We start from the raw sequence: 284,988 nt of genomic DNA, 5'->3' as shown, positions 1-284,988 counted from the left end.
ATGAAAATAATTAATCCAATGGACGGAGGTATTTCACAGTTAAATAGTTCAGAAAGTGCTTTTAGGATGTGTTAAAGAAGGCTTCATACTGTATCTCCCTTCCCACAACAGCCCTAGACACTGGAGAGCAAGTCCTTGATATGCTGGGCTGGTGATTAGTGTCGTAGGGACAAAGGTCTTTTACCAAGCACTGGTTTGCAGAGGTGGGAAGTTTTAAAGATATAGGAAATCAGAGAAGTGCTCATCAGAAAATTTAACTCATAGTGTCTGCAAGGTGTTTCAGTGTTGGATAAGTAGGGGAAGATGGAGACAGCATAGGAAAGATTATTACAAAAGCAGACATGGTCTTTAAAACTATGATAGCTTTTCTTGCCTGAAACAGGCAGATGAGCAACTTCTTTTTTTGGCTGTTGGAAGCTGTTGAATTGATGGGCTGCAAGCAATTTGGCCCCACAGCTATGGAGGGGATCACTCTCTAAAATGATCCAGCCTGCCTTCCAAGGTTGTATCCAGACCCACAGCATGTTTAGAAAGACACTGGTATGTTGCTGATTTGTGGAATTTTTGTTTCCCATGGTGATTTTGCCTCACAAAGGGGAGCTGGGGCTAACACTGGAGCTGGAGGGAAATTTCTCATTTGTGTGGGGCTTGGAGGGGAGAAGAGGGAGCCCACTGTTACTGTCTCAGAGGGGCAGTGGGCTACTTCTATGAGAAGTGCAGGCATTTCCTAGAGAAGGATCTCTGAAGTACCTGCTGACTGAAACATTCCAGGCATTCCTGCACTGTGCTGCTAAGCTCCCACAGCAGCAGTTCAGGCTGCTCAGGCTGCAGCAGCCTGGCCTCAGGCAAGCGTGTCCTGCTCAGGGACTGACATACAACTCTCATTAGTAAATTTGCTGTGTGAAGTAGCACTGTAGGCTGTGAATTTACAGCTGCAAGAGAAGATGGATGTGATTTTAGAGTGCTGCTGTTGTGAACAGATCTGCCAGGAGCAGGTGAAGGGCTTGCAGTGGGCTACCAACTACGGCATTTTCTCCAATGATTCCCTGGGTGCTTTGTGCACAGGCTGGAAACTGTACTTCTCTGTAGCCCTTACCCCTCCTGTAGCTGCTCTTTCAAGTTGTGTTTGCATCTACTGTAAGGGGCAGAAACTCACACCATCTCAGTGTCAACAAGCTTGTAAATCATCTACTTAATAGTCACAGGTGAGATAACATATTAAATACTAAAGGCACTAAAAAATCTTTCCCACCTCACTCACCCTCCCCTCCAAGTACTGAATCTTGTCCAAAGCTGCACAAACAGGATTCTAAGATAAAGACCTTGGGTAAGAATTACTAAAACAAACAGAGCGTGGCACGGTTTGTTAAGGGACTGGCTTCTCAAGGCCAAAGGGTGGATGTAGAAGAGCACACCACACACCTCACAGAGAGGAAAACTAAGAACATTTTAAAAGTACATCTTGGAACAAAGCCCTCCTCAGAAGTCTGTAATATTTTAAATAAGTTGATATAGCATGGGAGGAGAATCATACAAGTACAATGCAAAACATATTCTCTGTGATTTCAGTAACTAGCAGCACAAAAGCTTTCTAAGAAGTAGAGGGATTCTACTTTGCTTAGCGTGATGCAGTGGAGTTATTCAGTTAATGAAGTTCTAGCAAGGAAACTACATGCTCCAAGCTACATTTCTGTGTTTCCTTGAAGTATGCTTTGAAAGAATTTACCATTCAGCTGCAAACTACCTGATTCTGAACATAAATAAAAGAGCAGGAATTTCCCAGCTTACTTATTCCCTGTCCTGCCATGTGCAGGAAACCTCTCCATAGCAGGACAGCTCCTGGGGGCATGTTAGATCAGTCACCATGCTGTGCCTGCCTATTGATGGCTGGCTCAGTGTCAGGGTTTCTTTCCTATTTTTGTTGTTGCACTGATAAAATCCACTGCTAGAGCATTATCTGCTATTGACAGGGGATACATTCTGATCTAAAGACAAAAAACTTCATGTCTGTGATCTTGCTAGCCCGTCACCAGCACCTGGGGGAGATATTTGAAGGTGGAATATGATGAGCCACAGGACTACAGTTTTAAGTGAGTAACACCTCAAAACTTGTTCCTTTTGCAGGTTGACTTTTTCCCCCAGGAATGAATATGTGGTCTATAACTTTAGTCAGTGCCTAGGGGTAATCTCTACATCCCCTTGACTCAAGGCCTGTTTAACTTTCCTATGCTGCTGCAGAGCTATTGTTAGTTTGCAGATAAGGAAGTGTTATCATTTTAGCACAGTCTAAGAGAAAAGGATAGGAGGGAGCAATTAGATTCTCTCCTGTGTTACTCTCTATCTGGTGGCAGGATTGTCCTTCACACTGATCTCTCAAATGTGGTAATAATAACAGTAAAGTTTTATTTTTACTGGTTATCAGCCAAAAGCAACAACTAGGCTAAACCAGAAAATACCATCCTTTCTGCCTTTGCAGCATGTGTGCTCAATCTCTGTGCTGATGCTGATACTTCTCTAGCTCTTTTCTGAAGAAACAAGAGACACAGACACCTTCATCCCTCCCCAAACAACCTGGTCTACCTAATCCTGGCCATCATCTGAAAACAGGCCCTCTGCCCTCTTCCCAGCAGGCCAACATACATTCCCACCCTCCCAGTGCAAATCTGCAACAGCTCCCTTCTGTCCTAGCTTGTTTCTGACATTAAGACATAGTAGACTTTTCACAGCTAAGTGTTGCTGCCTCTAGCAGTTGCTACCTCTTCTTCATCTGTATTTGCATGACAGTCTTCTGTTGTTTCCAGGGGGCTGTATCACAAACAAATTGCCAAGTTTGGAACCAAGGAAGACAAATGATGTGTCTCACCAAAAAGCCCCTGTAAGGGCCAGAACTGGGAAAACACATGGACTGATCCTTGTGCGAGCACTTTGCATCTCTCTGGAGCGCAAATGCTCTTTAAGGACAAAACAGAGACTGTCTCACCCAAGGTGTTGAGGAGTATACAGAATTTAGGTGGCTCTAATCTCATATATTTCTCCTTTAAAAGAAAGAAACCTTGCTGCAAAGGTTACAAACCAAAAGAAAGTCTGGCCCTCCTGCTGGAACAAAAGAGCATTCTCCTGGCATGCTTAGCTTTCCCTTCATTTGTGTGAACAGTGAGAATATAATCAGGAGGGTAAATCCTGTTCAAAAAGAATTCAGAGTCACTTTCCATGGTGTACATCATCATTCTAGATATCTGCAAAGTAGAGGTGTACACCAACCTAGCCAGTCTGGGTTCTTATAATAGCCAAAGGAAAGAAACTAGCAGTTGTTTGAAGAATTTTCAGGTTAAGTGAACCTTGCCCTTGGTGCTGTTGACTGCCCACAGGAGTTTGGGCTGAGCCGAGACACTGGTGAAATCCCACCCTTGGTGTAATAAAATCCTAGAGGAGATCCTAAGACCTAAGTCATTCTGCACTGTGAAAGGAAGATGTAGATCACAATAAAAGTCTAAATGAAATACCTATTAAGAAAAAAAATCCTTTTCAGGTTGTGACTCTACCAACTTTACACAAAGATGGATGTTTTTTCAATAGGGAAAAATGGGTGTAACATGGGTGAAGCCTGTAGGCTTCAGTGTGGGAGACTAAACATTGCAGGCAGCAAATCATCCATTTCAGGGCTGGCTTGCTGGACTCTGTAGCCTTACAAAACTGAAGCTCCTGTGAGGCTTGCCAGTAGGTGCAAACGATGGAAATTGAATTTTCTAGGAAGGCAGGTGATGACTGCAGAGCACTTCTATTTTTGTTTTTTGAGGTCACCCTATTTGTTTTGAAGTCATTCTAATCCAGGACAGAAAGGGACCAGGAGCTGTTTTTTTTGGCTACAAACTCAGTTTGAACTTTAACTGAGCAGTGTCTTACTGTGGCATGCAGCCATGCAGCCACGAGGAGTGATTTTGAAGGGCAGCAAGAGGCAGCATCCCTCAGGCTGCACTGACAGACTGGTCATGCACAAGTGCCAGAATGGCCTGACCCAACCTGGTGCCATCACTGCTGGACCTCTGCCTCGCACCTCCTTGGGATAACAGGACTGCTGGGGCTGTGCCAGGGAACAGCAATGGCCAGGAAGGTAAGGGGACACTGGTGTCCTTCTAAAGACAAATATAGGATGTCCCAAACCAAACAGGTTAATAACAGGGAAGAGGTGGCCTGGTTCTGCTCTTGTGTTGACACACTATGTGGCTGTGGGTTTGTCGTCATGTTCTCAACAATGAACCTCCAGGAGGAGGGGAATTGTCCTCTTGTACAATTTTCTAGTCACAAGACAAGAAGATAGCTGCACAGTTCAAATATTCTGCATGGGGACAATCTTACTGACATCCTGCACACCCTGTCACTGAGCTAAGCAACTTATCCATCCCTGAATCAAGCCCTTCTTAGCAATAGCCTTGGCAGCCATAGCCTTGGCATGCACACGTGAAAGAAGGAAACCTCTTACAAAGGTTTAAATAGGCTTTTTCATTATTCCACAAAGAAAAAAAACCTTATCCACTGGCTCTTCATTTAGCATAAATGCAGGTTTCAAAGAGCCTTGCAAAACAATGTGTGGCAAAATCTATGTGTAGGAATAAGAAAAGAAATTTAGGACTTATGTTTGGAAGAGCTTATTCTTCTTTGAATGCTCTGTAAACAGTCCTAAAACCTCTGAGTGACAGGAATCCTACAGATATTGTGCTTGGAGTCAAAATTAAGTAGGACTTTTTCCTGTTCTTGTGCAAACCTGGAATTATAAAAATTTTTGCTTGAAATGGTTGATGATCTAGAATTATTTCTCATAGCAGAGCCAATTGCTGAGATAGAGTATTTTGATACTTTGCATGCCCAGAAAGCACGCTACTCTTATATGCTATTGTTGCGAAGCTGGGAGAAAATCCTCTACATAAAGTAATGGCTGTGTCACTGGTACAAAATTGCCCGCTTGAACCCAGCACTAGAGAAGGGGAGGGAGGGAGGAAATGACACAACAATCAATCACACCTTCCTTAAAATACTTTCTTCGCTCTCATGTGGTGCTGAGAAATGCAAAGCAGCTCAGGAGATCTTTTGTTTTTCTCAGCAGAAAAGGTGCACATGGAGTCCAGAGCAGCACTTCCTGAAGTTAGTTCCTAAATTAGTTGTTTCAGCGTTTGCCTAATGTAGCTGTGATTCTATTGGGTACCATGCAGCTTTGGTTCTCCAAGCTGCTGCTGAATCTGCTGCTGGCATTTCTCCAAATGGCAGCACAAGCTTTCCCAGGCCGCTGGGGCACAGATCCCACAGTGATATGCGGAGGAATGAGTGCTGTGGTCCCTCTCATCCTCCTGCCCAGATGCAGCAGTGAATCACTCCGTGCATCATCAGATGTCTGGCTGTGAGGCATGGCATGTTTTGATGAGCTGTATAGCTGAGATTCCTGATGTCCTACTGGAATTCACGACAGAGAGGTCCCATATGCTGCCGCTGGATGTCCTTTGCTCTTCCAAGGCGGTGGATTTGCCAGGCCCAGAAGTTTGAAGAGAAGCTCAGGCAGACATCCACCTGGCCAAATCCTGTCCCAAAAAGGAAGCTCATTTTGAAGAGGACTGGCAAACTGAATTCCTGTGACTGATATAGGGGAAAAAATATGGCTACAACAAGCTGGGAACCACCATGTTTGTTTCAGCTGCAGAGGCTGGATTGCAGTAGCAAAAATGACCCTTAACATCTCACTAGTTTGTTAACCAGTGGACAAAGGAACCAATTGTGCAATTCGTGCACAGATATTGTGCAGAGCAATCTCTCAACTACATTTGTAAGGAAGGGGTTTGAAATTGCACAACGTGCTGAGGAATGATACATGTAGGCATTTTGTCTTACAGATATTGGCAATTAGAAGGAATGGAGGGATAACTGAATTTACTTTGTTCTTCATTCCATGGAGTGTAGGGAGGCTGAACCACAGCAGATACTGCAGGCCAAAAGTATTCAGTTCGGCATGCATGGGATGTGTCCATGGCAAGGAGAGTCTGCACAGAGTTCAAGGGACAATTTTCTGCTCAGTGCTATGGTGTTGTGGAAAGCATATCACAGTAAAGATGTCACCTAGAGAATATTTTGTTGGGCTAGTTAGATATTAGAAAAAAGTTCTTCACTGAAGGGGTGCTTAAGCACTGGAACAGGCTTCCCAGAGAAGTGGCCATGGCACCAAGCCTGTCGCTATTCAAGAAGCATTTGGGCAACACGCTTAGATTGTTCAGCCTTTTTTAAGGTTGCTCTGCATGCAGTCAGAAGTCGGATTTTATGATTCTCATGGGTCCCTTCCAGCTCAGCATATTCTATTATTTTAATTAGCCTGAATTCAGTGCCTAGTTAGGTATTATTTACTTCCAAATGTTATAATTTACATCGTGTCTTGTGTGGTGCAATGCTCTAAGCATTGATTCCAACAGAGTTGTTAAAAATATTATTAAGAAAACAGTGTTAGTCTGAAAGCCAAGATAATGCATAGAATTATTTTCTGTGCCTTTAAATAATAGAAACAATGAGCTATTCTAAGAAATAGAAGTAGGCCAGGTTGAGCTGTTTTTATGTAAATGTACTTATCTGAAATTGCTCAGAAGAGGATCTTCATTTTTGTGTTATAAACCATTTTCTTAGCAACTTATTTAGTCAATACTGCAACTACAGAGCTACTCTTAAAAAGCGTATCTACAACACATGAAGATTTAGAGCACCTGGCTTACGTTATTCATAGTCCACTGATTCAGACTGGTTTGAATGGAATATACATGCTTTTTTCTCTAACTGCTGCCTAAGGACTTGCCCAGACAGCAGTGCCCAAGAGACTGGGGAAACTCATTCTCGTTTAGATCTCTAACTGTGAAACGTATCCAGAAGGATCAGTGCTTGTCCTACTCAGAACAGTTGGGATTCAAGGCTAAGCAAGGGAAACCACTGTATTGCAATGGAAGAGCAGATTGCCTGTGTAGATGTGGCTCTTGTTAGAGTACCTCTTGTTAAAGCAAAAACCAGCTGGATGCTGCACTCCTTTTCCCTTCCAACTGCTTGGAGCTTGGAGCTTCCTCCAACTGATGAGAGATTCCTATTTTCTAAAGTATTGAAGACAGTTTTTCATTTTGATGTTCAATGTTTTCTTAACTTCACATTCCTTTTTCTGCTTGTGCATTTGGTTTCGTGTAGCAAAATATATAAGCAGGAATCTATAAGCAGGAAAAGGTACCTGCATATAGTCCCTTCCTGCTTTTACTGCCCCGTAAAGAATAACTTCTTGTGTCTCACTCTCCTCTTCCCAGATGTTACATCTCTCTGGAGTGTAAATAACTGAATAACTTAGTACTTAAACATGATGTGATACCTTTGATTTTAGCACATCAAAACTAGCTTCTGATAGAGAGTGTCAGTATCAAAAGTGAAGGCAAATGCTCTGTTCTTGTGAATTCAAACTGAAGTGATCACTTTGATGTCGATCTCAAATGAGCACAGAGGGAGCAGTCCCCTCTGAAGTGGTTCAGTCAGCACCTGTAACCTCTTCAACTGCAGCCCTATCTCTCATGGGAATCAATATTTGAACCAATATTGACTTAGGACTCAGGCATGATTTATATGGCAGTCTTGGTATTGCAACAACTGCTGTGTTACTCAATCAGATTCCCAGATGACTGGTTAATACATAACAAACTGGATTTGTAAATCAGTCGGCACATGTTATCATCAGAATGGAAAGGGGAAATTAATTCTGTCATGTTGCATTTAATTAATAAATCTGTTAAATACCTGTAACTGAGTACTATGTGCTCTGCTTAAAGAGGCAGTGGGTTTCATTCTATTTCCAGAGGGTTTCTAACCTAGATTAATTTCTTGGTGACCAGTCCTTTATAGTTATCATGAGTAATTGTTATAATGAGTGTTTCAAAATGGAAGCAAATTAGGATTAAATTAGTTACTTTAAAAATTTTACATTAAAAAGCTCTGTAGTGTACAGCACTATTCTGGTAATAATTAACAGTCAGCTTAATTCTGGGGTCAAAAACCAGTCTACAGCTGTTATGTTTAGGTAGTTTAGGTGTATCACAATATCACTCTGGCTGTCTATAAAGTTACCCTCACCTCCCAGGCATTATCAGTGACTGTTTCTGAAGGAAGGCCATTCATCTGAATGATTTTGAGTGTTTCACACAAAAATCCACTCCACTCATTTTATGCCAATATAGCAATCAAATATTATTGAAAGTCTAAAGACCTGTACAATAACAAGATATTGTTAGTCAAAGATACTAGGTCAGAGGATTGACTTAAAAAATGTTATTTGCTCTTTTGAGAGAATTTAAACATATATATATATATATATATATATATATATATATTAAATAGATGAGCACAGAAAACTTAGAATTATGTGTTTCCTCCTATAAATAGCAATATGATTTAAATCCCATCACATAGGCTAAGAAATTGTCAGTGTCTATGTAAAACAGACAAGACCTGTAGTTTTCTAGGTCTCAGGCTATCACTGTGTGTGCATGTGTGTGAGGAAGAACACAGCCAGCCCCTGAAATGCTCAAACCTCTTTGTTTTGGTGACCCTTCTGTGTTTACCCTGTCTGCCCTCCACGTGTGTGCTCCAAGTCCAGTGACCTAGTCTTTGGCAGTCAGTTCACCATGAATAATCACACTGTGTCTATTCCGAATAATTTTCTAACTCAATGACCTTTCTTTAACCTCAGACTGCTAATTGTTATCACTGGCAAGGAACAAATGGGTTTGAGTGAGGTGAATAGGTGAAGCTCTTGCCTAGAACATATGTCTTGCCCCAGGCAGAGTTCCACTGCTACCACTGCTGCAGGCCTGGCTCCCCAAAGATTCCAAAACTTCCCTCTGCCACCTCCTTATGCTGACTGTTAGAGGTTTAATGGCCCATGAGGAAATAACCAGCTAGAAACCATTCTTTGTCTTAAATGGGAAACTGCCAGGATGCCATAAAAGCAATGCCAATTGCTTAAGTATAATCAGTACCTGAGTCAAAACTATGGTGTCTGGAAACCATATCTGGAATCCACCTTTTTACATCCTAACATAGGGGGAAACTGCACCTTGCTTGAATAACCAGCAGTACTGGAGTTGCAAGTTCCATCACAAATCAGTTATTTCAGCTTGCTATTAGTCCATTGCTATGCATGCTTAGCATAGTGAATTGTTGCATAACAAGTAAAAACAGAGTGGAAAAAAAGGTATTTTAGAAGTCCAAATCATTCTAAGACTAGTCAGTGACCTACCTTATTATTTGGATCAATAATAAATTTTGAAATGTTTTAGAAATGTATGCACATTTCTATTTTACTACTGGCTGTTTTTCAAGCAACATATTGATGTGGGTGTGTTCTGGAATCTTTTTATTGTGTTGTACTTAAATATAGACCTTTTACTATCATGGTAATGGCAGCTACATGAACATGAGAAGGAAGTCTTCTAGTTGGCTTGCTCCTGCCTAGTCTGTCCTAGTGTCCAGTCAATGCTTTTGGGTCCTTCACACAGACTCTGAGCATTTTACACAAGCAGTGACAGTGCCTGGTGCCTTGTTATAGTGCACTACCTGCTCTGTCCTACACGATTCTCTGCAGCCTTTTATTAGTGGCCATAACTACATCTACAGTAGTTATTTCTGTGGCTTTTTTCTCCCTCCCTAGTCACCACATCATACCCTCCTGAGTCCGCTTCCTGTCAGGGGAGCACGCCCCACCTTGTGCAGACAATTTGTCCATGTTGCACAGGCAGAACTAGAGGTGGGTCTGGAATGTTATTCCTTGTTTGGCTCCCAGCTATACACTTCCACACGGGAATTCATAATGCAGAAAACTATTAGTCTAATGCCTGGCCACAGCAGACATATTGGAAAAGATACAATTTAGCATAGTTTAGAATTTTCTCAGTGTTTTCCAGTAATTTTTAACCCTAGGAAGAGTTGCAAAAATGTGTTATCAAAGAAAAGAAACTGTATTCAGTTTCTTTTTCCACTGAAATTTATCCCAGTGAGGCTACAAAGGATGTGCAAGGAAGGTACAGATGGCAAGTGGCAGGTCTGTTCTTGACAAGGTAGCAGTAGGGTTCCAGCACAAGCTGGGGCAGGAAGGGGAAGCAAAGTGCCTGTTCCTCTGCAGCTCATGTGACTCTGTCACAAAAGGCCAGTGCTGGCAACCCTCACACAGGACATTCTTCAGCAAGCAAAGTTAGCAAGCAACAACCACCTGATGGGTGAGGACCCCCTGCCCCCACCAGTGCCTTCCACACATTCCTCCAGCCTGCAGAACCAAGCACAGCCCTGACCTGACAAGCTGCTTCTCGCTCACAACTAATAAAACCACAGAAGATTAAGAGGGTAGAGAGAGCCAATTCCGTGCAGGTAGAGAACTGGTTACTATAGCAACTCTTCTTCTTTGAGCATAGGCTGGGAGGGACTCCCTCGCAAGGGGATTTCTGTGCAGTCCCCAGGCTGGGGAGGGAGGCTGCTACAAGAATCCCGTTTGACAGAGGTTTCGTGGCTGCACTCTTGAACTCTGTCGGGATTGTGGGGGGTGGTGCTGGGATAGGGCCGTAGAAGAGTTTGACTCTTGTCCAAAAGTAAAGCAGATGTTGGAGAGCCTGTATTTAAAAGTGATACTCACGTCATGGTGTATTGTTCTGTGGGTTGCAGCTACATCTGAAGCTGGTGTTGCACCACAGTACATGTCACAACCAGGAGTGTCGAGGCTACAGTTGTTAAAAGACATAAGAGAATATTTAGCTTATTACTACTGGATTTTTAAATCTGAGATCCTAAGAAAGTTTCCCAGATATATTTCTTCAATAAGCCCAAATTAGTGTAGAGTAAGAAATTAAGCATCTTGTAATATAATAAAGGCTTGGTCAATTTGACTCTGGGAAAAGTCATTCTCTGGGACTAGGGCCAGGTAATGTTATCTTAGTGTACTGCTTGGAGTACCTGGCACTGTACAAGCTCTAGGTCTCTGTGGTTACCTTAGACCAACACAGCAAATGAATGAGCATATTATCCTTTCCTAGGGCTGCTTTCTGGTGGAACACACCCCTTGCATTCACAGGAGACACAAACACCAAGCAGTGCCTAGGGTAAATCCCTCCCCTCTACCCTCCTTAACCCTGTATGCTCTGGCAGGTATACTTCAAGGGCCAAAGTTGCACCTCGGTTTCTTGCTAGTATTTTGTGATGGAAACTAAAAAACACAGCAGGAAAATGAAACAACCTATGATTGTCTCAAATTTAGTCCTGAAGTTCTCTGTCTCACAGCGTCAAAGCACAGAAGATGCATATTCTTTTGGGAAGGGACAAGCAAAGGGGGCTTTAGGTGAAATATTATGCTCCCCTATTCTCCCTAGATTGCTTATTTTCTGCTTTTCCATGCACTATTTTTGCTGGAGACACAGATCTAGGAGAATGTTGTCCGCCATGATCCCACCACCCTTCCTATCACTGAGGAAGAGGAAAGGGGCACAGGTGTGCAGCCTCTGTCTTGCAGCTGCATCTTGTCTAGGTGTCTAACACAACTGCAAACCTGCAAACCTTCCGAACCCCTGTCTTTCAAAGTAGCATTTTTTTGGCTGTTGATACAGGGAATAAGAAACAGCAGCCCTCATTTTTATTTAAAATTCAGCAAGTGTTTTACCAGATGTAGAACCAAGGAATTGAAAAACAAAAGCAGGCTCCCTGCTCCAAGTGCAACCTGAATGCAGGACTAGTCTGGGAGTACTCTGCTATGGCAAAATGCTCCCCTCTGAGCAGTGCACTGAGGAGGTAAGCCAAGAGGCAGAGGGATTCAAGGACAGCCCCAAACTCTCACCCAGACTGGAACAACTGCACAGTTGCCATGTCTAAGTCTTGGCCTCAGCCTAGCTTCAAAAACTCACTATCAACCTGCTACTGGTCCATAAAGAATCAACAATTATCAACAACTACCATTATGATGCCTGCAAGCTTTCCAGCTGAAAGAAGTATCTGCACTCTGTCATTCTCTCCATGCCATGTGGCAGATCTGGCCTTAGATGGCATTTGATCTTGCCAGTAAAATCTGCTGCTGCTTGCAATAAAAGAGAGAGACTTGTGACAGAAAGTTGAGTGCTTTACGAGTGAGAATTGTAGACTTAGCTTTTTTGTGAGCAATAAGAAATATCTGCTGTAACAATGCAATTGATGTGAATAAAATCACATAAAATTGCATCAATTCAACAGCAGTTCCCTTTGCTGCAGGTATATAAGTTTTACAGAAAAAATGGGAAAAAATATTCCAATAAGCTTTACTGAATTACAAATTAATAAATTAACAAAAGGCTCGTATTATTTTGTCATAGACAAGAGACATGATTGACTATTTCCTGATTGAATATATGATTAAGGCCACACTCACAGGCAATGAAAAATAGAAATTTCCTTCAAGACTTGCAGAAGTGTCTCCATTACTTCAAAGGACGTAGTGGATTCACTTACGATTATATTCTGTTCAGCCATTGAACTAACAGATTACATGCTCATGGTATGGAGTTGAAGGCAAAGTAAATTACAGAGAAAGAAAATGTGTTTTACTGTCTGAGAGGAAGGAGATTTCTGTGATGAGCAGTTTTGTCTCCCTCCATGCTGACAGCAGAGGTCATACAAAGTCTCAAGGCTCTGCTCACACAAGAGTGGGAGCTTAGTCCAGCTTGTGCCTTGCTTACAGCAGAATTAGTCATTATGTGTTTGTCTGCAGCCTAACCTTCCTTATCTCAGTTACTTCCTTCATAGGCTTTAAAGCCAGGTTATCCAGGGGATACAGGCAGCTGAGGAATTATTCTCTTAATAGGTCTCATTTATTAAATGCTACATCAAATTAACCTATGAGATTGAGGTAGAAGTTGAACATAAATACAGAACACACATCTGCTACAAAAGTGTGCTAATGCAGCTTGGTTGCTATGGTGTAAAATGCAACATAAGGATCATGAAGACACAGTTTGCCTTTTCCCATTACTGAAGAAGATGGCTGGGTGATTGACTAATCCATGGGATAGGATATTGCATTGGTCCTAACAACAATGTGCTTCTAAATGGAAACAGACATCAGTTGCTCTGAGAATGTAGGTAATCAGGCTTCACAAACCCAAGTTCAGTACTTTAGTCAGTCAGTCAGTCTTGGAGCTTCTGAGCCACTAATTCAGTACTTAATTCTCTTCTTTAAGGTTTTTGGGGTTTTTTTTTCTGATGTCTTTTAGGTTTCAATACATTCTGAAGTTAGCAGAAGCCTTAATTTTGTTAAATTCGATTACAAGTATTACCTAAGTGTAACTGATTCCTCCTCAGGAGAAGAAAAATATTGCACATATAAGTAGAAGAAATGGTTTTGTTTTCTTTTTTTCCTGTTTTATTTGAATGTGGACTTAAGACAAGCACATCTCAGTAGGTCTCTAAGAAGAGTACCTCACTCTGTTGATCTGTCTAACGCATACTGCATGAAGAAGAGCAATATAAATTTCTGGTGCATTGCCCCTCCTGAATGCTTTGAGCCAAACGGGGGAAGTTCTTGGATAATAGCAGAAAATTTTCTTGGATAAGAGCAGATTTCTTTTCCTAACTTTCCACATACTCTGCTGAGTTTTGAATCATGATTTCAGACCATGGACTTCATATCTCTGGCACTGCTGCCTAGGATTTCAGTCAGAACAAGTTTGTGCCACAGCTGCCACATTGCTTCCTGTCCACTCCAACCAACCACACTTGAAATGCACAATGCAGGGTACCCGGCTAAAAGAACTCCTACCCACAATGTAAACATGAGCATAATCTTAAGCAATAACCAGTATTTACTTTTAGACATAATGAAATAAAAATAATTTTGGCAAGTAACATATCTATTTGCTTTCATATCAACTAAACCAGCAGTCCCTTATGATTATTCACCTTATGCATATCACAGGTTCTCTTAGGAGTATCTTGTTCTTGCCTTTATTGTGCTGTCCACTCTTGTGGCTCCCCAGGAGAGAGACTGTGTTTGTTGGAAAACACAGTCAACTGTTTTCAAGTGAGTTACACCCTTTTTGCAAAATCAACAATGAATGGCTGTGAGTTGCTCACTGCTAAGAAAGCATGAAACCAATAAAAGGTGTCATGAGCAGAGCAAAAGTCTAAAGGGAGCACGCATGTGGCCTTCACATGGATCCAGGGTCCTTATCAAAAGGGAAGTCATTAAAGGACTGAAACCCAAGCTAAACTTACACTAAGAAAGGGTGTGTTGTAATAAAAAGGTTATAAAAAAATAGTTCATTATTTTCCTATCTCCTTTTAAATTCTCTGATATATTGGAAGAGATTATTGGAGGTTTTGAACCAAAGCTTTTGGACAACTGTCAGTGAAATGGCAGTAGCAACAAGATGGAGTTTCCTTGTCTAATAAAAGTGGGTAGATTTCTCTATATCCAGGAAAAACAAATGTTTCTTTTCTCTGATTTTACTGCCTTTTCTGATAGTAATCTAGAAAAAAAAAATCAGTCAAATAACTCTAATTAGGAAAAAACCCCCAAGTCCTGTTACTCATGCCATCATGACAAACCAGTGTGAGGCTCGAGCACTTGGAAACAGAAGGGCCTGTGTGTAAGGCAGTTTTTTTTTTGCTATTTTCACCACTTCTTCCCACATGTTTTTTTTCTGTTTAGCTATTCAACATCAGTAATGTTGACAGGTACTTGAACAGGGTCCTGAAAAAGAAAGGACTCCTCTGCAGTCCTGAATTGTCATCTCCAGCAGTAACTGCATGTCTCCTCTCCAGCATCCTAATCTGTGCCTGAGTTAAAGGATTTTATTTCATAAATGAAGAGCTGAGGTATAAAGACAAAAGAAATCTCTGTCTCTTCTGTCCCACCTTGGCATCCCTAACTCAGACATCACTCTTCCTCTTAACTAGGGTCTGGTATGCCTCAGTCAAAACAGCTTTGGTTGTGCTGAAGCTGCTTTGCCAGCACAAAGCCTGTTCCAAAGCCAGTTCTGGAGGTTTCCTACCATTTCCTAGAAGATCCATAGGCTCCTTGGGGGTCTTCCAGCACTAGAGTGCTGAAGTGAAGCATGCAACAAAATGAGAGAGTAGCCCGTTCAGTGAAATAGACTGGGGAAGGGTGAGGGAAGGAGCCTATCAGGAGCTCCCTCACAACCCAGCAATCCCCAGTTTTAACAATGATCACCACAATAACGGCAACTTTTATTACGAAAGGCCGCAAGTCTCTCGTATACAGAAAAAGACCATCAAGGATGAACAGCCAAAGGAGAAAAAAAAATAAATCAGGGAAGTGCAGAGGTAGTTCAAGGCTTGAAGGGATTTATTGCTTTACTGCTCATTTATGACAAGGTGATATAAGATATTAGGCGACAATCCCAGCCTCTCCGCTGGAGGGGCGGGACAGCCGCGGTTCCTCCGGCAGGCTGTGACATCACCGCTCCCACACTCGGCTGCTGCGGGGGAAGGACCGTAAGGCAGGTGCTGGCGTTTCCCAAACAGGAAACCGTATTTCCAATGCCAAAACGATAAGAAACTCAGCTCGGAAACACTGCGTGTAGACATTATTCTTGCTCCCGTAGCTTTACCCTTCTGTTCAGGCGCGATCCTCTCCCGTTCCACGAGAGATCAGTTTACCACGAGGGTATGAGCCGGCCCTCACACAGTAACTAAGTAACTCGGTAACTTTCAGTAAGGAGCGGACTTTAAATAAGCGTATTGTTGGTTGCCGCGACCGACTTCGCACCGTGCGGAGATTTCCCATATATTTTGGTGTCACGTCACGGAGCGAATAACACCGGCGCGTTGCGCAGCCCTAAGCAAGGCCAGCCCTGCCTGAGGGGGTGCTAGCTCCATCCAGCACCGCATCACCGCGGACCCAGTGGTAGCAGCTCCACGGCACAGAGTATCGTGAGGTGTCCCCTCTCTCCTCTCTCGTTCCTTCCCTTTCTCCCTCCCTCCTTTTTATCGTTCCTTCCCTCTCTCCCTCTCACCTTCCCTCAGCGCTGCCCTCAGGCTCAGCCCCCGCCCGGCGGGCGAACGCCTCGTGCTCCCCTCGCGTGCGCGCACCAATCACAGACGCCCGGAGGGGCCGCGAGCCGGGTGCGCGCGCCCGCCCTCTCCCTTTCCTACCCACCCCCGCTCCAAGGGCGGAACCGAGAGCCGGCTCCAGCCAATCACAGGCAAACGGTCGTGAAGCGTGAGGAGCGAGCGGGCCCGCGTGCCGAGACGCCGTATAAAAGGGGGGCCGGGCGCGAGCGCGGGGCTCACTCGCCGCCGGCGCTGACGGCGGAGAGACGCACGCGAGCTGCCGCCCCCGCCCGCCGCCCTAACGGCCGCCGCGCCCCCCCCACGCCGCGCCATGAAAACCAAGTTCTGTAACGGCGACGCCGACCCGTCCCCGCTCGGGCTCCTCCTTGGCCGCGGGTCCGCCGCGACCGGGCAGCCGCCCTCGCCGCTGGCTCACCCCGACCCCGAGGGGAAGGACCCCACCGTGGCGGGCAGAGGCGTTGGTGTCGCGACCCCGCCCCCGGCGCTGCCTCCGCCGCTCGAGGAGGAGTCGCCGCCGCTCGACCCCCGGACGCGGCGCCGGGCGTATCTGTGGTGCAAGGAGTTCCTGCCGGGGGCCTGGCGGGGGCTGCAGGAGGAGCAGCTGCGCATCAGCCCCATCAGGTCAGCGTGGAGGGGGAGGTGGCCCACCCAGGGGGCGGGGACGGGGCGCGCCGCGGGTCCGAGCCCACACCGGTGGGGGAGGCGAAGGGGGCTCCGTCTTTAATTTCATTTTATCATTTTAAATCCCTCCCGGATTCGGTTTAGTGGGCGGCGGGAGCGGGTCGGTGGGTGCGGGGGCGGTGCGGGGGTCCCGGGGGCGGTGCGGGCTGCGCTGCCGCGCCCCCGGCCCGGAGCGGGCGGCGGTGCGGGGAGGCGGCGGCTGCTGCTGCTGCTGCTGCTGCATGGCCACGGCCCCGTCTCGGCCCCGCGCCGGGGGAGGGGCCCCGTGCCCGGCCGGGAGAGGGATGGAGCCGGCAGGGACCGCTGCACCGAGCTCCTGCCGGGGAAAAGGGCCTGATGGGCTGGCCCTGGCTGCTCCGCACTGAGAAGTCATCAGGTAAACGCGGTGTACCGGCGATGTGAGTCATCTTCTACAGCACACAGTAACGAGTGCTTGTGACTCAGCACTTTGGCAGCAGAAATATGTAAATTGGGGACGTTCTGGAATCCATATGATGTAATGTGTTGGAGATCTTTGCCTTCTTTGCAGAATTAAATAGCATCTTTATTTTGCTCTAACTAAACCAATGTTACTTCAGAGTTTCCCCTTTAAGCACTGCTTGTCTCACATCCTCCAGACTGATCATTCTATCTGATCCATCATAGAGTCGAGGACAATTTCAAAGGATACTGTTATTAGTTTGCTTTCTCTATCTCTCAGCTTTTGTCCTACACAAATCATGCACACATGTACCCTAGGTACCTAAGGGAGCATACACAGTTGACAAAGCTCTGATGTGTAAGTGTGGTTAGAACACATCCTGCTCATTTCTAAATTTATTTTAAAAGCCTTATTGAAAAAATTAGACACTCACTGAGACCCAGTGCAGGTAGTGTTGTTTTTCTAGATTGTTTCTCCTCACTTGACATGATCATAAGGAGTTAATGAAGGGAGAGAACTTTTTACAAAACCAATACAATTCCTAAACAATAGACTAGTCTGATATGTCTAGTTTGAGTTGCTTAATTAAATTTTCATCTGTATTCATGTGTGTTGCTGACTTTGGTTCTTACTTTCTAAAGCCTTACATTTTAGCAATTATCTTTGTATTTCTTGGAAACTTCTCATGTGAGGCAACACTTCAGAATGGCTTGGGGGTTTCCACATTTGGCAGAATAGCAGATGAGCTGAAACTTAAGAACATATAAAGCCATGCTAATTGGTAGTTGGATTTTTTTGGCAAAAGTCTTCTCATCACTTTCATTTCTGGAAGATGCATCATATTGGTTTGCTGATTGTGGTTTCACTCAGTGTGCATTCTCCAGTGTGTCCATTAATATTGCAAAATCATGTTCTTGTACAGCTGTCAGTTAAGTAGCTGTATCTGTATGAGTGAGATGTGCCCTTTTGACCTTTAAACAAGCTGTTGAGTCGACTGACCTTTCAGAAGAACAGTGCCTTTTATTATGCTCCTGTATGGATTTCCTTGATAACTTTTCCAGGTAACCTTTGAAGTCTTAAATGCTATAGTGAACTTAAACTACAGTGAAACTTCTGTTAAATGGAGTTCAGCATCACTACAGCACTCCACTTTAGCTTGTCTGGTATAAAAAAAGAATTTCTGGGCTTTCACATGCTGTGCAAGCTGAGCATTTAAGTCATGTAACTATACAAATTCTTGAGCTTTAGTCCAGTATTTCTTGTAAAGTATTGTTCAGTGTCCTTAGTTCTTCTATTTAATTATTTATATTTTCACCAAAGTTTCTGTCAGAGGCTTAGAAAAGGCAGCAAATGCTTTTTGGTTGTTTTTCCCCACAAAAACCTGTCTAACAGAGTTCAGATAAAGACAGAAGTGTAGTTAGTATAACTAACCAATTTTTGGATTGTCTTTGAGTAGCTGACTCTGCTCTTCCTTTGATATCCTTTCCATCTGTCTCTTGGGTTTTTTTCCAACCTGTTCACCTTCATGGTTCAAAGTTACTTCATATCTTGTCTCTAAACATCCTTTTTTGGGTGCCTGCCAAGCCACCTGGTTCTTTTCTGTCTCCTTTCTTAAGCATATTGTGCAGCTGCTGTTTTACCCTGTTTTTTTGAGATTTCTTTTTTTCTTCTCCGTTGTTGACTTTGGATATGTAGGCCAGCCCCGGTCTCCTTCTTGGAGCCTTTTTTTCCAGAAAGTTTTTTCGGCTTCCCCACTGTGTTGAAAGAGAGCCCAGAAGAATATTTGAAAAAGCATAGAAAGGAATATCAGGTTAGAACTGAGAACTGCATTTTAGAGAACTACATTTTGGATCTGCTGTGGATTCTTGTAATCCAAGGTCACTGCAAGGTATTGTATGATATAGGCAAAATCACTTGCAGAAGGAAAATTTGAAAATTTCATTCATGAACATAAAGATAATGAAAAAATTGCAGAAAGGCAAAGCAGTAAAGAAAATGTGGGTTGAGTGGATGGATATTCTTAAGAGCCACAAGAACCTCAAGAAACTTAGCATCTCATCAAGATAGACACAAATTAGGGAAATCTGTGCTTCAGTCATTCAGATGATACAAAGGCATGCTGGGTTTTTTACATAATTACTCTTTAACAACAGTATTTTTACAGGAAGAAGTCACAGCATTTATTTTGTTTTCCACAACTTTATAGATCTAGATAGATACTAGATCAGAGAAACTGAGTGTGATTTTAGATTTGACAAATTCATGAGCAGCTTATTTCAAATAAAGAACTGCTTTAACTGTAAAATTCAAAATTGAAAATGCATCCCTAAGAAAGACAGCAGAAGTGAGACTTCCATCAGCAATGCTGTAGCACAGGTATTCAGGTTAAAACTTTATAGCTGAATTTTGTAGCTGCCAATCCCAGTGATAGCAACTCTTAATTCAAATTTGGAGTTTTATAGTCACTGCATGATTTTAAACTTTTTCTGCCATTGCTTTGCTTGTGCAGCCAAGTCTATCTGACAAGACTCCAGCATCACTGAAAATAATTTACTTAGCTCTACATAGTTGTTTGTTGCATTTTACATCCATTTGTTAATAGCTTGAGCTGTAATTTGGATCAATAGCTCTGGGTGGTGAACGGTACACCAAAAAGTACGAAGCTGCCATTTCTTTATCAAAGCCTCATATGAGTTATTGGTACTGTTGGAAAACTTTCTTGTTAGAGTAGACCAATTAATCACACCAAAAGGATGTTTACTGCACCTGTAATCTGTTGAAAACAAAAGGTGTGCTTTTCCAAGTTAGCTAATCAATGTATTTCTGGGTCTCCAGAGGTGGCCTCAGCAACATGCTGTTTCAGTGCTCGCTACCTGACACCATTGAGACAGTTGCAGATGAGCCACGGACAGTTCTCCTGCGTTTGTACGGTGCAATCCTGCAGATGGTGAGTACATACAGGGCTTTGGGAGTGGGAGGGTTTCTGTAGCTTCACTCTCATGTTTGGAATCCTTCATTTGTGACACTATGCAGCTTTCTCCTTTAGGGAGTGTTTCTGTGGTGGGGGCTAGATTGCAAGTTGAAAGCAGTTTTTTTTATGGTTTGTTATTGTCTAGAACTTACACTCCTTTCTACACAGATCCCGACTGGCGTGAATTAGCTGAAGGCTCATTTGCTGTTTGTTTGGGCACTAATGTTTTGTTTATGGTCTTAAGTTTGGACTGTGGTGTTTCAGAAAAATTTGCTTCTGTACAGAATGTAGGACTTTGACATAACTAGCTAGATTGCAAGAGACTAAACTGCTTAATTTTAATCTTGATAGCACTTACGAATCTTGGAGATTAGTTGAAGGTTTTGTCAAGCTTATACACTGCTCAAGCATCTTATTAGATATTATGTGGGTACTTGTGCTGCTAGAAAATTTGATCTGTAGTTTTAGACTGAGAATGAAGTGTGAACATCAATACTGTACAGTCATCTCATTCCAAAACATGCTTTCCTGAATGTGTGAAATGCCTTATAGCTGGCGCAGAAACTTAACCAGATGTTTTGTTGAACTCTCTTAAGGTTACTTTTATTTGGTTAGTTAAATGTAAATAGTATTGAAATTTGTCACACCTTAAGTGAAGTGGTTGGCAAATCTGTTTCAAATAGTAACATTTAAAAGCAAGACTATTTTGTAGTCTTCTAAAGGTCTCTTCTAAAGCTGACAGACTGTTACTCTATCACTGTACAGCAGATCTTCTCTTATCCATCTCTGCTACGTACTTGATTATATTGTAAATAAGCGATCATAACGTAAGTGTTTAACCTTATGAAAAATTGCAGCTTCATAACATCTGTATGTTGGCATTTGTTCCTGTTTGACTTAGAGGATCTGGTTTTATTATCCATTAATTTTATATTTTCCAGTACTCAGTCACTTGCTTTGAACAACTGATCCAATATCTGCAGAAGATTTTCTGTTCCTGAGATTTCAGCCCATTCTTCCTGCTTCTGCTGTCTTGACCCAAACTTACTGTTAAAAGTCTCATTAGATACTGTTGCTTTATTGACTTTGAAGTGCTCCTTTATTATATTATGTGAGTTGTTAACTTTCCCGTGGTAACAAACTTTACCAGAAATATGTAAGGTGTCCCAGTGGTTTGGAATAGCATGAATTGCTTGGCTACAGCACCATATGTGTGTTGGGAAAGTTAAACAAGAAAAGTGTGTAGAAGTTCAGTAATTTAAGCTTAAGTAGTTTTTAGTTTCACTCTCACTAAAAGCAGAGTGAAAAAAAAGGGGGATGTGACACTTTGTTCCAAAATGACTCCTAGAATTGATGCTTAGTTGGGGTTATTTTTAAGAATTATTACTGGTTTCAATGTAATGCTGAGTTAATATGTAGAAAGCTTGAGTAGGAACATGGGCTGTAAAACTATTGTAGTGGTAGAACTTCTGTTTTCCAAGAGCTGTAAAGAAATATGGCCTTTCCCTTATTTTTCAAAGTAAAAATAAAATGGACTCTAGAATTTGGCTGCCCTCTTCTTCCCTCAGGGTATTTTTAAACTTGCCTCTTCTCTGCCCCTATCCACTGAAGAAATCAAAATAAATTTTTGGGCTCTAAAATCAAAACTAATTTGGTTTGAAAATTGAAAGTGTGTTCATAACTTTCTAACCTTTCTGCTCTTGGTGTTGAAGGATCTTTTGAGATGTCTAACTTCCTTTATTTCCATAGTGGCAGTGAAATGACTGCTCTTGTTGGTGCAGTTCACTAATGGTTAAGTAAGCAGAGAAAGTCCCAAGGTAAAACTTTGATTGCATTGAGGTTCACAATTTTTGTCAACAAACATTTGTCTCTTCCAGCCCCTATACCTTAAATGCAAGTTAAAATATAAGCAAACTGTTTTATTGGGTATTTTGAAAACCTCACATAGGATTTCTGAGTTTCTGGGTGGCATAAGCAGAATGTTATGACAAGCCTGTTAAGTGGGAGTAATTTGATATTTTTAGTAAAGTTGTTTAAGTTAAAAACCTTGTAGGAATTAAGGAACACTGCTTAAGTAAGTTCAGTTTTGAGACCTTATGCTAAAATCACAACTTAATTCTCAATGACTTTATTGTAACTGCCACTGGGTATTAGTAGTTACCACTTGTTTGTTTGAGCCTTTGTAGCATGTTTTAACTCTTGTCCATTTTACTTTCTGTTGAAATTGGAGCACAAACCAGTGATATCAGTTCTTTATCCCTTTACTGTAAATACTGTGTATCTATAGCAACCTGCACCAAATCATTGGATGTACAGAAGACAAGTTTAACTTAAAATTTTGAATACAAGTGAAAAATGGATCTCTCATTACTAACTTAAGAAGGAATGATACTGGCACCATAATTCTTTGAGCCACCTTTTAAAGGAACCTTTTTTGCAGTTTGAAAATAGCTCCAGTTTGCTTATTATGACTCTTGGAAGACACAAATGTCAGTACATGAAACTCATCCAATATAAACCATGCCAGCTGGCTAAAGCTGCCACACAGGGAAGGCTTTGTGCCTTCCTCTGTCATAGCTGATATGTTTAAGCCAATTTTTTGTGTGCATGACTGTTTTGGGGGGAGCTGGGTGGAGATGAACTGTGCTGGCTCGGCCATTATTATGAATGGTCGCACTGGCATGGATGTTTATAAATCAAGGACTTCTCTTGAGTATATCCTTGAGCAGAACTTTTTTTTTTAAGACAAGTATTGTACTTGTGACAGGTTAAAGTACTAACCACATTAAAACTCCAATGTTTGAGGCACAATGCAGATATGTCCTACACTGAAAAAAGGGAAATGTCTCACTCTGCTTCACTTACTCTTGCTCCAGCTTAGTTGCTAAATTTAAAGGGGAGCATTGAAAGTAAAACTTGTGGCAAAATATCTTTAACTGTTGGTTGTATTAGTGTAAACAACTGAAACTAAAGGTTATCCAACAACATGCCATTTAATGTCCAGATTTTAAAATTGGATTTCATATTCATATCACTATAGTGTTTCTACTTAAATTCAAAATAGCATCTTGAGAATGCTAATAGCATTTCAACATAAGGTGGCATCAACACAAAATAAGCTCAAATCAAGGTGAAATTTAAGTTCACCTATCAAAAGGTAACTTGGATTGATTCCCGTTCTTTTACACATGTTAAAAGAACCTTGAACTCTGACTCACTGGGACTCTGTTACCTTTACAAGAGCCAAAAACAAAATCTTGCATACAAATGAGGAAAAACAAACCAGGATACCTAATGTTCCTTTCTGGTCTCTCAATTTCTATGTGAGCAGATGCAAAATGATTATAAATGGGTGCCACAGTTCTGTGGTAAATCTTTTTCCATACCTGCCTTGCTGCCTTTTATTTTGTCTAACTAAATAAAATGCAGACTGCTGTGTAACTGTAATGATCAACGTCTTCTGTGGTTGTTGGTGTCCATGTCTGTTTGTAGCATGGAGTAACTACAAATCCCTGGCACTGGCAGACGGCTTGAAAGAAACCAAGCACCTCTTACGGGGTTATATTTGTGTTGGGTGGCATTAAGGGTGTTCTGGGGTAATGTACCACTTTAGTTGTATATGCATGTGTTCTCTGCTGCAGGCTTGCCCATGCGATCGTGCCTAGAGCACTCTGGTTTCCAGGTGACAGACACGATTCACGGTATAGTATGAGATCTCTGAAGTGGAGCATTCTCTACAGCTTTCATTTTCTTTAGTACTGGATTTCATTGTTTAAAAGTAAGCCTTAAGTAGCACCAGCTACTGTCTGTGCATCTGAATGTTTACAGCAATAACAGAATATCAAAAAACTGTCCCTTCCTTTTCTCTGCTCCCTCATAACAGAATGGTAACTTGAAATGGAGAGGATTGGAGTTGTGGCTTTTGTAGAGCTTGAATTGGGAATTCTTCACATGCTAGATTTTTAGGACTTCAGCAAATTAGTATTGGTTCCTTCAGGTCTGACAGGGATAAGTGATCAATGGCAGATCCTTAGAAGCAGAAATGGTTATTGCTAAACTGAAAGCTGGTTTTGTTCCATACACTGAAGTTCAAATTGACATCTCCTGACATCTTCTAGAAAAGTTTCCCCTGCTCAGGTTACCTCTAACCTCTGAGGAAATTCATTGTGATGTTGTGATTTAAGATTTGAATTCCTAGGGATTTATCTGATTCAAAGTATTGCAGAATTTTGAAGTATTGAAAACTAAAGCTGAGTAAGCTCAGGAAAATTGAGTTATATTTTATTCAAATTTGTGAACAGAACTCAAAGTTATGTATAAAAAAAAGATAAAAGTTCCTTCTCTGTACAGAATTCTCTGGTCAAGCATCATTTGGGTTTTTTGGTAAGAGACTTGATCTTTCAGTGACAGAAGAAATTGGGGGCATTAGGAAGAAAATGTTGAACTCAGTTTTCCGTATCAAATTGCCAGACGTATAAACACTGGCCATCTGAGCAAAGATCAATGTGTACTGTTTCCCATTCAATGTACATGATCACAAATTAGACTCTAAACAACTTCTATTGAATATAGTTATCCTCCCTTACGAAAACTGTAGTGAACTTTCTCAGGGCTTTGAGAACAAGTCTACCCACAATAAAAGCTCTGAACAAATATTTGAAAAAATCTTGAAATGTCTTCTACAGCTTTTCTAGTTGATTTCCATGTAGAGAGAGCAAATTAAAAAGCTCTAGCAGTTACTCAGCGATTCTCTTTTTGAGGTAATTAAAATCACCTCATTTTTGTTGATGTAAATAGCTCCCAGAATTGGACATTAGTTGGAGTGGGCTATTAAGAGTTATGGAAAAAGTGAAATTGATTGATTTTGCCAAGAACAAGTGAGCTGAATAGGCTGATCAAATTATGAGATGCCTTATTTTAAACCACTCTTCTTAGAGGTGAGTGCAGAATCAGGAAATAATCAAATTCTACTACTTCAATCTGTTAAACTCTTAAACTTCTGGTACATAATATTGCATCCTGCAAACTTTGTTCTCCTTGCCCATGTAGAGTGAAGAATTTCCTAATCCTAGGCTGAGTACATGGCCGCTTGTGAAGTCTGATCCTCTCCAAGCTCCCATTCATATTTGCAAGTTATTTACATATTTGTATTCATTTTCTTCTTTCTTCATGGAATCTAATGCTTCATGCTGAGGGAACAGAAAAGAGGAAAGGGATGTTGCAGAAGTCTCCTCTTGTGATGACTGCAGTAAAGCCCTAACTGTCCCTTTCTAATGGCAGAATGCCAGATGCCATTAGGCTGTCTCCAACACTGATTTGAGGCGGACTTTTGGAACTGGCTAGCTCTTTATACAGTATGACCTCTGGAAAGCAGATGCCAGTTCAGGTTTTAGGGAAAAGACTAATGTGCTTACCTTCTGATTGAACTGAACCATTCTGAGAGCACCATTTATCAGGAAAGACTCCTGAATGGTGAGTAACTTTCTGACTGTTCCAGAAAAATCTGAGTGGTATTGATGTAGACCATGCTTGTTCAGAGAAGCCCTTTGTAAATGATTTTAATGCTATTGAGTAGTTACACATTTAGCTGTAGCGAATATGTTTGGACTTCATTAATTTCCTTGAAAGCAATATAAAGTAATAGTAGTTTCCATATTGTCTTGTTTTAAACGTACATAGTAGTGTTATGGGAAGTACTTGCTGAAAGACCATGGATTGTTGTTAACTACCCTTCTTCTATAGCTTCTGAAATACTGTAACTGCAGAGCTTGTTGTATTGTACTTAAGGCAGCTGGTGTTGCTTAACTGTATTCCATTAAGTTCATATTTCCACCCTTGTTTTGGACATGTTAGAGCTTTGGAACAGGAAGGTGTGCACATGGTTCTGTGAATGCAATGTTTGTGTTCAGAAGGTGGAGATGCAGGCTGCCTTTATGGGCCTCTAAAGCTAGTCTGGTTTAAACAGTCAATGGTGGAATTGCAACATAAATAGCAGCCACAAACTGTCACTAATTCTAAGCAGATATTTGCTTTCTCTTCTCCTTACCTTCAAGCCCTTTAAAGGACAAGGGTTTTAATACATCTTATATTTGTAAATGTGCAGCTCTATTAAAAGCATGTGCCATTGAGGGTTCAGTTGCTGAGGGTATGGTTTAATATTCTGAAACTGCTTTATAATGACTCTTAACAACCCTAGCACAATATGTAATGCATGGAACTTGTTAAATTTTTGCTACTATACTGTGGTTCCTACTGAGAGACCTTTAGCTTACATGGGCAATTCATTCCAAGAACAGTCTTGGATTTGCACAGACAGTGGTACACTGGACATACAGCCAAGACAGCACACTTTAAATAAGAAAATTCTAGCCACAAGACATTTGGAAAATAAGGTAATAAGCAAAAAAAAGTGCTTTGCAACCTTCATAACATGACTCTTCCAATAGTCCTTGTAAAGCTTTTATGTAATCTCTGTAATGCATCTCAAGTGCTTTGGCTGGAAGAATCTCATCCCAGATGTCATGCAGAGGGACTTAATTTTCTCTTAATTAAAAACATTCCTCTGAGCTTAATGGTGCATTGAAATCTTGTTTTGAAAGACTGGGGAGCAATAAAAATAAGTGAAAATCAGGTATTTACACGAGTGGCTTGGTATCAGTGGCACATCCTTTTGAAAGATTTTGGAATTGTTGAAAGTGTGGTGGTCAGAGGTCAGATGGATAATAGTGCTGTAGCTGTCACAGGTCTGAGACAGTGTTTTAGTTAACTGTAGCTGGTACTTCTACTCCCTTTGTTCTGGTGGCTGCAGGTTAATAACTTGAAATTTCATCTTCTCATTGTGTTTGCTTTTTCTCATTCATAGAGGTCCTGTAATAAGGGGGAGTCTGTACAGTCTCAGAAGGAAAATGACTTGCAAGTGAGTAAATAAATTTGCTTATTTCACAGAATTTTGTAGATTATAGGGAAATGTGGTGATCCTGCTTGTTTTAAACCAGTAGTTATTCCACCTGGACTGTGTCTAGAAAATGTAAAAATTAATGAAGAAAAGAAATTTATTTGCTCACAGAAGCAACATTATGTGAGTGTCTGGACAGAGTTTGGAAAGGTTCAAGCATTCCAGATTATGAAGCATCCCCCAATTCTACCCTAAATCTAAATGGTTTCTTATAATTTTGAATATTGGTATCATTACTACTATTTCTAGTATTAGACTCTTCTTAAGTAGATGAGCATCAGTTCTCTGCTTTACCTTAATCCCTAATTTTTTAATACATTGATGAACTTCTCTGAGGAAAGTACATGGAGCTGGAGAGAACTTTTCTTGGACATGAAGTGTTCCTGATTAGCACTGTGCTTGGATCATCTCTGCTCTGCAAACTTTCAAGTTCTGGCATTTGGAATAATTTCTTCTCCTGCAGCATAATGTTTAGCTGAGTGTATCTTTTCCTAAAGTCATCTGAACAGGATTTGGTGATTTAGATTTCCACCCTGGCAGTGTTTTTTCAGAAAGGGGTAACATTGCAGCATGCTAGCCAGATGCCTTGGTTGTTATGTACTGTTTTCAGCTCATAATGATTTTGGCAGTGACTAGGGAAAAGTACATTTTACTCAATTGCTAAGTGCTGCTTTTCTCCCCTTGTATTTTTGCCTTCTGGGAATACCATCTGAAACGTTTTCAAGCATTTGTTTGGTTTTGGTCTTTTTTTTCCTAGTGAGTTGAAACTGGTTTTAAATTTTTTGTTGTTGAATGACTGCTTTTGAAGTTTTGCTGAGCTTTGTTTAGCTTACTGGAACAGCTTCAATCAGTTGAACCAAGATTGAACTGAAAAATGTACTGGTTTGATACCTCAGTTTCTTTCAAAGATGAAAAATGGAGATGGCTTGATTTCTCCTCTACCACAATCATGTAGAAAAAGAGTTAAAGTTCTAAAAAAACTCCAAAAGTCCAAACAAGCCCCACCCTGGTGACAGAAGCTCATGGAAGTTTTGCAGTACAGGAAACAAGGTTTTGAATTTCAGAACTTCATTTGTGGTATTTGTTGCTTGAGAATACTGATTCTCTGCTGATAGGTTTTCTGCTATTAATCTCATGGTGCTGAAATTTCACTGTTGAATCAGTGTTCTCAAGAATTACTGTCAGGATGGATTTGTTAATTCTCATGTGTGTTGGTTATGGGAGGAGATGATATTCTTTAGAGACAATAAAATTCTCTGGGTTCACTAACAAAGTCATTGTAGCTTCTGAGCTGCCTGGTGTGTGACAACTGTGTGTGTGTATTCATTGGATAGTCTTCTGTCGGCTCATAAGGCCTTTTAACAGGAATTTATTTGTTTTACTTTGGTTTTGCTATAATTTGCAGTAATTTTCCTTAGATTATGACTGCTTTATGTATTTTACAGTTAAATCTTTGTTAAGGCAGAAAAAAAACAGAAGCTTCAGTTCCAACTGAAGTGTGTAAAGGCTCCTTGTATGGGAGTTGCATCCTGGGAAAATCTTGTAAAAAATGTCTATCATTGCTAGGTTTGAAATAAAACATTGATCTCTTAAATATCCATTTAAAAGCATGAGTGGTCCAATCTTCTCTAGAAATCTAAATACAAGTGCTTATGGATGAATCTCTGAAACTGGTCAAAATTGAGAGCTTTAGATCTTAAAATGTTGTCTTGGCAGCATAAGTATATTGCAAAGTGTTTGAAAGCATTGAGGTACCTAATGTCCTTGGCTACAATGCTTGATCCTTTGAAGTCATCAGGTGAACATTAATCTGAAGAGTCAGATACCTAGGTTTGTTCAGTGTCCATATGAAGTATGCTATAGAATTTCTTTCATGTCCTTTAGTAGTTTATTTCCACACCTACCTGTGTTTGACAGTAGTATGGAGTGGAGACTTGGTAAAAGGTTCCTTGGGTATTATGAAGAAGAGGCCTTTGTTCCTGAAATTACATGGCTGGTATTGTTCCAAAACTCTTATTGGTCTTGTGTTCAAATAACCATTTGGTTTCAGTAGAGGAAAGTTCTTCTAGTACTTGTCACTTCTGATGCATGAAGAGATGCCTTAATGAATAACAGGGGCTTTTTGTACTTTCTGTTATCCAAGAATAGTGAGTTGCTTTTCAGTAAGATATGGAAATAAGGAACTGATACCTTAATGGGAACAGACTTAAAAACTCCTGATGTTGTACCAGGCGTAGTCAAAGTCAGTGTTGGTTAATAATAGAGTGGACATTGAGTAGCTTGTAACTAATTTCCTTCTCGGTGCTTGGCATTAGATTTCAGAACTGAATGGAAAGAGTTCAGACCTGTGACGGTGTGGGCATGTGAAATGATTAAAAACATATTTTTGGTGTGTTAGTGGATAAAGCATTTGATGCTTTGAGGAACTGGGATGAAAAAATGGTGGAGAACATAGATGCAATAAATTCATATGCAAATTGTCTTAAAGTCTCAGTGCTGCAGAACACAGTTACATGAGTCTTCACTACACTTCAATATGAAACACTAGAATTTATTGAAGATCTCAGAATAATGTGTGGGACAATAATAAAAATAATTTATCAGTGGTGCTGCCTGGAGTGTACTCAAGAGTGGAACTTTAGTATAGAGTTATATACTGTCTGATATTGTGTTGACTGCAATAATGCACAAGGATCTGTGGTCAGAAATACCTGAGAGGTTTCTTAATGTTTTGCTCTTCATACTTACACTTTTAAGTGTTATGGGTCTGACTCTGAGATGAGCTGCTCAAAAGTAGGCAGATGCTTGGCAGATCTTTAGGGTTTGAGTAGAGCTGGATTCTGGTGAACATAATTGCTAGAAGTAGATATTTATAATGTGACCTCTGTGCTTACTTACAGATCATCTTACCCATCCAGAAAGCTACACTTCAGTGATTTTTAGCCGTGATTTTGAGACTAAATATTTCATATTTCTATTAACTTTTAAATTCATATTAAAAAGTTGTCTGGTTGTCATTGCTATGAACCAAGCCTATTGATGTATGAAAACCTTAGAGAAAAGTTACTGAAACTTGAGGTATGCTTGGTGGTAGAAAGGGAAGAACATTTATTCACACACACATATTCCTTAGCAAGAGCTTAAATTACTTCCTCACTTCAAAAAAAAAAACCAAACAACTTAGGATTTCCTTCCATTAAGCACATTCTAAGTCGATCTTCTAGATGAAAAGTGTTATTCAGTTCATTCACTTGTGTAGCTAAAATGTTCTTTTGAGAGGTAGTGTTCTGAAGAGTATTAAAATAGTTGATATAGGATAATATTTGTAGTTCCTGTGTTGTGTTTCAGTGGGATGAGCTCCTCCAGGAAATGAATTTGCAGAGTTCTCACAGGGTTAGAGAAGAGAGGGTGTTTTGGTTTTTGCAGTTTTCCTTTGACCTGGCCCACCAAAATTAAGTAATACAGGTTTTCTTCCCCAGCTTTAAACTTGAAAGCAAAAAACTTGTGTTGCTCCCATGCTGACTAGAAGTTATTAGTCAAGAAACTTTGATTAGTAGAATGTAGAGTCTTTTCAAAGCTAGCCCTAAAATTTCTCACTTGGTAACAGTTTAGCTGTTGCACACACCCATGTTAATTGCTGTGCCAGCACCAACTAATGCTTTGATTTCCTTGGTAGGGAGCAGAAGCCATGGTTCTGGAAAGTGTTATGTTTGCCATTCTTGCAGAGAGAGCGCTCGGCCCAAAGCTCTATGGAATCTTCCCACAAGGGCGACTGGAGGAATTCATTCCCGTAAGTCCTGCTCACAAGTAGTTAGTGGGCTGCTGGAAGCTGTTGTAATTGATCATGACAAGAAGGTCTCTGGACTGCCCAGAAAAGCAGGGATGTGGGAATGGAATACTTGGCTGCCTGTAGTAATTGCTGTCTGTAATTTGATACAGTTAGAGTGGGTGTTGGAGAGCCCCGTTGTAGCTCTTGCCACGGGGAGATGTCTAAAAACTCTTCAACTCTAGCAGAGGCAAATAAATGAAGATAAAAAGCCTATTAGATACCAAACATAGCATGGGGAAGCTGTGGAGTAACACTTCCCTTTAACAGGTAACAAGAGCAGATGCTTTTGATGTTCTTAAATATTTATACTTTATCTGCTTTGAAGATATTCTTAGCGTGAGATGTGATACTCCCCAGGTCCTGAATCTAGAAGTGAATTGATTAAGTTGTTAGTAGGGCTGGCTAACAACTTTGCAAAGGCAGCAATTTTGTAAGTTCATCTGTGAGCAAAAAAGAGTATTGCTTGAGTACTACACTAGTATTTCACAGTAAACTGCATGGAACCTAATGCTAGTGTTTATAACTAGTCACAGTTCTGTAACTCATCAATTAATTGTATTGTAAGACTACTGTATTTTATTACAGAGCAGGAAACTGACCACTGAAGAACTAAGCTTACCTGACATATCTGCTGAAATAGCTGAGAAGATGGCCAGATTTCATGGCATGAAAATGCCATTTAATAAGGAACCTAAGTGGCTTTTTGGAACAATGGAAAAGTAAGTTATGCAATACTTTATGGGGGGAAAAAAGGTGATCCATTGTAATTTTGGTAAGCAGATCATTCTTCCTGAATGCCTGAGATCACAAGCTTTCACTGTACCCAGAAACTATCACATGAAGGACTTCAGTTACCTTGAAGAACAGTAATGTTTTCTTCAGTAACTCTTTCAAGCTTCCTTGATTTTATTTTAAATGGTATTATAGTATGGGAAGAATAATATACTCATTGTTACAAATCCTTTATTATTGTGTCTTCTCTTACCAGGTATCTAAATCAAGTGCTGAGAATTAAATTCACCAGAGAATCCCAAACCAGAAAACTGAACAAACTTCTCAGTTACAATCTGCCCCAGGAAATGCAAAATCTAAGGTAGGCTTATTTTGTCTATTACTGTCTTCTAATCTCCACAGTTTCTGGATGGATTTTTGTATACTTGTTCAGACATGTTATACAGTATAACACTTCATATTCATCTTACTTTGCAAGCTGGGGATTCTTTTTGGTTCTGTGACCAACCTGAGTCTCATACAAATACAAAATTCTATGATGAAACTGATGCTGATCTGACATACTGATCATAAAGTCAGACTTTATTGTGCTGATGTTTTGTTCCTAATTAAGAAAATAGGCTGTTGCTGGGAGGGAATGGTGTTTCCAATTCTTACAACAAAATTACCTGGAAGTGGAACTGAACTTAGTTATTTGTTACTTAAAAGATGCTCTGTTGCTTTTTTCTAGAGCTATGCTTGAAGCTACTTCTTCACCAGTTGTATTTTGCCACAATGATTGTCAGGAGGGTAAGCTGCTAATATTTCAGTATTGCTCAGTGATGTACTGTTGAGCCTTTTCTGGTGACTTGTTTGCCTCTCTGAGAGGTAACCACGTTGTGGAGGTACTGCCCTGACTGGTGTGCTCCAGTACCAAAGCAAAGTATGGGCTTCTGCAGCCCTTCAGGCTTTTTTAGAGAACTCTGGTGTTGTGACTGGGTTAAGTCAAGAATGTACTCATGCTCTGCTAGTACAGGTCAGTTGATGATGGGAGCCTTGTGTGTTTTCTGTTTAGACCATACCTTGCTTTGCTGCAATATACATGATCAGAGTAGGGTATACTGGAGTCATTCTAAAAGAAAGATGCCCAAGAAGTACAGTGAGTGGTGAAATGGAGAGTAGGGCAGTTTGACATGGCGGTTTTTAATTTGTACTGATAAGAAACATTAGGAAAACCTTATCCACCTTTTTTTAGTGTTGTCTGGGAGTCATGGAAGGAATAACAATTTTCCTGAAAAAGATGAGGAGGAAGCAAGGCTGAAGGTGTGTTGGGTATGCTGTGCCACCTGAACAGTGGGTAAGCTGGGCTGAGCTGGAAGGATGCTCTAGTGGGACTGTGTGCAGGGCTGTTTTGTTGTCACTGGTCCCAGCTTTGGCTGAGGAACTGCCCTGCAGGGTGGACACAAGGATAGGCAGCACAAGGGGAAAAGGCCACTAACCTGAGATGTCAGTAGTGGTGGAGTTGGAGGTCTCCTTGCTGATGTGGCAAGGTGCACTACTGGAGGAGTCAGAGCATAATAGGACTGAGGCAAGCTGGGGAGCCTGAAGCTCCAAGGGGTTTGGGGGATGTGTGTGAAATATGTGAAATACTGTGCTGCTTTTTCTGTTGGTGCAAGAGTGTGGCATGGAGAGCACATGGACCTGCAGAGTCAAACTCCTGCAGAACTTGACATTGCTCTATATTTGTTTACTATCTGCTACTTGACAGAGGCAGACTTGATGTCTTTTAGATGAATTATAGTGACTGTGTGACTTGAAAGACACATAAGCAATTGCCTAAACTTTCTGTATAGGTACTGTTTGTGCCACATATTAGAACAGCAGAGTGATCAAACTGCTGAAAAGCAATTTCTGTCCCAAGTGTTGTATGATCAGTGATAGTGCTATGCTGATTGGAGAGATGCTGTGAAATTTATAGATCTCAAGCTGTGCAAAGAAACAATGCAGGAAGGACTGCTAAGGCTGACAGGACCACCTGAGCCAGCTGCAAGCTGAACTGGGGAAAGAGGATCCTTGGGAGAACAAATCTGCCTCTCCCTGTACAGAAAAAACTTTCTTGCTTTCAGCTTTACAAGGTAAAGCTATGTATCTCAACTTCCAGACAGCTGGTGAACAGCCAGTGCAACTTGGCTTTAACTAAACCCAGCTGGCAACTCAGCCCCACAGAGCCACTCAGTCTTCCCAGTGAGATTGGGAAGAGAATTTGATGGGTAAAGTGAGAGCTCACAGGCTGAGATAAAGGCAGTTAATTAGGGAAAGCAAAAGCTGCTCACACAAGCAAAGTAAATAAAGAAATTAATTCACTGCTACCCACAGGCAGGCAGGTGTTCAGCCATCCCTAGGAGAGCAGGGCCCCATCACACACACCAGTGACTTGGGAAGACAAACACCATCACTCCAAACATCCCCTCTTCCTCCTTCTTCCCACTCTACATAGTGAGCATATCATATGGAATATTCTTTTGGTCAGCTGTTCAGCTGTATCTCCTCACAACTCTGCCTGCACCCTGGTCCCTTTTTGGGCTGGGCTGCAAAGCAGAAAAGACCTTGACTCTACAGAAGCACTTGCTCTGCAATAACAAAAACATCCCTGTGTTATCAACACCACAAATCCAAACACAGCCCTGTGCCAGCTACTGTGAAGAAAGTGAACTACCCCTGCCAAAACCAGCACACCTATAACTTTTCAGTGCAGATTTAAGGGATAACTAGGATTAGCTGAACAATGTTCCTTGAGATACACAGTATTGCTTTTTTCTGATTTTCCTGCATTATTAAATATACAGTATTATCTTAATTTTCAGGTAATATCTTACTTCTGGAAGGCAGAGAAAGTTCAGAAAACCAAAAGCTGATGCTCATTGACTTTGAATACAGCAGCTATAATTACCGGTAAGCACTTTATTTTCTCTTCAGCATGGGAGTGTGTTCCTTTCTGCATGCTGCAGGGAGGCCACGTGCTGCATTACTGATTGTTTGTCTATTTTAGTGAATTGTGTTCTGCTTTGGTAGTGGTGGTTAGCAAATATAACTAATCAAAACAGTTCTGATGCTGTTGAGTTTAGGCACACAGCAGAGGTAAAGTTGTTGTGGCTTCTTGATTGTTCAGATTAGAGGGTTTGTTATGCACAAATGGCTTCTTGCTTGCATGTCAAAATTTCTTTCTAGTGGGAAGCTGAAGAAAAGGGTAGATTTTGTGTGCATATGTATGTAGGGCAGCTTTGCTTTCATGTTTCTTATTTCTGTCCTTTCTAATAGCTTTTTCATCTATGCAGATAAGAATACAAGTTTTTCACTACATGGTTATGCAACATGCTTGTTTTTCTTCCCTCAGACATCTAGTTAAGTGTTTTTAAGGTTGATCTAAGTGTATATAGTCACTGGGATTAAACACCACCATAGCTGGGATTAAACACCACCATAGCATAATAAAACAGTGAATTCCAATAATGTAAAAGTGGAATATGTTGAAAACTTTGAATATGATCTCTTTGCCTTCAAGAATGCCAATGTTAGAGATGTCTGACTTCATACTGATATGTACTACGTACTCAAGTATTTTTACTGTGTCTATTGGTATAAAGTTTGGTAGCCAAGTCTAATATTTTCATGTAGCTGATAGCTTTTGTTCTTAACTGCCCCTCTTTACTGTTTTATAATAACTTGCAAAAAGTTGTTTGCTGGATATCAATTCTCTAGCTCCAGGAAAACTGCAGTAAATTATGAGTAGCCCAGTGCTTTTAAGCTTGATTTTTGGTTTGCTTAAAAAATACCCAGATTGCTAGTTTGCAAATATTGAGGTACTTTGTTTCTTTTTCAGAGGATTTGACATTGGAAATCACTTCTGTGAATGGATGTATGATTATTCATATGAGAAGTACCCATTCTTCAAAGCCAGTTTTCTTAAATATCCTTCAAAGAAACAGCAGGTAGACACAAAAGACATAGATAAATGCCAGTGTCCAGTCTTCATATCATAACTCTTTTTCAGTTCCCTTTTAGACTTACTGTGTCCCAAGATATTTCCTCCATGACTTCAAGTATAATACTTTGTCTAATCCTGACTAGCTTTGCTTTAAAAATCATAGTAACTTAATAGCTATTCAGGACAGAATATTTACTATGTGTGGTGTACCCATCTACCACAAAAAGTCCAGTAGTTGTAGACTGCAACTGTAAAATTAGTTGGTGGTAGCAATATACTGCCTGTCCTAACAATATAGCTTTTCTTAAACCAGACTTTCAAGCAATTGTTAGGGGCACCATTAATCTTAAAGCTAACTCTAACACTGGATGGTTAGAAAAAAGTAAATGCCAATTTATTAGAAGGTCTGCCTAGGCCTGAAAGAAACAAATATATCTTGAGATGAAAAGTTGTAACTCAGTTGTTTACTTGCCTTCCAGCTTCATTTCCTCTCCAGTTACCTGTCTGCATTCCATGATGGCTTTGAAAATCTGAGCGATGAAGAGAAGTCTGAACTAGAAGAAGTAGTGTTGGTAGAAGTTAACAGGTAACTTGCCTTGCACAACTGTATCTTGAGACTTCCACTGTGGTACCTATCCTTGTACATACCTCACTGGTGAGGAACTTGAGCCAAGAGAGATTGAAAGCTGTTTATATGTGCTAAAGAATGATCTGTCCACTGTAACACTAGATATGTGATATACACTAATAGTGAAGTAAACAGAACACTACTCAATGGGGCATTATTTTTGTAGTATCATAATTGAAGCAAGGTGTGAACATCCCCAAACTAGGGAATGATATTGTAAGAGGATATGGAAATAAGGTGTTGTGACTTAGCTAGGTATTTATTTCAATAACATAGCCTTGTAATTTCAGGTTTGCCCTTGCATCACACTTCTTCTGGGGTCTGTGGTCTATTATACAAGCAAAGATCTCATCCATTGAGTTTGGGTACCTGGTAAGTTTTAAAATTGTAGTTTTACACTACTGAAAACAAATAATCTAAATAACCTGCAGTACATTATTGAAAATGCAATGGAATGGCCTCTCACAGCAACCAGTATCTTCTAAGTGGTGTAAAACTTTTAAAAATCCTTTTGTTACTAGTTTGTGCTCTCTCCTTAAGAATGTATACAACATGTAAGATCATAAAAACTTCAGAAATTGTTCCCATGGTTATGTAGGAAGTGTATAGCCTTGTGTCCAGCAGCATTATTCTGCAATAAGACATCCCAGGCAAGAGAGAGGCCAACATGCAGTGAGAATTTCAAACTAAGTGCAAAGTCAAAGTGCACATGCTGTCCCATGGTGATGTTCAGTGTGCAGCAATATCTGTGCCAGGTAGCAGCTTGTACTTGAGAAACTGATCAGTCCAGCTCTTGGTCTGTGCTCAGTGTACTGCAAAGTGATAGGACTGGCAGGTACCTGGAATATCTTACTGGAAGTGTTGCAGGAGCCAGCCTTTTCAGTGAAGTCCTGGCCTTTTTAGTACCTGGGTTTTTTCTGACATTTTGGCAGCAGCTAATTGTGTTAGAGTTGAAACAAAACTGGAGGAAATTTTAAGAAACCAGAACACCTCTGGAGAGATTATCCTTCTGAATAAAGCTAATTAGTGCATTGAGATGATGGATTAGGAAAGTAACACAGTTAATACTTCATTGTTTCCCCATCCCAAAAAAGAAAACAGCTGTTTACTGTATAGAATACTGATTGTCCCTTATTTCTCCAGGAATATGCGTTATCCAGATTTGATGCCTACTTTGATCAGAAGAGGAAGCTGAAGGTGTGAATGTGGGAGGAGTGGCCTGTTGGTGACCGTATGAAGAGGGCAGCTGAACAGAACTTTCACTGTGCTTAGGCTACTGTATCTCTAATGAAGGTGTCACTGAATTCCAGTTCCTGGAAATGCAGGTGTACAGTACTGAGGACTATAAAAATTACTTGTTTACAGTTCCGTAAATAGTTGGAAAGAGACTGGGAGGCAAAAGTAAAATACAACCATGCAATATCTTTAAATCTTTTCAATCTTGGAGCTATTTTGTATTATGGGAGAAGCTTAAAATTAGTTGTCAATACCACATGCATCAGAGCAAACTTGCTGTGGGTACATTTTTGGGGGATGTTGGCATTCTGGTTTGTGTTGTAAGCAGAACAGCTGTAAAAGCTGATTTGTTGTAGACACTGCCTCTTAAGGAAAAGGAAACACGAAGGAGACAACTGCTAAACTGTGAAGTAGGCTTAAGAACTTACTGTGAGTTTAGGTTCACCATGCCCCAAGAACACTATCTTCAAAGCTGCTGATACCTTACACCACTTTAACCAGAAGCAACTAAACACATTGGAGCAGTGTGCTTTAAAGTGTGAGTGACACACAGATGAATGTTTCTCTTAGGCTGGTGTGCCCTGGAAGTGAAGTATGAATGGGCTTTGAACTGGACATTCTGAAGGAGTTTGTTTTGAACTGTTTGTTCCATGTCATTCAAGAACATGCCTGGTTCTCTTAAAATGCTGTGTCCTGCACAGGGAGTTCTGTGGGCTGGCAGCACTGGGAAGAGTGCCTTGAATTGCTCTAGCAGCTCCCCAGATAACTGGACTGGATTGGCATTGATAGTACTGGTGATTGAGGCCCATCTCTCTTCTTGTGTTGCCACAGTATATGGCTGTAATAAATAGAGCCAAAGACTGTGGAGAGCACTTCAGGAAATTGCTGTTCTGCCCATCCAGTTCTTACGTGGCTTGAGAGGTGCTTTTCTTGCGCCTTCAATTCTCATCATGTTCCAGGAATCCAGTAAAGTGGAGCATCTTGTGGGGAACAATAACATGTATATTGAAACTTGAGTATAATCTGTGTACATGCCATCTAAAGACTTCTTTTGATTTTTTGGGAGCTTGTTTATTTTGAATGTTATTTGTTTGTGCTTTCTAACACACTGTATTATAAACAAACTTCTAAGTTTACCCTTTCTGACTTGTATAGCAAATACTGTTTGAAGCGGCTGAAAAAATGTGCAGCATTTCATGTACTGTATAGCAGAACTTGTAAAAGCTGTCATGTTACTCTCTTGTACAGAGAATCATTTTCCATACATTCAGTTATTAATACTTTATAATAAATATAAAGCACTTAAAAACACTGTTGTTAATGTTCTTGAGTCTGTTACAGCTGCAGGATAAAGTAGATGCCATTTCTGGCCCTTAATCTCTGTTGAGTCCCTGCAAAGGCAGACTGAGATACAGGCTTAGTGTTCTGGGATATATCTTCTACTTAAATGTGTCTTCAGCATTTATTGTATAATTGAATTCTATCAGAAAGAAAGATGTTTAAAGCAAGCAATTAAGGGCAGACTGGACATCAGTTTCTAAGTCTATAGCTTTAGAGGTGGGAAGAGTTTTGGTTTAAGCACTTCACTCTATCTGCCCTATTGACTACCCTCAAAGAAAAGCTAAAAGGTACCAGCACACGTGGAATTTTACTACAAACACTTCATGTGGTGTGCAAGTGTGAACAGTCAGGTCTTTTCTCTAGGCTGCTGAAGGCTTCATTTACAGTATTGCTGCACACAGCAAACCCAGTGGAAATGGCAGTACAGGGAAAGGGGTGGGAACAAACAGTTCAGAATGAGGCTTTGCACATAGTTAAAAATATAATTGATATGTAATATGTGTCTGGAATCTTGGAAAGTAGTCCAAGGGTAAATTCAAGTTCTTGAGAAACCACCCATGGATACTGACTCATCACTTCACATTTCTCAGAACAAAATAGGGAAGGGGACTCAGTCACACTAGTGCTAACTGTAATAAAAGGTGTAATTGGAGGTCATTCCCTTTTTTCAGTCTCGCCTATTGATGGCAAGTTCCTTCTGTTTTCTTGGAGAACTTAGAGTAGACAAAAGAACTGGAGTAAAACCTTCTCTTACTCATAGTCACTGAATGTTGAAGGTGATTTATAGGCTGATAAAGCAGCTATTTAAATGTGCTGACACTTCATAAGACTTAGTATAAAGGTAGTTAAGTATTAGTTTTTCAGATTTGCTTTTCAAAAAGGCAGTTTAAAACCTACTGATTGATCCTCCTTTCAGTTGATTTGTAAAAACAATTTGTGCTTGAGCTCTTCTTGCCTGAAACTGCTGGGTTTTATCTCTACTTTGTGAATTCTTGTCTCTGGACCTGCTATTAACTGGTGAAAATGTGACTTTTAGTATAAGAGTTAAAAGAACATTTGTTACTTTTAAAGGAAGCTGTTGCTTGTCTAGCCAGACAGCTCATCTCAGCCACCACTTGGAGGTAATTCAGTGGGTAATAGGCCCAGTTTAGTGTATACCCCCATCACTCCTACAACTACTTACTATGTTCCAAGTGCCTCACTACATCTCTTTAAGGATTTTCCCTGCACAGTCTTAGGGGCTTCTCTTAACTGGAAAAGTAGGTATTTCTGGGCTGAATTGCATACAATCAATTAGTAAATTAAACATCTTTGATAGTGGTGATGCTACTAAATAGAATGACTAATGTGGTGATGCTGTGTGATAGTGGTGATGCTACTAAATAGAATAGTATTTTTGGAGTTGCTGTTCTCCACAGAATTGATTAGGGAAAGAGTTTATTTCCAGCTCTTCCTCAGGGTACACACTTGGCAAGGAGAAACTGGCAAAAAGCAACAGCAGCTTTTGCTCTGTGACTCTGGGCCTTTCCACCAAATGCAAATGTACTTGGCATAATGGGAAGAAGCTGAGATTTACCAGTATTTTGATCTCTTGCTGCTTGAGCACTGCTGTGTTTTCACTGCTAGGCTTTGTCACTTAAGGGTCAGAAGTTACTTTGGAAAACCCCTGTTCCCCAGCACTGAACAAACTTCTGGGAAAATTTCACTGGGATTGTTTGGTGTTTTTCTTCACAGCAGCTTGGAGGAGTGATAAATGTTCTGAAAAACATGGAAATGTGCAAATCAACTCTCTTTCACTGAAAATTTGCTACTATCAATAAGAATTTCTACTTTTTCCTGCATATTGACTTGGCTGAGGTTGCACTGTGACTTAAATGGAATCAGCTGGGTTTCACTCCTCCAGGTGGATGTAATTATTTCTCCTCAGTGATTATGGCTGTGGAAGCCCTCAAAGGCACTAGGACTTGCAGCCATGTTGTTCAGGAACCTAGTATGTCCTGCAGTTTTATTAGACATTTTGATGGGAAGGCAGGAACCTGGCTTAATTCTGCAAGAGTCTCTAGGACTTGGAACTGAAGAATGAATCCTCTGATTTGCAATAGAAAATGAGAAAGCAAATTCATTCCCAGAATAAAGAAAGATGACTGCCCTTGGCCCAAGTGCCAGCTCCTCAGCTTTGTATATTCTGCTTTCCAGCTGCAGTGCTGTGAGTTCCTGAGGTTCAGCTGAACCTGATGAGTGAGGCTGTGTTAAGTCACACTGAATCTGCTGGTGTCTCAAGACACCAGCCTTGTCTTGTCTGCAGACTACATCAGCCAGTCATCACAGCTTTTCCAGGCTGCTAAAATCCCAAGTCTAGCAGTCTTTGCTGGTGTTTCTCCACCCCGATTCAGCTATCCCACTTGATACAGCCAGCAGCTGCTGGGCAGCACAGCCTTGCATTCTTTCAGTGCCTACAGAAAAGCAGGTAGGTGAAGGATCACTGTTTTCTGGGCCTTACCAAGACAATAAAGCTTTTGAGAGTTCAAATCCTGCCCTGAAAGATCCTTGAGGCACTCTTGGGTGAGTTCCCTCACCAGGCAGGGAGGATTGTCCCTGATGCCAGCCTGGGTCTATGTGAAGCAACAAATGGAGCACTTCTGTGGAGATGGATAAATGGCCATAATGGCTCTGGACTGAAATAAAATACAGCATACTCTTACAGGCTCCTGGCAAGAAGCAAAAAGGAACTTCTGTACTTGGTACCCAGGCAACAAAGCTGATCACTAAAAAACAGGCTACTTGTTTTTTCCTAATGCAAGATTCACTTTCTATGGCTTTCATTTTCAAAGTATGCAGAGCTCCTATTACCTCAGCATTAAGTGCTATTGTATTATAATGCACAAACAAGGCTGTGTGTGTGTGTATATATATACACGACTTCTTACCAGTCTCATTAAATAGGGATTAGCTAATAAAGTCTGAATGCAGTCCAGTCTGCCTTGCATGAATACACTGAGTCCTGCCTTTGGAGGAAACATCCTGAGCAGAAGCTGTTTGAGAAACGGTACCAGCACTGGAGTGCTTCTCTGAGGAATGGTGCTAGAAAAGGCTGGAGAACAAGCAGAGGTGAGGGGGGTTTGTGACAGGTCACAGGCATGCTCTGGCAGAGCCAGGAACAGCACACAGCACTTGAATTCCAGCCCAGCATGCTGGACTAAATATCTTCTCAGAAAGCCTTACAGATGCTGCCTCTGCTGCCAGTCCTAGGGGATGTTACTTTTATTTATTGTTTCCTTCTTATGAAAATAAAATATGCCTTGGGAATCAGCCATCCTTCCTGATTTTCAAAGCTGAAACAATTCTGAAGGTCCTTTAAAGCCAGGGCTGGCGACTGCTGTCTAAAGAGCTCTGACATTCTGTGAGGGCGTCCATAAGAAACTCCCAGCTCCCACCAAGTGAGAGATAAAGCAGAGCCAAAAGGCACAGCCTTGAAGAGAGTTGAAGCATTACCAGCTGCCTCTGACCTGCCTGAAGATAGAGATCTCCTCCCCAGCAGGACCCTCAGCCTTTGGTTGGGCAGAGGAAAAGCACTGCCTGCAATCATCTCAAACATTTGCTGACCTCTGCTCTGGTGTTTGCCATCTGGAAACTCTCAGAGCTTCCTCTCTGCTTGTGCTTTTTTCTCCCTGCTGTTGCACTTCCTCCTACAGCCTGTGTTTGTCTAGATATGTGTATTGAAGGTAAAGGGTATTGCAGTTTTTGTGCTAAAAACCCAAATCTTCCATGCTGAATAATCCCTCCAGGCCTGTGTCCTTCGCTTCTTGCTGCATCTTACTGAAGAATAATACAGGAAAGCAGCAGACTGTGGCCCTGGGAACCCATTGCAAATGTACATAAAGAGAACAAGGAATGGAAAGGAGGAAAGAAGCCTGCTGTAATTACCCAACACAAAGAACACTAAATAATACAATCATTTCCTCAGGAAGAGATTATAGAGGATTTTGTGTAATGTCTCAGGTCTGAAGGGTTTAAAAATTCACCTTAGAATGAAACTCTAATTAGGAGACTACAGCTGCAAAGACAAATGGTTATTTCACAAATCCCTCATTAGAGTTGTTTGGAAAAATACTAGATTGTCTTTAGAAATAAGATTAATAATTTTCTCATTTTTAATCATAATTCATTTACACTGAATTATGTTTTGGATGAAGGCTCAAGACAAACTTCAGATTTTGAAATTCTCGGAGGTCTTTTCACTTCAGTCTGAAAGAATGAGCAACCTAAAGTAAAATGAAAGTTTATCCTAATGTCTTCATTTATTTTCCTTTCTGACCTCTGCCAACTAGTTTTGATTTTTTTCTACATTTTTGCTTAATTTAATTAGAAATGTGCAGGCTTTTGTAAAATACTTATATTAAAAGTATTTGTACACCTACAAAAGTATTGAGTAACTGACAGGTAGTGATGCTTTCTGAGGAGCAAGTGGATCTCATGGTTATGATCCCTTCTACTGTTCAATTTAATCAAAAGAAGACAAAATAAGAACTAGTAAGTCATACTTAAGCAGAAGTTTCCATGGTTGAATGCTGTGTTATATGTGAAACCACACTTCGTGTCACAATTTCTGTTCTCACTTTCCAAGAAAGGAAATACAAAAAGAGGAAGGGATGGAAAAGAAAGGAAAAACTGGAGAGGTTGTAAATAGCAGTTTTAAAATGCTCTTGTTGCACAAGTCCCTGGGTTTCACTGGGCATCCTCAGGGCCTTGCTCTGCCAAGGCCCCTGCAGGGCACCGTGAGTTGGTGCTCTGCCCCAGAGCAAGGTGGTAATACAGAAGCATAGATCTTTCAGGGAAGGGGCTTCCCAATCCAGCTCATGCTGCTTCTGCTTTTGCCTGGCTGCCTCATGGCTCACAGCCTCCCATGCTGTGAGCTGGGCACTGTGCCAAGAGCTGGCAACAGAAGAGAAGGCTTCCAATGAACCCGGGATGCTGGAGTGGGCATGTCCAGCAGAGGTCCTCCAGGCAGGAATGCCCTGAGGAAGGGGATGCCAGCACCCTCACTGTCTTCAGACACCCAAACCAGGCCTCTTGCTTTCACTTGCTGCTCAATGTAAGAATGCAGCACCCAGAGCACTAACAAAACTGCAGGCTCCCAGTGAAATATTTATGTATTGCAAAGAGTTTCTATCTCAGATGTCAGACCTCCTGGTAATGTTCACTTATATCTTTACCTGTGGGAGAGACCCAGGCTTTCAGAATCCAGCTGTAAATTAAGTCTCTGGATACAGCTTTTTCAGCTGGACTCTTCCAGTATGGGTTTGCATCAGACACATTTTAGCACTCCTGCCTTTGGCATAACAAGCAAGTTCACACTACCTCGAGAACCTTGACTCTGTCAAGTCTTGGACTCCTCATGTCACGTCTAAGTCATCATTGAACAGTGCAGTGGACTAGAAATCTTGGCAGGGATCTGACCAAATCTGTAAGTTAATTACTTTCTGTTCTCACAGAGTATTCTGCTCCAGGACTAACCTTACCTCCAGTACTTGTGTGTCACGGGTTGCTTCAGTGGCAGTGCAAGGCTGGCATTGTGCATCTACTGAACAAATTTTGTTTTGGAAAGCTGCTGGTATTGCATCACTGCATGGGCTCTGGAAAAACTGGATGCTCTGTGAGTACAAGCTTGCTGACCTCTGAAAAATGTAATGGGATGATGTGTTTGGCTCAAGAAACATGTATAAAATTGCAAAGGGACTGGGCAGGAGATGCAGGAAATGGGGCTTTAAAAGCTCATCTCCACTGGGTCAAACCAGAGATGATCCTGTGAATCTTGGTATGCTGCCAGCTGAAGCAGCAGTAGGTGACAATTCCTAAAGAAGCTACTTTAAAAGCTCTAAGTGGTGTTCACCAGAACCTGACTTGAGGGAGCAGGACTCAGAGTCTAGTGGAGCTCACTGCTTGGTTTATCCTCTTCTTGTAGAGGAGGTCAGTGAGTGAACAGCATATTTACACATTTTTGACCCAGAAATTGCAACATAACTTTGCTTATCCTGACTCTGATCCTTCCCCAGGGGAAGCTTTAGTCATAAGCTTCTCTTACAGTTCCCAGAGGCTTTCAGGTCACTGGGAGTGAACTCATTGGTCTTCACTGCATCCTCCCTGAAGAATGAGGGGTTCCCTGAAAAAACAGGACCAGGCAGTTGATGTAAAGGCCAACTCCCCTTCGTGTAGGATTTCTAATCCTACAGAAGGATAATACAGAAGATGAGGATGTCACTCAGAAAGGGAAAGGTTATTTTAGTAGTGCTTTGTCCTCGAGCCCTAGCTAAATTACAGATATCTTGGCTTAACTGTTACCTGCCACCAATACAGAGCAGAAGACTGGTCGCTGCCCTTGTCACCAATCCATCCATATTTTTATTACATCAAGATTTCTGTGAACAGTGCAAGTACTGATGAATTACTGAAAAGCTGTTCAGCCCTGTCTCCTCTTTCGAGGACAAAGTTGTTTGGGTGCTGCATTAAGGTACAGAGAAAGGACTGCACAAGTTCTGTAAGCCTATGATAAAATAGAACATTTCTGGCCCAATAACGTGAATCTGTTCTTCTTTCAGCTCCTGTGTGCCTGGCGATGGCTGCAGACTTTGCTTTTTCTTTTTCCATGCCAATTTCCCCCTCCTGTTGCCAGAAACCCTGGGAACCTTCAGTTGATGGCACCAGTTTGTTTACAAAGCGTGCCCTGTGTACACACATACATTAAAAGAAACCAACCCTCTCTTTCTAGGCCATTCAGTACCTGGATGTCCTTTTCAGCAACTGATTTTGGCTTCAATATTTGAAAGCAAATACTCTGTTTGTGGAGCGAGCCCGACCGACTGGACTCAGAGCGTTTGTGGAGCAGCTGATAAAGACGCTGGGCTGACAAAGGGAGGCGATCAGCCCCTGGGGCAGCTGCCTTGCAAGGCAAGCCACCAGCATGACTTCTGTGCCTCAGCTCTTATTGGCTCCCCTGTCCTCAGCCTTAAGAAAATCAAAGCAAACTCTGCCTTCCAAGGTCACACCCTGGGTTTCACTTGTTTCACACAGTGCAGCTTCCCTGCACTCACACAAGGCTATTGGGATATCTGACTACATAACAAAAACAAACAAACACCAAAACTAAACCCCCTCCACCAACAAATTAGCTTGGGGATGCCTTGATTAAAAACTTGAGTTTTTGCGAGCCTAGTTGCTCCTTTTGGGGTTGACCTGAACTCTCCCTCCTGCATGCTAGAGGGCAGATCTGAAAACCACTGAACTTGAGAACAGTTCAGCAATGTCTGGATGCTTTTAATTAAAATGGGATGAGAGGAGGAGTCCAGGGGAGAGAACTCTTTTTAAGCTGTAAAGAGACCAAACAAAAGGCCTCCTGGGATATGTACTGGAGTTCAGTCCTGTGCTTGCTGCAGATCAGTGACTGAGGGGGAACACCTTCAGTCGATGTAAGCAATAATACAGCATGGGCTGTGAGTGGTCCCTGCTCAGTGCCTTCCCAGGCACTGGAGCTGGGATGTTTCCTGATGGCCCTTAACGAGATCTCCATCTAAAGCTCTGCACTCTAAGCTGCAGGGAAATTGTGCAGTTTATGGTTAATGATTAAGGTGCTCTTCTGGGAGCCGTGACTCTGCTTGGAGGCACTGGTTTGTTCATTAACACACGTTTAAAAACAGATGTCAAGGACATTCCCCAGAAGGCACACGTTTAGTGTGGTTTTGACCCAAAGACACAAGTCTCTATTTCTCTTAGGGAAGGAATAGTTTCACTTCCAGTGAGTGAGAACAGCAAGTTTTCAGACTGCATGCTGAGGGTATTTTCTCAAATTCCCACAATGCATCACTTAGGAAAATGGCTCAGTACCACACAGAGCTATGAAAGAGATGAGAATGGTGAGAGGGACATCTCCAAAATGTCACTCCTGAACACTTCTGAGTCCCCATGCAGAAAGCCTTTAAAGAAAGGCACAAAGGTACCATTTCCCTATTAAACAACCTGGAGACTGGGATGATAGGGCCTAATCTTAAGTAAATAAAGAGAAACTATTGCACAAATTGGGCAACAAACAATCTGGGGCACCAACACCGTAGTTCTTTCTAAAAAATTCTATTTCTAAACCCTGTGTGCACACAGGGCATGCTGCAGTCTGTACCACCTGAATTCATTTCAGGGTTCCTCTTATTTATAGTTTTCAGTGCTCATTGAAATGTGAGCATTTCCAACTGCCAGTCCTGCTTTACTAAATAAATAAAAAAAAACCTGTTCAATTGCTGCCCTTGAAAATAAGGGTGCAAGAAACATTTGCAGGCTTCTTTTGAGTTAGAGTAAGGAAAATTCAACATATAGTCCAATGCGCAAACATTCCACTCTGAGGCTTGAGTTTTCCAGGATGTACTCAAATTTCATAAGAAACTAGGTGCCCTTATGATGGGATCTTTAACTGCTAGGGCACCAAAAAAAACACTTAACAGATTTAATTTTTTCTCTCACCCTTGCCCAGCTGCCTTTGGATGGCAAACCTTCCCTGTAGGAGCAGAGCTGGCTCCAGGAGAGGGCAACAGAAGGTTTTGTTGCCAAATGCCTTTGGGCCATGGTCTGAGTGAACTGGTGTTTTTATCTCTCTTCAAAGAACAGTGAAGTCAGTGCTTGGATGGATCCCTGGCACATGAAGAAGCCCTCTCCCTGCAGGCTCATTTGGCTCACCATAGCATTTCCTCCTTTTGCTTACATTGCTTCTTCCTCTCCCCACCTCAGCCCCCACACGTGTCTTTTTTCTAGTGTAGTTTTTCCTGCCACGTTGTTATTCCCATCGGGACCACAGCAAGATATTGCTTGAGCCAGAAGCAGAATGGTGCATGCATCCCATTCAGAAATCCCTTCCCTTTGGCCAGAGGAGATGTTGCCCTTGCTGTCCGAGCTCCACCGTGCTCACTGCAGCCAGGCAGTGCCAGCAGGGCTGTCTGGAGGGGTGGGTGCTGGGCTCCCCCTGCCTCGGCAGAAAGAGGAAGCTGCGGGAGTGAGAGTGAGATCTTCACCTCGGCGGGGGCAGAAAGCCAGGCTCGGCTCACTGGGGATGCTCACAGTGGGGCACCCAGCAAAGAAAAGCTGAGCCTTGGCACTCCTCAGCTTTGACACAGGCAGGTGTGCAGGGAGACAAGGCTACAGACTGAGTAATGTGGGCCAAGCATACTACCCTTGATCCCTGTGCCAAATCCTAGAGGTAAAAGGAACTCAGACTTCTGTTTCTCCAACCTGTTATTCCCCCTGCCACTTTCCCAACCTCCTGGTTTTTTTAGAAACCCCTCATTTTAACCCAGGATTGGAAACGTTATGCTACTACCAGGTAGCACCTTTCATCTTCTCATTTCTGCCTCAGCCACAGGGTGGTTGGATAAAATGGTTTCCTAGCAGGTTCTTTGGAGAGAAATGGTTTGTAGGGATATGAGCTGCACTCCCACATGGAGTAAAGCTTCTGCCTGCAGCTAATGAGTGATACCAGAGCTCCACAGGTTTAAATTCTCTTCCTTCTTTATAACAAGCTTTCTAGGTGAGTTCAATCAATGTGCCCTTATCTCTAGCATGAAATAATACTCACCTCCCAGCTAGTTTGTTGTAAAAGGTAAATCAGTCATGAAGCCTCTTAGCTCCAGTGATGAGAGCCTTGGAAAAGGAGATAAGTGCTGTGTGGGGAAGCAGATGCTTATCTAGAGCCAAGCAGACCTTGGAGGCTGCCGGGTCAGGCTGCTGCTGTGTTCTCCAGGGGAACCGACTGCTCCTCCTTTGAAAGGTTGTTGTCTTGGTGATGCTGCCGTAGGCCCTGCAAGAGCTGACACAGTGACACAGACATGACACCTGATCCCCTGCCAGATCCCTGCAGTTTGTTTTTTTGAACACATATTTGCATTTTGTTTCTGTGGGGTAAATACAGGGGGAAGGAGGCACAAATTCTGACTGCTGGCTGTCAGTACAACTCCCGGCTTTGCTTGCCTGGGTGGGGCCCTGGGCCGCCACCACCTGATGAGACTGGGTGAGGATCATATGGCAGTGGTGTGACATCACACAAGGAAGCAGACACAGAGCTGTCCCAAGCACACAATACTTCTGTACTTCTGCAAGCAGAAAGAATCTTAAAACACACAGAGAAGCTCCCAGAGGGATCATATTCCCATGCAGATTGTGTGAGGGGTGTATGGGGGGACACAGCTGCATGGGGGGAGGCACAGCTCAGGGTGTTTCCTGACTCCCTGGTTTTGACCCCTCACTGCATGTGATGGTTTACTCCTGTCTGGAACTCCAGTTTGAGTGGGAGATGTCCAGCATCAGGCCCTGCATGTCAAAGGCAAAGTTTGGCATTTCTGGAGAAGTAGGGTGCTGTATTCATAGGAAATACCTCTGAAGGAATATTGGTGCAGCTGAGAACGGTTGTCAGGGACAGCAGCTTCTGTCCAAGGTCATCAGGAACACTCCTGATGAGGGATTGTTCTTATCAGGACTGCTTTGGCTAGGTCGGATTAGAAACAATCCCACGCTCGTTATTTCCAGAGATGATGCATCACTGGTTTTCCCAGCAGCAGCCACCAGCACACAGGGATGGTGGGGAAGGCTGGGAACAAGCAAGTGGGCTGTTCCACCTCCCCAGCAAACGCCACTGTACCATCACTGTCATGATGCTCATCCAGGACAGGTTAGAACCATCCTGGACTTGATTTTTCAAGTCAACAGCAAGGAAGAAACAGCGTCCAGATCTGGTTTGGTCCTCAGAAGGTTTCACCAGCTCCTCAAGATGCCCACCCGTGCCAGGGAGGGTAGCTGAGGGTGCACAGGCAGGCAAGCAGGGCAAGTCTCAGCACTCCTGACTCCTTCCCATGAGAGCCCATCACAAACTGGCACTTTGAAAGATCCCCACTCCCCAGTCCAGCAGCTGCCACTGTCCCCAAGGACAGCTGCACAGGCCAGGAGGAGGGGATCCCAGCAGGGGACAGGGCAGGGAGCTGCCAGCCTGGCTGCTGCAGGCAGGGCAGGGAGGACTCACATTTGGCAGGAATTTTGGGTGGCTTTTGTTTACCCAAAGGGCCCATGTGGGGCATGAGAAGCACAGTCAGGAATGACTTTAGGGTCATGGTGGGAGGGCTGCCAAAGGCCCAGCAGTATGGAGAGCATGGGAATAGTGGGGGAGATGCCTGAGCTCGATGCATGGCTCATGATCTGGGCAGCTGCCTTTTGTCTCTTCCTTTCAGCTGAGGAGACACGTCTGGAGAGCAGGACTTGCACTGCACAATGACTGGGCTGGCAGGAATGGGGAGAGCCAGGGGTCCACTCCCTCCCTTGCCATGGAAAGCAGGTGCTTAGAGAGCAGGAGGGAGGGAAGGGTGGATATGGGAGGTTTGCCAGGCACCAAAGCAGCTGGGAGATCCTGGGGAGGAGACATGTGGCACGTGTGGGCAGATTAACAAGTTGAGCCGATCAAAGGCCGCTCAATCCTGCATCCATGTGCCTGGGCTGGCTGCCAGCACCTCTGAAATTTTTTTTCCTGGCCAGCATCTGAAGGAAGGTGCCATTCAATGTGGCAAATCCATAATAATTTTGTTTCGACCAGCCAAGCCTTGTCTGAAGACTCTCCTGGCTGGGACCAAGTCTTGAGTGCCAGAGCTCTCAAAGTGTTCAGTGACACCTCCTGGCTACCTTCAGAGTTCCCTGCATGGCAGCATAGCACAGGACACTGTGGCTTAGGGGACTTGGAACTGAGTGCTGAATTGGTTTGACCCCAAAATTTGTCTCAAGAGATGAATCTCAGATTTACCATAGTCTGAGGAGATCTAACATGAGTGTAGAACAAAAGGGATCTAGGAACCTTTGTGGTCAGGTGTGCTTGAACTGGACACAGTTGCTTCAAGTCCACTTATGTGGTGTTTTGTCAGGGCTACATAAACATTAAATAAAGAAGGTCCCTTCCTTCAGGGTTGTTTTTAACAGAAAAGCAAAGTGTGTGACACTTTTGTCCCTCAGGCAACTAGAGGAACTCAAGGTGAGAAATCCCCCTCCTTCAGCCTCTTCCTCCCAGCCATGTGTAGGGAAGAGCTTGTCTTCATTGCAATGCATGAAGTCTGTGGAGAGAAACCCTGGTGATGCTGGGGGCTTCTGCTGGCCCCAGGCTGAACTTGCACTGGGCCCTTGGAACTGGATCCTGGCTCCAGAAAAGCAGCTGTGCATTGAGCTCATGCAAATCTGCTGGTACCTGCATGAGAGCCCAGCACTACAAAGCCAAGCTTGGAGAAGGAAGCACAAACCCTGGAAAACACAAGGAATAATCCCAGGTAATTAAGGCCTCTTGCTCCCTTCCCCAGACCAAAGGGAAAAGCCTTCACATCTCCATTCTGTGCTCCTTTCAAACAACTCCCACCCCCTGTGTGTTTCCTGGGACTCTCCAGTGCATCACCAAAACATTTTTTGCTATTTCAGTAGAACATTCTGCTTTACAATCCCAAGAACATCATTGCCTGTAGTTACTACAGGCAGGCAGGAGAATCTATGTAAGGACTTGAGCCTGCAGCTCAGTGTCAGAGCTATCCCAGGCACCCCCAAACCAGTCGGACACAGCCAGGACAGGCAATTGTACAGGAATGAACCTCCAATTCACATTAATAGCTCCAAACCTAAAATTTCCAGGGGCTAATTATGGAAGCTTTGAGACTTTGAGGAGTAAAATTATTTTAATAGCTTAAATGTATAAACACACTGACTCATATTGAGAGTGGAATAACAGTCTCCTGAGAGTTTTCACCTGTGAGCCAGAAGCTGGCTTCTTCTCCACACCTCTGCCTTGAGATAAGGAAATCTGCATCAGGAAGAAAGGAAACTTATCACTCTGTGGTAGTGCTTTGCTCCAGTAGTAGTGCTTTGTCTGTACTTCTGCCTGAATTTAAATATTTTTAAATTACATAATAATATATATTTATATAGAAATACCAGGTTTTTAGTTATAAGCCTCTTTTTTCTTCCTCAACTCAGCATCCCCTGGCTGCATCTGGAATCATACCTGTTGTCCATTCATGCTCACTCACGTGAAGGCAGCACAGCACCAGACCTGGTGAGTAAATTTCAAGTGAAATCTAATGTACTGTGTTTGGGAGAGAAAAATCGTCCACTGTAGAACACCTGAGCAAGTGGTTGTCTTGGGGTGATGAATGATGATGATCTATTCCATGACCTGCCGCTTTGTGCCCCAAAGTGACTGTCGTACTACCTTTAAGGTGTGCGGCCGGGGGAGGGGATAGCCTTGAGCTCTTTGCGGCTTTTTCTAATCCTCACTCCCCAAAACCAAAGTGCGGTGCAGTCTGCTTTTGCTTGCCTAGCTTGGTTTTGTTAGCCCAGGCAAGAAGCTTTTCCCTTCCCTGGCCCTGGAGGAGCTGCAGCAGCAATCCTTCAGCTGTCTGAGGTGAACTGGCAGCCCGTCAGTCCGAGGCCAGAGACACGGCACTGCGGCACAGGGGCCGCTCCGCTCCAGCCCCACACCTCGGGAAGCCGAACCAGGGACAGAAAGGAAACCAAGAGGTGCCAGCCCAGCTGCTTCCTCTGCCGTGGAGAGGAGACGCCAGAGTCACCAGGTTTTCATCTCTTGCCCTCACTGCTGCGTGAAGCTCCTGTTCGTTTGGGGATTTTTCCCTGAGGGAGACGCCGGCGCCATCTTGTACCGCGGGTCATCGTGAGCAGGTGTTTTGCCTCGCACTTTGGGGTTTCGTTCCGGTGTGTGGGCGGGGGATGAGATCTGACAGTTTAATATCTAGCATTTCTTTACTTTCTTTTTTCCCTTGCCTTTTGGGCATTCTGATTGTTAATAAACTGTTGGGTTGGTTTTCCCCCCCCCCCACGTTCAGCCATTAATATTCATTTCCTGTTGGTGGAAAGGCACTGTTGGATCCTTTTAGAGAGACGACTCATTCGAGAATGTCTTCTCCTAAAGCTGTCTCTAAACTCAGACAGTGGTGCATCCTCAAAGAGGCCAGAGAAAGCCTCTGCCCCAGAATGGCAGTCAGGATGACAGGCATCAAGGAATGCTGCTGCTGCTGAATAGACAGCTCTGGAGATTGGAGCCTAGGAGGGCTGAAATGGTCATGGGTGAAAGGAGGAAGACCCCAAAGATAATCAGATTACATTTGGCCTCTGCAGGAAGGGGTGGACAGAGGATGACAAAAAGAGTTCTTACTTTCTGTTTTCTCCTTGCAGCTCTAAATTCCTGTTTACCTGGAGAGCTTCCACCACCCAGGAGCCAACCTCCTGCAAGCAGCCCAGAGCTGTCACCCACTGCCATGGCCCTTCCTGGCCTTTGCACCTTGGAAAGCTGGACACTGGGGACACCTCAGCTCAACTCCAGAGAGCTGGACACTGGCCTCTGGGGACACCCCATCCCAGGTGACACACCTCCCTCCAGCCTGCAGTGCATCACAGCTTCCTCCTCAGAGCTTCCTTCTTCCTGCCTGCACAAGATCCGGGAGCCAGGCCTGTGCTGCCACCCAAAGACATTCTGTAGGGCAAGCAAACACGAGAGGAACACTGCAAAGATAGGGATGGCTGCAGGGTCACCCATTTCAACTCAGCACCTCCCCTTCCCTCCCCTTTTCCACTGGCCTCCTTTCACTTGCTTTCCACGCCAACGTAAGCCTCTGTGACCTTACTCTTTTATTTTTGTGATCCTCTATGCAAAACCCATCCACGCATTTAGCAGATTTCTCAAAACCCATGCATACATTTAACAGATTTCCTGGAAGGTGAAATCTTATATGTCTTGTGACTAGGGCATAGTGGCAGGATTTTTAGGCAGTGCCACTAAGAAAAAATGCAAAACAAAGGAAGACTGGTGTTCCAACCCACATCTCTGTAGGCAAGTCAGAGGATGGTTCTTTTATGAGGGAATCTGCTACTTTGAAAGCCTGGGAAATCAGTCACAAGACAGGCTGGGATATAGGAAATGATAAATGGGTCTCTCTTATCACATCATGACAGTGAAACAGGTAAAGGAAATTTTAAGCTGTGAAAATCTATTTTTCTTAATTTATTTTCCCCTATGACATGAAATGAGCATGCCCCAGAAATTCCCGAGGGCAAAGATACATCAAGATTCAGAGAAAGACTAAATAGGTACGGACAGCAAGAATATCAGCATTCATTAGAATTAATGTCAGTAAAAATGTCATCAGGTATATTAAACTCCCTGCTTCAGGGTACAGAAAACATTTGAGCCATTAGATCCGGCTGGAGTGGGAGAAGAAGGGTGGGGAGGCAGATCCAGCTGCAGCCCTCCCTGAGGATCCATGCCAGGTTCCTGCAGCAGGAGGATGATGTGACATAGGTACATGTCTGGTGTGTCTCACACCCGTGTTCCCTTGGACACAGGGACAGGGCAGGGCCCCTCAGCTACAGCCGCCTTGGTGCTGCCAGGTTCTTGCCCTGCCTCTGCAGGGTGCTCGATGCTGGGAGCAGCTTCCTTCCCTGGAGAAATTGCTTCCTCACAGAGGTCAGAGATGAGATATGGCCCTTGTGTCTGCAGCACAGGAGAGGTACCCATGCTCAGTTTGGGGATGGCTGTACTGCCATGGAAAGCCTCTGTCTGGTACCTTATAGTAGAGAGGTGGAGGATACATTCCCATTACCAGCCTGTTCTGTGCAAGCACAGTAGGGCTCACACCAAGACAGTTTCACTTCAATATCTCCAAAGTCTCTGTTTTCACTCTTACTGTAACAAATTTGGAAGTCCTAATAAGCCAAGTCTGGCAGGCTACTAGGAAAAAAATGGTGATGGCTTTCTGAGCTGCTGGAGAGAATCTCAATACAAATTCAAGCTCCCAGCTACATTTCTTTCTGAGATTAGACAAATCAATTTTTTAGTGTCTTTTTGTCTTCTTATTGCACATTCATATGGTACACAGCTGAACTCATTCAAGGGATGCTACCAGCCTTTAGGGCCTGTGTTCATGTGTTTCTGTTCACAATCATGGGCTTTTGGGGAAGTCAGGATTGGGCTCTTATGCTAGCAAAGGGGCTGGTGTCAGGAAGGGAAATTCAGGTGCTTTCTTTCAGTGGTATCACCCTAAAAACCTCTTCTGCTGTGGTTCCACCCACCTAATGACCTAGTGCTCTTGAACATCAAGTGGCATTAAGTCACCCTATCCCCTTTCTGAGACTGCCTTGAGCAGGCTGTGTGGAGGCCATGACCCCTCTGACCTTGCTGAGTCCTGCCCTTCCTCCATGCATGGTTTGCCAGGGCTGTGTGGAAGGCCGGGAATGCTGGAATTGCCTTGCACAAGGGCACGAACTCTGCCAGCTGCCCACACTTGCTCCACGGTGGCTTGGGGCTGTCACTGCACGTGCTCACACGGGGCTTCAGCCCTCAGTCACCTCTTTGTGTCCCCTCTCCACAGCTGTTTCTCCAGCATGCAGCCATTTCCCACATCCAGTCCAAGCTCCCTGGGTTTCTGCTTGCTAGCCCAGGAAAACTTAGGAGCCAAATCAAAGGGGCTTTGAAATAATATGCAACTGAACACTTGTCAAGGAACATGATATCTGTGGCAGCAAGTGGGAACTGCCACTCAGGTTCAGAGCCTCAAGCCATCTAGTCCAGCAGTGCTTTTAGGAGCAGTAATTGCTCCAAAATTGCCAGCAATTGCTGGCTGCTCCTGCAAGGAGCAAACATGCCTAAGACCAGAAAAGGATGATGTGGCCCTAGGAAAGCCATCAATCCTTGGCTGGTTACACCCCTAGCTAACACCTGGAGAACTGTGAACTCACACCAGCTCTGTAGTGCCAGCTTGTCTTTATCCTGCTGGTGGTGCAATGTAGGGGGATACAGTATGGGTAAATGAGGGTGGTATAGAATGTAATCTTATCCCCTAAAGAGTTGCAGCTGAACCAATTATGAACGATTAGGAGCAGGCCTGATGTTAACAGGCCAATAAGAAGAGTGTTGTAAAAGAGTGGGTTGGTGGGAACTGGAGTCAGTTGGCTACTGTGAGGGCAAGGAAGAGTCAATGCCTAGAGGAGCTACCTACAAGAAAGATCAAGGAGGTATGAAACTCTAGCAATATGGAACCCTTGCAATGTAATGACAATAGAACTCTTGCACTATGGTGACAACAGTGCAGCTCCAGATTTCTCGGTGACCCCATCCCTCTACCTCCAGCTGAGCTCCTGGGCACCATGGCATCATGTGGAAAGGGGTTCAAAGTACAAAGCCTTCAGTTTCGTGCACTTTCTTACTGCCAGCCCATGGTGTCTGCAGATCATGTGTAGGGAATAGCTGGTTAAAAAATGAAACAGGTTTTGGGGAGATCAGTGCCCCCCCCCACTACAACACTAATGCAGAGCCCAAAAATAAAATGCCCAGAAATTGGTAGGGTACCCCTTTGAAAGCTAAAATGTTTTGGGGGTTCTGGGCTATCTGGTTCTGAGTCTTCTGATTGCTGATGGCAATTTTGGGGTCTTATTCATGTTGCAAAGGGCCAGCCTCTCATCTGGCTGTACCATGAGGCCTGGTGACTGCCTCACTCTGTTCCTCAGAGGGGTAAGAGAAGTAGTTGTCTTCAGAAGCCACTACGCATTTCTTCTCTGGGCAAAGCACCCTTCTTTATGGCTACTGAGCTCACACCCTGTCTCACTTCCCACCTCAGAGTGTTTTTCTCTATCTTAGCATCCTGCAGGGAGCAGAGTGGTCCCAAAGACTGGTCTGCTGCAGTTCATCACCAGCCATTTTTGCCCTCCTGGACGACACACAGGAGTTTGGGGATGTGGATGAGACCTGCCTCAGCAGCTGGATCAAGATGGGAAGGCAGGAAGGAAGGTACGAAGGGAGGCAGGAAGGGTGGGCTGGTTCTGGTAGTAGGGCAGAAGTCCTGAATTCATGCTGCTGAGGTTCTTAGTCCTGTTGAAGAAGGAGATGGAGCAAGAGCATGGCTTGTTCAGCTCAGTTTGTAACAATTCCACCTAAGGAAAATGAACACAAGAGGAAAAGAGAGGTATGGATTTTTTATAGTCTGGTTGTGTTGAACTTTTCTCCTGGTCCTACAGTGATAGTAAGAAAAGAAGGTTTGTTTAGACCTGGTGCCTTTGCAGTAGAGCCAGAGGGCCCATGAGGGGTTGTGTGGTACAGCCAGGACTCCTGGCATAACACGAGCATCTAGTCCTGGTTCAGGCAGTGGGAAGAAAGAGCATGGCCTTGCTCAGGAGCTGTGTGTTAGCTCGAGCTGGACAGTGAATAAAATGCACAGCCCAGCCTGTACTGTGAGAGGGAGAATAAGCATCAGCTACTTCCCTTACCTCTGGCCATGCAGGACAGGCTCTTTCAGATTTTAATCCCCCTCTTGCTGTGCTTTTCTTTCTGCCCCAGTCTCTTAATCAGAGAGGAGCAGCTGCAGCCCTCTAATAGCCTCTAATAGTTTGTCTTAGCAGCTGTTGGTGGTATTTTGGTGCTGCCTCCTCTCTCCTGTTGCTGAGATGACTATTTCCCCACTGGAGAGCTGCCTGCCTGGGTTTTCTCCTCCCCAGTGAGCCATGGCCAGCTGTAGGAAGGTCACTGGGGAATTGAGGAATTAATTTTACTGGAAACCACATCCAGTAACCAAGACATTCTGGAGTGGGAGAAGAAACTAGATCTGTTTGGTCATAGGGAAGAAAAAGTGTGGGAAAGGTTTGCAATTGCTTTTTTTCAGTGAAAATTTAAGAGATGGGTAAAGGAGAAGGAAGTAAATTAAAACTATTGATCAGGTGAGAGGAGGGATTTTACAGCAGTTTCCCCGGGAAACTTGTCTGCCAGTGTTTTCACTTCTCTTAGTCTTGTACTTCAAAAGCTCTGGAGCTCCCCTTAATGCACAAGGAAACAAACCAAGGTCCCTGTCCCACACTGTGATACCTCTCCATCATGTTTTGCTTGCATCCCAAAGAGCTCATCTCCTCACTTCCCTGTTGTGCATCTCTCTGACTGGTCTAGTCCTGGCCCCAGTGCACACATGGGAAGACCTTTTCCTGGAATGAAAAACCAAGATTTTCTGATACTTGGATATAAATGGAAGTGCAATGCTGCATGTAAAATATTTTGTGTTGTGTTTTGCTCCATTCTGTTCTAGGTAATTCTATTCTACTTTGCATCTCTAGTATTTTTGGACTCTGTTGCACATGTGGTGCACCCTTGGGAAGACCTTCTGCTGGAGTGAAAGGGGAATATTTTCTATTACTATGATATAAGTGGAATGTAGAAAGGGCTTATGTTTGAGGGAAAGAGCAGGATTTGATATTACTGGGATAAAAATGGAAGTGAAATGTTCTGTAGAAAATATATTGTCTTGGGTTCCTCCCTTTTGAGGATAAATTCCAAAAAGGCCTGCCACTTGGCTGTGTGCCAAATAAGATGGGAACTCTTGGGTTGTAGTAAGGTGGTTTAGTAAAGCAAAAAAAAGGGAAACAAAAGTTTTCTTGTACATAAGCAAAGGGAAACATTAATCTCTAATTCCCATCAGGTCTGGAAGGCAAACACTATAGAATAACAAATACCCCCTATTCCTTCCCCCTCCCTTACCTTTTATATCTGAGCTGATGTCATATAGGTATGGAATATCCCTTTGGTTGCTTTGGGTCAGCTGGCCTGGATGTGTCCTCTCCCAGGACCTTGCCTGCTCCCAGGCCCTTCATGGGGGAGAAGGAATGCCACAGGGACAGCGCTGCTCAGCAGTAGCCAGATGCAGGTTTTGTTAACTCCCAGCTCCCATAGCCTCTCTCATTCTCTGGTAACTCATATGGTGGTGCTTCTTGGGCACAAGTTGCCTTCTCAGCCACTGTTCCAAAATCTCTTCTAGGATTCCTAGGAAATAGGGTTTTCCCATTCAGGCTCCTTCGGTAGTCAATGCTACCCACTTACTCCATCTAGTGCTGGTTATGTGATGTGTTGAGGGGATGTTTCCTTGAACATCCGGTGTAGGACAGGCAATTGTGGTGCCACAACGAGATGCTTCTGTCCCAGCAACTCCTGAGGTGGCTTGAACTCCCTCATAGGCTGCTAGTTTCTCTTTTTTGGTGGGAGTATAGTGGGCTTCTGGTCCTCGATAACTCCAGCTCCAAAACTGTAATGGTTGACCTTGGGTTTCTCCTGAGGTCCTTTGCCAGAGGCCCCAGGTAAGCGCCTACTCCCTGGCTGCAGTGTAGGGTGTATTTTGCATGTCTCCATCTCTGCAGCAGACACTCTCATTCCAAACAAACTCATTAACTCACTGTCATTGACCAGAGAGAAATCACTCAGCAAGATGGGAGCCAGTGTTGGTGAAGTCAGGTCAGAACAGGGCAAACATGGGGAAGGAACAAGGTGGAGAGGCTGCTGCTTCATTAACTCCAGCATAACTCTGGAGGACTGGAGTTTTGGGTGCCTGCTGGGAAAATCCAGCTATCAGAGTCACAATGAGAGCTGCTCCATACCTGCTGCCTTGCAGGTCCTGGGAGAGGCCCAGCAAGCACCAGGCAGGACGTGAAGGAAAAGGCTGAGCTCTTGAGGGGCTTGCAGGATAGTAATTCCAACCCCTTGCTGGACTTGGTGACACCAATCCATGTTGACTTGTGAAGTCCTTCCAGCACTGCAAGCCCTTCATGGGCACAGCAAAAATGAATAGCCCAAGAGTATGTGCTTTCCACCTGCTTTTGCTTTGCAGTTGTTTTAAATCTGCTTTCTCTATCCAAAGCAGTAGGGTTTGTTTGTTTTTTTGTTTTTGGTTTTTTTTTTTTGGATAATCATATCCTGTAGCAGCTTGATGCCAGAAATGAATACTCTTTAATCTTTGCACACACACTTCTGGAGCTGGACCCATAGTCTCAGAAGCACCAAAGCCATCCCATACCTTTTCAGTTCTGCCAGGCCTAAAATCCAGGAACCTAGAAAGGCTTGAAACACTTAGCAGCAAGGAGCCATCTGAATAGCAAGAGTGGTTATCTCTTTCAGAAGATAATGTTAACTTATATGGATATTACAGGGCCAAGAACTCTGGAGGGAGGTGAGGAAGGATGGAGAACACTATCCTCCAGTACTTTCCTTCCTCCCTCATCTGGTTTTCGCTCCTTATCCCACCTGGGCTTTGATGAACTTCCCTGAGAAGTCTTGGATCTGTCCCATTTTCTCTCTCCAGCCTTGGAAGCTTGCTTGCTTTCTCTCAAGTGATCCAAACCCAGCCAGATTTCCTCCCCAGAGCGTTCATTAGGTGACTCTAACCCATGTCAGTGGAATTACAGCTATCTTTGATCCTGCTGTAGTTTGGAGGCAGGGCTGCATGCCATGTAGTGTGTCTAATTTAGATTTGCTTTGCATCCTGTGGCACTGAGCAGGGAATGGATCCCCTGGGAGCCTGATGTGTAGAAAGCAACAAGTCCCCGTTGGAGTCAGGGATGAACAAAACAGTTTTCTTTTCCCTCTTTGTGGGAAGTGCCATAGAACAAACTCTTTGGTGCTTTATATTCTGATTATCTCCGAGTGCAGCCTTGGGCCTTGGTTTGCAGTTGTGGTACATGAGAGGTGAGCTGACACCTCTAACCTGACTAGGAGGAGCTGGTTCAGCTGAGCTGCACCCAGAAGTGATGGAGGCAGGCAGCACTTCCCAGACAATCCCAATGTGGCCTGCAGAGCACTTCTGTACCCAGGAGCAAAGAGGTACTTTAATCATCTGCCAAGCATAATTGGGGTCTGAACGAAGTGTTTCTGTGACTTGTAGGCAAGGCAGAAGCAACACAGAGGGGATGTAAAGAAGTTGGGGTGGGCAATGCTAGGTCTGTGCGCTGTCCCGATGGCACCGGGCTGTTCCTGGCATGTGATAATCACCAGTGAAGTAGGAAATGGAGTAGCAGAGGATTTGCCTGAGCTGCATGTAGGGTGCCTGTGCAAGTGACAGCTGTGCTGCTACTTTATTTCCCTCTGTGGATATAGTGGGCTGCTGTGCACCAGCCTGAGGGCAGCACAGCCTGGCTTAAGACTTTTCCTGAGTGTTTGCTCTGGAAAATCTTCAAGGGCTTGAGGAGGTGCCAGCAATTCAACTCTCTCACTGCATACCTGCCTCTAATTGCAAACCAGATAGGCTCTGACACGATATTGGCCAATTAAATTTTCCATTCCCCCCTGCATCCCACATGCCACTGATTTGCCCTCTAGCTTGGGAAGGCTTATCATCATCTGTGCAGTCATCTGACCCAGCACAGTTTCTTCCTCTGGCTGGGGGCTGCGTTTCCTCTCATAGTGGATGAAGCTGGCTTTAGCTGAGAGAGGCAAGGCTAACTTCATATATTCATCAAACCTGCCAGTTTGCAAGTCCTTGCCAAGCTGGGAGTGCACTGGCCTGGCTGGTGTTTATGGTGTGAGTGCCAGAGGAGTGGGCATCACTCAGTCAGGAGGGGGCTGTGATGTTGTGCCCCAAGAGGAGAAATGTCCATGGTTCATTTGCAGCTGTGAGGAGGGGAACGGGTAAAGTAGATCCAAATTCTTCTCACCTTATGGGGAGAGGGATTTTCCTGCCTAGTGGTTTGTTTGGGGTTTTTCCCATGTTTTTTCCCCTTTAGTAAAAGATGAAATTGAGGTGTAGTGGAGGAAGCAATGAATGATGAAATCAGCACACAGAAAGGAGAAAATATATTGTAAATGATAGCTGAAAGTCACAATGATCTGTGCAAAAGAGGAATTCAGGCAACAAGTAAGTCCCTTTTAGATTAATTTAGCAGAGGTTTGGGAGTGACTCAGATGGCAAGCACTGTTTTCAAAGCAGGGAGCTGTGTGTGGTTAGCTCTTCAAACACCATGGGCTTGACTTCCCCTTTCAGACTCAAGTGGAGCTCTGTAATTGCTGGTAGCATCACTGTTGTTTGAAGCTGGTACCTGGGGCCTTGTTGTGCTGGAACTCTTTTCTAAAAAGCTCAGGTACCAAGAGAACAGGAGGGATATCAGGGCAGCCATGACTTGATATTCCAAAGCAAGTAGGAGGTTTGGTTGGGGTATAAACTGTGAGGACAATAATATTTGTTTACTGCTTCTGGCAATGTTAACTTGAACACTGTGACCTCCCAGCTCAAGATCATGTGCTCTGATGAATAAAAAATTATATTTATTGTAGAATCTGAAACTACTAGCAGAAACCAGAAGTTTTACTATACCCTAAATAAATACACTATTGCTGTTACTGAAGTCCAAAATACAGACCTGTTTTCTCTGAATTGAAGACCTCTGGGACATGTCTTTTCAAGTTCTAGTATTTGCTTAAAGTGAAAGTCATACTTGTATTTCTTAATCTTCTATTTTGGCTGCATAATTTTGTCCTAAATCTTCACTATATGAGGGGAAACAGCCCTTACTGGTAGAAAGTCAGTACTTGCAAACCACTGAACTGGGGGGTCCAAGTATTTGCCCTGAGAACCAGGATGTGACTGCCATGTCCCAGGAACTGCTGAGTTCTCCAGCTGTGATCTTGGTATGAGTAAGGCTTTGCCTGCCAGCCTACTACCTACTCCACATAAAAGGTTTGTGACTCAGTTCCTGACTAGTTTAAAATGCTGACTACTCACAAGAATTTGCTTCTGCAGTTTAGATGTGTGTCTTTCAGCTCCCCCAAGTTCACAGTTGTGATAATGTTTGTCGGGGAAGTGAGCTAGGCCAACAAATAGATGAACAAAAACAAATGAGTTTTTAGGAATAAAAATCCTTGCTTGAGTCTTGTTCATGAGCACAAGTGTCTCTTGCTAAACTGGCTTGCTCCTGGTTCCTGGGATTTCTACCTGCATTTTAGAGCAAGCACAGGACCTGATGTTGTCTTAAAGCACAGCAAAGGTTGAGTGCACAGATATATCCCCATCCTGGGGGAACTGTAGAGCTCTACTAGGCTGGCCTGGCCTGAGATGCCCTGAGCTCATGAGGGAGCAAAATATGGCTCTTGTGGTTTTCCTTGCTGTGGCTGGCAGCTGGAGAGACTGCCATTTGTGCATTGTGGCATTTGCTGCAGAGACTTTTCCAAGTTCTGGCTGCATTCTTGGAGGAAATGCAAAGCGACTCTGGGATCAAAGGCAGGCATGGACTTCACCCCTGGTGGGAGCAGGCTGTGCCAGGCTGAACACCCCCAGTGCAGCCATGGTGGCAGCAGACCCTTCCCAATGCTCATCTGCTGAGGGGAGGAACAGGAGGCATTTCCAGGCATTGCAGCTGCAGTGCAAGAGCTGAGTGCCCCGCTTCGGGTAGCCAGGATAGGGAAAATCCACTTCTGTTTGCCGTCTTTTTAGAGGGCTGTTTTTAACCCTCCCAGATGCCTGATTTTTCTGGCTCTCCCTACACATCTTTTTACCCTCTGGAGCCCTTAGAATGGGTTAGTTTTTATTCATGGAGAAGACCAAAGCCAAAAGGAGAGGGTTTTTAGCATTTTGGGCAGTTATGAGAGACATGCCTTTAGGAAACAACCAAATCCTATCCTTCACACTTGCCTGAAGACACAAGTAAACTATTCCTCATGCACCATTTTAGGTTTTTGGAGGCTACTGTAGAAACCACTTAGGTCAAATATTCTAGGACAAAGAAAAGCCAGCTGTGGCCTCTACAGGATGAATGTGAGCAGCAAAAAGCAAAGCCTAGAGAACACCTTTACCCCTGAGGTGCCACACAGAATTTGCCAGTGAAGGAAACACCAAGTGACCACTCCAGGAAGAGACACTGGGGAATGGGATTTTTTTGCCATTCATTCTGCAAGGCCAGCCAAGGACAATGCCAGGCTTGCCTTCTGTATTTTTAAATCCATATTCATTCTTTTGTGGTTTAGGTGTGCAGCAGTTGCGTTGTCTGTTGGAACAAGGGTTTGTTACAACTCTGGGCATGAAACCCCAGTGTCCCCTGAAAACTGAAATTGTCTTCTAGGCTTGTTCTTTGCCTAAAGCCTTGACTAAGATCTTCTCCTGGCATGTTTCAGCTAGGGACTTACCAAAAACAAACAAGTAAACCAAGGTGTTGGTAGTGTTGCAGTTCACAAATAACAACATTGGTCTTAAAGGAGAAATATACAGATATATTTATTTTTATAAGTAGAAAAATTAAGTATAAAGTTCCTGTAGAACTACTCTTTGCCAGATCAAACATATCAATCATTTAATTATTTCCCATACTAGCAGAAATGCACACAGCATCTTTTGTTTGTAGGAAAATCACCTTTCAAAGGACATGAATTTTGATATTGCACAGCTCAACAGCTGCTCATTTCTTTTTTTCTCTTGTGCCTTGGCCACCACTGCTTTTCCAAGAACTCTTTTAGGGAAAGACAGGGGAGAGCTCAATTTTAGATTAAAAACATTTAGGTTTTTTTGAAAGCCTTCCCCAGAGACCTATCAAAAGCACCACCCAGTAAAAATCCAGTGGGTAGTTCTCTTGCCTTGGGAAGGAGCTTCTTTAAAGCCCAGCTAATTCGTTAGAAGGGATTACAGGATTAAAGAGCTCCTAAGGGCTAGAGACCCACTTCTCCAAGAGAGTAATTGTTTATTTCAAGGATAGTGATGCTGCAGCTTTCATGAGTCTCAGAGTTAGTACATCCAGAGATGCAGAGAAGGCCGATCAGCTCCCCAGACACCCACTCGGGGAATCCACAAATGGTTTTGGAACAAGAGAATTCCCTATTAAGTTAATTAGTTTTACGTATGGAAAGTTCAGATTAAGAAGAGGACATTGCTTTGACGTTGTTCTGCAGGCAGTCACCACTCATGAAATGATCTTCACTTCAGGCTTGGACTCTTCCAAGGCTCTCAGTTCATCATCCACTTCAGAACTCCACAAAATGTCATACAAACTACACCAAAACAAAAAGGCAAGCGAGATTTAGTGAGCATCCTCCTGTTAAGGGAAGAGTCAGATGCACAACTGGCCAGTATGGGAAGGTAATATGCCAGGAAGGGCCCCATCTAGCTCTAAGAGCAGCCAGAAATTGGCTTTACAGCCCAGGACCCCCTTAGTCCCCTGACCAGCAGCAGCCTCCCACCCCTGCCAGGGCTACCACCATCGCTCACATTAACTGCTGCACGTTGCAGCTGGGCTTCTTCAAGGCTTCACAGATCTTCCTGATGCCTTCATCTTCCAGAGGGTTGTAGCTCAGGTCCAGCTCAGTGAGGCACTGCTTGGTGGCCATGACAGTGGCGAGGGTGGCACAGCAGCCTGCTGTCAGGTCACAGTTCCCCAGCCTGCAGGGAGAGGAGGGAGAGGCCAGCACAGTGAGCCCTGGCTCCAGGAAACCCTGCCCACACCTGGGCAGCAGGTATGGACATCCCCAGCATGGACCAGAGATCCTGGCAAAGATGGCATCTCTGAGACATCAGCAGGGCTGGCCTGTGGTCTTGCCACAGAGACAGCTGCCCTCATGGTGACTGCTGAACACCTCAAAGGCCTCCCTAAAGCATAACAGCGTGTGGCTATGGGCACAGGAGGAACCCATTGAAGTTATTCCCAAATTGACCACCATGCATCATCTTCTCTTATCACTATACTTGAGACTTGCAACCACCTCTCTGAAGAGGGCAACAGAGGGCTCTCAGTTGATGACCAAGTAGCTATAAGTGGTCAAAAGACACTTTCTGGGACAGACTTGCAAGTCTTACTGATGTCTCCCATGACCCATCTGCTTCACTCACTCACTGTGAATTCAGGCATCAGAGCACAGCTCCGGCTTCTGTCCAACAGCATGGAGAGAACAAGCACTAAGCGTCAGACAGCCCAGAGCTGGGCTCAGCTGGGAAGGGAACAGGCTCATGGGGAAGGCAAATTCCACCCCAGGGCTGGAGGTGATGCTCCAGCTGGCTGCCTGCTCCTTCTGGTGAGGCTGGACCAGCACTTGTGGACCATAAGGACATAAGGACCATGGAAGTACAAGACAAAGGTTGAATTCAGACAGCAAGAGAGAAGACAACTTCTGAGAGTGCACCTTACCAGAGGGACTGGATGTTGCAGCTGGGGTGCATCAGCCCTTCACACAGGAGCTCCACACCTGCATCTCCCAGCTTGTTCTCACCTATGTGCAGTACTTTCAGGTGCTTGTTGGTGCTGAGAGCAGAGCTGACAGCCTTGCAGCAAGCAGTGGTGAGCCCACACTCCCTAACCCTGCAAGGCAAAAGTGAGATGAGATCTAGGTGGGACACCTAGAGACTATGAGGCACCATTCACTTCTTTACACTTATTCAACAGGAGCCCAGACAGTGGGAACAGAGGAACCAGGGCTTTCCTGCAATCACTGTACTCCTCTCAATGCCTGTCTGCTCAGTCCTTTCTGGGCAGTACCTCTCCCACTCTTTATGTGGCATGTCTGTCCTAGAGCGTGCACCTGCCCAAGAAGCACAGGACCAAAAAACGATGACCTGTGCTGCTCTAACAGTCACTGGTGGCTCCACTGTGTACTCCTGAGGCACCCCATTGACTTCCAGGCCACCAGGGCAAGAACCCAGCAGGGGGCAGGAGCTGAATCTGCAATGTAGGAAAATTCAAGTTCTAAGTGAATGAACAAATTTCCTCTCCCACACCATCCCAGCCTAAAAGGTAAGACAGTCAACAGGACAGGATGATGAGACATGTTTAATGTCACTAGAGCTTTCTTTTGTCTCATTAGTGAGAGAGTTTAGCTCCAGTGGAGAACCTGAGATATCTGATCACAGCACTCATTTTGCTATTTCATTAGGCCTTTCAGACTTCAAAAGTCTCTTAACTGTCATTTGTTGCGTGATAAAACAATTAATTAGAAGCTCTGCAAGCGATGCTTGGTCTCCTTTCGGTTGTAACAGGATAACTGTGATGGTGCACATCTTCAAAGTGTCTATGAGTTTAGAAATGCAAATCCTTTTAAAGTCTTTAAGTCTAGAAAAGCCCTTTTTAACTCTATAAATCCTTTCAGTAACAACCAGCGGAAGTTGCTTGTGGAACCGCCACAACTGAGGATCTATCTGGGTGGGCATTACTTCACCTTACATCTTTCTTACTCCAAAGAAAGCAGTAGATATGTGAAACTTGACAGCAGCTCACCATAGCTCCTGAAGTTTAGATTTGGGATCCTTGAGTGCCTGACAGAGCATTTCCATCCCTGAGTCTCTCAGGTTATTGTCTATCAGACTGATCTCTGTGAGGGTCTCCTTTGTACTGATGAGTCTGGAGAGATCTTTACAGCTAGCACTTGTGAGATCACAATCCCATAACCTGCAGGGAAGAACAAAATATTATTTTCTCCCAAGAATGACTTAGATTAGAAAACAGAGTCCTGTCTTAGTAGTCTGAATGTCTGGTTACATTGTCTCGTTTTCTTGTATCCTTTCATTCATCATACCACACAGCTTCCTCCTTTCCTTACTTTCGACTTGCTGCACCAAAAGCTCTGCTTGTAACACACAAAAAAAGAAGCAGAAATATGCAATTCTAGTAGACAGCTAACTCAACTGGAAGCCAAGACAATGCCATCATAAACTTCTATTTGGCCTCTCACCAGAATTTGATCCAAGCAATTTCAGTGGTCCTACTTGTTCATGGTGTTCTCCACCCAGTTTTTGGGAATTAACTGATTTGCAGCTGAGACACCTTTTTGACCATAAAGGGTAAATGAGAAATTTCCACTTTGGAGCAAACCAGCAGCACAACCTAAACAGCTCAGAAGCTGCACAAGGAATATAAGAAACCTCTGCCCACCCTTACCACAGCTTTTGGATTTTGCAGCTAGGATGCATCAGTCCCTGGCACAGCAGAGCCAGACCGGAGTCCCCGATCTTGTTGTCTCCCACAGAAAGATCCATCAGAGATGACTTGTTCCTGAGAACAGCACTAATCTCCATACAGCTGTCACTGGTTATGCCACAGTTCTCCAGGCTGCAGGAAAAAGCACAGTTGGAGTTGCTGCTCCAGACCCACCTGTGTTAGATACACCCCAATACCCAGTTCAGACTGAGAAGGGTCCTTGCTGCAAACCAGTGCAGCTCAGCCAGGCACTGCTACATCCTGCAAGGTTCAGAGAAGATACTGATGTCCAAGATGGGACTCTGGGTGAGGTTCTGCTCACTGCTCCTGCATTTCATGAGGCTGCAGGGCACTTTGACCCAGCCATTCATATGCACTAATGCAAGGATCATTCTTGCCAAACTTCCCTTTTTATCAGTTATCCGTTTTCAGAGGAGCTTTTGGCAGCATCATACAATGAGTCCCTGCTGAGCCAACCCCTGCTGAACCTCAGGGGCAAGATAAAATGAATTGTGCTTTTCCCAGAAAGCCCTTCACGGGCTTTACCACAGAAATGAGGCCAAACCCAGCACCTTTGTTTTGTAGCAAAAAAGGGCTCTGAATAAGTATACTCAACAGGCTGGTAATTCCAGTTTAAGAACTAGAGCAACTGAGGGTGATTGTTCCTCTCCTCTGAGACACAGGTGGGCAGTCTTCCTTAGTAAGTGGTGGTTTAACCTGGGGTGCCAAAAACCCCAGACCTTTGTGTGCAGTTTCCAGTTACATAAATCTGAGCCAGCCAAAAATCTGGCCTACATTTCAAGCATTCCTGACAAGAATTTTTCCTGTCCTATGGATGGTGTGACTAGCAGCAGCACTAGCTGCCATTAGAGATGACCAGCTCTTCCTTACTGTAGTAGCTCCAGGTTGCAGCTTGCCTCCACCAGGCCCCGGCACAGCTGCTTTACAGCTGTATCTCCCAGCGTGTTGTTGCTCAGGCTGAGCTCCTTCAGGCTGGGCTTGCTTTGCAGAGCAGCATTGAGAGCTTCCACAATATCAGCTGTGAGTTCACAGTACTCCAGTCTGCAAGAAGAAAAGAAGTCCAGGCAAAAAGACAACCCTCCTTACACATCCTGCTACCAACAACAATCAGCTGAGCCTGGTGTGTGTTAGCCAGGGCAGAAAACATGCCAATGTGAGTTGAGATAAGGCAATGCATAAAACCAGACATAACTGTAAACTTTTAACAGCATCTCTCTGCTCATTTCAGGAAGCATTAATTCTTAAACTAGATCCCAGGGGACCCTAGCAAGACCAATTTTTACACTAGGCCTCCACTGAATCAGTGTACAGGCAGCTTGGAGCACAGGGCTGAGCTCTGCACTGCAACACCATCAAGAGCCTCAACTCTGGGCCTGCCCAGGGGGAGCTGGGGGCTGCAAATATGCCCAGGTCCTGCCCAGTCATGAAATAAAGACCAAGGGCAGCAGAATCTGATGTTTCCTGGGCGTCTGAGAGGTCTTGCATTTACAGCCACCGCTGCCAGGAGGGCTAAACAAAGCCTATGGGAACAGACACTGGACTTCCAAACCCACAAGATCCATCTGCATGAATAAATATGACAATTTCAGGTAAAAGAAGAACAAAACCACACCTGGCAACAAAACTCCAGCTTGTGTCAAGGGAAAAGCAAGCATGGCCTGTGTGATGACTGAAAAAGCCCAGTGACTACTTACTGCAGCTTCTGCAGCTTACAGCTGGGGTTCATCATCCCTTGGCACAGCACCTTCACTCCAGCAGTTCCCAGCCTGTTATCCCCTACATGCAGCTCTGTCAGGGATGGCTGGGCACTGAGGACGGAGCGCAGGGTCTCACAGCTGGCACTCGTCAGGTTGCAGTTTTGCAGCCTGCAGGAGAGAGGGAAATGCACTCCTAGAATTACAGAGGTTCTTCTCAGAGAGCTTTATTTGCTGAGGTTGGAGCTCGGAAAGGACACCACAGTTCTGATGGTGCATAACCCTCTAGGAAGTGGTTTGTCCAGGTTAGTACCATTATTTTACAGGTGTGCCATAATATTTTATCAACTACATCTGTGCCACAAATAACAGCTCCCCTGCTTCCTTCAGTGTAACTCATACAGCATCTCCAGCAGAATAAGGTTTCACCGTATAGGTAGCCCCACAACTGGTTTCTAGAAGTGGTTTAAATATCAGGAGACTGACCCCAGAGATAAAGCAAAGGCATCTTATGATTTCTCGCCCCCTCTAGAAATGTGATCCAGAGTCAGTAGAGTTAAAATCTCATCCAACCATGGATATAACTTAGTTTAATGGTATAGTACAAGAAGGATCTATGAAGTTGATCCTTCAGCACTCAGGCTTGGAGAAGTAGCATAGGAACTGTGCTGATATTGCTATAGGGTGTTTCTAGAATTATTGGATACGACTTTAGAGCAATAGAGAGGTGTTGTGCAGGGAGTTTTGACTTGGGTTTGCTTGCTCTTTTATTTCCTCTTATTCCTCTTATTCATTCCTCTTTATATTCCTCTTCCTTTTATTTCCTTTTTATTTGGTTTCTCTTTTATTTAAGGTACCTTACCAGAACCCCAAAAATGGACAATGTTTTTCTACAGAACTGAAAAACCCAGGCTGTTACTTGAGCATGAGGAGAAATCTGAAGCCTGGGGCAAACTCTCTGAAAAATTACTTAAGTCTTCCAGTACAGAGTACCACAATTACTTCTTGAAGGTCCATCAGAGAGCTGCAGTTTCATCAGCTTCCCAGTCAACGTTCTTTCTATTTGCCTGAGTCCTCATTGCAGGCGGCACAGGGACTTCAATATCTGAACCAAAAGTCATATTATTCTTACAAGTTAGTGTTCTGAGGATCCCAGATTCCTCTCAGGAGCTGGAGGATTCCTGCACCCTGCAGAAGAGATGCTGAACAGAGAAGGCAGAAGCCCTCTTTGAGGGCTTCTGAAGAGCAGAGGCAGCAGCCACTGGCTCTGACTACACCTCCTGCACTAGGGATGCTGAGAGAAGCCCACTAATGCTATAATGTGGTGGGGTGCCTCCATAAATGCCTCCTAGAGCCAGGGAACTCTCCAGTTTGCTGCATTCTGAGGATCACTGAACGATGCCAGATCCTGGGCTGGCACCCCCACTCCCCAAAGCTCAACCTCAAATGCATCTGATGAGTGTCCTTCATTGAATTTGAGGGGAATTTTCCACAGGTTGTATGTGGAAAATACAGATTTTACACCTTGCACATACTCCTTTAGATTTGTGTGCTTGTGAGTGGGAATATACTGTAGCAAATGGACTGTGACTGTTGGTGTCCTAGATTATTAAGTACTTTAGATATGTAAGTTAGGCCTGTGAGTTACTGTTGCATTATAGTAAATTCTATATGAAGCTATGTTAAATTGTTTAACCCAAGCTATTAATGAAGTGCTGTTAAGTTTAAGTGCTGTTAAAACTTTTAGGTCTAAAGTATTGGTTCAGTCCAGAACTCAGTTTAGCAAAGATTCTGAACCTTGAAATTCAAAAGGACTGTCTTCTTTATTCAACCTTTCCTGTCCTCACCATTCCCCCTTCTCCCAGCCTCCATATAGATAATTCTTCAGTTGACATTGGTTATTGACTTTAGATTTTTGTTTGCTTTTTCTCTACGTGCTTTAACCATCTAGTATGTAGTAGAGTGAACTTTGTCGACAAATTGTTGTGCTTTCACTTTTATATTAAACCTGCCTTTGATTCTTTAAGAGACCTCAAAACACTCATTTGTGACAGCAGGATAGAGCAAGACAATCAGTGGAGCTTTACCATAACTTCTGTAGGCTACAGCTTGGCGTCAGCAACCCTTTACACAGGTATTCAACACCTTCATCTCCCAGCTCATTGTTGTTCAGCTTCAGCTCTGTGAGGGATGGATTTGTGTTGATGATGGAAGAGAGATCCTCACAGTTACTGCTGGAGAGATTGCAGTCATCCAACCTGAAAGACAAGGACAGAAGGAGCACTTCAGTCCTCAGAGTTGCTCTGCTCTCCCGGGCTGGAGCACTGCTCATGAAAGCAGAGTGGGCAATGTTCCTGCTGTTCCTGGGATGCCTCCATAAGTATGTGCAGGACCTGCTGGGTGTTGCATGGCCCAAACCAAGGTGTGCTCTGGGCTGCACCACAGGATGGGCTGGAGGGCAGCTTCCCAAGCCTTGCTCCTCCTCTGTGCTGCACAGAAGTGGGCACAAATCATTCCCGTACAGCTGGAGGAAGCGCCTCCGCTTAAACAGTGACAGTGACAAACCATCTGCCAGCTTACAGGTGTCAGACTGGTTCTGCACTGAGAACTGCAGCCAGCCCAGAGACACTCATCAGCAGGTTGGTGTCTTGCAGGTGAGTCATGCTGGTTTGCACCATCTCCCTCCAGCAGGAATCTCAGCACACAAACCCTGAGTTTACAGTTTGGCAGCAACTTCCCCCATGGGATATCAGCATTCTTCTAGGTGCTACTGAATGGATGAGGATGAATTTAATTGAAAGGAAAGCCAAGGAAAGGATCAGGAGCACAGGACAGCCAGGGAGCTATAGAAGGAGGCAGAAAAGACACAGAGCAAAAAGAAGGTGTCATTGAGAACCGTACAGCCCCAGGCACAGCCACAGCCAGGAGTGCCAAAAGTTGCCTGGTCATTTCTCCTTAGACAAGAGTATGAAACTGAGGCTCTATGAGGGTTCTCCTTCCCTCCCCTTGCAAGAAGACATGGATTCCAATAGGATCATGTTCAACACTGATGAAACAACCCCTGCAGCAGTCACCCTTATCCATTGCCTCTGGAGCGGCCCAGCCTCTGGCCAGGAGACAACCATCCCACTGCTTTCTGCCACCCAAGGCAGGCCTTGGGAAGTCAAGGCCAGGCCCATGAAGCTTTGCCTGCAAAAGGCTCCTTTACAAAACAAAAGGAAGTTGCCCTCACCAGATCCAATCCTTCTGAGGCACTGCTGGCATGAAGTGGCCCATCCTCTCCAGCCCCAGCAGGATGATGCCATCCCATGAAGTATGAGTTCCCAAACAGCAGAGGGGAAAGATTGCAGTAGCAACTCTTCTGGGCACTGTCCTACACCTTAAACCCCAGGAGATGGTTCCCTCCCATTGTTTGCTCAACAAATAAGGCTGGTACTTCTGAAGGTCAAGTGAAGAATTAAAAGCTGATGGCGCACGGCTTGTACCTGACTACTGAAGCCAAAATCACTTGACAGCATCAAGCCTGCAACCCAAAGAGTGTTCAACCCAATAAGCACAGAGAGATGTCTTCCCCCTCTTGAGAGACAAAGGCAGAATAACCAAAATGGAGGTCAAATATTTAAATCACATTACCTAGCTGAGCCCTATGGCACACCAAGAAACAGGGCAACATTACTTCATAGCAAAGGATATTTATCTGTAGTTAAAAATGCTTTGCAAGAGGATGGGGGTTTATCCATCCTTTAAATTAACTTTCTGGATAAAAATTCCTGTTGTTGTGCAATTTTTTAAGTCCCAGGTCAAACAGTTCTGAAGATGAAAAGCACAGGAAAGAAATGCAACAGTTCTTACTCAAAAGAGAGAATACACAACACTTTACTTACCTGATGGTTTTGCAGGATTTCATTGTGGTCAGAAGTTCAGCCCATCTAGATGGGCTCATCTCTTCACACTGGATGTCAAGCTCCATTTTGACAGTTGAGATAAGACCTGAAAATTAAAACAAAATAAAATCACCTTTTTTTTAAATTGACTGAGAAGCAATGATGTTCTTCAATCCTCCCAGCTCTCAGCCATAAGTCATACTGTGCAAAGGGGACAGATTATAATTTTCCAAAACCTGCAAACACCAGTACAAGGTCAGGAGAGTTGGAATGGTTTTGTCTGGGACTTGGGAAGGCCTTCCTCTGAGAGGAAAAAGGAATCCTGAAGAGATATGGCAAAAGCCTGTTATCTGGAGGCTGCTTGTGTGATAGTAAGACATTCCCCTTCCCCCTCCAAGGGAGCTTAACCAGAAGAGCTTTATGGGGGCACTGGTGCTACTCACTACTGCACTGCTGAGCCACACAGACACCAGCTCCACCAGCGTGGCACACCTGACCCATTGTGGACCCTCAAGCTGTACTTAAAATTGGGATATTTTTGAGAGAATTTGGGTGAATGCGGACAATGAGCATGAGAACTGCCTGGGCTCAAATTAAAAATCTTGCTGGACATGTGTCTGTATGTGAGAAGTGGAACTTGCGTGGATGGGAGAGATGTTCCCTCTACAATTTGATATCCAAGGTTTGAAAGATCGCTCTGGTCAGGCGAATCCAAGTACAGAGAAGCTGGTAAGTGGAACTTTTTTTCTGCACAACGCTGTGTTTACATCACTTCAGAAATCACTGCATTTCTGTCTGTTGTGCAGAACAGCTCCAGATAAACGTGCTTGCACAAAAGCATGCCAAGGCCAGTAGCTGAGCCCTAGGTTTAGTCTGCAAGGGATGGGGTTAAAGGCAGCGCTGTAGAGTAGGTGACAAAATGCAGCCTTAGTCGGCTGGTTTGCCCAGCATGACTCAGACTACGGGACGGGGCATGAGAAAGAAATAATCCCTGAGCTATCCCATAGGAATGTGAGCTGCAGGCAGCCACCGTCTTCCCTCTCTGCAGTCCCCTCCTGCCGCCGTAACTTCGCGGGGATCCCGAAGTGGCTTTTCCCGGAGGCCCGCCCGGTGCCAGCGCTGCCGTCAGGTCGCGCCCACAACAAACGCGGCACCCACGTGGGGCGGGGCGGCGCTCGGCAGCCGCGGCCGGACCGGGACGCGGCGCCAGCGGCATCGTGAGCGCAGGACGCGCTCGACCGCTGCCCTTCCCTTCCCAACGCGAGCGCTGCCGGGAATCCCGGCCCACGGCCTCCGTGGGATCGCGCAACAGCCCCACGTGTCGCGGGGTGATGGGGATCGGAGCAGCGGCGACACGCGAGGGGACAGTGGCAGCCGGACTGTCACAGCCCTCCCTCCCCGCGTCGCTCGGGCACTCTCCCGTTTTACCCCCGCCCGGATCGACAAAGGGTTCTTCCCCCAGCCCCGAGTTCTGCACCTTCTTGTGAGTCAAGGGGGGATCCCGTTCGGGGTCCCGGGCAGCGGCCCGGTCCTATCCCGGGGCACTGCCGCCACCGCCGCCGCCCCTGCCCGGTTCCCCCCGCGCCGCCGCCTCCCGCACTGCAAGCAGCGCTTCTCCCTCCCAGGCTTTCTTCCCTCCCTGCTCCCTCCGGCCCGGCCCGGCCCCGCTCCCCAGCTCCTACCGCCGTGCCGCCACCGCGCAGCTGCCGCCGGCTCCCCCCCGGCTCCGCCTCGTATCGCGGCGGGGAGGAGCAGGATCTGTCCCTCCTCCCCTTTTTCCCTTTCTTCCCCCTTTTCCTCTTTCTCTCCCTTTTTCTTCCTCTGTTCCCTCCGTTTTCCCCCTCTCCCTTTTTTCCTGCCCTCTCTGGCACTTAGCGTCCTTTCTCCTCTCTTTTCTATTTGTCTTTCTCTTTCTTAATTTTTCCTGACTTCTCCCTGCTTCCCTCTCCCCCTCTTTTCTGATTTTCTTTCCCTCTTTCTCCTTCTTTCTTTCCTCCTCTACTCTCCTTTATCTGTTTCCTTCATATCTCCTTCCTTCCTTTTTCCTCACTCCGTTTTTTTTCCCTTTTTACTTTCTATTTTGCTCTCATGCTTCCCCCTTCTCCTTCCTTCCTTCCTTCCTTCCTTCCTTCCTTCCTTCCTTCCTTCCTTCCTTCCTTCCTTCCTTCCTTCCTTCCTTCCTTCCTTCCTTCCTTCCTTCCTTCCTTCCTTCCTTCCTTCCTTCCTTCCTTCCTTCCTTCCTTCCTTCCTTCCTTCCTTCCTTCCTTCCTTCCTTCCTTCCTTCCTTCCTTCCTTCCTTCCTTCCTTCCTTCCTTCCTTCCTTCCTTCCTTCCTTCCCCATTCTCTTTTGTTCCTTTTTCTACCCTCCTTTTTTCTGCTATCTCTCCTCTTACTCTGAATTTCCTCTTTTTCATCTCACCAGCTTCTCTAATTTTGTCCTCTTTTCCTCCCTTTCCTTTTACTCCTATCTCCTGTTGCCCTTTTTTTTCCCATCCACCCTGATCTCCCTGATGCTCTTCCCCCTGCGCAGGAGCACTGGGATACATGGGAAACAAGCCAGGAGAAGGAGAAATCCCTATAATGAGGGGATGCATAAAGGGTGGGAGTATCAAACATAAAATGAGGTAGTGTACCAACCTCTGCTGTGTGCCGGGACCTGGAGCAAGATGAGAATGCAGGCAGGTCACCCAGGGCAGAGGCACTGGGGCAAGGTCTCAGCTAGGGGAGACAGGACTTCCCCAGGGAGCTCAGAATTAGGAATTGTTTGAACTGGAAACAACAAAAATATCCTCAGTGGTCTCCCTGACTTACAGTTTCCAGACAGCTGTGCATGGGGGCCAGCTTGGAGGGCCTGGGAAGTGCCTGCTCCCTATCCCTGTCACCAGTCCTATCCAGGACGCGTTCCCTCATTAGTGCAACACGCCGGGCAGAGAGCTGCACGTCGCTGGCACAAAGGCCCCTCTCTCTGAGCCCTTTGGAACGAAGCTGTGACAGCAGTGGAGGATGGGCGCCTCGGGCTTGTGCTGTGCCAGGCCTGCTGCCCTGCCGGGCTCTCCCCGTGTCGCTGCCCCCAGCCGACCCCAGTGACCAGCGGCTGTCCCGCACACCCGCCCCGAGGCAGGGCGAGGGTGGCAGCGCTTGGTCAGGGCTGGAAGGCATTCGTCATCCCTTGGCTCGCTTCCTCCTCCGCCTGCCGGCTACTCCCTGTCTCCCTCCCTATTGTTTCCCCGTAGTTTTAGCCCCGGTAAAAGCTCATTCAGATTTTCACAAGACCGAACAAAGAAAGGTTTTGAAGTGCCGAGAGGGACTAGGCAACACCCCGACTTGCGTTCCTCCCTCCACTCCCAAAATCTCAGCATCTCCCCCAGATTTTTCTTCCTACCAACACCCTCTTCCCATAACCCTGGCTCACACAACAGTTCAACTAAGCCCAACCAGCTGTTCCCTACAAAGCACGGCTTTAAAATGGTTCCGTGCTCCTCCCCGGGAAGCAGGAGGGAAAGTTTCGGGAGTTTCAGAGCTGCTTTTGCCGCGAGTACGTACCTTGCTGTTGTCGGTTCTGTGCGGGAGCGAGGGGGGCCGAGCTGGCGCCTTCCTGCTGCCGTTACCACGCAACCTCTGCTGTCGTACACACGGTGCCTGCTAGAGGGAGGGAAACAGTTTTGGGCTCTGACGGCTTTTTTCCTCCCGTGGCAGCTCTTCAGGGCCTTGCAGAGCAAGCACTGTGCACACAATTGTGTCCGGCTTGTGATGAAGCAAATGTTGCAAAAAGCTCCTGATGGTGACAGAGGCAGCTTTTACTTCTCACACCGGATCATGTGGCCACTTGCCATTGTTTAGCCCAGAGCGAGGGAGTAGTTGCCACTGAAGGATCCATCTGAAAATGAGGCCACGGCAGCGTTGAAGTGTGAGTAGAGATGATGGAGTTTCTGTAGTCTCTCCATTCTCCAGGCAAGCCTGTCCTGCCAGGCCTAGGAGTGATGCTGAGCACATTACTGCCTACCTGTCACCTTACCTGGGGGTTCTGCATCCTTCTTCCCAGCAGGGGCTAGGACACAGGCAGCTCCCTACTTCTGCACAAGCTGAGTGCTCACACTGCCTGGAAGGGTCCCTTGGGCACAGCCCTGGTTGTGTCTCCCTAAAACAGCCCCTCAGCAGCAAGCATGGACCTCACTCCTATACCTCCTTCTCCTAAATTCCCACTGGTTCTTCTCCTCCTCAAGGAAAACCCTGCCATCACTCAAGCTGCATTGCACAATAGCTGTGGGTTGAGGTAACCTGCCTTCTTCCCCCACTCTCAATGGTGTGAAGATGAATTAATGTTTCAATAGCCAGCAAATGGTCCAGTAGCAGAAGGACAGATTTGTCTTTCCCTCCTGGGGCTGCAGATGCTGACAGAGATGATGGTAGAATGATGACCTGGGAAACAGAGCCTTTGTTGAGCCACAGGAGAAACACTAGAGGCTTTCCCTCCAGCTGCTTTTATTACCCTTCTCCTGGAGGAGATGGGAACCAATCACCAGGAGAGCCCAATGAGCTAAAACCCACCTTTCTCAGTGCCAAGAAGAGAGTTGAAAGCCAGAGAATTTACCTCTTCCCTATTCCCTCTCAGGGTACTCCACACAAAGAATTTGCTAGAACAGTCCTTGTGCTTCTGGGTCTGACCTGAAACCTGCTGAAGCACAGGCAAGATCTTGGGGATGGCCTGAGCTCCCGGCTTTGGTTTGTTGGATGCTCCCTGGCAGGCAAATGGAGGGGATGCTGACGCTGGTGCAGGATGTCTCTGCCCTTTTTGCTTGGCATGATGCTTTCAGGAAGACCACCAGTGTTAGGAAGAAAGTTTATGCTGACAGGAGATCTCCCAGTCAATCAGGCAATTTGAAGTCGATGCCTGTCATTCAGTCCAACAGCAAAGGTGTCATTGCCTATCCAGCCACTGCTGGCATCTCTCTGCTCTTGGTTCCCGCTTCGCTGCACTTATCAGGAGTCTCTAAAGGACAAAGTCTAGTGTTTGTTAGAGGTTTCAGAGAGGTTCATGTCACGTGGGCCTTCTGTAGACCTCCTGCCCTGGGCAAAGCACCCAATACACTCTGGTCTGTGTTGGTGAAATATTAGATTTATAGGCCAAATAGCCATGCCAAAAGGTTATGTGCTTCTGTCTCCTTGTCAACCCTTTGGCTGCCCTCACTGCAGGGACAACAAAAGGCATCTCTGGAAAAATCTATTGTCCTTTCCCCAGCAAGCAGGACAGGCCATCCTGCTCATCGAGATACACACAGATCCAGAGGAAATGATACAAAATGGGGCTGAGAAAGCCAACAGCAAACACCAGTAAGAAATACCTGTGTGTGTCTTGCCACAGAAAGAGTGGAAGACTCCTGGCATGGAAGGCATGCCCATTTGGTTATTTGTACAGACTCAGGCTGATTCCTTAAAGATGCCTTCAGGAGTGTGGCAGTGACATCTGCCCTGTGTTCCCCTCTTTATTACAGTTTCCCATTATCCTTTCTGAGTTCATTCAAATTTATCTCCTCTTTTTTTAGATCCTCTCCCTCTTTTGGTCTTTGTAGCAGGGAGAGAGAGCACATCTTGGTGATGCCCATCTTGCCCCTGCTGCCTTTGGGCACAGCTGGCATGAAAGCATGAAGTGCAGGTCTTCTGTCCTGGGATCTGAGGAAGTTGAGATGTGTCTCTGCATTTAAGATGACTTCATTGTAAAACTAAATTTATGCACATAACCCTAGAGTAAACTTACAAAAGAATACTTAAATTAAGGCCATTAGTGTAAACTGAAGACTCTGCCTCTTCCCCTTCTAGCAGTTTCCTGTTCTGTCCTCTCTGCTCTTATGATGCCTCTGTGCATATACCTAATGGTAATTAGCAACAATAAACTTCTAAGAGTAGTGACAGATCTTTTTCTAACTTGACTATGTGATCCCTACCAGAAAATTCATTCCATAAATTCAGCTGTGGAGATGAAAACAGCAAGCTGTAAGCATGTGCCCAGCTCCATTTGTTGCAGTGAGTGATTTGTTTATATCCTACTTGATCCATTGCTGGAAGCCATTTGTTCCTTGAGCTTGTGTGCAAACTTGAAGTAAGGATTTGTAGGGTGAGGAAATGCAAAACCTAGGTCATTCCTGAAGAGTCAGTGGGCTGATTAAGCACTGGGGAGCAAAGTATTTGTGGAGCTAGAGTGGAGAACCTGACACTGTGGCTTAAGTGCTTAAGTGATGCCTCAGGAGAAAAAAAAAAAAAAAAGGAGGTCAATGTGTTGGTAGCAAGGTGTTAGTGGGGTGGCTGAGCAAGGTTTGGGTTTTTCAGCAAATACAGGCAATAGCTCACCCTGACTTGCATGCGTGCGCACACACATATGGATGGTTCCATACTGTGGCAGCTCATTATAGATTCCCACAAGAAAACCATTAGGGAGGAAATTCTTGCTGTTCTGATGTGGTCGCCTTGTTCTTGTAAAAGAAAAGCTGTTGTTTCCATGTTGCACTGGTTTTGTTTATTGGGGAGTGGAGAGCATTATAATGAAATAGTGCTGTGAGTGTATGTGTAATATTTTATCCCTGTGTGTGGATACAGCCTTTCACAGTGGGTCCAGGGAAAATGGAGCTCCAAAAAATGGAGCTTCCCAGATATGTTCATCAACCAGCACATCTGCAGAAAAAGTACTGTCAGAGGAATTTTTCTCACATCCCTGCTTTTCTTCTTCATCTTCTGTCTCAGCCTGCCGCAGTGTTTGCCTGCCCGTCTGCAGAGGGCGATGCAGCATCAGTTTGACCAGACCAATGGTCCTCTGGTTTTTCCTCCTCCCGAAGTTGCCCTTGGTCACCAAGACATTGCAGGGTTTGAGGGCTGGGATGGGGCCACAGCTAGAGGGGAAAACGAGAGGACCAGAGCAGAAACACAGGTGTATTTCATAGCGCAGTCTCTTCATGCCAGCTGTGCAGCAGCTGATGAAATGGGAGACTGCAATGGATTTCACTTTCCTGTTAAATCCTGCTGTACAGGAAGACTTGAATAATTTGCTGAAACTTTGAAGGCCACGGTAGGGACAGCTGGTTATTTCATTAGTTTGTACAGGACTCAGAAGTGTAAGTTTAAATCAGCTTTAAAAGGCAAGAATGAAATCTTGAAGTGAAAAGAACCCCAACAACCATACACTTATCTGGTTTTCAGACTTCAGTTTGCCCGTTAGCACTGCCTGTTTGCAGAAAGGAATAGTAGATGTCCTCTGCCAGTAGAGGCATGTCTCTCTAGTCTCCATGAGAATACCCATGAGAATTCATGGGTATTTGTGCCCCAAAAAATCACTTTGTATCCTAGAGTCGTGATGGTTGGAAAAGACCTCAAAATGATCATGTACATCCGTTAACCCAGCATCACTGTGTTCATCACTAAACCATAGCCCAGAGTTACATCCACATGCCTTTTGAACACTTCCAGGGATGGGGATTCCAACACTTACCTGGGCAGCCTGTTCCAATGCCTGATTATCCTTTCAGAGAATACTTTTTTTCCTAATATCCAATCTAAACCTCCCATGACACAACTTGAGGCCATTTCCACTCATCCTGTAACTTGTCACCTGTGAGAAGAGACCCCTTCACCTCACTAAAACTCCTTTCAGGTAGTTGTAGAAGTGATGGGGTCTCCTGAGCTTTCTTTTCTCCAGGCTAAACAACTCCAGTTCCCCAGATGCTCCCCATAAGACTTGTGCCATAAAAAACCCCACTGCATCCTCTCTTTAATCCAGTTCTTCCTTGGATTATCAGAATTAATTTGCTGCAAAGGCATGGGGGTGGGATATTTTGGAGTCTCCTCAGGTATAGGCTGGAGTCGGTGTGCAGTTGAAAGCTGAATTTCATTCTTTGTCATTGAAATTTGCCAGAAAGGTCATTTCCTTATGCATGTAACTGAGGAAAGTGCTCAGAATTGTTTTCTTCCCAGTTCAGTTTGTGGTAGGGATGGAAATCCTGCCAGCTGAGTGTGATCCTGTTTTTTTCCATGATACACCATCAGTTTTTAAAAACAACTTCTCTTTTTTTAAAAGCTTTTGGTTGTTTGTTGTGGCTTGTTGTAGTAGAATAGGAGCAGAATGTGAAGCACTTGCTTGAACTTTGCACCTGGATAAATTCAGGGAGCAAGTTCTTGACCTTTTTTTAAATAAATGGCACCTACATCAATGACTCCTTGAGGTTTTTTGATTTCTTCCTAAATTTACAAACAAGTGTTTTGGCTCTAGCAGAGGCCTCCAGGTGAAGGGATCTCTAAATTCTTTCCTGCTCTTGGGTGGGATGAGAGAGGGAGGGATGGGGCCAGAGCTGTGTGGGAAGAACTGGATGCAGTGGGTGCTGCTCACTGTTGTGGCCTTGTCCAATGTTCAGTAAGGAAACAAAAGACCCTCTTGGATTGCCAGGAATACACAGGCAGTGTTCTGCCTGCCTTAAGCATGGGATGGGCAAATGTATCTGTGTAGCTGTACTGGGAGCAGGTGAGGTCACTCGCTCTGCTGAGCCTGGAGGAGACTGAGGGGAGACCTCAGTGCAGTTCCAGCTTCCGTGTGAGGGGAAGAGGAGGGGCAGACACTGATGTCCTCTCTCTGGTGCCCAGTGACAGGAGCCAAAGGGAATGGCCTGAAGCTGTGTCAGGGCAGGTTTAGGCTGGATAGTAGAAAAAGGTTCCTGACCCAGAGGGTGGCTGGGCACTGAAAAAGACTCGCCAGGGAAGTGGTCACGACACCAAGCCTGACAGAGTTAAAAAAGCGTTTGGACAATGCTCTGAGGCACAGGGTGTGCCTCTTGTGGTGTTCTGTGCTGGGCCGAGAGTTGGACTCAATGATCCTTGTGGGTCCCTTCCAACTCGGCATATTCTGTGGTCTTTAAAAATGTCAAGGAAGCAAATAAGAACATGAGGAATTTAAAAAGGCAAAAGCACGACTGCTGCGGTTTGCAGTAGAAGCAGGCGGTGGGCTGGCAACCGAGGGCACGAAAAAGTAGCTGGAGAATGCGGGCATCGATCCCGCTACCTCTCGCATGCTAAGCGAGCGCTCTACCATTTGAGCTAATTCCCCGCGGCAGTTATCGGAGCGCCCAGTGCAACCATGTTGACTTCTCGCGAGACGCCGTGCGCCGCCAGTTGTTACACGTCCCGGTCGGGGGTCTCAGTGCGCCTGCGCGGGAGCGCGACGGCCGGGGCTCGGCGGCGGGCCGGGCTGGGCGCGCACCGGGAGCGGAGGATGCGCCCCGCGGTGAGACCTGGAGCAGGAACGGGGCGGGAAAGGGAGTGGGAACGGGAACGGGAAGGGAAAGGGTACGAGATGGCAGTGGGAACGGGAATGGTGAGGGGCTGCGAAGGGCTGTGTGTTTGGCGGGCAGGATGCGTACGGCTGTGTTTGTGGGGCGGCGGTGCGTGTGGAGGTCAGAGCAGGGGCTGGAGCGCCCGGCACGGGCTCTGCCAGGGCCTGGGCTGGTCTGTGAGTCGCGGCGGGGCTGCGCTGAGCTCAACAGAACGAAACGACCAAACAAACCCCCTCACCCCCCGCCCCATAAAATATCGAGCTCCCAGCCCGCCCCCCCGCAGCCGATGAAGGGCGCAGGAGCTGCCCGGATGAGCCCGGTTACTGCCCAGGGAGGCTTCGCCTGCCCGGCAGCTCCTCACGGCCCTCGGGGCACCGAGCCCGCACCACCCCCTGCGGGGGCTCGGGGTGACGCTCGGCCTGTCCGGGCGGCCCGGGAGCCCCCGGTACTGGCTGCCATCCATGCTGGGACATCCGGCTGGGTCCCTGCGCGTGGCTGGGACAGCCGGGATGCCCAAGAGCCTGGGTGAGCAAACCTGCTGCGGGCAGTTGGTTCTCCCCGTCTTGCCCTGCAATGTCTCCTTTGGAAACAACACCCACAGAAGTGAAATCTGGCACCGTGGTGAATCGTGAAGTCTTTTTCTCCAAGAAATGGTTCCATTTGCTCTTGTACTCCAGCTGGAGTAGAGTTAAAGGCAGCAATTTCCCTGCTGGACAAGGAAGGAGATGCTCACTCTTGAGCAGGGAACTTCAGGTGCCTGTTGAAATGGCAGATGGGGGCATGTGCTGGAGTCTTCTGGGGAGCTGCACTGACCAGATGGGATTTTGGTGCCCATTTTGGATGCAGGAAAAGGAGATGCCCTCAATCAAGGGGTGCATAGCAAAACAGGTGAGAGCACTGGGTCATTTCTCTGCAAATGCTATGCTGAGGAAGACAAAGCTATTGGTGGACTTGCAGTGTTTAATTAAGGCTGTGTTCAGCAGTAGCAATATCCAGGACTCAGTTAAAAACCTGTCATTCTGGTAAATATCTTGCCTTGTGCCCAGTCACTTTTCTTCCCCTTTGATGTTCTTGTGTCAGACAAGACAAAACCCAAAAAGTGTTGATGGCCAGTGCAAAATACTTTCTGAACCGAAGTGATTACAGAATAACTTTGTTGTATAACCTTGGTGGTGGCTGCTTAACGCCTAGCTATGTGGAGAGCAGCAGAGTCCTGCGCTTAGCTGGCCAGGCTGCAGGCACTGATCCTGGTCACCAAGTCACTGCAATTCACTGAGCAGCAGGGAATTTGGTGAAAGTGATGGGACTTGCTATGGCTTTTGCTCTGTCGAGTTCCTGGGTGCTTTACACGTTGCTTTCCTGCAGTACTTTTCTACTTCTACCTTGGTTGTGTTCAAGCCATCATTCCATTGGTTTCAAAACCATTCTCTGTTCAATTTTACACCCTTCTTGTGGGATTTGCCTTAGTTCTGCCTGTGAGATACAAGTTACTTTTTCTGGATGAATTTGCTGAGCTATCCTCCTCCAGACTATGAATTTCTGATTAAACACTCCTGTATATCAACAGCTTTGCAAATGAAATAGGTGCAAAACATTTTTTATTTATTTTACTTGACAGGTTTTGGGCTCTGTGAATGAGGTCCCTTCTTGCAGAGTTTGCTTAATAGGTTCTCTGAATGATATTTTATTGAAATACTTGGAATTTTAAATTTACTCCTCTTTTGTTCTTTTTGATGTGTTGCATCTTACTTTAAAGGGCCGGTGAAGCATGACCTCAGAGCTCTTCGGAAGCTCTCCTGTCTCTCATTTATCGTTTTCATGGTTGTGAGCTTCCTTCTGTGTAGGGTTTGTTTTTTTTTTTTTTTGTCAGAGAGAAGATTGGCCAACAAACATGTTCTGAAAGACATGTTTATCTTTAAGAAAAAACCCAACAGCAACCAAACAAGCGAGCAGCCGCACCCATCCAGCAGTATGATTTCTTATCTTGGAGCTTGACTCATAATTTTGATGGCTCCTTACCCTTACTGTTTTTTTGAAAAGAAAGTAGTTTTTGTAGCTATTCCCCTGGGTGCCACACTGGAGAGCACTGCACTTGTGTAATTTTTTTTTCTTGTGTTCTCCTGTCTCTTTTACATCGTCCTGAGCTGCAGAACCCCACAATCTTACCCCAGGCTTCTCTTTTTTTTTTTTTTTTTTCTTTTTTCTGATATGGAGTAAACCAGGAGATGCTTGAGAGTCTCTCCTGCTGAGGAATCTTACCTTCAATGCACACAACAGAGTTTCACCAGCTTGGCTTTGCTAAGTATCAAGCTGGCTCTGTGGAGCTGGAAAATATGTTTCAGGCTGTGTTTTGCATAGATGCTCTCAGATGTGAGGTTTCACCACCTGGGTGTTATATGTGTTTTTCCTGTCACGGGGCAGTCTGCCTCTGAATCATGTTGCTGGGAGCTCCTGGCAGAGCAAATGCAGGGGCAGGGGGAAAAGAGGATTGTCTTCAGCCTTGCTTCATCAACCCCAGCCACAGCCCTCCCTCATTTGTGCCTTGTTTGGTTTAATAACGGGGTTGTACAGCAGCTTTTCCCACAGCAAAACCTCTTTTCTCCTTTTCTTTAGAACTAAAATCACTGCAAAGAATGTGTGTTAAGATGGACTTTGAAACTCAAAGCTTGTCAGTCCTTCACAATCATTCTGGAGTAATTCCTGTGCTTTCCTCTCCTTCATTTTAATTACGGGGAGAGTAGTTCAGCTCCCACAGCTCAAGCTGTTGAGGATACGTCTGTGCTCTGCAAATAAATAAACTTTGTGCTTGCTTTCCCCCTTCTGTCTTCTACTTGCTCTGGCAGAGCTGTGCTCCTGAACAATGCTGGGCAAGTATTGTTCAGGTTTTGGTGGATCTGTTTTGTCCTCGTGCTCCATCCACGCTGAGATTATAGAAGTTGCCTCGCAGGTGACTGGGAATGTACCACCTAAAGAAGCCTACAGCTGCTCTGTGTAAAGAACAGCCCCCACAGATGCTGAAGTTGCAGAGCTCTCAGTGCAGCTTTGTGGGAGGTTGCTTGCTGCATCCCCCTCAGCTCTCGGCAGCCTGGGACATTCCAGTTGTCCATTTTACTGGGTAGTGCAGGGGTTCTTTAAGGGGCTGGTTCATGCCACGCTGCAGATAGCTCAGCATGGCACTGCAAGAGCTGCTGTGTGGTGGAAGGCAGATTTCTAGAATGTGCAAGATACTCTTGTGTGCTGAGCGTAGCAGTCTCGGCTGGTTTGCTACCACACACCCTGTTTGAAGCAGCAGTGGATATTTCTGAAGCAAATATTCAGACTGGAGTGCTTGCTCTGATTTTCTAGGTGGGTGGGTGCTCTCTGTAGCTGTGGGTTTGCTTTGGCACCTCAGCTTAAGGTATTTGTAGAGGGACTGGTGTAGATTGTCCCTAAGTGTCTGCCCGAGTGCCAGCCGGCTCCGCATCCCGCCGGGCTGCTCCTGCGCGTGCCATCCCCCTCTGCACTGCAGAGGAGCTAAATCGGGGTTGCAAGAAAGCTGGCGAGAAGCCTGGATGTTCCTAGAAAGATATTGATTGCCCTGGACAGTTCGGGGTTGTTCCTTTTGTTTCCCTGCCTCTCGTCACGGGGTCGGGCTCGTTCGGGCGGCAGCTCACTGGAGGATGGAGAAACAGTGCCGGCTTTGCGGGCTGAGGCTGGAGCGGGGCCATCCCAGCCCGCCTCTCTCAAGTGTTAAGTCTGAAGCAGCCTGCCTGGTAATTCCATTAATGAGAGCCTAGTGCCAGAGAGATAAATGTAATTCCACGGTAAAGCTAACACTCTGGCTCAAATGGAGATGATTTGCTGGTTCTCCCCGGTGCACTGCTGTGAGTAATGTACTCCAGTATTACCTACAGACCCTGTTTAAAGTCTACATGTCACTGCAAAAACTGGGCAGTGATAAAAAAATCTGCTGCTAAATCTTCATGTGAGGAAATCCTTAGTTCTAGAGTGTAGCTGTCTCTCTGCAATGGGTTTTACAGGGAATAAAAGTTTCCTGCTTAACTCCTGACATGCAGGATGGCACCATGCTAAGCAGCCAGCTGATCCAGGAGACAGCTTGAATGGGCTTTGGCCAGAACGAGCTCTCTGTGTATAATCAGTGCAGAACAGAAATTATATACCCTTTGTGTGTCACACCAGAAAGCTTGCAAGCACCTCAGAGCCAGCCACCGCAACTGCAAGTAGCACAAGCTTCTCTCCATTTTTGGCCATGAGGTCCATGCTTGAATTCAGAGCTCACAGTCCTGGCTAGCTTGCTTTGATTTCTTTTTGAAGTAATTTTTTTCTGACTTCTCACTTTTCTTAGTTTGATTTGCAGATCACCTCTTCTTGTTTGCAGTTGTATAATACCTTGTGGCACCATCATCAAGTCTTGTGTTGAAAAGAAATGGTTAATTGGGACATTTTTAGCTCTCCTTGTGGCTTGGATCCTGGAAATCAAATGCAGGAGCCAGCACCATTCCGCTTTCTGCAGAGGAGTTCCCGTGCTGCAGGCAGCAGCTGAACAGCTGTGTCTGACAGGGTGGGAGCTCAGAGTGCCAGTGAGCCCCAGTGCTATGGTACCCCAAAGTTCAAGCAAACAAATTACTTGCTTCATCTTTTGGAGCTTAATGAAGGATTTTCCTTGTCATCAGTCCAAGGTAGGGAAAAAAAGTTCAGTGAAGAAGAAGGAGGTGCTGGGGATGCTCAGCCCCTTTTATGTCCCCATCACTCCAGCTTTGCCTGAGTGTCCATCAGTGGGTATCTGATCTCCTTAGGTAGGACTTGAGCCCCTGCTGGAGTCCTGACAGCAGAACTAAAGCCAGCTTGCTCAAAATGCTTGTTTTTTGGTGTGTTCAGCAGCTTGCTGGTGCCTCTTGCTGCAAGAGGTGTGGGGAGAGTGGCTGGTTGAGCAAAGTGGGGTGTGTGCTTTGCTGGTGACCTAGCAGCAGCTGGGACAGCAGCCTAAGTCTGCAGCCTGCTCCTGCATCTCTTACTTCTCTTTGCAGCAGCTGTGCAGACATGCCTGCCTTCTTCATGCATATGCTGTGGGCCAATTCACTCACCAGAAATCAGGATCAAAAGCAGATTGTCCTGAGTTTTTAAATCTCCTGCCTCCCCTAGCCTACAGTGCTGTTCAATAATCAGTGAGGGGCATGCGTGTGAGAGCCATATCTGCCACTCACCACCACCGTGGCAGGATGTTGGGGGGATACTGTATCAGTCAGAGCTACTGCAGTTGCTCTTTAAAAAAAACTTGTTTGAATCATACCTGACTGCAAAAGTTTTAGCTTAGTAGTGTGGTTTTCTCACCCCAAGTTAAATTTTTTGACTGTCTCCTTTCCTTCTTTAAAGCTCTGACATCTGATGGGCTTGAGTAGAGCAAGGTAGCACTGATAGCGAGTTATGTGTCCTGTCAAACATTTCAATACAGAGTAGATGAAGGAGCAGGTAGGAAAATGATCTGCATATTTAGAAATTCAGTTTCTCGAAAAACTGTGGTGCCTTGTACTTACAGTATCTCTCCTCCCTCCCCCTTCAGTTCCATGAGTCAAAAGTGATCATGAGAGTGTTGATATATGACTGGAGGGGTTTATCAGGAAGGATGTAATGTGTTCGTTCCTCTGGTGGTAACAAAGTGGGTCAGAAGTGTTACCTGTGCTGTTGCTGCTGCTTATGATGCTAACCAGATAAACTGAAATTAGTTCAAAACCTTGCTATTTGCTTTGCTCCTTGACTTGCTGTATAAGTTTCACTGGGAAACCTGTATCTGACCTGCAAGGCATTAATTTGTTTGGTGGCCCTTGTGGCCTAGATGCACGGTGGAGCCACCTTGGTGCTGCCAGTCTAGGTGGCCTGGCACTGGATTTTTTTCTTTACCAATGTATTTTTGAGCCACATCTGCATTCCCATCAGGTTTGCTGCAGAGCTGACCAGGCTGACAGTAGCTATGGTAGACAGATACCCGCCACTTGGCTCCCTTGGATAAAGGGCTGGTGGGACCATCACTTGACCTCCCAGAGATGCTCCAAATGTCTGGAGGCTGAGCAGAGCATGATGCATTGTCCTTCTGCCTGCCCTGAGCTTATGGTGTCAATCCCCCAGCAGGCTCGGCAGGGGTGACCTGATGGCTGTGCTTTGATACCTCTATGTGATAAAGAGATCTGGCTGGGGTTTGCTCAGGCCTTCCCATGCTGTGAGAGAAAGATGCCATGAGGTGCCACAGGTAGAACTTGAACTTGAATTCAGAGTGGGAAGGGGGCATATATAACATATAGCTGAGAAAACCAATAAGCTTCACAAGATCTTAAACACTGAAGGGGCTGAACTTGTTTCCAGTTGATGTGATTAGTCACCTCCTAAAGTAGGGTGCTGTAATCCAGTTTCTGTGGAAAAAATTGCACCATACATGTGTCAATACAAGGGGTGGACTCAGCAAGTGTGTGTGTGCTTTCAGGCTGGTCTATAAATCCCTTCAGTTGTTCTAGCCCTCTACAGACTTGTGAGAACTCAGGGAGATTTCTTTCCTGCAGCCTTGCCCTTGCCATGATTTTAACATCTGAAAGTCTGGATGGAAATTGTTGTCATCTCACCCTCTTGTGTCCCAGCACTCAGTCAGATGGCTGGCAGAGGCTTCATGGCAGCCAGAGCTTTTCCCTCCAGCAGACTGGAGGGAACAGGAGGGAGAAGGGGCAGGGGGCTGTTATCAGCCTCCTGTGTGTCCAAGGAAACAGTTTTTTAAGGTTTTTTGTCTTAGGTCTTTGTCTTTGGATTTTATAGGGATCTCTTCCCTTACTGCTTTCCTGCCTTAGGCACAGATGCCAGCTGAATTTCCACTGACCTCATCCTGTGGCATATCCAAGCAGATCAGTACTTGGGAGACTGCACATCACCTACAGCAGGGTGCTGGATCTGGCATGGGGACAGCTGAATGGACAGAGAGGTCCATCCCCAGAGAGGCTGGGCAGGAGGGGTATTTGCCCCTGGGAAATGCATCCCTGGTCTTTAGTTTGTGGCTCAAACAATGTTTCTACTGCTGGAAATGGCAGACTGAAATGAAAAGATTGGGTTAGCCAGTATCCTGCCAGAGCTCAGAGAGAATGAATTTAGCTGTTCTTGTTTGATTTCAAGAAACTGCAAATTCAAATGAGTAAAGAGTTTGTGCACCGGAGGCTGCTTCCGCTGCAGGCATCTGCTTGCAGAACTGTGTTGCAGGGCAATTCCTGCTGGTGCTGCAAAGCTGGTGGGGAAAGCAGAGCTGTGTCACGGCCAGGAGAGCTCTGTGGAACTGCAGCTGAAGGGCTCAGCTCGCTTGATTGCTTTGGCAGCTCGTCTCTACTTTGAAACAGGTGTGGGCATTGCTTGCATCTGTTATCAGTGGTCACTGGTGGCTTGGTGAGTGCAATGAGCTGCTTTTCCCTGCAAGCTGAGGAGCTGTGCTCTGCCCCAAGTCCCTGCTGCTGGGAGGTGGCATGCAGACAGCTGGAAGGTCCCCAGCCTGAATGTTGGATGTGTGACGTGATGGCTCGTGTGTCCTGCCTCACGTGAGCTCTGTGGTTACACCAAGCTGCAGCTGACTTCTGAAACTCTTCTCGGTAAAAACTGACCTGAATTGATCCGTTGTGGTTTGTTTATTTATTTTTAAACTAAGATGCATTTCTGCAGAGGTGAAAGCTTGAGCCTTATTACAAAGTCCATAATTTTCTTAAGGATGCTTTGGTATATTTTGGGGGTGTGCATGTGGTCTGTGTGGTAACAGTTATCAGAAAAACTGGGAAGGGGTCAGCTGGAGATGTGTAGCTGCTCAATTGATTTTAATGCCATGGAAATTCAATTGGAGTAACTGGGTGCTTTTCCTGGTGGGGGGAAAAAATAGAACTGTGTTAAGTGGATGGGCAGCTCTGGGTATTTCTGTGAAAGGCATGTAAAGGAGGCTCGAATGTGAGTTTTTGAATTGTGCTTGTCTGTTCCTGTCGAGAGTTGGTAGTTTCAGGGGGAGCACACAGCAACCATGGAAGGCAAGGCTTGCCTGGGGGCCCTGGGGCAGAAGCCTGTGTGACTAATGTTGTGTAACTCAGAAAAACAAGGCAGGATTACTCTACCTCCTCCCCCTCTGTAAGGAGCTAGTGCTGGGGAGCTCTGTCTGACTGCTGCTGGGATGCTTGGGTGGGGCTTCTGGGCAAGCTGATGGATTGGTTCCCTCCACTCAGTGCAGCTTTGCAGCACATACTTTTTAGGTGGGGACTGTGCCTCTTGCTGGTGTTGGAGGTGAGGTGACTGGCTGGCATGTGAATGCTGGTGCTGGCAGCCCCTCTGATAGGTACCCTGAGCTGCACCTGTGTCTGCTGTAACCCCCCCGTCCACACCTGTGCCAGAGGAGAGGCAGGGTGGGGGCTGAGGGGGCTCAGGCTTCCCAGTGCTGGGGACAAGGCAGCCTGAGGGGACCATGCAGGGCTGTGTTCTCCTCCCTCCACACTCTGGTGCTGTTGAAGTTGGTCACGTGTTGGGATGGAGGTCTGGCTTAGAGTTCGAGCCTGTGCTTCTACTTTTCCATCATTATTTTCCAGGGTTTCTCTGCAAGGAATTGGAAAATCCCCTCTATGGGCTGCCGTGACAGCCTTAGAACTATCCAGATGGATTTGAACTTTGGTGCTGCAAAGCGCTTTGCGTATTTATTTTCAGCTTCCTGCTGTCTGCTTTGCTTAAGAGCTTTTGCTAGATCCTTTGCATATGCTTGTCCTTGCTCCTCTGCTCCTTGAAACCATTTGAGAACACCCTTCAGCTGTGACAAAATACCCCCCTCCTCTCCCCCCCCCCCCAAAAAACATTCCCAATCCTCTTGAAGGAATTTTATTTTACTGCAGTGCCTTGGTAAGCTGCGAGGCTTGCACAGCTGTGGTGTGTTACTGTTTGGGTGCATCAACCTGGTTTGGAGACCTCAGAGGGCAAATCACTGGGCTGTTTTGGATGGGTCTTTACAACAGGGAGTGACAGAGCATGCTCAGTAGTGAATGGAGCTGTTAAACTGATTTTACATCACTTACCCCTGTGCAAACACAAATATATGATGGGTTGAAGCCTCATCTAGGTTTCCACACTGTGCCATCTTTCTGAGGTCATGCTTTTCATCAGCTTTAGCTGATCCCAGGCTGTTCTCCTGCCAGAAATTCTTCCCCTTCCTTATTGCTGAGATGGCTTCCAGTAGTGTAGAGATGATTGGGGTGTGTAGAAGTGGGGGGAGAGAAAAGGCAAGACTGCCTGTTGTGGCAGCAGAGGGTAGTTTTGGATCAGTTGAGCTGATGAGCATGTGGGAGTGGGCATGGTTTGCTGAAGAGCAGCTGTGTAGCCCCTGGTAGAACATGTCCTGCTTCTACTCCAGTTTCCTTCCATGTAAAAGGGTGGCAAGGATTGCTAAGTGCATTAATATTTCTGGGAGGCTACTGTGTTGGAAGAGTCCTTTGTGGGGCACTGCTGACTGATGGCTTTGTGTATGTGCTGCCAGGGTTTGGCTTCCTGCTTAACCCAGGAGAGGTTTCCCTCTGGGAGGACTGAGCTTTTAAATAAACCTTCCTGCTGAATGTATCAAGGAGAATATTAGATGGAATATAAGGGAGAAGTTTTCTGTGATGAGGGTGGTGAGGCATTGGAACAGGTTGCTCCCAAAAGTTGTGGATGCCCCATCTTTGTAGTCACCCAGTATCACTCAGTCCTCTGCTGCCTTGCTTCATAACCTTTTTATAAACTCTGGTGAATCTTTGTGTGCTGCATTAGATGAAACAAAAGGTTATTGTGTTTCTGCAGCCCTACCTCAGTCTGCCACAAGCAAGGAGTCATCGTGGCCAAGGACACAGAGGGTCTGCTAGGGTGGTGGCACTGAGAAATACGTATTTTGATGGACAAGTTGGAGCTGCAGGAAAGCGCCAGAGGAGCTCAGCTGTCATGTGTCATCCATGCTCTGCATTGCCTGGAGCCTGGTGGTGTCTTGGGGAGGAGCAGCCCTAGGACAAGTGACTGCTGGACACTGTGAGAAGGAAGTTTGGGAACCAAGGGGGAGGCTGAGCTCTCTGATTCCCTGGAACTCTGCTGTGTTTCCAGTATATTTGTCTGTTGTGGGACAACGTGCTTTTTCTGAGAGCTGCAGTTGCTTTGGGAGGGCAAGCAGGCCATCTTCATATGGCTTTGATTAAATCCAGCAGCACTTAAGAAAGCTTCAGGCATCTCTTTTTGCCTTGCTTGGCAGTATTGGGAAGTGAGAACTTAGAAGTTTGCCAGTGATGTTTCTGCAGCGTTGTATAAGAGTAGGAGTCGTGTTGAGAAAGTTGTTATGGAATGGAAAAGGAACTGGAGGAGGAAGGGAGAAAACGTCGTCTCTATGGCTGCCATGTTGATACTCCCCATGTGCTGAGCCCTGGTGCAGGCATGGGTAAATACCAGTGCAGATGAAGTCATACGAAGGTAAAGCAGCCCCCCTTCAGATTTAAGCCATGTGAAGTTAAGGTTTGATTTCCTTTCTTTCCATACCTTGATACAGTAAGCTACCACCGAAGATTATTGGCCAGGTTGGATTTGTCCTGTTACTTCTGTCCTTGTAGAGCTGCTGAACAGTGTTCATTTACTGGCTTCAAAAGAACAGCAGAAGACCCTCCTGGAGATACATAACAGGAGTAAGTAACTCCTGTGTTTTGGTTAGGGTGATGGAAAATTTGTGATTGAGGCTGGAGTCCAAGGTCTGTGCTGTGGTCTTGTGGACTTCAGCCAGCATTTTTTTCATACTTAGAAATGCCTTCAGCCCTTCCTTAATGGAAAAGGAGAAAGGGGAAAATGAGTGAGAGGGAGCCACAAATGGATTAGACTTTTCTCAGTTCTTTAATTCCAGTTGGCAATGACAGTTCTCTGAATCACCTGCAGAGACTGGGGAAAGCAAGCAAGTCTCTCCTTCTCAGTCCAAGGTAAACTGATGTGCTGCATGAGTAAGTTTTCTCACAGTACATAATGAGGTCCAGTTGGCAGGAAGCACAGGAGACATTGTCAGGCTGATTCTGTACCTTCCTCTTGCTGGTTTAGTGTTTTGACTAGAGATGTCTCACTATTTCCTTACCTCCCTCAACTTCCAGATGCTCTCTGTGTTACAGTGTGTCTGAGGATGGTCCCTCATCCACCATGTTCCTTTCTATCCCTGAACAATTGCACGAACAGGATGGGAAAAGTAAAATTACATTAGATGTGGTGACCTTTGCTTCAGGAATATTATCAGAAAAACTTCTCCTTGTGGCTGCTTAGAATTGTTTCCACTAAAACATTTCTGCTATCTTTTCTTTGGCATGCAGTAGGCACTTCAGATGCCCGAAGTAAAGTGTTTTTGTAGCCTGCAGAGGTGACTTTTGTCACAGCTCTTGCTCAGTGCTGGTTAAACATCGTCTATGTGACTAAGGTACAAAAGCTTTATACAGCCATCAGTGGAAAATATGAAGCCTTTTTTATTATGAAACTATAATGATGAATCAATAATGATGATGATGATGAAGAAATGGAAGTGGCCTGGCTCTATCATGTGGCATTTGCCTCCTCTGCAAACTAGAAGAAATTGCACAGGTGCTGTGAAGCAGATCTTCAGCAGCATCTCAGGGAGCACAGTAGGGGCACTGTAGGTGATCCCTTCCATCCCATTTACCAGCCTCTTTTCTGCCCCTGCATGTAGATGTTATCTTCATTGGACTGGCTATTGAGGAGGCTTTACTGGATGAACAGCCTTGGTTTGGGACTCATCATCTTGTCTTTTGCTTTGGCTTCCTTCTGCGATTTTGGAGAAGTCCCCTGATAGCCTCATGCCATGTACCTCTGCCATGATGCCAGGGCTAGCAGGAGTGTGTTCAGGGCAGGGACCTAACACCTTCCTGATTCTCACAAGATTGCTTTGGCATCCTTCCTTTTCACCAGCCAGCTCATTAATGGCACTAATTACTATTCTCTCTAATGCTTACAGGATTTGCCAGTTACTGTATGCCGATGGGAATCGTGTTCTGGCTTCTTGACAGTGCTATAGGAGAAGCTGATGCTCTGAGCAGGTATGTTTGTCACGTTCCTGGTGAGGGAAAGAGGGGCTGCATATGGCCAGGGTGAAATGTGTGCAGGGTTTGCCTGATGGGTGTGGAATGGATCCTGTGGTGCAGACTGCTCTGCAGTGAATAGTTATTTTTTCCATCCAGAGGTTTTGTGAAAACACCCAGGCAGAAGATAAGGTCTGCATTTAGCCTTGCTGACAGCCCTCTGAGGAGAGGGCTGGAAACCAGCATTGCTGCAGAGCAGCCCGTGGGAGGCCGTGCTCTTTGCTAGCACAGGCACTGCCTTTTCCTTCCCGGAGCGCCAGCTGGGGAATCCCGGCCGGGCTCGCGGCTGCGCAGGGGCTGCTGCGCCTGCTGCTCAGCTGGCCTTTGGCAGCTCCCCCGTGGTGCGCGTCCCGAGCGCGGTGGGAGGGAGCTGTGTGCCTGTTGGTATCCAACCACGAACAAATCTGCTGTTGTTTTCTTAATGTATGGCAAGAACAGCCTGTAGCAGCTTATTCCTCCCTGGATAATTACTGCTCTGCTCTGCCGCTGATTGCTCTCAGGAGCAGTGGAGTAGTGCCTCCCCTGCGCTGCCCTGTGCATCCTTTTGCCTGAGTTATTTGGTTTGTTATTGCTTTAAGGCATCAGTGCTCAAATGAAAAATCTAATCTGCGCTCTTTGCAGCTGTTTGACATTCTAAGTGCATTGCCTAAGTCAGTTGAAGTCCCTGAGATGCCAAACATGCTTTCAGTGATGCCCCTTGCTATGCTACAAGCAGATCTGCTTGCATCTCAATTTCAATTTCTGGATTACTTTGAGGAGGGAAAAATATAGGACTGGGTTGCAGTCTACTGTTGTATTATCTGGAATTGCGTTCACAGCTGATCAGGTGTGTGTGCAACTGGAACTGGAGTGGAATATTTAGCCATCTGTGGTTGCTCGGGGCAGGTCTGAAAAGCAGGTGCATAATCCTGCTGTGGGAGTGTTAATGGGCAAGGAGGGTTGGCCTGGCACACTGAACTGAAACCTTCAGCTTGCCCTACGAGCAAAAGAAGCTCCTTCTGTAAACATCTATCCCTCATGGATCTCATAAAAATGGCATTGCCTTGCATTTAGCTTGCCTGAATGGCCCATTTGATTGTATAAGGATATAATCACAACTTGCTGCATAATGCTTTCTTGATCCCTAAAAAAGTGAAATGGATTCATTATGGAAAGATATCTTTCTTGAAAACCTGGTTCCTCCAGGACTGTCTGTGTGGTGCTGCAGACGTGTAGAGGAGTAGGAGTCAGGGTGGAGCTGTTTCCACCTAATTCTCCTGTATTTCCCGAGGTTTATCACAGCAAGCAAGCAAATGTGGCCTCCACTTTGGATCTGAAAGCACAGCTGGTTAGTTGAGCACTGCCTGTGCTTCCCAGGCCAGTCTTCCCCTTATGCTTTCCTTTTCTTAGTTAATTTTCTGCTGTAAAAGGCCTCTTCTTAGAGGGAAAACCACAATAAGAAGGGGAACATCAAAGGTAGGAGAGCCTCCATTTGCTAGCAAGCTGCTGCAGGTGTGTCTGAGTCAGGAGAGGCAGCACTGAGTCAGTGTCCCAGACTCCTGGTGACTCAGGTGGCAAAATCCCAGATCATTCTCTTCTCATGCCTGAATTGCAGTGGATTTCCTGTACAAACTCTCACCTTCTGTAGTGACCATGCAGGGAATGTCATCCTCGTCCTCCCAAATGGGTTATGACCAGCTTGGTTCACTGGGGATGCAGGCACATGGTGGTGGTGGTGGTGGCACTTCTCTTCCTGCCACCACAGGTGGAAAATTGATTTATCTCAGCATCCTCAACCTTACCTCACTCCTTTCACCAGACACCCCCTGTTTTTTGTTAAGATGGGATAAGTCACAGGAGTTGCAGCTGTCTATTGAGCTTGAGGAGATTCTTATGCAAATCTGGAGGCTGTGTTCTCCTGGCAGATCTGCTTGCATGCATTATCCACTACTTCATTGTACTGGAAGGAGGTCTATTTTCTGAAACATGGTTTATTTTTAGTCAAGATTTTCCCTGTCTAACTGGCAAAAGTTCAGCATTTGCAGTGGGATTTGCAAAAGAAGCACTTTTGCCAAATCCTTGGACTGGGGGAAGGGAGAGGAAATGTTATATTAGCCAGCAAAAAAGCTAAATGCTGACTTTAAAAACAGCTTAGGACACTGTTGTGAGTGCATAAGCGTTGGGTGATGCAAGTTGAGAGCTGTGTTGTGTTGCTGCAATGGAGAACTCTGAGTTGCTCTTGCTTTTCCTTTTGATGGCTGCCACAGAGGTTAACCAGCAGTGGGTGGGGAGTGCTGCTCAGGGGCAGGTGGTCAATGAGCCATCCTTTTGACCTGACCCTGAGCAGTGAATTAGCAAAGTCACCTTAACCACAGCATCCATGGGAAAAGTTCTGTCCCTGCAGAGCATTGCACTGTCCTGTTGCAGCCCTGTTTGGGGCCACTGGAGGCTCGCTGAGGGTTGAGCTTTTTGATGATGTGGAATGTATTGTGCCCATGTTTGAGTACCCTTGTCAGATACCCTGAAATGAATAGGGTGGCACATGGGATGTCCTGGGGCAGTGCTGCAGCTGTCCTCTCCTCTCTTCCCCAGCTGCTGCTCCAGGGACAAATTGTCTTCACATGCCTCATTGCTTTCACCAACTGCTTCTAACTACTCTGGGTCTTGTACTGGTTTCTCACATGAGCAGCAACCTTTCAGGGGTGCAGGGATATTTTCTTCTTGGTCTTGCATCTCCTCAGACATTTCCACCACTCCTTTTACAGAGTAATCTTTGTTACCATTAGCTGGTAGTGCTGCAAGCACCACACATTGGAGAATGACACCAGAGAGTCAATGACTGTGCAAAGCCTTCAGTACTTACTCTGAAAAAATGAGAGTTGATTCCATATGTGAGCCTGTAAGTTATTTGTTTCCTGCTGCAGGTTAACTCCAGCAGTTTGCTTTATCTTTCTTTTTCTTCCTGCCCCAATTCCCCAACAGACAATTGCGTAGCAACTTTGTCACGGTTACATTAAGAAAACAAGGAGAAATCCTTCCAATTTTTTTCTGAATGTTTGGAAACCAGAAAAAAGAGAGGAAGTAGCACTAGGAATTTAGGTGTATTCTGCATTTGGAACAAGTGGGTAAATGTTGCTTGCAGGTAACAGACCTGCAGGTCTTTGTGAAAGGATTGGGGATGAAACAAAATTTTTAAGTGCTGTTTCAGTCATTGGGGTAGAAGCACCATGAGAATCAAGGTAGGAGCACTCATCATCTGCCTAGAGCAGTAATCTTCCCGAAGGAATTAATCTAATTTAACCTGATAAAAGAATTTATGCAGTGGGGGAAGTCTCTACCATTTCCTGCCAAGCTTCCTGAGAAGACTAAGAAAAAGTAAGCGCCAAAATGACACTCTTCTCTCCATGGGGGAGAGGGCTTATGTCTTCCTAAGGCCTGTTGTTATCTTTCTGTTAAAAACCATCTGTATTAGCTGGCAGATCAGGATTGTTTTAGCTATTCAATTTTCCCTAGTTCCCTGGGGACTTCCTAGTTGCAAACCTATTTGCAAATCCCCTGTCCATCTGGGATGCAGATGATCTCATGTGCCCCAGTGTTTATGTAGAAGTAGGCCCCGTGCTTGCCATACACCTGGTGGCCTGGAAGGATGTAGAGACTTCATAGGTTTGAAGCTGTTCCTTAGGGAAAGTTTGTAGGTGGTGGGGTTTTGTGGTTTTTCCTTACATTGCTAATTATTTCAGGGAAATTCCTATCTTATTAGTGCTTTCTCCCCAAAAGCAATTCTCTTCCTCTCTGTCTCTTGTCCTCTTTCCTTGAGGCTGGAAAAACACTGATATGTTAGGAAAGCCAGTCTCTGTTTTAAATGGCCTTAAGCATGTCAATATTCAGCTCAAATTCCTCTTACAGCGGCTTGCTACAAAATGAGCAGGAATCTCAGGGCACCCCGGGTCAGATTTCTTTCTGATGCTCAGGAAGGTTTCGTTCCAGACGGGTGAGTTTGTGGAGGAGGAGATGTCCACCTCGAGTTTTGTGTACTCTGATAGGAAAATATTTTTTCTATCAGTGAATTTTTGCTGATATCATTGAACTATGCTTGAAGTATGTGGGCATATGTTGTAATCTGCTGGCAAATACACTGAAAATCACTGTCCTGGGTTGGCCTAAAGGTTCATGTAAACTGCTAGTGTCTGAATCAATACCCTGTCTCCAGTGGTGTAACAGGAGTTGCTCTGGAAGGACTTGGATAGAGGCTGAGCAGCCTAATTGAGCATTCCATCTGCTCTAGCTTGACCCTGTGCTTGCAAATGTGCTGAGTTTCAAGCAGGCTGAGAGCTGAACTTGGCTGGCAGCCTCTAGTCCCAGGTCCTGGGGCGGGTGAGGAGCTGCCATGTCTGTGGCTGAGTGCTGGAACCCACATCTGCACGGGAGGGTGCAGCAGTGGGAATCCCAGCAGTCTCTGGGTTACCTGCAGCAAAGAACGGAGCTGACTTCAGATTGCTGTTTTAAAAAACTCTGTTTGGTGCAGGTGAGCAGTTCTGTGGGCATTCCACAGTTGGTGCTTACCCAGCCCTCCCAGCACAACTGTGCCAGTGTCCTCAGCTTGCTTTCACAAGCAGAGACCTCATGCAGCCCTCATGGAGGGTCAGCATTTGGTGACTGCCTGAATTGCTGCTTATCCCCAAAGGTGCTTCTGCTCTGCTTTGCTCTGTAATTACTTGCCACACGTTGTGTCCTCCCCAGCAGCTTTCACCACGGTTTTTAAAAGGGAAGATAAGGAACAGTGGACAGATGGACATCTGGGAGGACTGCTGGTAGTGGCAGGGGGAGTGGTTTTAGCCCTGGTACTTGCATGCAGCATACTCTCCAGGCAGATCCCACTGTGATTCTTGATGAAGTTTCCCTTTTATTGGCTAGCTCATTGGAAAACCCTTTTCACTCCAAGTTTTGTTTGGAAAGAGAGACGCCCACACAGATGGCTGCTCTTCAGTTGTCATTCATGTTGGGATTTTTTATGTTCCTTTTTGCATTACCCTCAGGTGAAATCCAGGCTTACCAAAAAGAACTTATCCCAGATTTAGAAAGAAACTAAATAGTAAGAATATTCTGCTTCTTCTCTGTAAGCTGGGGATGCAGTGGGCTATCTCATATTTTATGAGTTCACAAGAGATTGTGTTATTTTTTCTTTTTGGCTGAGCTTCCTTGTAGTTCACTTGTTAATTTTCCTCAGGGAAAAGGTACAGCTTTCATTAAGGATGGTTTTGGCTATGTTTTGCTCCTTCCTTGAGACTGTCTGAGTGGTTCCACTTTTTCCAGACAAGTACCAATGCTCTGCTTTGGAGTCCTGCTGCTCTTAGAATTGCTGGATTGATAAATAATAAGTGGTTTTAGGTCTTTGAGATATTGTGGCAGAGGGGAAGGGGAGGAGAACAATAGCATTTCTGGAAAACGTGGGTTTGGTATGCTGGTGATTTATGAGACTGAAGTTACAGCCTCTTGCTTGGACCCCTTGCTGGGTTCCAGGATGCTGTGGGTGGTGCAGTCCATAAAACCTGAGTGGTCTTGCATTGCTCCTGGCCTTTTAGCTGTAGAGAAGAAGCAGAGTTAAGGTCACAGCTGGCCATTGTGCAGCTGGGGTTGGACTTCAAGTGCCCTGGAGAGGATGCTGGAGGGTCCCACCTCAGGGTGCAGGAAGATGAGGCTGAGAAAAAAGGTAGAAATGGCAACCTGAAATGGCAAAGGTTTCTGGTAGGTTTCTAGAACTGTGGCTTGCTGTCCATTTCCTTCGTTATTTATCTAATCTTGCAAAATTGCTGTGGCAGGGCTGGTGGTAGGCTTTGGGAGGCTGGAAAAATGCCAGTACAAGGAGGTGGCTAGTGCTTCCTTCCAAGTGTATTAACTCATTCCTGAAATATGTATTTCTTCTAAAAAAATAATTGCTAGGGTAGCTGTTTTTGAAGCCTCGGTGGTCATGCTTTGAGTGGAAATGAGACTGTCAAAGGGTTCTTCAGGAGGGCAGGGCCAGGCACATGCATAGCCTTCAGTGGTGCTGACAGTGCTGCCCCACATGTTTCCAGACCTCCATGTGGCATGGAGCACACCAAGGAAAAGTGTAGTTCCCCAGGGATTTAGCAGGTTGCATCTCTGTCAAAGAGGATTTTTAAAGGCGTTGAAATCAATCTCCACTCCTTGTTTTTTGCCCTGGCATGGTGGTGGCAGCCGAGGTGTGGTGGCTGGGCTTGTTCTGCATCCAGGTGGAAGCTGTGGGAGCATTGCAGTGGGGAGGATCAGGGGGTGGAACCCTGCATGGTGTAAGTGCCAGCAGCTGCCAAAACCCCTTGTGCCAGTTTTCTACTCAATGCAGTCCTGGATTAAACTAAGTAGAAACCAGGCTAATGGGAGCCAGGATAAATGACAAAGACCAAGATTTTCTTTTTGGTCTTTATTTCCTAGCATGCAATTGCTGTAATTCTTCTGTGTTACTTTCATAATTTTTGATTTCTGAAAGTATGTTTTCCTTTTTTTGTTCTTTTCCCGAGGGTTTTGGGCAGAGTTTTCCAAAGCTATTGTGGTGGGTATTTCCCCTTCTCTCTCAGAAGCAGCTTTCATTTTGGAATGAATAGCTCAGCATTGTTCACATTATATTCCACTTTTATGGGCTTTTTTCCCCTTTGGACTTTGACAAAAGGGGAAAGCAGTCTCCTAAATACTTCTGAAGTCTTTTGGGTCACTTTGCAGAAAATATTTCTTTCCTGTTATAGAAGGCCTCATATTCAAAAGCTCCAGACAGGAAAGCTGTTTGCAGCGCTCACATTGGAGTTTCTGAAAGCGTGGTTCTTCCATAGCTTTGCCTTGGTTTTGGCCAGTTTCAGTTAAGATTGTGCTGAATTCACCTTTGAGCAGGACTTTGTGACCTTGTGGGAGTTAACTTTCATTGAAACATTTCTAGCAATGTAACCAGCCACTACTGGTTTCTACAGAGCATCCCACTTGTTAAACCTGTTCCACTCTTCCAGACCAATGCCTATTTTCAAACTCCCCCAATTCCCTGCAGAAATAACAGGTTATTAATAGGATCTTTATGCATATGTTTACCAAGCTTGACATAGCTTTGCACCAAAGTGTCTCTTTACCTACATTGCACTCAGAAGCTGAACCCTGTGGTCAGCATGGTGTACATCTGCAAACCTCCCTTGGTTTGTTCAGAGCATGATGGTCTGGCTGTGCAAACACTTAAATTTGCTTCCCTAATTTAAAATGAGTTGCAATAAAGAATTTATCCACTCAGGTTCTTATGGAACTAAATGTTGTTTATTTGAGATGGGAGTTGATTTGCATTTTTGGGTTTTCCCCCTTCCACTGAAATAGCAGTGAACAGCTTTGGGTTACATCAACCCTGGTATATGGTACTTGTAGCATAGCAGTGATGTCTCCTAGGATGTGTCTGACTTCTTCCCCTCTCTTTTACTGATCATTGGTCTTGTTGAGTAGGCACAAGGTCTCCTGGCCTGTTGGGTCCCAAGAGTCTGCTGATCCAGCAGTGAGAGGGCTGTGGTGAGCGAGCTGCAGGGGCAGGATGTGAGGCACCAACCACAGCAAGAAGTCGGTACGATTTTCTCAGCTGCCACTCGTTACCATGACCTTGCAGCATTTGCAGTGTGTGATCTGATGCTCAGGAGATAGGTTTCCTGAGTGCTAACTGTCTGAACATGCAATGCCAGGACTTGTTGCAGCTGACCAGCCAAGTTGGATATGCTCTGATAAACAATGTGCTCCTTTGGCTATAGTTCCCCTTTAGATGGTGGGGGAAAAATAGAGAATGGAGAGAATGGGGCACATGTAGAGATTAATAGCCTCTTCTCAAGTCCTTGTCCTCTTTCATCCTTTGAATTAGCTTTTTTCCACCTAGTGTGACAACAGAGTTTTGTAATAAAATCCACATGGGAGAAACCAGTGGTGTGTTTTCTAGTCAAAACAGCCTCTATGACATCTGACTATTCAAATGGCAATAGAGAAGTGTTTTGATTAAGAGACTAGAGGTTGAATGCATGTTGAATGAATTAGTTTCTCCCCTTTAATGATGTAATGGTGATGCTGTTAAAGAAACCACAAAAGAAGAATGTTTCTCAGAGCATCTTTTCTGAGTTCGTGTGTATAAACTGCAAACTCAAGTCCTTTTAATCTCAGTTAAAACCATTGGGGTTTTTTGGGAGATGCTTTTTCTTGGTTGGCTTTTGTGGTGGGACAGCAATATGTGCTTGCTGCTGGCAATGGGTTGGTCTCAGAGCAGAGGAGCTTGTCTTCCTTTTTCAGCCCTTGTTCTCCTTTCAAGTCATTCCATGCTGTATCAACCCTCTGAGGAGATTGGTGATAGATGTGGAGGGATAGTAATTATTTTCTTCAAAACAATGTTGAAGTATGAAATACAAAGAAGACCATTTTCTTCACAACTGTTTGCTTATATTGACCTGGAGTAATATTGCAAGCATGGTGATGATTTTTATTTCCATAGGAAAAGATGCATTTTCTTTCCTTTAATTCAGTTTCCCTTAAGGTTGCTTGAAGCAGCTGTTCCTTTGGCTGTTTTCAGATACCAGCCAAAAATACTGGTGTTCAGCCTTCAGGAGGCCTTATGTGTAGGTTAAATGAAGGGGTAATTTACTAAAGAACCTAACCCTGGCACGACAGCATCCCTTAGATAGGTGTAGTCATCATTACCTAAAAATGCCTAAGGTATAATAAGAACTTGATGATGCCCCTCTTTGAAAAATCTGGTTAGAATTAGAGGTCAATTTAAAAAATGTAATTTTCAAAAGGACTCATATTTTACATTTTGAATATTATTTGTGAGTGAAAATGCTGTTTCCTTCTCTTTATGGCACCAAGAGGGAGATCCCCTTCCTCCAAGGCAAGAGGACTAGTAGACATCTCCATGCTGCAGTAGTTTCTCTCTTTGGCTCTTTTTGCCTGGTGTATTAAAATCCCTGCAGATAGCCTGGGTTGTGTTTCAATTAGCTTATTCTCCACCTTAACTACAAAGCTCTCTTACTATTTTTTACTGTTAGTGTTGAGAGAGAATGTTTCTGTAAGTAGCCTGATGCCAAGGCTATCGGTATGTTAATTGGGAGTAAAAAAAAAGAAAAAGGAAAAAAGGTCTATGGACCTTGAGCTTTCCAGCCTTGGAGGTTTGGCAGGCGTGTTGTGAAAGAGACTGCTGCTTTCCTGATGGAAACCCTTTGAATTAAACTTCCTTTGAGTCAAGGGACTTTGTATGTCTGTGTATGTATGGAAAAGCCTGCGAGTGTACTCGTCTCTCGGCGTCTGTGGAAAAACCAGCTGCTGTGTCTGCTTGTCAGTGTTTGTCCTGGGGATCTGCCCAAAAAGCTGTTTTTTCCATTGCTTGAGCAGATTATCAGGCTTGGCACACTTTGTCATGAAAAGTGATACAGATAGGGTTGGCAACTGGCACAACTTTTAAAGACCTGTTATTATAATATTGCCATAACTCATTAATTATGCTGTTGAGGTAATGGTAGTGGTATACTAGTCTAGCTAAAAACAGCTCCTATACAAACCAAGGTTCACTTTGGTTCTGTCCTTCCAGTTTGGCATGCTGCAAAGGTACAAGGCAGTTTTGTTCTTCTGTACTTTCTCCCCTTGTGCATTGGTTGGTATTTGTTATAAAATAATCCCATGCTGTTTCTTACCAGGTTCCAAAAGCCGCAAGGATGATGCATGGGAAAACAGACTTGGTGTTAATAATTTAGCAGCTAGATTATAGAATCAGAGTGGTTTGGGTTGGAAGAGACCTTAAAGATCATCTCATTCAACTCCCCTGCCATAAGCAGGAGCACCTTCCACTAGACCAGGTATAAGATGCCTAATGCTTTCTTAATAGTTGCAGTTGTACACATGAAAATATGATTCATGTATTGATAAGAATACCCTGCAAAAGGTATACAGTGTGAATTTTTACTTCTGTAAAGCCTCACTTGTAGATGTAACTGTTCATATTTATACCTAACTATGAATTTATCTAATGAAGGATTAGATATTGCACTGCACTTGAAAAGTCACAGTGGTTATGCTTACTGAGAACTCTAGAAAGCTGCATTGATATGTAAATTGGGCAATCACCTCCTATTTTTGTGGAAATGTGACCCTAACAATGAGGTAAGTCTTTAGATTAATTTCAGTTACATACTGTTTTCCTTACAAATCTAGAATTTCAATTCATGAAAGTAGCAGAAGAGCAGAGGCTTATTTGATGTTCTTGAAAGGATTTTTGGGATACTCTTTGCAGCAGAGAGGCAAGGAGCTGTCAGCTTTCCCCCTTTGCTGCACTTGTCCTCTGGTGTGCTCTTGTCTACAGAGCAGATGCCGGAGGACACCAGCTCAGTGCAAGCTCTGCACTAAAATGCTCTGCTGGTCTGAGGTAAGTGTAATTGCTGTGTCTCTTTCCTGGGGGCTGAGCTTTTTACCGTCCCTGGAAATGAAGAGGAAAAAAATCAGCTGTATTAGAAGATCAAAAAAGAGCAATCTGCCAGTCTTCCTAATGCACAGGTCACACCATGCCTGGAGCTGGGCTTTTTCTTAAGAGCAGCTCAAATAAGAAAAGCAAGCAAACCTCCGAACAAAACAGAAACCAAAACTAACAAAGGAAGCATCTGCTATTCAGATGAACTGATATAGGTGAGGGAGGAAAAAACAAGTCATCAGAGATTTCCAAAGGCTTGCTGCTTCGGCCAGGAATCTGCAGCTTGGAGACGGCAGACACTTTATAGTTTGATGGTGATGCAGATGGTTTTATGGTGCTATCCTAGGCAGAAGCAGGCTGGGTGATGAGAAGTAGCTGATGATGCTGAGCTAGGATGCAGAGACTACAAGGCCAAGACTCTGGTCTTGCTCTGTTCAGAAGAATTGAGATGTGCCTCTCCAGGGCAGCTCTGGTTCTCTTGTGGACAGGCAGGAAGGAAGGAAGGAAACTTTGTCCCAGCATTGGCCTCTGTTTTCACTTTGCATGTTAAAGCAGAGTGTGGCACTGGTTTGTGGCAGTGCTGAGGGACTTGTTTGGCCACTCTGAATGAGCATCTCTCCGTGGCAGCAGGAGAGAAGCCCTGGTCCACAGGGCACTTCAGGCTGAGGTGGGTTGGTTCATTTGAACGTCTGGCACAAGGCAGTGATGCTTAGGTGACTGTTTTTATTACCATAGCATTTGGAATGCTGGCTTAAGGATGCATCCCTGCAAGCACAGGAGCAGGAGGATTGTTTGTTCTGGTTACACTCCCAGTTGCCAGAAGCCCAACTGGTTCAAGGTGAGAGAAGAAAGAAGAGAAAGGGTTGTTGTAGCTGGATGCCAAATACAAAGAGGGGGTGTAATGTGCCCGCAGGCTGCATTGTCGGCACATAAACCTAGTGAACAGGAGAGAGGACAGACTGCTTGTATTGGCACTGCTGTCAGCTCTCATTTTCTCACAGCTGGGGGACCATGAATGCACAGACCCCATTGATGGGATGTCCTGGTTTTAACCTTCTCAGCTGAGGGATTTGTCAGCCCCAAAGCATAACGTGTTTGTGTGTGCACCTTTCCAGTAGCAAAGGGTTTCACATCCTTTGCTGAGTGTCCTAGCCCCAGAGCTGGTTAGTGCCATATTGCTTATCTGCACTTCTCTGTGGAGCACACAGAGATGGGCCCACAGTTTCTAATTATGATCATCACTCTCATTATTACTGTCTGCAATGTCCACAAAGTTCAGTTTTCTATTTAACCAGCAACTGGAGAATCCTCATGAAATTTTGCTAACTTATGATTTTAGTTCCTTAAAATTCTTGGCTTCTTCTAGTCAGAAATGAGTAACCTGGTGTGAGAGTACCTCAGTGCTCTTAGTGTGCATGAACACTTGAAGCAGCTGCCTAGGATGGGAAGCATGACAGGAGCACAAAGAATCAGAAGCATTTTGTCAGCCTGGTTGGAAAGTAGCTACAGCAGTGAGCAAATGATTCCTTTTATGTGCACATGCAATGCCTGACATCCAGGCAGAATGCTGACAAGCTGCTGTGGCTTGGAGAACAAGTTGAACGATCTGGATAAAGTCCTTAAGATTTCCTGTCTTAAAGCAGAAGTGGCTAAAAAGCCTTCAGAAGAAGAGGCCTGTCTGATTTTGTTGTTCATTTATTCTGGAGGGTTGGTTGCCACAAGGAGAAGGATCTCAGCTCCAGGTTACTGGTTTTGGATCTGCTCCTGGTTCAAGGAGATAGAGGTGTCCTCTGTGTGAGCCATTAACCTGTTTCCTGGACCTTGCATTCATGCATCTTCTGACAGACAGAGAAGCTTTAGAGTCGAGTGGATTAGCTTCCTCCCTGCAGTGAATGTTTGCACTGTTAATGAAAGATAGTTTTGTTTTGGAAGCAAAACACACCCAAAGACACCATGGCAGGTTTGTTTGTGCCAGGTTTTGACTCAGATACTTAGTGAAACCGAGGAACAGCTTTGAAAACAGTGCCCTGGTCCTTCAGCTGCCTGAGGAGTAGTGCAGTAGCAGTGTGCACAGCACCGCCTTCCTGTTCCTTGTGAGTACACTGACTTTCACAGCCTTCCAGCATCAGCTACCAATGAATGCCTTTGAGAGGGTTTGCTGTGCCTGGGAAAGCTGTGGTGAGAGAGGTCATCTTGCTGTGTCTTCCTGGAAGTTTGTCATGTCTGGTGGCGCAAGAGGTCTGTAAGCATGATCTGCTTGTTGCAGCATCTAAGATTGAAGTGGTCTGTGTGGCAGGCATGTCCAAGCAGATGTAGATGCCTCTTGCCCTCAGATTTCCTCTACAAAGTTTGTGGCCCATTAATCATGAGGCTGTGTGTCTTTTCCAATGGGCTGATGGTTGTAGATGTTGGATAAATTTTGTGTCACACATTGGGGATCTCTGTCCTGGAGTCTGAGCTGCAGCTTTGAACTTTGAACACTTGCAGCTTCTGTTTCAGAGTGTCATGTTGTGGAGAAGACAGGACATGCTGTATCTCACTGCTTGGGGCTCTGCACCAGATAGAACATTTCCCCTCTGAATCCTCTGTCCAGGAAAGATGTTCTCTGCAAGAACAGTTGGAAGTATCTGTGATCCCCTCTTGTTCTGCTTGTATTTCAGAGCCCTGTCAGAGACAGTCTCTTAAGATGCCAGGTCAAAGGGTTTAAATGCTGGAGCCCAAACCTTTTCCAGCTCTGCTGTAATGCCTGTGTGTGGTAGCTCAAGAATGGAAGACCTGCCACACTGGCTCCAGCCAGGGTCCACATTGGCCAGTATCCTTCCCTAGTGACAAACAGAGTGAATCTTCAGGGAAGGAGGAGTCTCAAGATTAAACAGGTGCACCTGTGTTGTCCTCCTGCAGTTTCCATGATACTTTGCAGACTCTTTCTGTAACTCACTCTGAGTAGCAGAACATGCCGCAGCACAATTTTGGGTCACTTGGAAGAAGTGTTTCCTCCTTCTGATTAACTTTTTTTATCTGCTGTCCCATGGTCTTTCACTGTGAAGAGTTGTTTTTTTGCTCCTAACATGGTTTGTATTACACCAGTGGGTCCTGCAGGTTGTTTTTCTTTCTTGCCTCAGTACATAGGTACCTTTTTTTTTGTGGTGCCCACAGCTTAATATTTCATGATGATCCACTGTCTGCTTTGACTGTGCTACTCTGGAGTCTGAATTCAGGCAAATGCTTTGTGGATGCTTTGAAGGGGATTAGAACTGACCTCTAATTGAAGGGAAAATGGAGTAATGTCAGACTTAGTTGCAAAAGCATTCTGTGCTTCTAGCTGGAAGAGTTGTTGAACATACTGAAGACAAGGAATTTAGAAACATGCCCACATGACCCCACATCTATTACTCAGCAGGCATTTTTGTTGCACATCTTGCATTTATTTTCTTGCTAAAACTTTAGGCAATTTATCAGTGTTGCCATTCTGTAACTGGACACCCCTTTGCGCTGTCTGCCTCTGCGGCCAAAAACGAAGTGAGAGTGATGTTAGCTAGCAACACGATCTCAGCAATTCATCTAGATGAAGACAGAAGTTGGCTGCTCTCTCCATTTATTCACTTAGTTAAAGTACTGAAAGCCACAAATGAACTTGCTTCAGTTTTCCAAATGCTGTGATAAGAAAATAACCAGCCCCAATTTCTAAAATTTTCCAGAGCTGATGTCCATGCACATAGAAAAATCCAGCACATCCAAAGCCAAACTCACAGGTTCCTATATGAGAGCACCACTGCTTGAGATGGCTTGATGGAAATAATGATGTATCCAGCAAATTGATCATCATGTTCTACAATAGATAGTACACTTAACAGCAGCTTAACTTCCTGTTTTATCTGTAGGTTTTTCTGATCTCCCTTCTGCAAAGATTTGTATTTGAATGTTTATGGATTTCTGTGTTGTGCATATTGCTTGGTATGGACTTTGGGGGCAATGGGACAGCTTTGCCAGCTCTTGCTCCAGGTGAGGTGAGGAAGGGAGCAGCCCAGAAGTTAAACCTACAGATTTCTACTTCTTTGCTAAGCCTTGTGTTTTTTCTGTGCTGGCCCATGTTGGAGGATTGGAGATCCATCAACAACAATAGAGTAAAAACTGTGTGGTAACTCGTTCTGGTGAAACTTTCCTGTGTGTCTTGGTTTCTCTTTCCAATGAAATTTCCTTGAAACTCTCTCCCCATCTTCTGGTGCCCGTTCCTGTGTCAGATTGAGAACAGCCTTTATCCATGGCCATGGCTCCCAAGCACTAAGATGCCTAATTGATGAGTCTGTGCAGAGGAAATAGCTGCCTGCCTGATAGGTGCTGATGGCTTGGCAGGAAATTTCCTCTCCTGCTTTTTCAGTGGTCCCACAGTCTGTGAGACTTATATTCACTGTGCACGTAGGATTTGTTCTTCACCTGTGATGAGGATGTGATTGTTGTTTCTTTAGAAATAACAGCAGCAGAGCCAGGTAGCTGTCATCTGCTCTCCAAAAAGTGTTTTGTTGCTGTTTTCTCTTTTGCTACAACAAAGCACTGCAGACTTCTCTGTCTTTTGCTTGAAATGCAAGTAGCTTTATTTGGTCTTTTGTGTTCCTGAAGAACCTTGTGGCAACACTACACCAAAATTCTGCTGTTCAAGTTGAGTTGTGCCATGGCCATGTCCTTCCCCTGAAGGGAGGAGCAGAGCCTGGGCCACAGGTGACAGGTGTTACACATTACACAAGGTGACTTGCCACAGTCTTATCTGGCATCAGTGGTTCTGGGAACTAAACTTTTGTGGGGCTTGGTGTGCCCATGTGTCCTTTCCACTGTGAGATGAAACTTGGCACAGTCTGGCTTTGCAAAGCAGAGTAAAATACAGTTGGAGAACTTACTGCTGACCCTCTGCCTTTCAGCTGGAGCAGAGCCTGCAGAAGAGAGTGCCAGCCTTTGTCAATCTGAATTCAAGGGGTTGCTGTCCCCCAGGGTGCAGGGGATGGAGAAGCCTTGCAGCAGGTTGGGAGCCGGGAGCGTCTGTGGCTGCGTGAGCGTTCTGTGCTCACGTGGCAGAGTGTCTGTCAAGGCATGGGTTTACAAACAGAGGAGCTCATTAGTTACAGCAGCCGCATGGTGTGGCAGAAGGCCCGGACTTGGGTACGCTTTTGAGCAGCTACTTGAAGGAGGAGGCAATTGCTGAAACATTCATAAACTTGACTGTCAGCAGATTTCCCAGTTGTCTCATCCTCAGTGGAGACAAGGGAGTGCAGCCAGGAGCTGCTGTACTCATCCCAGGAGAGATGGCAGGGAGCAGCAGGCTCCAGAGGTAATTCTCTTCATTAATTCCCATAAAAAATTTCCGCCTTCAAAAGCCTAAATGAGTAGAGGCCTGCCAGAGCAATACCCTGAGTGGTAGCTTTTCCTATTTTTTTTCCTCTCATCTTGTGCAGTTCATATGGAGGAGAATGCTCTTGGCGTCTCAAGAAAAATAGCAGCAAAACAATGCTAAACATTGGCTATAAAAAAATCTACTTATTTAGTGCATATGTTGAAATGTGACAATGGGGGCATCTCATGCAAGTCCCTTGTTATTTTAGCTTTTACTCTTTGACTCATATGTACGGTGTAATACTTTTTTAATATTATTCCCTTATATTTGGAAATAAGGGTACAGTGGTTTAGGTTCCAAACACCTTCATTCTCTGCATGTCTCTCAAGGCAGCCAGGTGTGCTGTACCTGGTTTTATGGCTGTCTCACACAAGCTAGGCTGACCTAGCTGGTTGAGAGCATTTTCCCACACTGTCGTCTTGTTTTCCCTTTTAAGTTTTCTCCTGTTTTCCTCCTGAAAAGTAACAGTGGGTGGTGTGAGGAACAGAGTCAGGAATTCAAGGATAACTGCTGCACTTGTCCTCAGTTCACCCTCTCACGTCTCTCACCACGACAGCCTGTGTTAGCAAAGATGACAGTGTGTTAGCCAGAAGAAATACATTTTGCTGTTTGAGGAATTGGCTAATCATTACATGCCTCAGTTTCCCCATTTAAGAACATGTTCTTTAAAACTGCCTGTTTTCTCCCAAGTTTATATCTCTTTCAAACAGACATGAATTTTGTTATAAGTCCTCTGCAGCAATACTGACTTTGTTGTGAATCCTATGCTGCTTCCTCCAGAGAGGCTCAAAGTGCTTCTGTGTATCAGTTAGGGAATGGCCTCCATAACAGGACAGAACTTGAAAGGGGTTCTTTTTGTTTTTTGGTTTTGGGTTTGTTTTTTTTTTTTTAAGGTACTTTTGCAGATGTTGTGGTTAAAGGCTTCTATATTTAAAACCCTAAATCTTGGAATGTGGCTCCATAACAGTATGTAGTGGGATTTGGAAAAAGTCTGCTAAAATTGTATATAAGGAATAGAGAAACAGTTAGGTCATGTTAAAGTTGTTAGACTTTCTGGTGCTAGTGCATGTCTTTTGGGTTGTTTTTAATGAATGTTTTTTTAAAAAATACAAATAATGGACCTTCCATTTCAGACAAATGTCCCTTTTTTAGGATGGTGATATTTTTCCTAGTAAATGGCTTTTTAGTGGGCGCTGCCTTGCTCTTTCCATCTGATCTCTGTGCCCACATCTCTGAATGTTTCCATAGCAGAAAGGAAGGGGATTCTGGTGCCAGCAGGCAAATTTCAAAAGCTGCAGTGCAGGGAAGTTCACAGTTCTGAGGCATTTGGAATGAGCAAGAAATAAAACAACACCAAAACCCCTTAAACTTTTACTGCCAATCAAAAATAACAGAAAAACTTGCTTCTTGGTTCCTGTAGTCCTTGTCATGCTGAAGTACTGAAATGGAATAATCCTGTCATCCCCTAAAACGAACCTGAGATGTTTAGGAGCACCTAGTAACTTTTAAAGGAAATACAGTGTTTTACCTGTGGAATGCTGCAGTTGTGCTGTCACACTTGACTTAGAATGGGCCTTTTGGGTGCTGTTTAGATGCAGGACACAGGTAATGGCTCTCATTGCATGTGGGGACATTGACTGTGTTTGTCACAAACACAATGACTGGAGTTTGTCACACCACAGACCTGAGTGGTACCCAGTAGTTGTGCTCACCCCTATGCCCAGCATCCAACTCCAGCCATCCTGATGGAGCTGAGTTTGGATTAGGCAATATTTTGCTATCCAAGCCTTCTAAGAGCCTATTGAGAGGGAAGGGGAATGGCTTTTCTTTCCAAGAGCAGCTGAATGCAGTGCCCTAGTTACCATGGTTTTTAAATGGAGTACTTCAGAGGATGTACAAAAGCATCTTTAGTACTTGCAGTACAAGGAGAATGAAAGGACCTAGATTGTGTCAGCAGTGTAGCAGAGGCTTAAGTGAGTATCATTCATTTATTGTTAGAAGATGACCCAATTTGGATTGTATTTATGGAGTTGGAGGGGAGAATGGACCTGTTTCAGATTACTTTTGAGCCTTTAAATGTACTTACAGGCTTTGTGTAGGAATTGCATTGGCTCCTGCCGGGTAAACAGAGCCTTTCCCCATCAGGAAACAACATGAGGGTGTTCCCCATGTAGTGGAGCATTGATGCATCCTGGCTTGTCTTGTGCTGCCAAAATGGGTTGATTAATGCCACATCTCTCCACATGGCAATGTACTGGATGGGGAAAAAAATGAGTTGTCAGACAGAACCTGCCCAGTTGATTTTTATTTATTTTTATTGCATTTTCCTGCAAGGATTTTAAAGCCTCCAGTTACTATATAATTTGCTGGCTAGTTCCAGCTAATCAGATCCTTAGCTGAAGGCTGTGGACCTGCAAAGGACTGGTGAAGGTAATAGGTTGTGAAGTCTGCACACAGTGAGATGCTTCTTCTGGTTGGGTTTCACCTCTGCCCCTTCCTGTAAAACAGTGGGTGGTCTATTTTAAATGCTACCTGTGTCATGATTCATTGGCTCCTTCTTTTTACCTGGCTGTGATGGCAATATCTGCATCTCCTCCTGGGAGTCTCCTACTGTTCTTTAAACTGTTTAGGTACTGCTGAGAGGAATGTGTCATCTGCAGATCCTGTGAAGGATGTAATTTCTTTAATTAATTTTTTTCTCCTGCATGGGTTCCTGTAGTCATTACATTAAACTCAACCCTCATGATGCAAACTACTTTCAGAAGAGTCCAGAGGCTGCAGTGCTTAAACCCATCTGCAAATTTGAGAGGGGGAAGTGAGGAGATGAGCATGGAAAACTCATAAGGAACTGAAGCTTGGTAAAGCTCAGTTTTTTCAGCAAACACTATAAGTTAGTTCACATGGGCCTTGTGTGAAGAGCAGTGGAAATTTGAGTTGCATTGTCAATTCATTAGCAGCATTCACATTCATTTCAGTGGAGCCAGGGTTGCAATCTCCCACTAAGTGATGCTTTAAGTCTGGAGAGGCACATCTGCCTCACATCCTCTGCAGCCTGCTGTTAAAGGGAGCCCTTTCCCCATGGAGAGAGGGAGAAATGCATTTATCCCTTCCTCCAGCTGTCCCAGCCAGCCACAGTCTGGTCTGCTCTGAAGGGAGGGGCTGCATTCCAGCTCTGGAGGTGTGTGGCAGGATGGTCACTGGGACACCCGCAGCAGCAAGAGAGGCCTGCAAGCACTTAGAGACTGTCTGGACTTGTTCCTTTGAAGGTACCATCAGCTACAAAGTCTGGATGCATCCAAGCACCCGTGCATCCATGTCCAGGCTGTGCTGGCACCGCTTGGCTGCTGCATGAAGGAAGTTGTTGCTCTGTAAGAATCGGCATCCAATGCTTTTAGGTTTACAGAGAACCTGCTGGCTGGAAAAACTTTTTTGTTTGTGTTCCAAGGTACAAAAAATATGTTAAATGCAGGTGTAGTGCGCAGCTGGAGGTGGAGGCTGGCAGGTGGTCTCACAGGGTGGGGTCCCTGGGGTCTGCCAGCATACCAAGGTCAGAGCAGCACCAGGTTGCCTGCAGCAACTGCAGAATTGAGCATGTAGGGGCAAACTGGCATTTCCTCCTTTTCCTGGCTTTCTCAGGAGTGCAGATGGTAGGTTTTGATAACTAAAGGCTTAGTACAGAGAGGTCTGTCTAGTGTGGGATATGTAAACTTCAGTTCAGGCTTGGATATGTTCCTTTTCTGTCAGTAGGAGGTATAGGCTGACTATTCTGTTCAGTTCCTTTTTTCCTTTCTGTTGTTTTTTTTAATTTTTTTTTATTTTTCACTCCAGTTTCATAGTGCGGGTCCAAGTAAGGGGTAATGAAAATTAAGTGACTTGGCCTGCCTCTTACACAGCTACTGCCGTGTGTAGTTAGCAATTTAATGAGAAATGAGGCAAGGCAGAGCTCCTTTTGCTCTCATATAGCCAAACTGGCTGTGTAGGACTTAGGAGCAAGATGGGATAGTAATTGAGTGTGATGTTGTGGTATTTAGGGCAAGATCACAGGAAAAGCATTGTATTCCTTTGAACAGGATGGAGCCTTTCACGTGACCATTTTTTTTTTTTAAGTTTAATTCTGTAATCTTGATCTGTTATCTAAGAGCAGGAAGACATCCTAAATTTGGAAATGTGCTTCATCTCCTTTGACGAGCAAAAGATTCCATCTTGGTCTGTCTAGGGAGCCCTGGTGTCCCCCTGGTGTGGGGCATCTTGTTTGGCAAATGCTGGGGTTTGCTGTGCCCAGGGCATGCACTGAGAGACCTTTAAACCTGCATTAAAGCTGGAGGATTTTTCTCTATTGCTGTTGGCTCACCTCCAAGGTATGTTGTGGGCTGTGCAGTGCTTGCCCACACAAATGTCCCTCAGACTTCGCCTTCACTGTGTCTCTCATACCTGAGAAGTCACTCCAGAGCAGCTCTTCACTGGTGCTTCCCACTTGGTGAAATCTGCCTGTGTGGGTTGTCTGTCATTGATCTGGCCCCACTGGTGGGCTCACTCCTTGTGAGCTCACTGGAGTTTCAGAAGAAATAAAATAATAGTTTTAATGTCAGTAGCTTTGTGTCAGGAGGTTTGGTTACTGCTTTTTTATCCTGCTAGCTTTTCTCCTAGACTTCTTAGGCATGTGCAGATTATAATTTAATTTCCTCTTGAATTTAATAACTTTGAAAGGCCTAAAATCAATAGCTGTTCAGAGTTGTGATTGGGGATGCAAAAATTTTCATGCCTTTCTCTTCTACAGCAAATAATGCTTCAGGTGCAAGGGGAAGCAGAGGGCTGTCCTGTAAAGCAATCTGCTGCATGTCTGCAGCCAGAGTCCTGTTTCAAGCCCTATGGGGTAATGTTGGGATACTCTTAAAATCTCATGTGTGACCCTCAGCTTTTAAAGAGCACAGCTGAGCCTGCTTTTTTATCTTGGCAAGTTTGAGTCCCATGTGCTGTGGTCCTCAAACTTGGGGTCCAGAAAGTGGCTTTTCTGCCACTGCACTTCTCCCTGATGCTTTTAACCTGGTTTCAGTGTAACATCCCTGTCTGCTTTCTCCTAGTAACCTCTTGCCCCATTTCACCTCGTTTGTATGGAGTAAAAACCCTACGGTTTATTTTCTACTTTCTGGGGAGATGTAGTTTTAAGTTAATTGAGGGAAGACAGATGGGACCTGCCAGCTTTTCATAGGCCAGCAGCCCATCAAGGGTAAAAACTAAATGTCTGATGGCTTGCCAGGATGAGCTTGTTAGTGTATTGCCCCAAGGTGGTTAGGACTCGGGGGACAACTCCCTACAAAGTTGGGCTGCAGTAGCTAAAGTGTCCACAGAACAGATGGCTCACATGCCCCACTCTTCGGAGATTGCTGGCTGGCGCAGCCACCCAAGGACCCGCTGCCTGGACAGAGGAGCCTGTGGATTGGCCGTGGTGTGACATCCTTGAGCATCCCTACCGCGGCTGGGTGTGGAAGTTCCAGGGTTGGCTTGCTCATCACCTGCCTGGGTTCCACCGCTGCATCCTTGAAGCCCCGGGGGGAACTGTGAGCTCTTTTCTTGAAAGACAAAAGGCAAAATGCTACAAACCACAACAGCTTCCACGCTAAAAATACCATAAAAGGTTGTGTCCTTAGGAGCTGGGCATGGGAGCAGTTCCCACCCACATTACTGCAGCATGAGTCACCGGGTGATTGCAACTGCTCTCCGTGTGGATGCCCGGCTGAAGAGGCACGGCACAACAGGGGGAGGAAGGGGAACTGCTCCGTAGCGCTCTGGAAGTGATGAAGAATTACGAAGAAGAGGATGACGTGAGGGCATACGTGAACACTTTGCTTTCCTTTTGTTAGATTTTCCTTTTATTTCGTGCGGTTTTCAGGTTTTTTTGTTTTTTGGAACTTCCAGCAAATGGTATTAGCTGATGATTTGAGCTTAAGGCATTTGCAGCCAAGAATCTTCTGAATATGCAGATACCCCCAGTTTGCTCTTAGGAAGCACAGTAATTGCCACGTGATTAATATGAAGCTGGAAAACCCATCTGACATGGAAGTACGTTTTATTTATTCTCTTTAAGCAAAGTTTTTTTTCTCTCACTATCCTCTCTCCTCATCTTCATCCTTTAACCCCCTACCCTGATGCCAAAACAGGCTGTGTGTCCTTGTGACAGATGGTGTAAAAGCACATCTCCCTTACATTGTGCCCTGCTCTTCCCTGTGCTCTTTATCCAACAAGCAGGTATTAGGGAGTAAACTTGTTTAGGTTGTTTGGGTTTCTTTCCTGAGACACCACCCACCTGTCCAGGCCCCAGCAAGGCTATGGGTATTGTTTTCCCTTTTCCTTCCCTTCTGCTTGACGTCTTGGCCATCGGGGTTTACCAGAATAAGTTTGTCAGTGAGAAATTCTATAAAAAGCTTCCTTTATTTAGACACCAGCCCACTAATGACATCATGAGGGCATGGTCTTCCAAGTTCCTCCAGGCTGAGCGGACAGAGGGAGGTGGTGGCTGTGAATCTGAGCCCTGCCCCTTTCCCAGTACACTCCTGTAGTTGTGTTCAGTGGCTGTCCTTCAAAATAACCCCAGTCTTCCTCCTCCTTTGGGGACAGGGCGGGGAGGTCCCCCCAGCACACTGATGCATCTTTAGCAAATGTTTTAGCAGTAGAATATAGCTGTGGTGGTCTGTCCGTCTTCCTACTCATCACTTGCAGGTTAGTCCTTTGCAGTGCTCTTTGGTGGGTATTCACCTTGACTTCTCAGGGAAGCAGGAGGCTTGCACACTCAATCTCTTTGATGCTACCAAATTTTGCATCAGGCCAGTTTCAAATAACTTTACCAGGGAAGCAGGTGAAGTGAAGTTAAAAAGGCCTGCATGGACAGGCAGAAAGCAGTGGGAATGGGCACATACGAGATCTACTGCTTGTTTTATGGTGGAGGAAAAGAGGCATTAGGTGGGGGGCAGCAGAGCAGAAGTTGGCCACCAAAGTAATGCACTGTCAAAATTATTTTGTGAGTGATTTCTTTAAAAAGTATTGGTTTGAGTATTTCTGAGTGGAGGAAAGGTGTATATTTGTTAAGGGTTAAAAAGTAGTGAGTATGATCTGGATGAGATTTGTGAACCTTCTGGAGAAGTTATTCCTCAGTTTAATTTACGTCTTTGGAGAAGAAAGTATGCTGTGGTGTGCTAAGCTTCCCCTTGTATGTGCTCAGTTTGTTAAAATGTTATCACAGGTGCTTTCTTAGTGGCCTGCAGTAACTCCTGGGTGATTTTTTATGTGATCAATAAACCAGAGCTTATTTAATCAATGGGAAGTCTGTGCTGAGAGAGTTTAACTGACTTCCTTGATTCTGCTCATCCTACTGTTGAAGTAAGCCCTAAGGTTGGCATACATCATGGCTATTGCTCTTACATCTAGGAGACTTGGAGCAGTAGACTTACTAATTCAGTGTATCCATAATGCAGATTTTTCCAGTCCTGTCTAGAATCTGGGTTAGATGAGTGGCAGTTTCCAGCTCTGTGCTGATAGCTGCTCTGCACTGCTGCTCCACTTGTTCTTCCCATATTGACCTTCTTGATACTCTGAAGTAATAAAATCTCAAAATAAATCCATATTGCACAAATACTCTGCAACATTGTATGAGTGGCCAAAATACTTTGTTCTCTTTAGAAAGTTATTTTCCAAAGTTTGGTGGTGTTAAAAGAAAATACAAATTTGCAGGTGCCAGTTTCTGAGAGTGTTTCAATCAGGTCGCACAGAAAAGTGGGATCTTTGGGGATACTTTCCTGGGGTGTCTTGTTGTGGTCTCTGGCAAAAAAAAAAAAAAAAGAAAAAATCCAGTGTCCAAAATACAACCTTAATTAAAAAAACGTTTTTACCACTGGGAAGTGACATCTGATAATGTTTTCTCTAAAGATGGTGTGTGGAGATTGGGTATTTTTAGCTGCGGCTATTCTCAAGTTGTTGTTTTGTGACCTTCTTCTAATAATACATTTCTTTAACACTTTCCTTAGAGTTTTTTTAGAAGCTTTTTCAGACATAGATGGGGGGAGAAGAAAAGGGAGCAGCAGCCCATTGGCAGAAGAACTATGGGAATCTGTGTTCTGATGGATATTGGTGCCTAAGAGGGGTGCAATGTTAGAGTTGGGTGTACCTTGTGAAGGACCTTTCCCAGGTCAGAGAGATGGCTTGGGATTCAGCTTTCCCTCTGGCTGTAGCAGCTGTCTAATTCACACTGCCTGCTTCTTAAAAGCAGTAGAAAACAGGATCAAGGTTTAAATAGCTGAAAGAGGAAATCTTGAACAGGAATGATGTGCTGATAGAGATGCTGTAGTGCAGGAATCCCATGGAAGGGCAGGTGTAAGAGATGGCAGTTTAAATTTCAAGTCTTTATGGTCTGGGGTTTTGGGGTGGCTTGGCTGACTGTCTGGAGTCTCTTGGGATTTACCTGCAAATGTTGCTTCTGAGATAAGAGAGCCAGTAAATTCCCATGTGAAACCTGAAGTTCTTCATCATCCAGCAGCTGCTGGGCTTCTCCTCACCTCTTGCTGGCAGACTGAAAAGGAAGCACAGATCTTGAGGGACCAGTGAGCTGATCCTGGTTTTTTGTGAACATCAAAGATGCTGTGAAAAAAGTTTCTCAAAGAGAGGTGATAGGAAAGATAGGAGAGAAGAAGCATTTTCAGGTTGGGTTGCTGACGTTGTCTGTATCTCAGTAGCTACCCATGGAAATGGTCTGGCTCTCCAAAGGGAACAGCAGTTATGTGTTTCCCCACACTTGGCTCCGGTGTTATTGTGGGAAGAAAGCAATGAAGCTGATGGTATATAATAAATACATGTGAAAGCAAGCTGAAGGAAGGGCAGGCAAGAGTGGTCTGGCTATGCTGCATCTGTGGTGTGCTGCTCCATCTCAGAGGGCATCAGGAAAGTTCTCCAGGAAGAACCTGATGGTGGGGCTGGAGAGGTGTCTGGCTGAAGGGATGAGGAAGGTGTTGAAGTGGTTGTTTACTTGTTTATATAATTTTTTTTTCAGAACCCAGATCAGTGATCAGTGGATTCTGCTAATTGCTAATAAATTAAATGAGCTGAGGCCGTTTTGCTTTCTAGCAAGTCCTTTTATGCTGTGGTTCCTTTTTAATGACCAGAGGCACAGTCAGAAATGACAACCAAGTCTACTGGAGGTGTTAGGACCACATGTCCAGCCTTGGGTCTGGAAAAAGTAAAAGGTTGCTGCTCCCCAAAATACCGAGCCCACATCCTGGGCCACTGGCTGGGGAGAGTGGGCTGTGTGGTGTGGGGTGCTTGCAAGTCCCACGCTCTCTGGGGCTGGGCAGGGCTTGCCACAGTAAAGGGGATCTTGCTTGAAAGATGTTATGGATCATTCAGCATCAGAAACGTGCCAAAGTGGTCCTTTCTGCACCAATCTCCCTGCCCCCATGTTCTTGGACCAAGAAATTACTTACTTATTTTGAAGCTCATATTTTTGAAATCTCTCTTCAGCATAGTCTTATGCCAAAATGAAGGCCAGAGTTAAGGCCTCCTGGGAGCTTTCATCAGGAGATGGTGCAGGGCTGGTGCTGAGCTCCTGTAGGTGCTGGTTGTGCATTTTCCCTTACATCAAATTTGGGACACAAAGTGGTTGTCTGGGTAATCCTTTCATTGCAGGGAACCCTGCCTGTGGATGAAAGCTGTTTGGGCTTGGCATTGGCAGTCACGGGCACAGTTTCAGTCATGAGTCTGCAACGTGTCAGCTTGGGTGGCCAGACTTGAGCATTTCATATCCTGAATAATACTTGGACTTTTGGTGCCCTTCTTGGGTTTAGGACCTGACATTTGATACTCTGGTTGCCTAAAAAAAGATTAAATTAAATATAACGAGTGACTGAGTAGTGCTTATTTGGGAACTGTAATCTTGGTGCCCCTGTTTTCGTGTCACACCTGGGTTTAATTCATCATAACTCATTAGCAGAAGTGCCACAGGCTTAGTGCCTGGTGTGAGACTGTTTCCTTTGGTTACTGAATAAAGGAGCAGCACCAGCAAAAGTGGAAGCTTCATCTGTGTCGTTTGGGGATGAAACAGGGTGATAAGGGATCTGGCAGGAAGGAAGTGCAGTGTGTGGTGAGAAGAGCAGGTTCTCAAAGGAGCATATTTAGAGTACAGCAGATACTCGGGATGGGCACAGTGTCTTCTGGGGATGGTTTGTAGCTGGAGAACAGGGGCAGCCACTCGAAGTGGTGCAAAAAGGGCCCCATCTCCTTCAGGCCATGCTGCTGGAACATCATCTTCTCCACAGGACCTGTAAGGGGATGGAGGAGGTGCTGGATGGAGCTGGGAAGGGCAGCATCGGCTGTCCCCAGTCTGGGCTGGATTTACTGGGTGGGCTCCGAAGGGCCTCTGTCTCAAATCACCCCCTGCTGCTTTTTGTTGGGAGTGAGCTGTTACTCTACTAAAACCCTGCTGAAACAAGGGGAGGCAGAAATAATCTGGGAAAGCAAATATTTTCTGATAACAGTGAGCAACAAGCTTTTGTTTGCTGTCAATGGAAGGAAGTGGGAGAAACATGTAGTAGCTATAACACAGCACAGGCTTTACTGCTGGAAAAGAGATTTAGTGCGCAGATTTCTCTAGCAGGGGAGATATCCTTGAGGAAGGGCTGCTTAAAGTGAGTGGGAAAGGCATGACTTTTGTTTGCTGCAGCAGTGCATCTGTGTGAAGCAGATGCTAAAGGAAGGTCTGTGGCCAAGATGAAAATCTAGGTCCAAGCTTTCATGTGAACTGGGAAACAGGGAGATGGAGTCCTTAATTTGTATTCAGCCAGGTCAAGATTGAAGCAACTGCACTTTAAATTAAAGGGAGGCCCCTGTACTCAACTGACAGTGATGATAAAGTGTGAACCAGCTCTGATCTCTGTTCTCTGGAAGGATCCTTCCTGCTGAAGAACTTGATACTTTGTTTAATAAAAAGGCAGAAGCTCCCATGCAATATTAGATTTGAAGTCTTATCTGAAGGCCTGCAGGCATGTTCTAACTCAAGTAGGCATTTTATACTTAGTGTTGGACCCATTTTTTATATTAGGGAAAAAAAGTTTCTTTCTTATCAAAGGGCACTTCAGTGCCCTTAGATGCTTATTTATTTGTAATTTCCCTTTTCCAAGCTTTCTTGCAAAGTGCAGAGTCCAGCTGCCCTTTAGTAGGATGCATTGTGGTCTCCCAGGTTTTGATCTTGGAACAGGAAGATTCATTTCCCAGGCTGCTGAGGAAATCATCATCCTGCTTGCAAATGCCTTTTGTAGCAGGCAACTGAGTTTTCGTGTGTATAAATGAACTGTTTAAAGTGAAATGTCCAGTTATTGCTTTGTGGGGTAAATGTTAAAGCATTTTTAAGGTAAATGCACTTTGAAGTTCAAAGTACCTTTTTTTTTTTTTTCTTCAGCTGAGCATGTTTTCAGCTAAGTAGAGCTGCAGGTGATACTTGAATTGCAGGTGATACTTGAGTTGTATTTGTTTGTTTCCTGGAGAGAGCAGCATCTGCTGCTGTTTTTCTGGACAGCCTTGCATGGGCCTCCATCATACCAAATGCTTGTCTTTATATAATGGCCACAAGCTCTCATGTACTTAAACTTCTCCTTCTGCTTTTTTTAAACTTTCCCCTCTGCTTTTTATCTCATTCAAGAAAAGGTTTTGTGAGTTTTTTAGTTCTTCCATTCAGACTGTTACTCCCTTCATGCAAGCTCTGGCTTTCACTGGAAAAACTTTTCTCAAGTATTTCTGTCGATAGACTTAAGCCTGCTCTGGTCCCCTCTGACTTGCTTTTATCTCCATTATTCACAGCAGAAGTGCTGGGGACATGCAAAAAAGTAAATGTTGGTAATAGATCCACTGTGGTTCTGAGCTCGGGCTTTTCTGAAGTTCTTTGTGTTGCATTCTCAAGCATGTTTGATCAAAGGTGCTGAATGCCTCTGAAAACCTAGAAATGGAAAGGTGGCATCTGGTTTGATGTCTGTCCGTGTCACCTGGCTCCCTCAGTTGTACATCCCCTTGGATCCTGGGCTCCACAGTGGCAGGCATCCAGCACCAACCCACCTGGTGTTCTTCCACCCTGGGCATCATTTCATTGTACTTATAACTTAAATACAGAAACTGCTAGTGAAATAATATGGCTTGCTCCAAAACGTTGGTACCATTTAATTTTTCCTGTCTGGAAAGCAGTGTCTGTCTGTGGCAGGTTCAGTTTTATATCAACCACAGTAAAATGCTAACAGCCAAATACACACCAATTGTGAGATGTGTTTTGAAGCCATGACCAAATGGGACAGATATTGATTTCAACACTGTTCAAAATCACAAGAATCCTTGAGTTATTTTCATATTAACTCCTAATCTGGAAAGGTGCTTTTAACAGGGTATCCTACATGGCCCTTGCTGTTTCATAAGCTAAAGTATTATCTCTGCATTACCTCTTTACCTATGGTTGGATTTTATGAACATGTTTTCCGATAAGAAAAGAGGGGAGGAATTCTTGTCTGGCCAATTCCCTCAAAGGGAAGACAGCGACTATGAGGAGGGAAAACTGATAATAACAGATCTGGATCAGGCTTATGTACTTAGCAATTTCTTTGCTTCATTCTTCATTGGTAGTCAGGCTTTCCATGTCTCTCAGGTGGGAGCTGGGGGAGTGAAGTCCCTCCCAATTAAGCAAAGAGCCACATTCAAGACCATCTGGTGAAACTGAATAAGCACAAGTCTATGGGGCCTGATGGGATGCATTCCAGGATTCTGAGGGAACTGGGTGATGTGGTTGGCAAGTCATTTTCCATCACGTTTGAAAATTTGCAGTGGTCAGATGGAGTCCCTGATGACTGGAACAAAGGAAGCATCACATCTGTTTTTAAGAAGGGTAGAAAGGGGGACCCTGGTTACAGATCAGTGAGCCTCACCTCTGTGCCTAGGAAGATCATGGAGCAGATCCTCATGGAGGCAGTGCTCAAGCATGTGCAAAAATGAGGAGGTGGTCTCACAGCCAGCACAGCTTCACTATGGGCACATTGTGCCTGACCAACCTGGTGGCATTCTCTGGTGGAGTTGACTGCAACACTCAACAAGGGAAGAAGACCAACTGGTGTCATCTACCTAGAGATCTGTAAGGCCTTTGACTTGATCTCAGATGACACCCTCATCTCTAAAGTGGAGTGATGGGGATTTGAAGGGTGGACTGCTGGGTAGAAAAGAAATTGGCTAGCTGGAAGTAGTCAGAGAGTTGTGGTCAGTGGCTCTATGTCCAGGTGGAGGCCAGTGACAAGTGATATCCCTGAGGATTCTGTCTTGGAGCTGGCTCTTCATGAGCTAGCAGTGTATGCTCATAGACCAGAAAGCCAAAGCACCCTGGGCTGCACCCAAAGCAGGATGAGGGAGGGGGTTCTCCTGCTCTACTCTGCCCTCATGAGACCCTACCTGGAGTGCTATGTCCAGCTCTGGAGTTGTCAGCATGAAAAAGTCATGGACCTGTTAGAGTAGGTACAGAGAAGGGCACAGAGATGATCAGAGGGCTGGAGTACCTTTTCTATGAGAACAGGTAGAGAGCCCAGAAAAGAGAAGGTTTCAGGGATACCTTAGGGGACCTTCTAATACTGAAAGAGGGCTTAGAAATAAAGAGGGAGAGTGACTTTTTACACAGGCACATATGGATAGGACAAGGGGAATGATTTCTAGCTAAAAGAAGAGAGATTAAATGTTAGGAAGAAATTCCTTACTCAGGGGATGGTGAGGCACTGAAACAGGTTGCCCAGAAAGTTTGTGGATGCCCTATCCCTGAAGTGTTCAAGGCCAGGCCAGATGGGGCCCTAAGCAACCTGGTCTAGTGAATGGCACCCCGTCCTTAGCATGGGGATTGGGAATTAAACGATCTCCAGGGTCCCTTCCAACCCACACCATTTTATGATTCTATGATTTTTAATAAAATGTTGTGTTTGCACACACATGCACCAAAAAAAAATTCCTGTATTTCTTAAGTTGGGGTGATTTTAGGGAGTTAACAACAAGCAGAAAGAAACAGAAAAGTTATGTTGTGATTAAAAAGATTCCTTTCATGGAACTTAAAAAATAATGTATTCTAATGCTGTCCTGCATATAGTTCCAGGGCTGTTAAAAAAAGCTTTGGGAGACGTTTTCTCAGAACTTTCCGGTGTTGGATCAAATACTTGTTGTTTCCCTCAAGTTTTCTGTTACTGGATTTGCTTGCATGGGACTTTGATTGAAGAGAACAAGTTAACAAAAGCTTGTGCATTAGCATCTGGAGATGCTGTTTGAAGGTAATGTAAGTCCAGGATACTGCCAGTAAAATGGTCAGGGAGTGTTCTCTGCAGAGGCTGCCAAAGACAAATAATTTCCTGCAAGGGTTCTGTATTTGGAGGCAGTGTGAGCTGATTAAACTCATTTAAGTGATTGAAGGAATGAGGGTGGCTCCTAGGGGCTGGGCATTAGTTGGGGTCAGGCTAATGGCTGAAGATCCCTCTCTCCTGAAAAAGAGGTGAAGCCAGAGGCTCTGGAAAGCAGGGTAAGACACACAGAATCAGCATAGGTCTCACTTCAACTCATGTATCTGCAGCATACAAGTAATTTGCCTCAATAATTATTTTGGACAAGTTTTTCACAGACAAGCTGCATCTTGTTAGTGGAGTTTTAACTTCCTACTTTTTTATTTCATTGGCTGCTGTACCAGCAACTTTATATAATGGTACATTTGTTATTTCCTTGTATGTGTTTAAAAAAAGATGCTGCATGTCTGTGCCAAAGAGAGAACAGGGTGCTGGCAGCATGGTATATTATGTTTGCATCCTTGTTCCTTTGGTTTTGGCTAGGGAACATCACTAACTCCACAGTGCCCAGGGTGACATCCTGGGTATCAGCCAGGACACGTGTCCTCACCCTGCTGCTTTGGGCACATGTTGGGGGTAGGTGGCCTCGAGCTGACTGTGCCCTGCCATGCCAGAACCAGGGAGAGTTTTAAATAGCAAAAGGAGCCTTTAGCTTACCCAAAATTGCCAAGTATAGCTGAAGGCAAGAATGACAAGGGAAGAGTAGCGTGTCATGTAGTGTAGCTACATGTACCATAAAGAATAAAATACAGTGTTTTAAGAGGAATGCATGTCCAAGTGGAGAATGACCATCATTGTAGCTTTCTTTAGTTTATGGTTAAAGAAATGCAAACTGCTTTTCCAGTCTTAAGCAAACAGAAGAAGCCTGTTACTAAGCTCTGTGTTGATATAGTTCCCTTCCAGGTCAGTGCATCACCCGAAAAAGAGATTTATTTTTTTTTTTTTTCCCTCTGGCTTTTTCTTTTTTTCCCTTTTTATAGACACTGGAATAAAAAATGGAGGGAATGCAGAGAGAAAATTAATCTTCAATTCTTCAATTCCCAAAAGAAGCGTGTGGACCTTTGCGTTCTTCAGTCTGCTTATTTTTTTCAAATGAAAAATCATTTAAATAATGATGCTTTTAAAAATAACTCACGCATCTTTGATTTTTGTGCAGTCCTTTGTCTGGATTTTATTTTTTTGGCTATTGTTGTCTCTAGAAGATGAGCTTACATGAAAAAGAGTTTAAAAAATGTTTAGGTGCTCTTTTATTCCCTGTGAGGTCTAAAAATAGAAGCTGACAAAGAATTGCTTATAGACTCACTGCTCTGTTCAGAGGGTTTAGTCTAAAGCTGCATCTTCTGACTTTGCAACAGCTGAGCTGTGCAGAAGCACCAAGGCTGGGCTTACTGAGCATAAGCAGGGAGGAGACCAAAGCTCTTTATCAGCCCTCCAGTTTATCTCCTCCCAGCTCCATCCTTGGGGAGAAGAGCGCCAAGGCACCAAAAACGTGTGTGAGAATGAGAGCGGGGTGTAAGTACTGGGAGCAAAGGAAGAGGGATGGTGGGGAGAGGGTTAAGAGAGGTTTTATTTATTGGTAGTGCTGCTCATGTTGAGGGGGTGGGTAGCATATAGTTGCAGGCTTACATGGCTTTTTAGTTATTTCTATAACTAGCAGACTTGGCTAATTCATTTGGGTTTTTTGATATTTCTGTAGTCTAGCAGCAAATTCTTGTCACCACAGCTTGCAATTGTACTGTAAAAGCTTGGTGCAAACTGGGAGAATAGAGGCAAATGTGTGTAATCTGCTTTGAATGTGTATGACACATTATAACCTACTAGGTGATAACATATATAAAGTATAATCTGTGTAATGGGTTGCTTGATTATAATGGTGGCCTGAAAGGATGTGAGGCCTTCTGCACTTTAAGGCCTCCAAGTCATTGTGTCTGAGTGCTGGAAAGGTGACAACAGGGAAATTCAGCACAGGACAGCTCAGGATTGTGTGGAAAAGTCCATTTGCTGGTGTTTGTGAGGGGGATTGGAAGTGAGGTGGTGTTATTAAAGTGGTGGCTCATGGCAGAAGTGAGCTGTTCTTCCTCTGCCCAGTGCTTGCTGATTTCAAGCAGAGTGTCCTATGTTGGGATGCTGTCTTGATTTCACACTTGTGAATTAGCGTGTTGCTTCTCTGAGTTGCTGAAGGTGAGAACTAAAAAGTTGGTTTTTGTAAGTGATAGCTCTGTGTTGGGCTCTGCTGTCCTTTGGACTGTGTAGCTGTTTGGATGTATCAAGGAGAACTGCCAGTGCTGGAGGGTGGCTCAGGTGGCACAGCTGGTGCCAGCTCTTCTACCATGCAAGTCAGTGATGTGTCTTGGTCTTAACCTGACCCAAGTCCTGAAGGAATGGCCTGAACCCTCCATTGCAGCCCTTCTTGGGGGCAACATAATCTTAGATTAGATGGAGTAGAATGTAATACTGTGCCTCTGGCTTGGGTAGGGGGCATCTTCTGCCTGCTGAGCTACCAGTGCCACGTGCCTGCTGGTAAAAAGGTGTGTTGGGCTCTCAGACCTTCACAGGAAACCCTGCGACCTAACCAGGGCGGAAAATGGCAAGAAAAACCACAGCAGGGTTTTTTTGCAATGTACACAAGTGCAGTTTACTTTCTGCCATTGTATGCCCTGTAGTTACAGCCTATTCCTTCCCCACCAGCTCCAAAGGAATCTTCCTTTCCTCTGTGTTCAAAGACCCCTGTGTTGGTAAAGGATGGTGCCTTTGCTGTCCCAGAACTGGAAAACTCATCAACTTCTTATTTCCTTTGCAGTGAGGCTGGGGGACAAGAGAGTGTGGATTGCCTCCTGCCTTGCCTCTTCTCCCAGCCACCAGCAGAGGACGAAGGTGGAGGAGATCAGCCACGTGAAGCTGGGGCCGTGGGGGTGAGCCGAAAGGCTTTTGACCGGTGGGCTCTGGCAACTGGGGGCCCTCACCACCCTGCAGCAGAGACCACTGGCTCCTGCCAGGTAGATGCCTTCGGGGGAGTGGACAACTCCAGCTGAACTGATGAATCTTGGCACCTGATACAAGGCTCAGGTAAGGGCACATTGCTTGGAGCTGGGTTACGTTTTCATCCTGTCTTCTCCAAGCTCATAAACTGGCTCTGGAGCAAATGAGAATCGCACTGAGAGCTGTCATATACAGTGGTTACACGTGCTAGTAAATCAGCAGGATCTCATCTACAATGATGCTGGATGCTCTGGTTTGTTGGGGTAATTGCTGGTGGCATCAAAGTGAGTTGCAGTGGAGGTGGAGGTTCTCTTTTGGTGTTCCCACTACCTCTGCTGAGGGAGGTGACTCTGGTTTTATCCAGCGCAGCATCCTGTGCAGTTTCAGATACAATGCAAGTTTACTAGGACAGGAGATCATTTGAATTTTCTGTAGCACATCTGTGATTCATCTAAAGTGATCTATGGGCAGTCATTTTCAAAGACCCCAAGACAGTTAAAACAAACCTTCCTGCAATTCAGCTGGCTTAGTGCTCCTTATGCTCTTAAAACAAACAAACAAAAAAGCTTGCTTGTGTTCTCCTGGGTCGTAGTCAAGGAAATAAATATGCAAACAGGATCTCCTGTATCTTGGTTCATCCTGCTGGATAGTAATTTCATTCCTGAAGCTGTAATTCACTTTGTGAGTGCAGGTCTTGATTTCCTTTCTGGTAGCAGGGATGTAATTGTGTGCCGGAATTGAGCTAAGGTTGGGGATGCACAGTCCAGTGAAGTGTTTTGAAGCTGGTGCTGGCCGGAATGTTTGCAGTCTGGGTTTGTTAACGAGAGAGAATCTGCACAGGGGGGTCAACAGAAGTCCTTGATGCAAGTGCACTGAATGTGTTGTCCATTTTGGAGTACAAATTTAGGGGTCTAGTAAAAAAATGCTGCAGCAGCTGCAACACTGGAGATGGGGATGCTGGCCTGTCTTGCACCACGGCCTCAGGAGCAGGTTGACTTCTGCATGGGGCTGGTTCTCACAAAGCAAAAGCTCTGCCTGTAGTCAGGAGCACATGGCCATCACTTCCTCCTTGGCTTGTCACCTCATGGGCACACAGCCAGGTATGCCCGTGCCCACCTGTAAGAGCCCACAGCCCCTCCTGGGTTTCCTCAGGCTGTGGTGGAGCAGTCACAAAGCCATGCTTGCTTTGGCTGTGCATGGTAGGTGTGTGCAGTGGTGTAATGCTGTGGCTTTGCTTCTGAAAGGCTTTGAGCATGTGGGAAAAGAGCCTCTGATGACAGCTTCTCTTGGCTTGCAGCTGCTGACTGTCCCCCCACGTTCTACCAGGCAGCCAGGATGGGCAGGTTGCTTCAAGCCCTTTGCCTGTGTGGTTTGAAGTGTGTCAAGGTGCCTGTTTCATGCACTTAAAAAGCCCGGATGGGGCTTACTCAACTTCTCACAGCTTGCTTTAGTTGCTTTCACTGCATGGCCAGGTTTATTCCAGGGCGTGCCAGTGTGTGAGTCACTGTTACAACTAGTAGAAGCTTTACAAGTGAGTTGTAGCTTTCAAAGTGCTCTGCTGGGAGGTGGTGCAGACTGCAGGTGTACCTTGTTACAGGCTTTTGCCTCTTAGCAGATGAATAAGCATTTTCACTTGCATAGATGTATATGCTTTTCCTTTAAAACTGTTCCCCTAAAGCAAGGCTGGTACCATAGATGGCTAAAGACATAAAATGCTATGTTTAAATGTGCTTTTAAAATAGAACATGAAACAGGAACGGTGACTTGTTGTGTTTCAGCAGTGTAGTAAGTAACCTTTTTTACCTTATTCCACAGCAGCAGTTTCACTCTGATAGAGGCCAGAGTGGTAGTGAAGTACGGTGTGTCATAACTTGCCTTTTTTTCTTCTCCTAGCAGCAATCTCTATTTAAAGTTAAGTGGACCCAGTCAGAATGAGAGCACATATTCACCTAAACCCATTTCTGCTTTTTCAGTGACCTTCCACCAAATAGAAACCAACTACAAACATGTAGTCTTAATCTCAAATGGCTTGAGTAGATACTGTTCTACAGTACAAAAGATTTAAAATCTGGGTTCCAGAATATCCTCAAATCCAGGCTGAGACTGAGAACATGTTGCTATGCTGTGTTTGCTAAGAAGAGATTTTGCTGATATTTTCATTTCAAAAGCCCATCTGTCAAGCACTGGCAGGGTGATTGCTGATGAATTGATAAGTGTGAGACATGGTGTTGTGGCTGGGGGTGACAGGGGATGTGTGTGTGTCCTGGGCTGTGTCACAAGTAGCACAGCTGCTGGGCCATGGGAAATGCTTAATTCTCCTGGGCAGTGAGCAGGGCTGCAGAGCTGGGCTGGTGGCTGGTGGACAGAGGTTCCCCTGTCCCAGCCAGGCTGGTCCTGGCAGGTGCTATCCCATGTGGGGCAATGGGAGCTTGGCAGCTCTGACAGAATAAATACGGGGCTTGTGGGAAGGGTATAACAGTAAATCTGATTGATGGTGAACAATTTTAACATGAAGTCTAAGATTTTTGATGCAGATACTTCTTCTTGCTGCCAATACTTGAGATTCCAGCTGGTGAATTAATTCAGGGAAAGTTGCTTTCATTCAAAAATTGGGTATTTTATTTCAGGTTTGTTGATAGCTAGATAATGTTGAATGTGGGTTGGCAGTAATGTGCATTTTCATTAAGCATTTTTTAGGCTTACTGTAGTTGGTAATAATTTTTACTTCCTTAAATCCTAGACTGGAAGCTGCAAGTGTTAGTGTGAGAGGACAGATTGTGGATGTTTTCAACTCATTCTTTTTAAAAGGAGCTAGTTCATAACTTTGTTTTGGGGCTAAATTTAAATGTGCATGGTTCAGGGCTTTCTGTTGCTTAAATCCTAGTTAATTATCTAATACCATTGTTGCACAGTTCACATTTTCGTATTATTCCTGTTCATAGCAGCTTCATCTTGTGTGTTTGTCATAGGAAAAAAAAAACCTCTTTGCTAAGAAAATACAGTACTCTCAGGAGAAAATTGGGTGGCAGGGTTGAGAAAGTAATTTGAGTGGTATATTAAAAAAAGAAAGTATGCAGTCATTGTAGGTATATGAAGAAGCATGGCAGGTACAGTACAACCTGTTCCTTTTTATAGGAGGCCTGTTTACATCAAGTAAAAAAATTATGTGTTTCATCAAATCCTTCAGAAAATAAATCTCAGTAATTTCCATGTACACAAGGTGTCATTTCCCTCAAGCAAAGGCTGTATAACATCATGATGTCAAAACTACTCTGGAGTTTGAGCACATGCAGAATTAAATAATAAAAATACCCTCTTCAATATCTGCTGGTAGAGAGCTGAGCTATGTTGTGTTCCCTCTCCAGAGTACTTTGACAAGCGCCTTGTTGAGCGCAGCGCCGTCTATGCTCTCCCGAGCAGCAGCACTGTGGTCACACCCCAAGGCTGCTGAAGCCTCTTGCCATCTCCAGCCTTCCCACTGCCATCAAGCATTTTCTCTGCTTTCAAGTTTTTTCCTAAATTTGGTCTTTTGCAGTTTTATAGAAAGAGAAAATAAATATGCATATTCCAGGGATGAGATTAAAAACTGGCTCCTTTGCAAAAGTCTGGTGTTTCTGGCTGCAGAGAGGCTTTTGCAGAGGTGAATGCCAAAATATATATGTTCTTGCTGTGTAAATCCTCCCGTGGTACCAAGCTGTTCTTCCTTTGTTATTCTCTTAGAGTGTGGTCAGAGATGTTCAGAATAGTTTTCACTTTAAAAGTGTCTTGAAAAATTGCCCATTTAATCTGACATACAGTTTATTTTTCCCCTGTAGCCTGCAGAATATTAGTATTTTTAGCAGCATGTAAAAGACATCATTGGAATTTTTTGGCCCCAAAACAACAACAGCAACAAAGTCAGAATTGGGGGAGTGAAATTGCTTATAAGTTTCACAGGAATTGTGAGAAGCAGGAGATGCAATAGTATTAGGTGACATGGTGAGACAGTTACTCAGACCTTGCTACATTGGAAAATTAAGCTGTGATTAAAATGTACTGATCAAAGTTCACATTTGAAGTAGGAGCTGCAGCTTGGAAAAATAAAAGAACAAAACACACTTTAATATTTCTGTCCTTGCTCTGTTTTGATTGTGGAGTCAGTAAGAGGGAAAAATACACCCAATCCTGGTATGAATTTGAAGAAGTTGCATTTTTCCAGTGTCTGAATGGATGAGTGTGAAGTGGTGCCATGCCTGTGCTGCTGTCTGATAGCAGGTCATGAAAGAGCCCTGATTATATAACCCCCTTCCCTGGGGGTTTTGTCTGCCTACATTTTCTCCTTGGTGAGTTAGTTCCACCTTTGGTGATTGAGGAACTAGTTATGGCTTGACAGGGAGGATGCTTCTTTGGGCTTGCACAGGATGACACTCAAGTTGTGTTTGATGTGGGAACTTACCTTGCTCATAGGTATGTGTATGGGATGAAGCAGAGCAGTGGGCACACACCCCAGGGACCTGGACTGGGTCTTGCTTAGACCAAGACTGGTCCTTCTCAGCATAGGTGGGGGCATCTTGCTGCTGTGTTGTTTTCTTTTGGAGTTCTATACAGAAGGTAATCATCTAGAGGCCAATTCACTTGTCTCATGTGTCTCGGTCCCTCTGCGAGCCTCTCAGGAGCCCTGGGCCAGTCCCGAGTCGGCAGACACCTGGGGGCAGCCCGACACGGCCGACAGCAGGGAGACACTCTCTGTGTGTGCCCCGAGGGTGCTGAGGGCACCTGGGCTGACAGCAGGGAGACACTCTGTGTGTGCCCCGAGGGTGCTGAGGGCACCTGGGCTGACAGCAGGGAGACACTCTCTGTGTGTGCCCCGAGGGTGCTGAGGGCACCTGGGCTGGCAGGGAGACACTGTCTGTGTGTGCCCCGAGGGTGCTGAGGGCACCTGGGCTGGGGGGAGACACTCTCTGTGTGTGCCCCGAGGGTGCTGAGGGCACCTGGGCTGGGCGCCTTTGCAGCACAAGAGACACCAGAGACATTGGTAGAAGAGAAAAGGGCCCACTCTCAGCAGGGGTTAATCCAAGGTTTTATTAGGATCCCAAAGGAGCTCCTGCACCTCAGGGGCCTCCTGCCGAGAGCCCCGGGAGCTGTGCCAAGGTCACATTTAAAGGGAGGTGGAAACCAAAAGTAGATAACATTTTACCAACCAATGAGTGACCCTAAGGGATGGATGCTGGGGGATAGACATATAGGACAGCGTATGGGGCAAGGCTTGGGGGGCTGACCCCTGGCCTCTGGCTAATCACTCGACGACCTGGACCAAAGCTTCTAGATGGAGGGGATGGGATGCTGAGTGATTGACAGAGAGCCAGGGTGGGGGTTTGGGGATGATCTCATCCCAGGAGAGGGATAACACAGGTAAAGGGAGGGGAGTACAGTCTGGGATAAACCATTTGGGAAAAATATGGGGATACAAAACAAAGCTACTTCAAAGTATTACAAAATACGAAAATGCACTACAACACTCATGCACACATCAGTAGGCAAAAACTTTTTTCAATTTCTTCTTTGAAGTTAAATCTGCCTCTGGATGCCCCTACAGAGCATCTCCTGGCTTCCATCCAGAGCCAGTGGTTTGCTGTCATCCACGTGGGTGCTGTGCCAAGCAGCGCCTGGCTGGCGCCTGTGCTGTGCTGGGCCAGCGCTCCGTGGCTGCCTTGCGTGTCTCCATTAAAAAGCCATGTCTTTCACACTGCCATGTGTGTGCCTGGGAACAAAGGCAAGCCCCCCTTGCTCGGGCTGGGCTGTCCCAGTGCAGGGAGCAGGGAGCTGGCAGTCCTGCTGTGTGCAGGCAAGCTCCACAAACTCTGAACAGCGCTGTGCAACCTCAGCCTAATTTTAGCTGTGGGATATGGCTGGAAGCTAAAATTGTCAGCAAACGATTTTTGTATTAGCACTTTCCTAAAATATTTCTCATGCTGTGTACACATTTACTTATCTCCTTTCCCCTCCCTCCTGCTTTTTTTTTTACAGCTTCTGATATGAAGAAGGATATAGAGTCTTTAATAGCCCAGGAAAAAGCAGAAATCGTCGCCAAGTATGAGAAGGTACCACCTCGTGCCCCTCCCCAGCATGCTGACTGGGGCTGAAGCTGTTTAATCAATTAGGAATGCATCAAATAAGAACTTTTGCCTCTCTGCAGGCATCGCCCCAGTAACCCTCATGCCATTAGGCTTCATGCCAGCTCTCCCTTCCTATACATCCCCTCTTACTACATTCCTGGAGTTTACTGAGGGTCCCATGTGTGCTCAGCATAGATACTGAAAGGTGCTGAGCTTCTGGTGCTCCCATAACACCAGGATGGCTTATGCCCAACAACACTGTTTTATCTGATGTACAGCTTTTCCCAGCCTCTAGCAGAGGCACACGTGGAATGCTGGATAGGCTGAACTCGGCATTTTTCTCTGCCTTGAATTTGGCTCTTTAGTGCAGGTTTTGCTCTCCTGGTTCTGTGCCTTTTATCATTCAGGAGAGGGGGATGTAGTCTACAGGCTTTGGGTGCAGGATGCAGGCACTAGGGCATTCCTGATGCTGGGACCAGCTCACAGGTGTCCTTTCTGCTTTCAGGGCAGACAGGACGGAGCTCAGATTGACCACTGGGAAGATGCCGATTTCACACTCTACAAAGTTACAGACCGGTTTGGATTCCTGCAGTAAGTGCTCCTGCCCTCTCCTTTCCTCTGTGACCTCTGTGTGTGTGTGTGGACCATCCTTCTGCACTGAACATGACTGGCCCAGCATCTCTCCCATAAGCTGCTCTGTGGCTTGGCTTGATCAATCCCAAATGCAGGAGGAAAGTCTAAATGGGCCTCCGTCTTCAACTGTGCATGTGCAGACCCTGATGCTTTGCATCTGCTGCAAGACAAGCTCAGAAATGGCTTCCTACCACAAGCCTGGCATTAGAAGGTGCAGGCTGGTGTTCCTGTGCCTCTATGTGTGCCACAGAGGTAGAGACCCTTGTGTTTGCACCTGATGATTCAGGGAGGTATAGGAAGAGACCAGAAAAGATATCTGATCATCTTTGGTTCCCTTAGGAAACCTTTCCTTTAGAAATCAGGCATCCTAACCAAGGCACACATGAATTACATACCCTGTGCCTGGGAAAAATGCTTAAAAATAACTATTTTTATTCTGATGCTTAACAGAAGTTACAATAGTAGGTGTTCTGTGTGTAGGAGGGAGGTTTTAATCAATTGCTGTCTAGAAATTCTGCTTCCCCACCCTTTAAATTGCTGATCATGTGTGTATTGAAGAGGAGATATATGCCCAGGATTTCTAGTTATGTCCAGTGCTCGATTACCCCCTAACGCTCCTGCTGGATGATGGGATTTTGGATGATGCTTCCCCTGCCTCTTTCATACTGGGGACAGCTGTAGGAAGGGCACAAAGTCCCCAGGACATACCCCCTCAAGTGTCTGAGGTGGTCCATGAGCTGCAGCACCCTGTGCTCCCCTGCACCCTTTCTTGCCTGTGGAGTAACCAGTGATCCCTTGCTTTTCCAGCGAGCAGGAGCTGCCAACCCGCACCGCCTTGGAGGAGAAGGTGAGAGCTGCCAGCTCTGTCATCATGGATGTGGCATCCTTTTCACACCTGCTGGGGAGGGAATGTTTTTTGAGGAAACAAATGAGCAAGTAAGAGCAAAGCAGGCAGCCAGCACCCACTGGTCACTGCTGCTCGCCCAGAGGTGGGGACTCTGCACAATGACCAGCAGTTGGAGCTTTTATTTTGCTTGGGTCAGACAACTTTCCTCCTCCACATGGCACTGAAAAACCACCTCTTAAAGCAATATTGGGCTTTTCCCTCTGCTTTGGCACAGTGCTCAGCAGCTGTGGCTTGTAAAGGGGACTGCATGTGCAAGAGAAGATGGTGGAAGTTGTAGGTAACCATCACTTCCATCCTCATCTCCCCTGAGATGTGAGCATGTCCTCTGGTAGAACCCTGCTAAATGGGACTGAATCACATTTCTTCTGATCTGATACAGTGATAGGATTTGAGTCTATCTGGACCTGCAAAGATTTTTATTGTCAGGGAATACTCCTGGGAATGCTTTCTCTACGTTAAGCCTGTGTGTCTTGTCATTTTCACCAATGCTGCTTTTAATTACCAAGTGCTGAAATTACCAGTTTCTGCACGCACCTGTGGATTATTCCCATCCCTGATGTGAGGTCTTTGCACAGAAGTTTAAACCTAAGAGGATGAAGTTTTGTGTTTTCAAGAGGCATCTCCTGGGGCTTTTTTTTCTTAAATTTGTCTTTTCTTCTCCCTTGCACCAGCAAAAACAGCAGGAAATAGAACGCGTGGACAAGTGGCTTAAGATGCTGAAGAAGTGGGGCAAATACAGAAACAGTGACAAGGTAAGGAGGAAAAGAGTGTATGTCTGGAAAGGTGGGTGTGATGAGTCAGGCTTTCAAAAAGTCTCGACAGAAAAACCAGAGATCTCTGGAACATTGCCTGATTCTACTTGCTATCTTTAATATTTTAAAGCTTTCCTAGAAATTTCTGGGTTACCAGTCAAGGTAAAGGTCCTGTTCTGACTTACATGGCTTTAAAAAGGTTTTCCTAAGTGCTGCTGCCATTTTTGCACTTGCAGCTGTGCAAGCAGGAGCACAGCAAGGATGCTCGTGTGCCCAGCTGGCTCCCTGCCCTGTGAGAGCAGTGCACACCAGCACTTGCTTCTGTGTTTCCACCTCCTGGAAATGATATGGGAGATGTGACTGATACAGCCTAGTTGATGTTCCTTGTAATTCTCCCTGGAGGAAGAATTATTTGTTTAGAACAATGCTTAGATTTTGTATTTTGCTCCTAGCTGTGCCTGTGAGAAGCCACTTAGATTTCATATTGTGTACACCTGTCTGTGGAAATCAAGGATGGAGACACCAACATTATGTCTTGCTTTGGTGTTAAAATGAACTCTGCCCCAAACACTACTTCAAAACTGAATTGTTTTTAATAAATAGTATCTGTTTTATGTTCCTCTTACAAACCTCTTGAAACAAAAAACTCTTTGAACCTAACGACAAGACCCTTGCTGGGTGAGGAGAGGAGTGTTGTGTCTGACCTGCTCTGCTTGCAGCATTCTGCACAGGAGAGGGGTGAAGCCTGGCATTGCCTTGTTGCCATGGCCTCTGAAGCCTTCGTGTTTAGCAGGAATGGGGTGTTTGGCTGGACTGCTTCTAGCTCCTGTTGGGAGTCCTTGGGAGAAATTTGAACTTGGTTAAAAAGGCTAAGTAGAAAGAAATACCTGAAGAATATTTGCATAGCTGTAGGGACAACATTGAGCAGAGCATCCTCCTTGCTCAGCTGTCCAGGAGTCATGTCCTGTTCAGCCAGCCAAAGACCAGCTCTAGTCTCACTCTTCAAAAAAAAAAAAAAAAACCACCAAAACCAGAAACAAAATCATCTTAATGACAGCAGGGATGGGGTGGAGGTGGGCTTGGGGTTTTATAATCCTTCTGTTCACTTCAGGGTGGTTCTAATTACTTTGTTAATCAGTGCTGCTCCACGGGCAAAATCAGAGGCTCTCCTGTGACTTGGTTCTTTCTAATTAGAAGTTAGCACTAATTGCTTAGTGACCTTGTGGGTAAACCACCAAATTCCAGCAGGGTACAGGGAATTCCTTCAGGTCCTGGAGGGTGTTTGGGGTGGGTAATGATGAGTGGTTTTAGCACACCTTGGCTTTCCTGGGTCAAATGGTGAGGACAGGCAGGATCTGGCATGGTGATGGGGAGAGCAGCAGCAGTCTCTGATTGCTGTCTGTTTTGGATTTCTCTTGATAATTATTGGGGTGTTGAGCACACTGTAGCTGATATCACTCAGATCTGCTGGCTGGCAAAGGGTCAGACTGACAAGTGGGTTTTGAGGGTCTTTGGGTCAGAAAATGAGAAAGCTCTTGTAGTAGAATAAAGGATGTTATGAATAACAGCCTGTAAATGGTCGATGACTCTTGGACACAGAGGTGGCATTGTCCCGTGCTGGGACACCGGAAATGGCCATCCCCTCTCCCAGCAAAGAGAGAAGCAGTGCTTGGCCCCAAGCGGGGAAGGAACAGTCTGGTGACCCTGGGGAGTAGAAAGGAGCTTTGGTTTCAGTCCTGTCCAGCCTAACACCCGTTGCCTGGCACCAAGGCAAGTGCAGGCTGTAAGGTCTGTAGCAGCCACACACCATTAAATGCAAAGACACTGAGAAGCACAAAAGAAGTGTGTCTTCTTTTAATAAAAAAAGTAAAATGAGGTTGTATCCTACACCTAGATGTGAAACCCCATGCTCTTGTGTCAGGAGCATGGAAGCTACTCAGATATTCCTGCTGCCACAGCTGGATGCAGTTCAACTGTGGCATTTCAAGGACCTTATGCTGGGATCACAGTCATGTCAGAGGCTATGTCTTTTCTTCTAGCTAAAGTAAATGTGACAAGCCCTTGATCTGATTTTTCTAAAGCAGAGTGCGTTGGTTTTGTTCCTTCTCTGGGCACTCAGGCTGCCACATCTGCATTGCATGTTTCCTTCAAGTTTGTTTTCACCACTTGGCTGACATGATAAAACTCAAATGTCACAAGACAGCCACTCTGTGTTATTTTAACAATGACTAAGGTGTCATCTTTGAAAAAAATCCTCTTCTTGAAAACAAGAACCTTCTGTTTGATGTTAATTTTGATATCCTGTGCTTTATTAGAGGGGAAAAAAATCTTGTTGCAGGAACCACAAGCAGTTTCACAGGGAAGTTGCCCTGACTTTGATTCTGCTTGAATGATGTAGAAACCCATCTTATTTTCCAGACTGAGACTTCCTGGACTTAAGGGCCAACCTTTTCAGTCCCTGTTCATGTGCTGGAGCTGGCAGACGTCTGATCATATCTAGTGCTTGATGAAGAGGGACTTAGCAAGCAAGCATTTGTGTTGTACATCATTTTAGTATCTGATTGAGGCTTAGGTTGTTGTCTCATCTTCTGTGTTGTGAAATGTCAGCAGGAGGAGTGAGGTTGTGTATCCATCCAAGGCATTGACCCCAAAGCAGCCACCTGTCAGTGGGCAAGAAGCAGCTTTTTCAGACCCTTGGCATGAGCCACTGCCAGAGAGCAGCAGGTTTGGCTTTTTGTTCTCCCACCTGCAGCCTGTGTGCATCCTTGCATGCTGCTGATGGCACTCTGGGTCTTGTGATTGTCACAGATTATTGGAAATAAGGCTGAAAAAAAATAGTGGGACCTTTTACAGTTCCTTGACTAGAATGGCCTGGCTAGGAACTGAAATAATTTCTGGCATAACCTGTTTCAGGATGAGCAACAAATAGGATTATCTTAATTAAAGTAATGCCCTGGGGCTCCCTGTGCTCATCATTGCCTTAGATCTGTCTCCGTCTCTGTTCTAGACACATTTTGTAACAATCTGATTTAATTTCAAGATCAGCAAAGAGTGACACTCAGCACAATTCCTCATATGGGTGGAATTAGAATGATGCAATGGTGTTCTTTTTTGGCTGAATTTCCACAAGGGAAAGGGTACAAAAATAAAGGAGTCCATGAAAGGATGACATTGTTTTGCAGAGTTAAGGTATGTCAAACCTGCAAAGTGCTAAACTGTGTTATTCAGGGGTCAGCACAGGGAGGCTCAGGTCTGTCTCCTCTTCACTGCTGATTTGAACCCAAGTTTAAACACCAGCCTGACTTTGCTTGGGAAGGTTAGGAAATGGCTGGTGCCTTGTAAGAATCTACACAGTTCAGGCAGCACAGTTTTGCTGATTAAAAAAGGCTGTGCTGTGTGTGCTGCAACAGCAGGATAATTTATTCATCATAGCCCTGAAATGGATTTCAGCCAGAAGCATCAGTCATAGCAGGAGGATATGACCTCTGCATCATTTCCAAGCTGCATCTTGCTGCTGGCTATGTGGGATGGGACCTTTAGAGAGGGATGTCTTTGGTCATAGATGTCTGGTTTTTAGGCAAAGCCTGCCTTTGTGCAGGGGGGAAGCCTTGCCTCTGCTAAGGTCATGGGAGTGCAGAGCACTTAATCCAGTGCATGCCAGCAAAGCGGTTTAGGATGAATCGGGGATCTGTATGGACTGACACAACCCCCCAGGAGCGAACTGTCTGCTAATGCCAGGGACAGCCAGCAGACACTTGTCATGCCAGGGCTGGCTGAAGTCAGATCTCCTGCCTCAAATGCCATGGGAAGGAAAGGGGGTTCTGTCTGGGAGTTGCAGGGTGGCTTTGCTTTCTTTTTTTTTTTTTTTTTCCCATTTTGGAAAGGCAGGTAGCATTTTCCTCTCCTCCAAAGGTAGCCTGGGCAATAACTATAAATGCCTGCCCATGGCCCACCAGCTTTAGGATTTCACTTTGCCCCTGCTTTGCTGGTACCCCGTCAGGAATAGCTGCATAAGCTCCAGCTGCAGGCACAACAGCTGAGTTGGGAGCAATCATAAACCTTATGGAAAGAAAGCCACGTGTGCTGATGTCCAGACTGCCAAGCATCCTGCATGGCCACATCATCAGTCAGCAGGTTTTGTGGTACTCAAAGGAAATCTTCCACTCCAGGTGAGGATTTGCACAGCTCAGTTCCTCTGGTACATCACTGGTAGAGGATGTGAAGAAGTACTTTCTCTTTGGAAGGATCACTCTTTGAGTCCTAAAGGAATTGAGGAAGGCGATATCCCTTTCAAGCTCTTGTATATATCCAGCATATGTCTCCAACACTTTAGGGTGTTTGAGATATTGCCATGGATACCCAAAATTTGGGCATTGCTCCTGCAGTCTTTTCCTGGTGATCCATGCACATGGCTGAGAAGTTAACAGTGACAGACTCCAAAGTGTGAAGGTGAACTGCAGTGGGTATATTCTGCTTCAAAAACCAACCCACCTCTCCCAAATCCTTTTTAATTTCACTGTCTTTACTACTTCAAAAACATGTTCTGTCTTTAAAGGGCAGTGACTCCATCCCTCGTATTCAAGAGCTGGAACAATTGGTTGGGTACTTCTCAGAGGAGATTGCTGGTGCAGGAGAATGGAGCTCAAGTCTGTACTTCCATAGTCTTCCCCATCCCATCTACCTCAGAGAAAATATGTGGGCAGGGGAGAGATAGGGATGGGGTGATGATGTGCCATGAGCTTTGTATGTTAAGGCCCAGAGAGGGAAGATGATCCTGTGGCAAAATCTGGAGCAAGTTTTAGACACTGTGGTTTCAGTCCTTGGCTGACACAGCCTTTCTACAGTGTCTCAAACCATTGCTTTGACCACCAGCACCTCCTTTTTTGAAGGAGAATGGTGTTTGTTATTCTTGCCTATGCGTTGGTCTGTCAAGCCTGCATGGGACATGATCCAGGTGCTCTCTTCCCATCTGTAAGGGCTGAGTGGTTTAAAAGAGAGTGACCTTGAGGGTTGTTTTTGACTATCATCACATGCTGCCTTACCCCTCTGTCTTTTCATCCCATCATAAATACTGTTTGTATGGTAACTTCCCTGTTTTCCTTCAAGTTTCATGATGAAGAAAAGTTGCTCATTTTTTTCTGGGTGACTCACAGCTCTGAGGTTTTATCACTTTCGTGTCTGGAGGTGGTGGGAGGAGGAAAGCCTTTGGGTAAATAAAAGGAAGGCATTTCATTTCAGTTCCATCTCAGCATGTTTTGTACCTCCCTGTTCCTTTAGTACTTGTGCAAAGAAAATCATTAGAGACATTTCTATATGCCACTGAGGGTTGCACTCATTAAAGTACAACAATACCAGCTCTGGAAATTCAAAACAAAATTATTTCCTTCCCATGGACCTGAGTATCATCATATGCCTTGGCAGCTGTCAGTCAGTCTCTTGTAATCCACTGGAAATAAGTAATCTTTTCAGAATTAGTGTTCTTGTCAGAATTGGTACATATTCTGGTTTCTTGATTCTGCCTCAGCTTTTGCTCTATAAAGGCATGAGTGCTTGCAGGAGCCAGGCTTTTGTGTGCACCTACCATTTTGGGGATGTGGTTCATCTAATCCTGTTGCTTTGTGTCTCTTGGTGCATTGCACTTCTTTCATCCTGATTTAATGACTCTAGGGAAATGGGGATGAATCTGCCCCACATGGTATGAAGGTTTGCTGTCCTTAGAGCACCTCCTTATGTGAGCCTTTGGGTGTGCAGATGGTGAATTAGTGATGTCCCACTTGAAATGCAGCATGCAGTTGAACAGGATGGTGGCTTTCCATGGGCATGTCTTGCTGGTGAGGTTGCTTTTGGAGGGCAGCTTTTATTTTACAGAGGGAAGGGCAGGATCTGGTAAAGGATTTCTGCAGGATTTCATCCTGGCTATGCACTGGACCTTCACAGCTGGTGCTAAGCAATGCTTGGAGCAGAGCAAGCATTTGGGGAGTTCTGAGGATGGCGTTTTAAATGTTGAATTTCCATTATACTTTCAGGATCAGGATATGTTGTAGACACTTTCTCTGTCAGCAGAAATACTGAAATATTTATTGTAATGGAGTGGAAAAGCATTCTCATAAGCATCTGGTTCTCCTGGTCCTACAGACTACAGTTATTTTACATACTTTTTTTGACTGGGATAGTGGTGTTAGTTCTTTGCTGTGCCCTAGCCTCTCTGCTTGAAGCCCAACTCCTGTCTTACCTCCTGGTCTTGTAAGTCTTTGTGACAAGGACCACCATTCCTGGGTTTTGCCCTCAGTAGACACAATGCTGCCATGAAGACAGTAAGGAAATGATGAGTGTCAGTTTGTGTTCATGGAGGCTATGAGCCAGGACAGTGCCATGGTTAAGGTCTTAATGTCCTTGTGAGAGGCTGAGCTTCAAAAGTCAGGTTGGAAATAAAAGAGCTAGTGGTGCGAGGTGGGTCTGAAAGGAAAGGCAAGAGAAGCAGGTGTTCAGCTGGGTGTGGCAATGGTAATGTGGCAGGCCCACATCCAGAAAACCTTCTGCTATGATCTTGTGCTTCCCTGGGGATTGCAGTTCTTCTCTTATATCAGCCTGAATTGCATGAAGCAGAACACCCTAGAAAAAGAAGAGGGATTTTGAAGGTGGTTGGCATTTGTACCAGGCAGTGACAGTAGCTCCAGTTGATTGCCTGATCAGGCACTGCCCTTCTCAGCTCCAAGCTCATTCTCATGTCTGGAAATCTGGCACCTCTGTCCCCTCCCAAGGAATTGCCTGGTTCTGAGGGAGCACCATAAGGCACCATAAATACCCTCCATGGCTGGAGCTTGGGCATGTGCCACAGTCCTTCAGTCTACCCAAGATTCCTCAGGAATCTGGAGGAGTGCTCCTGTGGGTTTTGTTGTGCAGCTGCAAGGCATTTGACAGGTGGGATGAATGAAAGGAAGGAAAGTATTCAGAAAAGGAGATTTTTCTTTCTTATGAAGCTTTTTCTTTTAATGGAAGTAGTCAGCAATGAAAAAAAAAAGCTTTTTTTTCTTTTCTGTTTTCCATTGAAGTTTAATGGGAGCTTTATTACAAGAAAAAGGGAGGAAGCATCTGTAAGATGAAGTGAACGAAGACTTCTCTCCTATGAAGACAGGTTGAGTTGTTCAGCCTGAAGAAGAGAAAACTCTGAGGAGACCTCATTGTGGTCTTCCAGTACTTAAAGGGGGCTTGTAAAAACAAGGGAGAATGACTTTTTACACAGGCAGATAGTTATAGGACAAGAGGCTACAGTTTTAAACTAAAAGAGGGCAGGTTTAGATTACATGTAAGGAAGAAATTCTTTACTGTGAGGGTGGTGAGGCACTGGCACAGGTTGTCCAGAGAAGCTGTCAATGCCCCATCCCTGGAAATGTTCAGGGTTCAGGCTGGATGGGATTAGGAGCCGTATGGTGTAGTGAAAAGTGTCCCTGTGCTTGGCAAGGGTGCTGGAACTAGATGATCTGTAAGGTCCCTTTCAACCAAACTGTTCTATGATTTTGACTGAGTAACAGTTGTCTTTGATGGATGCAAGTACTCGGCTCATCCATCAGATCAGAGATGCCCTCTCTGTGCCAGCACAGGGAGAGCAAGTGATTGCCTGGGGTGTCTGCTCAGATGGCTGATTATCTGCAGCAGCAAACCATGGAGAAAATGTGTTTGCCACCAGCAGAACCCAGCTAACCTTGCACTTGTTTTCCTCTCTGCAGATGTGCCGGCGTGTGTACAAAGGGATCCCGCTTCAGGTGAGAGGGCAGGTCTGGTCACTTCTGCTGGATGTTGAGAAGATGAAGAAGGAGAATGAAGGAAAATATGAGGTATGGGCTCTACCTGGCAAAGACAGCAGGAGAAGGATGATAGGGAGGTTAGATCAGTTGATGAAGCTGGTTTGATGAGGACCGAAAATGCAAAGGGTTTCAGCTCTTTGTCCGTGGGTTTATATTAAGCTGGGTTCTTCTAGCATGTTAGTTGGCTGCTTTCTAGAATATGCTGCTTCCATTTATTCTGCTGGAAGTTGGGAGCAAAGCTGCTGTCAGTGTTACTGCTTCTTTAGAGAAAGATGCAGGGAAGAGTGAGGGGAAACTTTCCATAGGCAGAGTATGGAAGCCCTGGGTGGATAATTAACTTACTTTCCAAGCCTATGTTATGATTTATTTTGCATCATGTACCAGGGTGAGGATCAAGGTGTTGTGGAGACAATTATTTTTTAGAGGGAGGAGGTTGGAAGCTGCTTCCAACAGGTGTTTCTAAAATTCCCTGCCTATTAAGCAGGGTGATGCTAACACTCATTATAGTTAGCCAAGCGTGGATGTTGCTGGAGAGGTGTCACAGGGATGGAGGTACACACAGGGGCTGGGGGAAGGCAGGCTGGGCTCACCACAGTAAGCACAGATAAGGAGGCTCTCCCAGCATGCAGATTAAAATTGTGCTCCTTCCCTCAAAGCTGTGTTACACAGGCAGGGAAGCAATCCAAACAAATGAAAGTCACAAGGAGTTATCTGTGCTCCAGAGGGGTCTGTGATAAACAGGAGCTTCAGGGCTAATAGGCTTTGCTGGATGCAAACCCTCTACAAGATCATCTTAATCTACCTCTTCTTTGGTGCTGCCTGCCACCAGTAATTAGCTCTCCCCTAATTTCCTCCAGGAGAGGCTCAGTGCAGGTCCTGGATGAGGGGTTTTGCTTTCAAGAAGGGACTAAGCCTCAGCCTCAGACTTGTGTCCTGAAGGAACTGGTTCCAAGGCCACCCCATTTCTCCCTGGGGTATAACCCATAGCACAAAAGCCTGAAGGCTACCATGGGACATTCCACACTTGCTTTTCATGTAGGTGTGATGCTCTGCCTCCCTGGAGTTTATTAGCTGCAGACAGAGGGCTTGAGGGGAGCTTGAGAAGGCAGCAGGAGAAACATTTTGGCCATGGGGCAGGACAGAGGCAGTCTGGCTTTTACCCACTGCTTTGTACAAGGTCTTTGGGATGGGACTTTCAGCTTTCTAGCCTCTGCTCTGCCACCAGCTTGCAGGACTCACAGCACTAATGAGCTCAACAGAGCATCTGTGGAGCCCCAGGTTATTTACATTAGGGAAAAAAGGAGAATAACCCATCTTGTGTTTCTTTTTTAATGTCTGCACAATTAGTAAAGCCTCCTGGGTGCATGGAGTTGACAAAGTCCTGTGTGACCTACCTGCCATTCATGTGCAATGATCTAAAAATACCCAAAGTAAGGTATTTACTTTGGGAAATTTCTGTGTTGTTCTGGCAGGGAAAACAAGAGGGCCTTTAGCAGGAAAATTTGAACTGAAGTGACCCAGTGCACATGAATAGTCATATTCTCTCAGGTAGTCTGTCTGCTTTATAGAGGGCAAGGAGCCATAGAATACAGAGACCTCACTATTTACAGCAGGGAAATTATGTTGTTCATCAGATCTTCATTCCATCACCACTTTATCCTCACTTGTCCTGTGTAGGCAATAATTCAAAATACCCCCTTTACTATTGCTTCTCCATACAGCTGCTTTCAAGGTTGAAGTTAATATTCCCAAGATGCTGTGATCATCCAAAGTGTTGCCTGTGCTTGACACATGTGGGTGCTAATGACCTTCTGCTGTTCACCAGAGCTGATGTGGCCCCCTTGGGAGGTCAACAGCAGCCTGGAGGCACCTAGTGTCAGGCTGATAAGCATTCATTGGATGGCAGCTGCTGGAGCAGATGATAAGTATCTGTGCAGATGTTCTATTTTCTGTCTCCTCTGTGAGCCAGGAGGGGTCCTGACCCTGGACTCAAGGCAAGTTGGGCCTGCTGCTCATCTCTGCTGCCTCCAATCTGCTGGGGAATCTCAGTGTGCCTGAAGACAGTCACAAAATGTATTTTCTTCCTGCAGTTAACCCTGGAGACATTAAAGGAAGAGGGCATGATCACTGGTGGTATCTAAAGGCTGTGAGATGAGATGCTTAGCTATAGCATAGTGGTCCTTGCCTGCAGTACAGAGCTGAACAGTGGGTTGCAGATGGGACTGCCATGAGATTTGTCCATGGAACGTCTTCATCTTGGGGCTCTGAAGGCACAATTGGATGAGGTGGTCTTAGACTTTCATTTGAATTTCCATTCTTTTGCAGTGGACTTAAATCCCTTTTCTGTGTGATGCTGCTTTAAATGATTAGCCAGCCTGGGGGGAACATGGCGATTCTTAGCTTTGAGTTTAGCTTCTGTTCTAGACTCTGCCAGTTTCTTAAAATTTGTACCAGCCCAAGAGAATATTCCAGGACTGTTCTTCTGGTGGAAACTCCTTAAACTAAAGATGACTCTCTTCTTCAGGGAAAGTAGTAGTTGGAGATCACAGAGTCTGTCATAACAGTCTGGGCTTTATTATGATTGAGCTTCTGAAAAGCTGATAGTGCTGTGTACATCTGTGTATTGGTTCCTTAAGGATCAACGGAGCTCTCAATGCTTTATGACAGCCAGCCAGGCAAAGAAATCAAAATAAATGAGAGTGGAATTGAATTGTAAAGGTTTTAGATTCTTAAAACTCAGTATCTGCATTGGAAGATGGGCGAAGGCTCGAAGGCTGGGTTGGCAGCTACTTCTGTCTTAGGATGTGAGTGTGGGGTCATCCCCTTCTCTCTGGGCCAGCAGCACAGACAAGGGCTCAGGGGCTCACCTCCAGGCTGCAGTTCATTGCTCACTGCAGGACAGCAGTGTCCCCTGCTCTGGATAGCACTGTGCAGCTCCCAGGCTGCCACTCCTGCTGCAGGAATCCTGCCTTCTTCCTGCTGGAGAGAGGTACAGGCTGAGATGGTGTCTGATTCCTGCCTCTCGTCTGCCCCTCTCCCTTCCAGCAAATGAAAGAACAAGCCAAGAGTTTTTCATCGGAAATCAAGCAGATAGATTTGGATGTTAACCGCACCTTCCGAAACCACATCATGTTCCGGGAGCGCTACGGAGTGAAGTGAGTATGGAAGGCTTCTGTGGCTTATATGGGCAGTCCTGCCAGTGCATTTGTGAGGGATGAGCTGGATCAGCAGCCAGCAGTCTCCTGGCTCAGAGCAAAGCCATCTTTGCCTTCTCCTCAAATCATCACCACATAGTGTGACCCATAGGTGCTGGGCTGCTGATTCTTTCTTCAGAGAGGTCCACACTGGAGCAGGCTCAGCCCCAGTTCTTGAGCCAAGCAACAGCCTGTTGCAGTGCCTTGTCCCCCAAGGCTCACAGTTGCAGAAGGCTTGGTTTGGGATGATGGGGGGGTGGGCCCATCAGGATCTGGGAGGGATGGGGTCTTCACGACAGATTGGGTTGTAGAGGTTTGAAGTGACTTTGTCACTGGGGTAAGTCACACCTGGCTGCCCTACCCAGTCTTCAAGGAACAAGCTTTCTGGTTCTGTGAGCCCTGCTCCTTGCAAAAGCATTAAGTACCAGCTGGTTGGGTGTTTTCAGAATCTTTGCTCTCTGTGTGTATGTACTGGTGTGTTCATGAAGCTGGAGACCTCATGCTCAGGTCTTTTAATATCCTTCTTTCTCCCCAGGCAACAGGCACTCTTCCACGTCCTGTCAGCATACTCAGTTTATAATACTGTAAGTTGTAACTCCAGTTAACACGAAGAGCATTGTGCTTTATATATTTATAGATGTGTGTGTATATATATATATATGTGTGTGTGTAAAGATTTAAAGAAAAGCTTTATATATGTGTATATTTGTGTAGACATACATATTTTCATGTGTATATATATGTAATAAACACACACTTATTTAGCCAGTGGTAATTCCAATTTTAAGTCCTAATAGTGGGTTGTACAGAGAGCTGCAAGACTCTCTGGCAGCACAAGAATCTTTCCACAGTTGTTTCATCCCTTGTTCATTTTGTCACCTGGTAAATGACATCTGGCAGATTTAGAGTGTCAGCAAAGAACAAGGGATTGCCCTTTGGCTTTTCAGCAACACTAGTTTTCTGGCAGTCTGTCATGTTTCTGACTTCTTGTCTTGCACCAAATGGTATCCTTGTTGAAAACACTTATTTACTACAACAAACCAGTAATTTTTAGCTGAAGGATACAGGCAGAATAAGCTGAAATTAGCAGCTGAACCTACTGTCTCCACCTCCAAGAGGGGACAGTTAGAAGATGCTCAGGGGGTTAGTTGAGGAGCCTCCCTCATGCCAGATAAATGTTTACCAGATTTATTTACTGTTTAATTACTTCAGTGCTCATATGGCTGAAGGAATGCAAAACAGCATTGGAGCCACATGCTTTATGTCATCCCAAAGATAGATTGGCCATAAGGAAAACATTTTTTAAAATGGTGAGGCATGGAAATAATTGCTCAGAGAAGTTGTGGATGCCCTGTCCTGGAAGTGTTCAAAGTGTGTTTGCATGGGGCTTTGAGCAACCTGGTCTGGTGGAAGCTGTCCCTGAGGAGGGTTGGATGAGATAATCTTCTAAGGTCCTTTTCCAACCCAAACTACTTCATGAGTCAGTGACGTGGTAGATGCTGTAGACGTATGGGAGCTGTGAATTTGGACATAAATGGTAAAGACTTTGAAATGGGACAGACCTTGGAAGAGGAGAGGGAAGTACAGGCAGCTTTAGCATTATGGTAGGCTCTGCCAGCATGGCAGCACGTGTGCCCCTCTTGACTGTTGCAGGAAGTGAGCTACTGCCAAGGGATGAGCCAGATTGCAGCCATCCTCCTTATGTACTTGAACGAAGAGGATGCGTTCTGGGCGCTGGCACAGCTGCTCACCAACCAGCGCCACGCCATGCACGGTAAGGCTGGGCTGGGGCAGGGTGTCTGCCACAGCAAGGGAACATTGTTCAGCTTGGTCGGTAGAGCTTTGTTTCTCCTCACATATTGGTTTAATAAAGTGGGTGAGGCTTAACTGCTTGCACAGCCTGACTGGGGAGCTGAACTTCACTCTCGGAGGCAGACAAGCTCTTATCAAAAAAACCGAGTTTTATCCACCTGAGCTTTAGTGTTCAGTAATTAACACTTTCACAGAAGTGCTGTCCTGCCTCCAGGGTTCCTTGCCCTTGGCAATCAATTAACTCAAGGTTATGAGTTTGTAAGTCTCACAGAAGTACATCCAAGAGTATCCACACTAAATGTGTGGATAGATGTAATTCCACTAAATGTGTGATGTATTATTTTACTTCAAACACATTAGAGATCCTTTCATCTTACTTGTGGTTAGCAGTAATCTATGCACAGAGGGTTATTTCATGGGCAGAGAGCTAAACCTTATGGCTTGATAACTTTGAACAGTCTTAAATAAGTGTCCCACTAGATTACAGGGCAGTGAACAAGTTTGTGGTGTTCAAACATCTTCAGCTTTTCTCTGAACCTTGGTAAGCACTGAGGTGTGTTTGGAGAGCTCTTGGCCAAGCCAAGTGGCAGGCAGGCAGTGGGAGCTGGGTGAGAAGGACCAGCTGGGCTTGGTCTGAGGGTCCTGTTGCCCAGATGTGGTGAGGGGTGATCTCTGGAAAGGAGGGTGAAAAGGAGGTAGCTGCGCACCCTGTTGTTCAGCCAACTTCAACAGGCAATGCAAGGGATGTGTTTTTAGAGAATCAGGCTATCCCTGTGCCTGCTGCAGAGCTTACCTGATTTTTTTTTATTTCTCTTGTCTTTTCTTGTTAAGGTTTTTTCATTCCTGGATTCCCAAAGCTGCAGAGGTTTCAAGCCCACCACGAGCAAATTTTAAACAAACTGTTCCCCAAACTGAAGAAGCACATGGTATCTCTTTACTGTCAGTCTTCCTATAATAATGCCACATTTTAATGATAAAGCAGTTCATATAGTGTTCTGCCAAATAGATGCACAGCTGAACATATTTCTAACCATACAGGCCTGCTTCAGCTGCAGAGGCAGGCATTTATTAAATGGGTTGCCCAAATCTTGCTAAGGTGAATGGTAATCATTTGCTTGCTGATCATCATTAGTGGAGGGACTGCTAAAATGTAAAGGCTTCCCAGGAGAGCCAGGAAGGCTTAAAGAGCCTGCAGCAGGAGGAGCAGCAGTGTGGCTGGACTGTGTGCACCAGCTGCAAGGCCCAAAGGCTGATGCTGGTCTGTCTGGAGTCTTATTTCAGTAATTATTAGCTCCAATTGCTTTGCTGTTGTTTTAAGTCAGGAGGCACATAAGATTTGCTGGGTGTTTTGTTGCTTGGGCATGTCCAGTTGCTTTTCTCTCTAGCAGATGGTACAGGCCCATTTGGTGGCTGCAGGAGCATCTGCAGGGCACACCAACTCCAGTCTTAAGTCCAGGCCACTATTTTGCTGCACCTGCTCTCTCCCTCTCTTTCCTTTTGCCTTGCCCCCCTTTGCATTTGGTGTGGACAGCTGGTGTTCAGTGGCCAGACTCCTAAAGTTCTCTTATGCTTCCAAGAGGCTTGGTAGCCCCCATCTCCAGCAAAAGGTGTTTGTATTACCATCATCTGCAACATTTGCTTCATGCTGCAAATGCCTGTAAAAGTGAAACAGAGCCATGATAGGTTGTCAGTTAATTATGGTCATGGGCAGGGGAGAAGATGGGAAAAACTCAGAAATCTGCTCATTCCTCCTGCTCCTGAAGGCTCTTCAGGCTTGCCAGGTGCACAGCGCCAGCCAGAAGCAAAGGCTGGAGCTGGCCATTCATCCCATGGGCTTCTTTTTCTTCCCATCCCCATTGCTTCATTGGCTTTGCAGCAGAGGTCACGTCAGCTCTGCACACATGCCAGCACTGGGCACCAGATGACGAAATGTTAGACCAAGGTGGTGATGGTGAGGTTTTTAAGAGTTTTCCTTAGCCTGTCAGGCTGTCCTGCTCCTGCAGCAGCCATGCTATCTAAACCAGGTAGTGCTTCCAAAGCTGCCTTGACTGTGCTCCAAGAGGCTCACATGGGAATTGCTATGGAAACAAAAATGGTAGTCTACAAGGAGTGAGTGGTTTGAGTTCCTGGAAGGTTTTTATAAATCCCTGGAGTAGGTATTAGGCCAGAAAAGCTTCTCCCAGAAATCCCTTTCCAATACTATGGCTGAAGTCTGGCCACATTGAGGACCAGGTTCAGTGGATATCTTGGGCAAAGGACCAAAGCAGGGCTTCAGCACTGGTGTGTAGAGCAGAGGCTTTCTTGGGAGATGAACCACAGCCAAATCCTGCACTCAGATCCCAGAATAAGTAAACCAACCAACTAACCTCCCCCAAAGCCTTATGAGCTGCTTGAACCTCCAGTAAACAGCCTGGTGAAATGCCTGTCTCTCTTTGCTCTCTTCCCCCAGGACAAGGAGCAGATGACCACCGGGATTTACACAACCAAGTGGTTCCTGCAATGTTTCATAGACCGGGTGAGGATGCTCTGGGGGTTTTTTGCTGCTCTCCTGTTTGCATGTGTGGTTAATCTGCCTGTGCTTTTTTGTAAATCTCGTACTTTGAAGAAGATGTTAATATTTTATATGGTGGGATATTATGCACACTCTCATAAAGGAAAAAAATTAATAAGGGAGAAGGTAAAAACTGCATGTCACTGATGAGAAGCCAGTTCCTGCTGCCTCATCACAAGCAGTCGCAGGGAGATGGCTGAGCATCAGCAGTATAAACTTCAGAGTCAGGAGAGATTTTTCTCTTGCCCACTGGCACTGCTGCAAAGGCAATTAACCTCACTTTGGCTCTGGAGACAACATAGAAAGAAGAAGAGCTGGGGGCACAAACCTTGACAAATAGCAGTGCAGCAGCTGCAGGCAAAGGAGCGGATTGGGACTGGAAAGGTGGAAGTGAGAGAAGATGACCCTGATTTGTCCAGGGCTAATTTGCTAGTCCTGAGCCAAGACTACTTCATTTTTAGGATCAGCATTGTGCTTACTGGACTTGAATGCAATGTCCAGACTTGCTAATATTTAGGACATCTGTGTGCTCCAGTCTCAATTTTCTGCTGCCTGGTCTTCTATAAAACAGTGGACGGCTCCTCCCCCTCGAGAGGGAACTCACTGCTTTTGCCACGGAAAGCTGTATAAAATGCACAATCCCTTTAACTGCAGTAGCATATGGTAAAAGAGCTGCAATGGTCAGTTGTGCCAAACTCTGTGCAGTATCCTAAATTTGAACCTAAACATTTTAGTAGGATTAATATTAATTTCTGTGTTGGTGAGGTACCTTAGATCTTTGGTGGGAGGTATGGGCTGCTCTGTCACTTTGGACATCAGTTCAATCCTATTTGTCAGATTGGGCCTGTGTGCAAATTAAAACCTTTTGCAGAGGTATTTTTAGCAGGCAGAAATAAGCCTGTATATAAGAAAAACCTCTTCTTTGGACACCAGATGAATGATTTTTTTAATGCTTAGTGATGCATCATTGGGCTTTCAGACCTATCCCATTAATAGCCCTTTTGGGAAATCTGGATGGATACAGGAGTTGTTTTCTGTGCTCACAAGACTGAAAGATGATGGTACTCTCTCCAGGGTAGGGGAATCCACATGCTAGCATGCTTATGAGGGAAGTTTCTCTTTTTTCTGCATTCATGGATGGGTTTTAAGTATTTCCCCAGCCACCCAAGTTCATTAGCTTTAAGGCAAAGCCATAGATAATAAAAGACATTTTTGTGTTTTAGATGAATTCCTGACTTGCAAAGCCTAGCCCTGTTGTGTGATTTGATGCAAGGTGATGCAGTGATGGCAGCAGCCTCTGTTTCATCATGCCATTTTGTGACTTGTCTGTGTGTTTGGAACAGACCCCATTCACGTTGACCTTGCGGCTGTGGGATATCTACATCCTGGAAGGGGAGCGGGTGCTGACGGCCATGGCTTACACCATCCTCAAACTGCACAAAAGTAAGGTCCCACCTGATTGCATCCCCTGTGGCTCTGGTGGCACTGTGCTGGGCCACTCTTGTGCTGCTGACCTGAAAAGCCTTGCTGGCCACTTCCAGCCTCTTGGTGCCTTGCACTGGCCACAAAAGGCACAGTCCAGGGGAGGAAAGGAGATGCCACAAGGATTGACTTGCTGTGCTCAGCACACAGAAGCCACACCTGAAATGCTCCCTGCTGCCTCTTCCTATGTACTATGCCCCACAAATTGCTTTTAGGGGCAATACAGACAGCAGCCCATCTGTCTGCAGAACTTTGTGGTGGCTCAACTGAAAAGTCTGTAGAGGGACAAGTAAGTCCACTAATACACTTCTAAAATTATCAAAACCTGGTTGTCTTGCATAACACTAAGGCAGTGATGTTTCTACCTCGAGATCTTTGTAACTTTGAACCCCTTCACCCCCATAAATTGATAGTCTTGTTGTGTCACTCTTTTGGCCTTCATCTGGGGCAGGAGTGTGTGATTCTGTTTGGGCAGCAGAATTTATGGGACTGCATGTGTTGGTTTCTGCAAACAGCCACCCTGTTCTTCCCTCATTTAAATGAAGAACAGGCTATCCATAAATAAATCTTGAAGTATCCTGTTTGTCTGCAGAAAATGAGAAAGTGGCAGGCAGGCAGGCAGATGTTTCAGTTTGGCTGTAAAATCTCACGTCCCTGAGGAATGTGTAGTGTGGGTTGACATCTCTTCCTACAACCTGTATTTTTGCCTGTATCCCATCCCTGTCTGCAACCTTTGGAAGGGCCAGCACCTCTTCCTGCTTCCCTGCCTGCTGGTGCAGGTTGGCATCCTTGGCTGGTGGTGGCAGCTGCCGGCAGTGGCAGTTCAGCCTGAGGCTTAGGGCCTGTCTCATGGAGCTTTTCCTCCTCCTAGAGGCATTGGGGAGAACTTCCAGAAATGGTCTAAACCCTGCATCCTCATCAGCACAGCTCCCAGCCCTGCCATTGTCCTGCCACTGGGAAGCTACTGCTCAGGTGGCATGGATATATACATGTATTGATGACCCTGAGCAATAGTGGGAAGGTGGGAGAGAGGCAGAAGCATTCAAGCTGTCCCACTGTGGAATGGGAACAGAGACAGAATCCCAAATAAAACCAAAGTGTGGTGTAACCCATGCTTATGCTACCCTGAAATTTGTCTGTGCCACTGCCATTACTCCTTTCTCCCATCCCCCAGAGCGCTTGCTGAAGATGACACTGGAAGATTTACGTGAATTTCTGCAGGAGAAAATTGCTGCTTCCCTGCAGTACGAGGACGATGCTGTCATCGAGCAGCTGCAGGTGTCAATGACTGAACTGCGAAAGATGAAGTTTGACCTGCCCCCACCAGGTGGGTAGAGGGGAAGGTGGGCAGCCCAGCAAGGACCAGAGCATCCCACTGGTGTGGCTGGGAGCCAGGGCAGCCCAGAGAGGCTGGCACCTGTCGTGTGGAAGCATCTGTCTTCCTTACCTTCAGGGCATGCAAACACAAACTGATGCATAGTTTGGGTTTTGTTTTCTCTGCTTCCAATGCAGCAAAGCCTGAGGAGTTCCCAAGGAAACCCCTGGGCCTGGAGCTCTCCCTCAACCCAGTAGCCATAAAGGAAAACACAGCAGCCAATGGCCAGAATGGCCAGGTGGGTGAGCGCACTCCAGACAGGGAGCCCCAAACCGACAGAGTTCCTGGCACACCAGGAGGAATGACCGTGGTGGAAGCGAGGATTCTCACCTTCCAGGGTAGTGAAGCAGCTGAAGCAACCAACGCGCCTGTTTCGGGTGGGCGGCCACCGGATGAGGAGGGTCAGGTGGAGCCCATCATGGACGGGCAGCCATCATCTCTTCTGAAGGCAAGCGAGACACAGGCCCAGCAACACCTTCCGCCCACGGTCCTGCCTCCAGAGCGGCCTCTTCTTGCTCCTGGCTGTGCCGTGGTGGACCATGGAGTCTCCCTCCATGCCCCAGCTGAGCACAGCTCCTTAGACTCCTCTCTCCAAAACAGGCCGGCTCCTCCTGACTCCAGCACCACTGAGCTTTCTGCTACGGACCAGGCAGCATGGCAGCCAAATCCCGCTGCCCTGCCAGCAGGAGAACAGGACCAGGCAGCGTGGCAGCCAAATCCCACTGCCCTGCCAGCAGGAGAACAGGCATCTTCCCTGAGCAGAGACACAGTGCTTGAAGCAACCCCTCATCCTCTGCCAGCCGGCTGCCAGCAGCTCTCCCAAACATCACAGAGCGATGGCTCCCCCGAGAGCGAGCGCGGGGAGGAGGCGGCAGATGACAGGCACTGCAGGGCGGTGCTGCCGGACAAAATGGGCCTGAAGTGCTCGGCATCCAAAGCTGCATCCACAGGAGAGCTCCTCAGCCTGCAGCACAATGGGCTGGGCAGTGCCACCAGCACCACGCGCTGGCCCGAGGCCGTGCTGCCCGCGCACAGGCAGGCAGGGGGCAGTGTGCCCATCTTGTCCAGCAGAGAGCCGGAGGCAGCAGGGCTGGCCGAGGGCTGCCCCACCCAGTGGGTACCGTCCCCTGTGGTGGAAGGGAACAGCCCCTATGTCGTTATCAAAACCACCACTCCCCTTCACCTGGCCCATGCGACAGAGCAGGACTTCTTGAACAGAAAGCAGGTGGCATTGCCTTTGTCAGAGACTGGACATCCTCTGCCTACCACCTCCATGCCACCACCTCTTATGCTGGACCCAGAGGAGGTAGAGGTCCAGAAAAGCCTCCAGAAACCATTAAATGCACTGAAAGCCCCACGACCCCCGCTGAGCCCCAAACCAAAATTACCGCCACAGGTTGCCAAATCCCGCTCAGAGAACAGTTTCCTTTCAGGCTCTCCTTCCCTGGCAAAGCTGCCCAAATCGGTGACGTTTTAGTGGGGATGGGGAAGGGGAAGTTAAGGGAGAAGAAGTGGGTTCTGGAGAAGCACAGATCCTGCCCCATTTACAGGATCCCCTTCTGTCAGCAGGGCTGTCAGGGTGACAGCACAGCATATTGCACATCATGCTGTGCTTTGGTACGAGTGCCCAGTGAGGAGATGAAGCAGTGGCCACCAGCGCTAGGAGACACCAGCAGATTGGATTTGCATGTTTCCTATGGACAAATTGGAAAATGCTTTCATTTTTTGCTCCTCAAAGCTCCCCAAATCTCATCACTTGGGGGAAGAGGCAGGGCTGGTGAGTTTGTTGCGTGTTTTCTCCTGCTCCTGTCTACTGTGGGAACCCACGACCAAGCAAGCAGGCACAAGGTGTCAGAATCTGAAACGCTTTCTTTACAATGCCCCATCGACGCAGCTACAGCATTGCTTTCAAAGGCCTTTGTAGCAATAGATCTTTATTTCATTTCCCAGACCTGCAGTTGTAGGCAGCAGAATTTCCAGGCAGTGCCATGGCATCCTGGCAGGACACAGGCAGTCCGCTGCCCCCTCTATGCAATTCCACAAAGCAGTGCCCAGCTGTATCTGGCTCCTGCTGCCATGGTGGATGGTGTTTAGGAGGACAGATTTAACAGCTGCTGAGTCCCTTGGACATCTCCTTGGTGTCACCCCGGTGGGGGGCTGCCAGCAGAGTGGTCCTTTCCCAGGTTCACAGGGTGACAAGGACAGTGATGAAGGTGGAGCCTGGTCTCTTGGGCTGAGTGCCCTTTCTGTTGGCCTTTCCTTCCCAGGGCCAGCACAGCGAGCAGGCTCGCTGCCTTTCTGTTCCCCAGACAGGAGAAGGGGCTGCTGGCTCAGGAAACCCGCCTGCACTACCAAGCTGCTGGACGCGTGATGGCATCTAATCACAGTGCCCCAGATAAGTCCACTTTTGCTTTGAGTAAGTTAAGTGTCAGAGTGGAAAGAGCATAGGAATTGGGGAAGGGGGAGCACATTGCCCTGAACCTGACCTTAGTCCTTGTGGTTGAACCCACAGAGAATTAACAACAGGAAGGAAACTTGGACATGATGGGTGCCCACGTGCCCACTTGCCCTTCATGCACCAAGTCCTAGAGGTCTGTCCATCTCCTCCCCATCCCAAGGTGCAGCAGCTGCACAGCCCAGGCCATTGGCTGGAGATGTGTAGGGATCTGGGGAGACACCTCATAGAAAGAGCTAGTCCAAAATTCTGATTCCAGTATCTACTTCACCCTTAGAAGGGACTTCATCAGGAAGGCAGATCAGTGAAAAAGCAGGAAATAGTCCAGATATGCTGGATTTGACTTTGCTGTCCAGAAGGGGTAGCTGCAAGTGCAGCCTTAGGTGGGACTGCAAGTGGGATTCCTATTCCTTCAACAGAGATCCTGGGCAAAAGCTCCTTTAAGTTCTAAGGAGACTTTGAAAACTAATTTTTTTTTTATATCTCAAAGGCTGCTTCAATTGCATAACCTGATCTAAAGCCTACCTGAAAGCCCAGCAGAAAACTTCCACTAAATTACTTTGTGGGTTCCAGGAGCTGGACTTGATGATGCTGGTGGATGCCTTCCAGCTCAGCATATTCTATGGTTCTATGATTTATCAGGGTTTATTTTGCCTTTGTGTACATGTGGTGGTTTATGTTTGCAGCAGGGAGTGTCAAAGGGAGCACTGGATTTTTGTTTGGATGTAGCCAGCCAGACCACAGCACCCTCAGCTTTCATTGGAACCCCAGCTCTGTCCCAGACCCCATCTTCTTCCACCGAGCCTCCAACCTTGCCCATCCTCTCCCTCTGCAGAGCAGGGAAAACCCTATTAGCTACCTCGCAGGGGTGTTGTGAGGAGTCAAGCATTGCTGTTTGAGGAAAAGTGCTCTTTGAATGTTCAGTATTTGTGTTTTGAGACACCACAGGTCCTTTCTAGGACAATGGTGCTTGAATTGTTTTTAATTTAGAGTATGTTTTTCCATAACTGTGCATAGTTAAATGTTAATTGTGTGTTAAAATACCTGAGCAGTATTTCAGGACAGATATCCATTGCCTTTTGCTAGCAGCCCACTGGCCACAGGAGCTTACTAGGAAGCAACAAGGAGCATCTGAGTGCTGTTGGTCACATCTTGACTTGGCTTCTGTAGCTTGGGGCTCTGTCCTCTCCTTGAAGCCCACACAGGACTCCTAATAGATCTGAGCATCACGCATGCAAGAGCTGAGACCTCTTTCCCCTTGTTTTAACCCATTTTCCCTCATTTCAGGCACACAGCCTTTGCACATCATGTTGCTTGTGCACCCAGACTCCTCACACAGGGTGTCTGGGATGTTTTGCAGTATTAACATTTTAAAAGGTGGTTTGCTCTAATTTTGGAGAGCTGTCAAATGCACAGTATTCATTGCATGGCATTTGGTGCATGATGTTCAACATGAATTTTGATGGGGAAAGGGGTGGGAGTTGTCTTTCTCTCCAAGCCCTAATGGGAATGAGCAGCAAAGTCCTCAGTCATTTTCAGGCCTGGGGGAACCACCAGCAACATGCATTGCTGTCCTTGGTGTGATGCTCTCACTGGAACACATCAATGCATGATCCCCAAGGAGATGCCCATTCCTGTTTCCTCTTGCTGCAACAAAGCTGCAGCCATGGTGGGTCTGCAGCAGCAAGGCCTGGCCCAGCCTCAGCTCTTTTGCTGGGAATAGGAAGGGAAGGAGCAGGATGAGGGTGGCAGCTCAGCAGGACAAACTGCCTAACCAAGCCACTTGCCGCCCTGCCCAGCCCCCTGCAACAGTCTTGACCCCTCAGCAGAAACCACCCTTACTGTGAGCAAACATGGGAAAGGAGCTCCCCCCATCCTTGCCCTTGCAGCCCTGACACAATGGTGGCCTTGCTGCCTTCCATGCAGAGGGAAAGACCAACGCTGTGGGTTTGGATTTTTTAGGTGTAGTTTGTTTTTCCTTGTGTTGTTTGTTTGTGATAGAGCACTTTGAGTGACTGCAGCCTGGCAGACAGCAGGAGCCACAGGACCCAGCTCCAGCAGGGGCCAGAGGTTGAGGCTAGGGGTTTCTTGGCCATGCACTTTGAGAGCCTGGCTACCGTCTGCTTTCCTTTTTATTTGCTCTTGTTTACAGCGTGGAACGCTTCTTTCATGACTCTTTCTAATGTATTATAATTATTACTTTTAAGAAAAAAGCGTTTTTATGTCTGCTTTTTTGTTTGTTCAGTTTGGTTTTTTTAAAGGAAGGGGTTTTTTGGGAAAAAAAAAGTCAATCATCCCTTTTTATGCTGATCCAAACTGTCTGGAGTGTTTGATGCTGTGTTTTACATGGTTGTAGTAATAACGGTTAAAGAAATTTAGCACAAATTCAGACTCCACAAGGTTTCTTACAGGAACAGAAGCTGCACCAAGACTGGTTGTCTTCTCCTGATGACTTTTAGCTTGGTTCACTGTGTATGCTTCAGCTGCAACAGGTCCATCCTGCTCCATCTCTGCTTTCCTCCCTGATTTTCTATTGTAATTAAATCCAGGCATCCCTGGCAGCAGTGGAAAGCAAAATGCTCTTTTCTACTTACCACCGTCCTCTCCCAGCTGAGCAAAGGGCAGCATCCCTTCTCACACACAGCTGCTGATCAGCAGCACTGCTGAAGCTTGTGTTTTGGCCAAGATTTTGTGTTTGGAATTTGTTTTCCTGCCTGTAGGCAGTGTAGGGAGGCTGGATGGGAGGGGCAGCGGGTGGACACAGCTCCTGGCACAGCAGGTGGGTGGGTGCGACTCACACTCGTGAGTCAGGGCTGAGCTGAGTCACGTTTACAGCAGCCACTGGGAGTGTGAGGTGGTGCTGCTGACAGCTGAGGATGCATTTTAAAAAGCTGTGCGTGAGCAGTAGCTCTGACACACCCCAGATTTCATAGCCAGGGCTTCCTGGGCTTAGGTGACAATGGTACTGCTGCCTTCGAGGTGTTAAATGTGAGCAGTGAGCAGTGTTCTGGCTCCCCTGAGAGAAAGCTGCCTCTTAGTGTTAAGCAGCATGTTTATGGTAAACACAGGTCTGTCTCTGCCAGAGTAGCACAGAGGGCACAAAGACTGACAGCAGATGGAGGGGTCAGAAGTAGCTAAATGACACCCTAGGATTTAAGAGCAGTGCCTGAAATTGGCATCCCCATGTGTCTATCACCCACTGAGAGCTGTAGGCTGGGTGTCCTGCTTCTGTTACTGCCCTGCCACACATAAGAGGTCAAACCGGAACAAAAAATTGTTCTCCAATGCCATTAAATTAGCTCATTTATATTAATAGGTTAAAACCTGGTCTGAAACACCACAGAAAAATAAAAAGAAAGCCCCAGCACCACTGAACACCACAGTGTTTACTGTCACAGAAGCAGCATGAGGATGCAGCTCTTGGCATATCTCCTGTGCCATTTCACTGGATGCCAGCATGGGGATTGCAGCACTGTGACCAAGGGTGAGATCCCCAGGCTGGAGTGAAGCAAACCTCATCCCTCTTGTGTTCCAGGTGCTCACAAACAGCCTCATTGCAGAAGATGCTTTGTGTCACCTCCCGGCCACCAGCTCCCGTGAACCTGTTGGCTGTCAGGCAGTGCCAGGTGGGACCAGGTTTGAATTTCTGCCACGGTTACTTACATGACAGGCAGTGCAGGGTTTAGAAATGGCATTTATCCAACTGCTAAAACAGCATCCCTGTCAAGGAGAGAGCAGAAATGTCCAGAAGGGCAGCTTCCCCAAGGGAAGGTGAGTTGTGCTAGGTTTGAGGGTTGTGTTCCTCCATTAAACAGCCTTGGTTCACTTGGTTGTTGAAAAAAAATGGAGGAAGATATTGCTTATTGGTATCCTTGATCCCCAGGCTCCCTGCATTTACCTAGTTGTGACCTTGTGGCTGTGGTACTCTCACCCTGTCCCTGCAGGGACCAAGGGCAGGCATGGCTCCACCACCTCCTCTTACAGCATCCCTCCAACTAGTGCAGGAGCCACAGAGGTACCCAGCCTTGAAGTGGTGCTTGATGGGGCTCTCAGGTATGGTTTTGTGGTGCCAAGCACCCACTGCAGAGAGTCCTTCCCCTCCTGTGCCCCCGAGGGCCTGACTGCTGCTGGCAGGGGACAAAGCTTAGGACAATCCCAAAGCCCAAGGTTACAGATACCCACTTCATGGACAGCATTGGGACCAGCAGCAAATGAGTGTCATAGATGGTGTTGAGGCTACTGCTTAAATCCTAGTGGTCTTATCAGCCAGGGACTGGTCCTCCCACTGCCTCTTCCTCTGCACTTGGTATTTGCCAGTATTATCATCCGCCTTTTCCTGGTGGAGCCACTGCTGTCCTCACAGCAGCTCTCCAGCTCCCAGGGCTGGTCCCCAAGGCAGAACTGCAAACTCCCCAAGCTGTGCTCAGCTTTGGTGCCCTGGCAGCCCCCTGTGGCTCCTGTCCTTCCTGGCTCAGGAACAGCCAAACCAGCAGGCCCAGGAGCTGGGACAAGCCAGGAGAGCAGGTCTGTCCTCGCTGCCTCTCAGCCAAGCCCTGGCTGTGCTCATCACCATCCCTGCCCACCTCCCACGACTTGGAAAGCTCAACTGCTGCATGCCTCCACAAGGCTTCAGCCACTTGGCACTGAATAATTGATAGTAAGTGGAGCCTGAGCAGAGAAGTTGAGGGAGGGAGCAAGGCTTTGTGCTGCTTTAAGAGGCTCTGCTCCCAGATATAGCAAGGGGAGAGAGATGGTGTGCTGTGTCTGGCAGCTTTGTGCCCCATCCAGTTTGGCAGAGGCAGCTGGAGTTTGGCTGGGCCTGGGAGCATTCCTCTTCTTGGCTTGCTGTGCTGCTCACCTGCTGCTCACGTGCTGCTGTGTCCTACTGCTATGGTGGTGCTGCTGTGCTGTCATCTGTCACCTGCTGCTGTGGCACCTGTGGGAGCTGCACGCTGCTGTCATGCTGCTCTCATGCTCCTTGTGTGCTGCAGAGGGGCCATGGCAGTACTGGATGGGACTTGGGAAGCAGAGCAAGGGCAGACCCAGCAGCCCTTGCTAGGGCTGGTACCATGGCTTTCCTAAACTACACACCCTGTACTCAACCCGTAGCAAGAGCAAAGCAGTTGCACATGGGGCCAAGCCCATCTGCCTCTTCCCCTTCCCACCAGTTGCTGGGGGCCAGGATGGTGGCTGTCACACCATCCTTTGAGCAATGTCACCCCCTTCCTACAGCACATCCCCAAGTGTAAAGCAGCGTATGAAGAAAATAACTGCCTGGCAGTTTAAAGAGGCAGGTCTGACCGCTTCCCAAACCATCTCCCAAATCCTACTGCCTCAGAGGCTGAGGAGGCCCACAGGGCACACACCAGCATCCTCTTCACCTAGAAGGATGTGGACACCAGGAGACAATCAACCCACAGCTGAAATATCTCACCAGGAGATGCAGCAGGTGGACCCATCCCATGGGCATCCTTACTCACTGGCAGCAGTTACAAAAGAGCCCAAGATGGGGATGCAGAAGGCTTAGAAGGCACACACAAAGACATGAGTCCAAGGGATTGGAGTCACTAAAGCCTGGCTATTCTTCCACATAGTAAAACAGGCTCTCCTAAGACACAGAGAAAAGTAAACTAAGAAACTTCCAATTTTGTCCAAAATTGGTATGAGCTCCCTTAGAGGTACCTGTGGCTACATGGGATGCAATATCACAAGACCCCCTTCCAGCCATCCCATTAAGAACCTGGGCCACTCTGGTGCCCTGGAGGCCACTCAGCCTGGCCTCACATCAGAGACCTGCTCCTGGAACATCTAAGCCTACAGACTTGGGGAAGCTGTTTCCTGAGTGGCTTTGCTTACCTTTATGGTGAAGGCAAGAAGTGATACAGAAGTACTGCTTAGGCTGGAAAGGTTTGCAGCAGTGGCTGTAGTCCAGAAGGGAAACCTGGTCTGCTCTCTACCCAACCACACTGAGGCCAGCATTTCGCCAAAGCTGCTCTGTAATACTCAGCTTTTCATTCAGCTGCCCCCACCACCACCCTCACATCTCAGGTCTCACTCCAGCACTGAGTCATTGCTGCCAGCTCCTGCACAAGGCAGGTCTTTGCCAAAGCCCTCGGCAAGCACCATGCACTCACCTGCTTGCACTCACCCTCTGTGCTGGCTTAGGAGAATGCTCCTGTGGAAGCTCTCACAGACCAAAAGGCATGAGATCTGTTCCAGCACTTGATCAGCATCTTAAAGGACTTGTAAGCAGTTGTGGCAGTTGACTCAGCTGTGATGTCTCTGGAGCCCCAACCCCTCTGTAAGAGGGTGTGGGGCACTTGAATGATGTGAGAGAAGAACATGTATTATACGCCTGTCCTGAGACATCTGGACCTGACCAGACTAGAACAGACCTCGTCAGCTATTCTGTAATTTAAGTACAGGGTTCAAAGGTGGCACTCCTCCATCATGGGATATGCAGTCTCAACATAATCAGTAGGAGGCTGACTGAAGCCTTCTCAGAGCTGTTTTTCACACTGGCTGGAGATCCACAGCACAAGTTTAGTTCAGCTATGCCATGACCAGCTGAAGAGATCACAACAGCCAGAGATGAGCTGATGTACTCAGAGCAAAAAGCTCACCTCTGTGGACTCTTTCCAGCTTCAGCTGTGCAACAGGAATAATCAAAACACATTCTGCTCGCCTGAGCTCATGCCTCTGAAGCAGAACTGAGGTACACAACAGACTCCTTATCATAAGGGAAACAACTGCAGCATCTGAGAACTTCATCTTCCAGTCCAGGTACTTCTAGAACAAAAGTGCCTTGAATAACTATGGGGAAAATCAACTCCAAACCCCTCCATTTCTTCTCCAAACCTACAGTTCACTCCAGTGAAACTGTAATCCTGGTATTACTTTCAGACTCAAGAAGTTCAGCTAGCACATCAGAACACACTGTGAGCTCATGTACCAACCTCCTGCCTGTCGTCAGCAAGATGATGTCCTGTCCCCAGATCATCAGCATCAAAATAGCAAGTGAAAAAGCCAAGTCAAGAGTTAACAACTCCACCTGAGAGAAGTGATACAATCTGGTTTTTGCCAACAGAAAGATCAGACCAGATCACAGCTGATGTATCTTGATCTGTCATGGTTTTCCTCCTGGAACAAAGATGCAGTACGACGATACACAATTAATACGTGGCTTTTGGAGAAGATCTGTGGTGTCAAGCTTTTAGCACCTCCTTTTTCTCCTAACCTACCTCCAGCTTTTAGCAGGGACTTGAACAATGACCTGAGTCTGGATTTCTTGTGACACAATTACAGCAAAAAACTAACCAGCTCCTGTGATGGTCTGTTACTGACCAGGATTGTCTGACAAGCTTGAAAATCTTACCCAGAGTGCAAAACCTCTCTGAAAGAGAGATGCTCTTACTTCAGCTTCCTGCTCCTCACCAAACTCTTCTAAGTAGTTTGTATTCTGGCCGGTGCTGTTCTAGCACATCCTCAACAAGATGCGCCAGTTTCTTGGAACTGCACCTATTGCCTGCCCTGTGAAGACACCTTGGCCCTGGCACTCCCTGGAGCTCCTCAGATTCCTTGACCGCAGCTCCCAGTACTTGACTGTGGCATTTGTCTCCCAGCCCGAAATGAGAGGAGACTCTAAGTGGTTAGAGCCACCCAGTCCTTGAGATAGCACCAGAGTGTTAATTCTCCTCTGAAGGCCTCCAGATAGATCTATCCTATCCTTCACTGGGGAAGAAAGGGCTAAGTCCTACTGCAGATGAAGAGCACCAGGTTCTAGTGCAGTAACACGACCAAGCAAGGTCCCCATGTCATCTTCTAGAAGGACAAAGTACTGCTGTCCTGTGGCCAGTTGTGCACAAGATGCCAACTTTAGGAACAACCCCCATTCCTCCAGTCTTCACACTTGAAACAGCTCAGAGTGGGAGGTTTTCTGGGAGTCTCTGTTCAGTCCCACCGTGTAACACTAGCTTCAGCATCTTCAGCAATCCTCCAGCACAGGGACAGACTGCTGTAAACAGCACACCCAGCTAAAGGCAGGGCACTCTCCCCTCAGGCAACTTCTCCCACTCCAGGAGCTGGTATCAGCCCTTCTGCAGGAACAGGGTGCCAGGCAGCTGCAGCCAAGGTGGGGGCTGTGCCCTACAGCAGTTCAGAGCAAGCATTTACAGAAGGCAATACATTAGCACAAGTCCTCTCTTGCCCAGGCCAAAAGCAAAGACAGTACCCCCAAGGAGCATGGGAGTAGAATTCTGTTGCTTTAATTCTGCTGCTGCCTGGCATGACGGAGGATGGGGAGTGGGATGGGAGGTTGCTTGCAAGGATGCTGGGAAGCCCTGGGTGGGCTGTGGCTTTGTGCTGGGGGTGACCAGGGTTTCTTTACTGGTTTTGCCATGTGAGGCATGTGACTTACACACCAACCTCGCTGCTCCCAACCCAGACCAACCTTGGCCGCCAAACCCAGCACGTCTTCAGGCCTGGGCTAGCCCATGCAGAACAGCTCCCTGCCGCACTCAGCTGGATCACTTTCCCCTTTTGATGCTTCTAATTCTGGATGCCAGGTAAATTAGCCTGTGCAATAGCTTGGAACAGGGAAAGCTATCCACTGCACTGAATGCAATGCCTTGTCTTGAGGCTGCAAGTAAAAGGCACGTAGGTCAGACCTCAGACAAAAACCCCAAAGGAGCAGAGCTGAGCAAAGGCAGGGTTCCCAACAGATTAGCCCTAATCCAAAACACTCTTACCCACTTGAAACCCAGGGACTGGAAGCTTGAATCCTTTAGTCTTAGTTGCTGAGCAGCCAGACAGCTTCTGCAGTGCAGGAGAGCCCTTCATGACATGCTCACCGGTCAGGAAGCTGTGCACAGGGCAGACAAGGATTTGCTTACCTGTACATACTGGAGCAGCCCAAGGTGTATGTGCTATACAGGTGTTAGCATAGCTAGGGCTGGAAGGCACCAAAAATTCTACCTCTAGAGCACAAAATCCCAATTCTACCTCTAGAGCACAACACATGAGGGAGGTCTTGTGCCAGAAAGAGCTGACAGGAAAGGAATCAGGGAAGCAACAAACTGGTACCAGCTGAGGCGAAAGCAGCTCTCAAATCTCCTCGCTGATGCTTCTTCCCTTCCAGGCATTGTATCTGAGGCCATAAATCCCACAAGGACTAGGCTGAAAGCAAAGCACTCAAGAGGTGCCAAGGACAGGCTTGGACTGGTTGCACTCTTCCACCCTCCCAAAACTTGGGGCCAGCAGAGTTCCAGGTGGACTGGGGAGGACATGACAAAGACTTGCTGGAGACAGAGACAAGCTGTCTTGCCGTGAGAGCTTGTCTCTCCCACCCTCCACAGCATGACCTTGGTCTGTGGAGAGAAAATCTCAGCACCCTTTCCTCCCCACCATCCCACCAGCGATCCTTCCAGAGCACCAGCAGCAGCAGCCTCTAGAAGGAGGACACAGCCATCAAGGTGATTTGTTGAGACGATCAAATAATAATTTACTGTGATTCAATCTGTGGCTTTGTACAGTTGCCGGGGTGGGAGGAGGCCAAAGGATGAGGGGATGGGGATAAAAAAAAAAAGAAGTTGTTTGCCACAGGCTTGGGTGAAGTGCGAGATAGTCCTTGGAGGGCCTCATGCTCCCCCTGTCCTCTTCGTCCTGCTCCTCTCCCCCCCCAATACTCCTCCTCTGAATCCGTTTGCTTCTTCCTTTGCTTCACCTCTTTCCTTGCACACTGCACAGTGGGAACCTTGCCAAGACACGGTCCAGACAGCTGAAACAGAAGAGGACACTCATGAGCACCCATTCCCCATCAGAACAAGCGGGGCTGTTCCCAGTACTCACCCCTCCCATTTTGGGATGACCCTGTTAGTGCCCACAGAGCAAAAAGGTTACAGAGGTCTTAGAGGTCTGGGTCTGTTTCAGCAAAGCATCTGTACATCTGCTGAAGGGAACAAGTCTTGGAGTCAGTGGAGTGATGGGTGAGCTTTGGGCACCTCACCATAGCTTCTGCCTCTTTCTGAACCTCCTTGTGGGAAGGGGCACTGTTTGGCAAGATCTTTCCACCTCCTCCAGGGATGATGGGAACCACAAAATGAGTCCAGGGTAAATGCAGCCAAATTTTGTTGGCCACAACACCCACCCTTCTTCTCCCCAAATCCCAGCATGTCTTTGCCTCACTTCTCCTTTTGTGCCTTGATGTTCCTCCCTCTCTGCTCTTGGGCACTGCAGCTAGATTAAGCTGGGATGTCTGGTTTCCAGTTTCTGCCTGAGCAGAAAAAGACACAGGCAACTTGCAGGGCATGTTCTCTTAACAGAGAGGAGTGTTTCCAAGTGACCCTTTCCCAGCCCTTCTTGCCCAAGCTGGTGCTGCCACTGGGCTGTGCCAAGGATTGGGCTCCTGGCGGTCGGTGTAAGGAGTAGCAGTGCCTGCCAAGCCCATGCTGTCAGCTATGAGCCAGAGCAGGAAACAAGCCTTGAGCTCATATCCCCATCCGGAGGAAACGCTCCTGAACATCTGGAGGACACAAACATCTGGAAAATCTCCCTTAGCAGTGATAAATGTGCTGGGCACAGCATTCAGCTCGGCCCCCAGCCGACCTCACACGCCTCAGCTGGGAGGGAGGGGTGGGGCTCTGGCGTGGGTGTTTGCTCATAGGAAGCAAGTGTTGCCAGCACTGTTTTGTTAGTTTTTTTTCCTTGGGAGTGGGGGGCAGGAGGAAGAGCTCTGCTCTGCTCATGGCTTCTAGCTCAAAAAGCATCACAGGAAACCTGCTGTTCATCTCCACCTTCAGGAGACCCTCTTAACACCATCTCTGGATACAGTGCACTTCTCTTCAGGACTTCAGCAGTTATTTATAGGGTAAAGGGCCAGTCCAGGTGCTTGAGAGAATTCCCAAAAGACATTAAGGGCAATGTTCATGGACGCATTTGTTCCAGTCCCAGATGTCCTTAGATATTGATCTCCTTGGTGGACTCATCCCTAGCTACCCCTCTCTAACTTTCTGCCATGAAGGAGTTGGTTACACAGACAGATGTTCCCAGGCCTTTCACTTAAAGCCAGCCAGCACATGCAGGGACAATAATAGGAACTCTCCCTGACTGCTATCCAGCAGTGTTTTAAATAAACTCATAATTAAAAAAAAAAAATTGAGGAAAGAAAAACAGGCAAGTGAACATAAACAATCTGAAAAATACTGTTTCTGGCTCCAGCACGCACAATTTATAAAAGCAAACAGCCCCCTTATGGCTAATTCTCAACATTGCATCAGTTCCAAATAGCCCAGGGGATTTATCTAATGGGGAAAACTCTTCTGAAGAACACAGGACTTTTCACAGCGAGACAGGTCTGCTCTAAAGCTTTAGGATGAGGCAATTTATGTGAGTGCATTAGGAGGCAATGCACCCAGCCAGCTCTTCATCTGAACCCTTCTAGAGCCAGTCTGGTAAGCATGCAGTGATCTGTACGCCTTCAACACCAGCTTAACTCCTCTTTCAGAACAGCAGCATGGGAAGAAGCTTTCCTGGGGAAAGCACAACAAATTATTATTTTTTAAAATATTCAGTTGTATAGAATTTTGTTGCACAAAATGAGGGGGAGAAATAAACAACGCTTTCCTGCCACATACTTCCTCAGGGAAGAGGGAATTTTGACATACCTATGTTTTCACAGAAAAACGCTTTATCAACCTGAAAGGTGTTTCATTAAACAATTCCTGCTGCTGAAATTGATCCTGTTGCACTTGTTTGGCTAGTGCATCTGCACCCATCTCCTGCCCTGCTTCCAACGTTCCCCCACTGCACCTCATGTCCTGCTTCCAGCACTTACCATAGTCACGATACCACACATTTACAGTTCATGCAGCCGGGGCCGCTCTCGTCCGGGGGATTCAGCTTGCGCAGCTTGTGCTGCCGGATCTCCCGCACCAAGGTGTAGAAGGCATCCTCAACGCCCTGGGGAAAAAGCAGGGCTTGAAGCAGCTGCCCACTCTGACGAGGGACAGTGGAGAGAGGAGAGGGCTCTGCTCCCCAGCAAGGTGTCCCTAGCACTGTACAGCAGTGAAGATTGCAGAGTTAAAGATACAGAACCAAGCTGGGAAGACTAACAAGGACCTAAGTGTGGCCCTCAAACAGAGAGCAAAATTGAATGAGCAACCGTCAGGATAAGGATCTCTGAAGTCCCTGAGATTTATCAGCTCTCAGCAGTCTGAATGAGGTCTACCACCCAAGAGAAAAGCCACCACTAGGCCACTGAAGGTGTCAGTTCCATTTCCACCTCTGTGCTCTGGGAGCTCCACTGGTCCTTTCAGCACTGGTATATTCTGCCAAAATAGACCATGGATGAGGTTAACCAAGTGACCTGAGCTTAGCTGACTTGCAGTGACTATGGAGGTTATTCCAGAGCCTTGGAGAAAGCCCTGAGAAGGCATCTTCTCTTCACTGGTGCCACAGCATGATGATGCACTTCTCATGATGGGAGGCTCAAGCCTGGACTGGGAGGGAACATCCTGAGGGAGGGAGCATTTTGCCTTGAGGAAGCAACTAAGCCCAGCCCTCACACCCATCTGTCTGCAAGGTGGTGCCTGCCCATTCCTGCCCCTCCAGGGCAGCAGTGGAGGAAAAAAGAGAAAAAGAACCTTTTGTTTTAAAGTCTCCTCCTACCTGTCTGGTTTTGGCAGACGTTTCTATGTAGGGGATCCCGTAGCTCCGGGCCAGGTCCTGCGCTTGCCGGGTCTCCACTGTCCGCGCAGGGAGGTCACATTTATTCCCCACTAGCACCATGGGGACATCATCTGAGTCTTTCACCCTCTTGATCTGCTCCCTGCAAGAGGAGGAGGTGTGAAGAAGTGAAGGAGCAGATCCAGAACACTCCCTGCCACTTTCTTTGTTAGGATTTGACAGCTACCCTTTGCTCCTGTTGAATGCCTTGTGTTGAGCTTTAAGGAAAATGTAAATAACTATGGCACACAAGTGAGTAAATAGCAAAACAGTGGCACTTCTGGAAATGAAAACGAAACATACTTCTGCTCTTTAAATGCAGCTATTTACAAAACAACTTGAATTATGACAATCTATATTAAGACATGAGCTTAAGATAGTTTAAGTTAAATAAAAATTAATTCTCAAGCAGTTACCTGTGCTATTTCCAACATTTTATATCAAGTAATCCCCCCAAAATGGGTGAAAAAATAAAAAATCACCTGCAACCAGAATTTGCTGAGCTGATAAAGCAGCTTTTGGCAGCTGTAACCTTTTCTGCAGATGCACAGGCAGTATTTGCTCCCTTTCAGTTTAGTTCAGGTCACTCAAAGTTGAGAAACCAACTGGGAACTAAAAAAGCTATAATGCTCACTTCTTCATTCCAACATTGGATCTAAAACTAGGTGGGCAAGGATGAGATCTATCACTCCTAAAAATCTTGAAGGCCATTATGACCACAAAAAAAATCCATTCAATTCCCTTCTGATAGATAATAGCTTCCTTTGCTTAATAAATCATTTAACTTCAGATGCAAAACAGCTTTTTTTATTTTTGCTCATGGGTCCAGAACACTTAATATGGTTTTAATTTAAAAAAAAAGATTTAAAATGCCAATTTCTGCATTTTAATTGAATGCAAATCTCCATCGAAAGGCAGCTGGACATTCATGCGCAAAAGAATCAATCATCTTTTTCTAATGTAGTAGAACACAGAAATGAAGTCTGACTATATGGCAGATATGCCATATAGTGCCATATGCCATGACATGCCATAAAGCCATTTAAATGTTCTGTGTAACATCCTGATCAGCAAATGCAAGTACTAAATTTAGTGCACAGGCTACACTTAGCTGTAAAGAGATACCTCCAAATGGTTACTAACCAGGGAGAGCGAGCATTTCTCTGGGGAATATTCTTTTAAAAGTACAAACACAAAGAGCACAGGCTAAAGGAGATGAAAGCTAGTGATTTACATCATGATGGCTTGAAACCAAGCCATCCTGCAAGCAATTCACAGGCACCAGCCCCAGCACAAGGATGAATGCTGCTCAATCCCTCAGGTGCTTTAGGAAAATCCCATCCTTTGGTTCAGCTAAAAGAAGCGAAATTAGTGCACCTGTGCAGCTATTACTCTGAACAGCCTTTTGGATGAGACTGAAACATCTCAGCAGCTCCAAGTAGCACCTTTAACTATGGAGCAAGGAAGGGATGTGCCTGTCCTCGAAACAACAGGATTACTGGGACCTGGTTTATGATGAGGGACTGGGATACACAGTCCCTTGTGGGCAGTGACAGAGCAGGGACAGGCAGAGCCATCTCCCGCGTCTTCTGCAAGTGCCTGCCATCGCAGCCAAGGCTCAGAAAAAGGCGCAAGCAGAGTCCCTCCCTAAAGTAGCATCGGGGTAAACAGGGAAGATTCCTGCTGTGTTTACATCACCCCCTTGACTCTTCAGCTCTGCAGGGATGACATCAACAGAGAGGAGAATTGGGATGGGTACTGGGACGGTGTCCCTGCTTCGTCACCACTTCCCATACATCTGCTTGGGCAAATCACCTCACTGGAGCCCTGACTCCCCTTCTGCTCCATCTTTGCCCTGCTTGAAACCAAGCTCCAGTGGGGCAGGAGTCTCTCCACACATGTGAAGCTGGAAGATCACAGCCTGGTCGTGCCAGTGGACAGCGGGGCAAGCAGCTCTCCCTGTCCTTTCCAGCCTCCCCTCCCAGACCTGGGGCCAGCAGAGATCGATTGCGCTAACAAAGCAATTCCACTAATTAGGGAAGGAAGGGAGGGGGGTCATACAGGATCAGCTCTCTCTTTAGTCACCATAAACACTTAAACATTACATTACCAGGTCCCCAAAGGCCACAAGCAATCCCTTTGGAAGGGTTTTATTGGAGTCACCGACATTAGCCGTCTGCGCTATCTCTTCCCTGGGGAATGGCCACTTGAGCTAATTGTCTTTGCTGGCAGTCTGTACTTCCACTATGGGGCCTGATCTAAAAGGGTGGGCAGGAGAGTGCAGCAGCAAGGCCTCTCCTTTGCACAGGGCAAGAGGGAAAGGGCCCTTCCCAGGATACTGACCTATACTGGTGAATATCTTCAAAGGACTTGGTGTTGTTGATGGCGAAGACACACAGGAATCCTTCCCCCGTTCTCATGTACTGGTCTCTCATGGCACTGTACTCCTCCTGCCCTGCAGTGTCCAAGATGTCTAACAAACAGGTCTCTCCATCGATGACTACTTGCTTTCTGTAGGAATCCTGCAGGCCAGGAGAGGGAAAGGAAGGAGGATGCATTAAGGGAGGGCTTGGATCTGGCTAAACAAAGGGATGCAGCGAGTGCATCCCTAGGAAGATGCCAGGTCATGCTCTGCCTGTGTTCAGCTTCCATTAGAGACAACTCAGTCTCTTTCAAAAATGGGAGGGAAAGGAAAAATAATAAAAAAAACCAAAGGAAAAAGGGAGCAGCTAAGCAGGTTTCTCCTTGTCTGTCAGAACCACAGAGAAGACAGCTCCCAGCTTGCTCTCCCCATTCCCAGCCTTGCTGCTGGCAGACCAGGTGCAGCTTCATCTCTATTATACCACATAGCCCTCAACAAGTATTTCCTAAGCATTGTTTGGTCTCAGCTCCAATTCCTTCTGCTGGATGAGGAAGGACACTCAGGAAAGGAGCTCTGGCCAGCCAGGGCTTCCAGTCACTATCTGTGATCTGCAGGCCTGGAAGGTGTTTAAGATAACCTGGAAATCCAGTGCCTCCAATGCATCTCAAATCAGGCACCAGAGGCAATACTGCCATCAGTAAGATTTCAGACTGGGTTTGATGGTAAACCTCTTCTTTAAACATGAGAAAAAAATAAAATAATATCACACCATGAACAGGGTGTTTCCCACAACCTGTCTGTGCCCAGAGGGCTCCATGAGAGGTAAGAACTATCCAGGCAGGTCCTCTGAAGTTGGGGGTTTTCCCTGCAGCAAAGGCAATCACAACTTGTCATAGATGTGAGAAGGTCTGGAAATCACCCAGAGCATCCCTCAAAAGGTTTCATTTTCACAGCAGGCTCCTCAAAGCACTGCTCCTCCCCACTATGCTTCTTCCTGAGCTCAGTCTCATCAGCAGCGATGCTGTGGGGCAGCCCTGCACGGAGGACATCCCTCATCCCTCTCCAACAGCCATCCCCTGTGGACAATGCAGCATCCTCAGCTGTCAGCAAGAGAAGGAAGCCAAAATGAAAGGTATGAAAAAGGTACAAGTCAGCAGTACAACTACACAGTGCTTTGCAGCCACTCGCAGAGGCCACGGCTGCAGTTTAAAATTAATTCAAATGTCGGCTGCTCTTCCAACGACCACAACAATGTTATCAGATGAGCTTTGCAGGTCTGCAGACAAACAGCTGACGCAGCAAAGGGCACCAACAGGACTGGCAGCAGCACAGAAAGGGAATAGGGCCAACATGGCCTCTATCCTTTGGTTCATTACAACAACGTCATTTGCTGGGCTAATTAAAGTCTTTCCTCACCTTGCAGAGAGGGCTGTGAAATCAGAGATAAGATCTGCTCTGCCACGACCTTCTCAGCTGTGCCTTCCCAAAAAGTGGACTGCTGACCCATCGAGAATAAGCATGGAAAGAAAGGCTGGCTTTCAGCCAACTGCTCTGAAGGCAACTGGCAGGCTGCCCTGCAGGAATGTGCTCCCATTTCTAATCAATAATGTATCTGGAGCCTCCTCTGTGCAAGGGGACCTGAGTGCCTTCTCTGCCCCACAAAGCATCCTCCCACCTCTGCACCTTGGCTTGGGACAGAGGACCAGCCTCTCAGCACACACGTTCACAGTGAATTGCCAAGTCCCTAGTGCCAGGATGTTTCACCAGCACCCAGGCATGCTGACATAGAAGAGATCCCACACCTCAGCTCACGTCATCAACAGGCTACCCATAAGGCCAGCCAGCTGGCTTACAAGGCAGAGACATAAAACAATCTTGCAGAGGATGCTTTGCAAAGGAAGGGGACAAGCTCTCCCCATCAATTCTTTGTGTACAGCTTCATTCTATCTCACCCTCCCCCGGAAGCTCAGGATGGCAGCTCAGCTGTCCCTGCCACACGACCAGGTGACATGGCTGCCACTAGCCCACAGCAGCACCCTGCAGCCTCAGCCCTCCTCTGCAGCCCTGCATGTCCCACCCCATCCTGAGCAGAGGGGAATGCAGCCAGACCCAGCTGTGAAGTGCCAGGCAGCAGAAACAACATCTGTTTGGGGTTCAGATTCAAGATCCCAGGAGGATGCCGGGAGCATTCCAGCTGTGCTGGAGGACCAGGCCAAGAGGCCCATTTGCTAAGCACTACAGTCAGGACATGACCAGAGGTTTGGGCAGTCCATTACTAGCTAGCTGCTAAGAGCTGGAAGATGAACCAAAGAATTGCTCAACAGAGTGAAACTCTTTATTCCATCCCTGCTTATTCACCACGGGACAATGCCAGTGGCATACTTTTCTTTGCTGCCTTGGCCCTCCTGTTCCCAAAACAAAGGTCCTAAGGCTCCTTGGCAGCTCAAGAGCTGGCCTGTGAGAGTGTGCTGAAGTGGGGTGGACAGCACTGAGTTACAGAGCCAAACATTTGCACTGGTGAATCAGGAGGGTAGGAGGGGAGCAAACACCCAGTCAGGGTCTCTACCCCAGACAGGGGACAAACCTGGACACCTCCTGCTCTGGGGAACATCTCAGTGCACCCCAATGTGCTTGCACCCCCCCTTTGCAGCACAGCCTGTGTTCAATCCATGTGGGCAGTGGGCAACGCCTTTGCTCCATGCACGTATCATCTTTCTCCCCCCTTTTGTCCTGCTCTTTTCAGCACTGCTGTGCTGCTTGTTAGCTGGCTGAACAGTCATAGTCAGCTCCTGGGCATGATCCAAAGCAGCTTAGTCACAGGAAGGTGGTTTGTTGGTCACATTTGGATGGCTGGCAGGTAGCTCTTGGTCTCTTAAATCCCCATAAAATGCATAAATAAAAAGCATAAAAAGCATAAATAAAAGGAATCACCCTGAAATGAATCAGTAGTTGGCCGGGGTAGCAGGGAAAGCAGGGTACAACCAAGGGAGCTGCAAAGGCATCAGGGCTGGTGGTACTGGCAAGTGGAAAAGCACCAGGGGTGAGAGGGCTGAAGAGCAGCTTGTGGCAGCTTTTGGAAGAGGAGAAGAACAGAATGGGGCTGAAGTGAACAGTGGAGGAGAGAGCAGGCATCTCCCAGAGCACTGCAGAAGTGCGTAGGGTGAAGAGGGTGTGCTGGGAAATGCCATGCAGGGTTTACATTCCCTGCTGCCTGTTTACATGGAGAAAATTCCCTGCAGGGTACACACAGGGAGCAGGCAGCTGGAGACAAAAACCATAGGATGCCAAAACCCAACACATCACTGGGCAGGAGTTGCCTCTGCCCACCTAAGGTCCAAGAGAGGATGCATCCTTGCAGATGTCTCCCCAGGGAGGGTGCTATCCATGAACACTCTTTTAGCAAAAACAGCCTGGAATGGGTTTCTGAGAAAAGTATGCAATACTACTGGGGACAGCCACATAAGGGGAGAGGAGCTGGGGACAAAGGCAATTGCATCCATAATCAAGGAGACTCAGGAGCCCTAAATTAAATTCCAGTCTCTGCCATGGATGTTTTAGGTGACCTTGGCCAAATGATGTAATAGCACGTGCTTTTTAAGTGCTTTCTCTCCTTCCCATCTGTAGGACTGTAAGACTATTTCTGCCTTTCTACCAAGCCTTGTCTTGCCTTGTTTATGTAAGTTGTAAGCTCTTCAGGGTGGGGACTAAACATAAAACACCTACCAGAATAGATTTCTCATCCCAGCTGGGGCCTTTAGCCATTATGATAATAATAACTGCAGAAACCACAGCTGCATTTATACACATCTGGTAGAGAATCCTTTAGGACTGCAGACAGGGAGGTTGTTGTCCAAGAGGCATGACAGAGCTGCAATTTGCCTTCCCAGGGTGGACTTTACTCCTCGTGCAGCACAGTGGCTACTGCCTACATCTCACCCAACGAAGGTATAGGTCATGCAGAGGCTAATTAGAACATCACTAACTATGGTGAAAGCAGATGGAGAATGGAATATATTTTTGAAAAATTAAGGAAAATAATAATATCACAATAGATATTGAACACTGAATCCCCCTCTGCCCCCATACAGCCTGTGAGGACCATAGGGTCCCTGCCTGCATCTTCAGGCAGGGTGCTGAGCTAAACAGGTCAGTGCTGCCATCCACACCGACTGAGACACACACATTAGCCTTTAACTCCTTGTGAAGAAGCAGAGGCAGCACTCTGGGAGCCACAGCAGTTCAGCTGCTCAGCACATCTTGCTCAAACTGCAAGACATACATAATACAACCAAGCTCTGATAAAACCCATTTCATCAGTAAAGCTCAAAACATCCTGCAGAAAAAGTCAATACATTTCACGGGAGGAGAAATGGAAGCACAGGCACAAAATGGCTCTCCAATTCTAAACCTTTAATCCCTCCCTACATTGTCATCTCATCAGAAAGGAAGACTTTTGTGCTGCCTCTTAGCCCCTGCCCCGCTCTGCCTGTCTCTGCTGCCTCCCATGTCACCTCTCTTCAGCAGACACCACTACCCTTCTGCAGGAGAAGTTAAGTCAGTCTCTGCAACCTCTGAACACACACATAGTGACTCAGAATAGCTCTGCAAAGCAGAGGAACATCCCTGCTCAAGTTCAGACTTGAGACCAAACTGAGCATGCTCTGGGTTGGAGACAAGGTGGAGAAAAGCAAGTGGAAAACATGCAGACAGACAGACCCCATGCCCAGAGCCACTTACCTCTATCGTGGGGTCATACTCATCAACAAAATGGTTCTGAATGAGCTGAATCGTCAAAGCACTCTTCCCAACACCACCTGCTCCCACCACCACCAGCTTGTATTCAGTCATCTTCCAGCTGACCCCAGCTCAGGACTTCTAGGAGCACCACCACCTGCAAGGGCAAACATGGTCACTATGCTAAGAGAGGTTACTTTAAAATGGGCAAAATAATCCATCAAACCAAATACAAAAACTCTGTTCATCCTGTGGTCTGTTGCAATCCTTCAGCCTGACCATCTGGATGCAAACTTCACAGTTTCCTTGAGCAAACTTCAAGAGGTAGGAGAGCATTACTGATGAGAAAACAAGAGGTGCTGGCTGTGTACATCAACCCCTAAAGTAACCAGTTTAAGAAGTCTGCTTTTACATTATCTCAAGCTGATGATCTGAAATCTTTAGGTAGATTTGAAAGTCTTGGCCAACGAGGTTGGGATGTCAATTCCCACAAGAGCAGGGGAAAAGGTCCAGCCCTGCCCAAACATGCTGTTACCTCCATGTCTTCACCCTCACAGCTGCATCAAACCTCAAACCACACAGTAGGGTTGAGATGGTGGCACATCCACACCCTCTGCCTGTCCTCCAGCTAACGGTGCTACTACTGTTGTGACAGGAAGGACTGCAGAAGGGGCATCCCTGCTCCCTGAGCTCAATCTGGCACACCTAGCAAGGGGGAAAGAGAGGCTGTCACAAAAGGTGCTGGCTGACAATGATGGTTAGGGTGAGGATGAGCAAACCACACTTCTGCAGTGGTGTGTGCCTCCCATGGCCCTTCAACAGCAGAAGATTCACATCCCCCCAGCTCCTCCCTTAAATTTCTGCTCCAAGTCTGCTGAGAAAGGGGAACTAACTCAGGAAGATTACAAAACCCCAAAGGTTTAAATAGAAATCCACCCTCATTGGACTGCAGCCCCTGCCCACTGAAAGTCACTCCAGGGTCAGATACTCGTTCTCAGCCACCATCTGCAAGCTCAGGGGAAGCCACCCAAAATGCAGCAGGTAGCAAGAAGACAAGCTCACAGTTCCCCTCAGATACTCTTCAGTGTTCACAGGGATTAGAATCCCCTCCTCCATCCTCCCACCTCAGACTGTTAAATCACTCCACCTTCCTCCCCAGGCTTGTCAGCCCTGCTCCTAAATTCTGGAAGCTGCTACAAACTGTGCCAGCAAAGGCTGCTCTAGACCCAGACCACAGCTGATGCATTTGCTAACACAGCAAAGATCTAATGACAAGGAAGCCAGAACTTTTTGCCTTCAATCCCCACCTGACTGCAACCCTAAACCACCCAGACAGTTCCATCTCCGTCTTGATAGCAGAAAGGCAAACAAAGCTCAAGCCCTTCTCAGCATCCAGAATCCTAAAGAAGGGTAAACAAGGGGGTACAGAAGAGCAGCCAGGTGACAAATATGATGCCAAGCAGGACCTCTGGTTTGCTGTGCTGGAGAAGCAGTTAAACATGATGGAAAAGTGGCAATGGTGGGGGGAAATGAAGTGCAAATAATGCTCCTGTACCCTAGGTGCCTTCCTGAAAGTGACATTGCTTCCTCTGAAAGTCCAGTGTGCCTCTGTTCTGGCAGCCAGGGAAGAGTTGGAGATCGAAAGCAAGGCTACAGGAGAGAATCTACGTGATCTCACTAATTGACTGTGCACACACATTACTGTGCTCCGTTAATGCATGCCCTCCTGTACATGTTGTTCTCACATGCACTGCTTCTCAGGGACAAAAGAGATCCCCATCCCAGGCTTCTCATCTCTCTCTCTCGTGGGAAGAGACAGGGTGAAAAGGGACTGGGGAGCAAATGTGGACTGACCATCTCCACCAGCACAGCTGTCGGGGAGGGAATCGCTCCTTCAGCAAACAGCTTCACAGCTGAACACAGAGGGGTCCTGGGGGGTCTGAAGAAACACTGCTCCCACCTTTCATTACAGAGCAAGGAGATCTCCATCCCCCAGCAAAGCACATGGACTTTGCTCTGCATCTGAAGATGAAGCAGGTGCCATGAAGATGCTCAAGGAAAACAGCACAACTGCCCAGGCACAACTGCAGGACTTGCTGAGACAGTGCTTTGACTCCCCACGGGAGGAGAAGACATAAGTTCTCTAGGAGGGGTTCTCCCCAAAGGCCACCCCAGTGGAAGGCACTGCCTACTCCTCTGGAAGGCCCCCACAGCCATAGCAGCTTTATGGTCCACACTGCAGCAGGAGGTGGGGGACAAGTTGGTCACCCACATTAGCTTGAGTGTCTTCCCCTGCTCCCAACCCCAGCTGAGCTTCATTGCACAGCAGAGGGGCAGCCACACACCAGCAAGCCCTGCATATCACCACCGCAGCACAGAGTTTTAAGGTCTGGTTTCTCCACAGAAACACAAATCCACATCTTGTCCCACACACACTCAAGAGGCAGGGAAAATTAAGGGGGCGAAGGAGCTATTGCTACTGCCCACTTGTGGCCCACACATGGACAGTTTAATGCAAGAACTCTGCAATGCTGGTGTTTGCTCTCTGACACCATCCCTCAAAGGTGCTGTCACCTCAGCTAACTCTCCATTGCTCTGCCATCCTTGCCCCTGCAGTGGCAGGAGAGATTCTGCAGCTCGCAAAGGAGGGCAGGTCCAGCCTAGCTGCTCCACACCATTGCTGTAAAACATGTCCTAATGCAGAGTGAGAGCATGGGGAATGATGGACAGCTCTGGGCTTGAGAGCTGCCCCAGTTAATGTGGGCTAAAATCAATGCTTAGGGGAGCTCACTTCCTTTCCCCACTGCGAGCTCCTCAAGGGTAGCGTGCAGACCCAACAGCACACCAGAACATGGGCAAATTCCATGGAAAGAAGCAGCCTAGCCAAAGGCTGAAGGGAAAGCAGAGATTTCAATATGGCAAATCTCTGCCACAGAGCTGGGCAGCTGGTCCTATCCTTAAGCTTACCAACACCATCTCATAACTCTCCCATCACACTTTTTACTCCTGAACATGGGAAGAGCAAGGCTGCTCTTCGATGCACCTATAGTGCCAACACAGGGGTGGCTGTTCCTCAGCGCCACAAAAACATCATCACCACCACCACTATAAGGGCTGGTTCAAGGAACAACCATCCCAAAAGCAACGTTTCTGGCTTCCTATAACACAGATGCAGGGAAGAGAGAGTGGGGTTCCTGTCAGAGAGACGGTAACAGACACCCCAGTTTTCATGCTGGTGACACACCGGATGGAGGTTCACAGTCTGTTGGTGGTTGTGAAAGCTTCTCCTGATGCGAGGATTTCCAGTTTCTATTGCTCAGCAGCCAACACAGAGCCCACACACAGCTGACCACAAAATAACAGAGTGAAACACAAAAGCACAGCCTCTCAGTCCCACACAGAGCAGGAACAATGCTTCTTCCATCTTCTGCAAGCTCTTCAAGATCTGAAAGTCTGATCCAGGTCACCATCTAGTGTTTCCCTATCCAAATTTATCACCTCTGCAGCACTCCAGTTCTACACCCCCCAAAAGCCACACACAGGGCTGTCAGGCAACAGTTGAGAGACAGCAAGGAGGAGAGCAGTTCCAGGAGCACCGTCTGGAAAGAGGAGGGCTGGGATCCGTGTGCCAAGCCAAGAGCCCCAGAGTGGAGCTGGAGCTGCTGCTGCTGTATTTCCTGACCTCATGGATTTGCTCCTGTAGCGAGAGGGCTCCTGGCTCCCGTTCAAAGCTGTCTAGGAAAGCCTCGCCGAGTGCTTCCGCCTGGCAGCAGCAGCTGCTCCCAGCCCAGTAGCCAGAGCCACACAGCTCCAGCAAACAGGAGCCATCTGCCAGCCTTGAGCAGGAAGCGGGGAGAGCAAGCACCCAGCCCTGGTGGACACCAACATCCTACCTTTGTCTCACAGGGAGGGGATGGAGGCGTGGGTGAGGGCAGAGGGCACAGCACCTCCCCTGCCTGCACATGCTGGGTGGCAGCATGGAGGCCCTGCCTGCAGAAACAAGGATCAAGATGCTTGGCAGAAGCTGTCACAGGGCTAAGACCTAAAGTAGGTCTGAGCATCAAGGCTACAGCTGCTACCCAGAGATCCAGCTGTGTCCTGCAACAAACAACCTGACCTTCTTCATGGTCCCTATTCTCTAGCCTATAGAAGTGGTCTGGGAGACCTGACTGTGAAGCCTCCAGAACTCACTCAGCAGAGGCAAGGAACTCAAGGGGCTCAGCCCCATCAGTACGTCCCATCTCACCATGACAGTTCCCACAAGAGCTCAGGCGTCAAGCAGCAGGGATACACAGTGGGTTTCCAACACATTCACCACAAGAGAGCCTCTGACACCCTTCCAAAGCTTTGTCTGTGTCCTCTGTTTCCCTCCCAGGACAGACACCAAGCCAACTGAACAAGTCAAGAGACAGATTTTTGCACAATGCTGCTGTATAAGGCCAGCCATGCCACAAGTTTTACAACTGTTCATTACTGAGCATTCACCATCACTGCACCTGCCCACTGGGAGCTTCTACACTTAAAGGCATCAGAAGTCAATTTCAACTCTGGAAATCTCTTTGGGCTCATGTTAGACCAGGCACCCTTTCCTCCAAAGCCCTGTCCAGAGGAGCCATATGACCACAAATGCCACCGTGTTTGCTTCTACTTCCCTTCAGCACAGACGCCCTGCAGGTAGAAATGGCCTGCAGTCCTCTAGGAGAACAACACTCATGCCAGTCTTTTACCAGCAGTCATCCACACCCACACATCAGCAATCCTACTCAGTGATCTCTGAGCATTGATAAACAAACCTTGTTGGCTTACCCCAGTGACTGTCCAGTCTCCTGCATTTGCTCATGCACAAGACTGTCATCAACATCACAAAGCACAGCCTGTGGAGGGACTGAAGGAGCCTCTCCAGTGGTGTGAAATGCCACCTTTTGTTTCCACTCAAGGACCAAAATGCTGATGTTCTCTGTGGCCTGTCCAGCCCCAAAGAGATTAGGGAACTGAGGCTGGCAAGCTGATGCTCTGTTATGAAGCCTATCCAATGCTTCATTTTAATTTACTTGTTGCTTTTTAAAATGAACAAGTGAGCTACAAATCTAACCAATTGTGCCTGTTGTTGGCTTGCTTGTATACCTGCAAACTCAGACAGTGCACCTCACAGATGAAAACAGAGAAAGGGATGCCAAAGAGAATAAAAGTTGCAAATGGCCCTGCTTTGGAGAGATGACTTGGAGATAATAAATGTCTTCTATTAGGGGGAAAAAAAGAAAAAAAGCCAAAATGAGCAGAATGCCTTCTTCCATCCTCTGCTAGCTCTTCAAGATCTGAAGGAAAAGGCAGCCTGTCCCAAGGGACTGAGCACAAAAATACTGCTGCAGAGGAAAGGAAGAAAAGGGGTAAGGAATGACATAATGTAGGAGGCTCAAAATACAGATGCACATTCAAGGAGAAACCTGCGAGGAAGAGCAGCAGAAAGCTGCAGGCAGGTCCGAGGGATAGGCAGGTCTGGAAGGGAGGGATTGCTCTCCACAGCAGCCATAAACATCTCCCAGCAGCAATGTGCAAGCCTCAGCTTTGCACAAGTCTTGAACAGGCATGGACTGGTCACTGCACCAAGCCCAGCCTTCACAGTTTCCAGTCAAAGCACCTCTGGCAACACAACCCCTCTGCCAGAGACTACCCAACCACAAAGAGCTTGGGAAAATATGGAAGGGCAAAGGAAAACAAGACAGTATCATCCTCTCCAAAGCTGCTACCTGTTCTCTGCTCCGTGGTTCCTGCTTTAGCTGTCAGACATTTAAGGAAAAGACAAAGCTGTGCAATCATCTGCTGTTGGCAGTAAGAGAGTGCAACTACTGTTCTTGCTTTCCCTCTCAAAAAGTAAATATTCTTTAAAAAGTTCTTTGTTGGCAGCTTATTCCAAGAAAAACAACTGGTAGGTAGCTATAACTACCCAAAATAGCAAACAACCTAAATCAGTCAGTAAAACAATAAACCCAGAGAACAAACCAGCGACACAAGAGCTTTCCTCTGGATGAAGAAATTGCCCATGCACCCCACTCTCCACACCCAATACAGGCCACCAGAATTACTGTTTTCCAAAGAAAGACGAGCAGGCCCTTTATCTCAGAAACTTGTAAGTCAGGACTGCTCATGCCCATGTCTTCAGCATCATGAATGGGGCACGAGGAGCAGCGTGGTCAGGAAACTCTGGAAGGTGCTGGGATATGCTTGAGAATCATGGTGGGACCTTCACCTCCCACCACCACCACCACCACTCTATTTGTCTCCCTGATACCAAATTACTCATCCCACCACAGTCTCTGCAGAAGAACCAACCTTCCAAGCTAACTTCCACAGAGGGAAATCACACTGCTCTGTGGGTTAACTGCTGCCAGCCCACAGAAAGGGTGAAAGAAACAGGCAAGCAAATTGTACATCCCACACCACTGCTGAACATAGACCCTTAAAAAAAAATCACATGCAGATGGGAGAGACCACCTGTGCTAGCACCCAAGTCACAGTTCTCTGCATCTGGCAGGGCCTATAATGTGAAAAAAACTGAAGACAGTTTTTAAATTACACTTGTAATTTATGATCCAACACTTCAGTGCTCTTTGAGGCTCTACATGAGCAAGAGTAACCTGCATAAGGAAAGAGATTGGAGTTGTGTCTGAAAGTTGGTAAAGATGGATAACAAAGGCATGAAGAGGCCACAGTGCAGGACAGGACAATGTGAGACACTTAAAAAACCTGAACTCCTATCCTGCAGTCAGGACTCAGGGCCTAGTGTTGAACATACCAACATGTGTGGGAAAGCAGTGTGAAGGAGGAAAAGCTCTCACTGTGGAGATGCAGAAGGCTGCAAACTGCCAGGACTCCTCCACTTTCTTCTCCTCTCCAGCCTCCCAGGGCTGAGCAGGTGGTTCAGAGGCAGACACTTCCCTGCCTGGGTTGGCAACCCTCCACCTCACCCTAGAAAAGAGGCTTCTCTCAGGCCTTCCAGCCTTTTTCAGAAAAACCAACGGTACTCTGTACAACAGAGCTCAAGAGAAGAGGCAACTTTTAACTTTCCTTACATTAAAATCCCACCTATAAGCACTAATGGGATGCATGAAAGGCAGTGTGATATATCTTGAGTATATAAAAAGATGGACAGCTACCCAGGAAACTTTAAAGCAAAACCCACATTATAGATGACAGTAAATGTTAAGTGTTAAAACACGTGGTACACAGCCATGAACCCAGGCTCTGAACAATCTCTTGGCTTGCCAGTGTCAGTACCAAATTGTATTGATTTTCCCACAAGATATAAGGTGCAATGAAGTAGAAACTTGGAGCAGATGAGTATGCAGCGTCAGTGTAAGTGGATCTCTGTAATTACAGCTAATAGAGAATATCAGGCTTTGGGGAAAACACTGCCCAGTAATGGTGTGGAATTACAAGAGATGCTGTCTCCAGGCTGGTTTCCTAAGGTACCTGTATGTCCTGCCTGGTCCTCCTGGTGATGAAAGGAGCAGCTGCTGGGGAAAGGTCCAGCCTCTCCCATACCCAGTGGTCCTGTCATCATGCTAGGGCAGGTTGCAGCCATCTGGCTCTGCTGCAACAGCACAAGAAGGGACAGATTCAGATCTCACTACTAAGCTGCAAGCGATGGAGCACCCAGTGCTAGAGCTGGAGGCGGCCATGCATGAACAGAAACACCCTCCTACTCACTGCAGAGACAGGCAAGGGGATGCAAACAAGCCAAGGGACTGGCCCAAAGCCATCAATGGTGGTAAAGCTGGGAACTAAATTCAGGCAATGTGATTTCCCATCTGGGGTTTTCACCTGAGACAAAAAAAAAAAAAAAAAGAAACAAAAAAACCCCAGAAGTTTTGGATGGGAAAGCTGCTGGTCTCCTGCTGAGTCTTTGTGTTGGGCTGTCAGAGCTGGCAGCTCATCTTCCCAAGGCAGAGCCAATTGGGGAGGCAGGGTACATCAAGTGGGAGAACACAGAATACTGTAAGAGAGGCCCTGCTCTCCTCCAATTATCCTGATGAAATCACAGTTGGGTCATGGGCACAGGCAGCCAGCAGAGTGGCAGATGCTCTGATCCACAGATCAGCACCCAGAGATGCAGGTAGGGCCGAGAGCAGAGGGGCAGGCTCTGCTGTTTTCCTCACCTGAAGCCCAGCTACAAGAAAGGGGGAAGTCACTGGTATAAGGTGGCCACCTACATCACTTAAGAACAGGGCCTCCCACCCTGAGCACCGCTAAGGCACAGCAAAAAATGTACCCTAGAGTCAAGAAATACACTCTCCCTATGAGCTCCCTGTTCTCCTTCCCTTCCCTATCCTTCCTTATTCCTCCCAACAACTGTTGACAAAGAAAAATTAGGAAAGCAGTTTCAGGAAATGTATACAAGCCCTTTTCACTGAGAAGAATTTGCAATGGAAATAGGTATGGTTGTTCAGCTTCCTGCTGGCTTTAAATCCTAACACATGTATTTTACCAGCAAATACGTGGATAAGAAAACAGGGTAGTTGCAGCTGGGAAGTTTCAAGAAATCTTTTGATAATGCTTTTAGGTGTTTGGTTTCTTGTTGTTTTTTTAGGCATTTAATGGTTAAGAGATTTTTTTAAAGGTCAGTTTTTGGAGCAAAATAGGATTTATAAGAGTTTGAATTGGTGAACCCTAGTCTCCAGGAATGGAATGGTTCACACAGCACATGTCCTATTGCACTACAGCTCCTTCAGCAGAAAGTTCCAGACAGCCAGTGGCATTGGGTTTGGGTGATAAAAGGTGGAAGCTGTTGGCCAGCAGCATAAAAGCAGAAAAATGAGTATCCTGGGACAGTAGGAGCCCAGTCTGCTCCTGCCCATGTGGCACTCACCCTCTGGATGGCTAATGAGCTTCCACAGAGAAACAGGGTCCCCTCTTCTGGGAATGGTTCAAGTCCCCCTAGAAGGAATACAGAGCAGGAATGAGAGGGATCCCTCTCTGCCAGGACAGACAGATCTCGGGACACACTTTGGTTAGTACCCAAGTTGGCTTCCCTGGCCAGCACTTAGGATGATCTTGTACTGAAAGAAGGCAGAGCCAGCTCCCATCCATCCTCTCTCACGTGTGGTATTTCACAGGCTGCTAATCATATCTTGCAAAATTTTATCTTTTCCAGGGAAAGGTGGTACAGCACTTTTCTTCCTCCTCGTTTTTCAAGGCAGAGGGTGAAGCAGCACAGGTGCAACAGCATCTTCTCCACAGGTGAGTTGTGGGCTGAGGGACAGCCCGTCTTGGGATGAGGGACCAAAACTGAGTTTCCTTCTCGCCCTTCCAATCCCAATGGGACACCAATAAAAGCTCATTCAAAAACAGAGCTCAAAGGAACAGCCAAGACCAGATACTTCCAGAGTGTCTTTTTATTAGGAGGCCTTTTTAATTTACATGCTCAAACATAACAATCATCCTCCCATGTTTAGTCCTTGCAGGGCCTTTGCAGGTACACACCTTGATTTATTAGCAGAGCAGGGATGCAGGGGAAGAAGGCACCACAACAAAAAGCAAACCTACAGGGCTTGCTTTAGCACATCTGGGAGAAGCAGCTGGGGAAAATACACTAGAAAAGCAAGAGAGGGGGTATCTTAGGGAGCCAAAAACAAGGTGGAAGCAGAAAGAGGAGATAAAATGAAGCAAGGAGGCACCAGCTACTGGGACCCTGTCCCTGCTCTCCTTCTCACCAAGATACATTATTATAGCAGGGTGACACAACATAACAAACATGAATATGCAGCAGTCATTATGCAGCAGATATTCAGGGGCACACTGCTGATTTATGGACCTGGCAGCTGCAGCATCAGCCAGCTGCAGCCTAGAGGGATGGGGACAGTGAGCACTGCTGGCAGATAGGTCCACAGAAGACCTCCAAACCCAGCCCTTCAACAGCCATGAATGAATTCATCACAACCAAGTCTGCAGCCATGCAGAGCCAACCAATGCACTGTGCGTGCAATGCTGGGGAAACCATCACACAGCCTGACAGAAACAGAAACATCCAAAGGTTACAGTGCAAGATTTTAGTTTGGATCAGCAGAACTTAATAAAGTTACAGTCCTGAATTACCCAAACCTCACTTCACTGCTTATAGTAAATCTCAGCCACATCAGATTTGTTGATGTGATGCTCATATCCCCTCCCTCTGCACAAGTCTGGATTTTAAAAAAATCCATGCAATGTTGCTGTGAGGGAGTTAGGTGCATCACTGTCAATCACAGACCTGCTAAAAAAAGATTGAAGATGTGAGGATTGCAGCTCTCCACACTGAAAAGGAAGCCATTTCTCTTTTGGCTCTGGAGCAACAAAGGGATACTGTCCAAGGACTCATCCTGCTTGTCTTGCAAGCATCACAGAATGGACACAGGAGACATGCTCCTTCAACTCTGAGTGGCCTCCACACAGGTTCATATATCCCACCCCTCAGCAACACATGACTGGCACAGCAGATAAAGGAACAAGGAACTCCACCCTGCAATGAAGAACCCACAACAATTAAGTGACTTCCTGACAGTCACAGAGGAAACTTATGGTAAAGCTGGGGATTTCTGTTCTCCCACATTTAAGCTTTTGTTGTAAAACATGTGCTCATCAGTGGCTGTGGTTGAGTGTGCAGGGCACAGGAGCACAAAGCCTTCTCCACCACCTCCGTCGCAGCCTCCAGCATCTGCTGGCAGACCTGCACAATCAGCAAAAGCCAGGGGGGGTTTCCTTCCAGAGCTTCCTTGGGAGTCCACAGCAATAATGACAAGCAGGATTTGGGTGGGCTCACAGCCAGCATCTGCAGGCCAAGTAAAGCTGAAAAGAAACCACAGAAATGCAAGACACCAACCCTGTGTCAGATGTGGTTCCTCAAAACTGGAGTTCAACAAGCTGATTCACAAATAAGAAAGCCCTTGAGAGCAGAAGAGTGCTTGAAGTCCCTCTGATCATGCCTAAAGGTTAGATGTACCTAAATCTTTGTAGAAACCCTCAACTTAACTCCAGTCCCTCGGACAACCCTGGTACAGGCAATGAGTAGATCCAGATCTGGCTTTGGTACTGCATTTGACATGGCCATAAAACTCCAAAGACCCTGCCCAACTTAGGTGTTCCTCTACACAGATCAATAACTGACGGAGCAAAGAGCAACACTGTCCTCAGGTCCTCACTTGCAACAGGCACAGCAGAGCGGGCAAACACTCCAGTCACACAAACCAGATTGGCTTGATTGAAAGAGGTACAGATAGGAAGCAAACCATGCCTGAGCTTCAGGGATGACATCTTGCTGTGGAAAAGAGTGTCAGAAAGTCCATGAAGTGAATAGAAAAAGAGATGCAAGGGAGCCTGGACACAATCCCCTAACTGCAAACAGAAAGAACAAAACTAAGTCTTTAGACCAAGAATGTCTTCAGTAGGAGATGTTGGCCAGAGACCAACACCTGCATGCAATTGGTACTACCCTGGCAAGCACCTGGTGACCAGACACAGCTGACACTTGTAACATCCTGTCCTTATCACCAGATTTATCCTGAGAGCACAGAAAGAGACCATGCAAAGCACAACCCAAAACATCTGCAACACAAGCTGCAGGAGTCACAGCTTGGGAAAAGTAAAACAGGGCAATGAGATCCTGCAGGTGCCCTTCTAAGCTGAAGCATCCTTTTGTCAGGCATGACAATACAGTCTCCATCACAGATCAACCTCTGCATGGTAAAGTCCTCAGGCAAATCCCATGCAGCAGCAGGAAAAGCTCCTGGACATTTGAACAAAAGCAAACCAAACAAAAAAACAAAACAAAACAAAACAAACAAAAAAACCCAAAAAAAAACAACAAAAAAAACCAAAAAAAACCAAAATAAAAAACAAAAACAAAAAAAAAAACAGAAAACCCCCCAAAAACCTCCCAAAAAACCAAAACAAAAGAAAACAAACAAACCCCAAAACAAAAACAAACAAACACAAAGAAAAAAGGGACTTGTGGACTTTGAACTGTATTTTGAACTGTATTGCACTGTAATTCCTATGATATAACTTCATTAGGGCAGTGTAAGCAACGGTTGGGCATCAATTACATCACTGGGAATTCTCCACTGCCCAAAACTTTCTTCTACTCTTTTCAGTGGAAACCATCTCTGGTCCCAGAGCAGGGTCTCATCCTGCCAGATTATCTGAAAAGCAAAAAAAAGGAGGCCCCTACACCAATTTTCTCTTTGGAAAATGTCTAACTCAGGTTATTCCTGCTGTCCACTCCTTAAGCCAATGACTTCCCTAACACCTTGCAGAAATGAGATGCCAAAACTATAAACATCACTTGTTTTTACATGCATATATATGGCTTCCCATCTTCTTTCCTGGTGTCCAGCCATCTCCCCCCAGCCCCTCAAGATTTTCTGGTGCTGCTGCTCAAGCACAGCTCTGCAACACCAGGGAAGCACACATTGCAAAGACATTCAGAAACACAGCAGCATTCACCAGATTAATTCTTGGAAGTTTATGAGGCTCATACAAACAGTTCTGTATTTGACCTGAAAAAGAAAAACCACAGAAGGCAAACTCAGAACTTCAAAGACAACTTTTCTTGACAGCCCTAAGCCATTATCTGCATGTAATATGGACACAGTGCAAGTGTTTATAGCTTCCCAAAGGAAGGGAGAGGACAGCCCAAGCCAAGGAGAAAGAACCAGACAAGTGAGTCCCACAACTGAGATCTCACCTTGAAGGTTCACCCTAAGGAAAGGGCAAAAAGTTGAGTCCTTGCACTGATGCCACTAAAGCCAAGACAATCGACACTGGTTGAGGATCTCACTTGGTCTATTTTAATTTTCAACCTTAGCCCATTTGGAGCACTAATCCCTCTCTGCATCTTGAGACAGCAGCAAGGCAGACTGACATTACCTTTGAAAGCACAAATACGCCTTTGTTCAGCCAGGGAGGCACACAGAGTGCCTACAGAGCAACTATAAAACTCAGTCATCATAAAGCAGAAGAAGAAAGGAGGTGGCAGAGTTGTTTCCTCCTTCCTGGAGATCTGGCTGCCATGAGGAATTGCATATGGTGCTGGCACAGAGAACTTGCTCCTGGGATCAGCAGCTGAGTGTTTTCCCAGGACCCTCTGCTAAGAGGCTTTCCCATACCACTGGCTCCTAAGCATACACAGAGGCTCCCTAAGGAGTTTCTGCAACAGGGTGACAAAAATAAGTCTGCAGTGTCTGGGTTCATCCAGCCTTGTGTGGGTACAGGCATCTGTTAGACAATGCCTGGGGACCATGGCACAGGAACTCCAGCAGTGAAAATCACACTGACTCACAGTTCTTTGGCTTTGGTTGAACATATAATAAATAAATAAACCAAAATCGGAACCTCCCTTCAGCCCACTGGGAAAAATCCAAGCATCTGCCTTCAATTCCCCAGTGCATAACAATACAACTTTATTATTACAAGTAAAATTATTATATTTTCTATATGCTGTTCTATATGCTGTGTGTGTGAAGATCTGTTACATGGCCTACATCACTCTGCAAATCCCTGACTGCTGGAGTATTTCATGCTATGACCCTTTGCCATCAGCCCCCAGCATATGAGTCCTGACCTTTTATTCAGCTGGTCATCCGTGCCCTCACAAGCACCAGCAAAGACACAAGAACTGAAGCCATGATCTCTGGAAAGAGGGTTGAAAACTGGACTGAAAAGCTGATGAAACTACCTCCTGGGCTACAGCAAATACCACTAAAAGCAGCTCCAGTCCGGGCTGGGAGGACAAAGAGATGGGATGTGCACCAAGAGACCTAAGTTTGCTCATACTGGTGGCTGCACCATCCCTTTTCACACCCTCAGGCTTTTTTTGGTCTGCTACTATAAACACAGACTGTAAGAGCTAAGAAGGCACTGTTCAAGTAGTGGGAGCCTGGTCCTCTGCGTGATCTGAGGTTCCTCTCCAATTCTGCTTGCCCACACCCACAAAATTTGCCCTTTGCTGACCATTCAAGATTGCAAGAGTGTTTGAGTAATGATAAATGTCACAAGGCTGCTAGGGTTTTATTTCTTTCCCCAGTGGTTTGGAAAAAGCAAGAAATGGACAGGTAATGTGAACTGGCACTGTTAAAGATGATCCAGTCCAATAAGATCATGTGAACTTCCTGGCTCTTGTCATGACCCCATCTGTCTTGTGGGCTTTGAGCTGGATTAAAGAATTGTGCACAAGCTATGAAAATGATCCCCCTGAGGAAACAGTCATTTGGAACAACTACAGAAAATCTTCACTTTTGGACAAGAACCACTTTCAGAGTTCTGGTGGTTTGGGCTTTGGCTTTTTTCCCTTAAGGGAGGAGAGAACCACAACAGTATCTGCAGTAAGAGGCTCTGCTCTGTGGATCCATATCTCCTCAGATCCTTGGTATGACAAAATTCTCTTTCTTTAGAAGAATAACTTCAGAGCTTACACTTGAACTCTGAATTTTACACTCTTGCCATTATTGTGAGATCTCAAACATGATCATGTACCTTCAAAGGAGTCTGGCAGAGACAAGCCACCAGTTAGATTTTGAACAGGGGTGATGTGCTTATAAAGCTCCCTCTTCACTTAAGGGTAGTGGAGCTCGCCATGTGTTGTTTTTCAGGGCTCCTAAGTAACACACAGCAGTCTCTCACTCCTGTACATCATTCACACCTAGCTAGAAATAAACTGCTGCTTGGTTTCTCCCTTAAAATCCTCTTATTTTCACAAAGCAACACCCTGAGGACCATGTGTGTCCCTGCAATGAACCTTCAAGGCCACAGCATGGTGTAGTGGATACAGTTCCTACAAAGCTTTCATTGTTCCCACACAGGAACTTCAACTGAAAAAATAAAATTAAATTAATTCATCAAGTGTTTGCAAAAAGCTTTTTCTAAAAATGGAAAAATCCCACAGAAAACCACCATCTCACAGGCCAAACCAGCCAACCTGAAGCACCACTCAAGCAAAAAGACAAGCTGCAGTGTTTTGTAATGTGAGCATATTAACACAAGATAAAAATTCCTATTCCAACTGCAAAGAAAAAATAGATCTCAGAAGACTGAAAGTTTGTCAACTTAGCCTCACAATCCATCCTTAAAAACAGTAGAGCTTGTCTTGCTCTTAATCAATTCCCTCCATCAAAGGCTGATTAGGCTCTAGGATTTACCATTATTGCCTTTCATCTGTAGACTTAAGATTAGGACAGAGAGGTTGAAGACCTGCATTGAAGGAAAATATATTGTAGGTTAATATTTCTTGCCCAAATGGACAGCTTCCATAATGAAACTGTTCCAAGTGGTGGTTGCCATTCCACAGGCTTCATTTTCCCTCACTTCCTCAGTTTTCCTCAAACTCAGGACATACTATGTAAACTCCAACAGGAAATCTGAATTAAGCTAACAGTCAAAACCCCGATCAGATATAAAAGTTTGTGTAGTTGGCCTTTTTTTCCTCTTTTAAGTGGCCGCATGGTCACAAGACAACACCAGTGTGACTGGCCAAAGTCATTGTGAAACACACAGCCAACGGCCCAGGCTGAGTTTTATAGGGTGACCACTCCTCCACACCACTTTAGGCAAGTGTTTTATTCTTTATTCTACAAGTCTACACTTTAAGCTAGTGTTTTATTCTTTATTCGACATCCTCAAAGGGAATTGTTACTTTTGCAGAGCACAAAACAAATGCAAGTTCAGAGAGCATTCTGAAAAACACAATGAACATGGATTTCATGAAGTTCATTCAAAGGTTTTCCACTGTACCTAAACATGAAGTGTGCTCTCTAGGTCTAAACTAGATATCTTCTTTTAAACCCATGGAGGCAATTTGCCCTCTAAAGTAGCCACTTTTCATCCAGTAGCTCAGAAGAGAACACACAAGATATCTCCGTGAGCTGTGTGGGTGCCTCACACAGCCATGACAAGCACACTTCACACAGCCCTCTTAAGATAAGGCTGCCATAGTTAAACAAGGCAGAGAAAAGGTATTTACTTGAAGCAGGTTCTTATTCCTTTGACAAAATCCCATGGTGTGAACTTTGCTGCTCTTGCGTGCTCTGGAGCAAGGCAAGGACTCGCCTCTCCCAGCCACCACCAAGTGAGTGTGGGAATGCAGTGGGAAAGAAGGATCCTGCCATTGGGCTGGGCTGGCATCCCCTGCAGGCAGACCAGGCTGGCAGGCTGGGCACCCACAGCACCACGTGTTGTCTGTGCCCAGCTTGCAGCAGCTGCAGCACCAGCGGACAAAAGCTCCCACAACCTCTCCAAAGCTGAATTTGCAGCAACACGTTGCTCCTTAAGGAAAAAACCACAACATGCTCTTTTCAAAGTAGCCAGCTGGTGAAGAACAACAACACGGAGAGAGGAAAAAAAAAACACAAACCACTTAGCACCACTTCCCTTTCTTTCTCTCACACAGAGTTGAGAAGCTTATATTAATTGCAAAGCATGAGAATCTGAACAAACACCCTCCTTGGGCAACCAGGGCCAACGCCAGCAAAATATTTGCATCTATGGGATGTGCAAGTTGTGTAACCAGCAAAATATCAAGACAGATATGGCAGGGATCTTTTGTTAGGATCTACAGAAACTTCCAACTCTGTATTCCTGACTTGGGCTAAGACAAGCTACTTAGCCTTCACAGGGGAAATACCAACCAAATTCACATCCAGTCTGAAGCCACTAGACAGTATTTGCAGAGCTGAATCAGAAACCAAAGCAGCCTTTAGTGGACTACCAGAGGGAAATGGGTTTCCTGAGATGGGAGTTCTCTTCCCACCCTAAAAGTAAAATCTTAAGGAAGTTCGTGGTGCAATGGACACAAAAGGCAATTTGATGGTATTACACAATTTCCCATGCCCAAGGCTTGATATGGCCTTGTCTGCCTAGATTTAATTACATACATATGTTATTAGGGAGTCAGGAAAATAGTTAAAAGATCATATAGTTACAAAACCTTTGTGAAAGGGATGGACGAATCCTGGTTTCTCCCGCCAGCTTTCAAAGACTTGTATGTGCACCTGTTCAACCAGGAGAGCAAACAGCTGTGTGACACTGCTGCAAACCTTCCAGAGACCTATAAAACATCTCCTGTTGACAAGGCAACCAGCATGCTGTCAGTGGCAAAAATTACAAGTAAAAAGTTCTGTTTTGTCACGGTGCACCCAGCCAGCAGCAGGATGCTGCCAGCAGAGGGCTGGCCCTAAGCACGTACAGGAGATGCAGGACCCGATGCTGTGCCAGGTGCCTCCCTGTTGGGACACTCTTCAAACACTGCTGGCTGTTTACTGTACCAAAGGTCAGAGGGAAAGGATAGCAAGGAAAGTATCAGAGAAAAAACATATGGTAACTGCAAGCCCTGATATGCCTTCCTTACTGAATTAAAAATCTCCTGTGAGTTTTCATACTTGCACCCTCTGTTTCCTAGAAGCATGAGATGAAAAGTACAAAAGTTTGTGGTGGACACATGTAGCCAGGAAAGACAGCAGGGAGAGATCAAATGCATTGTGAAGTGAGGAAAACAGACCATAAAATGGAAAATTAGGTATTTTTTTGCCTTTTTCTGCAGCACAGTATGTGTGTTTCCCACCTAGGACTAGTCAGAAATTTCACCCCAACAGACTTCCCGCTATTGTACAGTTTGAAGTGACTGCAGTGCACACACCAGGCAGACTCACCAGAGCACCATTTAATGGGTGTCTGAAGTGATGGGAATTATAGCATGAGTATCAACAACAAACAAAACTTGGGTGTAAAACTGACTCTTTCTTCAGGGTTGTAGCACTGAATCATGCTGACAACACAGGCATGAGATGGAGGGTAAAGACTGGCATGGCACCACCCCCTACTGAGCAGGCTTGCAACCAGCTGTTGGCACACGGACTCAGAGGCTGAGCTCAAGCTCTGTGGGCTCCTGCTGCAGACAGGTTTCTCACTCCCAAAACATCCAGTATACTGCATTTCTGCCACTGGGCTAATTCTTCCCCAGCAAAAGGCATGATGGAACAAGTGCTCCAAATCAAAGGGGAAACTCAGCTAGTCAAGAAATCCTCCCCAGGCTATGAAGGTTTATTCCTTTCAGTTGGCTCAACTTCATTTTTCTAGTTCCTTCAAGAACAGCTCTAGGTCTCCTTCAACCTGCTCTCTGCAGACCATGCAGGGGTCTTCAGAGAAACCATAAAGGTTCAGGTCAAACAGGATACAATCTACAGAAACTTGCTCCATCATTCTCAAAGCCACAATATGGCATGTAGCAGTGCTTCAGTGTTAGGAAAATGGCTCTTTTTCCCCTAACAGAAAGAGTTTTACCCAGCAATCCTAGAACACCCAGACGTGCAACCCGTTTTGAGGCACTGGAGGCCTCCTGCTGCTATCACCTGCTGGTTTGCAATCTGAAGTCCCCATGCCATTGTTTCAGCTCTAGATACAGAGGTCTCATGTATTCCCCCACTCCAACACAATACCTGTTTGGGCACATGCAGTAGGTCAGGAGCCCCTGAGAAGTACCCGAGTGATCCCTGACATATGTCAGCAGCCTCTTGGCTGCAGTATGAAAGGATGAACAAGGACAAAACTGTTCCATTCATACCTACACTTTCTGCCTTCACTTGATTAAAATATCCCTTGGTCAAGAGCTGGGACATGACTGGAGCTCTGTCCTAGGAGCACTTCTGAGAGGTGTTTAACTCAGTCTTCCAGTTGCTGTCTGGATGGCATCCCTCTCCTCCACTCTTGGCCAGCAAGGAATCAAAGTGAAGGGTAGCTTCTTGACCAAAGGAAGATGAACATCCTTACCAGATCAGAGAGCCAAAGACAGACCACATTCAACAGTCTTGCCTCCTTTGTGTGCCACCCCAGCATGCTCATGCAGCTAGACAAGGAGAGGCTCAACTCACCTACAGCACAGATATGTCCACAGGAGCCCATCACCCAGAGCCTCTCTATCCTTAATGAGCAGAGACAGGCACAGGCTGTCTGATCTGGTATCCACCTGCATTACGATGAGGTGGAAGTGCTCAATTCCTCTGCTGCCTGTATAAGGGGACTGAGGGGCTGGGATGTTAGATGCCAACATCGGGACAGGGGAATTGCACCCTGATGTTCCCCATCTTGCACATGACTGGTAAGCTTTTCAGAGAGAGAGTATCTCACCCTGCACCTAACACAAAAGCACTTTAGTCCCTAAGGCCCGAGGGTAACACTACACTTCAAGTGGGAGATGAGAGGCCCAAGCCCTTAAGTGTTTACCATCAAGAAAACTTCACAACACCTTCCCTGTAATGATGTTCCAAGTGGATCCAAATAATTTTGGGGGATGGCTGAAGAGAAGGCAGAGCTGCAGGTCTCAGCCTGCCTCAGTGTTAGCAGGTGAAGAAAGGAGAACATCCCGGGCACCAAACACTTTGTGCTGTGAGAACCCAGAGAGCCTGCAAGGCTCACTTTGTGCCCATCAAGAGATGCAGCATGACAGGCAGGGAAGGATGAACACATGCAGCAGGGCTAGGACAAGGACATGGGAGAGGACTGCCATTTCTTCTAGCAGAGAGACTTGGGATTTACAGGCCAGCCTTGAGGACTCTTCTCCTTTTCATGACTTCTGATATACAATCCTTTGGGGCAGGCAACACAGAAGCTTGATGCAGACAACTGCAAAATAATGAGTCCAGGGGAAGGAAGTCAAAGCAGATGGTGCACACTAAATGGAGCTGTCATGCTGCTGGGCTGGCCAAGGGAGAGATGGAGGAGGTATTCTGAGATCTGTGAAGCCATCAGCCTTCGTGCTACAGAAAACAACAAAATGAAGCTCAGACAGGGATTGTAGGCAGAATAACTTCCCTGATAATATGATGCATGGGGGATAAGTGCTACAAAGGGCCCTCAAATCAAATGGGGGAAAAAAGCGAGCATGGAAGAGACTGTACAACATTCACCCACGGTGGGACTGAAGGGTTCAGAAGAAAATGAGAAGTTTAATTCAGCTCCCGGAAAGTGTGACTTACTGTTGGCAAAGCTTTTTCTTTTACCCCAGCATTCAGTTGTCACCAAGCTCACAGGCTCCTACCTCAGATTTTAAACATTATCTCTCTGCATTCTAATCCCAACAGTATTTGCTCCCAATGCCCCATGAGAGCAAGCCATGCTGAGGAAGTGTGACTGCTGATTATCCACCTCTTTGCAGCAGCTGCCAGTCACATCCTAGTTCCACAACACAACCCATTTGATTATTTTGATCAGTTCAGATGGTAGTGTTCTTTTTCTCCTCCTCCGGGATTTCTTCTGTAATTGCTCTAAGCTGCAAATTGAATAAACTAATTCCAGGCACAGAGACTTTGAAACAAAGGAGATGAACCTGAACTGACCTGAGAGATGCTGCACTGCCCATCAGCCCAGCCACTGCAGTCAATAAGGTTCAACCAACTTCAGTTGAACCTGAACAAGACCTCACAACCCTGTTGCAATGCAATTGCAGGACTTGCCAGAAAAAGCATGTACTTAGTAGCATGCTTTGAGAAAGCCCAGCCCTCTCCTAGGCACTCAGCTTCCCACCTCTTCACAAGGAGCACACTTCAGATAAGCAACTCTATACATCTTTTTTTTTTTTAAACTGCACATCTTCCACTAAAACTCAGGAGGGCTTTCCTTCGCCTTCTCAAGAGCACCCTTGTTTTCCCTTTCCAAGGCAATTGCCTTGTTTTTTCTTTAAAACAGTAGAAATTTCAAGCCAGCTTTCACAGCTCAGTTTGCATCCAGGGATTGGTGACTACAAAATCCAACTAGCTGCCCTGGGCCTGTACAAATCCCCAGCCAGGGACCTGTACCTTATGGGCTGTAATCCTCCCCCATTTCATCTCTAAAGCTGGCTAGTACCAGAGGCTCTTCCACAGAGAATCACCACCAAAACCTCCCTTGTTGCCACAGCAAGGACTCAGAAACAACTGCCCTGTTTAGAATATCTGAACAGGCTACAGCCCCATTAGGATCAAAGGAGAAGACAAACCTAAATTCCAGGAATTACACCTCTGCATGGGCGGTTTCATCTCAGCAGCTTCCCTTTGCTCACCTCCTATCCTGAACAGGTTTATCATGGCTGCTCTGAATTACCCCAGAGGTGTGCATATTTCAGCAACAAATTAAACTGTCACGATACATTCCTTTCCACACTGTTTTTTAAAACACATGAGCCCTGGCTGCCAGAGATTTGTTTTGGAAAGATTAGATTAAGTGCCTCGGAAACTGCTTCGTAACAAAAAGTGAAGAGTTTTTGCTTCTTGAAGAAACCCACCTTTTTTTTTACCCTCTAGGAAGTTTGTTTTATTTTTTAACCTCAAAAATTTGGTCAATTAACTATACCTTGTTTTTTAAATCTTTCCACAAAAAGTGCCTCGGTGCGGATGACCAATAGGGAGATTGCTCATTCTGCAATCATCTGCCACCAACACAAATTAAGATCCTAAAGCCCTCTGGTTTTTAAAACAATCCCCATCCAGGAGCCTCCAGCATTTCTATTCAATTGACCAAATCTTCTTACTGTTTTACCAGGGGATATCTATCCATTTCTTTGGACACAAGCCCCACTTTCAGCCTGGAAGACTGACATGCAAAGGACTGCCATCCCAACCCTCCCCTCACATCACTTCTAAGACCAGACAGCTAAAATATTAAAATAACAGTCAAGACAGCCTTGGTTAAAATGATAAAAGGAAATAAACCCCCACCTTATCAGAGTTCATTGTGATAAGAAAACACTTCTCTCATCAGAAAATCAGCTTAGCAACATGTCAATAGCTGGGTGCTGAATCTTTTGACACTCCTCAGTTACCAAAGGAAATGGGAAGCTGACCTTGCAGTCAAAGTGCCAGACTAGGACAACAATTTCTGTTCTCAGCTCTGCTCTAGGCTCCTCCTGTTAATGTGAATCTTCATTCCCCAGTTCTCAGCTGTAAAACAAGGGGTTGTAATAATGTGTCTCCTCTCCCTGCCCAGTGGTTGTCCCAGCTATAGGCACTGGTAGATGCTTGGCAATTTTTCATTTTCTAGCAGATATGAGGGGCGGCCAAGCCTGGGCACTTCATAGATTGGAAAAAGGTGGCTGCTTGAGATGTACCCCAGAGAGGAAGAGGAACAGCAGAGGTATAAACTGGTGTCTACTGAACACAGACTAATGTGTTCATCCTAGAAGGAATGTGAAGCAGAGGACATCTTATCCAGCCCCTGATAATTAGGTGCAGTAATTGTGGGGTCAGATGATTATAATTTGCTCATGAATCAGAGATTTCCACCCTTATCCATCTACCTCTCTGCTCTGCCACAGACCTGGCGAGACCCTGCACATGTCCCTGTGCCTATGAGCCACATCAGTACACAGCCTCATTTCTGTGGAAAAGCAGGGGCTGAAGCACTTTTCCAGGTCTAGATCTGACTCTCTCACATCTCTGTTTTCTACCTCCACCATGGTCATGGTAGTAATTTCTTTCCAGTGGATATGTTTTAAGAATCAGTACCTTGATATTTGGAAATTATAGGGACCACCAGAATAGCTGCAGAGCCATCAGCTGCAACTGAGTAGCACAGAATGGAGGAGATGCAGCTGTACTCTTAAGAGGAGAGAGAGCAGATCTGACTCTCTTAGACTTCAGTACAGCCACCACACACCCCAGGAGAACCATGAGGCAGAAAGTGAGGCAGGGATTTGTGTGCACCTCCACATCCATCAGCAGCTACGCTGACTGCCAGATGGGAGGTGACACCACCAACCAGCACAGCAATGTCCTCCCCCTGCCTAGCCCCCAGCACTTATCCTCACCCTGCCTCCCACATCAGTGGAGCAAGAAGCCAGCACATGCTTGTCAAAGCAGGTCAGGGAGCAGACCACTCGCCCAGGGCTGCCTGTGTGGAAAGTGGGACAAGCCCTCCAGAAAAAACTGACTGGCCTCTTACAATATAATGCAAATCAGGAAAAGGCCAGGAGATACAAAACTGGGAGAAACCTTGCATGACCAAGGTTATATTGTAAGGTTATGTATTCATCCTCTGCACACAAGGGGGGAAAGCAAGGGCTGTGCATGCACACACCAGGCAGGAGGTACCTCCTGCTTTCACCAGCATTTGCTAGGTTTGCATTCTACAAAGCAGAGTTGTGCTGTTCACAGCAGGAGTCTAGCAGAGTGGGACCAAAAAAGAGCCATTGCATCTACAGACAGAGATCCAAGGGGAGACAATGAAAAAAAAAAAAATAAAATTAGCATACACACATGCCAGGATCAGTCCCATACAAGAAACAGAGATGTTTTATTTACTTAACATAATCAATTACTGTTTTATCTATTGATCATATCAACTAAAGCCTGGTTTCTCAGGCCCAGCCTTTTCCTGGAGAAGGAATTCCAGTCCCTCACATATCATTAAGCCCCTGACATCCAATGCAAAGCCATTAGCAGGGAAGGAGCATAGCTGCTACAATTGCTACAGAAACAGAGGACCTCGTGCCACACCAGGAATACTGCTCTGTCTCGTGAAGTGGCTATCTGGGGTGGGATGGAATCCATCATTTGAAGGCTCCAAATTTATACATTCATGCTTATTCTATACACATGGTTTGAAGCAGGCTGAATAGAGCTGGATGTAAGCCACAGAATTGCTGAAGATAGCACAGAGTGTCAGAGCGCTCAATGTGATCCTGGAGCAGGCCAACACGGTGGCTGCCTGTTACCCCAAAAATCTGCCGATGAACAGAGCTCACTTCTTTCTCAGCAAGCCTCTAAACAAGATCCCAGCTTGCCTCAGGCACAAGCACTTGCTGGCCAGACTCTTGGGAGATTTTTCACTGCTTTGCCCTTCTCAGGGAATGTGGCCCCATGCACTTCCACTTCCAGCCAGCCATGGTTCAGCCCTGACCAGCAGGAGAGCCAGTGCACACTCTGCAAAGCAGCAGACTCCACAATGCCTTTCTCCACTGATCTCCTCCCTGCTTCTCTCTCTGCAGAGCCTCACCCAGGGAGAACAGGGCAGCCTGGAGCGGCCCCCGCTGTGCACACCTGCATCCCTCATTTTACTCCTACTCCTTGGCTTTTTAGATCTTGCTCCTCTTCTCCCAATAAGAGCACGACATCTTCTTCATTTCACAGGCCACAGCTTCTCCTTCACGTCTGCTGTTCTCTCAAGGATGCTAAACAAGCAGAAGACATACAGGCATCTTCCCAGAGACATTGCAGCAATGTCTCTTTTTTGTATTCGTCAAGTTATTGCTCCCACACACACACACATTTAAACTCAGCTCCACCAGCTCTCAAATTTAACTTGCATACGAGCAGTCTGATCTATAATGTATTTAGCTAAGCAAAAGGAAAAATCCTCTTCAAGTTTGGCCCACAGCACAGCACTATACAAGTACCTGGGCTGCCACTGGCTCTGCATTATCAGAGTGCCTCACCCAGGGCATCCTACCCCTTCAACAGATAGGCTGGATATTTGCTGGTTATCTGCTAGGTCAGTATCCCTCCTAAAGAAAAGTCCAGTGAAATAAGCAACCAGCTTAGCCAAGGCCAGATGGGGAGTCACGACTCCCCAGTTCACAACCCTCTGGCTTTAACCACAAAGTCATCTTTCAGCAGAGATTAGCTGTTCCAAGAGCCCACATTGCTGTCAGATGGGCACCACAGGCAGGTCATGCATTAAGACAATAAGCATGGAAATACTATTCTCTCTGTAGGCATTCAGGTCAGTTAGCACCACACAGAGGAAGCTATAAAACCATACCCCACTGGTGAGAAATTGATAACAGGGTTTTGGTTTTACTGAGCTGGTCATTAAACAGTGCTGGTCCCACATTACAGAGAAATAGCTAGAAACACAGAGAATAAACCAGATCATCCTGAAGTATTTACCTCTGGATAGCTGGAATTATAAACCAAACATCACCAGCTTCTGTCTCTCCCTGCAGTAAATAATTAACTGCAAAAGAATATTCCTCTTGGCTCCATCCTCCCCAATCAATTCTGCTTTGCAACAATGTGCTGCCTGGATTGCTCTCTGTATCAGTGCACCCGAGTGTTCCCCAGACCCCCTCGGAAGACAGAGGAGAGGTGGAACTGTTCACTTCGGTACAGCACAGACCTTTCCTTCAGGGTACAAGGGAGCATCGTGGCATAACTCCCAGTACTTCAAGCAGTCAGCTATGACATACACAGCTTAGCTCATGCACTGCTGCAACATCACTGCAACCATCAGCAGAGGCGAATCACGCACTCTGAGCGCCCCCATCACACCCCTCTGGACTGCCTGAGCTTTATTGCCAAGGCAGAGCAAATTTCCTCCCCTGAAAGACAAGGTTTTCTATTCCTTTCATTATTTTTGAATTATCTTCCCCAGCCCTAGATCTCATCCAGGGGTAAAAAAAAAAACCCAAACCACCAAACAAAGTCTACTTTATAACAGAAACGTCATTTCTTAAGAGACTTTCATTTTTGTATACTAGATCAAAGTTGAATATTGTGACTGCTCAGTCATGCACTATAGCCTGCACAATGACCTGTTCACCTCTTGCCACCTACCCTCATCAACCTGAATTTCATACAGACTGCAAGTAATAGGAAAACCAGAAAACATCCAAGCACTCGTTCCTTTTGCTCTACTGAAAGACCACTCCTGGCTGTAAACCTAGTGGGGTGGAAGGATGATGCCAGGAGGAAAGGAAAACTGCCTGGCAGGAAGGCTGGGTTTGGTCAGACAGCAGATGGAAGCAGGTTGCATACAGATACACAACCAGGGAACAACACAAGGGCTGCCATTTGATCCTGGTTGCTTTCTTAAGATACAAAGTCAAATTCACTTTTGAAAGAAGCATAAGGAGAACACAAGGAAAAATGACAGCTGGGGAAAACCTCCAGAACTGCAGGAACACCCTTCCTGCAACAGCCAGAAAACATGGGGAGAGGCAGAGAAGCATTACCACCAAACAAACATCTTCATACTCAGACACAGTCTGGGTTCAGTTTTACATTTTTATGGGTTTAAACACATACCAGATTTAGATGAGCTGACTGTGAAGTGCTCAATAAAAAACTCCACCAGGAAGGTAGAGAAAAAGAAGAAAAAAGGCTAATTTAGACTAAAAAACCATGGAAAGAGAGCTTCAAGAAAGAGACAGAAGAAAGAATGGAAGGAAAACCATGACACTAAAGAGATAAATGAAACAGATACCAGGGACAGTTCAGGAAAAGATCAACCATGCAAAAATGGAATGAAAACTGGAAGAGAAAGATAAGTGAACAAGGAACATGCCATGACAGATCAGCTGAATGGCAGTTGGCAAATAGATCATTAATTTCATCTCATCCGTATTTGTCAAATAATTTGTTTGATTAAGACTATTTTGTGGTCTTCAGCCAGGTATAGAGCTGATCAAATATCATGTCATTAATATATTATTAGATTAATACAAGTAAAAGTCAAATACATTCAGCATTTTTATCTGCTGCTCACTAAGTTCTGGTTCTAAGTTTACAGTTCAAAAACGTTGAAATAGAAAGCTGGAGATAAATTACAAATAAAGATTACTTGAAGCACAACCATTTTGCTTTTCCTAGACTGACAAAAATACAGTATACTGCATAACTCATCTTGAGAGACAGAAGAGAATCACCACCCTCCCACAAGGAATCCCTCTCTATAGGCAGTACTTTTTGTCTTGATTTTATTTTGTTGAATGCTTTCCCCAACTTTTCTACTCCGTAAAGATTTTTCACCTCAAGAAAATCAAGGGCAGCCTAACAGAAAGGTAAATTTGGGGTGCACTGGTAGCAGGAGGGAAGGCAGAGGGAGCCATATCCAGCCTGGAAGCAAATGCTTATGTTTGAGCTGAGCTTTTCTCCTCTTAAACGGAAGGCAGGTGAAAGATGAACAAGGATGCCTCAGGATCTGTACTCTCACAGGGAAAAGTCTCCCATTATCAGCAGCCTTTTCCAAACCTCCCTGGGAGAACCAGGGGGAAAAAAAGGTCACTTGGCCATTTTTCAGCCTGTTTTTATCCCCCTTCCCCAAGACAATAGCAAGGTCCCCTTGAGAATCCTCAGACCATGGGGTGAAAGCCATCAAAGGCAGGGCATCTCCACACACGTGGTGGCAGGGCTGCCAGGGAGCCCTGGGGAGCAGAACCAGGCTCAGGAGGAAACCGTGGCCATGGCTTTCTAGGCTGACATCAGAGGAACACGAGGCTACTCCCACTGCTGTTCTACCTTCACCACTGGCAGCAGCCAAGAATCAAACTCACCACAGGAGAGAACCACAACAAGGGCAACTCCCTGGGGCCAGAAAAGTGTCCCTCAGGTCATAAGTCCTGTTTAAATATCTCAGCAATATCCCAAACTGAGATAATTATTGCTAATTACAAGATCATTTTAATGTAAACATGAAGGGTATTACCACGCATACTTCATCTCTTTTTAATTAAAAGAAGTAAGAGGTTCGCTGAGATAAAAAAAAAGACATGCTGACAGCTCCCACCCAAAAGCAGACTTTTCTGCAGTGATAACACCCATCAGCTTCCAGACCCACCGAGAAGACTGAACAGGGAAATCAATCAGCATCAGCCTCCCCAGTGCTAAAATGAAGCAGTTGGCACATTATTAATCACACAGGAAAGACATTTTATGAGGAGAAGGAAAGGACCAGACACACAGAGGGGTGATACACATGGATTCAGACATGGCTGTCTTAAAAACACTTGGGAAAATCACACAAATCACCAGCTGTACAATTAAAATACTTCAGAGCCGTGAAGGATAAACATATCAGCAATTCTGACTACAGCAACTCTTTAGCTGAGCACACACCAAACCTCATGTGTTTTCCTCCATTCAAAACCAGTTCCTGCTCCAAGCTGCACATCCTACCCATGCCAACCAGACTGAAGTACATCTTGACACAGCCTCACCAGGAGTTCATACCCCTTCTGCATTTCAAAGACCTACCCAGGAGCAACTTGCATATCACAGGCTACAAGAGATATGACCATCCAACTTAGGACACTGAAATATCAATGGCTTGACTTGCCATGCAATGGCTTAACAAGCCATTCCTGCTGCACAGTCCTGTTTCCAGCTGTCCTAAGCATTTCTCCAGCAGCTCCAGAGTTCGCCAGTCCACTCTGACTTCTCATCATCTCTTTTGTCTCCAGGCTCGCTCCACTGCTTGAGGTAATTTTAAAACACATTCCCACTCAGGACCTGTATGGGCCAAGCGAGCCATCAGATGCACCTTCACTTGGGGTGAAGACGCTGCAGCCCCGGACTCCGCAACACCCTTTGCAGGGCAGCAGGGCGCAGGAAGCCTCGGCACGCCGCAGAGCCCCGGCGGGGAGCGTCCCTAGGACGGAGGGAGGGAGGGAGAGGAGGGAGGTGTCACCAGCTCCGCAGAGCCGCATGCTCGCAGAACGGGGGACCTCGCTCACTTGCTCGCAGCTGCACACAAATACCTGCGCCTCCGCCACCTGCCTGCCCCCTCCGCGCCTCGCTCCGGGCCTGGCACGGCCATGGAGCTGGCCTCTCCCGGGGGGTGTCAGAGCCCAGCAGGTACCTGCTTTGGCAAAGAGTGGGGAGTCCGGGGTTCCCCCTTTGAAGCATCACAGGAGCAGTGTGAGGGATGCAAGGGGATGAGGGAAGACGGGTGCAGTGGGCTGCAAACTGGGGGCGCGAAGAAGAGGAGGCGAACACGGCTGCAGCTAAGGGACACGGAAGGGAGCGGGACGGCAAGGGAGGGAAGGAAAAAGGGCTGCAGCTTGGGAGGAGAGCAGGAGGAGTGCACAGTGGGTGCAGAAGGAGGGCAGGGGCTGGAGGGCAGAGAGCAGGGAGGGCAAAGGGGGTACAGAGGCTGCGGCTCGGTGGTATCCCACCACCCTCCCACCCCGGCGGCCTGCCGGGGCTCGGGTCGGCAGGCAGCGCCCAGGCAGCAGAGTCATGGCGCGGCCAGGCGAGCAGGTGGGTGGCCGCCACCGCCCCCAGCACCCCGGGCCCCGCCGCCGCCCACCGGGCCGAGGGTCCGGCCCTTTTCACCGCCGCCCTGGGCACGGCGGGGACAGCCCGAGCACGGTGGGGGTACGAACTTGGCGGCGGGGGGGGAACAGCCCCGCTAACAGGTGGCGGCGGCGGCGCTGCCGACCCGTCCCCGCCGAGCCGGTGGGCGCTGCCCCTGCGCGACGGCGCGTCCCACCCACCGCGACCCAGCGCCAGCCCGCTCCCGGCGGTCACTCACCGGCTCGCCCACCCCGCCGGGCGGGATGCGCGTCCTGGAGAGCGGAGCGCGGAAGTTTAAAGCCGGGTAACAGTATTCGCTTTTGCCCTTCCAATGTAGGAAAAACCAAACTAGACGAGGCGCCCCCCAGGCGGGCGAAACCCCGCTCCGCTCCTCCCCGCCGGGGGCTTCAGCCGCGCGTCGGCCCGGCGGCGAGGGGAAGTTTCCACCGCGGTGGTGGAGGCGCCCCCGGCGTGCCGCGCCCGCCCCGCATTGGCACGGGGCGCCGGGGCGCTGTGCCGCCGCCGCGCCCGGACAATGTGCGTGCGGGGAGAGCGGGAGCGGAGCGGGAGCGCGCCCCGCCGGCGGCCGCGGCACACGCCCAGCCCACGCCCCGCCCTCCCGCCGCTTGGCGCCCGCCCGCCGCCCCTGATTGGCGGCCCCCGCCGCCTCCGCCCTCCGGGTGGGCCCCGCCGCCTGTCAGTCACCGCCGCCGCCCGCCCGCCGCGGCCCGGCCGCGGGGCGGTCCCTGGGGCGGCGGCGGCGGCTGCGCGGGGGGGGGGCCGGGCGCTGCCTCGCCCCGGCGGGTGACCCCTGCTGCCACCGCTCCCCGCCCCCCGGGAGCCGCCGGGATCGCGTCCTTTCCCCGCCGGGACTCGTCTGCCCTCCCCGCCCCGCGGCGGCCCCTCCGCAGGAGCGCCCCGCACCCGAGGGGAGGGGAAGGCCTGGCGGCCGCCGCTCCCGCAGCCCGCCCTTCCCCGCAGGACTGCCCGGGACTGCGCTGCCTTTGTCGGCGCCCCACGGAGGCGTTCTGGGGAGGAGGACCGGAGCCCCCTGAAATGTAGCATTGATTGCCGGTCACGGTCCTGCCTGATAACGTGATGCGCTAAACTCGGCTCACAGGGTGCATTTATCTGGCCCCTGGAAATGCCTAGAAAAATAGATGACTCCAAATTATTCAAGTGCAATTAAGGCCACAAAGGAAAGACACCTGAATTGGCTCAGTTTAAGGCAGATGAGTTTCAGTTAGACTTAGCAGCAGAGATATGCACGGTCTGAGCAGAATTACTGCAATTTCAGATGAAGGTCCAAGCGTGTCGAAAGGCTCTCGTCTGATCCTATTTGGGTGCCACAAGGAGCACCGCTGAAGCAGAGCTAGTAAATATTGATGGACTCAAGGTTCATGTCCTGAAATCGGGTCTGTCAATGCAGTGCTTCCCATTCTGTCACAGTACAACAGACATTTTCTACTCTGGGCACTGTGATTCCCCTATTACTATTTGGAAACTGGATAGAGTAGATTGCATAGTCACTGTATTTTCCAGCAGCTTGCAGAAGTAATCAAGCTTTGATGCAGAATACGATGCCAAATAAAGTACGCACTCCTGGTACTGGAAAAGGACTGTTCTCTCTGACATATATTTCAAGCACACTTTAACAATTTATTGTTTCCATTAGAAAAGTATCTAGTAATCTGAAAATCGGTCTAAAAACCATTGTTCTAGATACTATGCTTGACACATAATAAAAAGAAAGCTCATGCCCTGCAGAGCTTGTATCAAGAGCAGATTAAACACGTTCTAAGGATACCCGTAGAGAGAGTTGTGCAGGTTTTCTCAGGTCTCACAAACGTGTTGTTGCACCAGCACAAACAAACCTGCCGGAGCACTTTTCCAAAAACCAGCACGCAAACAGACAGGTCCAAACAAAAAGGCTGAAGCTTTAACCTACCTCGAAACTCTTCCCTTGCTTCTAACAAGCCCTCCTGACTCTGAGTGAGCTCTCGGTTGTGCAGGGAGGCGAGGGCCGCAGCTGAGGGAGAGCCAGCATCGCTCCCGAGCGAGCCGAGGGCAGAGCCGCGCACACACGAAGGTGAGGGGCTCCTCCACAGGCAGCCACACGCACGCACCGTGCGCCGCCTCTCCGGGCTACCTGTCTCGTCTTGTTGTAGCCGTGTCTAACGAGCGGGCAGGGTACTGGAGCATGCAGGAATCTTGCTTTTTGAAGCACCCTGAAAACAGGCTTCTCTTTTTTGGTGCCTAGGTGGCCCAGAAGAACTTGTCAGGAAGCAAGCACCAAATAGGTACTAAAATAGGCCCAGCTATGGGGTGAACCTCAGTTTCATGCTTCCTGGGCTTCTCAGTGACCTCCAAGAACCAAGAAACACCGGAAGAGTTGACTGAAACTGCCTCTCTCTTGTTCATTCTTCAGTGCCAGATCACATCAGGCTATAAGATACCTGAGGACTATTTGTTTGCAGACTGCTGGAAGACAGAGACGGAATCACCTATTGGTGAGTCACAACCACACAATGGCAGAGGGTGATGGCACAAACCTGCAAAGACACAGAGAGTGATAACAGCTTAAAAGTGTCTTCTTTCCCCATATACTTTTTGATAAAAAAGCAAAATACTGGGACTAGATCCTCAGCTGTGGCAAAGCAAAGTAACTCAATGCTTTTTTCAGAGCACGGATTTACACTTTCTGAGGTCATAGCCCATTCTATTTGTAAAAAAATTGTTGTTCCTGAGCAGATTATTCCTTCCTTTCTCCAAACTTGAGTTTAATTCTCGGAAAATGTCTGGCTCTAACTGTTGTGAGCCTTGCTTGACAGGAAAGGAAGGCTAACCAAGGACTGGGTCCACTGGCATGCAGGGCAATGAAAAGGAAAGTGAGAGTATCTTAGGTCCTTACTGCCACAGTAAAACTCCGAAAACAAAATGTGCAGTGAAGTTGAAATACCTTCAATTCCCATACCTTCAATTTTTCATGATTGTTTTCACCAAACTGTACGCAGCTTGCAGTTGGAAGGCCGTAACTCATCAACATGCTTATCCTGTCATGGCTTTTTGTACCAACACACTAAATTCAGTCTGTGAAGGTACATTACTGATTTTTGTAGGTACTGTGACCCAAAATCAACTCCTTGATATTTTCACCCCCGCTTTAACTTCTGTGAGAGGGGAATTGTAGACTAGACATAAACTTAGCTGTCCACTGTGTGACATACAGACATGCCAAGAGCTTAGTGAGCAACTGAACTTCCTCATCATCTACAGATCAAAGCTACATTTTTAAAATTAGAGTCTTTTTTTGAGTGGTTTTTACTAGAAACACCTAAGTTGAATTATTCTTTCTTTCTCCCTAGTAAAAAACTTAAAAGACTATGTAAAAGTCTTCTTGTGATCATCAAAATCATCAGCAAGGTAGGTAACAGTAATTTTTTTAGCTTCCCAAGGATACATACTTAAATACATCCAGATATCCACCATATATTTTTGATATACTGGAGGGTTTATTAGTTCTCAGCAGACACAGAGAGTAGATTACTGGTGTCAATTGCTATTGTTCTGGGTCTCGTGTTGTAACCATATCTACAAGTTCACCTGACTTTTAATCATGCAGATTGCTTTCTGGTTCTTTCCATGGCTTTTGAGCTCATCCTAGTCTGTTTTCCTGAATGCATGCTTTTTCTGTGTGACTGAAACTTTACTGGAAGGTGTTTTCCATGAAGGCTCTGTCATTGTGCTCCCTCTGACAATGTCTCTGACAGCATACTGAGAAAAGCAGAGATCTCTGTGAGTTTTGCTTCCCCATTGCACAATATTCTTCATGATTTTTTAACTTAATCCTCCTGAAGATACACTAGACTCAAGAAACGTGCAAGTTCTTTTCTCATACTGGGATGTTTTCTTGCCCATCTCTCCCTGAGCTTAGAGAATGAGTAGGGTCATGGCAGAAAGCAAACTGATAAGTAATCAACTTTTAAAAATTTATATCTTTCTAGGGAATGCAAATTGTTTCCTTTTTGTATATGACTGAGTAACACAAGTAACTAATTATGGCAACCAGCTTATGGAACAGAAAAAAATATATCATTACAAGGGGCTTTGTTACTATAAGAGGGAAAGAAGCTGAGACCTTATCAGTTTTGTTCACTTGTGTGTCATGCATCATCTAGGTAGCAGAACCTGTCAGTAGAAGTTTGTGTTCAATTCAGTGCAAGTCATCTGCCTTGTGGGCCTATCTGATACTTGGATCAAAGCTGAAGTGCAGTCAGAAGGAAAGAAGGAAGCGTTCAGAAGAATTGAAACAAGGCTGGATTCTCAGAAACACAAAGACAAATCCATTTCCTCCAAGCTGATGCAACTCTGAAGATGCCAGTAAGGGATGAACCAATTCTGAAATTAATTTGGCTTGCATTCTCTGACAGTCTCCATTATTTTACTGTCCTTCTTTATTCTTTTTTAAGTGAAGTAAGTCAAACCCATTCTCTTTACAGGGATGCTTCTGGGAAGGACAGACTCATTTCCAATCACCTTGCTTGGGTTAGTAAGTGAATGTAGAAATGGCAAAAGGAATCAGCTGAGGGCAGAGAGGGGAAACTGTCAAAGTTACCACTTTGGGAGGAAATACAAGCTGAGTTTATTAGCTCAGAGGAGGACAGTTTTGAAAACTGTTGTTTGTGCACAGAGACCAGCAGAATTACCCTGTGCTGAGGATTGGCTCATTTATAGATCTGGAGTGGGTCTAGGGTATGCTTTACTCTGGAGCTGGAAAGGATGTCTTCTGTGTGACAGATTTGAAAAGTGAAGGAAAAGCTGAAAGTTTCTTAATCCCTTGACTACTGATTTGAGCCACAAGTAACACAGCTCCAGCTGTGTGATGGACTGAAGTGTATGCTCCCCCTTCTATTTTAAAAACACTCTCTCCCAGTTAAAATTTATGCTGTTCATGCACTAGTGCTAATGCTTGAGAAACAGTGGCCAGCTTTCTGAGCTGCTTGGGGCCTAGCTGAATGCACAGGTAAAATTCTCGTGACTCATGGACAATTCTCTTCTAGCTTCCTGGTGAGGTTGTAGAGAAAATGCTGCTAGATAACAAACCCTGACAATAGCATGACTTGGAAAGAAGCCTTTGAAAATAAACTCTTAATGTATCAGATAAATCTATGTGAGATGCAAAGCTAGAGTTCACTCTTGACAATGAATTCTTGTACTGTGAGTGACTGACTATAAAAAGACTTGGGAAAAATCTGAGTCTCCTGCAACACAAAGAAACCTTGAGATAAATGAAAGTCATCTCAAAGGAACCAAGCTAAAACTGTTCAACACTATCATTTAACACAGTTTCCTAGAGACTGGGAAAAGTCAGTGGGCTTATCCTTACTGCAGGTTGTACCAAGAGAGAGCCACAAGAGACATCACAAGTGTTAAATGCCACAAATGTGTACTTGTCATCTCAAGGGCCTGGGAATCTTGGAGATACTTAAGATTTGGAAGCAGCAGTCCAACTGCAAAGGGTTTTTAAGACTGACACTGAACTGGAAAGATCTCCTGGAATAATCAATTAACAAAAAAACCCACTGAATTAATTAATCAGTCCTCAATAAATCAACAAAATCTTCCTCTATCTCATCTCCAAAGGCACGGCATTGCTTCAGATGACTCAAGCAGTGAATGGGACCACTTTGTTTTTAATCCCCAAAATAATGGCATTAATATTGGATTAAATTCTGCTTAATAATTGTGTTCAGGTTTCTTTCAACCAAACCATTTGAAATGCTGCAGAAGGTTCTCGTTGAGCAGAGCAAAGTTGTCACTTCTGGAGTGTTATCTGATCCAGGACGAGATCTTGCTTATGATGGATTTCCTTTTTGAAATAAGCAAGGCAGCATCTTGCCAAGTGCCTGGCTCAAGCCCCACCAAAACTAGAGAGAGAAGAGATTTCTGTTGACTGAAATAAATTTTGCTAACAGTTGGATTTGATCAATTTTGAACTGAGAATAGAAACTAGCAGAGACGATGCTCTGGAATCGCAGAAATGAAAGACTTTGTAATCAGAGCTTGGAAGTGGAAGGAGATTCGTGTTCCATAGTTTAAAAATACAGACAGCTGCTGGTTCCTTTTTTTGCTATTAAAAACCCCACAACCCAAACACACACACACACAAGACATAATTCAGAGACTGGTCATTTCCCAGTCAGACTCCTTCTAGAGACACTGTGGGAATGAAAAGCTATCACATCTCCCTAGATGTGGTATGCAATACTTGGTAACATGAGACCCTCCCCTGAGTGGATAATGGGACGGTTGGGCTTCAGATTTTGCTGTGTGGGGTGAGCAGGGGGGAGAGATGAGATAAGGGTTTGATCTCTGGGTATTTACAAGCAGAGTGGCTTTCTACAGGTGCCTGATAATTTCAGTCTGATCTGAAGCACACTGCCCTCTGCAGTGTTCCTGTTTGCTGGCTATTTGTGCTTTTTCCAGAGAGCTGTAGCTGATCATGTGCTGAATCTGGAGCCTGAGACACTGAGAAACAACACTGATTCTTTCAAGAAATGCCCCCACCTCATCAAAAGTTGCCAGGGTTGGTGAGGTCCTGTGTCTCCTTCCACTCTCTGCTGTGCCTGCCAGCGTAGATCAGCAAGGGTCAGCTACAGTAGGAGGCCTGGTAATGCAGAAATCTGCAAGTTGGGAGCAACACTGATTTTCCTGGCAGTGGCTTGCTGGCATATGTACAGGAGCTTTTGTTAGCTGTCAGCCTGAATGGAATGTCAATCATTCCCTTGGAGCCTGATCCTCAGATCACTGCACTCTGAGAGAGGGCTTTTGCCTTTGTCTTCATACAGCAATAACTCAGGTCTGTGGAAGCTGGAAGCCTTATTTTTTGTTAAGAAGCCCTTGTGATATTTAGCCCCCATCTGGTTTTCTTTTTCAAACTCTACAGAAAAGTTTGAACCCTTTGCAACTGATAAGCTACCAGGTTTTTTCATGGGACAGTTTGGATCACTTACCGTGCTCTGGGTCATCTGTCACTTTTGCTGGCAGGAGCCAGATTTCCAGAGTGGAAGTAGGATGAGTTGCTAAGGAATGTCTTGTGCTCTATATCATTTCTGCATTCACTGATGTGCAACAGATTTATCTGTGTAGTTCAAGGCCTCTCTGTACCAGATGAGTTTGTATTGAAATCTCAGACCATCCCACATGTTCTCCTGGAGAAGACACAAAGATTATTGGTATTCTTTTTAAAATACTCTTCTTCTCCATCAGCTAATGCTGATTTTCTTCCCCTCAGCATCAAAGAACAATTGCTAACTACATCTCTTTCTTGCAGAAATTTCAAAGCAGTGTTGCACAGCATGATTCAGGCATGCACACATGGTAGAACTAGATAGAATTAAAGACATTTGTTTTTATCCAGTTAAACTACTGATTCCTTTTCCTTTGACTGTTTTTAATATACTGGCCACACATTGTCTCTAACCCTACCATGCAGCCCTCCTTCTCATCATCATGCTCAAGCTGCTGAGCCTTTTCTTCTCTTCTGTTAATTCCCTCACTAAATTCTGATTTTCCTTCTACTGTGAGGAGATGCCCTGAGCCTTGGTTCCTATCTATGCAAGCAAGTAAAGCTGATGTGAAGCAGAAATACATTACAATACAATACAATACAATACAATACAATACAATACAATACAATACATCAGACTGGAGAGGAGGATAGAATCCAGCCTTCCCAGCATCTCTCTGCTTCTTAGTGCTCTTAACACACCAGTGTATGCTCTATTCCTACCCAACCTTAGTAAAGCTTGCTCATCTGGTCCCTTTCCATTATGGACAGGTGTTTTCCTCTGTGGCAGCCTCTTCCTGATGCTCTTGTGCAGTGTTTCCAGCTCCCCCTCCATCCCTCTCTGTGATTTCCTCAAATACATGCTGCTGCAGTAACCAAGTCCATAGGTGACCTCAGCCTTGAGGTTATTTATAGCAGAGGTAGACACTGTCCTGCAGTGCAGCTGCTCATTGTCAGAGCTAAAGATCCTGAGTTATAGAGCTCCCTGGGAGCTTATGGTGGTAGCAGTATTCCCACATCAAGTGAGACCCAAGTTAGATACTGAAAGGTTTCCTTGGCAGTGAGGCTCTGCTCTTGTGTCACTATCCTGTCTAGACTGTCCTGAGAAATCCCTAGTAAAAGTGAGGGCACAGTCCTCCCACACAAGTGCCTTCAAGAGCAGCACAGGGCTAGAAGTCATCCCTTCAGTCAGAGACATGACAGAGTTGACCTCTCCAGGGTATTTCTACACCTATTTCACACAGATTCTCTTTTTGCTGGCAGTTACTCCTTTCCTTATTACAGAACTTTCCCACACTGAAGTCATAAAGTTGACCACAGCATCTTGGTGGTTTTGTCTGCAGTTTGATCATCCCCTTTCCTCTGCTGCTTCTCCATCAGGGAAGGTGAAAAACAGAAGAGGACCTGCAGTCACTTGCATCTTGCAGGACCTGGTGCATATCCATTTCATGTTCCTAGGTAACTTTTCAGGCAGATGTTCATGAGCTCAGCAGTGGTATGACTGTGTGTGTGTGTGTGTGTGTGTGTGCAAATCACCCAGATACTCTCTGAGGGTTTTCAGGGGGCCAGTGCTAAACATTTCAGAAGTCAGACCTCCTGCAACATTCCTAAGCTGAGATGCCCAAAGCAACATATTGCAAATTTCTTCTCTGGTTTCAGATTCACAACTTTGTGTTTCCTATTTTCAGTCAGCAGACTTCACTTGGGGAAATACTGAGGTTAGCGTACGAAAACACTGTTCACAAATGTTACATGAATCCAAGTGATTGATGGAATTTTAGCCATTGACTACCATAGCTTGTGTTAATGTCCAGATGTTGTATTAACACTGGGTGATTTCCCAGTTCTCATTAGCAGTATGCTTTGATGGGGGTAGAAGGTGTTAACTGTACTTTCCCTTCAGTGAGCTGTTTAATCATTGGAGCTTACTAGCAGTGGTATTTGGGGGACTTAGGTGATCACAAAGTGAATTTAGAGTAAAGCAATACCCTCCCTCTGGCTTCTCTGGGACAGTGATCAGGTGAGGGAATGGGGTCAGAACTGCTGCCTTTCCTCTTTTAAGCAGCACTGGTGCTCTTGTGAGGACTAAACAGGAAGCTGCTGCCTTCTTAGTCAAGACCTTCCTGGTTTTCAGGAGCACACTCAGACTGGCTCTCCTGCAGATCAGCACATGCCAGTGAACTTGTTGTAGCATGTTTAGCTGCACGTTCTTGTTGGCTTACTGAGGTCTGATCCAAAGCTTACTGCAGATACAGGGAGGGTTCATGTACTTCTTCAGTGGCCTTTGGTCTACTCTGTGGAGGCAAAAATACAACTGTGATAGATACATGGGTGAGTGAACCCTCCATTACCACCACATTTCACTCTGAGGAGATGGCAAAAGGGATTCTGCAGCCTGACCTTGTGCATCCCAGAGCAGTAAAAGCAACATGAATCCTACTTAATAAGTAATTCAAAAGCACTTTCTGGTTTGTGAATCATCTGCATCCCAGACTTTCTGAGACTCTTGGGTAATGAGACAAGAACAGTGCAGCTTCTGTAGTCATTTCTACCTGCTCACTGGGCTGCTAGCCTGCTCTGGCCCTAATTTTGAGCTGTTCCTTTAAACTGCTCTCTGCAACTAAGCAATTCTCATCTAGAGATCTCAGACATGAAGTAATCCTCCCAGCTTTTCTATTAAAAAAGCCAACTACCATTAAACCTGTTTTACAGGTGGGTAGGCTGAGCTCCAGTCTGCCTGTGATCACAAAGTGTTATTTAGGGCCAAATTGCCTGGTCTGACACATTGCTGCAGCAGGGATGACCACTTTTCTTAGAGGAAAAGAGTGCCCAGGTGGAGGCAGGGCTGGCCTCTGTGTACGTGCTTTGCACATGACTGTGAAGCACATAAACCTCACTGGCTGCATGGCTGGCATCCAGGTGTCCCTTGGATGAAGATGCACGTGTAGGGTAAACTAAAATGCCATGCTGGGCTCTGTGTGCTGAGCAGGTGGGAATGCACAACTCTGCCTGATTGCTTATGCCTGAGTCACCTCCTTCAGCATTTGCCACTGCCTAGCATGTTAGCATGCTGCCTGCTGGATAATAAATGACTTCATCTGCTGCAGCAGTGAGGATACTATTAAAAATTAACCCTGGGAAATGGTCCCACATATCTTTTTTCATTCAGACGCAGACAAAGGGGAAAAGGAGAGGAATGCTGTTGAAATGGGATTTGCAGAAAAGGCAAGTGGTGAGTTTTTAGTAATGAGGATGGCTCAGGCTTCAGTTTAATCACTGCAGTTGTTGGCAATCGATTATCAAAATTCAGAGGGCTTAAGGCACTTGATAAAGTTAAAAGCAGTGCAGGTAGAAAAGACTCAGTAGGCATATTGCAGAGGAGGTCAAAGAATGGGATAAATGGGGATTACTGTGCTGACATATAATTTATGACCTGTTTGCAGAAATAAATTAATTCATCATGTGGAAATATTACCACTTTTAAGGAATTATGCTATCTGATTTCATCTGTAGATTAAACACTCTCAGTTTTGGTTTATGTATTGCATGCTTTTCTCATAGTAGCACACTTAGAACCACACCTTACCTATTGCAGCATGCAGAGTATATTTACAGAAGTGAAGGATTTGTATTAAATGTCTCAGGAAACAGTGCAGCTGACAGACAGATATTTCATTTTCTTGGCTTCTCTTGCCTCCAGCACCCACACAGTATCCATCAAATTGTCTGGAGTCAAATCCTCACAGGCTGCATTTGAGGCTTGGGCAAGGAGCCAGCCTGGTTTAGAGAGCAAAGTCCTGTCTGTCCGCACGCACTTCCCACCGTCTGTGTGCTGCAGTCTGGAGCAGGGGAGCTCAGTCTAAGGTTCAACAAAAAATACCCCTTTAACTCCCTTTGTATTGTTCCAAGAAAGGGATTTGGTGTGAAGCCTGCAGACACATGTCTTAATGATTCCATTGTTGACACAAAAATTCCACCTTGTTCTGAGCCGTCATTCAGCTGGCTTTGGTACAGCAGCAAGCAGCACATCCCATCCTGAGCCCATCCTGAGGGATGTCCCAGCTCCTTGAGCTGCTCCCTTCATAGATGGTTGGTACCTATAGATGGTCTGGATTGCAGCACAGGCTGTAATGCCAGGTGCACTCACTGTGCAAGCAGATCTGCCCTCTGGCTGGCATGCTTTTTTTCCAGAAGCATATTGTGGCTGTTGATTTCATAAATGTACTGTGATATGACGGCACCTATCCAAGGGCCAAGATGAGGTCTGCATGTTTGTCCTGAGTCACCTGCTCATCTCCACATGGCAGAGGTATTTTAAAATGTTGGGCTTAAGCAACATTTCCTGCTGCAGCAGAAAAATTATATAAAGTTCCTTCATAGACAGGGTTAAAAATTTGCTGGATGAAAAGTACTCAGATATTGCTTTGTCCAAATTGGAGACAATTCCTACTGTAAGATCTTTCCCTATCTATGATATTTATGGAACCATGGTTGAAATATTCCTCAGGCTAATTCTTTTATTTATTGTCTCTCCTTTCTCTCTCCATCCAGAGAGAGCTTTGTCATTAGCCCTAATCCCTGGTACCTACATACAGCTCTTGCTGCAGCCAAGCACACTGCTGGAGCAAGGATTTTATTTTAATGATTACTGACCAGGAATTATCACAACAGTTGTCATCAACACAACACCGATTCATAAATATGGTCTTTGTGGGGCTTTTGGAAACCCAACAGCTTAGAGTTAGTTTGGCACCTCTTTGCAGATTAGATGGTGCACGTTGAAATCACTTCCTTTAACGTCAATAGATTTGAATCACACCCATGGTGGGGTTATTTATTTCCCTTCCCTTCACCCCCATGCCCCCCAGGTCTCTGTATTTCACTCTCCAGGTTGCCAAGGGCTGTGTGTGTTGCTCGTGTGTTGTGGAATATCTCAAAGAAGAAAGAAGTGACCTGTGCAAACAGCTGTAGGCATATGTCCAGCTGCCCAATTCTCTAGAAAATGAAACTGTGATCCACGCCTGAAAATCTGCTTCCACAAGCCAGGAGTTAACCAGTAAACAATGAATACATAGTTGTGTCCTAGACACTTGTGTTTCCACTGGCTTTTAAGGAGAATGAGAAGGAAATTATATTTTTAACAGCAGCTCAACTTGCAACTTGATCTGCTACTGCAGGGAGAAATCAACTGATAACTTAGATATTAGCCAGCTGTCAATGTTTGGTACGCAAGGTTACTTGGAATGGTCTGTGTTAGCACAACCACAGCATGGCATAGGAAGTGGCCATTGTAGGGCAGGACAAGGGAAGCTAGTGTGTATTCCAAGGAAGATAGGTTCTGCCAGTGGTGATGTGTCAGGAGTTGTTGGGGGATACACATTTCACTTTCTCAAAAGTCCATCTCCGTTTCTAACAGTGGGAAAGTCTAGGAACGAAAGGTCTTTGCTCGGACTGTGAAGGAAGTGAATGAAGGTGAGTCACAGTACTGTAGGAGCTTCATGGCGCCTACAAATAACAGTAGTTTGTGGACATGGGAGGATTTCCATTCTGAATTTCTGTCTTCTTCTGAAGGGATTTGTTCAGCCATATGCCCATGACCCAGCTCAGGCAGCAGGAGTTTCTGTTCAACCAATATAAGGGTTAACCCAGGGTCTCTTCTAAGGTGTTTCAAGAAAAGAGGATGGAGTGCTTAGCCAAAAGGGCAGGCATTCAAGTCAAAGAGCAGTGATAAAGCAAGTTTTCATGGCCAAAGAGACGGCTTACAAACACGACTGGAGTTCCCTGTGGAAGACAACATGCCATGGTCACTGCCATGTACTGTCACCACACAGTGGAGCTGCTGACAGATCCAGCCTTGAAAAGGCTGTTAAGCAAGGCTTTTGGGGTAGGTGTGAGATTTCTGTGGACTGGGATGTGTTTTATGGTTTTCAGTACTTGGAAACACTACCTGAGCATCTGTCTGGGTCTCAGCCAGCATGCTGAGTTAGGTAATAAAGCTGAATTTTTACTGAAACTTTTAGACAGTGCATAAAACATACAGAAGCATACCAATGATACATCTTTTCTCATCACTATTCTAACTTAGCTGCTGGAATGTAAGTACACAGTCTTTTTTCTAAGCACACATTATGCAGAATCAGAGCCAAGGCTGTAAAGAGAGTGCCTGGAAATCAGGTCTCTCCTGTCATTTTGGGGACAGGGAAACATCCTTCATTCTCCATGAGGATGGGATTCCTTCTAGTAGTCTAGAGGAAGTTATACGTGGTAATGACTCAAATATAGATGAATCCCAAGGCTTTCCAAAGAGGCTATCCATGGAAAAGGCAACCTGAGCTGCTTAAATTCTAGGGAAAATCCTAGTATGGTATGGTGGTGTGTTGCATCACTTTTCATGCCTGTGCAGTATTTGCTGAACTTGACTCCAGGCTGCCTGCAGCAGCAGCAGATGTGTAGGGTCAAAGGTTCCTTTGACAGAGCAGAGAGGACCATTGTTGCCTCTGCTCAGTGATGCTGAGCCAGAAGGAAGCACAAATCACCTCGTAGACTGTGGAGCTGAAACAACCCTGGGGATGGGCAGGGCACTTGAGGCAAAAAGGAGACTTTGGCTCTTAGAATGTTAGGACAGGAAGCCAAGCTAACTTCAGGCTTCAGGCTACAGGTGCTGGCCCTAGGATTACATGGGTGAGCACAGGGGTGCACAGGGTATACAGTGTTTGTTCCAGACTGCAGAACTGCCTGGCCCCATTTATCTACCTGCTGATCTCCTCCCTCCACATCTGCAGACTGCACTCCAGCCACCTTATTTCCTGCCCTGCAGGGTGGGGATTTGTTGAGGACTTTTGCCAGAGCTGTTGTCTGTAGCGTGGCTCGCAATGGTGCTGTTGCTGTGATGGCTGAAAGCCCCAGTGTACATGAGTTGCATTCAGAGTAAGCTTTGAACTGTGCAAAGTGCATGCAAACTAGGGGTGTAATGGCATGCAAACTGGTGCTTTGACCTGATTAAATTTTTTTAAAGCCCCAATTTCTCCACTCCTTCACATCATATGTTGTCACACTGATGGGAAGTGAAAATAACAACCCCTTTCTGATTCAGTAACATTTTATGGTGGCTTTGCATTGGCACAAAAAGCAAGTACACATTGGAAAGCTGCTGTTTCCCGTCTGAAGACAGCTAGATGAATTTCACTGCTAAATCCTGCTTGGAAAAACAAACCTAAAAAGCACAGTGAGGCCACAGGTTCCTTTACACTGCAGCAAGCAATGAAAAAGAACAAATGTTGCTCCTGAAAAACTGTGGAGGAAGAGTCACTGACTATAACTCCTTTCCAACATCAATTCATTTTCCCCTTACTTTAATGTTGAAAACAAAGTCGTAACTCAATCATTGACCATGGAATTCATACCAGAAGAAATGCAAGGACCACCAACAATGTGGTCCAGGTGTGGATTATAAATATCATCAGGAAAAGACATTCTGTGTCTCAGGGGCATTAATCCTGCAGCCAGTGCTCTTCCTTTTATATTTTAATTTTAAGTCTGCCATTTTTAAGGCTTCTCAGCAAGCCTTTCTCCTGCAGAGGAATCCTACCACAACAAGCACAGTGATACAGCTAAACTGAATGAAGCCCTGTAGTAGTACTACAGTTGTAACAACATTGGGATTTATACCTACCAATTCTTTGATAAAAATTACCATCTGGCAGTTGCAGAGAAGCTTTGGACTTGTCCCATACCATGGGACAGGATACCATACACTGGAAAAGCACATGTGTGCAGACAGCATCCTTGAGCTTTCCAAAACCAGGAAATAGTTTAACCCAAAAGAAACTGAGAAAGGTAGAGGGCCTTGAACAGAGGCACAAAATAATAATAACTTATATACAGGGATTTCAAGTTACCATTTATTCATCTGGAGTCAGGAATTAAATAAACAAGGGAGTATAAGCATACTTTTCTGGCTCTCAGTATTTTTTTCAGATAAGAAGCTTTTGTTTCCTTTTTCCTGTAAAAATGTAAAGGGAGAAAAATTTTACATTTACTAATTTATTTACAACTTTTCATTATACTTTAGGAAGAAATAGGAAATAAGCCCTTCTGGAATTAGGCAGTCCTGGCTCAGTGGCTCAAATATTAGTACATTGCCCTATCTCACCTTTGCTACCCTATGTCTTTCATCCCAATCAATCATCTTGACTGCACAGTAATGCAACTAATTCTGAGTAGAATCTCTTGGTCATGAACCAGAATCTGCTTTTCTAAAGCAATAGCACAAAGGAAGGAAAGATCCCTCTAGTGCAGCATCTGCACTGGGTATTGCTTTAAAGTGGGATTCTACCAGAGTTCTTCCCTCCCAGCAGAGCTGAGTCAGGATTTAAGCTAAAGAGATATCCCAACGCAATTGAAGCCTGTCTTAAGCTCACCTTTTCGCTAAGAGACCCTACACCAGGACAAGGTACTACTTGGTGTTTTTATTGCCTTCTAGTACCCCAGAAATTTACCAAGCCAAGGAGGGTGTTCACTTTCCTTGAGCGAGCCTGCAGCAGTGAGAGGAGACAGGTTCTGTCACTCAGCACTGGCTCAGGACCTCAGAAGTGTGTGGTCACCTTCAAAGGCCACACACAGTTTCTGTGTAACTTTGGTGACATCAGTAGTTTGGTTCACTTGTTTATAGAAGCAAGGGCAACATAAAACTATGGATGCCCATCTTTCAGTGTGAGTTCAAATACTCTCTAAAAACTGTTATCAAAAGTTTTTCCAGGTCTAGTTCAGTTTGAAAAGATACAGCTTTGTATAAAGTGCCAAATGTTTCCTGATGAAGCTTTCCTTTCTGATTGCAGTTTACGAATTCAAATAAGCCTTGAAAAGGAGCAAAAACAAATGCCCAGATTCATGGAATCAGAGAAGATGTTTTATTAACTGAATTCTCTCATTGCCCTTTCTTTTCATGCCAGGTGCAGTAACAGAAAAGTAAATTCACTTTGCAGACTCCTGTCATCCTCCGGATCTTTGGATCAGTCTCTCAGCCTCATTCATTGCTTCTGAGGATGAACTTCTCAACACCTGCTGTGGTCGAAACTGTTCTTACATCGTCTCTTGAACACAGTGACTTCAATCACGTGAGACCATGAGGTTAATGCCACAGTCGAGACTTCAAAGCTGTTTCTGCAGACCTGAGCTGATTTTTTTTTGAAAATTCTACAGTAGCTGCTGGTTCTTAACCAGCAGAAGAATTACCAAAGTTTGTAGTGTTCTGCTTATCATGCAATACAAGAAGATGGGAAAATTTTCTAGCAGAACTGCAGTCTGGGTGGGGGTGGCAGTACTGTAGGATGAGTTCTCCACTTAATCTCAGATTAGTTTTGATTTTTGTCTTTTTGTATAAAATGGAGATGAAAATCCTTGTTCTATATTACCTACTTGAACCAGATGACCTTTAAAAGGCCCCTTCCAACTCAAACTATTCTATGATTCTATGAAATTGTTAGTTGTGCAGCAAAAGGGATTCTCACAAGAAAAAACGTGATTACGGGGCTACTAATGAGGGTAAGAGATCAGGCTACAGGGGGAACTATCTTTAGACAGACACTTTGAACAATCTTTCAGAAGGGAGGAGACACTGATACATATCTAAATGAGTCTGGGTTATGTGCAATAGCAGAAAACTTTCCTCTGACCAGAAACTTCCCTCTGGTTCTGTGTTTCTGTGTTCTGGGACAATGAAATTCTTAAATGTTAATTATGCAAGTAGCAACAGCGATTATCTATTGATCAATAATATTAATTATAGACTGGATTGATTGGATGTTGCTTGTGACTGAATGAAACCAGAAGAACAGACAAATCTCTTCTTGTAAAATAGGACTCCCAAAGGAAAAGCAAGTTTATCTAGGCTTGGCTTTCAGAGGAGGCTTCACCCAATTCCTGTTCATTTGGGTAGGACCAATGGAATTAATCCAGAGTAACACATATTTTGCAGTTCCTGTGAAGGTGAGACAGAAGCAGGTCCACTGTCTCCAGGTAGGTCCAAGGTATGCTAATTGTCAATACTAGGATTCTAAAACTTTCTTGGATAAACTGAAACATAACTTTTCTTTCCAATAAAGCTTCATGAATGTACAACCTGGTTCCTGCATAGACATCACATCAGCTTCACAGTTATTAATTTACAGATTTCTCACTGACCTTAGCTCAGTTCTGGGAATGGTGCCAGCCATTTACAATTACAGTAACTCTGAATAAAGAGACATAAAGCTTCTGTATCTACCCTGAAATTGTGCCAGAATTTTCTCTTCCTCAGTGATGGAAAGATAGATGCATTTCTTCAGTTGGTTTTGAATAGTTCAGACTGTGTTGGCCATAAGTAGATTATTTCCAGCAAAACGAGGAAAAGAAGAAAATTGCCATGCAGATGTGTGCATTCACAATATAATACATGTGATCCACAGATAATCTTTGGGAAGAGTGTCCCAAGAAGGTGTATGTTGGGAAACTGAGTCAAGGTGATTTGAGCTAGTTACCTGGGAAAAAAACGGCAGAGTTGGGAATAAAATTCCAGGGGCAGATGCTTGATTCAGTATTGTTTTCACTGAATCACACTACCTTCCTGGAGCACGTCAAGGCCCATTGCCTTCCTTCCTGTGAACATGGGCAGCTGGATTGCAATGACAGCAGGTGGAGCTGAGTGTGCTCATCACCTTGGAAAATCAGGCCCCTGGTGATTCTCCCCGATGTTAATTGACCGTCAGACCCTGCAAGAGGGGAGTCAACACATTTCCTGACCTATGGTTTAAGTGTTTTCCAAACCCTAGAGTAAATTGAATGTAGTTATAGAGGAAATGCTGATGCAATCCACCAGCAGCTGCTGCCCTCCCACATCCTCACAAAGAAGGTGTGAGGGGGTGAATTGCATGCAAGCAGTGTAGTCAAAACCCCAGCAGCTACTACGTGGCAGGCAGGACTCTGTGCCTTCCCTCCAGACCTCTTGCCTTCCTGCCTCTGAGAGAAACACTGCTAAGGGCTGTTTTTGAGAAAATGCTGGGGACCATCCTGAAGGTAAACCCCTGAAAAAGTAGGCTTTTCCTATGGGACAACTGAGCACCTCAGAGGATATGATAGGAATCACATCTTCCTAGGTGCCTGATTTAGGAATCCTATATTGAAATGTGGAAATGTAGGTATATTCTGTGAGTGAGAATGGTAAGAGCTGCACTAGAGCTGCCCTCTTGCACTGAGATGTTTAATGATGTCACCAACAAAAGTTGAACCACATTTGTTGGATCCAGATTATTACAAACTTAATTCTCACATGTCGAATCTTTTGACATTTCTGGTCTGGAAATTTATTTCAGTCTGTTTGGGTTTTAGTTGGTTGTTTTGGGGTTTTTCTTTGTTGGTTGTTTGGGTTTTTTTTTTTTTGTTTTTTTTTTTTTTTGTTTTTTTAAATGCAAAATCATTTGGTGAAACCAGCCTTGTTATCTGCCACAAGCTGCATTTCTTGCACGCACTGCAGGAGTGTGGGATCACTTTTGTGCATGATGATGTCGTTAGTTTTTCATCGGCCGGCAAAGGTTTTGGATGTTGTGAGGAGCAGAGATGTCCCCAACCCCTCCTTCAGCCGTGTGATCACAGGTCACCGAAATCCCACACAGGTCCTGCTGCCTTTCCCGTCCCGTTCCTGTCCTCAGTTCCGTGCCCACCCCTGCTCCCCCCATTTTGCTCCCGCTGTTTGCCCCGCCGCTTTTCCCACTGCAAGCGCGCTGCTCTGCTGCTCCCAGCCCTGAACCCTTCCTGCCTCGGGAGGCTCTCCAGCCTTTCCTCCTCCTCCTCCTCCTCCTCCTCCTCCCGGCGCGGGCAGCGGGCGGGGCCGCTGCGAAGGGAGGATGGATGGACAGACGGACGAATGGATGGGCGGGCCCGGAGGCCGCTCCAGGTGCCGGGGGCCGTGGCGTTGCCGGGCGACGGGCGGCCGCTGTCGCTCCCTCCCCGCTGCTCTCCCGTTCTCCCCGCGGCCCCGGCACGGCCGGCAGGTAGGAACCGGCCCGTGGGGAGAGAGGGTGGGAGCCCGGAGGGGTCTGTGTGTGTGGGAGGGGGTGTGGGCGTGGGGCTGGGTTCCCCTCCTTTCCCTTGTGCACCGCGGTTAAGGGGCGTTGGGAAAAGGCCGTTGTGGGGGCCACGGTGTCCGTGTGGGACACACTGCCCGGGATGGGACACGCAGGCTGGAGTGGGACACATTGCCCGATGTCGGACACCTCGATGCTTTCCAGAGTTTGAAAACCCCACCAAGGCTTGTGCATCGCTGTAGCAATCCAGCCTATGTGCAGGTGGAAAGCACCTGAGGTCTGAGACTGAAAGTCTCTGCTTATGTTCTGGTAGATGTAACAGCATGTTTAAATGTAATGTTTTGGTGGAGCTCTGAGGAGAACGAAGTTAATGAATAAATAATCCTAGGCAGGGGTAAGTTGTAGAAATATCCCCAGGTGTTTCACACTGAGGGGGTTGTGCTCCTCCATGGTGCCCCCTCAGCTGCGCTTGAAGGGCTGAAGAGCCTTGCCAGTGCCAAACTTATGGCTTTAAAGTTCCTTCAGCTTCTTGCAGAAAGGGCTCAGGCATGGTCCCTGCCCTGCTCATGACCCCTCTGTGGTATGGAAAATTATTTCTGTCAGCAAGAAACTCTCTTTGCCCCTCATAGTTTTTAGCAGTCAGTAATTAGTTAATTGGATATGTTCACCTCTCCCTTTGTCTTGTCTGTGAGGCCTGTGCTCTCCTGGCTCTGCACCTGTCTCATTTAACTATTGACGCCTGATAGAAATGTTCCTGCTCACCTATTATTTTCCATTTTGACTGCTTTTACATGGCAATATTTTCTGACAACTGATACAGCGAAAGTATGCTAAATATTGACATTAAACTTTTATCCCATGCTACCCCAATGGCAATGTTTTCTCTAACACAGAATCAACTTACTCCTACCAGAAAATCAGTGTTCCTTTTGATCAGTAAAAAGCTTCTTTTTCCCCAACTATGTAGATCCTTCTCTATCAAGTCCTTCACTTTCTCCTGGTCTCTTTGGGAACTCTAATGAGTTACACTTTCATTAAGCTCTTCTAGGCTCTACTGCTTCGTGTCCTGTTCCACTTTTAAGCCCTATTGAGCATGGACTTCTGCTGCTACAGTGAATAAAGTACTTCTCTTTATTAATTGCTAAGTGCTCAGACTCTCTTGGGTTTGTTTTGTTGTTTTGTTTTTTGTTGTCTTGAAGATTGTGTTCTTACTATTGTTTTAGCAGGACATGGTACAATTAAATAACACTATGAGCACCTGTCAGTCAAGATAAATGAAGATAAACAGCTGTGACTACTAAATTAAAATCTCTGTAGGAGAGGAATGGGAAATGATGCAGAACAGCAGTGGCATTGGAAGAAAAGGTAAAGTAATTTAAAATGTACAAATTACTGAAAATGTTTCAGAACCTTTTAAAATTACTCTCCCATTTAATGGTATTACTTTTTTCATGTTATTTTGTCTGGTTTCAACTTACCTAAAATTGTGGATTAAATGTACAGTGTTCAGGCATGTCTGATCTCAGAGTTGCTGGCATTAACAGGTTTTGTTGTGGAGGTTTTTTTGTTGTGGTGATTTTTTCTGGACTTTGTAATCTCTTTCTTGGCTTTAACACTGAGAATGAAAATCCTTCTGTAGGTCTGACCTCTCAAGGGATTGATAGATGGATACACCTACCTGTGGGCAGCTCAGTTTGTTAGTTGTACACTGCTGTCAGTAAGAGAACAGGCTCTGCCCATGGCCTGGGATGCCATCAGCCTGTTCTTCCACAATTCAAGGGACCTGATCCATATAAAGCAGGATGCAGATTCCATGTGAAACGAGATGTGAGTTTAGCATTGGAATGGAATGATATTACTGATGATGATGATGCAGGTGCTTTTCTAACTGAAGTTCCTTAGGGGACACCGTTAAAGCAATCATGTTTATCCTCAATGTTTGAAGTAGTATAAAAGTGCTGTAAAATAGTAACATTCTGTAACATATCATAAATTTGGGATTGCTACATTTGTCACTAATGGGAATGGATTAATATTTATTTGTTAGGAACTTTAAAGAGGTTACTTTTTTAAATAGGAAAATTAATGAGCTTTTCATAGAAATTATTTAGACGTATATCTGCATGATTTTCATTTACTATTCTAATGGTTACTGTTCTAATGGTTAGTGTTTTTATACCTTCTATGGAGTCACATGTGGGCTTGAAAAAAAAATTGGAAGTAAGACCTATTTTATATCAGTAGGGTCACAATTACTTGCTGTACAAATCAGAAGACCAGATTTGCCATGGCAGATGCAATAAGTACTAACATGTCTGTATTAAAGGGAAAAGATTGTGGACTCTAGCTACTTCACAGAAACATTATCTGATATTTCAAAAAAAACAGAGAGCACACCTTTCTTTGACTACAGCTTCTCACATCTGGAAGCAGTATTCAAAGTATAGCAAGCTGGCTGTTTATCTCGCATATTTTACATCTTTAGTTTTAAATTATTTTTTAGAATGGAGTTCTAAAACTAACTTGGTTTCCTTTTTTTTTTTCCAACATTCCTATGTGGTGATTGGGTATGGTTTTGCTTTATTTTAATGGAGTACCCACCCAAGTTCGAAGTAGGGGAAAGAAACATATTTAGAATGAAGGGGCTTAAGTAAATTATTGATACTTGGGAAAGAGCATTTAGCTATTGTGTTTGTTATCTGAAAATATAATCTTGCAGCTGGTAAAACAGACAGTGTTAAAAATCCTGAGAATAGGGTTGAAAACAGTGGAGGTTCATGTACTGTCTTTATGGCCATATCTTGAATTTTATGTGCAAAGCTGATCATCTTGGAGGGTAAATGGCAGAACTGAAATTCTTTCCATGAAATGCTTTGGAGAGAAGGGGAAATGAAATGAGGTGATGCAAAAGAAAGCTATAATTTAATGAATGGCATGGACAGTTGGATGCATCCTCCATAGTTCTAACTGCTGTTGACCCACTTTCTAATTTTGCCTCCAAGCAACCTATGCCCATCTTCCACAATTTAAATAAATACAATGCAAAAATACACTTTCTCAGTTTTTAAAGCTGCTTCTGATGAAATTTCTGTGTCTTCTTTAGTCATTGGATGGCTATTTGTCATGCCCTGAGACATGACAAATAACTGTTCCCCATACACCTCTCCAGCCGTTGAACACTACTCACCTTTTGGACTGGGAAGATACTGATTGCCAGAAATTACAGCAGCATGCCAGGGAAAGGACCACTTTGGACTATCTCTGCTTCTGATAGTGTTTGTAAAGGATCTGTTTCTGACTACAGTAGTTGCCTTGGCCCAGCAGGACAGGTATAATGCCACCTCATCAGTAGCCCAAACTGACTTCTCATGGTTCCTTTTCACTGCGAGTCTTTTGCCCTTGCTAACATTTTGGCAATGTCTGTTACTAAATAAGCTCCGCTAACAGTGGCATCACCCACTGTTCAGTGTTTCTCTACAAGTTCATTTAGAGCCTATCTCTTTTTATGCAATCTGTCTCGTGTGAGCAGCACATTGGAAATCAGAAACTTCCCAGCCACTCTTCAACAGCTTTGCAGGCTGGGAAGGAATCTCTTGCTTTAAATAGCTTAATTACCAAACAAAATTGACTGAATATTGTTTGAGGACAACCAGAGTATGTTGAAACTCAGAAATGCCATATATGTTGCATTTTCATCCTGCACAGAAGTTTGTGTTTCAAAAGGCTCATAAAGGCATTGCAGTAGTAGCTGGGGGGAAAAAAAGGTCGATTTTATTGTCCTTGTCTCAGCTGGAATCTGGAAATTCTTATAAATGGTGGATACTTAAAACTGCCATGAAGACCAAAACCATAGAGTTTTTCCTCTCTGTGGCTTTGTACTGTCATTAGTTCTGAGTCCATGGGTTAGAATATATTTCTTCATCTTGAAAAGGTACTGATTCTGCAAAACCTTGCTTTGCTTATGTCCTTTCTTAGTGTGTTTAAAAACATGCCTAGCATCTGAATTTTTAAGTAATTGCTTATTATGCCTTTTAAATGCAAGGAAAGTAAATACCTCTTCCAGTGACATCTACATTTAAGGCAGGATCTGTGTGTGACAAGCACAGATAGGTTGACTCCTGCGTACCTTGTCATTAGCTATCCATGATAGGATCCCTTCATAAGATAAAGAGGATTTTAACTAGACCACCCTCATTGCTCCCTTATTTAATGTCTGGACACTGTTAGATAAAAGCTTGTGGTCATGAAGGGTCAAATTTGGTTTCCTGATCCCTGGCTACCTTGATAAAATGGTGAAGGACTTACTGTTATCTGGTCCACTGAAACAATTTAAGTGCATTTGGCAACCTTCTGAGAGTGGAAGCATTGGTACCTTGGAGATCTGTTTTTCATAACCCTTGTTGTTTACCAACTATCCCCACATCCTGCTCTCTGCTTTGCTTTTCTAGGGCTCATTGTGGGGACAGATAACAGAAGAGTGTCTTGAGATGGTTTCTTACTGCAGGAAGTTCACCTATAGATGAAAAAACCCCTCAATCTGTAGCATCTGGCAGTATCTAAGGATTTAGATAATCCACATTCATCCATGACCACTGTCTAGAGACTTGCTGTACAGAGAGAATCAATGAACATTTGTAGCCAGCCAGAAATTACCACTGACCACCTTCCACCACAGGACTCTAAAAACTAAAACCAATTGATTAGACTTTAGTTTATTTTTTCTTTGAAATGTAATAGAAGATATAATAGAGAGTGGTTTGCTTTTATATCCTGCTATGAGGACGTTTTGTTGAGGAATACACTGACAGCAGGAGGCTGGGTGTGCAGCTGCAGTGGGAGCTGCAGGTTTGTGCCCTGGGTGGGGGACACAGGGCTTTGCAGAGCAAAAGGCACATGTGCCAGCTCGAGCTGTTTCTGTGTTACTGCACCACAATTAAATTGCTTTAGGCTTCCAGACATCTGGGACTCTCTCATGGGAAACCCAGGGCTGAGCCAGTGAGGAAACCCTGTCTGATTGTGTGAGTGTGGGGTGTGCAGGGACCAAGAGGGGCACCCCTGGGGTCACTGGAGTCACCCACTCTGAAGAGACTTTGGTCCCAACAGTGAAAGTCTGGGGTGGTGGGAATGTGAATGTCAGAGTGGCTCCTGGATGGTCATACAGGGAAGTTTCCTTAAAAATTTGGCAATCTAGCTCCAGAATTATGTAATATGGGGGCATTGCCAGCTCACATGATAAAACATTTCTCATCACCCTGCTCAGTAGGATCTCAGGGGAAAAGTATTATATATGCAATTGTAATGATGAAATTATTATTTTATATATCTACATGGAATCTGTAGATATATAAAGGAGAACTTGGTGACATTTAAAGGCATTGCCTTTTTATTATTACTTACGTTTTTAAATAATATTAGACATCTTTTATCTCAACTGTGTCTGGGTTGTAGCATGCATTTTCTTCTCTGGGATCACTGCTGCTTTGAGTGACAGCACAGTTTGAACTCAGCTCCATGCATGGGGGCATTACAACATCCACAAAGCTCCCAAGAGCTCTCCCTGAGGAGTCTGTGGGACATAGATCCCGAGGCTTACCTGTCATGGTTGTGGTAATTGTAGAGCAGGATTTTTATTTAATAGCAAAGAACTGTTAGAACACTCTTATAGATTTAAAATCATAAATAAGGAAGGTAAACAAATGAGAAAAATCAGTACACTTGCTTTATATGCACATTTGGATGCTTGGACCAAGGCCTCAAATTGACTGAACCAGTTACACAAAAATATCGTCGTAAGCATTCGAGTCATTCAGTGTCATTAAAGTCAGTGAATTTTTAATTATATTAAATGGGATATTGTTATCTTAATATTTCAGCTTTCCCTTAAAAGCTTTTTTTCTTTAGTGGGACATAGAAAGGGAATCTTTATGAATGCTCTTTGCATGATCCCTTGGTATTAAAGTAGCATTACTGAAGTAGGTGTTACCTAGTTCTGCTTAACAAAACCAGAAGATTTAAATCAGATTGTTTAGTCATACACACGCACACACACAAAAAAGTCATATTAATAACAGGACTGATGTCTTATTTTTCAGCTTTTTAGAAGCTGCACCTGCTAAAATAGACTGATGTGTTGCAGGATGCTTTATATTACATGAATGTTGCAGTAACTGTTTTTGCCATTATGGGTGGATTATTGTAACAGTAGTTTCCTGATGACATCATAGTAAATTCCAGCTGCCCAAACAGTTATTTTCCAGAAGAGGTTATCTGCAGTGCACTTGTGCAAAATTACACTTAGAAAGGGGACTCATAGTTCTCTTGGGACTTGTAAACCAAACGTTTTGTCAAATCTGTAGTAAATACAGAATTCTTTGTTTTTATTTTGTGTCACTGGTAACAGTATGGGCACTACTGTAATTTGTGGTTCTGAATTAAACAGACAAAAATTATATTATGCAAGACAAGAGAAATGGAAGTCTGCAGTGCAAGCTTCCGGTCATGAAAGGATAGATAGCACAATGGTTCTCAAATGAGCTTTTTCCTAGATAATGTTTTGGCTGGTGACCAAAAGTTATAGATAAGGGTCCTGAGATTGCAGTGCCCCCACTGAAATGGCACACTTTGTGTCCAGTGATGGTATGAGTAGCCACAGAGGAGGAGAGGATGCTGGATGAGAAACTGGCCTGAGGCAGTAGAGATTCCTTTTTCTATGAGATGTTAATATATAGAGGTATATGCCCTTCCTAGAGTGAATTTTGATTAATTACCATTGTTTGGGGGGGTTGTTTTGTTTTTAAATGGTAACTTAATTGCTTGGACAAGCTGTTTAGGTAATGTCATGAAGGCTCCATTAGAAATTATCATGCCTAGTCACACAGTTCAGAGGTTCTTTCCTAGTCTTAAGAAGCTGTAATTAATATTGAGTCAAACATTTCTGGCAATTGCTGAATTTGAAATGAGTATTAATATATATTTAATGAAGAATACACCATCCTGTCGCTGACTCTTCGATAAATCTTGTAGCAGGAAAATAAAATCTTGGAGTCTTACCAGATTGTCAGACCCTAAGAACATCAAATAACTATTCTCTGCCAATTTCTTCCTAGCAAATTACAGTATTCTGAGGGGATTTTAAGTAACATGTTGTTCCAAGGATCATTTAATTTTAATAATGGTTTTCATTACTGGTATTTATATATGTTGAAAGTGTCCTGCAGTTTTTAATGAACTGTCACAACATGTCTGTGAATTGAATAACTTAGCATGATTACACACACTCACTTGGGTAAGGAGAGTGGCAGCATTGGAGGAGCTTGGCAGATTAACTCTTTGTAGAATTCAAAATCTTCCATCTTACTGCTCTGGTCATTTGATTTCTCCTGCACTCAATGACTGTTTGCTTCTAGTTATCCACGCAAGTATGAGCCTGTCAAGTTAAGACTTTTGACGCAAATCCTGCAAAAACTAATTTATTTGTTTCTTTCCATCTTTTATTCTTCTCAGTGTTCACATGCAGTATAAAACCCCATTATTTTCCAGCCATTTTCTCTTCCCCTGACACACTCATGTGCTTACCAGTACTGCTGTGCTGTCCCACTGGATTCACTGCAGGTTTGTGCTAGGTGCAGTTAGCTTCCATCCTTGTGTGTCCTACAAAGCACTGTGGGAATGGTTCTGTTCAGCACATGGATCCAACATACATCCAGTGCAACCACCTTGTTTGTGAAGGAAATCCTCAGGTTCGTGGCTTTTCAGACCTCTTTCGTGACAGCAGAAGTCTTTGCAGTCCCTGTGAACTGTCCCACTGAGGCTAACACTCATTTGGGGCAGTGTTGGCTTGTCCTGTGTGTTTGGCAGAGCTGTAGGTTCATCAGATGGACCTGATGAAAATAATCAATGTAACTCCTGTGTCTCTAGGAGGACAAATGTGCCAGGCCCCCTTCTTGCTCCTACACTGTGCTGGAGATTTCAGAGGTTCATTTATTATTAAATATTGGCACCTCACCACTAGGATTTCTGCACTCTTAATTTTTCTACAATTCATTTTGATTGTGTTATTTTGATCCATGTTCAGAAAGAGATTCTTTAGTCTCTGGAGAAAACTTTGAAGTGATAGGAAAAAATATAGTTTTGCTCGCTGACAATAATTCAACTTGATCCCAAACAATTTGTAATGAAAATACTTTTCTCCTCACTAATCCAATGTTACAATAATTACAAGAGCAGATCAATAGCAGGAAGTCTAAAACAAAGTATTACTTCAGATATTAAGCCACAAATTGATCTCCTTCTTGTCAAGCCTAAAGTAAATGCTGTATCAACATGTTTCAAAGATTTGAGGATGTTCTGAAATGTGATGGTGATGGCCCAACAGAGAGAGAACAGTAATTTGTTTGATGTGTGTTAACTCTTTGCAGCCTGCATCTACAAAATCTGGCTGTTATCTCATTTTGCACTCACACATTACATCAGTGTTCTCTGACGACCTCTCCACTTGGCTCTGAAAACGCACAAGATAATCTCTGGATAATAACAGTCCTCATTTGAATTAGAAAGAACCACCAATACTTGCACACAATCCAACACAAGTCTTGTGCAATTGACAAAGGATTCCAGAATTTATGTGACAAGAATATTCTACTCTAAATCAGTTATTGACCAAAATAATTCCTTCTTAGGAAAATAATGGCAACACCAGAAGGTCTTCATATCACAGAAGATTGTTTAATTTTTCTGGGACAACTGATGACTCTTGCAAATCTACACTGACTAAATCATACTCACCTGTTAAAGTAGAGGAAAAAAAGTCTGATAAATTCTAGAATTCTTTAGAAAAAGAAACAGGTAATAGAAATTTGTATATTGTAACTTTTCTTCTAAAATGCAGGACACAGTGTTTTTGAGGTCTCTTTTCCCTCTAATCGGATGAAGTATGGAAGTTGTCCTTACACTACTGTAGGCATACTGAGGTTTTAGAAGCTGCAAATATCACTACTCAATTCACTTTATGGTGAATTTACTGTCTTATTTTATAAGACAGTAAGAAAGATTGAAAAGAGTCCTGTGACTCTGAAGAATTTGTTCCTGAACGTGTTTTTAAGGCATTGAATATTGCTGTGGCTTAGGTGTAGAACATTTGAGCAGTCAGCTTCTCCTGTAGGAGTGCTTGCCAGGTAGGTGAAGTAAAAAGGAAGGAAAGGAAGGAAAAAGTAGGGTTTGCTTTCTGTGGGCTTCTTCTGCCCTGACAAGTGTACACAAGGAGGACTTAGGAGTCTGAGGATTTGGTTCCTCCCTTCAGAGTGTAGTAGGTTCTGCAGGGTCAGGTTTGGTGTATCATCAGTTTTTTGTTGCTGTTTTTGTTTGGGTAAGGGCTGCTGGTTTTTTCTGACAGTACAGAGACTTTTGAATTTTTTTTTTCTTGTGCACATGAAGAATTTTGACTGGACTTGAGCAGTCAAAAGAAGAAGTCTTTTTGATCCAAATTTCTTTCACTTTGTACCCAGTCAGTCCTCTCAAGTAGAGATGACCAGCTGAGCAGTCAGAACTCCTATTTGTCCTAACAGAAGTTACTCCTCTGTTTAACTGTTTATTAGTCTGAGGAGGAAGGAAAGTGGTAATTCTCAGGTCTTGGCCACCACTGATGCTTTGTCAGCCAGTTATGATTAGCTTGATCATTTAATTACTTTTCCAGCACTAAGAATAAATATTACTTTGCAGTGGAGAACAGAACAAAACTGCAGGTGTCCCTTCAGCAAAGCAAGACAGCTTTTCTCTAGTCTAGTCTTTAGTTGTTACAGTAGTGTTTCCAGCTGTGATACTTCCTTGTTGCCAAGTAGTAGTAAATAGCTGTATAAATCACAGTAATGCTTGTACCATTTGGGTACAGCTGATTGCTTTTTTACTCTAACGGGTGTACATATGCTTACTCTCATATTTCAAAGTTAATTGTTAATATTTCTGTGAAAGTGATATCTTTGGGAATTGAAGAATGACCACATCTGAAGTGCTTCATCTTCAAACTTTGTATTTCATTCCTCAATTGAAGGAAACACAATTTTATTTAAATTGTATTCTTAATTTATTTTCTCCAAGACTGTCTTTAGAACTAAAAGTCAGTAGCCATTGCCTGCCTAACCTAGAGTCAGTAACAGTGCTGGGATGTTTGATTTAGGACAGCAAACACAGACAGGTTTTGTCCGTGCTACTTGCAGGCAGAGCTCAAAATGCTTGAGAGGTGGTGTTGTGCCTTGGTACTGGCACTTGCAGTCTGGAGTCCAGCAGAGTTTTGCTGGGGTGTTGCTCATGTTTCTCAAGAAGAAATGGGTAGGCAGGCAGCCTGTGTGGATGGGAAGCTCACTAACACTGGAGAAGGATGAGTGGAGTAGTGAGGAGGCTGGAAAGGTGTCCTGAGTTGTTTGTTCTTAGCTTTCTTCTTTGTACAGAGCTTTAGGCATGCCCAGCTTCTTGTGTACCTGCAAACATAGCTTGCTATGGAAGCTTACACTCCAAGCTGAATGGGGTGTGAGACTTGGGTAACTCTTGAGGGTGAAGAAAAGGAGGAACATGTTATGTAATGCATAGCTTTGGGTTTGTGCTGGTTAAAGAAACCTGTATCTCCACAGGCATTTTCTGTCTTGCAATAGGAGTCAAAATAGATTTTGCTGACAGGAAAATAATAAATATGGGTAGAAAAATCCGACTGCTTGTTATCCTTTTGTCCAAAGCATGTTGAGATGGACCTGAAGTGGAATCCTGACAGAGTTTCTCATCCAGGCTCATCTGAAGACCAGGAAACTGATTTGAATTGGCAAGGCAACCCAAATCCCAGTCTGCTGATTGAAGATGATGGAGAGCTGCTTATGGATGAACATCTTTCCCCCAGGAAACTGGTGAGTAGACATCCAACTTTTTGATGAAGTGAAAGAGGCAAACTGGCATATACAGAGCTGTATTAACCTTCCAACTGCTATTGTACTGATTGTGGATTGTTGCCTCTCTGACATTTAGATTTCTGAGTAAAGTAGATTCTGTCTTATGAAAGTATATCAAATGTTTGTCCTCCTTTCACCTTGTTTCCTATCCAAAGTATTCCCAGCATGATTGTGGCTGTGTTTATTGCCAGGAATCTTGAAGCAGCGTGAAGAAAAGTACAGGTAGCATAATTATGGTCTACACAGATCTCATTAATGCCATCTGGAGTACCTTGAATCTTAGCATTAGAGAAATAATTTACATTAATCTTGTTCTAAAGATTGGAAATGTAACTTTAAAAGCACAAGTTTTTTTTCCTCTGAGTTAGTGAAATCCTCTGTCCTGCTAAGAAGCCAATTAAAATATTCTGCAAATTATAGAAGTACTTTCTATACATGTCAAAGTGGGAGGAATTTCAAAGCATATTTAAAAGCCATGTTCCTTTTAGACTGGGGGAAATGATTTTGCTATGCAGCCTTTGAAAGAGAGTCACATGCTGAAATCTTCATGAAAGAATTCACTTTGTGAAATATTTGTGAAAGACTACTTGGTTGCACACTGGATTGTACTTGCTCAGGGCTAATTAAGGATGAAATCCTGTGGGATGTGTATGAGCTGACCAAACAAGGTCACTTTGAGCAGAACTTGAGGAGAGAGACTTTCTGTGTTGCAGACCTACAGAAGAATCTCTCCTGGTGGGGAGCATTTGTGAAAGATAGATGGGGCTGCCAAGGCTGTGGTTCAGGTACTCCCAGCAGCCAGGGTGGTGATTGCAGGCATCCACAATCCCCTGTGTATCCACTGCACCAGTGGGGAGACACGAGCTTCCACAGGAGCATATTCCAGCTGTGGGTTTACACCACTCCCTAGCCACTCCCCAGCCACATTCCAGAGACCATTCTGACCATATGCTGTAGATTAGGCAGAACTATTGTTCCCTAATTAGACAAGTTTTTTAGTGTTTATAAAATGGTTGAAGGTGCAAAAACCCCTTCCTGCAGAGTGGATATTTTAAGCATTCTGGAGAAAAATTGCTGCATGGTTGTATGGTCTGTGCTGTTCACTTTCCTTGGGCTCCTGAGAACCTCTGACCACTTCTTGGTCTTTTTTTAAAACCTGGCATAGAATTGGACCAGTCTAATGTGTTTGTGGCCTACAACAGCCTGTATAAATGTGATGGGAGCCTCTCAGATTAGTCTGTATTGTTAGGGCATGAACCAAAGCCCATTAGAGTAACCAAAACAGCTGCCCTCTGATTCAATCAACTCTGAATGAAACCCTTAGGAAGTTCTTTCATTGGCATGAAGTTCTCTTTCTGAACCTCTGCTGCTTTTAATTCACAGCAAACTGTAAGCAGAAAAGTATATGTAAGGCAACATTACCTACATCCCATGAAGTTGCTGTTTATTACTCTGTAACTTTTTAAAAAATGCAGATAAGAAGTTAAATAATTGAGTTTTGCCTTTTTTGAGATTGTTGGTTTTAACGTTTGTAAGGAATCTCATTTCAAAGATTCTTTTAAATGAAGTACACTGTCCTGCTAATTTTTCTGGACACAGTTATTTCCCGTCCTGGAACCTAGCATTTGTGTTGGCATAGCTGGGATACTTCCTGCTCAGAGGAAAAACTACATGACATTGTCAAGGAAACATTTACAGTGTTTATAGCTTGTTTTAATAACATACCCCATCTATCTATTCTCTGACCTTTATGTTGAACATATGCACTGCTGCCATAAATTTACTTCCTCTGGATTTGCAAATGTTCAGAATGTTCAAACATTTAATACAAAACAAGTTTTCACATGCATAATTCTTTAAGGACCCACATGCCATTGACAGTCAAATGGTTTGAAAGGTTGTCTTGCTTAAATCAATACAGCTGCAGTATCTTTTTGATTGTTTTATTGATGTGAATATTTTAGGAGTTATTGATTGTATCCATTGAAGTGCTCTGAGAAGGAAACTAATAGACTTTTAAAATACAGGCTCATTAAAGTAAAATTGTTTTACATTCAAATAAGGGGATGGGCCACACTTCTGTAGTGTTGTGTAGGCAAATTTTGGACACCTTATGGATGTTCCTGAGGAAAGTTTTTTTCCTGAGACACATACTCAGCTTTACTCCATGTCCTCACAATGGTCTGTCTTGCATCAGTTTGGTTTGAGTTTGGGGAAGCTGCGAAGTCTCATTGTGTGTATTCTGTGTAGATTTGGCACCTTGAACTGCAGCCTGATTTCTGTGTGAACATTTGGGTAATTTTGCCCTTTTTCCAGAGGGATGGCTGTCTGTTTTGTAGTGAAACCATTATCAGTCTGCATTATTAAGAACTCTCTAAAACTTGTGACACTTGTGTTCCTTCACTTTTATCCACTTGCTGCATTGTTTTCCTCCAAAGAGAGGAAAGTTTGGCTTGGACTGATTTTTTTTTTTTCCCCTTTCCTTTCTTGCCTTCTTGGACCATGTAGAACAAAAGACAACTTCTACAAAACCATTGGACCGTTGCCCATTTTCTTCCTCTCCATTGTGGATCCCTTCATTTAGACTTTATGCTCATTCACCACAGAGGTTGTGGTCTTCTGTAGTCTTGTTTCAGCATAATGTTCACTTCAAATCCTGGATGATTCTATATTTTCATTATGTTAACCACATCTTCTAGTTTCTTCATGCTGCCAGCTCTCTTGCTGCACTGTTGTGTTACATCTTTTTCTGGTGTACTCTTTAATCTTCCTCTATATGAATAGGCGTTCTTGCTTTTCCATTTGTACCTGTCCTAGTAATATTTTCAGCTCTATATTTTCCTAGTTATTTTCCTATTAATATTTCTCTGCTCTGCCCATCCTTATGTGTGTGGTTGTTAGATATTTAGGAATACCAGAGTGAGCAAATTCTCACTTTGTTCTGAAAACTGGCTAACAATGGGCAATTAATTTTTAACTCTATTAGGGCTATGACACAGATTTTTCATTAAATGTGGACAAACTGAAATTAAGGGCGCCACCTGTCTTTAATCACATTTTTATTTTCTTCTATCAACCCCCATCCTCTCCCTGCTGTTTGCAAAGGATCTTTTCCTGACTTCCACTAAAAGCATTCCACTTCTCAGAGGAAACTCATTTTACAAGGTCAAATGATCTTCCAGACATTGTCACATTATAAAACCCAATCACGTTTGTGTGTGATCTTTAGAGAAGAAAGGAATTATTCTCTAATTTTGCTTTTTATTGATCCTGCTCCAACTAATCGTGTTTTCCAAACTTTGGAACACGTGTTCGGATGTGGTGTTTAGTTTTGTTGCTAAGGAGCTTAGGGTGTATTTCATATGGTATGCACTCATCCTCATGGGAAAAAGAAAATGCTGGAGGGTCCTGGAACAACAGATTGGATTCTTGCTGAAGTGGCTCAATTGTTTCCTTTTTTCTTTTGCAGAAAGTTTTCCTCACAGCTGTAAGATAAATGGATTTGAGGAAAATAACTGGACATCAAGAAAGTGCAGAATCTTGATAAATTAGGTAGAGTAAGGGAATGGAAGGAACTGAATTTAACTGAATTTGGATCTGCTGAATCCTTCATTATGGATGAATCTCTTCATCTGAGCTGAGAGAAGAGTGTATTTATATGTATATGCTGAAAGTAGAGAAATACAGCTAAATATTTTAGTTATGGGCATTTGCAGCATTTAGACCTTTTGAAAGGAAGTTTGCATGTAGGGCCACAGAGAAGTTCTGTTCCCTTTTATTGTTTTATTGCATCACTTAAGGCCTATTAATTTGCCAATATTTTTCTTAGAAGAAATATTTTGTCATACTTTTAGCAACATTTTTTTTTCTTTTTTTTTCGTGAAGGAGAGATTATACCTTGACAAAAAAAAAAGGCAATAAACACATGAATGGACATGAATTTAGAATTTGCATACAGGTGTAGTATTCAAAGAGAACAAGCTCACCACTCTGGAATTCCTGTCTTAGCCAAATTAACCAGGATCAGCAAAATAAATGCACAGATGGAAATATTTCTCTGACAGCTGCATGCAACTTGTTCTTCAGCAACATGCCTACTTTTCTTGGAGTATGTGAAAAATCTAGGGAAGAGAAAAGACATTGTGTGTGCCAGTTTTGACTGAACAGATATTATTTGTCAATTAAGGAATTTACAGATAGCTGTGGGATTTGAACTGGGTTTCCCAGCATCCCCAGGTGACTGCTCTGCCAGGTGGGAAGCTCTATGAGCACAGAAGTATTTCTCACTTGCAATTTTCTACAGAATGCTTACTGGCTTTTCTTGTCAGTCAGAAAAGAAGCTTTCCAAGCCAGTGCACAGTCCCCAGTTGGCCAGACATTTTGCATGGTGGGAATGGTTTGTGAAACATCATGGACTTGGTTCTTAAAATACTGGCTAAATTATTTACCAACAGATTCTTCATGAAAAATAGTTTTACTCCTATTTTGAAGGAGGTGAAAAAAATGTAAAGTGAGCTTTATTAATCTTTATATATATTAAAAAAGTATACAAAGTATCTTCAAAGACTTGTGCAGTGCTTTACCATGGAAATGTGTCCTTTCAAATAAACAAATTTACAGTGGAGTGTCAAACTGTTGCTCAGGATCAACCTTTCAGGCCACCTTCTTGAACATGATGTGCCAGAAAGGTTTTGATGTTTGATTTTTTTTCAGGAAACATCTCTCTCTAACTGATACCTACCTTACAGGGCTGCAGATGGTGGCAAGCAGAGTCCTCTCTGAATACCAACACTCAGCTTGGAATTATATTGGTTTTTCAAGGTATCTTTTTGATCTAAAATAGTTGTGAATCTATCCCACTCTTTGTCTAGAACAGATCCTTGGTCCCTTTCTGTTTGCTCTACATAGAGGCTGAGCAGCTGGAAATAGCCAAAGAAATACCTGGATGTACAGCACCTTCATGTCTGTAAGCATTCCTGGGGCACAGGCAGAGACATTCTGTCCCTGGCTGTCACAACAGCCCATTAAGCTATGGGCAGGCAGTCATTGCCTGAAATCACAGTGGGACACCTCTGAATTAGGGCAGGAGCCTGTCCTAGACCTGGAATGGCCTAGGAATGAAGAGAGACAGAGCATTGAGCATCACTTCTATCTACATGATGTCAGACATCTCTCTGTCCAAGCTGGTGACCCCTTCAGTGTGTTGGGTCATGATTTTTTTTTTTCTCTTGCAGAAAAATTCATCCAAAATATTCCTTCTCTCAAGTTTTGATGGAGGTTCCCATGCTTTGACATTAAACAGCAGCATAGAAAGAAGATCCTGCTAAATAGGTTGAATCTTTGCTTAAATGTTTCCACGTCCTTCCCTAAATGTCCCCATTCCTGGAGTCAGAATTTTAGCTGTGACATGAGAAGTATCCCACTTGCAGGTGCAGCAGCATGCCAAGAATGGTGTCTGGAGAGTAGCAATGGCCTAACAATCTTGCACAGGAACCATTCCCCATGTATCCTCCTCTTGAACTGCTGCTCTGTCCTTTGCTTGCTGACTCTCTTGCAGTCAGCATCTGGGGTCTCAGTGCTTTAGTGCCTTTAAATGAGCTCATATCCTCCACCCAAGAGCATTTCCCATTTCCTTCATGTACTACACTATCTTGGGCATTCCCCAGCAAATTGGTTTCAAGCTGGCCCAGCATCTCCTCACCATCAGCAGATGGAAGGACGGTGATTGTCATAGAGACTCTTGGAAATGCAGAACAGGGAGGTGGGCACTGAGAGTATATGGAGTTTGTCTCATCTGGTTAGCACATGCTTCAGGGCAGCTATCTATAGTTCAAAGAGCTGCTGCTGACAGCCAATAACCCTTTCCAGCACTGGAGTCACAGTTCTGCCTATTGCAGTACAAAATACGGGTGCACTGAGCAGCTCATCACTCAGACAGTGGGAAAGGTACAGATAGTGGATCAGGAAGAGGAAAAGGAGGGCAAGGAGTGACACTGGTAATCCCTGGTATGAAAAAAAGGAATAGGGAACCCTAGACAAGGGGAGAATATAACTTCATGCAGATTTTATGCTTGGATTTTGAAAAAAAAAAAGATCAGGGAGCAGAACCGTGAAGGGAGGCTGTCTGCAATACAGCAGGGGAAGGACAGCATGCAGGGAACTTGCAGACAGCAGAGGAGAAAAGGACAAAAAAAGAAGCAAAGACTCCTTGGGGTATCAGGACCTTTTGCTACTCAACTGACAGTGTGTCTGACCCTGAGCTTATTACTTGTTCTGAAACTTCCTCCTGTTCTGATGTAGGCTCTTAAACCTATTTTGATGGCAAGCAGGGAGGTATTTTTCAGAAGCTGCTTCCTTTAATGACAGTGAGCTTGCATCCACATCCAGCAATCCAAGTGCATGGTTTCATGCCAGGACATCAGCTAGCTCTTGTTTCACACATAATCTCGTGCTATGTGACAGACAGTGTCATCTGCTGAAAAGGGTTACTGCAGAATGTGGCTTGCCATGAGGGATCTTGTGTTCACTTGGAGGGAGAAAGCTGTCTATAGCTGTTAAGTTTGCTGCCTTTGCAAGAGCAAAACACATTTTGTGGTGCCTGCATGTGGTGATAGAGTCTTAGAAGCTTTCTTATGTTTCTGCATGTGGTGATAGTCTTAGAAGCTTTCTTATGTTAAAATCACAGTTAAAATATTAAAAATAAGATTAAAAAATAATTTTAAACATAATGTTTTAAAAATAGTCAAAAGGCAGTTGAAGGTATTGGATAATTCTGTTTCTTAGGACTACAAGTCAAGACCTTATAAAGGGGGACAGCTTTTCAAGAAGGAATGCTCAGCATTTTCTGGAAACCATGTCCTTTTGAACTGCCAGCTCAGTTACACTGACTGGTTTTAGTCCTTTGTAAGAGGATGTGGAACATCAGTGAAAGTTGCAGCCACTTGTGCACAATAAAAATATTACCTAATGAGCAGAAATGTTGCAAGCACCATTTTTTCCTTGCAAAATTAACTGGATATTCTTGTGGGGTTTTTTCTTCCCAAAACTCATAAGCAGAGGTCATCCTAGACATTCCCTTCTAATGAATACATTCTCCATTATTAAAAGAACCTAAAGAATGTTGTAGTTTTTAATAATGAGAAAATTTGGCTCCTGTATGTGGTGGTTAATGAATGACTTTCTGCCTTCACCTTAAGTAAAGGCCCTAAAGGTTGGTGACAATACTTTCAACTCCTGCTCTTGGTTGCATCATTGAGGAGGAAACTGATGCCAGGGCCAGACGTTTCTTTGAAGTGGACATGTTCAGCCACACATCCTAATTCTTTTGACACAGAAAGGTGAAAATTTATAAGTTTTATCACTATGTATAGCATCAACAATTCAGGCAGTTAACATGATAAATAAACTTTGCTTCTCATTTTTCAAGGATTTTTTCAGACTTCTCCATGAACCACTAACCCATGAGGAAGAAAGGATATGGTTCTTCTGGTCTGTTTTGTTGAAACATTCATGCAACTAGGCTGATGCAAAGGAGGTGGTGGGATGTGCTCCCTGAATGAGGGAAACTGGGGAGAGAGAAATTGGATCATAGCAGGAAGAAACGGGACGAGCGCAGTGGTAATGTGAGATTGCTTCAGCTCCTTGTGGAGTTGCAGCCTTAGGATTTCACAGCCTTGCTGTGGTTTTCCCTGTCAGTCTTAGAGCTTCCCTCTCTCCTCTGTGTATAGCTTCTGCTTGTTTTGTTCCTCCTGCTTACCTCTGCCATGGCAAAATGTAAATGAATGATACACATGGCATGTGTATCTATCAACACAGACTTTAGAATGTTAAAGATTAGAAAAGAGTCTGCATTCACACACACATCCTTGCTTAATGCAGTGGTTCATCCAATTACTACAATTTTGTAAAAATAATGAAGGATTTGGAAGGCCTCTATTTACATTGCCTAGATACTTTCAAAGAAATTAATAATTCTTATAATTAGTGTAGTCTGTCAGAAAAGTGAGTGGCTTGAGCTAAAATCATGTTTCTTTTTTATTGTTTTGGGTCAAAAGGTAAACAGTGTGCTTTGTTGAGTTTTACTACCAGCACCTGTTGAATTACAAGAGATGTTTAAAGTTAACACTTTCTATCTGCTGAGGATTAGTGCAAGACTTGTGCAAATCTTTAAGCATGGAGATACTGTTTAAATAAAGTTAGGTGGCATGTAGGTCTGTTGTTGGTTTGCAGCTTGAATGTAACCCTGCGCCTTGACTTTTTAAGCAATGTATAAAATTTGGGAGACTAGAGTATTTTGGGCCTACAAGGAAAAAAGGTCTTTGAATACTGTGTTCATTTCAATGTGATTGCACATCTAGCCATGTTGACCTGAAATATATGTTGACAAAACACTGTTTGAAAATCTTTCTAGACCCTTTTGCTGCTGTGACTTCTGGTTTATTGCATGAGGGTACACATATATTTCTGCTTATCTTTACAGAAAATTTTGGCAGGGGTAGATGATCTGCAGCAAGTGAAGGCCCTAGAGATGCGAGTAGACACCAGAGAGATCAGCTTGGGGAACTTTGGTAAGAAACACTTTATTTTCTGCTCATCATCTTGAATTTTCCTTAATGGTGTCTTGACTGGGGATTCACTAACCAATAGCCAGTGAAAAGTACTGTCCTTCTCAAAAGTTCTTGAAACAGGATTTCCTCGTACCTCACACTCTTTGATCTCTGTCTTTGGTGTGAGGCTCTGAATAGGAAACTCTGGCAATGGGATGAGTGACGTGTCTTCTGTCTAAAGCAAATTAGTTTGGACAAATTTTTCTTGTATAGTATGCTAGGCCCTAAGAGAGCATTTACTCTTGTCTTTAGTGAAACAGGAGCCAAATGTCAGCTTCTCTCCACCGTGAGGTTTCCCTGTGACTGAGGAATTGCCAGCGCTATCAGGTGGCTTATGCTTCCAGCAGCTTGCCTTTGCACCCAGCCTCACTGAGCTGTGCTGGAAGATGAGCTGGAGGCAGGTCCTGCAGATACATCATTTTGATGAGCCCCAAGCAGCCCTAACACTTGTCATTTGTTTTTATGTCATCCTCACTGAACCAGGGAAGTGAGAAGTACCAAAGGAATTTCCTCTGTAGCAGAGTTAATACTGAGAATATAAAGCCTTACTTTTTTTTTCCCAGCACCAGCAATCATTTTCTGTCATGTGGATTCCTACCACACCCAAGTCCATCTTTTTCTACATTGAAGCTGAGTAACTAGTGCAGGGTAATATTTTCTGTGCTGAAAAGGAGCCATCTCCCCAAAACTGTGTACTGGTGCTTTCAGACAAACAGTTAATTTTTCATATGCAAATGACTAATGTAACAGCTGACTAGCTTTAATGGGTCTTTTGATGTCTATTTGTCAAGAATGGTTGAGCAAGAACAGTGAAGGGGGCTTTTGTATTTTTAGCCCCTTTGTATTGGTTATTCTGTTTATTTCATGATTAAGTCTCTTTCTCATAGGCACTTGATAATTTAAGGTAAGTTACATCCATTTCTTTCAGAGATCATAATCTATTCAATCATGTTTCAACTAATCCAGTTGATAAGGAAATCTCATTATGCCATTTCTATTATGCTCAAAAGTGGTGCTCCCATTCCTATGCCATTTTACATTAGCTGTGACCGGCTAGCAAAATGTTTCACCTTCATCTCTTCTTCCCTTTCGATTACTGGAATAAATCCCTTCTCCTACCCATGGTTTGGCTCTTGCAACCTTTACAGAATACGAAATACAGAACACTATGTCCATGATGCAAATTATTTCCATCTTGTTTATCTTCCACTGTTCACACCAAGAGCTGGCCCTTTAAGGCCATGAAAACCAGCACCTGAGGTCCCCACTGCTTTTGAGAATAACAGAACATCAAGACCATTCTGAATTTCCTTCTGTTTTTTTTTCTTTTTTTTTTTTAAGGTGCATTTCTGAGTTTTCTTCCTGTGAAAATCTCTTTGCAAATGTCAGCAGGTGGCTAGGGCAGAAAGTTTACTTTAGTTTCTTTCCTTTTTTTTCACGTGGCAGATGATTTTTAGGCACATGGAGTAGGGCCTAAATGTTTAGGGGTTTTGCAGAGCAGTTTGCACCTCCACTGTGAGTGCTGCTGTTGAAGAAGTTGGGCTCATTGCTTGCTCCCTGCTGGCTGCCTACCCCTGCAGCTGTGCTGCTGACCTGGTCTGTGGTCACAGGGGTCTGGAGAAATAGCCTGAGGAAAACAGTAGGGTAGGAAGCAGACCAGCTGGAATGACAAGCATTCTAGTGTGACAGGATGTAAAGTTTTCCCCCTATTAGGACAGTCAAGTAATAAGAGTATCCAGAGAGGTTTGGAGACTCCATCCTGGTAGGTTTTCAAGTGCATGAAGACCTGACCGCCCTGATCTCACAGACAAACTGGCTCTGAGCAGGATGCTGGGCTTGAGACCTACAACTGTTCCCACTAGCCTGGACTGCTCTGTAATTTGGTGTTTCTTTCGAATTTCAAACCTGGCTAATAAGCTTTCTTTATACACATATTAAACCACTTCACCTTGCTCTCACTGTATTCCTTAGTTGTGGAAGTGGGTAAGAGCATCTTTGTCATCAGCAAATTTTTTCGATGATCAGTCCACACCCAGTAAACAATATTGTTTTGACTGGTTTTATGTATAAAGATAAAATAGGCCAGGCAAGGTCTTAAATGGCCAGGTGAAAGTGTTAAAAGCTACAAGACTGCACATAACTCTGAGTCACCTGGAACCTTGCAGCACTCAAATCCCAAATTTACACCACAGTTTTCACTTGAGAAACATTTCAAGGTTCATAGCCTGTGTTACAGACTGTAACACAAACACTCAGGGCCTAAAGATTTCCAGAGTGATTTAAAACTTGTTGCTTGATGTTTTTCTTGAGACCATTCCACTAAACTTTAAAGCACCATCCTGTTAACCTTGTCCAGTTTGTCAGGTCTGCCTCTACAAAATGGCATGACATGATAGGGAGGAGAGTTACTTTTCTAGAGGGACAAGGTGTGGACTAAAACATGAAAAGACTGATATAGAAATATTCTCATGCGATCAGTTTTAAAATTTAAAGGAAAGGCTTCATGCCAGAGCTTAAATCTGAATCTTTGCAGGGCTTGGGGTAATTGCTGAATTCTCCAGCTGTTTTCAGTGCACCTTGCTGAGTGACAGATGAAACCCTGAATGCCCTGGCAAGTCTTGTATCCAGCTTTATATATCTTGGGGTTGATTTCTGTGCTCCTCAGCTGCATGTAGGCCTCAGTTTATGTTCAGAGGTACTATTTCCTTTTCATTAACTTATCCCTTCAGTTTTGATTGCTGACAGGTATGGAATTGCATTTATGACCAGCTCATAGAAATTCCTGTTGAAAATAATGGTGGGATAGAGTCATTTAAGACACTACATAGTCCTCTTATTCCTAAGTAATTTTAATAGCTCCAAATCAAGTTACCCACAGTGCTGTTCGCTGGTCCTTATTGAATTGTTGCCTGCTGGTGGCCAGACTAAGTTGATTACATGTCTGGAGATTGCCACTTCCCTTGCAGGCATTTTATCAAGGCAAAGCTCTGCCAAGGGTTCAGAAGTAGCCATGTGCTATTTCTCATGCAGGGCCATCATCTCTCTTTCCTCTTGCCCTGTTTGTTGGCACTCTGGGTGCAGAGCTGGGACACCTTTGCTGGCAGCCAGCATGGCAGCAGCAGGTGCTTGCATGGCCAGGGAGCAGCACAGAGGCTGGAGGAGCAAGTCTGGCATGGGTGTTCCTGCCCAGGATGGTCTTGGCTTAGCTGGTGCTGACAAACTCGCTGAGCAAGGCTTGGACAAGCCCCACAGCAGGGCTTGGGCAGGGTCTGCAGGAGTCACAAGTCTGCACTGGGGCAGTGTGCTCATGTGAAGCCCTGCACTGATGTGTTTTCTATGAGATCCCCATCACAGGGAGCTCGACTGCAGCTGCCTTGGGTGTGCCTGAAAGGGCTGTGGTCTCACCTCCAGTTGTACTGCCCAGTTCATCCCAGAAACGTGCGTAAAAATGCCTGTGTAGAAATAGCATCAAAGTGATCTTGTTTGATCAAACACAGCTCAAGAGAACTAAATAGACTCTTTAATTTGCATCTCAGGTTGCTCTTGCTAGAAGAGCACAGCCTGTTTTGATATGCCTGTTTTGTGTTGTAGGATCAACAAAGCACGATGGTTGCCTGGTGCCAATGCAAGCATTTGTCAGTAATTTATTTTGTTTGTTTTTCACTAGTTCATGTTCCAAAAGATGCAAGTCAAGCCACGATGATTTTTTGTTGATATATGATGCTACTTAAAGAATACTTCATAATGTAAACAGCAAGTGTTAGAAGTGTTGTAACTTGTAGAATATCATAAAACCAGCATTTGGGCTGCTTTCTCTTTGCTCCTCCTACTCAGTTTTCTAAATGTCACCAGCAGTACCAAGGCACCTTGGAAAGACATCTACACTGCTACCCTGCCTGTGAAGTGCAGCACTTCAGGCTTTGTTGTTGAGTGTATGTGTCTATCACTTTTATTCACCTAACTTGCACTCTGATTTCTTTCTGCCCTTTCATTTAGTTTTGTTCCACCGGTAGAGTAGAATAGTTTAACACTAGTACATTGTTGGTGGTTAGTAATTTCAGAGCCATGTAACAAAACCGGTCATTAGTGAAAGGGAATCGTAGACAGATGAGATAACACTGCTCGTCATCCTGAATTCTCCCCTTGTCCTGCAATCATCAGCATTTCTGTGGACCATTCTTGCTCTTTAAAATCAAAATTACACAAAGGAGGGAATAAGGATAAGGAATCTACTGCTTGTACTTCTAAAATGAATATTAGAAATTATTACTATTGTATTTTGGAGTACTTTTATATGTTAGTATCATGTGTCCTTGCTCTGAGGAAAGATGCCATGAGGATTAAAATTAGAAAAATTAGAAATACACCTTTACATTGGGCTAAGTGTCTTGTCACCTTCATTTTACAATTTTCTCTACCTAATTTAAACTTCTGGCCTCTATTCTATTTATAAGTATTTGGAACTCTAAAAGCCAAAAAAATCAATGGAACAATGAATTCTTAGCACCAAAGAATAATCACATATTGATATAAAACTTAGAGGAGGGAAGAACCTGCAGACTTGCAGGAATACATTGTAGAATATTGCTGGCAGAATTTTGCACCACCACATATTGTATACTTCTATTTCAAGCTCATAAACCACACATTAAAGTGTAACACTGTACAACTTCCTGGGGATAGATTGCGCCAAAGTGCAAAAAAAATCTGAGATGGAGGATCAAGTTACAATAATGAACTAACCAGATGTGAAAATTGTATTATCAGCCTGTCACTCAGCCTCTTTGGATCCTTTAATAGTTGCTTCTTTCCTGAGCCAAGCCTAAATGCATTCAGTGAAAAGCTTTTTCTTGGGCAAGTCTCTCCATTTCTCTTGACTCCTCATTCAAATCTTGTGCTTAACACTAGTCCTTAAAACTCCTTTGCTTTGCAATGCTTTGCATCGGTCTTTGCTTGGTAACCCTTTTACATCTCTGACAAAATCCATGGCACCATTACTCAGTTTGGAGCTGGGACTGGAGAGGCTACTGCATCCCTCTCATTTTTTCCTTTAACTCTTCAGGGGATGACATTTAATCTCTCCATCCTTGTCAGAAACAGGATAGAAATTTTTTAGAATCTAGATTTTTTTTTTTTGGGGGGGGGGTGGGGGTGGAATTTTTTAGGCCCTGATTTCTATCTGAGGGAGTCTTTGCTCAGTAGCTAGTGTGGCTGCTGTGAGTAATTAATAGAGATCCTAATATTTTTTCTGCCAGGACTCCAAATTATTTTGTTGCCATATATACATATAAAACTTGTTTGACATGAGAAAGCATATCCTGCAGGATGAGGACTAATTTGTTCTAATTTGTTCTTAGTTTTTATGGATTGTGGAAAATGCTTGGAAAACAAGGTTAGAAAATGGCACAGTGTGTTTTGAATTTTTTGTATTTTCAAAAGTGCTTTGAAAAAGACGTGAACTTAAATACTTGCTGTACATCATGAAAATCAATATGTGCATTATGATCACTCCAAAATAACATGAGATGTAGCTAATGCTTCTATTAAAACATGATTTATTAAAATGTTTTTGACATAAATGCTCTTGTTCTCTTTGGGGAATGAACAACATGACCTCCTTTCTTTGCTTTTGAGATCCCACTCCCCTTTCTTTTTATCCTTTGCAAAGCACTCGACTGGTATCCTTCTGGACATTGGTAAATCACCCTTGCCAGACTGTGATTACTCACAGAACTCATAAAAATATTTGCTGAGAACACATTGTAATGTTTCAGCAATGGTCCATTTTGTCTAAAATTGGTGTTACTTCTACATGGTTGCATGTTATACTGGAGGATGCTTACCAGCCTTGAGTAAACTCTGCTGGTGTGAATGGGTAAACATTTGCTACTGTCCATAAGAAATGGTTTCTGAGACTTGAGCTTGTGTCTAAGTTATCTGCAGCTTGGAGGGATTTGGTGTATGATTTTGGTTCAGTGATACCATTAGAGTGAATCTAAAAGGCAAATATCTCTCAGGGATACAAAACAAAGCACATTAATTAACTTAATAACAAAAAGAATACTGAGGGTTTTATAGGTATGAAACTTGTACAATTCAATGGTAAGCAGTTGTATCTAGAAAATTAAAAGTAGAAAGCAATGCTTTGCAAAATGTAGCATTTGTGGGACCTGTGAACTATAAAAGATGATGTTGTGACTATGGATCATTATGTGGTTGCTGTTTGATTCAAAGTCATATTTTGAAGAAGTGTTACCTGGCTGTGTATCCATTAAGTCCATCACTACTTGCCATTAAATAGGTCATGGAATGCTATACTCTAAAGTATCCCTTAGCTCTGCAGAGTATCACTCAGTTAAAAGTCAATCAGGATGGGGAATCAGACCAAAGAAAACAGTCACACATCAAGCCAGCTTCTTTTCTTGTCTGTCCGGCAAGGTGCCATATCAGAGTTTCCAGTGAGGGGTTCAAAAATTGTAATTGGGTAGTCATGCAGACAATACATATATGTTTCAAAAATGCAAAGGATGAAATAGTTTTTGAGTGAAATAATCTCATTGATTTTCTTAGAAGTCCAGGACAGGCCTGCCAGAAACAGCTAAGAAATACTTGTAAAATTAGATGCTTCAACTTGTAATTGTCATAATTTTCCTTTACTCTAATCCCAGGTCCAAAAAGTGATTCTTTATTTTGTTCCCACAGGTGTGCATCTGCCTAATCTGAGAGAACTGAAGTTGAACAATAGCTTGCTTGTATCTGTGAGGTAAGAAATGAATGATTCTATGAAGTAAATATAAAGAATAACAGCCCTCAATTTTATTTAAGTGATAAAATCTTCATTTGTGCTGCTTTCATTCCTTCCATTTCTCCATACTGTGATAATGGTTTAGGTCATGAATATATGCTCCACTACCGTAGAAGTTTAAGGACAGGACCTGATCTGGAATAAATCAGTGTAGCTGAAATTGTGCCGATGCATTAGCCCTAGTTTGCCACCAGGGAAGTTCCTGCTATGCTGAAGTCCATGGAAATTTGTTGCACATTTGAAAGGAGCTAAAAGTTCCCTTCTTATCTATGTCTAGGTGCTTGTATTTCAGTGTTTCAGCCTTTGGGCTTTTACTGTGCACAGTAGCCTGTTCTGTACAGGTTAGACCAGTTCCTCAGCTGATGAAAATCACTTTGGCTTTACTGAAGTCAATGCAATCAGGTTTATGAGAGCTGCTGTGGTGCCTGCATGTCCCTGGCTTGCTGAGCTGCATGAAAACATCATGTTTTCTCCCAGACAGCTGGGGGGAGTTGGCTGGTTGGAAAGGTAGAAGTGAAAACCAATGAGGTTTTCCTCACAATGAGGAGGCAGAGCTGTCTTCTCTCTCCTGTGCTAATATCTGTATGACCCTTGCTAATTAATGCAAAGTAGAAAAATACAGTTCCTATCAGAAAAGGGCTGTGTAAAAGGCCCTGTTTTAAATAGGACTGCTCTCTGGCTTTGTATGGGTATCTACTAAACTCATGGGGTAAAAAGTAGTGGGTTTGCTAGTTCTTTTTAAGAGAGCATGTTCTGTCCTAAGAATTGACAATAAATTCTTCTTGGTCTCTCTAAAGTATCTAATGAACTTCAGTTGCTATACTTTGATTTTATTTACCCTTGTTCTGGTGATGAAATGAAGTATCTGCAGTCTAAATTTTGTTTTTCTTGCCTTCTAATCCATAACGTGTAAAAGTGGTGATTCTATATTGCTGCATTTATTTTAATAGCAACCAACAGTTTTCATAAGCATGAAATTGCTCCATTACTGCAATGGAGGAGTAAGTAGTGGGTGAAAAAAATTAAATTTTGACAATATTAAGAGATATTATATCAAAAAGAAAAAATATAAATGTGGGTTTTAGTTTGATCGAAACTCCAAATTCTCTTCAAATGTGTCAACAGAAAACGTTTTGATCAGCTCTGTTGGCACTGAATATAAGAATGCTGTTCAGGAAAACTAAACTGCACGACTCATGACTTTAGCAGGATTTTGCACCTCTGTATTCTGAGGCTCTAATTTCTGTCATGAAAAGTTCTGGCAAACCATTTTCTTTGACCTGACACCTTGTGGGCAGGCCTTGATGCAGGGAATGTTTGGTCTCAAGTTGAGTTTTGATTTGATCTACTCTAATGTAAATATGTTTGGGCTTGGATATCAAGTCTAATACTGTGATGATTCCCAGGCACTCCAGCCCAGGAGGAGCTACCTGCTGCTCCTTCTGTGTGGCAGTTAAATGCAATTGTCAGGGAAAAGTAAAGGAGGAAGAAGATTTTTGTTGGCTCTCCCAGATGTGAGCTCAGTCTGTACAGTTACAGCAGTAGCTTTGCTTTATTAATTCCCATCTTTGACAATCTGTCATTGATAAACACAGATCATTTAAGGGCACATCCCATGCAAGCACAGCCTTGTACTTGAACTTTATTTTTCAATGTCTGCATCATGTCAGTTTAATGGCCATTAGAGCAGCATTGCTGCCACAGCAGCAGTGATGCCTGCTATACCTATTGTAACATGGCTGCTCCCATTCCAGAGGCTGCTGCCATTTATTCCAAAATACAGAGTCTTATTTCTGAATTAATCTTGTTGATACTTGAATTCTGTCCAGAAAGTGATTATTTTCTTTTATTCAACCAAATCCTTGCAAATGGGGCTATTGAGGGTGACAGAAAAAATTGTTCTTCCTTCTTACTGAAAGTAATTCCCACAGATTTTGCCAGCCATAAGGTCAGAATCATTGTGGTTGTAATTCGAAAATGGGCAGCAGATAATAGGAAATGTCTTGTAAGGTCCAACTGGAAGATTGGTTTTATTTACTGAAAAGAAGGCAAGGACAGAAAAGCAGAAAAAAAAAAAGGGTGTTTTGTATATACTTGAGATGCTAAAAGCAGACATTATTTTCATTCTATTTTATGTTATAAAAGCATATTTTGGTGAATCATTATGAAGAAAAGGCTGTCAGTGTGCATGCATGAGTGGGTAATAAGATGGGAGACTGTGTTTTGTCACTTTATTTTTGTTTCATCTTGTCTTGCAGAGTAGAAATACCTAATTATTTTGGGATGAAACGGAATTAGAACTTTTTCTTTTTTTTTTCATGTTGAAAATGGAAGAAGAATTGGCTTGGTAGATGCCAAAATGAAGGTTCATCATCCTGACTTTAGTTACTGATTTTTTTTTGAGGCATTCATTCCTGTCAGTCTCACATAGGAACTTCAGATGTGAGGATGCTGAGGTGTGCATTGCCATGCACTGTTCAAAGGAAATAAAAGGAGTCATGTTCTGGCAGTGAGGAATCAAGGTGTTCTTGTGTTACAGTTTTCTATGGGAGTGCAAGGCTTGCTACATCAGTGAGTTTGGATATTGGCTTCTCCTGGTAGCTCCTCAAGAAGTTGTGATTCCTTTGATGGGGAATGTGTTTGAGCTGCCTTATAAATTCATGGTCCTTCCCCAATCCTCCTAAAGCTTGTGTTACTTTTGAATACTTGAAACTTTGAAATTATACCATTATCAAATATTTAATTTAATCCAAAAGGAAAAATATATCCAAGTTTATTTTCAGATAATCAATCTTGGTAGTTGAAAAGGAATTTCTTTCTTGGCTGTTTCTGGATTTTGGTTTTCTACTGGCCCTTTGCTAAAGGGAACATCTCTGGAAAATCCAGTGTACTGTGAAAAGAAAAGACTTCATATTGTTTTAAATTTTCTAAATCTCAATAACTTCATTATGTCCTTGTTTGGTGACCTTCACACATTTGCTAGCAACTGAGAAGTTCTAGATTTATGAACTGATAATTGAGGATGAAAAGTCAAGTCTATTCTTAAGAGTGCCTGCTAAAATATGCTGATTTGGAGGGTGTTGGGTGGGTTTTGTTTGATTGATTGTTTTTGTTTGCCTTTTTGTTAGGTTGGTTTTGGGTTTTTTGTTTTGGTTCTGGTATTTGTTTGTTTGTTTAGGTCTGGGTTTTTTGTTTGGCTGGGATTTTTTTGTTGTTTTGGTTTTTTTGTGGTGGCCATGGTCCTTATTTTTGAAATGCTTCCAGTAAAAGAACTATATTCCAAGGCCAATGAATACTGCTTCTGCTTTGGCATGTAGCCTGTGTATTTTTTTATCAGATTTTTTTATTCTCAATTCAGGGATGAAGGAAAATATCTGTTTAAAAATGTTTAGATAAATATCTTTACAAAAGGGCTTTTAAATCAGATAGGAGAATCTTGGGACCTGGTTCCCATAAGTTTCCAGAAGAAGCTGTTTTAGCAGCTGAAGTTCATTTCCTCCCATTCAGCACCACACATTGTGGCCAGCAGGAGAGTGATCTCCTCTCAGGGCTTCTCAAGCAACTGCTTCTAACAGAGAGAGGCTGTCATATTTTAAGTGAGATGAAATGCAGAGACTGCAAAGTGTGGGGACAAAAGTGAGCATGGAGGATATAGGGAAAGTAAAGCAGATTTTCTTCATCCAGATTGAGTTAACATTTCATTGCTGCACTTCTCCAACTGGGCTTGCACTGTTGCAGAAGCATCCCCCAGAGGAGAGGGAAGTAATCCTGGTGTGTTTCAGTCAGTAAAATCCTCAGGAGGTTCAAATGAACAAGGTGCAGAGTCTATTCAAAATCAACAATACTTATGCTTTTATGAACCTTAGTTTTTTGTTTTGTTTTTTTTAACACCAGCTCCCAGAGACAAGACCAGCAACACGGGAGTCTCTGTATTCACATTTTGAAATGTTTTGAGCCCTCTTGGCTGTGAAAAAAACCAACTGTAAATATAAGCCAAGTGATTTGAGTAAAGATTTTGCTGATCATTTTATGAATTTAAGAAACCAGAGGCAAACTAATTCTTTCTTAATTCAGGGCAAGGGCTCTAAAGTAATGTTTAAAAGTATTTTTGAGACTTCAATCAGGATCTTTAGGTGTTTTAACATAGCAGTAAACCTCCTTTTTACCCAAGAAAGAGTTTAAGGAAATAAAATATCTTCTGTTCTTAAAGCCACAAGAAGTTTGCCTTCAGTGGCATTGCTCACAAGCTGAAAATTAAACATTGGTCCAATTGTTTTGCTGGATCTGGATCAAGTTACACTATATTGGATAAGATTGAGCCTTGACACTTTACCCCCCCTAAATTTGATGTACTGTTGGTAGTGTGTCTAGGCATCAACTACTTTCTGGATAGTTTTCCCTCAAACAAGAGGAACATGGGGACATAATTTCCCTGAATTTCCTTTTTTCCTTGTCGTTTTTACTTACTCCTTTCCTATCTCTTTTTTGGTTTTTTCCTCCTTTTTCTTCTTCTTGTCATTTCTAATTTTTGGCAATTAGTGGATAACTATGTTTGTTGTATAGTAACATGTCCAGAGGTACATAGATATCACATGTTAAAGCAACAGGGTTTGTGCAACAAGGATCAGCATTGCTGTTATGATATTTAAAATCTCCAAATAGTTTCTAAAATCAGTTAGTTTGCATTACAGGTGCAAATGTTTGTCAACAGATGATGTATTTGTGTTATAGCAGTTTCTTACTGTGTCTAGCAAGGAATCAGGGTGCTCTTGCTCTAGGTTGCTCTTACCCATGCAGTCAGAGCAGTCAGAGAGCCATGCTCTGATTTGGCTGGGGTGAATCCCTTCATATCCTTGTTTCAGCACCCAGAGCATCACTGTTTACTTTCATATTCACGTTTCAGGATGGGCAAAGCCTTTTATTGCACATGCAGGCTAGTTTCTGTGGGAAGCGTTCCTGTTAATTCTTTTGTGTAGCTGGACTGAAAGTCCTTCAGCAGTTCAAGATGCTGTGAAGTCTATGTTAAGAATATGTTCTTTGAGGACTCTGAGTGCTTTCCAGGAGCTAGGAAAGCATTTAAATTGAATCTTAATCTCTGTATTAGTGCCTGCGGATCCCTGGGAGTATTAACACACCTGGGCAAAAATGCTGTGACCTCAGGTTTTATTTAGCATTGATGGTTTTAAGGATATTCACATTATTGATAAAAAGTAATGATTTTGGGACAGAAATACAGCATCTTTTAGTTGAGTGGATTATTTTCAGAAAAGCACAATCAGCCTGTCTGCCTTTGGCCCTAGGGAAATCTGATTGCTTTGACCACTTATCTGTCCTGGGTAGACCTCTGGTTTAATTTCACCAGGTCAGGTGCCCGAAGAAGAAAATGTGTCTTTGCAACCTTAGATATCAGGGAATCTGACAGGCTGATTCCCCAGCAAGAGAAGCTGAACTTTATCTGTACAAATGCACAGATGGAGCTCGGGCTCCATTCTGCAGCAAGCACAGAGGACACCAAAACAGGAGTTTGGCCTTGCAGTGTCTTTCCATGGTTCCCAGCATCAGCACCCTATTTCCTGAAGCCTTCCCTAGCTGAAATTCCCCTGCCTTGTGTTTCAGACTGCCAGGTACAGGGTGTACCAGTTAGGAAGGGGATGATGAGGCAGGGCCTGCCCTTGCAGCTCTAGGTTTGAGTCTCGTGGCTGTGGCAGGGTTGGTGAGGAGAGTGCAGAGCATCTTTCTCCTCATAGAGCAGAGAGGATCTGCTCTCATTGTCATCTGAGCAGTTCCATGGCAGCAGGTTTCTTCCCCCAGGACACCTCTATCGTGTTTCTATTTGTGACTGCCATACAATGCAGGGCATAAAAACCATCAGAGGATCACCATAGACCACAGCAACACTTTGTGCATTGTGAACATGGCTAGTGAAAAAACAAAGTAAATAAGTAATAGCTAATGTGTGCCGGAAGGCTGCCAGTAAACTCCTGCAAGGTAAGACAAGCCCATTACATAATTATGCTCCTTCTTTGCCCAGTATCTGAATAGGCACTCCACTTTGAATTTATTTGGTAAAAAGTGACCTCTCAGGATGTTTTCTCATACCTTGCACCTATCCAGCTGAACCAGGTCTTAAAAAGAAGTACAGCTCAGCTCCTGGGTTAGCTGTTGTTTCTACAGCATCCTGGGTTAGCTGTATAAATATGCTGTATTTTCCATCTCAGTTGCTTATTTTATCCTGGGCAGACAAAGTCTTCTGCATGAGTTGTGTATAAGGCTTTGCCTAATGGTATCATGATCTTGCTTGTATGCTCTGGATGGATATGATAAATAAAACTGTCAGTAATAAGTACTGCCAGCAAATAAGTACTTATGTGCCTGGCTATTAGGCAGTTTGCAGCTGCTCTGTTTCAGCTGTCAGTCTCAGGGTTCACATATGAAAATTTACACCTAAATATTCATTTTAGCCAGTGATGAGAAAAAAATTGTTATGATCATGGTGTGGGAAACACCAAAGAACAGGGCAGGGAAGCAACAGTAATTAACCCATTGGAACTTAACAGTGGTACTCTTAAGGAAGCTTTCCTGTCTGACCATCCAGGAGCCACTCTGGCAGAAACACACCACCTGAAATTTTCACTGCTGGCATTGAGGCCCCTTCACAGTGAGCAGCTCCAGTGACCCCAGGGGTGCCCCTCCTGGCTCCCTGCACACCCCACACTCACACAGTCAGAGAAGGTTTCCTTACTGGTTTCTAGGTTTCCCACAGCAGAGTCCCAGACGTTTGGATCCTTAGAGGAATTTATTTGTGGCACCATAACACAAAAACAGCTCAAGCTGTGTGCCTCCTTCCTGAGCAGTATCCAGCTGTGAAAAGATTGTCTTTGTAGAAAGACTTTGTGGAAATAAGAAAATAATCAGCATTACTTTAATGGGTTTGTAGGTTGTTTTGATTCTCTCCTACAAGGGAATTGCTTCTCCGCAGCTTGTTTGATTTTTTTTTTATTGAAAATAATTATGTTCAGTGGGAAAATACTTTCTTGGAATGCAAGGTAAATGCTGATTTTTAAAAAAGGAAGGAATCAGGTTGCAGGGGAAATTATGCTAATAGTTGTATTTGTCAGTTGTAACTGCCAAATGAGAGGAATAAAAATGAATAAATAGATAGAGTTTCAGTGTACAATCAGTTTCATTATTTAATTTCTATAGAATATTCTCCACACAGGAGTTGATTTAGTTGTTCTTATTTTCTACAGACACATTGCTGCACACAAAGGGCCTTGTTGCTATTTTTCCCCTAAAATACATTGACACTTCTTTTTCTCTAGCTATGTTCCTCATTTTCTGTGTGGCAGAATTTTATCCTCCTATCATGAGATGTTTAAAGGATGCATCAGATCTCCCAGATGCATCCATGGCTGGATCAGTAGCTGCAAGAAATAAATACTGAAATGCCTTTGTGTTTTAGGAGGTGAAGTTGTGATTTCATCAGCAGGTGTAATGTGTGCACATTCTTTACCCTTTGCCATAAGCTGCACTGTGTGTTCTTCTTGTGGGGGTAAGAACCTGAACACAAAGGTCTGATAATGAAACCTGCCACTCCACTCTGGGTAACAGAAGTTCTGTGAAAGATTGTGTTTGAAAGACCATTTATGGCATCTGCTGGCTTGAACTTCATCAACCTCACAATCCTACCACTCCACTTTCTGCTGTTTCATCTCATAGGCAAGAATTTAGAGAGCTTTGGTTTACTCTGCTTAGTGTTGCAGCTACAGTTGCCTCAAGAGCAAGATCAAGATGATCTACATCCAGTTAACACACCTGCACCAGATTTGGGATGTCTACTGGTGTGCTGGGAAGGAAATGCTGAGGCTCTGCCTTGTAGTAACACCCCAGTATGGAAATCTATAAGGTCCTGTCTGTCTGAGTAATCCTGTGGTGGGCTTTGAGATCCCCAAGCTTCTCTTCTGCACCTTGTTTGCTTGTTGTAAAAGAACATCTGGAGGCCCGTACAAGCAGAGAAAATCTCACTTGAAGCTTTAGGGAGGTAGCCTGACTCAGGACATATGGAGACAAGTCTGTCAAGATCTGTATTGAACATTAGAGGCTTAGAGAGGAAAGAAATTTGGAGGAAATCAAATGCCATTCACAGGTCCAAGTTGTACCTGTATCTGTTTCTATCAAGCTTCTTTATTTTTTTGTTTTCTCATTAGATGTATACACAGATAAAAAAAGAAAGAAAAAGTTACAAAGAAGAAATGGCCATCAGCCTCAGAAGGAAATCATTAGTGTCATACAAATGTGCCTGATCTAAAGGATCTCAAGAACATGCGTTTCCACCATTGTATATTCAGACTGAATCACTTTAAATTGCATTTTCTCTCTAGGTTTTCATATCAACCCACTTCTGCAATATTTCAAGTATTTTTTTACAATGGAAACTCTATAGTCATTACCATGACAAAAATTGAATAGCTACTCCAAGCTGATCCAACTCTGTAGTTGTGTGGGGTCAATTAATCTAGAACTCCTGGTTTTCTGATACACAGAAAAAGATGTTTCTGGGACTTTTTTTACTTTTTGTTTTTTGGTGGTATGTGTCTAAACACCACTGAATCTGTCAGATGATTTGGATCTTTTACAGAATATTCCTTCTGCTTACCCCGAAGCATTAGAAGTTTTAAGTGTTGATTTTGAAGGATGAGATCTGTATTAAAGCAAAGTTGGAATATATCTGTCTTACACTGCCAGAGCTCAGACCTGGAACATACTGTGAAACAGGCACGCAACATGTGGGAGACTGAAAAGTTATTTATGCAGGAAATTTCAAAGCACTGTGGGATTCAATTGTTCAATGTAAGTAACTCATTCTGTAACCACAGTTTCATTATCCTTTATTTTTTTTATATGTAAGCTTTCAACAGTGAGAATGAGCAATTGCCAAAGCTATAGGAACTGTCAGTAGCTCTGGGGTTAAACTGAGGGACAATAGTTCTGTGGATGTGAGAGTTTTATTTACTCTGTGTCTCAACTTATTCCTGTTTGAAAATCCACTTGGTCTTGTGGAAGATGCAGTGCCCCCATTGGGAGGCAGCCCCAGTGTGTTGGGTTTCTGCAGTTTCGCTGGGGTTCAGCTTTATGCCAAGGGTGGGAGTTGAAGTAGGGTGGGGAAAATGTAGTCAAGGGCAAGTCTTGTTTGACAGGACCACACTTTGGCAATCTCTATTCCTCTCAGACTATGGGAGCTGAGTTAAAGCAACTGTTCTTTCATTGTGAGAATGCTACAGCAGTAACTAAGCTGACAAGCAGTTTTAATGATCAAAAGGAAATTAACACAAAATTACATTATCCTTCCCACACATGTTGTATATTCGTGTGTTAAGGAATTGCTGTTCCTGACTCCATCAGCGTTGATCAATCCCATTATTCTGCTCTAGGGTTTTTTTTGACAGCAACTAAAAATGAGAGCACTTGAAATTAAAGCTGCATTTCATGTGTAATAATTTTAACAGAAGTAAGCATCTCAGTTACCTTGGGCACAAGTGTGATGAGTTACAGAAGTGTATGTATCAGCACTCCCACTTCTAAATCTCTCCCTCCTGTTGGTCTCACAAAGCACTTTTTGTTTGAATGACATATAATCTGACATGGAAAATAAAGTTCTTGAAAGTAATATAGTGCTTGATGTAATATTGCAGTTGTTACAGTGGTTTCAATGAGGCAATGAGAAGCAACAATGACAAGTGAAAAAGTTATAAATCAGGAATAGCCCAGAGATGTATCTCATTGGGTTGGGGTTTTTCATCTGTTGTCATCTCCTGTATCCAGCTGCCATCCTTGCCTGGCAGCAGTGGAGGAGGAGGCAGGGAGCAGTGGGCACTGGTGTTAGTGCAACAAGGATTTCTGTGCAGTGTCTCTGGTTGAAGCACGGCCACAGATGTGTCCATGGCAGAGCTCAAGTACGCTTATCAGGACCATCAAAGTGGTCATTGGCTCCTGTCCTGGAAAACAGCCAAACTGCCTTGGATAGTTTGTGGTTTTGGCTGCTGTAGCCAGGTAGTCTCTTGTCCTTGTTTTCAGGCTTTTGCTTCAGTGAAAGTGCTGGCCAAAAGCACGTGGCTCCTTGTTAATTGTAATTTTTCTTAGTAAGCCCACAAAAGCTGTGGCAGGTGTCTCTCCCTTTGGCATAACAATGATGAAAAGGCAGAGATACAGGCTGGATGAAGCATGACACCTTGAATGTTCTCCCTGATCTATTTACCCCTGGTGCAGCACCAGGCAGTTGCATTTCCTCCCAGACACCCATTTCTCTGTCAATGAAGTGATTGCAGCAGAGATCCACAGCTAAAAAAAGCAATATACAAGATCTTTGTCTCTTTCCAAACTTGGAACTTAACACACAAGCAACCAACAAACAAAAGAAACCCCCGCAGCCCTAGAGTAAAATAGTGAAATTTGTTTGTTGGGAGAAATATTGGCAGGGGCATTAGCACTGCAGCCCATTTTGAAAACAGCTTTTTATTCATTGTAAGGTTGCCTCACAAATTTGGGACAACAGAGACATGCTGCTGCTAAGGCCTTTGTCAACAATAACTTTTTGTTAATTCAGAAATTCTTCATTTGCATGTAAAAGGGAGTTATGAAAACAGAATTTTACAAACAATTTTTATTTAAGAAGACATTTGGTAAATGCATGCTTTCTGTTCAGCCTAAAACAAGCTAGCCTTCCTCTGATGTATTTAAGAATTACCTAGCAAACACGCTTTTTGCTTAGTTTTTGAAGTCTCCATCAACATGTCTCAACAGGATTATGAACTCTTTCTGTTGAAAATTTGCACAGTTCAGAAGGCAGAATGAGACAATATTATTAGGTACTACATTTTCATGGTATTTCAGCCTAAAAGTGGCCTTCTGGCTGCAAAAGATGAGACATGACCCTCGTTATCTTGTACCTTGGGCCATGGTTCACTCTGGCCCAAGGGAGCATAAGATGCTAAAGGCAACCTGTGTGTCATGGAGGTGTAAGGTGTGGGACAGAGGAGAACCAAGCCAACAGTTCTCAGCATATTGCTACTTGAATTTTGAAGAGTGAATACAAAGACTGCAATGCTGCAAAGCAAGGCAGGTCATCACATTCACATGACATTTATTCAACTATAAGAGGACACGGCAGGGACAATAAGGACGTGGCCTCAGCACTGCTTGCAGAGCTGGGGGCTGTGTTGTGGGTTTGATCAAGTATGAGGAACACATGCATACAATCAGTTTTACAATTTTGAATACAGCTATTTGTGAACACAATGAAACTTTTATGTAAGCTTCCTATTAGAGCATGTGTTACTGATTTAAATAACGTTCAGGCTTTTAAAGGTTTTGTTTCAGATGTCAGAATTATCTGTACAACCAAAGCATTGTGTGCTGACATTGACCATATAGATGTTATCACAGTGCAGCTTGATAAATTCCACTTGATTTCTGTAGATCAGAGATGGGATGCTTTTATTCCTTTATTTTCTAAGACTGTAGTTTGGTCACTCTCTTACAATCTAAATTTCTCTATTTACCAGTGCATTCATTTTCAGAGCAATCTTTAAAATAAATAAAATCTGTATCAATAGCTAGTTTAGATTTATTGCTTCTGAAGATTTATTCATCATCAGATGCAGGTGTGCTTTGAGATACTTCTTGCAAGTTCCATGGATTTAGTGCTTTATTTTTAGGTAAATGATTCAAAACTGACTTCAAGAACAAACGGCAGGGCTCAAACTGACAAATGTGTTCAGGGTTTTGCTGTTGTGTTTACTGGGTAGCTTGAGCACAGTGGAGCAATTCAGGATTTATTGTTGTGAAACCAAGAGTAGGATTTGGCTCTTCTAGGTCTGATATTCATCCAGTAAAAATTTGGCTGGATCAAATCAGTCCCTGAAGAACAAGGATGTTGGATTAATGGAAGAACACATTATTTCTCAAACCTGTTATTAGGTGCTGTGAGCCAAACTGTTCATTGCCCCTCTGCGCTCTCTCTCCAGCCTGGGGGAGTGATGACAAGATGGGAGCATCAGATTTCATGGGAAAAAATACTAAATGGTTGTGCACAAGTGAGGAGGGTGTTGCCAAAACCCTCACAGAAGCACTGGGCTGTTTGATGAGTTCCCATCCCTGCAGAAGTTATTTTGAGATAGTTGGAACCCAGGTTCCAAACCCTTTGGCTTATTATTTCCTCAAAATCAATTATAAATGCAAATTTTGGGGTTAAAAGTGAAAGTAGGGGAGTCTATGTTGATTTCTTGGCACTTTGGGATACTAAAAACATGATCTGATATTCAGTGTGTGTTTTGCAGACAAGTATGTGTGTAGGAGCACATGTGGAGTAATTACTCAGGAGGACTCTGGTTTGGCAGCTCCAGGGGCTGTAGTCCTCTGTTTATCACAATCAAGGTTATGATATGTACATCCCCACCCCATGCTCCATCTCTCTGCCTCAAACCAGTCTTGAATGAACCATAGCAGGGGTGAGCAGGATATATAATGGCTTTGGTTATTAATTCTTTGCCTTTCCTGTTAAGTTCCCAGCTTCCACGTCACTTGGGACAGGACACTTTTCCACTGGATTGGGATTATTCATTGTGTTAATGGGAGCTATGTTTCCTCTACAGTGTCTTCTCTTTCCTTCTATAAGCTCTTTGTTGTTTGCAAATCACTGGAGCACTCCTGTCCTGCATCTTATGACCAACTGCCACCAGCCTTGTACAGAGTCTCATCTTTTTCCTTTCAGCCATCAAACTTTTCAACCCTACTTTCTATTTTTGGAATAGGTGCTGTAATTTTCTATATGTTTATATCATGCCCAATGCAGGAGAATCCTTGTCTCTGACATGTGTTTCATTAATTTCAGCCTTGGTCAATGATTATTTTGGAGGAAGTGTTTTGTTACACTGCATGTATAATTATAGTGGATTTTCTCTCTTACTACCCTGACAATTTGGTTTTAAGAGTTTATTATTACATTAAAATAGTCTACCCTAGTAAATCATTATCAGAGTGCAGATTCCCATTAATTTCATTTCAATAAAAGTCAATAGTTGTATCTCCCCAGTTTGGGCTGATCTCACCCTCTGCACTTAACACAAATGAAATCATGCCTGTGTGTACACTTGCATGCCATGGTGGTCATGTGTGCTCAAACAACTCCTCACTTTGCTCTCACCCCCTCCAAGGTGGATGTGCCAGATGCTCTAGAGCTGCTCCCAGAGGAGACACTCCCATCTCTTACAAGCTCTTAAGTTCTCGTCTCACCAGCCAAAATATTTCAGAAGAATTTTCAGAAATGCAGGTGCGTGCAGTTGTGAGGAGCAGCTTGCTTTGAGCTCCATGGCTGTTTCACCTTACAGCAGCCATGCTCTCAAAGGCAATTATCTCTATAGTAATTAACAAGGGAATTTTCTCTGATGCTGCAGCATGAGTCATGCAGCTTCCAAAAGATTAGTTTGTTAGTTACTGAATAAAATGTTTGCAGATGTACTTTGCTATGATAACATCTCTGACTGGGGATGACTCATTACAGATGCAGGAGAAAAGATCTGCAGGGCCAAAATGTGACTGCATGATCCAGAATTTTAGGCTCCTCTAGCAGCTAGCATGACCCCAGTGTCAGCAAGAGGAATTTGGTTCTGCAGTAGAGCCCAAAGGGGAAAAAGTCCTTTTGCCTCTTCTCCTCACTACCTCTATATTAGCAGGGAAGGAGAGGTGGCAGTACTTTGCTCCTCATAAGAGCTGGAGTGCCCTTCTTAAGGGGCAGGAGAAGAGATATCTTGGGCTGCTAAGTCTCTTCCCTTAGAGACAGCAAAACTGGGCCAAGTCATACCAAACAGTGCAACAAAGTTCATGCTTTCTTAGTACTTTGTTTCTTGAATTAGAGATGAGCTTTGGGACAGCCAACTTCAGCCTTGTAAGAAACCACTTCCTATTAGCTTCTATATTTTTTTCTATTCTAAAGTGTCTGTTTAAGCATTTTTTTAATAACAAGACCCTCTTATCAAATACTGGGTTGCATTGCAAACATGCAGTGGTTCTGCCTTCTGCAAGTACCCAAGACATGGGATGTACAACCTAATTCCTTCATCTGGAATACAAATTCTCATCAATTTGATTAGTATTAACCTTGAAAGTGCTACTCCTGACTCATGCCAGTTAGCTGTAGGAGAGTCAGAGCTGCAACCCATGAATGAAACTGGAATGGATTTGAGACTAAACTTAGTAGCACAAATTGTGAAGAGTAAGGTAAGTAGGCTTTAGAAGTCATTTCAGTTAGGGTCTTCTGATGGCGTGCACAGCAGGAGAATGCTTTAAGGACTTGTTAGCTAATAATTCCTAGTGAGTGTGCACCATGCATGAAACTGGCACACAGTGTGAGTAGGGATTGACCCTGTCTGTGTGCACTGGGTTTAACCACGGCCAGCTCTGGAACAGAAAACTGTGACAAAGAGAAATAGGATTTAACTCTGGAAGTCCTAGACTTCTGACTGTCAGCAGGGAACTGCTTCCACAAATGCATGGAGTGATCAAGGACTAGAGGGAATAACTGTTTGTTCTTGGAGACCTGTGTAAAAATTGCTTGGGAATTAATCCTCTGCTTTGCTTTGGCATTGTTTATATTGACAGAGAAACATTAGGAACAAGCATATTGCTGCAATCTCCTTCTGTGGCAAAAACCCTTCAGCGAAAAATTCAAGACAAATTAAAAATGGAAGTAAAGTCCATTCACCATATCTTATTCTACCATATGTAGAGTAATCAGGTTAGGATTGTCTTCAGTTTTGCTGGCCTAATAAACAGAGCATCTATCAGAAACACTGTTTCAATGACACAAAAATGAGAGTGACTACTTCCCTTTATCTCTGTTCAGTGATTTACAGAAGAGAAAATTCTGCACCAAAATTAGCCCAAATTTGAAAATCTCATCAGTGCTTGAAGAGGGTCATGAAATGAGCAGTGCAATCCCTTCATGTTATTCCTAATGCCATATTTGTGTTTAAGGGTGTGTTGGCCTTGCTTCATGGTAGGTTCTGTTTTTGTAATTTAATTTAATTTCTTTCTTATTATAGGCATGCAGCTTGCAAATCTAATAATAAATTTTCAGTAAATATTACTTTGGGAGGCATGTGTTCCTTAAGGAAGCCTTAGAACCAGTTTTTGTTTTATTTAGAAAATGTGCACCATGTAAATAGACCCTGAAAGATCTTCTGCAAAGCCAGGGATGTGGTGATATGAATTTGGCTTTCTTTATCTTTGTGTCACTAGAGGCAAGCTTCCTGGATGCACAAAATTCACTGCAGGTATTGTGGTTCATATCAGTTGAGGATTTTCTCCTGAAGAGAAGAGTAGCCTTAGATGGAAAGAGATGTTCAATGAGACTGAGATTTTTCTTTTTTGCTTAGTTCTGGCCATTGAGTCATCTGCATTGTTTGTACCTCAAAAGCTGTAAAATGTAACATAAATACATTGTGTGATGTACCCATTGTGAGCTTATTTAAATGGGCAGCATCCAGGGAAGGGGTAGTTAGAGAAACCCAGTGCCTGCAGCCCCTGCAGTGGTAGGGGATGGATGAAGTCAGATAGGTCTGAATGATGTCCATGGACATACCAGTCCCTAGGAGGCAGAGGGATGGAAACCCCCAATTTCACCTAGAAACTCCCATTCAACCCTGTATTTGCCCCTCACAGAAGAGAGGCCCCTGAGGATATTTCTCCTTGCACTTATCCTTTATTCAGGCTTACACAGATTCCTTTCTCCTGACAAGGCCCTTCCCAAGTATTCAGATGGTAGAGAAACAACAAAAAAGAGAGATAAGAATGTGTCTATCCCCTCATAAATGCACTCCTTCCTGACCTCTGTGACTGGCTGGATGCCCAGTATCCCTGAAGCAGGCAGCTGGACTACAGAGGATTGCTGCAAAGCTGTACCAAAGCTGCATGAGGCTCAGAGGGCAATGCAAAGCTGGGCTTCTTCCCTGTCATCCACAAAAAGAAAACATTAGTACAACAAGTGTTACCTTGATATTTTAAGATTATAAGGGCCCCCATTACTTTTCTCTTTTGCAATTTTCTGTAGAAAACTTACTACTCTCTGTATTATAAGAATGAATATTGTGAGAGATAGCTGATCTAGAATTTTGAGGTCCAATAATCTCTATTTAAGAGCTATTTTAGCTTTTTATGTGGTCCTGAGAAACTTGCCTGGCTTGAGTATGGGTGTTGGACAAGATGACCTTCCTTCCAACTCAGCCATTCCTGTGTTTCTGTGAACTCCATGCTAGTCTCTATCTCCTCTGATAAACCGTCTTTGAGTTTAGTTACCCACTGTTTAGTTCTTTATTATTCAATACTCCGATATCTGGCTACACTGGGAAATTTCTGAGCTTTGGTTGGTTTGGGATTTGATAAAATGTTGTATTTTGTTTATGTTAGACTAGTGGCTTTATGCAACTCAATGTTACCAAAGATGGCAGGGGATTAAGGCCCCAGTTTGATTTGCCACCTTTTTGAGTTATCTTTGTATTGTGCAGCGCTGTAAAGTCAGTGGGATAGTACATGTATGTGGACTCAAGCAGGTCAGTGTGTGATTTTTCTGAGTTATGACGAGAAAGTTTAAAGTTCATATAAATTATCCCTTATTGACATTTTGCTACACCCAAAGGGTGAGAAAATAGGATGGAAAGGATTATAATTTTCTGCTGATTCAAAAAAATGATTTTGACAAAAGTGTTATTCCTTTCAACTGCAAAATCATAAGACTGTAAGAGGGACAGAGTGAGACTGACCATGCAGTCAGCTCAGATATATTAGTTTGGGTTATATGAGTACAGCCAATGATGCCAGCATAGGAAAACCCCACTTAATTCTTAGCAATTGCCTGTGATTTATGGCAGAATTACCATGATGTAGCTCTTGGAACAGTCTTAATCAAACAATCAATGACATGTTGTCATGCAAGAACAAAGATGACAGTGGGATAAGTAAAGAGGGGTATCGTTTTATTCCCCACCTTCAAGGGTGAACATTTTTAATGGAATATTTTGTAAACAATGTGAGCTGTGAAGGAAGTAGCAGTGGCCTAGTCTTAGGAAAAAGAAAACAAGTCTTGATTTTTTTTACTCATTCAAATAGAGCTTGAATTGTTTTTTATAAGGGATCTTGGAACATCACTGTCCCATCTCCATGTCCTGTGGATGGCTCGGTGTGGGCTGTCAGATTTAGATGGGATCTCTTCCTTCAGCTCTCTAAAAGTAAGTATAGATGTATCCTACCAAATGACAATCTCAGATCTATCTTCAGTTGATATTCTTTACTTTTAGTCTTCATTCTCCTCAACTCTTGCTTTTCTGGCTGGCTTTGGTTTGATGCCTTAGATTGTGAGAGTTAGTTTAAAAGATGCTACAATATAACCTTTAAAATGAGGTGTAACATTCAGGTCTGATCCTGAGTACGCCTAAAGCAGTATCTGGCTAAATTAGCTCTTATTATTAAAGGCTTCAACAACCACACTTTATAAAATGTTCACTACCTTGCTAGTTTCATCCTGTAACATTTAGTTTTTCAAGTATTAGAAAAGATTTTGCAGAGCCTCAGTGTTACTTGTGCAAGCCCGTGGTTTACATGTTTATTCTGTTTACTTCTGCTGAGGAACTCTACATTGCTTACAACAATATCTCTGACCTGAGCCAGCTGACCTGGCTGGATCACCTGGAGGTTTTGGACCTGGAAGGGAACAATATTGAGGACATCAACCAGGTGCAGTACCTGCGACTTTGTTGCAAGTTAAGCCACCTGACAGTGGAGGGCAACCTTATTTGCCTGAAGCCAAATGCAGAATCTGCAGAGGTGAGGACTTGGTTTGCTCATATTGTGTTATTTTTTGTCAGTACTTTTTAATTGTGAGTTGGAAATGAGAAACGTTTCTGCATCTTCCTATTGCATCATTCTCAATGATGGCATGAGATGCATTTCCCACCTTTAATTTCTGTTGATTTTGTGGTCTCATCAGTATGGTCTCCAGGGTGACCAGTAGTGAAATACAAGACTGCTAGTAAAGACTCAGGCCTATTTCCCAGCAATATGAGGAAAAACTTCTTCTCTTGGAGTATGAGCCCTGGAACAGGTGTCCCAGGGAGGCTGTGGTGTCTCCTCCCCTGGAGATACTCAAAACCCATCTGGGTGAGATCCTATGCAGCCTGCTCCAGGTGAACCTGCTTTAGCAGAGGGGCTGGACTGGGTGATCTTAAGAAGAAATTTCCAACACCAACCATTCAGTGATTCTGTGGTGAGACACCAGTTTTTGAGGGTTTTTGCATTTCTTTTGGAGGCTCTCCAGTCCAAAAGCAAGTCCTCCAATGCCACCATGCTCAGAAGTTGAGCCCTCAGAAGAACAGTGCTTGAGGTAACTAGGAAAAGCCATAATGTTGGAACTACTTGTTACCCTTTCCCCTGAAAGCTTAAAATCAAATGACCAAAAAGACCTTCAGAAAAACATGAAGATGCAAAAGTGATTCACATCTTACAAACTAAAATGATGGAATAGTTTCTGCTGAGGTATTTTGTTGAAGGCGTGAAAGAGCCTCTGTGTCACAAAGATGAGAACATAATAATACATTATCTGATTTGGGTTTCAGGGCACTCAACAAACAAAGCAAGGGAGATCTAATTCTACATGAACAGCCTCAGAGCTGTATTACTCTCTTTGACTTTCTCCTACTTCATAAAAAAGCATTGTTGGGATATTAAAACATCAACATATTTGCCATCCAGGTCTTTTGGAAGGTCTATGGACACACACAGAGTTATGTAAAACACAAGTCTCACTAAGAATGGTGCAATTCCCAATGGCACCATAAAGAGCTGGTAATGCAGGTCCAAAATCAGAGCTGATGCTGTTATCCCACTGTAACATACTCTATAGCTTTTCTGTGTATTTTAAAGAAGTTATGTTGATGCTGTTAATTTGCCTAAAAGGTTGGGTTTGATATTTCTCCTGGACTTAGACTTGAAAACACTAAAACTCAATCATGCAATAGACATATATTTTAAATCTTGGCACTTCTTAAATATATGAGTTAATAGCATTTTTCAGATGTAATTGTTGGCTTGATCTTATTGTTCAGTAAAAGGGGCCATGGAAGGTAGCTCTTTAGCTGTCATAGTTTTCCTCTCTGGAATTCAAAAGAAAATATTATATACTTGCCTTTCTAGTTTAAAGTGGTGGAATTATCCTTAAGGGACCACATTGTAACTGCTTGTAACCAAAGTGATTTCTCCATTTTGGAACATTTCTCCCTTATGGAAGATGCAATCATGAAAGGAAAAACATATTCCTGCAGTAAGGAAGCACTGCCTGCTTGTGATGGACAAGGCATGCCTGCTTACTCTTTCTGCTCCCAAGGAGATAAATACAGCTACTGACACTTGATATCATAGCTTCCTACTATGGAAATGGTGCAGTGTATCCTAACAGCACAGAAGGTCTGATTCTACTCCTTTGTTGTTCCTGCTCAGTAAAAGTGGGATTTTTGGAGGATTTGGCATCTTCAGTGTTTAAGTGTACTTTTAATGGAGAAATGTCAGATTTCCCTTGGGCTGTTCAAGTGAAATGAGTCCTTGGGGTGCTCTGCATGTTGTCTCATAATGGAAGTACAAACAGCAGTGGTATGTGGTGGGGTGCCCTCCTGCTCTTCTCCATGCATAATGGCTGTCTCTACTCCTGTGCAAGTAGGTGCTAAGATCTGATCAGTGAGAGATGCTTCTACCTGAGTTACAGTGCAAACCTTATGCCAAAGTCAATGATACAGATATATTTAACAGTAAATGTGAGGTAGAGAAATAAAAAGAAATGGAAAAGAGAGGAGAGAGAAGAATATTGTCACCACCCATGGATCCAGTGGCATCCCTGTTGATCATTCTTCAGCCTGGACTTCTTGGTGGTAGGGTCCCAACATCATTCAAAACTTTTCATTCTTTTCCCATTTTAGCAAACAAAGGAATTAAGCATTAATTGGCTGCATGGTTCCCTTATGCTATTGGGTAAATTATTATCTCTTGTGTCTAGTGCTAATTAGTCTACATGCTTAGTCTTTCTTTTCTTTTGAGCCAATGATCGCAAGATTCCCCTGTCAAAATTACCTTTTACCACAGTTCCTCAGTGGGAACTGATTTTAGCAGAGTTGCTGGTTTGCCTTTCCTTGTGGCCTGTAAATTCTGCATTTTTTTGTTTCCATTATCAGTGATACATTATTCCCAGCTTTGTTAGCCTTCCCCTAAGTGTGAGATAACACCCAGACAATAGCACCACCTTTATCTTAGCTACAGTCCAAGTTCCAGGTATCCACAGAGGAATATCTGGGGGGGCTTCAAGTGGTCATTGGTGGTCACAGATGTGAATTTGTCCAGGGAATCAGCACAAAGGTGTATTTCACACTGAGCTGTGGCAGAGGCAGGCTGTGAGTTCGCTGTAGTCTCCCACCCAGTCTCTGTGTTGGGAAGATGCTTTGCTCTCAGGTGGTTACAAAGTGGGGCCTGCCCTTCATTGCTGAGAGCTTCTCCATGGACTTTGTTGCTTTCTTGATTTCAGTGGATGTTTGCATTTTTTTTAGTGTATAGGAAAGCCATTTAGAAAAGAGTATATGTGGGCTTACTTTGGTGTCCCCTTGATGGCCAACTCTAATTCCTCAAGCTCCTTCTTGTAGTCTGGCCCTTGCTAAAGGTCTGTAAAAGCTCTCCTATTTATTTACTTTTAATCTACAGAATGGTCCAGCTAAATTTACTGCTCTTTCTTCAGATGGCCTGTTTGCTCCCTGTAATTTGATTTTCAGATGAGCTCATCTTCCCCTGTTATCTAAACCAAGAGCAACAACTTGATGATAAATTCTGCAGCCTCTGTAGCTGAAATGTAGCATGAGCGTAACATGATTCTTCTCTCCAACAGAACATGGCTGGGAATTGGCTGTAGCTGAGAATGGTTGACTCAATTTCTAAATTAAGATTAAAGACTTAGTTTGCGAAAATTAGTGTCTGCCTCTTAACAACAACTAACACATTTTATTTGGTGAGTTCCCTCTGCCAACATCAGTGCTGCATCATGCAGAGAGAGGGAGCATCCAAGCAACCAAACCCCACAGAAAGGTTTCTGTTTATGACCACTTTGTACTGAATGAGGACTTGGCTTTGAAGAGGTTTCTAATACTTCATGCATTATCCTGAAAAGCATAAGATCTGTCTGGGTGAAGCAATTGATTGGTGGGTAGCTGTCCATTTATATTTTGCCACTATCAATGCACTCTTGCCTTATACTTTTTTTACTGTGTGCCTAAAACCACAATCCATGGAAATGCTCTTTCTTTCTCCATCAGCAGGTGTAGCAACACTCATAACATGTTTTCAAGCCTTTCTATCACCTGAGTATTGAGGCAAACACCAGAGAATCACAAAAGCAGGGAGACAGATTAACTGAATACTGAGGGAGCCCTGGCTTTCCATGGGCATCAGTGGCCTTTTTGCTTTTGCACGTTACACGTGATATAACAAAGACAAATGGTAAATCGTCAGTGGGTAAACAACAAAGGAGCCTTTCGGTGAAGGCCGTGTCTTTGCAGTCCTCTGGACATTTTCATGATCAATTCAAGTAGAAATTATGTGAGGAGCATTTCAGATTGTATGGCAGTCATAGAAATTGAACAGTATTGAGTTACTGGAAGTCCACGGACTGTTAAATAAACTGACCACTTTCTCAATTTCTCCAGGACCCAGACTATAATTACAGAGCAGAAGTAAAAAAACTCATTCCCCACTTGAAGTATTTGGATGGGATACCAGCAAGCCAGACTACTCTCCTTCCTTCCAAGAAGGTGCATGAAGATTCTCTAATCATCAAGGAATCCATCAAGGAAGGTGGTTTAGCAAAAGACATTTCATGGTTAGGTATGACAGATTTCTTGTTGGGGTTCATTTTTCAAGTTATGATATGTAAAAAAAGAAAGATGAAGAGCAAGGCAACCTCTTTAAAGTCAATCTTTACTTACAGTGAAGGGACAAAGGATCTTGTTTTCTTCACCTGGGAAGTAAGAAAGCTGGAATTCAGCAGAAAACAGCGCAGATTTAAATGGAAGTTGTCCTAAACTGGGCATCAAGGTCAAAAATGCAGACAACTTCTAGAACATCAAGCAAATACAGCAGTAGCTGGGAGTCTGTACTTAGGGCTTGTTCTGCATGATGGGAAGAAACAAAGCTTGGAAAGGAATGTTTCAACAACAGCTGTTCACAGCTCTTTCCATGGTAACAGTCAATCCCATGCAGCATGGATGTGGTAGGATTTCCTATTCCAGTTTAATAATAGGAAAGGCAATGTGGTTACCACCCTTCAGTGGTAGCAACATCCGAGAAAGATTGCATGGTCTTGTAAGAAATCTGTTCCACTTTCTTTGCTATTAGATTAAGTTCATTACATTCATTAGTAGAGAATAAATGGTTTGAAAGTAAATCTGTTGTCCCCTTGCCTGCAGCCTTGGTAATAGTTCAGATGTCCATGCTTTTACGTGTCATGCTACATGCACTTTATCACATACTATTAAATATTGCAAAGTATTTCCTATAACTGCTCATGTTGCTTCCCATTAGTGTGGGCAATGCAGTTGTCTTCCCAGCCCCCTCCCCAGGTTGTGGTTTGCCTGCCAACTGCGCTCCATTAAAAATTTAGTTTGTTTTGGAATAAGTACATACATTTGTCATTTATTGAATCCCTATGGGTCCAAATCATTAGTTGTAATAGTAGTCATGGTAGGGAAAAAATCCATTAAAATTTGATCCTTCAGTGATTGTGCTTTGGCAACATCACCTGAGGTTCAGAAAACTAGTTAACAAAGTTTGCTGACAGAAGCAGTAGGGGCAGAGCACAAAATTGTGAATTCATCTAATTCCCTGGTGTAACCAGGCTTATATTCTTGCTGGCAGCTCTAAACCAGTAAGTTCATACAGTCAGGTTCAGACATCCCAGTACATTTTTCTTTCCAGTAGCAATGTTGATTTGGGTACTTTCACATGGAGTGTATTTCATGGGTTCATATTAACAGCTGTGCCCAATATGTATTAAAGGTCCCTACCACTCAACTCTTAAGGAAATGGCCATATCATCACAGAGCTGATGCCTCACTTTGGAGCTGGTAGATGCTCAGCACTTTAAAAAGCACATTATTCATCTGGGCACTGGAATGAAATTCTCTCTCCCATGGGTTGTTGGCTGCATATGCTGCCCTTAGAGCTGTGCTGTGCTCCTAGGACAGGCAGCAGTTAGGCAGGTAAGAGGACAAGGCTCTGTCTGCCTTTGCTAGTTTTTGTATAATCCTTCCTGTCCTGTAGCATTACAAAAACAATTTTCACCCTTCTTTCTGTGGTAGAGAGCTATCTGTCTCTGAGGCAGTACTGGAAAAATCTATCACTGCCATTCTCAGATTTTTGTAACTCCTGGTACAGTTTCTCCTGTTTGACTGGTGGCTCTGGTAAGGTGTCCATCACCATCTGCATTGTGCCAGGGCATTTAAGCAATGTATTTAAGGACTGGGGCCTAGGCTGTGCAAGTCTGGAATGGTTCCCCTGTGAGCAGGTGAGCAGCAAATGAGAGGCAGCTTACAGTTAGCCTGGGCATGCAGGCAGGGAAAGTGGCAGAGCCCTGGATGTGTCCAGCCTCCCCTGTGGGGCAGCCAGAGGTGGGTGGTGAGCACAGAGCAGTTCCTGACCCATAACCCCAGCAGTCTGTCTCTGGTGCCCAGAAGCAGAAGAAAAGTGGGAAGGGATATCAGTTTAGTTAGGGATCCCCAGATTCTGCCATGACTGTGCAGCACTGGAAGACCTCCTCCCCTAGGCTGGATCCATTCCAGCATGTTTCTTGTAGCTGCAGTTACATATTTTTCTGTCCTCTATAGCTCCAGGTGTGCAGCAGCATTTGCCATATTGGCAAGGTACAGTGATGGTGTGGTTTGAAGCCTTGCATAACTGTGCTTACACTAATGAAATCTCTCTTCTAGGTCCGTATCTTGGGGAAGTAGCAAAGCAGTCTGAATGCAGCCCAAAACCCCCAACAACTTCCAGACCTGGAAATGCAGAGTGTTCTGCTAATGCAGGGACTTCTAGTGATGCCAGCCTCTTGGGCGGTGGCTGTCCTCTTCCAGATCCCACTGTTTTTCCTGATAAGCTGTTCACAAAAGATGGCTCCAGTGATTTGACACATGGTAATGTATGTTTTTTTAATCCTGTTCTTTCCCACACCTCCACCTCCTTCTGAATGTTATTACTGATGAAAGCCAGGGTGCTTTGAATACCACCCACCCATGCTACTGCTAATCAGGTTTAAAATATGTTGTCTTCCACGAGAGAGACTCACCTGCTCTAGCATAGGCTTTCCTTTATTTCCCCCTGCAGCAGAAGGTGAGAGTCACCTGCACTGCCCATCCTCAGCCCCCTGCGCCCATGTGCTGCTGTCCCTTTTCACAACCCCATACTGCAGTGCTGCTCCCCTTTCAGACCTCTTTGCAGCTGTCCTGCTTGAGCAACACCAGGCCACGTCCTGTTCAGCCATGGGAGTGTGGTCCAAGGCAGTCCTCCAGAGAGGTGTGGTGATGCACATTCCCTCCCCCCTGCATCGTGGGCTCAGACTGTGTGTACTGCAGTCTCATACTGCAGCAGCATCGCTGCTGGCAATGAACACTTGGATCTGGATTTCCAGAGGTTGGTCCTTCAGCAAGAGGAGTCAGTTCCTTGGCTTCACATCCTGATCTACAAGCTAGCCCAAAACATGGGTCTGCCACTGCCCTTCTTGCCCTAGACACTTGGAATTACCACCCATCCTTCCCTGACTCCTGGAAACACCGTGATGGTGTAACTCCACCAGCCCACAGATGCAGATTAGATGGCATTTGTTTCCAGGCATTGTGGGCTGCTTTTCTCAGATGCCAGTCTCTCCTCAGTTCCCTGCCTATGGGTAGGACTCAGGATGGTGGATTAGATGAAGCAATGCAGAGTCAACAGCTGAGTGCACATTTGGAAATGTACATGGAAACTAAGTACAGCTTGTCAGGGAATGAGACTGTAATTTTACACACACTTTTAGGCAGCTAACACAACTGATAGAGACAGTTTCACCCAATGTTCACTGCTTCTTCTGACCCTTTGTTGCTTTATCTCTTTTTAACCTGATTTTAATCAACATCCAGCTGAAAAATAATCCAGCAGAACAAGCAAAAAAGACCCCCTAAAATCTTTTTTTTTTTAAATCTGAATTTGTTCCCTGATCTGACTGACTATGTATCCACACAAATATTTGCACCAGCACAACTAAGGAGGCAGGGCAGGGTCAGAAGAAGACAGATTCTGGTGGAAGCAGAGAAACTGCCTCTTAACAGCAGTCAGGCCATGCCAGCTGATACTGGGAACCTACATCATGAATATTACAACTTCCGTCTATGGGAAATTATATTAACTGACTTCAATGACAGCACTGTTTGTTAAATGCTGGAGTAAAATGTTTTCTCTTTGCTTGTTTTTCTTAGGACTCCGTCAGGTTATATGTGGGAACCCTGCCAAGGCCCTCCATATGAGGAGACAAAAGCTAGGTGTATGTTTTTCTTGTAAACTTCATATTCCTGAATGGTGACCCCCACAACACCTGGGATAAACTGAACTCCCACTGTGGCTTGTAGCAGCTCACTCTGTTCTGTAGCCCAAGAACCCCCAAGATGCAGTTGCCTTGAGGAGGACAGAGGGTCCCCTGCATGATGTTGCATGTGCCCATGTCTTAGCAGCAGTGGACCATCAGCTGAAAGGGAGCAGTGAAAATCACGTATCAGCTGCTGGGGGCAGACTTCCCATCCTCCTGCAATGAGCAAAGTACAAGGCAGGCTTGCAAAACTTGATAGTATTTCTACAACAGCTATTAAGAAAAAGACTTTTTTCAGCAGTGTTTCTTTGATGTTGGTGTAAACAGCCAGCTTGCTAATGCTGCAAGGTCATTCCTATTGACTAAACAAACACAAAGCCAAAGTTTGTTCCTCTTGGCAGTGGGGTGGTGCCCCTGCCCTGTGGGTCAGCCTGCTCATTTTGGCTGTAATTCAGTGAGAGGATACCCATGTGTGTAAAGGGGAGCAGCCTGGCTTATCATGGTCAGCTTTTGTTGGCCCTGAGGTTCAAAACAGCACAGCTACACATGAGTAGATTTAAACAGGCTGGGGTAAATCAGGGAGATGCACAGGACACAGACTTAATCCTCACAACAGATGTTAAAGAACTGCAGGGGAAAGATAGGTACTGCCCATGTCTTTCTGCTACCACAGCCTCAGCATAGGAAGCTTTTCTGAAACAAATTTGAACATTATAGTGAATTATTATGTGCTAAGAACTGGGATGTGGAATTGAACTGTGGTCATATACTGAGTGATGCAGTTTCTGTGGTACTGGTCTTAATATGCTTATAAGTATAGGTGCTATAGGCTTATATCCAGTGAAATATAAATCAACAATTTTGTCACTGCTACCCTGGGTTCCTCAAGCTGTAATAGTACATGACTGGGAAGTGAGACTTCTTAAAACTGAGGAGATAGAAAATGATGAGGGATGATCTAAAAACTCAGAAACAGCAGTGGGCTTTGATGTATGCTGAAATCCACATCTAGAAACTGAGCTGGGAAGTGTTCCCATGGATATCTAGATAACTTGTGCCATTTCCACAGCCACCTGCCGTGAGCCCATTGAAACTGTCTGGTCTGACGACAGAAAACCTTTGTGGCTCTGGAGGAGGAAGAGATCTGCACCAGGAAAAGGTGTCCTCTGACCTGGGAGCATGGACGGAGCAGCACAAGGGGTGAGACCGCCGGGGAAATCTTGCCATGCCATAAACTCTGCATTCATTTTCTGCTGCAAAAGTAAGATCAGCGCTTTGGCCACCTGCTGGTGGTTTCGAGGGATAATCTCGGCCCCTGCCTTCCTGTCCCTGCTTTGCGCGGCAGTCCTCCTGCCTGGAGCATCTGCGGGATGGCAAGGAAGAAGAATCCTCTTCCTTCTCTCTGGAGCACAGGCAGGATGGGCTCACTTCCTTAGCAAGAGCAAAGAAATGACTTCTCATAACTGGTGAGTTGCTCTTGGCCCTGACAGTGCCTAGTAAAAGAGCTGAAATGGGATCAGCTTTTCTGCGAGCACCACATTGACCTAAGCAAACAAAAGGGTGAAAGACAAATACCACCTTGCTGAGATCTCATAGATCTCACAGACAGGTAATGGTAATTTTGGAAGTAAAAATGGTTTTATTTCTCTGAGCTTACTTCGCTGGGTAGTATTTTAAATCTGCCCCGCTTCACCTGATTAACTTTAAGATGCTTGAGATAATCAGACACAGGCATCTTAGATGGCTGATCCAATTAAAATGAGTTTTCATATCTCCTGGAAGGTGTGAAGTAACAGTGGGTAACTAAATCCACTGCAGGGTGTTTGCCTGAGTGGCTGCATTTGACCAGCTGCATAAACACACTCAAAAGCTAATTAAAGGTGTGATACTTGATGTTGTCCAGGTGCCTGCAAACAGGTCAGCAAGAACAAGCCAGCCAAGCACTGAAGGTGAATAAAGGTGAAGACTGGAGCCTGACTGACAGCTTAGGAAATGAGTTGAGGGAGGCCTGTGATGAGGACCTCATTGAAAGGATGTCACTTGACTCTTCTTCCCACTCCTCCTCAGGTACTGGACCTAAACCCCTGAGGGAGGGTTGGCCTTGGGCCAAACACGTGCTCTTTGTAGATAGGTGCATGGGTAATCCAGTGTTTTATGGGATCTGGCATCTGTGCTCCAGGGCAGCAACTGGAAAATGCCATTGCAGGGCCAGACCCTAAGCAATCCATTCCAGTTTTTAAGCAGGACATTGTGGCCAGCTGTGTTGACCATCAGTTGATATATTTCAGCATGCATATGTAGAATTAAGAGGAGCAAAGGTGATCTCACACTAGCTTAGCATCAAGTGTAGTAGAAGGACAGGTCTCTGTCTTTTACCTTGTGTCATTAATTTATGACAGTGCCAGGTGAGTCTAAAATAATGTCATTCCTACTGAGCTGTATTTGAACCCAGTTGGCACTGATGTAAATAATGGCTGAGCTAGTGATTAAGGTTTATCTGAACAACTGGGAATTCTGGAAAGATATGCAACCAAAAGGATGCATTCAGTAAAAGGCTTAAAAATGGAACATGCTCTTCTACTCAGGAATAAAGCCAAAGGCTTCTCTGAAATTGCATTTACGTGAATAAAAGCAGAATTCCCACTCTTCACTACTTGTTGAATATTGTCTTTAAGAATATTAAAAACATTAATAATGGTTATTCCAAACACATATCAAATAGAGGACCATATATAATTACAACTTCAATCTTTTTTCTGTTGTTAATCTAAACAACTCCTTTTTCCTCAATAAGTAAAAGCATGTGAGTTTTCATTTTACACTTCTTTCAAGGGTAAAAATGGATCTACTAAAATTTAGAAAAATATAATATATTTTGAAAAAAACGTGGAAATATCATTAAATTATTCAAAGCCTCTATGTGTATTAACAGTACTTAAACAATATCTCCCTAACAAGAATAAAAGCTGTTTGGAAAAATCTAAAGGAGTGGCCTATTGTCCAGTACCCACAGAAGTCTTAGATTATGATCTTATGATCTCTTTAGATTTAATCTGATCTTTTTCAGATTTTATATGATTTCTTTACACTGAGTATGATGGTCTCATCATCCTTCTAGATTGACAGGACAATGTCACAAACATCCCACAGTGTACCAGTGTCATGCCCTATAGCACTGTGAAAGTGAATGGTTGGGATGGGTCTGTCCATCTTCTAACTAAATCTGCAGGATGATGATGGAGTAGTTTGAAATCTAGAATTGTCTGAGGTGGTGGGGGGACTGACCAGGATCCTAATGACACTCAGAAGTGTGTCCAGTCCAGTGTGAGTTTCTCACAGAAGAACTTGTTGCTGGAAGCAATCCTTCTGACCAGAAAAGGACAAGTCATCTGAGCAAAGCCACTCTTACATAAAAATGTTTGCAGCATCAGATCCATATAAACTGCATTTTTTGGAAGGCGTTGAATGTTATTTCAGGCTCTTGAGTCAGACATACCAGTCTCTCAGAGTGGCTCTACTTGAAAACAAAGATGAAGTTTAGACATTTTAAAAGTATATCATATGATACAAACTGTTCCATGAAAACTTTTTATCAGCTTTACCTAGGCAGTAAAATACATCCCCATCAACTGGGAGCCACAGAGATGAACTTTCTGGGCCTGGTGGCACATTCTTTAGATTATGTGCCTGGCCTGGACCCTGCACATCAGGCACTTAGGTACAGTTAGGTTCTTTTAATAGACAAGAGCAATTGGATCCCTGCTATTTATAGAATGGTTGGTTCTTTCAATAGACAAGAGCAATCAGATCCCTGCTATATTTAGAATGGTTCTAAGCATGTGTGCATACTGGTTATATTTATAAGTCAGCAACAAGTTTTTTCTTCTCTGTGTGTTGCACATATTGCATGGAGAGAATGACATGGCTGAAACACAAACAGCCAGAAAGTAGCCCTGCATGCAGTGCAATATTTTCCCCAGCAGTCAGGCACTTATTATGAGATTCCATGATCTCAGCCTCTGATTTAAAAAGTGGATCCACTCATCTGTGATTATTCCTCTGCCTTGCACTTCAGATCACTGGAAGGAGCCCTAAGGTATTTAGAATAAGTCAGTGCAGACACTGGCAGGGAATGATGCAGGTGTGATCCTGCCTGAGAACAGGAGGGCAGGTGAACTCGTGGGTGCCCTGTGAGCTCTGCCTGCGAGCTGTTCCTTACTTGGCACGTCACCAGCAGCGCGGGCAGGGAGGCTGACAGTGAACCAAACCAACTGTCAGAGGAAGAAATTCAACATGGACACATCTGCCCACCCAGCTCCATCACACAGCATCTCCAAAACTTTTCCCTCCCTGGGTTAGTCATGTAGCAGTCAGATGAACTGGTAAATCTCTGTGCTTTTCACTCTGTTTCAGGTTCATCACAGGCTCAGGAGGGTGCAGTGTTCTCCAACACAAAACGTTATCTGATTCCATCCCCTCCAAAAAACCCTTCACCTGCCTCTGCAGTGGATGTTGCAGCAAGACCCTGGAAAACAAGGAATCATAGGGGCATAAAAATACCCAGCCAAGAGGAGGACAGACAGTGTACACAGAAATGCCAGTCAAAGGCTCATCAAGAGAATTCAGCCCAGCCTCTGGACAAAGAACCTGCTTTCCTGGGCCTGCACAGCATGATGGCTGCCTCTGGATCCCAAGGGCAGTGCCAGCCTGTGGGCTGCACCAGCCAGCCAAGGCCCATTCCAGGACCAGCAGCTGTTGGGTCACCAAGGATCAGGTATGTGCACTGGAATGCATCTGGGGAAGGGACTTCATGGCAGGAAAAGTCAGATTTCTCTATTGTATCTGGGGCTCCTGCTTCTTCTGTAAAATTAATTCCTTTTACTTGTGCTGACAGTTACCTTTGACTGTCTGAAGCTAATTAAACGTTTTCCCATGTTCCTTATAGCTTGAGTATTGTAAATTTTGTATTTTCTTTAATAATAGCCCAGAATTTTGCTGTTTCTTACTGCTCCATCCTCATGTTCCCCACCCAGAGCCATTGCTGTGTCTGTTGCAAAGATCTTGTGGCACTTGTTCAAAAGTCTCCTCCAGTACACTCCAGGAAGGGTTCCTGACATCCCACTTGGGTTTTTTCCCTGACACAAGTTCATATTAGAATGAGCTCTGGAAAATAAAGTAGGCATTAAAGAAGTGTCACATGTACCAAAACATGTTTATTTCTGAACCTGTTTGCTGTAAATTTAGCATCCTGTTGTTGCTTCTTTGAAGAAATACAACAGAGGGCTTGTGACATAACAGCTTGGGTTTGAACTGATGTAGTCACTTTGGAGTCAGCAAAGGCAGAGAGCATGTGCCTTGTGTGGGAAGCTCATGTGCCTGGGGCTGCTCCCAGGCCCGGCAGCTTTTGGTTCAGTTTTCAGAGCTGCTGAGGAGAATGCAGATATTCAAATCCAGAGTGCAGTCTCACTACAGAGTTTCCCTCTTTTCCTCAGGCCCATCATGGATGAGAGCCCTTCTAAAGAGATCAACCACCAGCATCCAGCTGCCTGCTCATCCACAAAAGCCTTGCAGAGGTTCAGGCCAATGAATTCCGTTTGGCCCCTGACTGCCAGGTCCATTCTGCAGTCATTGCCACACAAATCCAGTGCCACAAAAACATCTCAGAACAGAAGTCCTCAGTCCTAGAAGGTACCCAGTTGCCAGCATGTGTTGGAGCCATGTACACGGTGCAGCCATGAAGGATCAATGCTATCTTGCAGCTTCTTCTGCAAGCTAAACACAGAGCAGTTCAAACAATTAATGTGATTTGCCTCAATTCAGGATACAGCTGGTCCACAAATATTTTAAGAGCAACCACTGATCAACCAATGAGCTAATGAATGTCTTATTACAGAAAAATGTGGTTATTTTTGCAACCTATACACACTAAAACAGAACAAATCCTATCATACTTCCTCTCATCCACACCACACCCAGCTCTGTGAGTCAGGCAGGGACACCAAACAGAGCAGAGCATGGAGCCTGCTGTTTGTGGAGAGGGCTGGAGGAGGTGACCTACCAGCAGCCAGCAGTGTGCCTTTTGCAGTCCTGGATGGTAAACATGTGAGGGCCAAAACCAAGGGCTTGAGAGGAAGTGTTGACCAGAGCAGGCTCTGAGGGAAGGGTGTGTTGCCTGAGGAAAAGCTCAGAAAGGCTGGATGATTTGAGAGTTTATGCCCCCACAAGAGCTCACCCTACTCACAGGCATTGGAGGTTCTTGTAGGATGCATTGCTATGGGAGCAAATGCTGAACAAATGGCTTATCCCAATATTAACATGTTTGTTTGCTCCATAGCTACCTGGAAGGATTTGTCTCACTTCCTCTGAATAGTCATTGCATTCCAGAACTTCTCTAGCAGAGCTGACTTCTGTCACCAGGTGTCAGAGCACCCTCTGCATGTGCCTTTCACCTCCATCCCATTTCTAGCACTCTCAGATCAAAGAGACTTTCCAATTTATTATAATTGGATAATTTTAAGTGATGATGCAGCAAAGCAGGGAAGTAAGGGAATAATCTCGTTTTTTTTCAATAGGGCATTTGCTCCATGTTCAGGTAAGATCCAAAACATCTGTTTCAGTGACTGCAGTCTGTGAGATGCTGTTCCAAATTACTGTCTTTCAACTTTATTGATGTTGCAGTCTGAAACCAAGCATCATCACATTTCTTCCAGTTTAAATTACTATGTTAGATTACATTTTTTAAATCAGTTTATAAAACAGTAATTACACAATGAGTTAATGAATTGGTTTATGCTTCCTTTCTGCTGGCCATCTTAACTTAGAGAAGCAGAATAGACAAAACCCTAAAACTTCCTTTTTGTCATGGTGCTCCTTGCACCATTTTATCTTACAAAACAGTCTGGAGCTTGAAGTGAGTTTGCCCAGTTTTGGTGTGTCCTAGCAGAAATCATCTATCAAAAATCATTTAAAACTATGTGGTAAGTGATTTTATGCAACACTATGGATGCAGGCAGGATTTCACCCAGCAACAGTGCCTGTGCCCTTAAATAGGCTCCTAAATATGACTTTTTGCCTGTGTCACTGACAATACCATCACACACAAAAAGAAAGCTGGCCTTGTAAAAGAAGGAAGACACTGACAGCACTGACCCTTCTCTATATCCAGGGTCCTAACAGGGAGTGATGGGTAGAACTGTCTTCTCCAGATATTCAGTCTCCTTCTCAATTGATATCTTTCATTTCAAAGGGGTGGAGGGGAAAAAAATTCAGTGGGTGTGTAAACTGGGTCTGGACATGAGCATCTGCAGAGACAAAACTCTTGGTACAGATCTGGAAAGTCTCTCAAAAGCATCTGTGGTCTCATCTCTCAGCAAACTCCACGTGGCTCTGTATGTGCACAGAGCAAGAAGCTTCTCTGAGCTGGCAGAGAGGATGTGGAGAAATGCTCAGAAAAAAACAGCTCTGCCCTAGTGTGGGAAATCAGTGCCTGAGGGCTTCATCAAAACCATTTAACTCAGAGTTTCCTGTTGTACCCTCACATCAGACATCCCAGTGGTGATTCTCAGAGCTGCAGGCTGTGTGTGACCTCCAGAACAGCCACCCCACCCCTCATTAGACAGCTCTGCCCCACTGGTGGCCTAACCAAGGCACTCACATGCTGCATAGTGGTGTGGTATGCTCACAGGGGCAGGAGGAGGTGTCCAGTGTGCCTGTTGGTCACTGCATCAGCTGCTGGCCCATCCGTCACCCCCTCAGGTGCCTATCAGCAGGGACAGACACATGCAGCAGGCTGGGTGCCACCTGCTCTGGTGTCTGTGGGGATCTAGTCCAGAACTGAGTGGCCAGCCTGTCATGCATGGAACAGCAGAGAAGCTTGCTAAGAGAACAAGTTAGTGATCACAGCCCAGGCTGATGGGGAAGAAGGGCTGGTAGCCTCCTCTCTTCTCTCTGCCAATAGTTGCTGCACCTCATTTCCCAGGGCTGCCATGCTGTTGTCTGTTGCAGTTTCCAGGCCAAGGAAGATAAGCAGGGCCATTGCTGTCTGGACAACTATAACATATCCACAGGGAAAATTATTGCCCTGGCTTAGCCTTTGCTTGTTCATCTTCCACCTTTTCATCTAGAAAATGG

General features: G+C 44.9%; 5 protein-coding genes, 3 long non-coding RNA genes and 1 other non-coding gene across 14 annotated transcripts; 5 read left to right on the top strand and 4 right to left on the bottom strand.

Annotated features, from left to right (window-relative positions):
• Positions 1–5,407: 5,407 nt before the first annotated feature.
• LOC118687097 (uncharacterized) lies at positions 5,408–16,117 on the bottom strand. Its single transcript, XR_004980292.1, has 3 exons — positions 16,038–16,117; positions 10,679–10,763; positions 5,408–5,570 (listed from the first exon to the last, which is right to left on the bottom strand). It is a non-coding gene; the product is annotated as an uncharacterized LOC118687097 (long non-coding RNA).
• A 206-nt stretch (positions 16,118–16,323) lies between these two features.
• CHKA (choline kinase alpha) lies at positions 16,324–38,823 on the top strand. The gene is made up of 12 exons (XM_036383279.2): positions 16,324–16,716; positions 20,033–20,144; positions 27,031–27,084; positions 30,800–30,913; positions 31,538–31,671; positions 31,941–32,045; positions 32,415–32,473; positions 34,528–34,615; positions 35,544–35,652; positions 36,128–36,234; positions 36,567–36,648; positions 37,420–38,823. Exons 1-12 carry the CDS (start codon positions 16,406–16,408, stop codon positions 37,477–37,479), a joined length of 1,335 nt encoding a protein of 444 aa, XP_036239172.1. The 5' UTR covers positions 16,324–16,405; the 3' UTR covers positions 37,480–38,823.
• A 25,069-nt stretch (positions 38,824–63,892) lies between these two features.
• RNH1 (ribonuclease/angiogenin inhibitor 1) lies at positions 63,893–76,874 on the bottom strand. Of its 3 annotated transcripts, none has more exons than XM_036384779.2 (10): positions 76,739–76,874; positions 73,196–73,301; positions 71,399–71,569; positions 69,312–69,482; positions 68,488–68,658; positions 67,558–67,728; positions 66,898–67,068; positions 65,815–65,985; positions 64,902–65,072; positions 63,893–64,684 (listed from the first exon to the last, which is right to left on the bottom strand). In XM_036384779.2, the coding sequence occupies exons 2-10, from the start codon at positions 73,279–73,281 to the stop codon at positions 64,597–64,599; spliced, it is 1,371 nt and encodes a 456-aa protein (XP_036240672.1). In that variant the 5' UTR covers positions 73,282–73,301; positions 76,739–76,874; the 3' UTR covers positions 63,893–64,596. The 3 variants fall into 3 exon arrangements, with proteins under 3 accessions (XP_036240672.1, XP_036240673.1, XP_036240674.1); XM_036384780.2 differs by lacking the exon at positions 76,739–76,874 and adding an exon at positions 75,833–75,964; XM_036384781.1 differs by lacking the exon at positions 76,739–76,874 and adding an exon at positions 74,878–74,898.
• Positions 76,875–82,204: 5,330 nt separating this feature from the next.
• TRNAA-AGC (transfer RNA alanine (anticodon AGC)) lies at positions 82,205–82,277 on the bottom strand. The gene has a single exon. It is a non-coding gene; the product is annotated as a tRNA-Ala (tRNA).
• Positions 82,278–82,389: 112 nt separating this feature from the next.
• Positions 82,390–159,111, top strand: LOC118687938 (USP6 N-terminal-like protein). 3 transcript variants are annotated; one of them, XM_036385153.2, is made up of 16 exons: positions 82,390–82,454; positions 94,505–94,586; positions 127,643–127,908; positions 133,828–133,901; positions 134,422–134,507; positions 135,357–135,396; positions 136,128–136,208; positions 143,936–144,043; positions 147,059–147,168; positions 147,743–147,791; positions 148,861–148,981; positions 149,851–149,945; positions 151,469–151,534; positions 152,914–153,013; positions 154,227–154,379; positions 154,565–159,111. In XM_036385153.2, the coding sequence occupies exons 4-16, from the start codon at positions 133,836–133,838 to the stop codon at positions 155,902–155,904; spliced, it is 2,415 nt and encodes an 804-aa protein (XP_036241046.1). In that variant the 5' UTR covers positions 82,390–82,454; positions 94,505–94,586; positions 127,643–127,908; positions 133,828–133,835; the 3' UTR covers positions 155,905–159,111. The 3 variants fall into 3 exon arrangements, with proteins under 3 accessions (XP_036241046.1, XP_036241048.1, XP_036241047.1); XM_036385155.2 differs by lacking the exon at positions 94,505–94,586 and having other exon boundaries at positions 82,419–82,454; XM_036385154.2 differs by lacking the exons at positions 82,390–82,454; positions 94,505–94,586 and adding an exon at positions 126,335–126,354.
• Positions 159,112–159,708: 597 nt separating this feature from the next.
• LOC118687941 (uncharacterized) lies at positions 159,709–166,395 on the top strand. Its single transcript, XR_004980410.1, has 2 exons — positions 159,709–160,508; positions 166,019–166,395. It is a non-coding gene; the product is annotated as an uncharacterized LOC118687941 (long non-coding RNA).
• Positions 166,357–206,269, bottom strand: HRAS (HRas proto-oncogene, GTPase). 2 transcript variants are annotated; one of them, XM_036385158.2, is made up of 7 exons: positions 205,940–206,269; positions 185,565–185,632; positions 176,702–176,855; positions 171,946–172,124; positions 169,546–169,705; positions 168,713–168,837; positions 166,357–166,657 (listed from the first exon to the last, which is right to left on the bottom strand). In XM_036385158.2, the coding sequence occupies exons 3-6, from the start codon at positions 176,810–176,812 to the stop codon at positions 168,718–168,720; spliced, it is 570 nt and encodes a 189-aa protein (XP_036241051.1). In that variant the 5' UTR covers positions 176,813–176,855; positions 185,565–185,632; positions 205,940–206,269; the 3' UTR covers positions 166,357–166,657; positions 168,713–168,717. The 2 variants fall into 2 exon arrangements, with proteins under 2 accessions (XP_036241051.1, XP_036241049.1); XM_036385156.2 differs by lacking the exon at positions 185,565–185,632 and having other exon boundaries at positions 205,940–206,268.
• Positions 205,164–223,286, top strand: LOC118687940 (uncharacterized). Its single transcript, XR_004980408.1, has 4 exons — positions 205,164–205,260; positions 208,130–208,211; positions 209,067–209,124; positions 221,722–223,286. It is a non-coding gene; the product is annotated as an uncharacterized LOC118687940 (long non-coding RNA).
• A 1,425-nt stretch (positions 223,287–224,711) lies between these two features.
• On the top strand, positions 224,712–284,221 carry LRRC56 (leucine rich repeat containing 56). Its single transcript, XM_036383162.2, has 14 exons — positions 224,712–224,796; positions 226,053–226,194; positions 235,554–235,718; positions 244,240–244,327; positions 251,069–251,129; positions 268,354–268,450; positions 268,848–269,045; positions 272,954–273,131; positions 275,231–275,434; positions 276,752–276,816; positions 277,928–278,058; positions 278,762–278,925; positions 281,272–281,632; positions 282,351–284,221. The coding sequence occupies exons 3-14, from the start codon at positions 235,563–235,565 to the stop codon at positions 282,541–282,543; spliced, it is 1,896 nt and encodes a 631-aa protein (XP_036239055.1). The 5' UTR covers positions 224,712–224,796; positions 226,053–226,194; positions 235,554–235,562; the 3' UTR covers positions 282,544–284,221.
• Positions 284,222–284,988: the final 767 nt, after the last annotated feature.

The sequence above is a fragment of the Molothrus ater genome, chromosome 6 (assembly GCF_012460135.2).
Source record: "Molothrus ater isolate BHLD 08-10-18 breed brown headed cowbird chromosome 6, BPBGC_Mater_1.1, whole genome shotgun sequence".
Taxonomy (NCBI): domain Eukaryota; kingdom Metazoa; phylum Chordata; class Aves; order Passeriformes; family Icteridae; genus Molothrus; species Molothrus ater.
The sequence above is the reverse complement of the archived record's forward strand: the minus strand, read 5'-3'. Positions and strand labels throughout refer to the sequence as shown.

Excerpts from the sequence above, each read along its gene's own strand:
- HRAS (XM_036385158.2), bottom strand. The coding sequence starts at position 176,812 with ATGACTGAATACAAGCTGGTGGTGGTGGGAGCAGGTGGTGTTGGGAAG. Across the intron at positions 169,706-171,945 it reads GAAGATATTCACCAGTATAG|GGAGCAGATCAAGAGGGTGA; the intron begins GTCAGTATCCTG and ends CTCCTCTTGCAG. Across the intron at positions 168,838-169,545 it reads CGTCTGCCAAAACCAGACAG|GGCGTTGAGGATGCCTTCTA; the intron begins GTAGGAGGAGAC and ends CTTTTTCCCCAG.
- CHKA (XM_036383279.2), top strand. The coding sequence starts at position 16,406 with ATGAAAACCAAGTTCTGTAACGGCGACGCCGACCCGTCCCCGCTCGGG. Across the intron at positions 32,474-34,527 it reads CCACAATGATTGTCAGGAGG|GTAATATCTTACTTCTGGAA; the intron begins GTAAGCTGCTAA and ends CTTAATTTTCAG. Across the intron at positions 34,616-35,543 it reads TACAGCAGCTATAATTACCG|AGGATTTGACATTGGAAATC; the intron begins GTAAGCACTTTA and ends TTTCTTTTTCAG.
- RNH1 (XM_036384779.2), bottom strand. The coding sequence starts at position 73,281 with ATGGAGCTTGACATCCAGTGTGAAGAGATGAGCCCATCTAGATGGGCT. Across the intron at positions 69,483-71,398 it reads TGTAGCCTACAGAAGTTATG|GCTGCAAAACTGCAACCTGA; the intron begins GTAAAGCTCCAC and ends TCTCTCCTGCAG. Across the intron at positions 64,685-64,901 it reads TGCAACGTGCAGCAGTTAAT|TTTGTATGACATTTTGTGGA; the intron begins GTGAGCGATGGT and ends GTTTTGGTGTAG.
- LOC118687938 (XM_036385153.2), top strand. The coding sequence starts at position 133,836 with ATGAAGAAGGATATAGAGTCTTTAATAGCCCAGGAAAAAGCAGAAATC. Across the intron at positions 147,169-147,742 it reads CGGGAGCGCTACGGAGTGAA|GCAACAGGCACTCTTCCACG; the intron begins GTGAGTATGGAA and ends CTTTCTCCCCAG. Across the intron at positions 149,946-151,468 it reads CCAAACTGAAGAAGCACATG|GACAAGGAGCAGATGACCAC; the intron begins GTATCTCTTTAC and ends CTCTTCCCCCAG.
- LRRC56 (XM_036383162.2), top strand. The coding sequence starts at position 235,563 with ATGGACCTGAAGTGGAATCCTGACAGAGTTTCTCATCCAGGCTCATCT. Across the intron at positions 276,817-277,927 it reads TGAGGAGACAAAAGCTAGGT|CCACCTGCCGTGAGCCCATT; the intron begins GTATGTTTTTCT and ends CCATTTCCACAG. Across the intron at positions 278,926-281,271 it reads TTCTTCCCACTCCTCCTCAG|GTTCATCACAGGCTCAGGAG; the intron begins GTACTGGACCTA and ends ACTCTGTTTCAG.